The sequence below is a fragment of the Zootoca vivipara genome, chromosome 2 (genome assembly GCF_965207765.1).
Source record: "Zootoca vivipara chromosome 2, rZooViv2.hap1.1, whole genome shotgun sequence".
Taxonomy (NCBI): domain Eukaryota; kingdom Metazoa; phylum Chordata; class Lepidosauria; order Squamata; family Lacertidae; genus Zootoca; species Zootoca vivipara.
In genome coordinates, this window is record NC_142584.1 from 101,541,490 (window position 1) to 101,829,847 (window position 288,358).

The following is a 288,358-nucleotide window of genomic DNA, read 5'->3' on the forward strand; positions in this document are numbered from 1 at the left end:
AAACAGAGGGCAATGGAAAATTACACCTGCTGTGGTCATAGCACACAGTACGTCTTTTTGGCCTGATGGACATGTAACGCTCAAGGCACATCAGCCACAGAAAATGGGAGCGGCACATCTAGCTCAGCCTTCCACCTTGGTATCATCTAGTTGTATTTTTAAATTTTATTTATCTATTAAATTTGCAATAGCGCCCTTCATTCGTAGATCCCAGTTGTATGCTATGGCATCGTGGTCTTCCTGAGTCTCATCAGCTCACAATATTGGCTGCTATTGCTCTGGACAACGCAACAAGGAGCATCATTACATAACAACGCCAGAAGGTACTGCCATTTTTTCCGTGCAGTGAGGGAACTGGATGATCGGCAGCGGTTTTACATGCCGAGACACAACATGGGCATCATGTTCATTTTGGATTTGAGCTTCCAAACTCCCTACCACGGTGGTTCCCAATCAACTAAGCACCGCGGGGGCCCTGTTTTTTCAAAAGCCCAAGCCATGGACCCTCTACTTTTGAAGTTTTTGATATTTCTTTGCAATGCCAAATTACGTATAAGCTAAACAAGCTATAGCTTAGGGCCCCACTCTCTTGGGGGCCCCAAAAAATATTTAAAGGAAAAATACATTTTTGTACATATTTGTACATTTCCAAATATAAGATAAAAAACAAATAAAATAAAACCTACATACAGCAACAGTGTTTTGTGTTGTGTAGGCTCCTATGATGTAAGTAATGGTCCCTGCTTGCTAGCCTGCTCCCTAAAATATCACTGGTTTGCTCATTTCTATATATATAGGGTGCCTGCATTTTCCATGGACTTTCATTCTGCAAGGACTTTTCAACAATTACTTTGATAAAATACATATTTTGTTATGTGCAAATGGCTTTAGACACCTATTAGGTCCATAAATTACCATATAGCATCTATTCAACACAAAAACAGCGACCATATGTTGTTGACAAAGAACAGCTGGACATATAAAGGGCCCCATTACCTTCAGTAGCTTAGGGCCTCATCAAACCTAAATCCGGCCCTGTTTCTATGGTGGCTTTTGTTATGTGAATGGTGCCACAGAACCCCTGGGTGGGCTATGCAGAGGCCCAGGACCTCCAGTTGGGAACCACTGACCTACCATATGAAGATCCATGGCATTGTATCTGGGACCCTCTGCATGCCAAGCAGATGTCCTACCTCTGAGCTACAGACCTCTGCAAAGAGCTTGCTGCAGTGCGGAAACGCTGTACAGAATAAGGAAGATAAAAATGGAAAAGTCATACCATGCAATGGTCATGGCTGGGTCATGGCTGCGCGACCGCGCAGACATGTGTCTAACATTTCCCACATGCTGAGCATAATGTACATCCCTCTCATGTTTGTGCTTCCTCTCTCCCACTCACTTGCTTTCCTTTGTTCCTGACGAAGATCCTTTCCTGGCCTTTATCAGCCCAGGAGGGGCTTTTTGAAGAAAAAAAACACCATGAGATTCCTTTCTTTTTGTCATCTAAAGGAAGCTGATCCCGCTCAGCTGGCGCTCTGGCGAACGATAAAGCGACTTGTGCGTAATGAGTTAATTGTTTCCTTGAAACATCAAATTGTCTCTGTTTAATTGTTATACAATAATCCTGCTGCTTTTGATGCTCTGTTAATTTAAGCTTCTGCAAGCAACGCTCCTCCTATCCATCTGCCGCAACTCATTTAGGTGGACTAATCTCGCCGCAGCTTTGTCGCCCCGCTTCCGCTGAAGATTTCGATTGGCATTTTAAAAGCAGTCAATGCAGGTTAACAAAATCCCGTCAACTGATCATTAAGGCACCAAGGCAGGCTTTAAGCAAATCAACTTCCCATGGATCTCAGGCAAAGGGGATTCAAATGTTTGATACCAGCATCCACAGGCTACTCTTTAAATGGCAGCGCTAACATAAGAACCGAAGAAGAGACCTGCTGGATCAGGCCAACTGCCCATCTAGCCCAGCATCCTGTGGCTAAACCACTGAGCCTCTTAGGCTTGCTGATCGGAAGGTCGGTGGTTCAAATCCGTGCAACAAGGTGCGCTCCCGTTACAGGTAGGTAGCCGTGTTGGTCTGGGTCGAAGTAAAATAAAAAAATTCCTTCAGTAGCACCTTAAAGACCAACTAAGTTTTTATTTTGGTATGAGCTTTCGTGTGCGCTCCCGTTACTCTGTCCCAGCTCCTGCCAACCTAGCAGTTCGAAAGCACACCAGTGCAAGGAGATAAACAGGTACCACTGCAGTGGGAAAGTAAATGACGTTTCCGTGCGCTCTGGCTTCCATCACGGTGTCCCATTGTGCCAGAAGCGGTTTAGTCATGCTGGCCACATAACCCAGAAAGCTGGCTGTGAATAAACACCAGCTCCCTCGGCCTGAAAGCAAGATGAGCACTGAACCCTATAGTTGCCTTTTACTAGGCGAACAGCACCTGAGTGAACAGCACTCTTCTTTCCTGTGGCTCCCAGCAACAGATATTTAGAAGCATCAAATGCACAGTGCTTCGTCTCTGTATAGGTCATAACCCTCACCATCACATGCATATACTGTAGAAAGTCTGTTGAAACAAAAAGGTCTTCAGTTGTTTCTAAAAACTACAAATTGTGGGCACCTGCCGTGATCATACCTGCCAAGTCTCCCGCTGAAAAATGCGGGATCAGCAGCAGCGCGGCACCAGAAGTTGCGTAGAAGCAACTTCCGGGGCCGCTCTTCCCTTGTGTGGGCACCGGAAATTGGGCAGAGCGGTACCGGAAGTCGCTTCTACGCATGCCCGGTGGCCATCTTGGTGGTGGCCGCATGGCGGCGGCCATCTTGGTGGCGGCTGTATTGTGGCGGCCATCTTGGTGGTGGCCGCTGCCATGCAGCCACCACCAAGATGGCCGCTGGGCACGCATAGAAGCGACTTCCGGTGCCGCTCTGCCAGATTTCCAGTGCCCACACATGGGAAGAGCAGCACCCGAAATGGAGGCTCCCTGGCAGGTAGGAAATCCGGGGGATTTCCGGGATTTTTCTCCATTCGGAAGAACAGAGGGAAACGGATTAAAATCCAGGGGTTTCCCACGAAAAACGGGATACTTGGCAGCTAAGGCCGTGATGGCCAGGCCAGGCTCGCTCCTGGAAACCAGTTGCTGGAAACCAGAGGAGGGGAAGAGTGCTCTTGTGCTCAGATCCTGCTTGTGAGTTTTCCACGGGCATCTGGTTGGCCACTGTGAGAACAGAATGTTGGACTTGATGGGCCATTGGCCTGATCTAGCACGCTCTTCTTACATCTTTATGTATCTCAACAGGGCAGCTGTTCCAGAAAACAGGGGCAGCCACACTGGATGTCTAGCATCTGATATTAGGCTCTCTGACCCTCAAAACTCTGCTCAGACCACACACTCTTGTTATGGACAAACCGTCCAATCCTGGGTATGACCAGCCAAATAATATCACACCAGTGGTGGAAAAAGAAAAGGTTTATTCAGGCTGCAGTAAGATGATGCAGGGGAATCAAGATCCAAATCCTGCACAAAAGGTAGACAGCAAGTCTCAAAAATTTATACACTTCATTGGTTAGACTTTACTATGATCCTATTGGCTATCAATGTTTAGCAAACCCTACGGCGACCTGCTATTTTTTCCCTTTATTATCTTGCAAAGCCAGCTGTTACCGCTTGGTAACCAGGCAGGATAAGGGGGTGACGGCATGTCTGAGAGTTTTCTAGCTTACTTTGCTGGCAATTTGCTGGTCAGTACAATCTTTAGGGAAGTGGGATGCAGTTAAAAATGGACAAGGTCTAAAATTGTCACAAACTAGGAGATAGAAGGTTAGCAGGCTTCAGTGACCACTGCAATGCAGTGTATATGGGCAAGGAGTCAGGAGGATTAAACAGTGCCAGAAAGGTCTAGCGTTTACACTAGTCCCCATTCGAGCTGGTTTAAAAGGTTACTGAAGAGACCAAATTTATGCTTTGCTAGCTTCTAGTTAATTCCTAGTCTATGATACAAAAGCTAAAGTCTGCTGTATGGAGCAAGATGCCTGGTGTATGAGACAAAATAGAGTTTCTTTGCTTTTCCTAAATGCATGTTCCCATTGCCCCCATTGCTTCAAGCCCTCAAATGCTTTTGGCTTCAGGGCCGTCTTTAGCATACCTGGCACCCTGGCGCGACGGATCCCTCCGGCGCCCCCACCCCGTTTCCCAGCGCGGCCAGCCGGGTGCAGCACAGCTGCCGCCTGGAGGGCCAGAGCCCTGCGCAACCCAGCCTGGCCGTAGGGTCGGCCCTGGACCAGGGGGCGCTGCCCGCCCCCTGTTGCGACGCTCCTGCACGCGGCGGAGGCGGCCCCAGGCTCGCGCACCTCCGGAGAGCGGCCTGAAGCCGCTGAACAGCTGAGAGGCGCGCCTGGGGCAGCCTCCGTCGCACCTCTCAACGGGCGCAGCGGCGCCCCTGGTGGCCTGGCGCCCCGCGCCACTGGACCCGGGCCTAAAGACGGCCCTGTTTGGCTTTCTGGAATATGAGAAAACAACTTTTGCTTGCCCAGACAGAGAGAAGAGGTGTCTAGAAACTTCTGACTTTTGCTTGGCGGCAATACAACCTATTGCACGAGTCACATCTTTTGCCTCTGGCCACTTTTGCCTCTGGCTTGGCCCATCAGCCACATGTTCCCGAGATAATTTGGCCCTCAGGTGGAGGAGATGTTTTCCCATGCCTGCTATCGAGTGTTTGAAGCGTATTGCCTTAGTGCTGCCCTAGGATATTGGATTATAAGGATTCTTATAATTACAATTGTATTCTTGCTAGTCCAAATCGCATGCAGCCAGAAGTGAGGGGAGAATGCTATTTGTATTTAATTTTCAAAGGTGGAGATCTACTGATCATTCCTTCCTCACTTTAAAAAGAAAAGAAATTACACCACTTCCCATGTATTGCTTGTGCTGAGTTGGCCCCCAATGGAATCGCGCTCACACAACATTGTGCGATTGCTGCATCAAAATGATGACATTAATATACGCCATTTCTAGCTCATTTAATTGCTTATGGCTCCTGGAGTATGTTTTGCTGTTGTTCAGAGCAAGGTGTCATTTTCATTCTTGCTCCCCACTGACCTATATGTTCAGCTGTCATCCGTGATAATAGGCCATTTGGTTACAGACTTTTGACTGCTGAATAATTTACTCGAGTTGCATTGCTTTCCAAAGCATTGCCTATTTCACGACTGAAAGGCAAATGTCACATTGTGTACAGGTTTCCAGTTGCACGTTCCCTGGCTTCTCCCCGCCGCCCCCCCAAATAATTTTGCTTGGGTGCGTTATCAATTTCCTGCAAGAGCTCATCTGTTCTACACTATATTACACCAAGTTAGGTGGTGAAATTCTGGACCAGACCATTTCAGGACTCAGGAGGGAAGGTCAGCTCCTTGAACGTTCCTTCATGCCAAAAAGCTTCCTGCACATAGTAAACCAATGAGAGGCCTGTGTTCAACATTTCTCCCTGATTTGCTGGTTTACCACATGATGGGTACATCTACCTGTGGGAAACATTCAAAAAAACGAGATGTTCCCATTAGCAGGTGGGTCTGCCCAGAGTTCCGCCACCTCAACTCAGGCATCACATGGTGTGGTGTTTCACCTCTAGGGGACCAGCAAGAGTTAAGTTGCATGGGAGGTGAATAGCCAATAGGAGCTCTCCAGGCAGAAGCAGGGGTATATAAGGAGAAGCAGGCAGTCAGAAGGGAGAGTTGATGAGAGAGGTGGAGAGGATTTGAGATAGAGGGTTAGAGAAGATAGTGAGGTGAGCTGTGGTGCAGAATCTGAGAGAGTAATAAGAAGGGAACTTCAGTCAGGGAGGAAAATACTAAATGTTAAGTTTAAGGAAAAGTACTTGACAAACTGTAAAGAATTTATATGCTTGTAAGATCATCACCTAAATAAACTTAATTGTTTGGTTTACCTTTCACCTGACTGGAATCCAATATTTGTGTACCAGTATGTAGACTTACTGGTTGGTGGCAGCAAGGGAAGAATATAGGCGAGGGAGGTACTGGGTCATAGACCGTTAAACGTCCAGGGGCCCTTTGCCGGTGTATCGCGCCCATAGCTGCCAAATTCTCCCTTTGCTTAAGGGAAATTCCCTTATGCTGAATAGGCTTCCTCGCGAGAAAAGGGAAAACTTGGCAGCTATGATCTCATCACACATAGTGTATCAAGCAAGGCCTTCAAAAAAGCTGTTGTTGTGTGGAGTGTGCCTCTTCAGGATTCCGGTCAGTCATGACCTTTTCCAAGATGCCCCAATCGTAAGAAAAGTCTTGTGTGGGATCAGACCAAAGCCCACCTAGGCCAGTAGCCTGTTCTCACAGTAACCAACCAGATGCCACTTTTAGAATAGCTGCTCAACCAAATAGATCGAAAGCCTAAGATAATCTCAGCTCAGTAGCACATAACCTTTCAAATTTTGGGAAACAAACTCTCCTCAGCCAAGTGCTTGAGACTTCAAGATACTGAGCTGGATCCTGTTTCCACTGGTATTATTGTATGGTATTACTCTCAAAAGGACTGACGTTATGATCCATCAAACCTTAGAAATACAACTTTTCTTAAAGGTTTCCACGCACTGGTGTAACTACACATCTAGTTTGGCCTCCAGATGTAGGATGCATCCAAATTATAGCTTCCCGCAGTTCTTAAATTATGGGGGAAGAGGAACCTCAATGAAATTTGCAAGCCTGAGCCCTGAATCCCATAGCCTTCTAAAAATTAAAGTGTTGAGCATTAACTGTAAGCCCCTGTAATTTAAGGATTGGATCCCTGTGTTCTCAGTGGCTGTGCGCACACACCAAACATTTAGAAGACCTTTAAAGCAGAAGACTTCCCTCAATGGCACACAGATACCATCCTGGGAATGGTAGTTTACCCCCTCACAGGGCAAAAAGTCCCAGCGCCCTTTAAGCAACTACAGTTCCCATGATTCTTTCGGGAAAGTCAAGTGCTTTAAATGTATGGTGCCTGCACAGTCAGTATCCCTTGAAAGGATTATTAACATGGGTAGGCAAACTAAGGCCCGGGGGCTGGATCTGGCCCAATCGCCTTCTCAATCTGGCCCACGGATGGTCCAGGAACCAGCGTGTTTTTACATGAGTAGAATGTGCCCTTTTATTTAAAACACATCTCTGGGTTATTTGTGGGGCCTGCCTGGTGTTTTTACATGAGTAGAATGTGTGCTTTTATTTAAAACTAGTGTAATTCAGCCCGTTCAGTAAATGTTCAGTGTCCGTGGGGCACATGCGCAGTAGCGCGGACACAGGGACACAGGGACTGGACGCAGAGACACAGGGACTTTATTATATAGGATGCATCTCTGGGTTATTTGTGGGACATAGGAATTCGTTCATTATTTTTTTTTCAAAATATAGTCCGGCCCCCCACAAGGTCTGAAGGACAGTGGACCGGCCCACAGCTGAAAAAGGTTGCTGACCCCTGGATTATTACCTTGCCCACAAGGGAAACACCTAAGAGCAAGAAGTCCACCACATAGGCTGCCCTACCTTCTGCACTGCACAACGTCAGCATCTAATCATTGGTGGTGTCAAGTTAGGACTTTTGAGCAGAAATTCAGGGTTCCGCTCAGCAGAATGAACAGAAGGTCCCACAGATGCAGAAGTGTTGGCTTACTACATATTTAAAAATAAAAAAATTCCTTCAGTAGCACCTTAAAGACCAACTAAGTTTTTATTTTGGTATGAGCTTTCGTGTGCATGCACACTTCTTCAGATACAGTGAAATGGAAGTTTCCAGGCACTTATGTAGAGAAGGGGTGGGGAGGGGTGGGGATGGGGAGGGGGGATCACTCAGAAGGGTGGTGGAAATGGGTGATTGACTGACTGATAGCTGTTGATGACCGCAAACGACTGCAAATGGTTTTGCATGAAAAAGCAAGGGTTGAGATGGCTGAAGATCGCTTATCATGTATAATGAGATAAGAACCCGATATCTCTGTTCAAACCAGGTCCCTCCATGGTTTTGAGCTTGGTGATAAGTTGCAATTCAGCAACTTCTCTTTCCAGTCTATTTCTGAAATTCTTTTGTAGTAAGACAGCTACTTTGAGATCTTGTATAGAATGTCCTGGGAGATTGAAGTGTTCTCCTACTGGTTTTTCTGTCTTCTGGTTCCTGATGTCAGATTTATGTCCATTTATCCTTTGGCGTAGGGTTTGGCCTGTTTGTCCAATATAGAGAGCTGAGGGGCACTGTTGGCATTTGATGGCATACACAATGTTAGAGGATGAGCAATTAAATAGTCCTGAGATGGTATGTTGGATGTTGTTGGGGCCAGTAATGGTGTTGTCTGGGTGTATGTGGCAGCAAAGTTGGCATCTGGGTTTATTGCAGGCTCTGGTACCAGTGTCCATGTTAAGTCTGGTGGTTGTATTATTGTGGGTGAGGAGTTGTTTAAGATTGGGTGGCTGTCTGTAGGCAATGAAAGGTCTTCCTCCCAGAGCTTGAGAAAGGGAGCGGTCATTGTCCAGGAGAGGCTGTAGATCTCTGATGATGCGTTGTACTGTTTTAGCTTGGGAGCTGTATGTGATGACTAGTGGTGTTCTGTTATTTTCTTTTTTGGGTCTGTCTTGCAGCAGGTTCTCTCTAGGTATCTGCCTGGCTCTGTTGATCTGTTGTTTAACTTCATCAGGTGGATATTTTAGTTCTAAAAAGGTTTGCTGTAGATCTCTTAGGTGAGATTCTCTGTCTGTAGAGTTGGAACAGATGCGGTTGTAACGTAAGGCCTGGCTGTATACGATGGATTGTTTGGTATGTTTGGGATGGTAGCTAGAACCATGTAGATATGTTTGTCGGTCAGTTGGTTTTCTGTATAAGGTGGTGTCTATACGTCCATCCTGTATTTTTATAGTAGTGTCCAAAAAATGTATTTCTTGCATAGATTGGTTCATTGTTAGGTTGATGGTGGGGTGAAAGTCATTGAATGTCTGGTGGAAGGTTTCCAGGGTCTGTTGTCCATGTGTCCAGATAATAAAAATATCGTCAATGTATCGCAGGTACAGGAGAGGTTTGAGTGGGTAGGAGTTAAGGAAACGTTGTTCTAAATCTGCCATGAAGATTTAAAAGTCACTGAAGTAGCACCCACAGCCATCTACAGATATATCTCACCACCACCCACCTTAAGAGCATCAAGTCCAGAATTGAAATTACTTAACTGCGTCCCTAGGGACGCGGGTGGTGCTGCGGGTTAAACCACAGAGCCTCTGGCTTGCCGATCAGAAGGTCGGCGGTTCGAATCCCTGCGACGGGGTGAGCTCCCGTTGCTCGGTCCCAGCCCCTGCCAACCTAGCAGTTCGAAAGCACATCAAAGTGCAAGTAGATAAATAGGTACCACTACAGCGGGAAGCTAAACAGCTGCTGTGGTTCGCCAGAAGCGGCTTTGTCATGCTGGCCACATGATCAGGAAGCTGTACACCGGCTCCCTCGGCCCATAATGCGAGATGAGTGCTGCATCCCTAGTCTTCAGTAGTGAGGAACCAGCCCATGAAGGAGACATGTTTTCCATTTTGCTGTGTGCTGGATTTCCCAGCGTAAACAGCTGTTTGAAGAAAAAACCTGTGTGTTAAAAAGGGGTTTCCCTACCAGGATGCATTTCTTAACTTTTATATGAAGAGGGTCGTGATCGTTCTATTCATATAGTTGCTGCCTTTCACCCACATATGCTATTAAAAATTATGCAACATATTTTTTAAAAAATGCTTGGGCAGGTGTGTGTGTGTGTGTGTGTGTGTGTGTGTACACGCGCACACCAGTAATTATGTGTTTTAGTTGCTCTAACCTCTCCACATCACAGTGGATGACTTTTGTATTTTAAAAATAAAAAACCAACTAATTACACAGGCAGCCTGGGACAATGGTTGCCTCTCTCAGTTGAAAAATGTCAACACCCCGCACTAATCTGTCACGACTGCTATGCCAACGTACTAATTTTGTTTGACAAACTCTCTGCGAGAGTTTGGCTCTTGCAGTGCAAGGCAAAAGGAAAGGAAAGGAAAAGCTTTCCTTTCGCTCTGCGCTCTATGTTTTTGATTCCCATGATTCTTAAGTAACCATTGGTGGGTGTCATCTCTGAGGCTACAGATCACCTGGGAGGGGCTGGCTCAAGTGGCTTCACACCGTACAATTCACTGCGGTGATTGCATGGGCCAGGCAGGCTCAGGTAGGTCTCTTGAACCCCCTCTTGTTAGAATATTGGGGTGTAAATCACCAATATTCTTGCTACTGCCACTGGCTTCGGTAAGAAGACAGCAAACAATCGTAGGGTGTTAATCTACGTTTATTCAGAGAGTGTGGTTTAAGTGTGTTCGCCATCACTCTCCAGTTCAGAAGTGAAAGTAGAAACAGAACAGAGAAAACATCACATGGCAGGAGATCAAGTTACACTGTCTCCTGTGTGTGGGAAAGTACAGCAATCTCATAAAGTAAACAATCAGCCACATGCAGCATCTGTGCCATGTAGAGGATTTATGCTAACACCTCTGTGTGCTGCATTCCATTTTAGGGGAAGGAACAGGAGTCCACCTCCAGACTCAACCCAAGTCACATGCAGTAGTCCCACCTAAACACCAGTGCATGAACTTGACTGGCCCCGCCCCTGGGTAGCCACATGTTTCACATCAGTATGAATGGGCCCTACATGGATATACAGTGGTACCTCGGGTTGCAGACGCTTCGGGTTACAGAAGCTTCGGGTTACAAACTTCACTAACCAGGAAGTGGTTGCTCCAGGTTGAGAACTTTGCTCTAGAATAAGAGCAGAAATCGCGCACCAGCAGCGCAGCGGCAGCAGGAGGCCCCATTAGCGAAAGCACACGTCAGGTTAAGGAGCTTTTCAGGTTAAGAATGGACCTCTGGAACAAATTAAGTTCTTAACCTGAGGTGCCACTGTACATGCATAGAACATTCCATGCATATAAAAGCAGGATCGCCGATTAGCCAGTGTTCCTGCTTGGATGGTGGAGCCCAATACAGGTGTGAATCTGTGTGCCCAAAGGGGCTCTCCACATCATGTAATCAATTTTATTAACAGTTTTCAACACAGAATACAATAAAAAAAAGCCAAACTAATTTTGATAAAAATGAAACAGAGAGAAAGGATAGGGGGCAAAAGAAGGAGGAGGAGGAAGAGGAGATACCTGGTTCTCTATCAAGGTTGTATCTGAAACCTTATTCCACACAAAGGAGGCGAGTCCTCCCAGCTCTCACCTGGGAGCTTCCCCCTCCCCCGCCAGCTTCTCATTTTCCTCCCTAAAAGTTGCCCTGCTCACTTTTGGTTCTGGACCCACCCACAGTCAGTTTGTGGCCCTCAACAGATTGCAGCTGAAGGAACGCAGCCTTACCTGCCAAGTCTCCCGCTGAAAAATGCGGGATCAGCAGCGGCGCGGCACCAGAAGTTGCGTAGAAGCAACTTCCGGGGCCGCTCTTCCCATGTGTGGGCACCGGAAATCGGGCAGAGCGGCACCGGAAGTCGCTTCTACGCATGCCCGGCGGCTATCTTGGTGGTGGTCGCATGGCGGCAGCCATCCTGGTGGTGGCTGTATGGTGGCAGCCATCTTGGTGGTGTCCGCCGCCATGCGGCCACCACCAAGATGGCCACCGGGCATGCGTAGAAGTGACTTCCGGTGCCGCTCTGCCCGATTTCTAGTGCCCACACATGGGAAGAGCGGCACCCAAAATGGAGGCTCCCTGGCAAGTAGGAAATCCGGGGGATTTCCGGGATTTTTCAGGAGAACAGCGGGAAACGGATTAAAATCTGGGGGTTTCCCACGAAAAACGGGATACTTAACAGCTAAGAACGCAGCTCTCAATTTTTTTTTTTTACAAAAAGGCTGCCTGATGTAGAGAGAGAAAAGGAATCCACTGAACAGTGTGATTAAGCCCTGTATTTCCGGTTCATTTGTGCACTCTTGCAATGTTGATAAGTATGCCATTGTACTCCTGTCACTGCTTCTGGGCATTGCTTGGTAATGGAGGCAAGATGCTGTGGGCTGCAGCAGAGTTCAAAAAGAAATCTTTAGCATCTGCAGATTATGGAAGGGAAGGAATCCCATGGGTGGGGCGAGAGTGTCTCTTCTTCAATGTGAGACCCTGCAGAAGCACCTGTGTTTGTAACCGCTTCCTGATATCATTCATTCACAATAACAGTAATTTATTTCTTGTACCCCATCCATCTGACTGGGTTGCCCCAGCCAATCTGGGCAGCTTCCCACAAATTATAAAGGAAAACACGAAAACATCAAACATTAAAAGCATCCCAAAACAGGGCTGCCTTCTGATGTCTGAGAAAAGTCATATGATTCTTCATCTCTTTTACATCTAACGGGAGGTCATTCCACCACTGCCAAGAAGGCCCTCTGCTTGGTTCCCTGTAATTCCACTTCTTGCAGTGAGGGAATCGCCAGAAGGCCCTCGACGCTGGATCTCAGTATCCGGGCTGAACGATAGGGGTGGAGATGCTCCCTCAGGTAGGATAACTGATAGCTGCTTATTTCCTTGAGATCTGATGGGAGGGCGTTCCACAGGGCGGGTGCTGCCACCGAGAAGGCCCTCTGTCTGGTTCCCTGTAACCTCACTTCTCGCCATGAGGGAACCACCAGAAGGCCCTCGGCGCTGGACGTCAGTGTCCAGGCTGAATGATGGGGGTGGAGACGCTCCTTCAGGTATACTGGACCGAGGCCATTTAGAGCTTTAAAGGTCAGCACCAACACTTTGCATGACACTAGTGTAAAGGAGGAGAGGAACCTGTCCTGAGGAGCTTATGATCTAAACTCAGTGACCCAGGAATGAGGTCCTTATGAGCTTTGGGCCTTGAAGCATCTCCCTCCTCTGAAGAGGAACTTCCCAAATGGATAGGAGCCTTGGCAATTTCATTTGCACATCAACTTTTTAGCATGGTCCATTTTCAGGTCCTGTTTGCGATATCTCAAAAAGTTGGCCAAGACAAGTGAATAAGAACTTTAAAAGTTGCTCGAGTCAAGCCAAGTCAGTCTAGGATTTTGCCTCCTCTTCCCCCAAAGAAATTACATCCGAACATTACCTACAATAGAGCGGAGGAGGAGGGAAGATTAATTAAGCAACAGTCTTTATGATCTCACAATACACTAAAGAAGGGTAAATAATGCAAGGGTGTCCCATTTTCCCCAGCATAATTTAACTAATTACACAGTCGGTCCTGTACCATAACCAATCTTATGTAAACATAATGATCTCTTATTTGCAGAGAATTCCCACAGTTTAGTTAACCAATTGCTTCTGTAATTCTTGAGTTGTCATTAAAATCTCCCTAATTTAAATACAAACAGCTGTGTACCATAACATCATTGTCAAAATGTAACCCTTGATACTTTGGTAAATAAGGGGAAGGAAAAAAATTCTATATTCCTCATGTGGTATTTAATTACATTGCTTGAAGAGGAAATAATGACTGCTAATGATGGGATTAAGAGCCTCCAGATCTAATTTGATCTAGCATGGCAGTATGTTTCTGGTGTCATGCTGTATAATTTAGCCAAATGATTCCATCCGTGTGTGTGTGTGTGTGTGTGTGTGTGTGTGTGTGTGTGTGTGTATGGATTGCAGCACTAGCTATTGAGCCCGTTCCATAGCTGCATAATCAATGCATTGTATTTTGTTTAGTTTATTTTTTTATATCGTTTCTATAAACAAATAGATCATGAAGCTGACGCTCCAATACTTTGGCCACCTCATGAGAAGAGAAGACTCCCTGGAAAAGACCCTGATGTTGGGAAAGATGGAGGGCACAAGGAGAAGGGGATGTCAGAGGACGAGATGGTTGGACAGTGTTCTCGAAGCTACAAACATGAGTTTGACCAAACTGCGGGAGGCAGTGCAAGACAGGAGTGCCTGGCGTACTCTGGTCCATGGGGTCACGGAGAGTCAGACACGACTAAACAACTAAACAACAACAACAATCGTTTCTATAGCACTTTACATTTCCAAACAGATTCCTAAGGGGTTTACAATCTATATGTAAAGGTAATGACAATACTCCGTAGAAGTATTGCCCCAGTGTCAAAGAACGTCATATCTCATTGAGAAGCAACATTGTCCCATAAGATAAGCCTGGGCTGATTCCCCTTTATATGGTAACCTGGTTTGCAGCAATGATCACACTAGTTCTGGGTCCTAGACCCCTTCCAGATTACATCCTATGTTGGTGACTTGGAGATGGCCCATATCAGGGATAGGAAACACATGACCCTTGTGGGGCAACAGCTCCCATCATTTTTCACCATTGGCCATGCTGGCTAGAGTTGATGGGTCCTCTGGACTCTGAGGACCAGAAGTTCTCACACCCCTGATCTAGCCACGTATTTACCAGCAAACAAGTTCCTCTATCCCAAAGAGTCTTGTATGACACCAGCTCTGTGAAATAGGGCACAGCTGCAGCTCACTATTATTATTATTAACTGAATTGAATTTATTCAGTAGTCTTCCCCCCCCCCAGTTATGTCAACAGGCCACATAAGAAGAACCCGTCAGGATCAGACCCAAGGCCCGTCCAATTCAGCATCCTGTTCTCATAGTGGCCCACCAGATGCATAGAGGAAGCGCACAAACAGGACCTGAGCACAACATAATTCTCTACCCAACTTGTACGCAGGTGACATGCATGATGCTATCTCATGCTATCAATGGTTAGTAGCTATTGATACCCTCCAGGTGTCTTTTGAATGTCTTGTTTTCACAAAGGATCGCCACTTCAGCTAAATCAAAAGGGCTGGAGGAGTTGTTTATGATCTGCTTAAATCTAAGGGACACCCAAACTCCTCTTCGTGGGCAATTCCGGTGAATTATTGTGAATCTAAAAAAACAGCAATTATTGGATTGTCATCCAATATTTAGGCTTTCAGGTATATTACAGTTTAGCAAACACAGTAAAAACAATGAACAATCTCCTAGTAAGGTAGATAATGTGCAATGTGAAACACCCTCAAATGGATTAGAACACAATAAATTACTCAATTAGGGTGTATTAGACAATTAACAGTTTTTGAGAAAATGGTAACATTATAGTCTAGGAAACAGTTACCATCCTATTATAGCGATTAATGTAGGAGCCGATTTGTTAAGCTGCTTCTTTCTCCATAATTCCAGCTTCCAACTATCAACTGTTCTTGCTCCCATGCCTCTGAGAATGGCATCTCTCTTTCTCTTCCACAGATGACCTTTCAGACTAAGGAAGAGAGATGATCTTGACCAAATGAGGAAGGAAAGAGATGAGCTTGACCAAATCAGTTAGGTCACCATACCAACAAGGCCAGAGATGGGGGATCTTTTTCACCCTCAAGGGCACATTTCCTTCTGAACAACATTTCAGGGGCCACATGGCAGGGGTGGGGAGCCAGAGGAGAAAGGGGGCAGAGCGAAATGTGTAAATTAAACCTTTATACAGTGAACTGGTTCCTGTAGGGTTGCCATACATCATCTGTCTCTTAGCAGTGTCTGGGCAGAAATCGGTGAAATGTCGGGGCAGGGGGGGGCATACCTGCCAAGTTCCTCTCTGAAAAATAAGGGACCGGACCAAAAGTAGCATACCGGAAGTAGCATGGCGGCCATTTTGGAACTGGGTGGAGCATGCTCAGAAGTGACTTTTGATGCTGCTGTGCCCAGTTCCAAAATGGCCACCACACCAGAAGTCGCGCTGCAGCCATTTTGGAACTGGGCAGAGCAGCATCAAAAGTCACTTCTGAGCATGCTCCGCCCAGTTCCAAAATGGCCGTCGCGCCAGAATAAACTGGGGGGGGAGCAAAAAAATCTGTTTTTTCGGCTGGGGACAGCTGGAAAAACGGGGGTTTCCCGGGGAAAACGGGAGACTTGGCAGCTATGGGGGGGGGGAGCTGAACAACTTCACTGTTTGAAATATGGCAACCACATGCACACTTTTTTGTTATCTATCCAGGCCAGCAAACAGCATTACCAGAGTTCAAAGACATATTCCAATTAAACAAAAACACTCAAGTGGGGTATGAAGCAGAGCTGGTGATGGGTGTGCCCTGGGGTGAGGAGGTGTGGCTGGGTTGGGGGTGTGGTGTGTTCTGGGGAGAATGCTGAGGGTTAGATAGAGAGAGTCGGGGGCCTTGATTAGGTAAATAATACAGCTCTTACCCCCAGATTTGCAAGACATTGGGTTTTTTTCCCTTTTGAATCTTATTGGCATTAAATACATCGCTCCTGCTCCCTTTCTCTAGCAGTGATGGGAAACATGAGGTCTTCCAGTTGTTCTTGAACTACAAGTCCACTCACCTTTTCCAGTGAGTGGCATTGTGGCTGGGGATCTGGGACTCAACGGGGATCCAGCATGGGGACAGAGAATTGATGCCCCCTTCTGTGTCGTCCTGGCCGCATCGCCAGCGCTGACCGGTCAGCGCCAGGAGGGGCAGTGGTCATGGGAGATTTAACTGTGGTGCAGCCAGGCAGACCCCTCGTCTTTCGCCCTTTTGCCAGAACTCTCAACCCACCCACCTGCTTTCCATCCTTTGCTCTGATATGACCTTGCTATGGACAATTGTCAGCCGCCATATTGTTGGGACCAGGTAGGATTTTTTTTCCATTTGGCAGATTTGTACCAGCCATTTGGTTTTCGCCTGCATGGTAGCAATCATCACAACGTTGTGAGGTTAGGCATTGGGTAAGCCTTTGTTTGTTTGTTGTTGTTGTTGTTGTTGTTGTTTTTAAATTTGTATACCACCCTTCATCCGAAGGCCAGCTCTTCCACATTTCCTTGCCAACATGCCAAGAAAACATTTATTTTGCTCTAATGCCATTAGAATCCTCTGGTAGTGTGAAATGGGGGGGGGGGGTCCCAAAGGCCAATCAGGGGTTTCCTCTAAAAATCCTTCTCAGCCTCCAACTGGCAAAGCCCACACCCTATAAGGAAGGAGGGATGGCGTTGAGAATAATTAAAGGGGAATGGCAACTATAACTGGATTCAGGAATGCGATACAGATACACATACAGGAACAGAATGCAATTCAGTCCACATTGCCATTTTAAATTTTGTTCTTTTAAATTTTGTTCTCCTTAAAAAAAAAAAGTAAACCCTTCTTGTTCCCAGTTAAATCAGGAGATGGGACTCAGGGGCCATGCAAGAAACAGATCAAAGAAGATGTCGTCGTTTCCATGCATTCAAGTTGCCGCATAGAAGTCTAATTATATGGCTTGTTAATTACATGGTTTAAGTGCAGTCTGGTGCAAAATATATCTAAAGTCTTGGGCAAGGAGACCTGCTTGGAGATGTATTTTCTCTCCCTCTCTCTCTCTCTTTCCTTCTCGAAGCCATTCATTACATCTGCCAGAGCGGGTTGGGGGGAGGAATACAGAGGTTCTTTCAGGGACCAGATTTTTAAAAGCCCATAAACATAACTTCCAGGTGCAGAGTTATATAATGTGGTTAAATAGAAGGTGACTAACAGCCACTTCCACAAACCAATTAAGCTAAAGTACTCGGGATTCAAGTTGATTGAGTCCCATTAAAGTCAACAGCAGGAACCTGAGTTCAGTGCAAGTGGAAAAACTAAGATTCTGTTGCCCAGGCTGCCGAGTTCTCTTGCGTTCAAAGGACTCAAATTGCTTCAATTGCTTATTGGAAGTCATGTATTAAACTTGCTTTGCTCAGGGTACATCCAGACAGCAGATTCTGGCATTTCTGATGGCCTAATTGGGAGCCACTGCAGGCTTCATGTGGGAGTTGTATGTGTTGCAATGACCTCTCGCCTTGTCGACACAGCCATAAAGATGATACGTTATTCGGCTTGCATGGTGCGAATGGTTACATTTGTTAAATATAAACGGTCTGCTACTAATCAAACCCATTAACAAAATCATAGTACAGTGGTACCTCGACTTCTGAATGCCTTGACTTCCAAAGGTTTCGACTTACAAAGTCAGCAAACCCGCATGCGCAGAAGCGGCATGCGCGGTCTGCGGAAAGCGCAAAATCGCGCTTCGCACATTCGCAAAATGGAAGCTTCGACATCCGAAGGTTTTGACTTATGAAGATCGCTGCGGAACAGATCGCCTTCGTAAGTCGAGGTACCACTGTACATTCGTACCTTGGAAGTCGAACAGAATTCGTTCTGGAAGTCCGTTCGACTTCCAAAATGTTCAGAAACCAAAACACGGCTTCTGATTGCCTGCAGGAAGCTCCTGCAGCCAATTGGAAGCCGCGGAAGCCCCGTCGGATGTTCAGGTTCCAAAGAACATTCACAAACTGGAACACTCACTTCTGGGTTTGCGGCATTTGGGAGCCAAAACGTCTGCATTCCAACGCATTCGGGATTCAAAGTACGACTGTAATCCGAGCAGGTACGGTTAGATTATATGGAAGGCTTTGATCCCTCTCTGGGGCATGTTTACAGCCACAGTCTGTAGCCATGCAGCAAGGGAGTGGGAGTAGATTCATTGGGTATGTGAAGCTAACACACTTTTCTTGGCCTGACCCTCTGGCGTTCACCAATGTATGAATGCCAAGCCTAAAATAAAGGCTACCCCTAAGAACCACCCAAGCCAAGGTGGTAGGAAGTGACTGAGGAGTGCCCTTCAGAAAATAATGTTTCAGGTTTACCCATCCAGATTTCCAGATTTCCTTGTGGGCCCAGGCTAACTGCCTAATTGGCCACTCCAAAGCCAATTAGAATCACCCGAGGATCTAAAGTGGAGGGGGGCAGAGAGAAGAGGATTCCCAAAGGCCAATCAGTGGTTTCCTCTAAAATTCCTACTCAGTCCCATAAAAGACAACTGGCAAAGCTCACATGGTATAGGGAAAAGAAGGGAGGGCATGGAGAAAAATGGGGGGGGGAGAGAACAGCTATTATGTGGCTCTTGCAAAAGTGCTATTTCTGCAAATTGAAGTGGTTGAGTGGGCATACATGGTTAAAGTACAGGGAGCACCATTTCATCTTTTGTTGTTGTTTAGTCGTTTCATCCTTTACCTCTGGCCTATTCTCAGATTGGCCCCTTGTACTCTGCATGGTTACTGCATGGTATCTATCAGTAGGGATATAAGAAGGCATCGTTTTCTGTTTTGCCCTGTTTTGGTCACATGCAGCTCTGTTTCTTTTTTGCTGCAGTTCGCCTCCTGCCAAAAACAACAGGTGGTATTCAACTAACTCCCACGCAGAGCAGACCCATTAAAAATAATGGACATAACCAAATTGGGTTCATTAACTTCAGTGGATCTGTTCCAAGTGGAATACCACCCAATGTTATATGCCTCGTTGTCAAGGTCTGCAAAAAGTATGTAACAAATTCCATAAATTACATTGTCGTTGTGCTACTCCATCTGTTTCCATATACAGTGGTACCTCGGTTTATGAACACAATTGGTTCCAGAAGTCTGTTCATAAACTGAAGTGTTCATAAACTGAAGCGAACTTTCCCATTGAAAGTAATGGAAAGTGGATTAATCTGTTCCAGACAGTCCGCGGAGTACTTAAACTGAAGTGTTCATAAACTGAAGCGAACTTTCCCATTGAAAGTAATGGAAAGTGGATTAATCCGTTCCAGACGGGTCTGCGGAGTACGCAACCTGAAGTGTACTTAACCCGAAGCATGGGTGTAATTGGTTCCGGAAGTCTGTTCATAAACTGAAGCGTTCATAAACTGAAGCGAACTTTCCCATTGAAAGTAATGGAAAGTGAATTAATCCGTTTCAGATGGGTCTGCGGCGTTTGTAAACCGAAAATTCATAAACCGAGGTGTTCATAAACCCAGGTTCCACTGTACAGTGGTGCCTCGACTTACGAATTTAATCTGTTCCTTCGTAGGTCGAAAAATTCATAAGTCGAAAAACGCCACTGGAAACGCAATTTCCCATAGGAATGCATTGGAAACGGAAAAATTTGTAAGCTGAAGCAACCCTATCTAAAAATTCGTAAGCCGAAAAATCCCTATCTAAAACTGCCGCGGTTTCCTTTCGGATGTCGAGACATTCGTAAGCGCGCGGCCATTAGCCCCATTTGTAAGTCGAAAAATTTGGTTGTCGAGTCGTTCGTAAGTCGAGGTACAACTGTAAAGGAAATGCAATGGGGAGGGGAGATACTTGCTTATGTATTGTTTGTGGACTGAAACAACAGCAGCAGCAGAAAAAAAATAAAAAATTTAAAAAAATGTGCAGTAGCACCTTAGAGGCCAACTAAGTTTGTTCTGGGTATAAGCTTTCATGTGCATGCGCACTTCTTCGGATACACCTGAATCAACAGCAGCAGCAAATACTGGTTGTATTTGCTAGACTGATTTCAGTTTCAGACACGGGACGAAAAAGCAAACACTAGCAATCTCCGCTCCCGTTTCTGTTTTCATTGGAATTCTCCGACACCCCTATCTGCCAGGGTGGGGGTGTCCCAGACTGTGCCTTGATGCTGTGACCAAACTCCAAGAATCTCAGCCCCTTCCAAGCCTACAGTTCATAGCCAGCTCTTCACTCTCTGCCACATAATACAGTATCACTTTATCGGTGCGTTATCTCCAGAGGAAGGGAGAGAGGTCCGTATGGTGCAAACACCCATTCCTCTTCATCTTGGATTTAAAACCAGGATTATTTATTCTGCAAGGGATGGTGCTAATGGAGCTGCGTGTTGAGACCAATTAATTCTCTCAGTGTTCGTGGAAAACCCATTGCAAAGTCAAAACATACAGCCTCATTAACATTTTCTCTTCATTATCCAAGAGTCATTTGTGCTAATAGTAACAGAGTGGAAAGAAAATATTTGTAGCTTCTTGCTTGTGCTAATAGTGTCTCTGGCTAGTGTTTCTTGATCGTGCTACTAGTGAGCTGATCAGGCCGGCTCTCCATAAATTAATGACCATCTCATTAAGCAACAATAATAGCCTGTAAGCAACTATCCATGCAATTAGTGCCCCAAAGCTTCAGTGGCTGTAACTCCCTATGGGCCATATTTTCTTTCCCCAGTGACACTACTCTCGCCTACTAGTCAGTAAAGGGCCATTACGTTTCCCCCGCTAAGAATGTTTGAAGAACATCATCATCATCATCATCATTTGTTTATTGGTATGCCACACTTGGCGCCCAAAACAGCTCACATCATACCAAGCATTTTTTAAAGAAACAATGGGAAGAATCGCAATACCAATAAGTTAATACAGAAATAATCGGTCCCTACAACATCGTATAAAACTGTGCCAATAACCTAACCTCATTTAACAGCTGAAACTAAACAGGAGAGAGAATAATACCCACATAAATATAGAATAGCAGCATACCAAAGAGCAGATTGTTCCGGGCGATACATCTGGATACAATAGTTTGGATCCAGGACTGAATCGCCAAACATCCAAAGACCCCCCCACTGCCTTCTGGGTAGTTGCCCTGCCCTATGGAAAGCCCTTCTGTCAGATGTCAAAGAGATAAGCAATCATACGATTTTCTGCAGACATCTGAAGGCAGTCCTGTTTCGAGAAGCTTTTAATGTTTGGTGTTTTTGGTGTGTTTATACTTGGTTGGAAGCCATCCAAAGTGGCTGGGGCAACCCAGTCAGATGGGCAGAGAGAAATTTCTTCTTCTTCTTCTTCTTCTTCTTCTTCTTCTTCTTCTTCTTCTTCTTCTTCTTCCTCTTCCTCTTCCTCTTCCTCTTCCTCTTCCTCTTCTTCAAGAATTGTTACATGGAAGATGGAGCAAGTTCATTTCCTGCTGCTCCAGAGGGTAGAACCCCTGAACCAATGGATTCAAACTACAATAAAGGAAATTCTGACTAAACATTAGGAAGAGCTTTCTGTTCAACAGTGGAACAGACAGCCTTGGAAGGTTGTGGACTCTCCATCAGCGGAGGTTTCTTAGCAGAGGTTGGAGGGCCATCTTTCAGGTGAGATTCCTGCATTGCAGGGAGTTGGACTAGTTACACTTGAGGTCCCAATTCTACAATTCTAAATTGATGGCCATCACTGTCTCCTATGGGAGCGAGTCCCCTGGCTTAGCTGGACTCACTCTGGCCACCTTGGGCAGAAGAGACTTTGCTGCTCATGTGGCTGGTCTTCTCGCAGTTTCCTCCTTTGGCCAGAGCTGTGTGATGGCGCACAGACTGAATTACCCCTGCCTTGTATCCTTCCCATTGCTGGTTCAAGACCAGCCAGTCATGTCCCGGTCAAAGGTACCCAGAGGGATTTGCATGCAGCTGCGCACTTATCTCGGGCATCACTTTTGTTGTTGTTGCTGTTGTTGATATTGTACTTTCCTCACTTTTTCTGCAGCAGCAAGGACAAATGCAAATCCACCACATTTTCCAATTATAGCCGAAGTCACTTAAGTGTTTTGCAGTTCGCAGTTTTACGCTTTTGACTTCCATATATATATATATATATATATATATATATATATATATATATATATATAGTGTGTTTCCTGTACTTATTACAAGTCTCTGGTTTAATTCCAGCTGAGGCTTTAATGGGACTCATTCTGACAAGATATAGGATCCTGTCCTGATGGATCCTCATTTGGAAACAGGCCATTTGCAATTACCAGTGTGCAGAGCCTGTGTAAGATTAAAAGCACAGCCAGGATAATTTCTTCCTTGTGTCCCAGGCTCTGAGGATTTGTTACTCATCCTGGCTGTCCATCTGGGGAGCAAACAGCATGTACTCCTTGATGAGAAACTCTGGCCAACCGACCAGCTGTGAAAAAAATAGATTACTCTTGTCATTTTTTTCTCCTAGGTAATTTGCTGGGAGTAAAAATATAATTTCTTTGAAGGTATGCGGTTGAAAGAAAACCAGAGGGAGAGGGCTGATTTATATTTAAAAGTTCACTACACTTTTATTTGCTAAATCTCATTTTTAGAGCTATATGCCACCCTCGGAATAATATTTCCTGTCATTTAGGTCAGTGCGAAAGAAAGGGGGGGGAATGGAGCAGATTTTTCTGTTCTTTGAAGACTTTGGAGGTGATCTTTTTAAACTACGAAAAATTCAGTACAAAAACTCTGGCGTGATTGTTAAAGGGAAGAAAGGTTCCTTGTCAATGCACCAGCACACTTGATAAAGGTGAAACAGGCATTATTAAACAGGGATTAGGAAAATGGCGGAGGAGAACACGACTGGCCCCGCTGTGTCCAAGAAACCGAAATGATAGATTAGTCTCTTATGTGACAGCATTTAGGTAATTCTGTGTGTAAAATTCAGGCGGTCTAGGAAGCGGAGGTTAAGTGCCGGCAGCTGACCCAGAACCATTGCTCAAAGAAGAGAAATGCAAATCGGATGGGAGACGGTTGCAATATAATATGCCAACGAAAGTGGGCGGTTTTTAATGCTCACATAGTGCTAAAATAGAGCAGTTGCAAGGTCTATTTCCCATGTATCTGGGACAAAGACAGGTGAATGGATACTAAGCCTGAACATGTAAGCAAGTGCTAAGCTGATCATCTGTAGCAATGGGTCAAAGCAGCGAGGACAATATTCTTACTTCTCTACATCCGTGAATTTGTCTGACCTGGTTAAAAATAAAAATTGGTAAAATTCTCTCAGCCATGTGGCATTATTGACAGCCAGCTTACTTCTGAGGGGAAGGGGCTGATAATCCTGGTGGGGTCTCAGCAGAAGAGGGAAGAGGAGTTCAATCCTCTCCTCACATGTGATGGTCCCAATGAAAATAGATTATAAAGAAATCTTCTCCTAGCCTGCTGCCCTCCAGATGTTGCTGGACAACAACCCTCATCAGGGCCGTCCCTAGGCCCGAGCTGGGTGGCGCAAGGCGCCAGGGCGCCTGGCCATCAGGGGCACGGAAGGGGCGCCGAACGCTGGTGTCTGCCTCTGTGCACCTCTGCTGTTGAGCGACTTCAGGCAGCTCTCCAGAGGCGCTTGGGGAGCGTGAGCCTGGGGCCGCCTCTGCCGCGCTTCTGTCTCAGCTGTTTAGCGGCTTCAGGCCGCTCTCCAGAGGCGTGCAAGGAGCACTGGCCTGGGGCCGCCTGAACAGCTGAGAGGCGCAGTGCGGCGGCTCCAGGCTCGCACTCCCCGCACGCCTCCGGAGCTTCGTGCAGGGAGCAGGAGCCTGGGGCCACCTCCTCCACACCTCTCAGTTTTTGAGCGGCTTCAGGCCGCTCTCCAGAGGCGCACAGGGAGCGCGAGCCTGGGGCTGCCTCCTCCATGCCTTTCAGCTCCCCGCACGCCACTCCTGCCCGCCTCACTCACGGGGGGCGCCGGAGGGTTCTTGGCACCAGGGCGCCAGATATGGTTAAGACGGCCCCTGACCCTCATCATACCCAGCAAGTGTGGGGAAATATCAGAAACAATGGGAGCTGTAGTCGAACAACATCTGGAGGGCACCACCAGGTGTCATGATCTGGCTGGATGCAAAAGAGTGGTGGGAGGCACTAGCTGGGGAAGCACCAAAGGAAGAAGGCTCAGACTCAGGGGATTGCTGGTGGGATGACGATGGGTGGTCAGAGGGAAAAGACTGGGAAGAGGAGGTGTCAGAAGCTGAAGAGGTAACAGGGTTTAGTGAGCAAGAGGAGGCTGTGTCAGAGAGCAGTCTGGACTCAGAGGCAGAAGCAGAGGCTGGAGGTGGGCCAAGAGGTAGAGATGAGGCAGGCAGGCTCTCCTCCCTCCCCCCTTGTATCCCTGAACCCACAGAGGTATGAAGAGGGCAGAACTAAGACAAACCAGGCAAAGAAGTATTTGGTTGCTTGGGAAGGACCCAGGAGAGGAGAGGAGAAGACTCAGGGAGCTGTGGGAAAGTGGGAACCTTCAGTCCTCACAACTGCTTCATTGGGGCAAGACCTGCTGGGAAGAGTTGTGCTCACTAGGCCTGAGTTGTTTGGCTTCTTTGAATAAAGAGTTAACTTTACTTGTGAGTTATTCCTGACCTGCTCCCGACTCCCGCCTTGACAGGAAGTTGAAGATTGGATTAAACAAAAGGTCCTGTTTTTTCTCCCACACCTCAACCTTTCCTCCCAGCTATGACATGCAATGTGACGCAAACAATATAAGGGGTTCAGCAGCCAGGCATGAGCAGAGCTTCAGACCTTAGTGGGAAGAATAAAGCTACAGCTGGCCTGGCCCAACCTGGCCTGGCTGGCCCGGAGGTTACTTGTTACAGGTAGGTAGCCGTGTTGGTCTGCTGTAGCCGAAACAAAATAAAAAAAAAAATCTTTCCAGTAGCACCTTAGAGACCAGCTAAGTTTCTCATTGGTATGAGCTTTCGTGTGCATGCACACTTCTTCAGATACTTCTTCAGGTTACTTGTGATATACAACTCCTGACACTATCTGATCTTTCCAGTTTGAAGCAGCAGTACTCTCTGGTCCACCCCACCACTCACCCCTTCTCCCCCTTCTCATCTCTAGCATGCTGAAAGAGCTGCAGAAGCAACTCCACAGTCCTCACTGACTGGTAAGATCTCCAACAACACCTTCACTGTCAAAAGAGGACAATCGCAGGGTGCCCATGCTACAAGGCAGTGTTGAGATAACCTCCCCCTGTGATGTCAAAGACAGAACATTTCCAAGAGTGGGGGGTGATGCAGAGGCTGGTGATTGATCCAGTGTACTCTGTCTAAAAATATTCACAGAGGTTTTATTCCACAGAAGATATGACCTTGTATTTTTTTTTTCAGAGAGAGAGAGAGAGAGAGGCTTTATCCCTCTTAAGCAAAGAGTGAAATATGTATCAGCCGAGATTCCTGCATTGCAGGGGTTGGACTAGATGACCCTTGGGCCCCTTCCAACTCTAAGATTCAACGATTCTATGGCATAAAAAATATTTAGCCAGGTTCTCCCATTCTACAGATCCATTACTGCAATAGACAGTTTTATCTCCCCACCCCTGTCCAGTGATATTTAGGCATTCAAATTAAGTGAAAGTCTCATGCCACCATAATTGAAAAGGCAACAGAAAATGACGACTCTCACCCCAGATGTTCAGTTGTCAGCTCATAAGACAACTTCCTGTGTTCCAGGTCCTTTCCCCTTGAAACAAAGACCACTGGAGGCTTCTGGAATTGTTGTTCGTTGCTTTTTTACCATGGTAACTCAAAGCTACCTATCAATATACTGTATAAACAAAGTAAAACTGCATGTGGGGTGTATGGGGCGCTAGGGGAGAACTAGTGCCTCCGGTGGAGGACACATTATGCTCCTTCTGAGGTCGTTTGGCCACTTTTTGTGCCCCACCCTGCACTCAGCTCTCACCTGTGGCTCCTAGGTGTCGGCAGGTGACAGCGGTCACAACCCAGAAATGGCTTTGACTGGCCGGCTAAGGGGGCATCACACCCCAAAATATGCTCCAAGCTCAGTTCCTCCTTTCCCTGCCTGACACTCTTTGCAACTTTCCAGCTAGCAGAAGAAGTGTTCAGCTAGGTAGCAATCTGCTTAATAAGGAAAAGTGCTTGATTGTTTTACCAGAACCACTAAGGTGATCTCTGGCAGCCCCCTGGTTTGGACAGCTTGGCAAAGCTCAGCCAGTGTTATAATCAAGAATCACAGGACCCTGGGCTTAGTGGGCCTTGCAGTTCTGTGAGGAGAATAGGGCATAGCTGTCCAATTTTCCCTTTTCTCGCGAGGAAGCCTATTCAGCATAACGGAATTTCCCTTTAAAAAAGGGAGAACTTGACAGCTATGGAATAGGGGCATCCTAACAACTCTCAGTAAAAGGGACCCAGGTGGCGCTGTGGTTAAACCACTGAGCCTAGGGCTTGCTGATCAGAAGGTCGGCGGTTCGAATCCCTGTGACGGGGTGAGCTCCCGTTGCTTGGTCCCAGCTCCTGCCAACCTAGCAGTTCGAAAGCACGTCAAAATGCAAGTAGATAAATAGGAACCGCTACAGCGGGAAGGTAAACGGCGTTTCCATGTGCTGCTCTGGTTTGCCAGAAGCAGCTTTGTCATGCTGGCCACATGACCTGGAAGCTATACGCCGGCTCCCTCGGCCAATAATGCGAGATGAGCGCGCAACCCCAGAGTCGGTCACGACTGGACCTAATGGTCAGGGGTCCCTTTACCCTTTACCTTTAACAACTCTCAGTACCCTGAAAAAACTACAGTTCCCAGAATTCTTTGGGGGAAGCCATGTCTGTTTAAAGTGACATCATCCTGTTTTGTATGCATGGTGTGGATGTTGTGTGAATCACAGCATAAGATGACACGATCCTCACCTTTTGCCATATTTTTCACTTGCTTCCTGAATATTTTTGTTTCGGAATGAGCAAAAGCTCGCCCAGATTCATGTCAGCAGAAAGGACCAGTGGATTCTGCAAACTGTCGGCTCCCTCAGGAATGGCAGCCCAAGTTCTGCCTCACACCTCATTTCCAGTTCATTAGACAAAGAGAAGTCCCTAGGTGTCTAGGAGTTATCCAAAACTTATGCTAGGAGATTGTGCTGCAGGTGGACGTGATGAATGGTTGATGTTATTTCCTCACAAGGAGGCCACATCCCTGCCATGTTCCCACGGTGGGCCCTGATGCAGCTCCTTCGCCAGATGTTAAGTGTCAGCAAAGAAGGCGGGCAAAGAGCCAGAATCAAGCCCAGATGCTGCTGTTGGGATGGTTCCAGAACTCGGCATCTGGATCCGGCTCTTGCCAAACATGCACCATCTGTAGAAAGAGTGATAAATGTTTTCTCTTGAAGTAGAAGCAGCAATGGGAGGAATGAAGAGGAAGTCAATAAAAGTTTTTTTCCCCCAGCTGAAACTAAATCTTGCTTGCCAGCCCCCCCAAATTCCTCTGCAAATGTTGATGTCGAATACGCCACAGATGTTCTTTGAATACTCGATCATTTGCCAAATACTGACTTGGATGTTTTGGGGGTCTGATAAAGCTTTGATAATGGGGTTTAAATATTTGCTCTTTGAGAAGACTTGGTTAGGAGTGAGGCAACAGTGACAGGAACACTGGGAGGGAGAGGCAGCCATTGTCCCCCTCGGCCTTGCCTTTTGGCAGCTGTGGAGATGGGGGCCAGAGGGATGAGACCTGCAGAAATAATATGTGACTTCAGAGGTGTGTGGCCTGGGGAGATTCCTGAGGATTAGATATGTAGAGAGGCCTGGAGGTCTGCAGTTGGTCCCCAGCCAGGGCTGAGGTTCCCGACTCCAGGGATATGTATGACTAACAGCATGTGACTAGATAGACAGATCGATATTAAACAAAAAACCACCCAAGAAGTCTAGGTGATGCTTTCTAGCGTTCAGTAAAGAGAGCGTGGACTTCTCTAATTTATTCATTCTCCTGGACTGCTAACACTTTGCTATGCTATTACCTCAAGACAGCAGTAAAATGGTTCTCCTTCTTAATAATAATATTTACAGAGCAATTTCAAGTGTTCAGAAATTACCTTGTTATGATTATTAACAACAGAAGCAACAACAACAACCCAGTAAGGTATTATTCCTTAATTCCCAATTTGCATTATTTCATAGTAGGGCTCTTTTGTAATGTTGATGAGATTTTCTTCGTTGCATTTTGTTGTTGTATCTCGATGCGCGTCAATGTTTTGTTAGTGAATCGTTTTGGTGCTTGTCTCGTTGATGTACTTGCGCACATTGTTGTGAGCTCTTTTTTGTTGCCTAGTTGTGTTACTTACAATGTGGAATGTGTTGTTATTGTTAGCAGCAGTATTAGGTGTGGGTTTTGTGTTCCGTCTTGTTTTTATTTTTATTTTGTTGAGATATGTAAACCACTTAGAGATTTCTGTCAATATATTAATTGGTACGCAAGTTTAAAAAAGACTGGACCATAAAGAAGGCTGATCGCTGAAGGATTGATGCTTTTGAATTTGGTGCTGGAGGAGACTCTTGAGAGTCCCATGGACTGCAAGAAGATCAAACCTATCCATTCTGAAGGAAATCAGCCTTGAGTGCTCACTGGAAGGACAGATCGTGAAGCTGAGGCTCCAATACTTTGGCCACCTCATGAGAAGAGAAGACTCCCTGGAAAAGACCCTGATGTTGGGAAAGATGAAGGGCAGAAGGAGAAGGGGACGACAGAGGATGAGATGGTTGGACAGTGTTCTTGAAGCTACGAACATGAGTTTGACCAAACTGCGGGAGGCAGTGGAAGACAGGAGTGCCTGGAGTGCTCTGGTCCATGGGGTCATGGAGAGTTGGACACGACTAAACGACTAAACAACAACAAGTTTTAAAAATACAAAAAAAACAGTGTGGGAGGGGGTGCTCAAAGAATGTGGTTGCTCCCAGTAATTGTTGGAACCTGCAAATCAGCTGTGCTATGAGGCAGGTCCATGAGGGCAAATGAGGCACTGCCCCACCTCAATCTTTAGCCAGTCCCCACCCCACTTGCCTGCCTTCTTTCTTACATCCAGGCCAAGGGACCACCCCTGTCAGTTTCCTCCTCCTTCGTCTCCTTGTTGCCCCTTGTAGAAGTCAGCAGAATGGGGGAGAAACTAGAACTGGTCTGTCATTGGCTCTGGCGCCACCTACTGTTGGCCTCCCTGCCTGCTGCCCTATCAATCCCAATGGGCACCAGCCACCACCAGCTACTGCCAATATACAGGGGACTTTTCTCTTCCCTTTTTTCCTCCTGTCTCTCTCCTCCTCCACATATGTCCTGTTTGCAGTGAGGCTTCACCAACCCCAAGCACAATGTGGTTGTTACGTGATCCTTTATTCACGCCGTTTTTATGGGAAGCAGCTAAAAGGAAGTAGAGTGTGCAGAAGAAATTCTAAGAGAGGGTAACTTTGAATCCAGTCCTATTTATAAAAAAAGAGACGGGGAAGCAAAGAAAGCAATAAAATACCCTGGCTTTCTACTCTCATATCCAAGGGTTTTGTGCAGTCACCTATTGCAGCAATATCTGAACACCTTAAAGGCAAAACAGATTGGAAGTAATGAGGTCTCTATTAGAGCTCCTTGTGTTGGGATATAGAAAATTCTGCTCAGGGCAAAATCCTCACCTGAAACCGAGGCAGCTGCTTTATAAATCAGCTGTTCAAAACGTTGGCAGTGGAGCTACAATTAACTAACAGTTAACATTTTTGTGCCGTCACCCCTGGAAAATTGTAATTACTTTAAGCTTTTAAGAGAGGCACACGTGAGAAGAAGAAGAAGAAGAAGAAGAAGAAGAAGAAGAAGAAGAAGAAGAAGAAGAAGAAGAAGAAGAAGAAGAAGAAGAAGAAGAAGAAGCAGCGGCGGAGGCGGTGGTAGTTGGGGAGAAAGGGATGAAGCAAGAAGAGGCAGGTCTCTAGGCAGGCAAATATTCTCCATTCCACGCTAAGTGGAGGAAGCCAGGCAAAATCCTTCCACACGTTTCACAGCGAGTGGCCAGAGTTAGTCAAAGGATTTGTAAAGAGGAGGTCACACTCCGAGAAATCTTTTGTGAGACCAACAATAGAGAACTCTCTCAGGAGTGAAGCCTGAAAATTCAATGCGGTTGAACTTCAAGAAGGCTTTTTGTTGAGCGCCCCTTAAGACGGGGATAGAAGGTGAACTGGGATGATATTGATAGTACAATCCCTAATTGGACTCAGTGCTGAATCCAAGGGCAGCAGTTAGAGGCAGATGGAGGCAATTTAGGAGACTGGAGAGCAGAGATAAGCGGAACAATGCGCGGAGCCCAGCGCTGGGCCTGCTGCTCATGCTAGGTATGCCTCAGGCCATGTTCCCACCACACACACTATGATGCCACTTTAAACCACCATGGCTTCACTGAAAAGGATTGTGGGAGCTGTAGTTTGTTAAGCTGCAGTTTGGGGTGCATGGGGCTCTAGGGGAGAGCTAGTACCTTTGGTGGTGAATGTGCTGTGCTCCTTCTGGGGTAGTTTGTCCACTTTTGATCCCCCCCCCTGCACTCAGCTGTCACCTGTTGACTCCTAGAAGCTGTCAGCCTTTACAGCATTTACACACCCTGGGGAACAGCTTCAACTGGCTGGCGAAACCAGGTGAGGGTAACCAATGGGTCTCAAAAACCCTCAGTGAGTTGGTGACTTCCCCCTGCATGTGAAGACAGCCTCCAGTGGATTGAGTGGATGAGACCAAGAGTGGGTCCAATGGTCAAGAAGGTGGTTTCTGCATGTGCAATAAGAAGTGAGGGCAGATGTTGCTCATCAGCCTTGGAAGGTAGCGCCTCTAAAAGAAGGAAAACTCTGGTCCTAAACCTCTGCTGCCTTGTGGGATGTCTTTGAGAGAATAAATGGCTAAGAAGTAAACACAATCTGGAGTGGAGTCCCTAAGACAGTTGGATGGTGCCTTGTATGCCTCTTCCAGCAATTCCTGCAGCCAAGCTGGAGCTAAAAGTATTGCTCTGCAGCCCAGGACCTCCATAGATACTTCCCAGACTTGCGCCCTGGAGAGATCAACTCCAGTGTTGCTAACGCAACGGTTTGGCTTCACCCCCGGAGGTACAACCCATTGTCTCTTGAGGCAGATGGATGCCAAGAACCATGCCAAGAAGTTTGTTAAGAGAGCTGAGAGTTGTACAGAGGGCCCCATTCCCCTCACAGGGCGACAATTCCCAAAGTTCCCTGGGAAGGAGAGAGAGATTGTTAAACCAACAGCAGCTACATATGAAGGGCGCCATTTTGGCTAACACTCTTTTACACAAATGGCCAGTGCAATAGGTTCTATCCAGATTGGGGCCCTAGCTTGAGGGGTTGGGGCCTTTAACCCTTAATGTGCTCCAAATGAGCCACACACACACACACACACACACACACACACACATAGGCAATTTGCACTGGAGCTGGGGAGGGGAGAAAGAATTTCCCAACCTATTTGCTTTTCCCTCAACAAGTTAAAAATGCATGGTTCTGTTTCTTTCCAGGTAAAGAACTCATATCCACCACAAACAAACCTGCCTCTCTGCTATGAAAATGCAGTGTGCCCTCTCCACCCCACCCCAGGGCAAAGTCATGTAAACAGCCGGCCTATTGCCCCGAGGGTGGAATTTGCCACTCTAAATTATAAAGAGCCAGGTTGGTTGGCAGAAATGGGGAATATTTCTCCCTCAGCCACTTCGTGAGTAGTTTCAAGATACTGCTTGGCAGAGGCAAATCCTTATAAAGTGGAAATCAGCAAGCTGTGTGCTTAACACAGGCGTGGGAGGCCCAAGCCAGCAAGAAAGAAATTTCATTATGTTAGCAAAGTCCTTTAATCGACTGGCCCAGATTTTTTTTTAGTAGCCTAAGGATAAACGGTGAAAAGTTACTGGGGATGTTGATGACAAGTGTTGGGATCAGATGGCCATGTGGACGATGCTTTCAGTTCAAGGCCAGAAGAATAACATGAGCACTTAGGCATACTGTACTGTCTGCTTATGACAAGCCACTCACAAGGCTTGGTTCTTCACAAGCACATTCTGTGCTTGAACCAAAAACAGGCCCTCATTGCTGAAACTCCACAGCTCTTGCAATTTTCACCTGAATCTGGTTGGAAAGGGGACACACTCTTTCAAGAGTCCTCTTTGCTTACTAGCTTCTTACAGCGGTGCCTACAAAGCTATTGTACTACCAACCTTACTCTACGCTTGTGAAACATGGACCACTTACAAATGCCATCTCCAACTCCTCAAAAGATTACATCAACAGTGTCTCCAAAAAATGTTACACATCACTTGGGAAGACAGGCAAACTAATGCCAGTGTACTGGAAGAAGCAAAGGTCACCAGTGTCGAAGCAATGATTCTTCAACATCGATTTCGTTGGACTGGTTATGTTGTGCGGATGCCTGATGATCGTCTTCCAAAGCAACTGCTCTATTCCGAACTTAAAGATGGAAAGCGTAATGCCAATGGTCAACAAAAGAGGTTTAAAAACTGTCTCAAGGCAAATCTTTAAAAATGTAGTATAAACACCAGCAATTGGGAAACGCTGGTCTGCGAGTGCTCCAACTGGAGAACAGCCTTTACCAAAGGTGTTGTGGACTTTGAAGACACTCAAACTCAGGACGAAAGGGAGAAACATGCTAAGAGGAAAGCACACTTGGCAAATCCACACCATGGTCAACTCCCACCCGGAAACCAATGTCCCCACTGTGGAAGGACGTGTGGATCCAGAATTGGCCTCCACAGTCATTTACAGACTCACTGTTAAGACTGTTCATGGAAGGCAATCTTACTTGGAGGAGGAGGAGGAGGAGGAGGAGGAGGAGGAGGAGGAGGAGGAGGAGGAGGAGGAGACATAGGAAGTTGCCTTAAATGGAGTCAAACCATTGGTTCATCTGGTTCAGTATTGCCTACCCCATTTGTCTTCAGCTGGTGGGATGGGCCCCGTTTAAGATGTGTCACAAAAGCAGCACTACCACCATACAAATATAAGGCATAGCGCGAATTTGGTCACAGTCTGCCTTAAGTTCTGAACCTTGAGTAGTGGTTGAACTGAAGTACCGCAGTGCTTCCTGGGAAAATCCCTGGTTCAATTCACACATTGGCTATGACCTGATTATTCTGAAGCAGCTCCTCACATTCCTTACTGAGATATGAGAAGAGGTTTGAGTGCTCTCATGTGAAGGTGAAGAAGAAGAAGAAGAAGAAGAAGAAGAAGAAGAAGAAGAAGAAGAAGAAGAAGAAGAAGAAGAAGAAGAAGAAGAAGAAGAAGAAGAAGAAGAATGCTTTAATTTCTGAAGCTTCTTGTCGCCTCAGTGACCTGAGGTTTGTCTTGTCTTAAAGCGAACAGAGATTTATTTCAAGGGAGGGGTGTTTGTGATTTTGATGATGGCAATGATTTAGAGACAGGAGGCCTTGTGTTATTTCCCGTCCCTCTACGGTGCTTTATTGGCACCGATGGGCGCTAACGCAACCCTTCCGAGTTTCCAATGCTGAAAGGCAAAGATTTATATACACTAATGAAAAGTCAAAGTCGCTTTTATGACAAGTCACCGGCATGATGTGTTGCCAGGGGACGGCGTTTGCCGATTAGCGGCGGCAGCAGTGGCGGCACCATAATGCATTGCTGGCAAAGGGCTGAGCACTAGTAATTTCATCCTTTAATAGGAGATCAGGGCTGCATTTCTGTGTATCAGCCAGGGTGAGATTAATGCTTTCTGATGTCAGGCTAGCGCACACAGGAGGGGGCCTTCCATTGATGGAAGCATTAACTAATGTTTGTAACATGATGGGCCCACAATCAGAAATTCTCCCGTCTCTTTAACTAAGGGGGCCTTTGAATACAATAGATAATAAAATGACATTCTGTTTAATCCCTTCACCAACAATTTAAAGCCACGACCTTGTTGTTTACAGCTGTGGGTGGGTGTGCGAGATAGGCTGCGGAGATCTGCAAGTATAAGGAGTTGTGTGTGGGAGGATGCATTGACCGAAATAGTTGCATTTGGGTTTGCTTGTTTTTAGCAAGGCTGTTTTAAAACTATAAGCTTTGTCTTTTCACAGGTGCCGAAATTCCAGCAGCAGGTGCTCATTCAGATTGCTAGGGCAGAAGGCAAAGAGAACAGTGGCAGGCATAGCTGCCAAGTTATCCCTTTTTAAAAGGGATTTTCCCTTATGCTGAATAGGCTTCCTCGCGAGAAAAGGGAAAACTTGGCAGCTATGGTGGCAGGTAGAGGCAAAGCCAATGATGGGGACATATTAAGGAAAACCAAAGAGACTCCAATTTGTCTCAGACATCAGGCATTAGCAAGAGACCCCCCACCTTGCATCAAACAGCAGACTTTAGCAATGCCCTCTCAGCGCCCCAGCTCCAGAAGACTAGGGATTCTCTGGCAAGTTCTCATGGGAACTCAGGTGTTCCCGTGAAATCTCATGGAACATCCCAGAACCTGCACACTGAGAGGCCCTTGTCCCCCCGAGCAAGACAGGGGGCTTAAAAGCTCTTGGGGTGCTGGTTCCACTGGGGTGACCTAGGCTATCACCTCAGCAGGAAGCTGGCCTGTCTATTGCAGGCATTAGAGGGGACTTGGCATACAGCCTACGCCTCCCCAAACTCATAACAATTTGCATGTATATAGTCCCTACATGCTGCAAGTACTGCAGTCCGAAATTCTTTCACTCTTGCTCTCTCAAGCATTTTCCAAGAAACCTTTTTTCCTAGAACAAAACCACTTGCTCAGTAGTTTTACTGTAAAAATAAATAAAAAGAGGGGGAATTCTAGCTAAGCAGCACCAAGCAGATTGTTCAGATTATTGTCATGCAGCCACTTTTAGCTGTGTTATATATCAAAGTTATAGCAATTTATTTGGCAGGGGCTATGGGTAGGGATGGGGGAAGTATTCCTTTGGTAGGCTGCCTGAAGCAGTCTGATCCAATTTGATGGTCCTGAACATGCTTGCAGATCAGAATTCAACTCCTGACTGGATTAGGCACTTCTCAGGATTTAAGTATGAAAAAAAGGGGGGGCACTTCTCAGGATTTTGCAGCACAGTTTTGGTGTGCATGCAAAAACATGTGTTTTATAGTTAAAATGCATATGGTATGCATTTGTTTAATGGGAAACTGCAGTCGTACCTCGGAAGTCGAACGGAATCCGTTCCGGAAGTCCGTTCGACTTCCAAAACATTTGAAAACCAAAGCGCGGCTTCCGATTGGCTGCAGGAAGCTCCTGCAACCAATTGGAAGCTGTGGAAGCCCCATCAGACATTCGGCTTCCAAAAATAGTTCCCAAACCAGAACAGTCACTTCCGGGTTTGCGGCGTTCGGGAGCCAAAGCATTTGGAAACTAAGCTGTTCAGAAACCAAGGTATGACTGTACATTGAAAAACTTTTAAAGATACATAATTTGTAGAAATGTGTGCACATTTATATGCACATAAATATGCTTATAAGGATGTATGTATTTCATGCATTCCCTCAAAAAGATCCACACAATACAGAACAGACAAGTGCCGGTAAAAATGAAATGGGACAGACTTAGGCCAATCTATCTATCCCCTTTGCTACAGAACGCTAGAAGAGTGTATTTGTGAGACAGAGACAGGCAGCACACAGGTATGTGTGTATTTGATTTGGGTTACTTCTGATCTATTTCTGATCTCCCTGTTCCTCCTTTTCTGCTACTTTCATGTCTCACTGCAAGGCAGTGGCAAAAGTCAAACAAATTTCTGTTGGATTTCTCCCTTAACCACAGTTCACAAGGGGCATCGCAGAGAATAATGTATTTGGCCTGTGGGTAGGGTCTTGGGTGGGAAGATGGGCAGCTGCTCCTTTACTCTCTTTCTCCTGGGAGCTTCTGAGGTGGCGGCCTCAGGACTAGCTCAAAGGCACACATGAAAAGCCGCCTTTCAAGCAGTGCTTGAAATCAGCTGATCTGGCTGTGCCTTCTGAATCCTTTCTGCTCTACCTTTTCACACCCAAAGCTCCTGCCACAGAAGCAAATATCCACCGGGAGAATCGAGGCGGGAGGCGGGGGGGGGGGGAGAGGCAGCAAGAGGAGGGAAATAATAAAGAAAAAAGTCTCTAAAAAGAGACTTAGTGTGCACACCAGAAGAAATTCTCTCCCATCGCATTCACCGTGCTTCGGTTTCCTGGATTCAGTTTTGTAGATCTGTCCCTTTGGGACTTGTGCTAGCAGAAACAAAAGAAGATGGGTTAAACCAGGCACCCCCAAACTTCGGCCCTCCAGATGTTTTGGACTACAGTTCCCATCTTCCCCGACCACTGGTCCTGTTAGCTAGGGATCATGGGAGTTGTAGGCCAAAACATCTGGAGGGCCACAGTTTGGGGATGCCTGGGTTAAACCATCACTTGCAGCAGGGCAGTGGGGAGCCTGTGGTGCTGCAGATGTTGTTCGACTCCAGTTCCCATCTGTAGCCGGTGGTCAGAGATGATGGAGGCAACCACATCTGGAGGGCCATAGGCTCCCCATTCTTGATTTACAGCAGGGTTTCCCAAACTTGGGCCCATAGCTGCCAAGTTATCCCTTTTTTTAAGGGATTTTCCATTATGCTGAATAGGCTTCCTCGCGAGAAAAGGGAAAACTTGGCAGCTATGCTTGGGCCCCCAGCTGTTTTTGGACTACAATTCCCATCATCCCTGACCACTGGTTCTGCTAGCCAGGCATGATGGGAGTTGTAGTCCAACAAAGGTTGGAGTCCAAAGGACTCAGTGGTCCAGCATCTGCTTTGCATGCAGAAGGTCTAAGGTTCCGTCTCCAGTTAAGGCTGAGAAAGACTCCTGTCTGAAACCCTGGTTGGTCCCCCGTCTATCCCAGCATGCTGTTCTCACAGTGGCCACCCAGATGCCTGTGGGGAAACTGCAAGCAGGACCCAAGCACAAGAGTATGCTCCCCTCCTCTGATTCCCAGGAACTGGAATATTCTGGTGATTCCCACCAAGAGACATATTGCATCCAACAGCGGAGGCAGAACTTAGCCTTAACCACCACGAATTTGTCTACTCTTTTAAAGCCATTCAAGTTGTTGACCATCACTAGCTCTTGTGGGAATGAGCTCCACAATTTAACTATGCACTGTGTGAAGAACTACTTTCCTTTATCAGTCCTGAATCTTTCAACATCCATCTTTAATGGATGTCCACAACTGCTAAGAGAGGAGGAGAAAAGCTTTCCTCTCTCAATGTCCTTCACAGCATGCATAATTTTACACACTTCTGTCAAGTCTCCTCCTACTTGCCTATTCTCTAAACTCAAGAAGCCCAGTTGCTACAACTTTTCTTCATGGGGAAGCTGGTCCATTTCCTTGAGCATTTTGCTTGCCCTTTCCTGTACCTTTTCAGAAATGCTTAATGGAATGGATACAATTCAGAGGAAGCTGTGTTATATCACATCAGATCAATGGCCCAGTCTAGCATAGTGTGGTCTACACCAACCTTCCCCAATCGAGTGCCTCCTACGTAGATCATTAAGACTGCAACGCCCATCAGGCCTAGCCAGCATAATCTGATGGAAGCTGACATGAGACTCTAATTGTATGCACTCAACCGAACCATGGTGAGGCCTAGACTCGGGTACATAACCACAGGACGATAATAGGAACATGACTGTCTTATGCCATATCTTACCATCATTTCATGTAGCTCAGGGTGGTACAACACATGGCCCAATGGTCGCATTCATCCTTCAAGGCATTTTTAACTGCCCTCAGCAACATTTGACACCTCTGGCCTTCACACTGCCTTCCCAAAGCCGTTAAGTGAGGCGGTGGGCTTTGGGATTGAGGTGGTGAGGCATCTGGCCAACTCTGGCCAGCCCTGGCCAGTAACTGGACTCTTGACCAAAGGCTGTAGAACTGTAAAACTCCATTTTAGCTGTCCGTAAAACTTCATTTGGGCTGTGTAGCTTTGCAAGGTTCAGAAAGAGCTATGTTTGTTCAAGCTTGAAACCAAAACTCGTCATGCATCAGCCAAACACCTGTTGTTATGCTGGCTGCTGGAAATTCCCTAAAAACAAATCAAAACAGGCTGACCACAGAAGATCTAAATTCAGATGTACAGTGGTACCTCTACTTACAAATAACTCTACTTACGAATGTTTCTACTTACGAATGGAGCTCCGCCCGCCATCTTGGATGCGGTTTAGATAGGATTTTTTTCTACTTACGAGTTTTTAGATAGGGTTGCTTCAACTTATGAATTTTTTCTCCCAATGCATTCCTATGGGATTCGACTTACAATTTTTTTCGACTTACAAATGTGCATTTGGAACACATTAAATTTGAAAGTACAGGTACCACTGTATATGCAAAGCGATGTACAGCTGCACTTGAGTAGATAACTGTCAGCTAGTTAGGTGCGATAATAGTTATTCAGCACCCCCTGGGGGGAGCAAAACAGCAATGCAGCTTGAAACTAAGAAGGCACTGATTGGCTAAAGGGATACTGCAGAGGGGTGGGTAGGGGGCAGAGCTTTACTGTATGAAAATCGTATTTAAAACTCTGTACATGCACATGGTTGGTGTGCAAGTAGAGAAGCTTTATTCTCATTGCACCAAATTGCTTTTTGTCTGACAAAAACAATAAAAATTGTTCTTAGTACTTTGAAACTTTGCTGCCTGAAGTTTTTCATCTGGTCTATGTCTGGAATGCTGGAACACAGTGCAACAGTGGGGGGACTCTAAGACCCTTCCAGACCACCATGCCTCACTTTGCCGACTTTGGGAAGGCAGCCCGAAGGCTGGTGGGGGTGTCAAATTTTGGCCTCGCTCCCCTCACTGCATGACAAGGCAATGTGCAGCCTGCAGGTTGTGTGTTGAAATACTCTTGTGGCCCACTTGCTATGAAAAGTCAGACTGTTCTGATCTAGCTCATTGTTGTCTACCCCGACTGGTCCTTGCTCTCCAGGGTTTCAGGCAGAATATTTCCATGGCCCTATTGGAGATGTCAGAGATTAAACCTGGGACCTTTCGCACGCTCAACAGCCTCGCTTCCCCAAACTCAATACCAACTCAGTCCCCCATGAATGCATTTGGTAGCCTCACCTCAGTCTCTCAGTCCTGGGCCTGAATGGAGCCTAAGCGCTTTTTAAGCTTGTATGTGAGCATTGCCTCATCTCTGTAGTTGTTTAGGGCTAATGATTCTTTGAAGGGAAAACAAGCAAACGCGCTCTGCAGTTGTGTTCTTCATTCTTCTCCCATTCCCTTCCGTTGCTAATTGGAGGTACTCGCCCAGCCCGATTTGCAACCAGTGGCACCGTCCTTTCCTCATGCCAGTCTTGTTTGATTAATTGCCTGCGTTTGGTAGGACCTCTGGCCTTAGGACACGTCGCTTCTCGATACAATTAATGCCAATCAAAATGCAATGCAGTCATCAAGAGCGGACACTTGGACGGGCCCGTGAAGGGTGTGGTAGCAACATATCTTTGCATCCATGTCATTTGATTAATTGCCTCGTTGCAAAGCCTCTGGGTGGGAGAGCATGAAGAACTGTCACAACCAAGTGACCTGGAGAGTCGTATTTCACAGATCCGCCGAGTCCATTTATTGAATTTACCAGCCTCCCATTTGCTGTCATAAGCTGCTATAATTGCTGCCACTCAAGACAGGTTTCCTGAGTCCCTTTGGTGAGGCCTCCTCCCTGCAAACTTACCTGCAAACATCCTCCAAGGGTTGTACAAACCCAGATACAAGGCGAGGGAACAGTTTTACTCGCTAATTGCTTGAGCCATGCAAATTTAATGCCGTTCTTTAAAGATACCAAGCTTTAATCAGTCAAATTGGAAAATTAAGCAGCTGAAACTTTGTGGATTAATTGGCAGGGGGCACTTTTGATCAATCAGCAAGGATGCAGGTTAAGGGCATTTTTGTTTATTTTGTGACTATTTTGATCCTGGCATGTTCGTGTAATAGGAAAGAGGAGAAAAATAAAGATGGTCTTTCCTTTTAAACAGGACTGTGAAATTATCTCACACTTCCCTCAATACCTCAAAAATGACACCTGCACTGAGGCCTGTGTGGTATGCAAATTTATTTAAATTTGACCGATTAATAATTTAAATGCTGCTTATTAGTCACCGGAAGATCCTTTAATCAGACAACAGTCCTATTTCCCCCCTGTAAAGCCATGCGTACCAAATATAAATGATGTTGCTGCAATGTCACAAAGATGAAAAAATGTTAACATTTGGTGCTCTTGGCTTTGTCTCGCCTTATTGATGCTACAGAAATGTTGAATTCCAACACCTGCACCCACAGTTATTTTTCAACATTATTATCAACATCATCATCATTATATGAAATTTGTATACCACCCATCATCCAAAGATCACAATGCAATTCACAACATTGAAAACATTTTTCAAACAAGGGAAATGTTGTTATCAATTGAATATTAGCCAACATGTTTGTTGGGGAATCACAATTCTCTCAGGCTTGCTATAAGCAGGACGCAGGTAAAAGAATTTGGGCATGCAATCATTCAAGGCAGCCTCGCCTTTTTTTAAAGTGTTTGGCATGTGCACTGGCCTGTTAGCTGGATCACAGATCACTGCTGAGCTTAGCTTAGTTACTTAGGAGGCAACTCTTATATACATACATATATATATATATATATATATATATATATATATATATATATAATTTAATTGGGGTTTTTATTGGGTTTTGCACATGTTTTCCAAACATAACATCCCATCTTATACAATATAACAAACCTTTGGCTATCACAGCCTAGGACTTCTGTCAACCTCAACTAATGGTTCTCTAACTTTCTTTCTGGTTTTGCATTTTATTTTAATAGTTATTGCTATAAAATCCAAATCCTAAATAAACTCCTTCTTAGTCCTTTTTCGCAATAATTCATATAGTTCTCCTTACAAAACTTCTTGCAACCCTACAAGCGATGTCAATTGATTACAATTGCCTTTCAAATATATCATCAATTTCTTCCAATCTTTCAGGAAAGTCTGGTCTTGCTGGTTCCAAATTTTCCCAGTTAATTTCGCCAACTTGGCATAGTCCATCAGTTTCAGCTGCCACTCTTCTTTTCTTGGTAGTTCTTCTTGCTTCCATCGCTGGTCTACTTAGGAGGCAACTCTATGGTGAGATCCACTGGGGTGAGCAGCTTTGCGTGTAGAGGATCTCCAACTCAGCCAGACTCAGCCAGACTCAGCCAGTTTTAAGTCCCCAATGCCTAGCTCAGCCAAAGATACATCAGCATAACTTGCTTATCCTTGCTCAGCTGGTGTATAATGAAGGTGCCAGGTGAACTTCCCTGGAGAGAGCATTCCACAGATGGGGAGCCACTGCAGAGAAGGCCATTCTCGTGTTGCCACCCTCTGGACCTCTCAAGAAGGAGGCAAACAAAGTAGGGCCTCAGAAGATGATCTCAGGGTCCAGGTCATACCTGCCAAGTCTCCCACTGAAAACTGCGGGAACAGCAGCGGCGCAGCACCAGAAGTTGCGTAGAAGCAACTTCCGGGGCCGCTCTGACCATGTGTGGGCACCGGAAATAGGGCAGAGCGGCACCGGAAGTCGCTTCTACGCATGCCCGGTGGCCATCTTGGTGGTGCCGCTCTGCCCTATTTCCGGTGCCCACACATGGGCAGAGCAGCACCCAAAATGGAGGCTCCCTGGCAGGTAGGAAATCTGGGGGATTTCCGGGATTTTTCTCCATTCGGGAGAACAACGGGAAACGGATTAAAATCCGGGGGTTTCCCGCAAAAAACGGGATATTTGGCAGCTAAGGTCCAGGTAGGTTTATATGGAAAGAGGCGGTCCTTGAGGTATTGTGGTCCAGAGCCATTTAACTTGCTTATCTCTGCTCAGCCGGGGCTCAACCATCTGAACCATGAGTCCTGGGGGGAAAGGGTCATTACGGGTGAAGGACCAGAGAGTTGGGACTTAGGCTAGATCCTAAGCCCGTTCAGCTTCACCACCTGACCTGGCAACCTGGCAGGGGCACCATATATGAGGGGCCATAGGTGCCCCCAAAATTTTCAATGAGGGGACCTCCTCATTATTCTGCAGCCGGGGAGGTTCTGTCAAGCCTGCCCCTGGCTGTGGTGGGCTCAATTAGGCCCTCCTGCTGCAGTAGCGGGCTCCGTCGGAGCCCATCACAGCTGCAGCAGGCCCTACCGGGGCTTTTGGAGGGCGCACAGGGGCTCCTCCCACCATGTACGCACAGCACCCACAATGTTGGGTGGAACCCAGTGTGCCTTCAACCTGGCATGGATAACTATTTCGATACTATTTCAAAGGCTGGTTTTCCTTCTGCCAGGCTTAGGCAGGGGAGGAGCAGCCCTGGGTCTGGTGCGACTTTATGCCAGCTTAATTTATACCACCTTGCTTTGTGCCAACCTCTTAGTTTAGTTGTACGCTGCTTTCCCTCAGTTGACTGTTCCCCAAGCAGCTCACAATAAACATCATTTATCAAAATGCAGCATCATATATATATCTTCTTCTTCTTCTTTAGCGATAGCTAAGTAAAATTGTCTTCCATAAACAATGAGTCCGTAAGTGACCGTGGAGGCCAATTCTGGATCCACACGTCCTTCCAGAGTAGGGACATAGGTTTCTGGGCGGGAGTTGATCACGGTGTGGATTTGCCAAGCGTGCCTTCCTCTTAGCACGTTTCTCCCTTCAAGTGCATTCAAAGCTCAGGACACCTTTGGTAAAGGCTGTTCCCCAACTGGAGCGCTCGCAGGCAAATGTTTCCCAATTGTTGGTGTTTATACTACCCTGTTTCTCATATTTTAAGACATACCCATAAAATAAGCCATAGCAGGATTTTTAAGCATTCAAGGAATATAAGCCATACCCCGAAAATAAGACATAGTGATAGGCGCAGCAGCAATGCCGGCTGCGGCAGGAGGAGGAGGAAAAAAATAAGACATCCCTTGAAAATAAGCCATAGTGTGTTTTTTTGCGGAACAAATAAATATAAGACATGTCTTATAATATGAGAAACACGGTACATTTTTAAAGATTTGCCTTGAGACAGGCTTTAAACCTCTTTCGTCGACCACCAGCATTACGCTTTCCAGATACTGTATATATTGTGCGGCGTGGGGGCTAATTTATTGCCAAACATCACAAAATTCAAACAAGCCCAAATCAGCGATTCAATGAGCAGAGAATAAATCCTGGACATGTTTAGATTGCAATGAAATGTGTGTTGGCAATCTGTTACTTCTTTAACCATGTGTTTAGAGTTGGGCTTTGTTTTGTTTTGTTTTGTTTTGTTGGTATTTTCTTTCTGCGAACTGGTTATTTTTTTAAAAGGCTTTTAAATAGATAAATAATAAATACAACTTGATAAGTCAAAGAAAGCTTGCATGCACCAGAGATTTTTGCAGTTATGCTGACGGCCAGCAAAGCGACATAGGCTTGTTCCCCTTTGGCGAGCAGCGACTGTGATTACAGTGGAGCATTTTGCTCACATAGCAGTGTGCATATTTACCAGTTTGATTTGCTAAAGCCTGGCTCCTCGGTGTGTATCTGAGGCTGGCTTCTTTTCAAAAAAGCAATAGATATTTCTGAGCCTTCTGTTTTCACAGAATGGAGGCAGAGAATCCAGACAGTGATATGGAGGACTCTCTGGCATTTCTGACTTCTGTCTTGACATTGATTCATCTCCTCATGGCCGCCGTTTGCTGGGACTCCATCTCCTCACGCTGATCTAGCTAAGCAGGCCGTGAGATGACATGGGATTAAAGGGGTGACCGCCTGAGTGGCCGTTGCCTTCACATGGCCGCTCAAGCTCACCCTTGTTACTGCTGACAGGGAGGGAGACGAAAAGGGACAATAATAATTAGGGGAATAAAGTTATCCTGCAAAAAAAACACAAAGGCCAAAACACCTTTCAGGCAGCATCAGACCTCTCCGCTCCTGTTTGTTGCAGTTATGGAAATCCTGCCATGCAAAATCCAGGCAGGCACCAGTGCTGTTTATTTTCTATTTTTAAAAAGTTTTTATTTATACTTTTCAGGTTTATACATTTCATTAGTTTTACAACCAATTTGACATTTCAAAGTTTGACTTCCTTCCCCCTCTTTCTGCGGTTCCTTAAATTTATTTTTTTAATCTCTTCTGCATATCCAAATTCGTTTAATTTGCTCATTTAATTACCTACTTTAAATATATACTCTATAACACTACAGGTTATTACAATAATCCTGCCAAGGTTTTTACCTGTTTGCAAATTATCTGTAAATATCCGATAAGCCATTTTGCCATTTCTGCATATTTCATAAGTTTTTGTATCCATTCTTCCTTTGCTGGGACTTCTGCTTCTTTCCACTTTGGGGCGAGTGGCATTCTTGCTGCTATAGTAGCATACATAAATAAATTTCTATACAGTTTAGGTAGTTCTGTCCATATAATTCCCAAAAGAAAAGCTTCTAGGTTTTTTTAAAATAGAAGTTATTTTTGAAGATCCTTTTCAATGGCACCCGTGCTGTTTGAACACTTAGAGCCACTTTGCATATATATAGCAGCTTGGGGCTCTCAGATATGTGTCAAACATATTTTGGGAGCATGTGACTAAGCTGTTTTGCAATAAACTGGGCTGCTTTCTCTAGTTCAGTTCTTGGTCCCTCCCAACACAAAGTGCTGGCTGTTCTCTGGAAAAACTGTGGTGCCCCCAGATGCCACAAGCTTTTAGTCTAGAGAGATGATATCTGGCCGGCACCCTAGCAAGATGGGACTGCCCCCCACGGTGCCACTGCTTATATGCAGAATTCATCATGCGAAAGGCTGGACTGGATGAATCCCAAACTGGAATTAAGATTGCCAGAAGAAATATCAACAACCTCAGATATGCTGATGACACAACCTTGATGGCAGAAAGTGAGGAGAAATTAAAGAACCTTTTAATGAGGGTGAAAGATGAGAGCGCAAAATATGGTCTGAAGCTCAACATCTAAAAAAAAACCAAGATTATGGCCACTGGTCCCGTCACCTCCTGCCAAACAGAAGGGGAAGAAATGGAGGCAGTGAGATATTTTACTTTCTTGGGCTCCTTGATCACTGCAGGTGGTGACAGCAGTCACGAAATTAAAAGACGCCTGCTTCTTGGGAGAAAAGCAATGACAAACCTAGACAGCATCTTAAAAAGCAGAGACATCACCTTGCCGACAAAGGTCCGTATAGTTAAAGCTATGGTTTTCCCAGTAGTGATGTATGGAAGTGAGAGCTGGACCATAAAGAAGGCTGATCGCCGAAGAATTGATGCTTTTGAATTATGGTGCTGGAGGAGACTCTTGAGAGTCCCATGGACTGCAAGAAGATCAAACCTATCCATTCTGAAGGAAATCAGCCCTGAGTGCTCACTGGAAGGACAGATCCTGAAGCTGAGGCTCCAATACTTTGGCCACCTCATGAGAAGAGAAGAATCCTTGGAAAAGACCCTGATGTTGGGAAAGATTGAGGGCACTAGGAGAAGGGGACGACAGAGGACGAGATGGTTGGACAGTGTTCTCAAAGCTACCAACATGAGTTTGACCATGGTTGGCGTGCTCTTGTCTATGGAGTCACGAAGAGTTGGACACGACTAAACGACTAAACAACAACAACAACAATCTATCTTTTCATTTTGTTTTTTTATGTGGTTTTATATTGAATGAATGAATGAAACTTTATTTGCGTCAGCCATCGGCCATAGCAGCAAAATAACTTTGGGATTTACACAGAACAAAATAAAAATTTGATTATATAAAACACAGTTTAGGGTCCTGAATCAGCAATCAGATAGTGGACCTTATTCTGATTGCCCCAACTAGAAACCTTGCAACCTTTGCGGTCATCTGCTCCTCTTGATCTGCCAGGAGAAAAGACACTGCGGCAGTGGTTGGGCGACCCGGAACGGACTGTAAAAGAGGGGTGATAATCTCGTTCCTCAGGTCTTTGTAAAGAGTGCATGCCAGAAGGTGGTGAATTGGAGGTGGTGGCTTAAAACAGGGGTGGTAACCCTGTTGGACTCCAACTCCCATCAACCCAGCTTGACTATGCTGGAAGGCTAGCTACCCCTGCCTTAAAATCGCACAAACTCATTAAATGAGCAAATGTAGAAGGCCACTGGGAAAGTAGGAAATGTGTGCCATATCCTGATCACTTGGAGCCCACACACATCCATGGACCCTAAGTATCTAGAGAAGAAATCATGGCTCAGGATGGAAAAACGGCCACTCCCCAAAATGGATTCCACAGTGCTGGTCTTTTCCTCCTGTTGCCAGATAGATCCAGTGAGGTTCCAGCTCAGATTGAAATCGACCAATGACATGCCACCTGCTTCTTTAATTGCAAAATAGGCAAAAAAAAATTGAAATATCAAATTTTGGCTTAATTAAGGTAATTAATTGGTGGGCTGCCAAACGTAGAAGAAAATGTTGGGACATTCAGAGCCAAGGCAGGAAACATCAGGTGCCAGACGCCTTCCTTGGTGATGTTATCTCTGCTAACCACACACTGATAAGAGCCATATCACCCTGACTTTCCCATTCAGAGGCATCACATCCTGACTTACAGTGTGTGAGTCATTTCACAGTGCTGTGGCACTGCTGCCATCCAGAGCCAGACAGAGTGGTTGTTTGAGAAGCCTTCCCCTTTCCAAACGCACAGCTAGACTTTTTTCCTTTTTAAAAAATGCTACAGCCTTCCCGAGATTCCTTCCTTCCTTTCTTTTCAAAGGTGAGTGCCACATTTGCAATGCCTTTCTTCAGGAACATCTTGGCTGAAAACGGTCCGGTGAGCGATGAGACGTTTTGTGTGCTATGCTCGCGGACGAGATATTTGCCACTGCTCCCTGAACAGAGTCAATGGCTTTTTTTGCTTTCTTGTCTAATGAGCTGCCCGGCTTGGTTTACATGCCTGTCGACATTCTGCTCCCCCTGACCCCTCCCCCTTAGCAACCCGGAGAAACTGGGATCAAAGAGTTCAAGCTGAAAATATCAGAGAGGCAAAGACGCATTTCTGGTTGTTATTTAGCATTCTCTCTCTCTCTCTGCACCGAAGGAGCACATATGGGGCTAAAGGGATGGAGCACATAATAAGCTGCCATTGAATTCCTAGTTAAACCTTTTCCTTTCTAAGGGCAGAGAATTAATGCCAATGTGTTTTCAAATGGGGTGTGTGAAAGTTGTGAACACCCACACTGTGGTTTTGGATCCTGAGAATCCACACAACAACCACCAAGTGATATATCCTGGTTTTCGGTTAACAGAAAGTGGCCCATAATTAAAACTATGAAAATACATCAGAAGCAAAAAAAAAATTCCTGTGCATACCCACATGTGTGGGAGAGGGAGAATTGGTCAGGGGAGGTAGAGGGAGAGAGGTATGGATATATGGTCTGTGAGAAAGAGGTAGAGGTGTACTTGAGCCGAGAGAGACAGATGTATCCGTGAGGTGTGTAAAACATTTCAAGTGTATTGCAAAGTGCAATATACAAATGTGACACTGTAGATGGCAATGGTGAGTTATGGCAAATGCAATATATTTTTCAAAACTTTTTTTTTTAAAAAAATTCATAGCATTATTTTATATGTGTGTAGATTCCACCTATGAGTGTGAGAGAGATGCATGTGTGTCTTTAAATGTGCGGTGAGCATTCACAAGAGAGTGAGGAAGTCACTTTGTATATTTTCCCTGTTATTAGACAACAGCAGCGCCATTTTGTGTGCTGTGGGTGTGTACAGAGGGAGGGAGGGAAGGAGAGGGAGAGGGGGAGAGAGGGGTGGTGGTCTCCACAATCATGACCATAGAGATATGGCTGATATCCTGAGGCTGTCTGGAGCAGGCATCCCCAAACTTTGGCCCTCCAGATGTTTTGGACTACAATTCCCATCTTCCCTGACCACTGGTCCTGTTAGCTAGGGATCATGGGAGTTGTAGGCCAAAACATCTGGAGGGCCACCGTTTGGGGATGCCTTTTCTGGAGGGTCTTGGGGGGGAAGCACAGCTGGCTGTGCTCAGATACTTTAAGGCCTTTCTCAGTGGCCACACCCAAACTGTAGAATATCTTGCCCTATGAAATTTAGATGATTAAGGGCCACCTTCCACTTGGTGGCTTGAGGAAGTGGTTTTTTATGATGTAATTGTAATTTTAATTGTTGCAAGCCACTCTGAGTGATGCGTATCCATTAGAAGGGTGGGGGCAGAAAATCTCATAGAGATCAATATTCCGACCCAGCAGGACTCTCCTTATGTTCTCAACGGTAGTCTGCTATTATGCGTCCGATAGCAGCAAATCAGAAACAGGGTCGTGGGCCGTTAGAAGTCAGCTTGTTCTGTGGTCCATCAACCCAGACAGAAACTGCCGCGATGTTGCAATCCCTGGATAGCTTCCTAATAGCACAAATGGGCCCCACTGTTGCGTCACAGCACCGTCTTCTTAACCAGCGTCCCCTTCCAACGGCAAAATTCCTCGGGTCTTAAGACAACTCATACGTTGCCCTCCAGCAAAATGTCACTAGAGTAGGTGTCTCAGTGATTTCGAAGTCATTCCCCGAGTTTCTAGTGATTGATGTGGGACAGAGATGATTATTTTCCTTTGTGCATTCCTTGCAGAAAGCAATCAATATATGCAATCTGAGAACTGTATGCGAACAAAAGGGAGCAGGCAGGCACCTTTATGTACAACATGTGCAGCTCAATATCAAGGTAGTTTGCTTTATGTGTTAGAAATGTGGGCCATGCCGGAAGCTGTGTTTTCTCAGCTGTTTTTCTTTCCAAAATAACCCGTGCTTAATTATTGTGCTGGTTGAATTAGTTTTAAATGGTTATAATCTGCACAGATTTCCCACCCCACCCCCTTTAAGAAAAAGTATACCGTAAATGGTTGGCATCTGTCTGTCTTGGGAGACAGCCTTCAGGGCTGATGTCACACCATTGGAGAGTTGCAGCGGCTGCTGTGGCTGTAGAGACCCAAGGCAGGAGAGCCATGTTTTGTTGCAGCTGGGGCAGATGAAGGCATCCAGTTGTGCTGATGCAGATGCTGTCAGGAGGTCCTACATACGAGTAGGAATCCGGCAAAGACACATGCCCGACCGGCACGTTCTCTCCCTCCTGGTCGGTCGGGAGCTTCAAAAGCTTTCTCCATCCCGAACATCACAGCGACTGATACCAAGAGGCATCAGCACACTTCAGGATCAGCAGAGTATAGGCAGTCAGCGTTCAGACTCAGTAGCGCAGCGATTTGGCTAAACTAGGTTGATTTACATAAATACACTCGGAGCATCGTAACTCAGCTCCTTCCTCTTCAACATCAAACAGCAAAGAGAAAGGACAAAGGACAAAAATCCTACATCACGGAAACACAGTAATATAAACATCCTGTCTTCGTCACTTCCGACAATGTGGAATGAAAACACACACCATCATGTGATAAAAACAACCCCATGACTGCAACACGGGAAAAGAATCCTAACAGATGCACCATAGTGTTTTCTCTCTCTGAACTCCTCCCAGCGGTTATCCCTTCTCCGGTCACTGCTGTGGATATGTGATCTGAATGATTATCTTCAGGCTCTGTGGTTGTTGGCAAGGGATTCCCACACGGTGGGGTTGATGCTGCCAGACTTCGTGTCATGTTGGCAGACAACTTAGTAACGCAGAGTTGGACTTCCAATGAGCCTGGTGCCTGGAGCCAGCTCCCCACAGAGCACATCCTTGGGGATCCTGCCTTCTTCCATTCTGTGGACATGACCAAGCCAGCGTAGACGTCGCTGAGGCAAGGGTGCAAACATGCTGGGAATGTGGGCTTGGGAGAGCCCATCTTAGTTAGAGATGGTGTCCAGAATCTTCTCGTCACTCCTGGTGGGTGTAAGTTGTCCATGACTCACTTCCATAAAGCGGCATGCTCAAAACGTTAGCCTGGTAGACTCTCATCTTGGTATTGGGTGTTAGCGTCACATTCTCCCATACCCTTTCGGAGAGGCAAGCCCTGGCGGCAGCTGCCTTGCCAATGGGCTTGTCCAGCTCAGTGTTGATGGAGAAGTTGCTGGTTATGGTGGGACCCAGGTAGACAAAATTGTCTACCACCTCAAATGTGCGGTCACCAATGCTGATGCAGGGAGTGCTGGTGATGTCCTGACCCAGGACGCTGGACGTCATCAGGCTCATGGTAAGGCTTGGGCAAAACTGTTGATGGGACTCTGTAGAGCTTCCTCAGAGTGCACCGTCAAGGCTGCATCATCTGCAAGCAGCATCTCTCTGATAAGGATCCACCACATTTTTGTCTTGGTGTGGAGACATGCCAGGTTCAACAGACCTCCATCGCTTCTTGGATGGATGTGCACAGTGTCTTCAGTCGAGGAGAGCAACAAAGAGAAGAATATGCCAAAGAGAGTTGGGACGAGAAAAACCTAAGGTATCAAAACTTAAAACAATATGCTAGTGTCTGCTTGTGTTATGGGGAACCTTCTCCCCTGACATTTCTGATCTGCAACTCCCATTAGCCTCAGTAAGCATGGCAGTCAGCAATGGCCAGAGTTTGTGGGAGTCATAGTTCTGGAACACATGGAAGGACATGGTTTCCCACACCAATTAAAATAATAACTTTTTTATAAAAATAATAATCCTAAATTCAACATAAGGATGGCTAATAACTAACAGGAGTGCCTGGTGTGCTCTGGTCCATGGGGTCACAAAGAGTCGGACACGACTAAACGACTAAACAAACAAACAAATAGCCAACTAGTACAGGAGATTAGGGGTTAACTGGTTATTTTCAGCCCACCAGAGAACAAACTGTAAGGTGGTAGATTCGTTGCAGGTAGCAGGTAGGCTGTCCTAGTTGTGAAGGGAAATCTTCCTTGAATTTGCTGTTTTTGTTGACTGCTAGTCATGTACCCAGGGGCCATCTCTGGGAGTAACTGGCTTGGAGAAAGTAGATCAAGCCATGATCTCAGGAGAGAACAAAGGATTGTATGCCAGGTTGGAGGGGGTATTAATTGGGCAAGTTGTACATAAGTCTCTAGACTTAGTAACAGCGACAGCCAGATGGCATCTAAATCTATGTTTATTTTGTTCTAAAAGGTGGGGTGGGGGAGCCATGCATGCTTGTAACTGATCCTTGTGAATCCTTTTTCCAAGGAACTGTTTTCTTTTCTTTTAGGAAACTTTTAATCCTGGTGCATTCTCTTTGAATATCCACCACTAGCCTAAGCCAAACCAAGAGGTGTTTTTTTTTGGGGGGGGGATACAAAGGGAATTCTGTTTTGGTGAAAGGCAGCTAGAGGGTAGATAAGGATTTTTCACTTGATAGCAGAAATAAGTTAATGGGAAGGGCTGGGCAAGGAGCGAGCTATAACCTGATTTGGCCAGGCACTGCCTTACTCACACAGCACAGAACCCAGGGTGCAGCTGGGGTGCTGTAACACCCCCAATAGAAGCATTCCCATACCTTCTCCTATCTCCCCCATAATATCCATTATCTGTTGTGGTAAGAAACTGAACTTTTAGTGCGGAATCACCTGCATTCTGAAACTCCCTGCCTATTGACATCAAGCAGGCATCTGCTTAAAACATTTTTGTTTGGGCAAGTCTAACTTGACACATGCATGTTGACGTGTTTTAACTCTCTTTTTTTCTTTTTACTGTTAATTTCTAAACTATTTCAAGTGCTTTTCATTTTTAAAAATCTGGGTTTTATCAAAAATTTAAATATTTCTTGTAAACCGCTTTGAGGTTTTACTACAATCAAGTGCTCTATACATTTTGTTATATGAATGGGAAACAAAACTCTTTCTTGGCCACCACTTGCGTAGGGTAGGGAACTCTGTAGAAGAAGAAGAGTTTGGATTTGATATCCCGCTTTATCACTACCCGAAGGAGTCTCAAAGCGGCTAACATTCTCCTTTCTCTTCCTCCCCCACAACAAAAACTCTGTGAGGTGAGTGGGGCTGAGAGACTTCAAAGAAGTGTGACTAGCCCAAGGTCACCCAGCAGCTGCATGTGGAGGAGCGGAGACGCGAACCCGGTTCCCCAGATTATGAATCCATTGCTCTTAACCACTACACCACACTGGCTCTCTGTAGTGTGATGACCTCATGCCCTGCATTTTGTAGTGCCACACTTTACTTGGGACGTGAGGTGGAGATGGTGCCAGACACCTGCTGTTGTCAGCAGAGGCATTGCACATTTCCCCCCATCCTAAAGTAGAGGGTATGTGTTTGTTATCTGTGCATCACTCTCCTTTCAGTCCAGATGCTTCCATTGCGATGCAAACAAATGCCAACATCATAATGGGGGTTGTATTTTTTTCCCTTTTTCAGAAAAAGCGCTTAATTAATAAATGGTTGCGGCCAGGAGGTCATAAAAATATCTTTTCTGGAATGAACAAAGCTAACTACAGAGCAGCTGGTGTTCACTTCACAAATGCAGCAACAATTGCATATATAAAAGCCTCCACTTTCCCGCTTTGCTAGTGCGACCCTCTAATACATCACTGCTGCTTTTAGAATCGCTGCATGATTCATGCGTGTTGCAGGGTGGCCATTGTGTTTGCGGTTTCAGTGGAGTTCTTGAATGCTTTGATCTGCCTCTTAAAAGTTGAAAGTAACAGGAGCGTGCCAAGGTCTTGACTCAGACTCTGTAGAATCCTCCATGCTGAATGTCTCCATGGGTTTGGCAGCAAGCAGAAAGCCATACTTGATCCAGAGTGGCTCTTTTCGTGGCGATTCATGCCTCAATACTGCCCATGGAAATCGCTGTTGGGAACTCTCTGCAAGTCAGCCAATGTGGTTAGATGACCACAGGAATGTTCACCATTCATTCATTCATTCATCCATCCATTCATTCATTCCATTTATATCCCACTCGTCTTCCACAGAGCTGATTCCTCTTCTACCAGCCCTCAATAGCCTAGTACACATTCTGAAGTATAGTAACTCTGGTGGACTTATTTGCAAGCTGCCCATTGGCTCCCCCTGACCCTGGGGAGGACTGGACCAAACTGGGATCTGTGCCTAGGCAACAACAATTTTTGATCAATTATGTCTCCTTATACCAAGATGAGGAATATATTGAAATACAGAGAAATTGTTTTAGTTATAGGAAATGAATCACTGTGTGGTCGATGGAAGTCAAAAAACCAAAAGTATAATAAAAAGAGATCCACCCCAGAAGGGTCAGCATTCTAGCTAGAGAAATGACATTCTGGGGTGTCTATTATAGTTACCTTGTATTATACTTATTCACTGCAGATGGTGACAGCAGTCACAAAATTAAAAGACGCCTGCTTCTTGGGAGAAAAGCAATGACAGACCTAGACAGCATCTTAAAAAGCAGAGACATCACTTTGCCTACAAAGGTCCGTATAGTTAAAGCTATGGTTTTCCCAGTAGTGATATATGGAAGTGAGAGCTGGACCATAAAGAAGGCTGATCGCCGAAGAATGGATGCTTTTGAATTATGGTGCTGGAGCAGACTCTTGAGAGTCCCATGGACTGCAAGAAGACCAAACCTATCCATTCTGAAGGAAATCAGCCTTGAGTGCTCACTGGAAGGACAGATCGTGAAGCTGAGGCTCCAATACTTTGGCCACCTCATGAGAAGAGAAGACTCCCTGGAAAAGACCCTGATGTTTGGAAAGAAGAAGGGCACTAGGAGAAGGGGACGACAGAGGACAAGATGGTTGGACAGTGTTCTTGAAGCTACGAACATGAGTTTGACCAAACTGCGGGAGGCAGTACAAGACAGGAGTGCCTGGTGTGCTATGGTCCATGGGGTCACGAAGAGTCGGACACGACTAAACGACTAAACAACAACAACATTATACTTATGTTCTTACTTTTTGCATTTGCTCTGCTTTGCTCTGTTTTTTTTGTGTATTTTTTGTATTCAGTTGAAATGTTTGTATACTTTGTTTCGTTTGTATCTGCATAATAATTCAATTAAAAAAATTATGAACCTTAACTTTATGGTTACTGACACCTGGCTTGCACCTCCAGTTCTTCACTTAACGGCCCAGTTCTGCAGAATTCTTATTAATCCGGACCAATCGGTCACGGCTTCAGAGCTGGATATTCCACATTTGGAGGATTAAAGCACAAACTCCAAGGAAGCAAAACAGGGGAAGAGATTCCAATCAGTACCAATCCTGGAAGAACCTCATTTCCCCAGAAGCTCCACACATGAGAAGTATTGAGTTCCTGCACTACCACTACCTCCCAGAGCTAAGTCGGGCTGTCATTACCCTCTGAGTCCTAGAACTTCAGTCCAGAAACAGCAACAGAGCCACAATGCTGCTCCCCGATGCTGTTGCAGCTGATGCTTGCTAATTCAATCAAGTCCCCTTTAACTAAGTATAAAGGCTTCCTAAAAAGGTAAAGGGGCCCCTGACCATCAGGTCCAGTCGTGTCCGACTCTGGGGTTGCGGCGCTCCTCTCGCTCTATAGGCCGAGGGAGCCGGCGTTTGTCCGCAGACAGCTTCCGGGTCATGTGGCCAGCACGACAAAGCTGCTTCTGGCGAACCAGAGCAGCGCACGGAAACGTCATTTACCTTCCCGCCGGAGCGGTCCCTATTTATCTACTTGCACTTTGATGTGCTTTCGAACTGCTAGGTGGGCAGGAGCTGGGACCGAGCAACAGGAGCTCACCCCATTGCAGGGATTCGAACCGCCGACCTTCTGATCAGCAAGCCCTAGGCTCTGTGGTTTAACCCACAGCTCCACCTGGGTCCCTAAAGGCTTCCTAAGCAGAGACAAAAATAGCGCCAGACATCTAGAGCGCTTGGCCATTGAAGGAACGTTTGAACATGCTAAGTTTGTGTGAAAATACCCAGCCAACTCCACTCGGAGCTGTCCAGGGTTCTGCACGTAGCTGAGCTCTTGCCTGGAGCTGAATGTCTGCTGAAACTCTCCACTTGAGTTCCCATTACTGTAGTTATTTTTGCTGCAGAGAGCCCGACAGTGATGACCAGCAGGTGCGCTGTAATATTACTATAATATAATAATTCCACTGTAATACCACTATATGTCATCTTGTTTTTTCAAAATGTATTGGAGGCTTCCTAATAACATAGACTGGTATCTGAAGCAGTGTGCATACACACGAAAGCTCATACCAACGACAAACTCTAAGGTGGTGCTGGAAGGAATTTTTTATATTTTGTTTCGACTACGTCAGACCACCACGGCTACCTACCTGTAACTAGAACATAGACTGGAATCAGACATGACTAAGCTAAGCATGAGCCTCATTGGGGGGAAATGAACCTAGGGCCACCAAGCAGATGTGGTGGAAGTCACTGAGGTGCTTTGAGAAAAGCGGAGGCAGATAATAATAAATTATTATTATTATTATTATTATTATTATTATTATAAATTATTATAATACCCCTGCCATCTGTAAAAGAAACAACCCAGCTGTTACCTGCTGCCCCTGAGGCAGCCATGACTTTGGGCACTCAGGTCATGATGATAACCAAAAGAAACTACTCATCTGTGCTCCCTCTTCCACAAGACAGGGAACTATTGTGCATCAATCTTTTCATTTCTCTCTATTTTATTTTTTCCCCTAATCTCACACACCTCTAGCATTCAGGAGAGCTGGGGCTTGTCGATTTCCATGTTTTCTTTTTTCTCCTTCCTGGTTGGGTTTAGTCTCAACACAGATCTGCTAGGTTTCTAAACACCCACCCTATACCTTTGTGCTAGGAACAGTGGGTTGGGTAGCCAGTCTAATTTGTCGCAACTAACCGTTTTACTATTTTATATTCTCATCCAAGGGACAAGAAGCCATTTTATTCTGTTAGCAATCTTGTGTAAATAAAAATGCTAAGCCTACCAAGTTGTATGGTTCTGGTTAATTTCCCTAAGCAACCTGTAATCTACTGATGTTTGCTAACTTTTCCCCAAACTAAGCAAAGCAATTTTAGCATTAAGAGAGCAGCTGCAAAGGAATATTTGTGGAGCAGTTGTATCCACTGCAATAACTTCTGTGGCTTGCAGTCATCTTCAGTAAGAATATTCACATGCATCTGTGTTTAGAGACATGTGCAGATCTGGCAACAAACATAGAATCATAGAGTTGGAAGAGACCACAAGGGCCATCCAGTCCAACCCCCTGCCAAGAAGGAAACACCATCAAAGCATTCTTGACATATGCCTGTCAAGCCTCTGCTTAAAGATCTCCAAAGAAGGAGACTCCACCACACTCCTTGGTAGCAAATGCCACTGCCGAACAGCTCTTACTGTCAGGAAGTTCTTCCTAATGTTCTCTCTTGTAGTTTGAATCCATTGCTCCATGTGCGCTTCTCTGGAGCAGCAGAAAACAACCTTTCTCCCTCCTCTATATGACATCCTTTTATATATTTGAACATGGCTATCATATCACCCCTTAACCTTCTCTTCTCCAGGCTAAACATACCCAGCTCTCTAAGCCGTTCCTCATAAGGCATTGTTTCCAGGCCTTTGACCATTTTGGTTGCCCTCCTGTGGAAATGTTCCAGCTTGTCAGTATCCTTCTTGAACTGTGGTGCCCAGAACTGGACACAGTACTCCAGGTGAGGTCTGACCAGAGCAGAATACAGTGGTACTATTACTTCCCTTGATCTAGATACTATACTCCTATTGATGCAGCCCAGAATTGCATTGGTTTTTTCTAGCTGCTGCATCACACTGTTGACTCATGTCAAGTTTTCTATCCATGTCGAGCAGCAAATTGAAGAGGCCATGAATTGTGTGTCAATGACTTTCAATGTGAGGAATGAGCAGAGGGGGGCAAATTAAAGAGGCCAAACATGCTTAAGTCTTAGGCCAGATATAGTAAGTCACATGCAACAGTTCAATCACTGCCCATAAAACCCTATGCCATGTGATCTGAATGAGGTCCAGATCAGATACCTCACATCTGAATATGCATTGTGATAAAGATAAAGATGTACATGGTGGTGGTGTGTGTGTGTGCGCACACACACACACAGAGAAAGAGAATTCTGCACACAGAGTTCCCAGCTCAACTGGGGAATCTAGAGAGCCAGTCTTGGTGTAGTGGTTAGAGTGTTGGACTAGGACCTGGGAGACCAGGGTTCAAATCTCTACTCAGCCATGAATTTCATTGGGTCACCTTGGGCCAGTCACTGCCTGTCAGCCCAACCTACCTCACAGGGTTGTTGTGAGCATACTGTAAATGGGGAGGAAGTAAGCTACGTATGCCACCTTGATCTCCTTTGAGGACAGCTGGGATATATAAGTGCAATAGATAAAATAATACTAATCATAGATAGAGATGGCAGCTGCTTCTGAATTTCCCCCAGCTGGGTTGAGATGTTGGTACCTGGGCACCAACCCATTCCAAAATCAGTCAGAGAAGTCCACTGCAGATGGAATGGGATGTATGATCCCTTTAATGGGAAGCAGGGAGATTTGAGAGACAGTGTTGCCAGAGCAAAACAGGTGATAGATGGGAGGCTTCAAGATTTAATGCATTTGCAGAATCTTGCTCCACAAACTGCTCATATTCATCTCAATAGGGATGGAATAAGCGGGTCATGCCATGCCAACAGGATAATTACAGGCAAAATGTATGAGATTCTCCCTCCCCCCCCCTCCTCTGTGCAGCATTGGTTTACATCAAGCATGAATGACAAGGAAGGTACAAGAGGTCAGAGCAGATTCATACAGTACAATAAAGAATTTGCAGGCTATTATTGTGTATTAAGGATTTGAGCCAGCTTGCTTTAAACAACAGCAGCAGCAGCAACAACAACAACAACAATCCATCATATTTTTTTTCTTCCAGGAGAGCTTTTCTTTTTTGAAAAAGAAAACAATCTTTTTTCAGGATCAGGCCCACCTCTCCACAGTTTCCAGTAAAACTCAAGGAACACAACACACATTTAAGCAATTTATTAAAAGCAATTGCAGCTGCCGCCCCCAATTTCCACACTTCTGCTGGGACTGCATTTCTCCACATTTTGTTATTTATTTGGCAATTTCGTTCTCATCCAAGTATGCACCGCTCAGACACAGTGTGTGGCTTTTGCAAAGGTCTGGCTTTTTACCCAATTTTCGAAGCTTGGGTCGCTAGAGCATGCAAAGGTCAGGGCAGCGTGTCACTCAAGGCCCCTAATATTTTTGTTCTCGTTATTACTTTTCACGGCTGAATCTATTATTCATGGAAGAGAGACTAATAATTAGAGGAATAATGAGAGCCATGTAGAGAGGTCTTCTCAATTTCCTAATCGGAGCAGAATGGGAGGAAGAGACCTCTCCATCAACCTTCACTTTTAAGAACGTAAGCAGGAGAGCCTGATGGAGGGGGACAATAGGCCATCTAGTCCAGCATCCTGTTCTCATGGGGGCCAAAAAGGCAACAAGCCGCACCCTGCCTTGCCTGTAATTGATTCCCAGCATCTGGTATTCAGAGGCATGCTGCCTCTGACAGAAGAAGTAGAAACAGCCATCATGGTTAGCAGCTGGTGATTGCTTTAGCCTTCATGAATTTGCCTGGTCCTCTTTTAAGGCTGTTTGAGGCAAGAACTCCTTTGCTTTTCTAGAGGAGAAATCTAACTAAATTGGTGGGGCTTTTCACACCCTGTAGAGCAGGCACCCCCAAACTGCGGCCCTCCAGCTGTTTTGGGACTACAACTCCCATCACCCCTAACTAACAGGACCAGTGGTCAGGGACAACAATTAGAATTTATATAAGATTTAGAGTTTACTACAGAGGATATGTAAAGAATCACAGAAGGAGGTGGAATGAGGAAGTCAATAGATTGGAAATAAGGGTTATAGTTAGAATTTATGTTTTTGCATTTTTGTATTTTTTTGTATTCTTTTTGTATTCTTGTTTTTTCTTTTTTATGTTTTGTAATTTTCTTTGTGTGTTTTGTATTTTTGTATGCTTTGTTGTTTGAGAAAATCTTTAATAAATACATTTAGAGAGGGAAAAAAGGACCAGTGGTCAGGGATGATGGGAATTGTAGTCCCAAAACAGCTGGAGGGCCGAGTTTGGGAGTGCCTGCTGTAGAGCAAGGATGGGGAACCTCAGGCCCAGGGAGCAAATGTAGCCCTCCAGGTCTCTCTGTCTGGGGCAGGCATCCCTCAAACTTCGGCCCTCCAGATGTTTTGGACTACAATTCCCATCTTCCCCAACCACTGGTCTTGTTAGCCAGGGATCATGGGAATTGTAGGCCAAAACATCTGGAGGGCCGCAGTTTGGGGGTGCCTGGTCTAGGGCTTGGGACTATTCCCCAAGCCAGACTATCACCAGCCCTGTCTTGCAACCTTCTTGGGTGTTTTCACCTGGCGGGATGTGCCCTTTAAAAATAGGGATAGAACGTGTCCTTGAATTATAATAGTAAGGTTCCAAAGTGGGCAACATTTCAGTTCAAAGAAAGGTGAGCCAGAAGCGCCATAATAGAAGTTCGTGGAAAGTATGCATGGCGAGGAGAAAAGCAGATAGAGAACAGCTTTTCTCCCTCCCTCATAACACTAGAATTTGTTGAATGTTGGGCAATTCAGGACGGACAAAAGGAAGAACTTTGTCACACAGCACGTGTCTAGAACTGTGGAATTCACTCCCAGGAGATGTGGCGATGGTCTCCAGCCTGGATGGCTGCAAAGAATTGGCTGCAAAGAATTATGCAAATGAGGTGCCGCGGAGCATTGTGGGGCAGCACTTTCTGTGCTGTGCTTGCTGTGACTTGAAGGAGTGTGGGCTGAAGTTAGTCCGGGTCTAGGTCCAGGTCCAGGTTTTTTTCAACGGAGGCAGCTTCGCTGCCGCTGCTGCCATTTTGCTTCAGCCAAGCAGGCTGAGGCGGAGCACAGCAGGCAGCGTCCCTGCCTGTCCTCTCCAGCTGCCCTGCTTCTAGGGGGGCAGCTCCCCCCCTGCCCCATGCTGGGTACGCCCATGTGTCATTGGCTGTTGGCCATGATGGCCATCTTTCTTCCAGCATCATCTCAAGAGGGAGGGTGCTCTTGCTTTTTCTTGAACCTGTTTGTGGGCTTCCAATAGGCGTCCACTTGGCCACTGTGAGAAGAGAATGCAAGACTAGATGAGCCTTTCGTATGATCCAGCAGGGCAATTCTTGTTTTCTTATGACTGACAGAAAGCAACAGGAAATGAAACGATATCATTGGAATTGGGGGGATCTCAAACTTGCGGACTCTAGCAGCAGGACTCATGCTGAAGCACTTAAACAGCTGATTTGCTTTGTGTCGAGCAATGGAAACTGCAATAAACGATCTTGCTCCAATCTACACGATGTGAATGCAAAAGGTACCCTTAAAAGATTTCTTCCATCTTCGAGGCTTTAGAATACGCTGAAGAGTCATTTTCCACACATTGAAGAGAAAGAGAGTGGAGAGGGGGAGGGGGAAAGCTATCTCCTTACATATATTTCCAGGGTAGGATACCATTTAAGAGAAAAATGCTCCAGAGAAGAAAAATGTTGGCCATTATAAATCTGTGGAAGCTTTGTTCTCTGGTTACCCAAGCTTTATTTTTTTTTTTTTTTTGGTTGTTGTTATTTGAAGGCCTGTGGTGAAAGGATGCATTTGCTTGAAGGCCTGAGAAAGGATGTGATCTGTGGAACCGGGGGGAGTGAAAGAAAATCAATTCTGCCCTCCTATGTGCCACTCAAAAGGAAGCTGTGCCCATTTCTTGCTGTTTCATCTTCTGAACTCTCGTGGTGAAAGGAGTCCTTGCCTTGGAGAGATTGTAATGGATGCGGGGGAAATAAATGTTTGTGCCGGGAATCACAGTTGTCACAATGCGGCTGAAAAACGAGCTCATGGCTGGAACATGACATTATGGCAAACGCAGAGCTGCTGGCTAAAACATCTTAAAACCTAATTCAAGCCTCTGTGTGTCAGGAATGTTGCACATCCAGTTTGATAATGTGCAGGCTGATCCCACCTCCTATGAGAAGAACTTAAGAGCTCTGTTGGGACATGGGTGGCGCTGTGGTCTAAACCACAGAGCCTAGGGCTTGCCAATCGGAAGGTTGGCAGGAAGGTTCGAATCCCCACGATGGGGTAAGCTCCCGTTGTTTGGTCCCAGCTCCTGCCCACCTAGCAGTTCGAAAGCACGTCAAGTGCAAGTAGATAAATAGGTACCGCTCCGGTGGGAAGGTAAACTGGGTTTCCGTGTGCTGCAGTCATGCTGGCCACATGACCTGGAAGCTGTCTGCGGATAAACGTCGGCTCCCTCGGCCTATAGAGCGAGATGAGCGCTGCAACCCCAGAGTCGTCCGCGACTGGATCTAATGGTCAGGGGCACCTTTATATTTAAGAGCTCTGTTGGATCAGGCCAATGGTCTATCTAGCCTGGCTTCCTGGATCCCAACAGAAGCTTCTGGGGAACCCACAGTAAGACACAAGTGCAGTAGTCCTCTCTCACTGTTATTCCCAGTCAACTGGTGCTGAGTGGTATGTTGTCCTTTAACTGAGAGGTTGCTTATAGCCAGCCACTGATAAGCCTTTATCTGCATGAATGCGAATCCCCCTTTAAAGCCTGTTAAGTACAATTGTTGAATTGACACTGAAATGGAGAGTGCCTGTGTACTGCTAACACTGGGGATTTTCCATGGCAGCACACTGGGAACTCTTTCAGCTCTTGCTGAGTTGATAATTAGCTGTTGTTGTTCTCTGGTAGTCCTCACATGAGTGTTTAACCTTAGATCACAGGAGGGTATGCAAACGCAAATCTCCATCTTAAGGGAGATGATGATGATGATGATGATGATAATAATAATAATAATAATAATAATAATAATAATAATATATTTATTCCCTGCCCATCTGGCTGGGTTTCCCCAGCCACTCTGGGCAGTTTCCAGCAAAACATTAAAATTAGCTCTTTAGAAGTCTTTTTCTAGAAGCCACAGTGAGAACAAAGTATGTACAAATGAGCCTCAAGCTGGAATGCAAGGTGGATGGAGGCAGAGAGAGAGAGAGACCTTTGATTCTAGGTCTGTTTGGAATAATATTTCTAAGATGGCGCTGAGCCTATGCTTGAATAAGCATATGTTTTACGGAATTATTTGTCTAAATCATTGATGGTTTTGTACCTGTTTTGAATAAGCTCTGGTTAGTAAAGCTTTCAACAATACTTATGGCTCTGGACAATGCTTTATTCCAAAGGGAATCAGTTTTTAGGCATTCAGTTGCAATATTAATATCTGCAATAAAGACGTTTAAGCCAGTCTGTTGGCATCTGTCTATCTTGGGAAACAATGGGGAAGTGAGCCTTTGGGAGTGAGGTCAAACCGTTGAAAGGCTGTAGCCCCTGCTGTGGTTGTAGAGACCAATGCGGGAAAAGCAGATTTTGTTGCAGCTGGGGCAGATAAACGCGTCCGGTTGTGCTGTTGCAGGTGCACCATGGCTCAGTTAGATTGATAGCTGATCCCCAGTAACTAAATATTCAGGAGGATGTAGATTTTGAAAAATACCTCCAAACACAAGATATCAGAAGCTGTACAAGCTCCGACAAATTCTGGTATGGCCAAAATATTTGGTTGGATCTTGCACGTCTACTCAAAAAGTAAGTTCTACTGAGTTCAGCTGGAACTTAGGTAAATGTATATAGCAGGGCTGAGGAACCTTTTGGTTTCAAAGGGCCAGATCTTTATCAGAATTGCAAATTTGACAGGTGGGAGGCGCTGCAAACCTGTCAAATCCCTTGGCATCACAAATGACATCAGGTGATTTGTTTTTATTTTTGGTCCTTTGATGTCTGGACTTCAGGGCGTGACCAATGGCCAGGAATGATGGGAATTGTAGTCTGACAACATCCGGAAGGCCAGCGGTTCCCCCTCCCTAAACCCATGTGTTAGAATGACTTTTAACAGTGCCATTGTGCCTCCTGCAGATTCAGCTGTGCACTCCTTTGTGTCTGAGCCCTTTCATCACTCTTAATCCCCCTTTGTGTGGCAAGAGCTTTAATTAGAATTATAACTATCTCCCTTCTCCTGATGTTAACTTCCACTTTGGTTTCAGTGGAACAGGAGCCAGGAGGAATGAATAGCATTGCATGTGGCTTGTTAATTAACGGCAGCATGGTAAAATTAGAGTGGTAATGAGTAAAACATTGTTTAAACCTTTCGCAATGTCAGAGCTGCAGAATTTTTGGACTTTTCCTTTCCTTTCCTTTTTTAAATGCACTGCTAATGACTTGCAACAACCCCCGGAGGGTCCAGCACCTTTTCATCACCGCAGTCGGAATGCTGCTTGTCATTCTTGTTATTACTGATCCGCTAATGACACACAGGCTATTTCCAGATGCAATTATTCACTTCCCTAATATCTGGAGCCATGCTTTGACTGCTGCAGTCTCCCTGTCCCTCATTATCCCACCAGGGTCTCAATGACAGCGAGGGTGCACACCCCGTGTAGGGTTGCCAGACTCAACAGAGGACAGGACTTCTGTGCCTTTAATTGCCCTGCTCTCTTTTGAGTCTGGAAACCTTAAAGAGAAACCAGCAGACCCTTTGCTTGGAAATTAAACAAAGGGTCTGCTGGTTTCTCTTTAAGGTTTCCAGACTCAAAAGAGATCAGGGCAATTAAAGGCACAGAAGTCCTGTCCTCTATTGAGTCTGGAAATCCTACGTGTGTCTGCCGCCTGTGGTGATGTGAGCTCCAGGCCTACCTGTAAAAGGAGGCCAAGATCAGTGCCGGATTTACGTATATAAGCTAAACAAGCTATAGCTTAGGGCCCCATTCTCTTGGGGGCCCCCAAAAAAATTAAAGGGAAAAAACTGGATGTACATTTCCAAACTATAAAAATAAAATAAAATAAAACCTACATACAGCAACAGTGTGTTGTGTTGTGTAGGCTCCTATGATGTAACTAATGGGCCCCCAATCATTTTAAATTAGAGCTTAATTGTTGTTGTTGTTCAGTCGTTTAGTCGTGTCCGACTCTTCGTGACCCCATGGACCAGAGCACGCCAGGCACTCCTGTCTTGCACTGCCTCCCGCAGTTTGGTCAAACTCATGTTCGTAGCTTCGAGAACACTGTCCAACCATCTCGTCCTCTGTCGCCCCCTTCTCCTAGTTTAATTATTTCACTATTAATACAGTGGATGCTCGGGTTGCGAACATGATCCGTGCGGGAGGCACGTTCGCAACCTGCAGTGCTCGCAACCTGCAAAGGCGCATTTGCGCACGCACGGGTCACGATTCGGCACTTCTTACTAACTGGAGTCAGTTAGTTTGTATTGGGTTCTGGCGCGGGTGAGGCAAAGTAGCCTCATAGTAATCTTTTCCCTATTAACGGAAAAGACCCAGCAGTTTCACACACCATCTTTTCCCTTCTGAGTATTTCATTACTTTATGTGACAGTAATGAGAACATCCAGGAAAACTGACAGTTCATCGTAGTTTACTGCTCTGCTGGGGCAACCTATCCTTAGCTTTAGCAGTTAAATTAAAAGCTCAGACGGTTTTCTGTGTATCTGCTAAGCAGCTGCTATAGTAATTATACTCTTATTCAGACACCCTATAACTATGTGTCTGAATCAGTTGTTTTATGTCAATAGCAGGTGATGACACGCCGAACCCTTTCCTTGCATTCTAGTAGGCAAATAATAGCAAGGAAAACAACAACTACCGGTATGGGGAGTTGAACTTCATACATCAGCTCACTGCTTAGATTTGTAAACAATGGCTCACATTTCTAAAAGATTCATGCTAGATGCAACATAGCTACTTCTGTCTATTTCTGTCTATTTCCCAAAATTATTATTATGAGCAGTGAGGGAATCCAGATCTTACCCAGGGTTGAGTTTCCTCAGAATGAAGGCCTGCGGAGACAGTGGCACCTTTAAGATATATGGTTTTATTTACACTTATATGGAGCCTGAGCATAAGATGGAGGGGCTCACAGCATTAACATCCACAGCAAATCTTGCTTCTCCTATGTTGTTGATGTTTAGTCGTTTAGTCATGTCCGACTCTTCATGACCCCATGGACCAGAGCACGCCAGGCACTCCTGTCTTCCACTGCCTCCCGCAGTTTGGTCAGACTCATGTTCGTAGCTTTGAGAACACTGTCCAACCATCGCGTCCTCTGTCGTCCCCTTCTCCTAGTGCCCTCAATCTTTCCCAACATCAGGGTCTTTTCCAGGGAGTCTTCTCTTCTCATGAGGTGGCCAAAGTATTGGAGCCTCAGCTTCAGGATCTGTCCTTCCAGGGAGCACTCAGGGCTGATTTCCTTCAGAATGGATAGGTTTGATCTTCTTGCAGTCCATGGGACTCTCAAGAGTCTCCTCCAGCACCATAATTCAAAAGCATCCATTCTTTGGCGATCAGCCTTCTTTATGGTCCAGCTCTGTCTTTGGGTTCCAGCACAGATCAAGCATGCACCCATTCTCTCTTCATTCCTCTCCTCTTCCTCACACCCATTCATTTCCCCACCTGATATTATGCAGTTCCCGAGAACTCGGAGATCCCAGTACATATTAAGACACTGCCTCATCGCCATGTGGAAATATTAGGGGAATGTTTATACCTCAAAGAGTGAGTTCAGCTTGACATCGTGACAGAATGTTGGGCTTTCACCTGTGGCTTTTCTGGTTTTCCACTTCAACAGCAGCCTGATACACAAATAAGTCTCAAACGATCTAATCCAGACCTGTTTAGCTTCAGCACAGCTGCATCATGAACACTCAGACCATACCTTGTCCGAAATCCTATAAATATAGCAGGTAGAGCTCTTCTTGGCCTGGAGATAAGCCACCAAATATCTCTTTATCCAACTGTTACGATAAGGACAGCTACGGAGCCCAAAGGCAAGGACAAAACTTTGCTTAGAAATCTTATGCAGCAGTCTTAGTTTTTCCTGGGTCTGAATAAGAAAGCAGCATGTTTTCGCAGGATTATGTTTGCCTGCACGACATGAATTGCATGGCTTTAATTGCTGCGCTCTGCTACGAGAGGGATACGGATTTCTAGGAGGCCCACTTTAAGCTAATGAGCTCAGTATTCCAAGTACTTTACACCTGGTACGCATAAATGATTATCCTGAGAGGAGACACGGTTGGTGAAGAGCGACATCACAGACCTGCTGGGCAGGGCTGATAGTAGTGCCAGTATTGCTTTTCAGCATTTACCTGTTGCAAGAAGCAGCCTCCTCTATGCCTGTGCGGAGCAGAAACCATCGCAGGAATACAGAACTCTGCTTCTGTGGACAGTGAATATTCTCCCCTTCTGACTTGAAGGCACTTGCAAGGAATGCTAGTTGCCTGGTATCCTTTCATACCTGCTCTTTCTTCCACATGTGCTCATACCTGCCAAGTTCCTTCTTGAAAAATAAGGGATCAGACCGGAAGTAGCAGACCGGAAGTAGCGCTGCCGCCATTTTGGTACTGGGCAGAGCATGCTCAGAAGTGACTTTTGATGCTGCTTTGCCCAGTTCCAAAATGGCCGCCGCACCAGAAGTCGCGCTGCAGCCATTTTGGAACTGGGCAGAGCAGCATCAAAAGTCACTTCTGAGCATGCTCCGCCCAGTTCCAAAATGCCCGCCGCGCCAGAATAAACCGGGGAAAAACAAAGAAAAAATCCGTTTTTTCTGCTGGGAACAGCTGGAAAAACGGGGGTTTCCCGGGTAATACGGGAGACTTGGCAGCTATGCATGCGCTACAAGACCTGGAGTCCTTCTTACCACAAGGTGGGGTGGGTTAGATCAAGATAGAGATATGAGGACACACAGTGCTATTTTTCTAGAAAAAGAGGTGCCGGAACTCACCATGGACACCTCCCTCATTCTCTTAGAATGGCAACGGCACCCACCTGAGATGTGCAGGAACTGAGTTCCGGTGAGTTCCTGCTGAAAAAAGCCCTGAGGTCACATGTTTCTAGTTATTTGGGGGGACTTTCCAGAAGTATATAGTAATTTTGTCCCTGCTACTTTCAGTCAAAGCAGTTATTTAGTTCAGCCTTACCTTGGGTGTTGCCTCCAGCTGGGGAACTTGAGGAACAGCTGAAGGCGGCAGATTTACATGTGGTTGTTTAAACACCATCTACAAAAATAAGAAAGCAAAGAGAAGCTCAGTTTCTCTATAGAGAAACTACAGTGCCCACCTCAAAGGGCGAACATGCAGGAGAGGCCGCCACTGACCCCTGCAAGGCGTACAAGAGCCAAGGGTGCAATGTCCTCAGTTGGAGGCAGGGGGCTCCCCAAGCATCCCGCCCCTTGAAAGGGCAGAGAGATGGAGCAGGGGGCCCCTCACCTTGACCAGGAAGAAGGAGACCCTGTAGGTCTCCGTAGGTCTTGAGGGAGTGGGCCTGCTTTACGTAGTTTGCCCCTGACATGGTCAAAATGATTTAACTGTGTGGTAGAGCATCCATTAGCTGAGTGGTAGAGAACCTGTGCCCACCAGAAGTTACTGGACTCCAACTCCCATCGGCCCTAGCTGCCCAATGGTCTGGGATGATGGGAGCTGGAGTCCAGCAACATCTGGAAGGCCACAGGATATGTTAATAATGGTACACTGCAGAGTCTGTTTCTCCCAGGCTTCGTTAAAACACATAAGCCGCCCATAGCTGCCAAGTCTCCCGTATTCCCCGGGAAACCCCCATTTTTCCAGCTGTTTCCTGCTGGCAGCCTGGATTAAAAAAAAACAACCATAAATCCCCCGGATTCTTACCGGTCCGGGGAGGCTCCTTCTGCGCATGTCTGGAGTCTCTGGACATGCACAGAAGCGATTTCTGGTGCTGCGGCCATTTTGGAAATGGGCAGGGCATGCGTAGAAGCAACTTCCAGTGCTGCTCTGCCCAGTTCCAAAATGACCACAGCGCATACCTGCCAAGTTGCTGTCGGAGAAATAAGGGACCGGGCCGGAAGTAGCAGACCGGAAGTAGCGCTGCCGCCACTGATGCTGCTTTGCCCAGTTCCAAAATGGCCGCCGCGCCAGAAGTCGCACTGCAGCCATTTTGGAACTGGGCAGAGCAGCATCAAAAGTCGCTTCTGATCATGGTCCGCCCAGTTCCAAAATGGCCGCCGTGCCAGAACAAACCAGGAAAAAACAAAAAAAAATCCGTTTTTTCAGCTAGGAACAGCTGACAAAACGGGGATTTCCCGGGGAATACGGGAGACTTGGCAGCTATGCCGTAGCGCGACTTCCGGTGCCGATCCCGGATTTTTCAATCTGGGAGGTGGCACCTTTGAAGCCAGCACACATTTCTTTATATTGTTACTGAGCTCACACTTGAGACCCCAAAATGTGGCATCAACATGAGAAGCATTGCATAATTATATTTATTTCAAAGATCTCTATCCCTCCTTTTGGCTTAATAAGGCACCTCACAAATGAACAAAAAATTAATAGAGGCAAAGCAGCCCCTGCCCCCAAGAGAAAGGCAAACACTTAGGCACTTGTGTGAACAGGATAGTACCAATGCCTGAGAGGCAGCAACCGTGATGTATGCCAGGTGTCTGCTGGCATTTTCTTTTCTCAAAGACTTAATAACACAGGTTGAATTTTAAAAGAAAATTGGTGTGTGGGCTAGGACTTTGTCATGACTGTTTTTCAGAGAGCAGCTTTGCTCGTTCTAACACCCAGGCAAGTCAATGTGGGGGGGAGATATTCCTTCACATAGTTGGGACATAAGTAATATATGGCTTTATGTGTCAGTGTTAATGCCATAAATTGGGCTTGGTAGCAAATTGATAACCAGTGTAGGTGTACAAAACAAGCACAATGTGTCCAGCCAGAAACACCCACCAGTAGCCTAACAGCTGCATTTTGCAGCAGCTGTAGCTCTGGCTCAACCTTCAAGGGCAGCCTCATGTGGAGTATATTATAATAGTCCAACCTTGCTACCAGAGCACTGTGGCATCAGTTTTCTCATCCAGTAAGAATCTAGACTGGAAGCATTTCTGAAATAAACCCAGAGACTGCAGCCCATTCTGGAGACAGCATCTGTAGAGATAGTAAGGCCCAGGGACATCAGTTATCTGGTGCCGTATGTCTAGCAGGATCCAGTGCAGCAACAGAATGGAGGGCTCATCATCTCCCTATTGCACCATAGGCCTTTAGACATATAAAACCAGGTCCAGTGCTCTGCATCTCTAAGCATAAATGTCCAATTTTGAAAAACGCTGGCAGGCTTATGAAGACAGGCAGGCCCTTGACTATAGACATTCCTTAGACCCTTTTCAATACAAGTGTAATAGGAAGCAGCATGAGCAAGATAATATAGTGGCCTCTTTTTGCACTCATTTGTGAAGCGCATTTGATGGCTGTGCATCTTTTCAGGGGTGGGTATCTTGCACCGTCCTATGCAGAGCTAGGGGCACCGAAGCACAAGGGAATCAATGAGCTTAGGCACACCAAACTCCGCGTAGGATCGAGCTGTTAATGTGACCTTTGTAGAAGCAGATGAGGTTGAGAGTGCTGTGCATTAATCAGTTAGTTCAGTGCTGCTTTTGCTTCAGAAACTAATTGATCTGTCAGATGAATGCATAGCAATCAGCCAGATATCTTGAGTGTTTCCCCCCCTTTGGCCTGGAAGCATCTGTCTCAATTGTAAACACAGATAATGTTCTGGATTGTACAACGATGTATGTCTGAGGTGTGGGGGGGAGGAATCCTTGCCCCTCCCTGCCCCTTATCATACAGTTGCTTCCAATGTCTGCATTATCTTCATTTTGTCTTAAACTGCCCAATCCATACTGTGGATGCTTTTTGCTTACAAGGGTAACTTTATTCATCATATCTATAAATAAATTGTTTCTCCTTGGGAAAGATGCCATCTCTACACCAGGGTGGATTGGAGGTCCTCCCCCACATGTTTCCTGCTATTTCTCCTTAGGCTTATCACAACCTGCCCCATTCACACTTAGTTCTGTTGGCAGGACAATGGAAGGCTCATCACCAATGCAGGCCTCCTTCCCAGTGAAGAACTCCTGCAATGTCAGTTGACATGTAATAATGTTGCTTGGCTGGCTCATACATAGCTGCCAAGTTCCGGCCTGAGAAATAAGGGACTGGACCGGAAGTAGCAGACCGGAAGTCGCGCTGCCGCCATTTTGGAACTGGGCGGAGTATGCTCAGAAGCTACTTTTGATGCTGCTCTGCCCTGTTCCAAAATGGCCGCCGCACCAGAAGTCGCGCTGCAGCCATTTTGGAACTGGGCAAAGCAGCATCAAAAGTCGCTTCTGAGCATGCTCCGCCCAGTTCCAAAATGGCCACCGTGCCAGAATAAACTGGGGAAAAAACAAAAAAATCCGTTTTTTTCGGCTGGGAACAGCTGGATAAACGGGGGTTTCCCGGGGAATACGGGAGACTTGGCAGCTATGGGCTCATATTGGAGCTATTTGTTCTATGGTACGTTACTGTGGAAACCCTGTTCTCTGCCTGTGGTCCAACTAGAATATGGATTGCACATATGATCTGTAGCTATCCCTTGATGTGTCTACCCTGAAGCGGGGTGTTGGACTACAAGACCTTTCGGTACCTTTCTGATCATTAAAATCAAGACTAAATCAATTAAGTCTGAACTTAGCTCTGCTCTTCTAATGATAAGAGTGACAGTTCTAAATGGGACCTGCAACCTAATATTGCCATGTGAAATGCTTCTGCTCAGCGTCTGAGCCAGTCAGCCAACCAGCCATGCCCTTTTCCAGGATATTCCATTTCATTCCACCCCTTTTCCACTTCCCCTCCATCATTCTATGACCAGGGAGCATGCCCAGTCCTCATTTGGGGGTGGGGGTGGTGGTGGTCTCGTTTCCCCCATAAATGTTTTTGTAGTTCTGTAAAGCCCGGGGCTGCTGAAGTCCCTCTCTTGTGCATGGATGGTGGCTGCTTTGGGTACATTAGGATTGGTACTCAGAGATTTGAATTCACTTTTAGTAAACAGGACTGTTCTTGTTGTTATAACATTTTCAAAACAAAGCACTCAACAATAAATAAAATTGGGGGCATAGGGTTCAGCAGGTAGAGAAGCGCAGGATTTAACTTGTGCAAGTGGATTTTAATTGAATGTCAATGGAACGTTTTATGTTGGCTTTTAAATATATTGACTGTGCAAGCATTAGATTGCAAGAAGCCTCTGTGTTTTCTTCTTTACGTGCACCCCCCACCCACCTCCTTTGTGGACATCCCTTGTCTCAGCATTTTTGGGTATGCAGACCTCAGTTCTACAGATGACATCCTGATTTGCTCCAATCTGCATTTCATTATTTCTGTTGCTTCTGCATTAATCTATTGGCTTTGGTCCAGTGCGCTGACCTTTGGTGAAATGTGCGCATGATGTTGTTTATAGCCAGTACTTGCATGATGGATTTGTTCACCCTATTCATTTGCACATGGTTTTGCTTCAGTACACGTTGAGCTTACTACCCAGCAGTTAAAAAAATAAATAAACATTTCTTGTGGATTCTGTATGGGTAGCAAAAGCCATACAAGCATTAGCAAACCTGTTCTGTGCTCCTGTGATGTGTTGGCACATTCCTCTCCTCTATTTATGCATGTATTTATTGTACTTGGGACTTCTTGCATGCCACCTTGGGGGATGAAATAGCCATTGTATGGAAAGAACTTTCTAAGCTCTTGTTTAAAATATTTGGGTCTAATTTCCTCCCTGTGTCCTTTTCCTCATTACTTCAAAAAAGTTTAGAAGTGATCACAAAATATTCACATATCATTGAAAGTGATATTATACTAAAGAAGCCTTTCCATATTTTTTTTAAGCTTTCCCAAGAGAGAAATGCCAAATCTAAAGCCATTTGTATTTTTTATATATAAAAGAGTGGGTTTGATGTAGGCTATCTAGCTGATAGATCTTTGATAACAGACATGTTCAGAGACATAATTTTACAGATCAAAACTACTCCTGTAAGTGAACCAGATATATTTCAGAACTTTAATATGTGGCACTGTAGTTATTCAGACAAAGTAATCATGATCTAATTGGATATAATATTGTACTAATAAATTTCAGAGAATCCTGAAATTATCCAAAAAAATTGCTCAATCCTGAAGTGTTATTATTATAACCTTCTAGAAAATAACTGTAAACCGTACTCAATAATATGCCCAGCATATGGGCATTATAAATTGTATTTCTTCTATATCTTATTTCTGAATAATCCCTAAAATTGTGTGCCTTTTAGACATTATAATTGCATTATGATAGCCATGTTCAAATATATAAAAGGATGTCATATAGAGGAGAGTGAAAGGTTGTTTTCTGCTGCTCCAGAGAAGTGGACACAGAGCAATGGATTCAAACTACAAGAAAGAAGATTCCACCTAAACATTAGGAAGAACTTCCTGACAGTAAGAGCTGTTCGGCAGTGGAATTTGCTGCCAAGAAGTGTTGTGGAGTCTCCTTCTTTGGAGGTCTTTAAGCGGAGGTTTGAGAGGCATATGTCAAGAATGCTTTGATGGTGTTTCCTGCTTGGCAGGGGGTTGGACTGGATGGCCCTTGTGATCTCTTCCAATTCTATGATTCTATGATTCATTGGTTTGTAAACTAAACCAAAATGTAAAACACTGTTCAGGACATGTTTATAGCACAGCTTTGAAGAGGTATATTTAAATACATTTTTGGACCACAATCTAAGGCAAAACCCAAAAAATTAACCTGTGGTGCCACTGCCATCCTACACCCCACAGCATCCAAGGTATTCAGTACTGCTGAGCCCCCTATATATACGCAAGTATTGAATTGTATACAGTTAAAAGCGAGGGCTGCCTTGGAACCTTCGCGGAGCGCCCTTCCCTCGCCTCTCGGGTCACCATGGCAACCCAAACGCGAGGCGCCGGCCGCGGGCGCAAATCTCTCGGCACAACGGAGAGAAAACGAAATAAAACTTAAACTATTCTCGTCCCCCCCCCTCCATGTTGAGGGCGGCGGCAGCGGCGGGCAGAGCGGCGTCCCAAAGGTCAGGAAAGACCTGGGCACGGCTGTGGGCACCTTTTCGAGCGGAGCGCCCGAGGCAGGAGAGAAGGACGCGGCGGGTCCCTGGCCTCCTGCGCCCGCCGCCTCAAGGCTCCTCCCGCGCCCGCCGCCATTTTGAGCCGTTGCAGTCGCCTGGCCGGGCGGGAACCGCGCCGCCTTTAGTCCCTTTTCCCTCGCCTTAGTTTGGGGGCAGCTGGTTGCTAGGCCCGCATGCCCTCCCCACCGCCACCGCCACCAGCAGCCCTGTTCCGCCTCCGCCTCGGAGGAAAGCCGGCGGGCGCGCCTGCTTCTTCTCCCCTCCGCCTCCCAGGTAAGCGCCCCCTTCTCACGCCCATCTTCTCCATCCAGGGTGTCATCCCAAACACGCTTTTTCTCCGGAATAAAACCCCACAGGACTATTGCTGCATAGACATGCGTAGGATAACGTTGACACACACACACACACACACACACACACACACACACACACACACACACACACAGCGAGAGAGAGAGAGAGAGAGAAACCGGCTCCAGGGCTTGAGTGTTGTTGTTTTAGTTGGGTTTTTTAAAAGTTTTGGTTAGAAAGGCACACCTCTTCTTGATTTGAGTTGAAATCAAATCCATTTTTCTTTGGCTGCACACAAGGGCTGGGCGTCCTTTCGTTGCCCCCTGGAAGAGACACTGTGCCTTTAGCAGCTGTATGGCAGCTAAATCATTTTAGCAGGCCCCCCTCGCTGGAGATGCAGTGGTGGGAACAAACCCTGTTCTAGTACAGCTGCATTTCTGCCTGACACACAACGGTTTTTTAGCAGGACGACAACCCTGTTTAAGATTATGCAAAATCAATTGCAGGTCAGTCTTACACATGTGTTTGCTCCTAAGCAACCCCCAAGTGTGTACAAGTAGGGGGTTGTTCCCAGGTAAGTGTGTGCCGATGATGACAGCACTGCAGCATAAAATCACCCTCTAGGAATTATTATCATTATTTTTGCTATTATTATTATTATTATTATTCGTGCTATTTTACTAGAAAAAGAGGTGCCCACTAGAAAAAGAGGTGCCCAAATTCACCATGAACTTGCTCTCTCTTTTAATGCCAATGGCGTCCACCTGAGGGGTGCTGGAACTGAGTTCCAGTGAGTTCTGGCTGAAACCCCTCCACTGATTATTATTTTTATTTATATTCCCCCCTTTTCCTGGGCTGGGACTCTAGGCAGCTAACAGATAAAAAATAAAACACACACAGGGGATAAAAACCACCCATACACAGATAAAATAGAAAAGACTAAAAAGAATCCAACAAGAAGCCCAGTAAGGAGTTGTAAACAATTCCTTTCCCCTCCTTTCAATATATGCTTGTATGCAAAATAGGGTTTCTACCTCAGACCATTTTACTGAATGTGGTGGTGTCATTTATTTCTGACCCACCTGTTAGGTCTAACCTTCGCAGGGCTGCTTAACACTAGAACAAATAGCTTACAAAAAAAATCATATAAGATAAAGTTATACTGTATTGGGGGGCAGTACTCATATTAGTAAAAAGAATGGTTGAGTAAAAAAATGTTTTAGCATTCAAGAGAGGGCATTAAGTGGAGTTGGTGGGGGGAATTGCACATGTGCGGAGCCACTATTGGAAAGGTCTTCTAGGGATGGGCGAAGGAATGTATGTACGGTACTACTTTTCACTGATCCACACTGCAAGGACATGACCTTGACATGTGGTGTAAATCATATCTAAACTTAGCTGTGCTTTAAAAATATGACACTGGATATCATTGCTCACTTTCATGTTCTTATAGTAGCATATTCTACAGCCTCCATGCAGTTGGATTTGGGGGCAAAAAAAGGCAAAAAAAGACTGTCAATGAGACTAAGATATTTGTGTTTTCAGATATCTGACATGTAGTCTTGGAGAAAAGTTAATGTACCCTGTTTCTCATATTTTAAGACATACCCATAAAATAAGCCATAGCAGGATTTTTAAGCATTCAAGGAATATAAGCCATACCCCGAAAATAAGACATAGTGATAGGCGCAGCAGCAATGCCGGCCGCGGCAGGAGGAGGAGGGAAAAATAAGACACCCCTTGAAAATAAGTCATAGTGTGTTTTTTTGAGGAAAAAATAAATATAAGACATGTCTTATAATATGAGAAACACGGTAGATTACTAGCATAGCAACCCCTGCTGGCGTCTGGGGTGGGGGTGCAGTGCACATGTGTGCTGCGCCATGACGGCATGGCATCCCAAGTGGCAGGGGGCGCCGCCCAAGCAAATGCGTCCCTCCTGGACCAGCGCTGCCAGAAAAGCAGCCGCCGGGAGGGTGCCTGGGAGGGACGTGGCTGGCATGTGCTGGCCTGCAGGATGCCCCAGCCGCATCCCTTCTGGGTGGGCGGCCTGTGGCACGCCCCACACTGCTTTTTTGGACAGTGCTGCGCCCGCTGGGGGGTGCCTGGGAGGGATAGCGACTCGGATGGTCTGCAGCCAGAATGTTGCCCCGCCCCTCTCTTCCAATGCTACTGATGTAGATTATGCAGCAGCAGTGACTAATTTAGGCTGCTCGAGGGTCCTGTTTAAATGATTGCAGCCTTGTTCCTTGTTCTGGTAGGCCTACTTGTTTATTTGATGGCTTCTAAGCAAGGGTACATGAGGCTATAACCATGTAGCTTGCTTATTTGGAATTGAGTCCCAATTGAATTCAGTAGGATTTATCCCGAAGCAGAATCCCTAACTCATCAGAAAGAAAACCCCAAGCCCTCGTCCTCCCTGCTGTTGTGCCTTTTAATAGCACGTTGATCTACTAAAATCAGCTGGTGAATCTTCATGTCATTGTGATAAGCATCATCACCTGCTAATATCTTTATATCAAGCCACTTTTTAAAGAACAGGAACAATGAAGGAATAGGAGCAAAAGCAATGTAAGCTTGCAGAAGATTACAGCTTTATAGTCCAGTCCAATCCATATACTGTGGAAGTAATCTTATATAGAAAGGGCCAACCGAAATGATTAACGGGATGGAGCAGCTCCCCTATGAGGAAAGGTTAAAACATTTGGAGTGCTTCAGTTTAGAGAAATGATGAGTAAGAGGATACATGCTAGAGGTGTATAAAATTATGCACCATGTGGAGAGAGTGGAGAGAGAAATGGTTTTCTCCCTCTCTCAAAACACTAGAACTCTGGGGTATTCAATGAAGCTCAATGTTGGAAGATTCAGGACAGACAAAAGAAAGTACTTCTTCACACAGTGTATAGTTAAACTATAGTTAAACTATACTAAATTATGGTGCTGGAGGAGACTCTTGAGAGTCCCATGGACTGCTAGAAGATCAAACCTATCCATTCTGAAGGAAATCAGCCCTGAGTGCTCACTGGAAGGACAGATCGTGAAGCTGAGGCTCCAATACTTTGGCCACCTCATGAGAAGAGAAGAATCCTTGGAAAAGACCCTGATGTTGGGAAAGATGGAGGGCACTAGGAGAAGGGGACGTCAGAGGACAAGATGGTTGGACAGTGTTCTCGAAGCTACGAACATGAGTTTGACCAAACTGCGGGAGGCAGTGCAAGACAGGAGTGCCTGGCGTGCTATGGTCCATGGGGTCACGAAGAGTCGGACACGACTAAACGACTAAACAACAACAACAAAATAGTTAAACTATGGAAATCACTCTCACGCGAGGCAGTGATGACCACCAAATTAGATTACTTTAAAAGTGGATTGGACAAATAAGGCTATCAGTGGCTGCTAACCTTGATGGCTTGCCTGTTGTAAGCAGTATGCTTCTGAGTACCAGTTGCTCAAAATCTCAGGAGGGAACAAAGCTCTTGTGCTCAGCTCCTGCTTGTGAGCTTCCTCCACTGTGAGAGCGGAATGCTGAACTATGAGCCATTGGCCTCCTCATCCAGTAGACTCTTATGTTCATATAGAATTGTACCTGCAAGCCTTATTTTTATTTCATTGGATTAAGGTGTGCCTAATGGCATATCTAGAAGCCGTAAGTAAGTGGCTTCTAACTCGTCAGCCTTACACACTGATCTTAAATCCATTTACATGGAAGTCAGTCCCACTGACTTCAGTAAACTTTCTTCCAAGTTAAATATACTTAAGATGTCAGCCTTAGTTATTACCTAATATGACTGCATCATATGACTGCAACCACCCCATTTTCAGCTGGTGTTTTCATGCAACTACATTACAAGGAAAGGCAATGGGGTACAATATTAAAATGTCATTTCACCGCACATTCTTTTGTTCTGCATTTTGGCCTGGTGACGTGTTGTAAAGTTGCCATCCTCATATCTATTGTACTATCGCTGTGGCGTAAAGTTGTCATTGCTTTATTGGATATAAATGTATGGTGTTGCCAGGGTTGATAGGATACCCAAAATAAAAATGGAATTGTAACAATTTCATAACTGCAGTTTAAAATACGAGAACTTGTGGATTTATAAATCCTCAAGAAGTTGCTGGCCTTCTTCTACCTTTGATGTTCTTTACCAAGGAACTGAATATACAAGGAAGCAAAATACATATAGTCTTGAATGCCACCTGCTTCTTATTCTTCTCATTACTATTATTACAGTCATATGTGAAGTCAAGTCCTGCCATGATTTGTAAATATATTATTTTATATTATGTTCACTCTGGTGTGTGATCTACATCAGCAACACTCTCTCTCTCTCTCTCTCTCTCTCTCTCTCTCTCTCTCTCTCTCTCTCTCTCTGGTGTTGTTGTTTGTTCTTTTGAGCCCTTAACCAGCTTTTGATACCAGCAGCTGTGATATCCTTCTGAACTAACATGTTGAATTTTTCTTGTTTTTTCCTTGACACTGATCTATCTAGAGGACTGGCTCTAGAAAGTGATGTTGAGAAGCTACTATTCCTTCCTTTGAGTATTGGCCTATGAGTTACCACTGGATTCCATCTTGTCACCAATGCTATTTAACATCGCCATAAAATGCCTGGGGTAGTTAGTCCAGGGTTTCGGAGTGTGGTGTCATAAAATATATGGGTAGTGCCTAGCTTCTTTTTCATCAGATGCTAGGGAAGCAGTTGAAACTCCAAATTAGTGTTTTGAGACTATGGCATAGCTGTCAACTTTTCCCTTTTCTCATGAGGAATCCTATTCGGAATAAGGGAATTTCCCTTAAAAAAAGGGAAAAGTTGACAGCTATGGGCCATGATGAGCTGGATGTGACTGATACTTAATCAAAATAAGACAGGTACTTTTGGTTAAGAGGAAAGCCAACCCGGAAATATATTCCTATCCTGTGTACCCTGACTGTGGTTCTCGTTCTATGCCTTTAACCAGGAAGTGTACATTTGCTATTGTATACATATTAGTTTACAAATAATGTGCATACATTATACCATATGAAACAAGATGTTATGATGGACCCAAGAAACATTAGTTGTTAAGAGAGGCAGCAGTCAACAATGCAAAGAAAACTGTCAATTTATTGTTGTGTGAGGCTTTGCTCACTCTTATCATAGATCTGTGCCGTAAATGTGCAAATGAAACAGTACTTTCCCTCAAATATAAACACACAGAGGATCCCATTAACATTTATTTTGTCCTATATAGAGGCTTGCTTGTACCGGTAACATTTTTTGTTATTTGCTGTAAGTTACTAGAGAAGACTAAAATGTGACTTTATTTTCTGCATGAGAATTGGTAGCTACAGCAGAAATGCACTAATAATTTGTCTTTAGTGTTATGCTTATATTATGTAATACCAAATGGGAATACTTATGCTACTAACGCTAAGCGGGGGCATTTATAATGCTCTAAACATAATTATGCAGTATACATATTTCCCAATTTATTTCCATAGTGCAGGGTAAAATACTACATAAACAGAATAATAATTCCACTGTATTTTATTCTATTAAAATTAGGGATGTCATCTGATGAAAGAATTCTAGTCAATAAAGCACCTGTCTTTTAACTATACAATCAATTAAATTTAAGCAAATGTGCATATGACCAGAATCTCAATGTAGATACCTTTTTTTTTTGAGATTGTGAAACATAAAATTGCTTGCATCTTAAATAAAACTCATCATTCATTGGCATGGCTCTCATATAATGGTAAATCAAACAAACTATAGTTTACAGTAATAGGAATTAGCAAACATGGTGGTGCACGTTACTGAAGTCATGCCTGCCCCCCTCCTTCCTTTGCCATGCCAGGAGGAAGCAGACCAGAGCACTGGCATAGTGTTATGTGCAAACTAGTTCTCATGGCTCTTTCTCTCTAAACAAACCACAAGAAAAAGCCAAGAATAGATATGGGATGCAGGCGTGATTAACTCAGGCTCACTATTGTGTGCAAAGCCGGCCATTGTCTTATTTATTCACTATTGGAACAGAGTTGTTTACCTTCAACTCACAGGTAAACTTGATCTGGTCTGCCAGATCAATTAATCAACTAAGTTAGTGTTGATTAACAATGCAGTTCTGTGCATGTTTGCACAGAAGTAAGTTCCATAGTGTCCACTGGGGCTTTCTCCCAAGTAAGTGTATTTCCGAAATTACTTTGACTACTAAAATGAGTAATATTTCTTGAAAAGTCATCCTTTTATAAAAAGGGCCTATGATCCAGAAAGAACACAGGGATTTGCTTTGATGAAGTCTATGTCACCTTGAATTTTAATGCCTCCAGCCTTTAGCATATTTTTCAAATAAATTGGCAGCTTATGACATCTTTATAGGATGCAATAAAGTAGCCATTCTCTCATTTTTCAGCCACGGATCAAAATTCTTATTATTTTACTGCCCTAAAAGCATGTACTTTTAGCACAGCATACCAGCCCAACTGGGGATACAGAACCTGAGTGCTACAGTTAATGACAGATTAACGGAACAGTGTTTAAAGCTATGTCCCACTGAAAGACATTTTTTATTTTCTGAAATTTAGACAACCAGACATTATTCATAACCCAACTATCTGTATGTTAACGTTTTGATTATTGGCTCCATAAGGCTTCTAACATTAAAAACAGAGAATATACCCAGGAATCTCTTAGTACTTTTACCACAGACCCTGATTTTATCCTTATTGCACATGTTTGGCTCCCCCAAACATACACTATTTACTGCTAATGCCTGTTTTCCTGTCCCTTTATGTAGACCGGGAACAATCTGTTATGCAGTTTGTATTCATATCAGGGTGGATAAAAATCAATGATTTTTTTTAAAAAATAAAAAAAATCGGATTTTTTTGATTTAAATCGGATTTTTTTGATTTAAATCGATTTTTTTGATTTAAATTGGATTTTTTTTAATAAAATGCTTTTTGAGGAAAACATATTACCATCCAAAGGTTATTCCATCATGAAATAAAGATTAGTTTTTTAATTATGTAGTATAAGGTTGTATATGTTTAATTTTGGGGGTAAATAAATTCCATTAATCCATTCACAATGTCATGTTCTTCCAGAGGTGTTTTTTTTTTTTCAAGATTATTGGGCAGTTTCTCTGCCTACAAGATATTATCACAGGTGCTTGGTTTACTTTTGCAGTTCTCAAAACTGGATTTGACTCAACAGAGATCACATGCCTCTTCTTCACAGCAAAAATGTTATAACATGAACAGAGTTGAGAAAAAGACCTTAATCCTATTGTTCTACAAACCTATGAATACAGAAGCAGCCCCTTCAGTGCTAAGTTTCAAGAAGTTCAGTGAATAGAATAGAAACAATATTTTTCTGATTGTTTGGAGTGGACAGTATTTAAGTTTTTCATGTGTAGGCTGGGCTGACAGTCTAAGTTTCTTAAAATATATATATTTTGTTTTTGTTTAGCCAAATTAGTTAACAAACATGGATGTTTGTTTAAGCAAATAACATTTGCTGAAATGTTATTGTTTCAGTTGAATAAATCTATTTAAATTGTTATTATTAAGGTAATGATTATTTTTCTCCTTCCTAAGTACCGTACAACAGTAAAGTTGTCCAAATATGAATGATTAACCTATTAAACTGGGGATAAAAAAACTAATATGAAAAGTTGTTATTCTAAAAATCTTCATCTACTTGCATATTAAAGTTATACCAGCAAGAATTAGTCTTTATGATTTAAATCAACTATGATTTAAATCAAGCCTTACTGACTAGTGATTTAAATCGTGATTTAAATCAGTTTGATTTAAATCAAATCCACCCTGATTCATATCAACTAATTCCTCCTCATCTTTATTCAAATTTCATAGAATCATAGAGTTGGAAGATACCACAAGGGCCATCCAGTCCAACCCCCTGCAAAGCAGGAAAATTTAATTTAGTTAAGACGATAGCTATCAAGTTCTCCCTTTTTTAAGGGAAATTCCCTTATGCTGAATAGGCTTCCTCATGAGAAAAGGGGAAACTTGACAGCTATGGTAAAGGCCGATAGAACTTTACATCTCTGTTTAAGTTTAGTCTCTTTTGTGAGGATGGCAGATATAGTTAACCATGAGGGGTTGTTTAAGAGATGTGTTTGAAGACCAATGCCTTCAATAACATTCATACATCTTGCTACTATTATTATGGCCAATAAATTGGGCCTTTTCATTTGATAATAAGAACGTAGTTTTCTTATTCGATCAACAACTAGCGCCTACAGCGAAATGTTCCAGTGTACAGTATAGTACTTCTGTTTGACGTTGCATTCAGCCAGCCATACTACCATGAATTGGCAGGATTTTGGGGAGGAGGAAGAGGATCCTGGTGAGGGGTGCACCTGGGAGTGGGTCACACGCGAGCAAGCTGGGGATGGGGAAGGAGAGGTTGTTGTAGACAATACTTACAGGGTGACATGAGTGGGCAGGGGCTAGTGCACAGGAAGCCGAGCAGTAGAACCCAGAGCCAGAGAGGTCCCCACAAACATGATGGGTCCTAAGACGTTGGGAACAGCATTTGGGGCACTCAAGGAAGGAGAGGCAGGTCAAGGCCTGCAGCCTAGTTCACTAGCTGGCCAGGTGGGGAATGAGCCATGTGATTCCTCAGCTGGGACAAGGTCACATGCCTCATCAAGCCCAGATTGCTGCAGTCAGCAGACACAGTATAAGAAGGCAGCAGAGCTGAGTATACTGTGGCTGCTCAACTGCCCATGTTGAAGGGCCTTGCCTGGAATTCTTCTTGGACCTTCAAGGGTTTCTAGTTTGACTGCTGAACTAGCATCTTGGCTTACTGAGCCCAGACTGCATTTCCTGATCTTTGGACTTGGCTTCTAGACTTGGAACTTTGTCGTATGAATTAGCTTCTGGACTTGGAACTTTGCCTTGGCACACTGTCAGCCAGGGGATCAGGACACATACCCTCCTTCATGATACTCTTATTACCCCTCCTACCCAGTTTTCCCTTTCCCCCTCTCTGCCCGTAGCAGTCAGTATTCCATCACTACTGAGCATGCTCAGGTCTCATTAGGATGTTCTTGGAGTTTTTACTCCCTTATGATTCGCGCCCACCCACACTCAATATTTTCTGTACTTCTGTAAACCTTAGGCTTTTACTAAGCCTGCCAATGCCTCCTTCTAGTGTATGGTTGGTGCTGTTTGGGCTACAGAGAAGATTCACACTCGCCTCTGAACTTTGGAAACACAGGGAATGGTGATTAGCAGCATTGGAAGTTGTCTTATATTAAGTCAAGCAATTTGTGCATCAAGCCCAGTATTATCCATTTTGACTTGTAAAAATACTAATGGTGGATTGGAAAACAGCGATTACTGATTTGTTTGTTTTAAGCTAAGGAATGTATAGTAAATTTCAGGTTACTGAAACCACTCCATCTTGAACTTTAGTTTATGCAACTTATGCGCTACTACTAACATCTCCCTGCAGCATACTTTTCCAAAATCAAGTATTTAACAGAAAAGGTCTCTGTCCCTAAAGTCACTGCACATTTCCTGAGAAGGCTCACCCGGGGATCCTGGCCACAGTTTTATTCATATAGATTGATATTATTTCAGTATCATAGGCCTTAAAACAGTGTTGATTTATGTGAAGCTGAGACACAACAGAGGCAACAGTTTATCACATATGAAGGGTCATAGCATCTTTCAGACAAATGAATTCTACATATTGAATATTTAAAACTAAGTCTATCAAAATGACATACCATATATTCCCTCAAAATACAAGCTAACATAATAGATGATCTCAGTAGGGGTGTATTAATGTTCTTTATTGGCTATCATTGTTTCAATATCAAAGCAAAGTAAAAGTAATAATCTTTACAGAGAACTTCAGAAAGACAAAATAACACATGACACTGTTCATGAATTTAAATGCATGTCCTATCAGTTTTTAATACATTGCGGGTTTGTGATGCATGCATAATTTTGGAATGGGATCTGGTCGAGGATTTAGATGTTCTGTTTGCCATGTTCATGGAACAAACTTTGAAGAAGATGAAATTGCTAATGCTTCTGATGCATGGCATTCTGGCTGCCTGGATGAGGTAGGAACTACTATTACTCTTTAGGACTGTTACACTTTAAGAAAGGCTAGTAGCCGTTCAATATTTGCTCATCTGCTTGCAACACTATCCTAATACCCACGCCTATAAAACATTGGGTTTCGTAATAGAGGCAGTTAGTATGCACTATTGGAGCTATTTGAGTTGCTGTAGCAAGTCTTACATTATTATTGTTATCTCCACATAAAGTATTTTTTGCAGTTGAAAAATGAATACAAAACCTCTATGACTAGAATGCATATACGTATAATTAATAAGAGCACACATGGATCAAGACAGATGCCCATCCAGTCCAGCATCATATTCACAGTGGTTAACCAGATGTCTATGGGAAGCCAACAAGCAGGACCTGAGCACTACAGTTCCTTCCCCACTTGTGATTCCCAGCACTGGTATTCAAAGGCATTCTGCCTCCAACAGTAGAGGTACAACATAGGGCTATGAGTAGTTCCAGTCATCATGGCTGTTCTCCCATAGTTTGTCTTATCCTCTTTTAAAGCCCTCCAACTGCGTGACCTGTAATTTCCTGAATTCTATTTTTAAAATTGGTGTTATAATGGGCACTTTCTAGACCTCAGACATGAAGGCTGATATTAGGGGAAAGTCACATATTTTTGTTGACCAGCAATTTCACTTGGAAGTTCTTTAGAAACTCATGGATATATGTCATTTGCCCCTGGTGATTTGTCATTTTTTAATTTATCAATAAGGCCTAGAACGTCTCTATCACCACTATTTCCTCAGTTCTTCACACTCACTTCGAGTGAAAGTTAGTTCAGGAACAGGGATCTGCCCATTAGCTTCCACTGTGAAGACGGATGCAAATAATTTGGCTTCTCTGCAATCTTATTTTCCTCCTTTAGCACACCCTTGTTTCCCTTGTCATCTGTAGATGCAACCACCATCCTAGCTGGTCTCCTGTTACTGATGTATTCAATTTTGTTGTTGTGGACCTTTTTATTTTAGCAATGTGCTACTGTATTTGAATTCTTCACACACACTCCATCTCTTATTGTCTGCTTGCAGAGGATGTGGGTAGCACTGTGATCTAAACTGCTGAGTCTCTTGGGCTTGCTGATCAGAAGGTCAGCAGTTCGAAACCGCATGATGGGATGAGCTCCCATTGCTCTGTCCCAGCTTCTGCCAACCTAGCAGTTTGAGAGTATACCAGTGCAAGTAGATAAAAAGGTGCCGCTGTGGCGGGAAGGTAAACAGCGTTTCTGTGCACTCTGGCTTCCATCATGGTGTCCCGTGTCTAGGGCGGTATATAAGTTCAATAAATAATAAATAAATAATAAGTGGTTTAGTCATGCTGGCCACATGACTCTGAAAGCTGTCTGTGGACAAACGCCGGCTCCCTTGGCCTGAAAATCAAGATGAGCGCTGCAACCCCATAGTCGCCTTTGACTGGACTTAACTGTCCAGGGGTCCTTTACCTTTTTACCATTTGCATTTCTTTTACCAAACTTTATATTTTGTTTTGCGTTCTTCATTTGGACAAGGCTTCCATTTTCTAAAGGAGACCTTCTTGCTTGCAATAGCTTCCATGTCAACAACATTCACAAGCAATGCATCCCAGTCTAAAATTGTTGGCTAGTGGCAGTTGTAAAAGCATCTTTATGGCTGGAGTATATGGGAGGATTTTTTCCCACCAAGTCTGAGAAGCGTTGCTTTTGAACATTTCATCTTTAACTATAGATGCAATGTGGAAGTTGAGCTCCCAGGGCCTTTGCCAAAAAAAAGGTGCTCTTATTCCTGGCCAAGCACTTTGGTGCTCAACACAGAACATGATACTCTGAAAAGGTAGATTCCACCAAGACAATTCTTGTATTATGCTTATTATAGGAAGCCAGCTGTGTCATCACTGGCTCTATGTGTACACTGGTGGAGAATTGGGGCGTGATGAAGTGCCATTTGTTTGTTGGCATCTGTCTGTCCTAGGAGAAAATGGAGGTGCTACATGTCTGGAATGGGTACAAGTGTGATCACCAAAGAAAAGTATGTGCAAGTAAAAGCTGCAGTGTTGACTGTGAGATATGTTTGCTTTCCTTTACTAATAAGAATGCCTTATTTTAAATGTAAGGCACTACCAGACTTTTATTTAAAGAACATAGAAATTTTACAGCACTATTTAACCACATGTTACAGTTTAATTCATGCTGTCAATTTAGTAAAGCAATTTAAAGTAATTGCTAGATAATACATTTGCTTTTTAAATCAATGTCTTAAAACTTTTAGAAAACTGATATCTGCCCTGGGTAGCAGATGTGATGAAGTGTACATCAAAGTACTGGTAATAGACACTGTTGAATCAGTAACATGAAAATATGTACACTAGATTATGATCATAGTGTGACTGCTTTGAGATATTTTTTTCTTTTTAAAGCTCATTTTTATCTCCCAAATGTAATAGTGAGTATTCTTAATGCACTAGCTAAAGAGGAGGCCGTTGTTAATTTCTAAGGTATAGTAGACTTTTATTTCAAAAAGTATCACAAAATAGTTAATGTTAAAAGAAAAAAAATGGTACAGACATCATGTTATGGAAAATTGTTCCATTAAAGTTACTACCAGTGCTGAAGAGAAGCCATGCTAAGGCTTGATTTTCACATTCATGTATATTGCTTGATTTCTCTACACTTGATGACTTGGATACTTAACAACTCATAACTAGATGTTTGAACCATTTCTATTGAAAAGCCTTGCATTTGAAGTAAATGTCAGGTTATTCTTTCTGCAGTGTTCAATGATGATTCATTCATTCATGCAGGTCATCACTCCAAGTCACAGTTATCAAGTGATGGACAAAGCATTTCATAATCAGGACCAAGCTGTAGCCTTTCATGTGAATAGGCTAAATCCCAGTGCTCCTAAATTCCAAGGTACTTCCTTGACTCAAGTGCAGATGCTCTAGCTGAAGTTGCTCATAGAACACAGCAAGAGAGAAGTTTTTGATAAATGTGAAAGAAGCATCGCCATCAGTTTTAGATTGATTTGTTGAGCTTTATATGATATTGGCAGCACAAGCTTGCCCTACTGGGCCGCAAAAGGAATTGGGCCTTTTGAAAGTTTCATTCTAATGCATTGGTCTTCAGTTGGTGTACTGGAGCCCAGTAAAGTGTTGTGGTCTGATCCAAGGTGGGCTGCAACGTAAGTCCTACTACCATAGAAATATATGGTTAAAAAGTAAGGGAAAAAAATCCCCAAGACCATTTTTAGGTTAAAGATGGGTTCTACTTCAGAAAAAGTTGAAGACTACAGTTCTAACACCCAGAAGGGCCAAGTTCCTTCTTCTGCCGCCTAACAACAACAACAACAACAACAACAACAACAACAATAATAATAATATTTATACCCTGCCCATCTGGCTGAGTTTCCCCAGCCACTCTAGGCGGCTTCCAGTACATATAAAAACATAATAAAACATCAGACATTAAAAACTACCGAATACAGGGCTGCCTTCAGATGTCTTCAGTAGCCTGCTACTACCCTATCCCCAAGAGATAAAAACTTTCCTGGCAATGCCTTTTTCACCAGTAATCATGGCCATTGAACTACAGACCCCATGATCCTCAGTGGAAAAAGATGCTGGCATATTTATGTTAGGATGCTGCACTACAATTGCTTGAATATTTGTCAGGATTGATTGATTGACATCTAAGGTTGGATATTTGTCCTGTAAACAGAGAAAGCTGAACTAGCTAGTAAGCACAGCCAGAACCAAGAAGGTTGTCCAGAATAAAACACACTTCTTTTGCTTCAGGTATTACGGGATACTAGCTAGTGCTAGGCAGTATTTCAAACACAGTACCATTTCATATTTTAGTAAAGCTTTTGTGGAATTTCATGTAATGTTTTTTCTTTAGTTCTAGTGACTTCTAGAAGCATCCCATTGCTCACTGATGTATTGAAATAATTATTCCAGCTGTGAAATTGCTGTCAGGATGTTCAAGAATGAATATCAGGTAAAACAGAAATGTTTATTCATTAACTTTTACACAAACTTATAAACAAACTTTAAAAAAGAGCAAAATTTTGAAAACGTTAGTTTGAGCTTTTAGTTTGAACTTTTTAAAAGCTCAATTATTGATGTTCATTTCTGTTTTATAACGTTCTAGATCTTCTTCAAAGACTTGACCAGGAGTCCACAAACTTTTTCTGGCTTTTATAGTTAGTCAGGTTCTAATCATTCCCAGCCTGTAAAGCTGCATATACAATTATTCTTTTAAAGTGTATTTGAAGCACATTTTCCCTTAATGACTCTGCTGTTTCCAGCTAAGATCCTGCTCCAGCCCACAAGCAGGACATGAGAGCAATAGCAGTCTCCCCACTTGTTTTTCTTGGCAACAGATGTTCAGAAGCATACCAAGACTCTAACCCCTTTTAAAGCCATTCAAGTTGGGTGCAATAACATGGCCATGAATTCCAGTGGTGGTTTTTTTTGAGTGTTTTAAAACATTCTTTGCAATATTTTTAAATACTTGTTTTTAACTTTTTAATACAGAATGTTAATATTTTATTTTATATTTTTGTAAACTGCTAGAAGCTTTGTTGCAATGAAGTGGTGTATCACACACACACACTCACACTCCTTTTGTCTGTCTTGAATCTTTCCTAATTCAGCTTCATTGGATAACCTTAGTTTTTAGTATTGTGAAAGGGGGGAAAAACTGTTCATATTCTCTACAGAATGCACAATTTCATATGTCCTTGTTCCAGACTAAAATGAGCCAAATGTGTTTTTTATTACCAGCTCTTTGCCATAATTATACAACAATAAAATATATAATAAAGCAATCAAAACAATTAGAAAAGGAAAAAAAGAAAAGTGTAAAACCAGTAAAAACAAGACCTCTTTCCTAGTCAGTTACAACCAGATGAGACCCAATTTGTTCATATTTGAATTGAGGATCCCCCCCCCTCAATGTGCATAAAATTATACTTGTTCAAGTTGAACAGCATTACCTATTTTACTGCTTATTCACTCAGTTTGGAAATATTCTTTTGGAGCTCCTTGCAATCCCTTGTTGTTGTCACCCTGGATAATTTGGTGTCATCACCAAAAGTATATTTTTTCCCATAAGGGGGTTAGGTGGTGCACCTGCATTAGCATTTCTAATCACCATTGCCACCTGGACATCTTATTACTCTTGGTATCTATATCAGGAATTGGATACTATTTCAAATGGATACCATTATGATTAAATTATTAAGCAATGGGGTGAAAAAAAGCACAAGTGATACCATACTGGACAGTTCATTGTTTGCTTTTCTTACAGGGTGGCCCATTTGTTGAAATCTTCAGTGCTCAAGGCAAGAACCCTGGAATGAAGTGGAAGGTTTCTGGCAGTCCTTCAGTAATTGGGAAGGTACGTTTCATGCAGGAATGATAAGACCTTGGTATATAAACTAAAGAAAATGTACATGAAACTTAACATTAGAAAGTAATAAGGGCTTTGACCTGACTGTGGAAGAGTTGTCACTTTCACTTCTTTTACTGTGACAAAAATAAATGACCACAGAAGTTAGCGCTTCATACAGCTAAAAAATTCTAATGGCAGAAGGCTTAGAATAGTTTTTTCTTATTACTGCTGGTCTAGTCCAGTCTTTTCCTGGCATGAAAATAGGTTCACCGGCTTAAATTCTGCATGTTGGGTTTCTTTCACAAAGGCAGAGGAGGAGGGAACTAACAAAACAATTTTATTTATACCCTGCCTATCTGACTGGGTTGCCCCAGCCACTCTGGGTGGCTTCCAACACACATAAAAACTTAATAAAATGTCAAACATTAATAATAACAATCTGACCCAATACAGTATCCCAACTTTCAGCTTCCAGGGGTGGCTCACAAAACAGAATAAGTACTGAGTCCTGATAGCAGTCCCTAATCTCAATCAAAGACTCATTGTTCATGGAGAAAGCTCTAGGAGAGTGGTGGCAAACCTGTGGCCCATGAGCCATATAGGACTCTCCAAGATTTCCAACCATTTGATGTTGAAAGTGATTTCTTTCTTTTTGCAATCCAGAGAATAAGTATAACACATCATCCTCAGGGGGTTTGCCAATAGCAGATGCAGCCTATGAGTTAAAAAAAGGGTTACCCACCCCAGCATTGACAGTCAATTCTGCTGCTGCCTTTTGCTTGTGATAGGCTTCACAACCAATAAAAATCTTTGTATTTGTAGTAAATTGGTGTTTTGGGACAATTGCTTTGGCCGCCCCAAGTATAATACCTTCTTTGTTCGTTTTATAGGAGTTCGATAAGCAAGTGAAAGGCTTTGTCTTTGTGCTTGAAGGAAGCAGTCAAACAAACAAGATGCAACTTCCTAAGGAAACCAGGCAAACTCGTAAGTGTTGTTGTTGTTTGGTTGTTTAGTCGTGTCCGACTCTTCGTGACCCCATGGACCATAGCACGCTAGGCACTCCTGTCTTCCACTGCCTCCCGCAGTTTGGTCAGACTCATGTTCGTAGCTTCGAGAACACTGTCCAACCATCTCGTCCTCTGTCGTCCCCTTCTCCTTGTGCCCTCAATCTTTCCCAACATCAGGGTCTTTTCCAGGGAGTCTTCTCTTCTCATGAGGTGGCCAAAGTATTGGAGCCTCAGCTTCACGATCTGTCCTTCCAGTGAGAGCTCAGGGCTGATTTCCTTCAGAATGGATAGGTTTGATCTTCTTGCAGTCCATGGGACTCTCAAGAGTCTCCTCCAGCACCATAATTCAAAGCATCAATTCTTCGGCGATCAGCCTTCTTTATGGTCCAGCTCTCACTTCCATACATCACTACTGGGAAAACCATAGCTTTAACTATATGGACCTTTGTCGGCAAGGTGATGTCTCTGCTTTTTAAGATGCTGTCTAGGTTTGTTCACCATCAACTCGTAAGTACAAATGTATTAAATATAGTTGTAATACAGTATCATAAAATGTGATTAGGCTTTGATTTTTAACCAGTAGTGTGCTACAAATATAAAATTTGGCCAGTTGTGTCTTAAGCTAGGTTCTTCCAAAGTTAGAGGGAAATCTCTTTTTCAGCTAGAGCCACTTAGTCAAAAATTACTTTTGCTCTTGATATTTTAACCATTTCCCCCTAGGCCTCCTGCTGCTTTAAGCCAGCATGCTGCAGAGAATAGAGTGTGATGCATAGATGGAGGAGAAATGAATTCAAGCCTTCACTTGGTTATTGAGCAGACTGGTTCACTTTCAGCATGACATACTTCACAATGTAGTTAAAAGGATAAAATGGCAGTAGGAAGGACATGTACCCCACTCTAAATTCTTTGGAGAAAAGGCAGGATAAAGCTGAAATAAATAAGGAATACATGCATCGTGTGAACTCAGAAAATGGAAAGTCCCTTCCTTGTGAAGTCAAATGCTTCCCTGTACAAAGTGCTTCTTTTCTAAGGAACCAAATGTCTTCCTTCCCTGTTGGTAAGTTCAGCAGAGTTGACTGGCCAGATGTGATCATATAGGCCCTCTAAAGATGATGACCAACTGACAAATATGGGCACACATTGAAGAGGGTCTTTGAATTGTTTCTGTGAATTCTGGAAAAAGAGCTGTAATCCTGTATTTTCCATGTTATTAGGCTTGTTTAATTCTTATAAAATTCCTTTATAGGAGGAAATATTTCATAGAATTATGGAGTTGGAAATGACCATGAGGGTAAACCCTGTATAATGCAGGAATCCTTTGCCCAATGTGGGACTCGAACCCATAACCCTGAGATTAAGAGTCTCATGCTCTACCAACTGAGCTATCAGATAAGATTCTTATCATGAATTACCAAGGCATTCTGTTAAACCCTATTGAGGGTTATGCGATCTTTCCTCACATAATTTCAACTATTATATGGCAAGCCTTTCATACAAATCAAGCTACCTCTGTTTATTGTGCAACAAATGCATGGTACAATTATACTAGGCCACTTCTAGGGTTGCCAGACTCAATAGAGGACAGGACTTCTGTGCTTTTAATTGCCCTGCTCTCTTTTGAGTCTGGAAATCTTAAAGAGAAACCAGCAGACCCTTTGCGTAAACAAAGGGTCTGCTGGTTTCTCTTTAAGGTTTCCAGACTCAAAAGAGAGCAGGGCAATTAAAGGCACAGAAGTCCTGTCCTCTGTTGAGTCTGGCAACCCTAGCCACTTCCCTCAAGGAAAACACCTGTGTTTCTAGGTTATTGCCATTTTCCGCTGGGAAGAGAGACACTGCTTTCTTTCACCAGCATATTAATTTTTTCATGTTTCCTCCAAAGTGCCCAGCACCATTTTGTCCTCGCAGCAACCCTGTGTGGTAGGTTAGGTTGAGAGATAGTGAATGTCAGGGCAGTCTCATTATTTTAATTTGGATCTCCATCGTTCAGGCTGACAATGTAAGGTCACAGTAGACTGGCTTCAACAAAGTCAGGGTATAGAATTCATTTCAGATACTGATGTCGAACCTTGCTAGTCTTCTGTATCTTGCATTGTGCCTTTAAAAACAAAGAAATCCCAAAACATAGTTAGCTTGCTCTTAAATTCATCACATATGAGGCAATCAGACACACACACACACACAGAGAGAGAGAGAGAGAGAGAGAGAGAGAGAGAGAGAGAGAGAGAGAGAGAGAGAGAGAAACAAGCGTTGGGGTTTGGAGACAGAGTGAGGGCAGCATGTCCTGCAAGTGGATGAGCTCTTAAAAACTATGCACTGACAGCAGCTGCGAAAACATGGGCAAAGATATGTCCTAAATAAAAGAAGGTACATTTTGAGCATTAATAGTGCATTTTTTATTTAGTGAGCTGAGAATTCTGGGAACTGAGAAAGTAGTATATGTCTATCTGCTAGTCATATCACAGCTTATTATTGTGCAAGTAAATATTTTCGGTGGTAGTCAAAATTACAAATGGGGTTGTAGCAATGAGTTACAGCATAACTTCATAAGGAAATAGTATTCAATAAATATGTCATTTTTCTGTATATAAAATGTTAATTTAAAAATGTTTGGCAGCATGTGTTTACGGTTTCTACTGCTCCTTTTTGTGCGCTCTCTTTGGGTGTGTTTTCTAAAGATCTAGAAAATGAGCCATCAGTGATTTTAAAATGGTTATATTTTGCAAACAAAGGAATGATTATTTGAGGAATATAGTATCCAGAATGTGGTCTAATAGCTCTGCTATTTTCTCAGGCAAGAAGGATCTGTCCCCATTTCTTTCATGATGACATTACAAATCAGCCTCTAGGCACTGCACGTTGTTTAGTCTATATTGCCTGTTTGTTTTGTTTTGTTTGCTTCAGATGAAAGATGTTAGAAGCAAATGTAAGAGGTAGCTTTTATTTCTTTTGACTGGAGTTTACATGGGCCTTTGTATGTCAAAATGGGTACAAAATTAATTTCAGCACAGGGAAAGAGTAAGCAGCTTTTTCAGCACAGATGAAATGTACTCTGAGCTGGTATGGTGAAGCTACCACATGTGTATTTCATTTTCATGGAACTAAGTTGATTAGAATATTTTTTCCTTGAACCTGTTTGATATCTTGCTATTAGGGATCTAACTCATTCATTGTGGCATATGGGAAAGCCCTTTTATGCATGGGATTCATGCACGCAATGGCATGCTTAGGGTTTGGAGCAAGTGAGATAACCAGTTGGTTAACCAGTTTCATATGCATGTTAGTAGTATTCAAATAGAGGAGAAGTGATCGAGTCTGAGTAAAGTATAAGCTGAAGGTGACTCAGCAATGTTACATGGCTGCTGAAAAAGCTAATGCAATCTTCAGCTGCATTAACAGAAGCGTAAGGTTGTATACTTAAGTTAAAAGGTAAAGGTACCCCTGACCATTAGGTCCAGTCGTGGACTACTCTGGGGTTGCAGCGCTCATCTTGCTTTACTGGTCGAGGGAGCCGGCTTACAGCTTCCAGGTCATGTGGCCAGCATGACTAAGCCGCTTCTGGCGAACCAGAGCAGTGCACGGAAACGCCATTTTCTTAAGTTAGTCATGACTAAAGTAAGCCCATTTACCTCGGTGGGTCTGCTTGGAGTATTTAGATAACAGGAGGTAATAAAACTCTGCTCTATGCTGAACTAGTCAGGCCACATCTGAAGAACTGTGTCCAGTTTGTGAGTGCCACATTTTGACAAAGACATTGGCAAACTGGACCGTTTGTAGAGGGAGGCAACCTTTTCTTTTCTTTTTCTTTTTTGCACCGAGGGACAATGGAATGCACTTCTGGGGTGAAGTCAAAGGGATAGTTTGTCCACTTTTGGTCCCCACCCTGCACACAGCTCTCACATGTGGCTCCTAGAAGCTGTCTGCATGCAATAGGGGAGTCTCCATATACACTGTCCAGGCTTACACCCCAGGGAGGTTACTTTGGTGCTGCTAATGCAGCGGTTTGTCTTCACCCCCGGAGGCACACTGTATTGTCTCTTGAGATAGGTGGATGCCAACAACAACAACAGTAATCTGGCAAAATCAAGCTAACACCTCTCATTGAGTTTGTATACTTAAGGTACATTTGTAATAGGCTTGTTTATAATTATAATTATAAACAGCCTGTTACAAACGTAACTAGAGGGCTACAAGGAGAAGGGGACGACAGAGGACGAGATGGTTGGACAGTGTTCTCAAAGCTACTAACTTGAGTTTGACCAAACTGCGGGAGGCAGTGGAAGACAGGAGTGTCTGGCGTGCTCTGGTCCATGGGGTCACGAAGAGTCGGACACGACTAAACAACAACAACAACATAATAATTATATTTTGGGAATGATTCGTGTTCTTATGTAGCTGCATTGGTTTATACTTTCTGGGTGTCCCACAATCATATTATAAAGTAGCTGTATTCTATGTCAGAAATCAAGCACTGCTAGGGTTTGTTTCTTTTTGTTTTTCAATGTATTGCTTATCAATAAAAAAAATTCAGCGTGTCACAAGCAAATTGTCATTCTGAAAGTGGCCTCGAGAAAAAAGTTGGAGAACCACTGCTTTAAATGCACTGACTCCCCCACTTTCCAAATATAAATCCAGAAACAATAATTAAAACCTATTTGTAGAAGAGAGGGAGGGGAAAATAAAAGTTTAACCTCAGGTTTCTGGATTTATCACTTAAGGCAGTGCTCCCCAACCTTTTTATTACCGCGGACCAGTCAACGTTTGATAATTTTACTGCAGCCCGCTGAGGGGGGAATGTTGATTGTTTATATTTTATTTAGATTGTTTTGATTTAATAATTTTAATTTAATTGTATTTAATGTTCCTTGGGCGGCCCAGTACCAATTGATCCATGGACCGGTCCCGGTCCATGGCCCGGGGGTTGAGGACCACTGACTTAAGGTATATAGAGGGTTGGAAATCAGACTCAAATTCTTAGGATTTTAATGAGAGGTCTCTGGGAGTATTTTAGATGCTGTCTGCTATCTTCCTTTAAGATAAAAAGCCGAGTTTAAACCTATCAAGATGATGGCCCTGTGGGCGAGTGATCCCCAGATCCAGGAGATAGATCAGCTGCTTATTCTGGAGAGGGTTGCACATTCCCTCTAAATCTACAGTTACATAGTTTGAGGGTGCTCCAGGTCCAGTCTTTGTCACTTTAGACACAGGTGGTCCAAGTAACTAGGAGCTTCATTGGCCAGCTTGGGTTGCTAATACATCTAAGAGACTGTCTCACAATATCTCACTGCCCAGAAACTGTGCTGTTCAGATGGGGCACTGATGAGTGTACCATTTGCCACAGAGGTGCACTTAATTGCTCATGGGAACCAGGCTTTTAGGGTTGCAGCTCCATTTCCTTGGAATCCATTACCAGCTGAAATGAGATAGACACCTACCATTGTGAAATTTAGGCACCGACTGTAAAGTTTACTGCCATTTGAACTGTATCTTGGATTGGGATTTGCCATTTTCAGCTATGTGATTTGGTTGTCATGTGATGTTCTGGTTAAAGGGAGCATTCCAATATTTATTGGATAGTATTTTGTAATTACAAATTAACTTTCCAAACACTGGTTATATGAGAAATGAGGCGCTTTAAAGTGTGCTACTGCATTAATGTTTATGGGTTCAATTAATTTTAAATTTCTGCTGTAAAATTTTCAGATCTCTAAATATTTAATGCATCTTTAATGAGAAATGGAATTTTGAATTGTATGTTGGCAGGGTTACAACAAAGTGCTCAGGCTTAATTTGAGAATTGTTAATTACTAAGATTGTTGCAATCTTTGTGTTTACAGCTTAAATTTGAATTACCATTTCCCTTGATTTTGCAGTGAACTGTAGAGTCATTCTGACTCTTACCACTTTGTATTTATTTAGAGATTTATTCTGCAGGTCAATTATCGCATATTTAAAACCAAAACATTAAACTAGGCTTTAAAACTGAAAGCAAAAATGTATCAGTAAACAGCAGGCAAATGTTGGAGAAATTGCTTTAGGCTATGTTAAACTTAAGACATCGGGCTTGTTCTATTGAGTGCTCTTGAAAGAAGTTTTTTGGTGTGAATTAAGGCAATCAAAAACTTTTGGAAAGAAAATTTAAAAAATTCCTTCCAGTAACATCTTAGAGACCAATTAAGTTTGTTATTGGTATGAGCTTTTGTGTGGATGCACACTTCTTCAGATACACTGGATCAGAAGTCACCAAACCCTTGTATATAGTCTGGTGATTTTTTTAGGATCAGCTCAAAGTTGCTGAGATTTCTTGCAAAGGGGAAAAATCCTGTTTTTATGGGGTTCAACTCACACTTCTGCAGCTTCTCTAGGAAAGGAAAGGCACCCATTTCTAATCAGCCAGTCACATGTCTCCCTCTGCAGACAACAATTGAGGCCTAGGCATGGGGCCAGACGGGGTGGGAAGGGAGCTAGCTCCTTTATCTCCCTCCCCAATCTCTTGCAATCAGCTGCTGAGCAGGTTCCTTTCAACACACTCATTCCCTCTTGTTAGCCTTTAGCTCTTTCTTTCTTTCTTTCTTTCTTTCTTTCTTTCTTTCTTTCTTTCTTTCTTTCTTTCTTTCTTTTTTAAAAAAGCATGATCTGCCTTTAGCCCCTGGGCAATTCGGCTACTGGAAGGAATTTTTTTTATTTTGTTTCGACTACAGCAGACCAACACGGCTACCTACCTGTAACAAAAACCTTTGGGATATGAACATAGGAAGCTGCCTTCTATTGAGTCAGACCATTGGTCCATCCTGTTCAGTGCTGTCTAAATTGAGTGACAGTGGCTCTTCAGCATTTCATTTCAGCAGGCAAACTGTGATATGACAACAGGTGATTTAAAGATCAAGCCATGGTTGCAAAGGAAGTTTTCTTTGCATCCCAGGCTCTTCATTTGCATCCCAGGATTGACTTCAAGCCGTGCCTGAAAGGAAGAATTCAAGCCAGGGATGCAAAGGAAGAATCAGAAGTGCACTCTGTAGACTCCTCATTGCAGACAAAAGTCAGCAGTTCTTGAATTCTCTGCCTTTGTGTCGCTGTGCGCGAAAAAGTGTAAAATTCAAGAAGTGTCAACTTTTGGCTGCAAAGGCAGAATCAGGAGCACATTGATTTCTTCTTCCTTTAGCTGTAGCGTGTAGCTTGAACTTTCCTGTGTCCAATGTCATATATGATGTCAGGCCCATGAAAGGTGGATGTGGCGAGTCCAAAATAATCTGATAGGGCTGCCATAGTATGGCAGTGCCATACCTCAGAGGTTGTCCAAAATGAGTAAATGGGTTGGCCTGAGGTTTCCCAGCACTGCTTTAAAGAGGCTTGTCCCCAAGGCCACAGTCCCAATTATGCTTACCAGGAAGTAAATTTATGACATTTATATACTCCCAGTTCAGCAAAGTTCTCAGAGGAATTTAAACATAGAATGAATGCAAAACACAACCAAAGTCCTTAAATAATTTTTTAAATCATTGAACCCAGTTAAACAGGCTTCTTAGTTAAAACACAAAATTCACAGCTGCATATCTATTAACTATTAAAGACACTGAAAGGGAAAAGCAAAAATGGGAAAGATTGAGGGCACAAGGAGAAGGGGCCGACAGAGGATGAGATGGTTGGACAGTGTTCTCGAAGCTACGAACATGAGTTTGACCAAACTGCGGGAGGCAGTGGAAGACAGGAGTGCCTGGTGTGCTATGGTCCATGGGGTCACGAAGAGTCGGACACAACTAAACGACTAAACAACAACAACAACATTGGCAAAGAAAAAGCGCTTTATATGTATTTATGCATTCTGACACTAACACCAGATTGCGCAGTGGAGTTCTTTTCTGCTAACCCGATTTCTCATACAGAGTTTGCAACACATTTAACTGAAATGCTTCTTTGTGTCTAGATAAGGGGTAGTCAACCTTTTTATACCTACTGCCCATTAATGCATCTTTCTTGATGGTAAAATTTCCTTACCGCCCACCAGTGCTTGATGGAAGGAGGATTCAGCTTGTGCCGTAGAACCCCCTACCGCCCACCTAGAATCCTGAAACGCCCACTAGTGGGTGGTAGGGACCAGGTTGACAACCCCTGGTCTAGATCATGCTTTTAAAAATAGAGATCCAAGCATAGGGTAACACAATCCGTTGTTTAGGGCTGATGAATCAGTTACATCAAGGATCACAATCAGCTGGTCTTAAGACAGTTGGAAGGGTTTGTTTTTTAGAATGGGGTTGGTCAATTATTCATTCAGTTGGTCATAATACGATAGTAGTACTGCATGGCTATTCTTGTTCATACAACTACAGAAACCTCCACCCCCTCCCTTTTTAAAAAAATTATTCTGTGGCCATTATTAATCAAAATCATTTTGTTTTTTCTGTCCTGAAATGGATTTTGATTTTTGCAAGAAACTTTGGCTTTCTGCTTTCCCATCTGAGCTTACATTTCTGTTTTAGACATCCAGCTTAGAACAAACCCTCAGTTGCCCCCAGCTGTCCTAATCTGAATTCTATTGTGTGGTGAATTGTTTAAGTGGTTCAAATAAACTTTGGATTTCTCATCTATGAGAGTAATCACCACATGCTTTTGCTGGAACATGCCTGTGAATTTTTAGATTTGTTTTTATGTGCCCTTGTAGAGTTATGTGTCTGCTGTCAACGTACTGAAAACTGTAAATAAAGTAATTAGATCTCTTTTTCGTAGGAGTTCCACCTGAGCCACCAATTGCTTGTTTAGAACAGTATCCCCTTTTATTGCGGCTTGATTTGGTTTCCTCCTGTTGTTTTTCCTCTTTTTATATATTGCAACAACCATGGGAAATAAAGTTCCTATCTCTATCTGGAATGCTAAATAATATGTGTAGGGTGTACTTTATGTATTTCTTTTCTCTTTTTCTAGTTGGACTGATCCAGCAATTTCTGGTACTTCAGATTTATGTACCATTGGGACAAGACTTCTCTACTGAATTGCTGTAAGATAATGCTAAACTTCCTATCATGTTCCGTTCATTGTAGACAGTCAATCAATTGAACCAGCACCAACTGCTATTAATTGCAAGTGGCAGCTTTTCCATTAAAGAACAGCGACTAATCAAGTTGACATGGAGTAATTAAGCTAATTTGATCACTATTTCTCAGACTCTTTTGTGGTATATTTCCCTGAGGACTAGAAAACAAATTCTCTCTAATATAATACATCTATATATTTTTAATTGTGAATATATATATGAACATATTATCTAAAACTTTATTATATTGTGTAATTAGAAAAAGTAGCATAGGTGATCAGTTCCTGATTATGAATATGAAACAGTTTTATCACTTTAGAAGACTGAGAGAATTTTGTTTTACTTTTCAGTTGTAATTATTCTTGTTCTTTAAAGATCACTGATTTTGTTTAGTTCCTTATGGATACTGCATTGAAAACTCACACCACAGTTCTTCATCAACTTATGTGTGCTTAAGTCTTAATTGATATCAATGCAATTTTGGCTGCAGTACACACTCACATTTTCTCAGTTAAGGAATAGGGCTGAGAGAATGTAATATTTGCTGCAGCATTTGCTGTAATATCCACTTACACTGCTAGAATGCCATAAAGAGAAAACTTAATTGAAAAACTGTTGTATTGGATGTGACATTATATATCATAGAATGCTGAAGAAGTGAGGCCTGTCTCTTCCTAGTAGTTTAGCTTTTGGGGCATTATGGGCAGTGCATACGGTATTATTTGAATTACCAACCATATTAACAGTTTTGTGGTATTACAATCTGTTGAATTGCATTAAAGTCCATAGTGGTCTTCATAATTTGTTTCACACTTTGTTGTATCAAAAACTACCCTGTGCTTGAACCTGGGGGAAGAGCTGGGTGTTAAAACTCTGCCATATATAAATATCCAAGGGCGCCTGAATGAGATTCTTATCCTATGTGCCTCTGCACAATTGTACACCGTCTTATTTGTAAGATTCTGCTGGATGCAATTACTTTTTCACTGGAAGTTTGAAATATGAGATCATGGCCACTCAAATTATCTTCTGATAAATAGGGACATAAGTGCTGTGAAATCTTGAAGATAAAAACTTGGAAATCTATAGCATAATGCACTACAGTTAGTGGCAGTTTCCCTCTGTACTCTTGTATAATTTAATGTCATATGTTGCATACTTCTATTCTGTATAGTAGCATGCTTTCACTACATGATTGCTTCTTTCTTAAACTGTTAATTTGAAGGAGACTAGATAATAAGCCCATCTTCCTAAACATATAACACCATGCTGGGTCTTACTTCACTTCAGAAGTATCTGCTTTCTGGGCTTCCTTCCAAACTGTTGATCTGACTTTAATTCAAAGTGTCTTCTTAGTGTTGTGCCTACTAGAATCTCTGGAACCAAAGTTGCTTTGATTGCTGTCTGGGGAATGAGTACAATTTCCTCCTAGCTGGCCATTATCTCTTGGGCTCCCTGTACTGAAGAAGGACCAGATGCTAATTCCATCTGCTGTGTCCAGTGGGAGAGGAAGTTGCTAGTAATGTCCTGAAAGACTTAAAATAAGCATTGTAGCCGTTCTTATAAATTCCATATTGGTTTCTTAATCAAGAACTTGGTAAGATACATACTGTGCTATGGGGTCTGAAGTGTTCTGTATTACCATAAACAAATGGTTCATGGTCCTCCTAGCCATAGTGTTCAGGACAAATTAGATCAAGAATCTAAAGATCAAGGATCTACAGGTAAAGCTTACTTTCGTGGTTGTTTGTTTGTTTGTTTGTTTTTTGCATAGCTTTAGTACATAGGAATGCAGACTCTAGCCTTTCCCTGAGTTTATGAAAATCCTATTTGTAAGAGCAGACAGCTTAATGTTGAATTATTATGTCCTGAGAAAAGCATGTTAAGTATAGAACTTGTAAAACTAATATTTTACATCAGTTTCCCCATGCTCATCATTTTTGAGATATTCTGCAGTATTCTACCAGACTTTACTTAAATTCCTTCTTTATGTTTAAATATAAATGGTCTGACACTTTTTGGGTTTTCCCTTGATGTGCGAGCTCCACTGTTAATGTAGCAATAAATGGGAGCTGAGACGGTATATTTCTCAGAGCATTTGATGATATGTTATCATCTCCTGTGTTGCTGGACAAGTCTTTTATGTGAATGCCATCTATCATACTGTTGCATTTTGAAAATACTGTATGCATTCACCTTGACAGCAAGTATTTTGATTCGAGTTTTATTTAATTGTATTTATTTTCCATTTCTGCCCTTTTGTTTTCTTACCTTCCGCCTGTCTTCATATCAAATCGAAAATCTTGTTTCAACTGTTTATGAAATAGAAATGTATGGGAGAGCTCCTTGGAGACTTTGTCTTTATTGAAGAATCGTTCTCTTCTCTCCTGCCCCATTGTGTCATAGGGATGCTAATTTCAGGAAGGCCTCATTACTCGGTCTTCCCTCATATAGCTTGAAATGTCTCACAAAAAGTGATAAAACATTATGAAAACAGCAATTCATAGAAAGAACAAAAACATATTGGAAGTTGCACAACTGTTTTCTTGTTTGGTAGGAAAAGGACAGTCAGATGTTTGCGCTATCCAAGCGACACTTAGCAGCAGCATTTATTTTTATTTTCCAAATTTTTATTGACATTGACAACCCAAAAGTGCAGTAGCAGGGCATTACATCATGCCATATAAGACACAAATAAGCAACACAAAATGAAAAAAGGAGAATGGTGGCTCAGCAATATAAATCAAGACAACCATATTTTCTGAGCTGAGGTGCATGGTGAATATTGAGCATCAAGGTCTAAAACGTAAGAAATAAAATCCCACCAGATGGCGTACAAATGTTCTGAATCTTCCAACCCTTCCGAAAGCAGTATCAACTATGACAAATTTTAAGGAATGTGCACTATAATTCAGAATTATATGTTGAATGCCATTTTCTTTCCCCTTCATATTTAAGCCATTGTCTTACCCTTTTCAATAGGTAGTTCCATCTTTTCCAACTGCTGAAATAAAGTATCCCTAATATCAACACCACGTGTCTCTTCCAGTGGTATGAATGCATATGTTTCTTTTTGTTAACCGGTTGGTTATTGTCAAAAGCTACATCTATGAAGCAAAGAATCATTGTCATTTGCTCACCGTGGCTTACATCAGGCATCCCCAAACTTCGGCCCTCCAGATGTTTTGGACTACAATTCCCATCATCCCTGACAACTGGTCCTGCTAGCTAGGGATCATGGGAGTTGTAGGCCAAAACATCTGGAGGGCCGCAGTTTGGGGATGCCTGGCTTACATTCCATGTTCAGTTTAGAAAGATTGCAAAGTACTTAGCAGTACAAGATGCTGAAAGAATTTTTTCTATGATGGCATTGTATAAAAGCTGAATTAACTCTTTCCCAATACACTGAACATGTGTCTCATTGTTCCTTATTGTACACAAGTGCTGATTCACAACTGGGTTGGGCACAGCTAAATATTTATCAAATCTGAGAAACCTTCTGTTACCAGATGTGTGTACTTTTTCATGTGTTTTCCAAGAGGTCAAATGGTGTAAACCAAGAGCTCTCATTAAAAAAAAAATGTCATTCTAAAATTTGTTGTTGCCAGTATTTTTCTTTTGGCATGTTTTCTTCATCAACAATTTTTTTTTAAAATATGAAGTTCAGCTTCTTTCCATTTGTGAAAATTTTTCAGATGGTCACTACTTCTCTTGTGTCCTTCTGAAATAGCAGGTATGTTTTTCCAATCTCTTGTTCCTTTATCACAAAGAGATCGTGATGTTCCAGTAATGTTACAAGTAAGCAGCTTGCAACAAAACAGAACACAATTATTTGATATGGAATACTGACATCATTGGTGATTAATTATTTCTCATTGGCCAGTGTCCATGTATAATTACAGAATGAGAATTTTCTTCAGTGGATTATTATCCTTAGGAAACACAAATTGTTGAATTGGTCCTGGCCCATGCTCCACCAAAATTTGTTGCAAATAGGCCAAGCGGCAGGCTCACTAAAGTTAAAAATTGTAGACAATGTAGCATTTTCAGATTCATTTGTTTTCAGTTCTTGATCTGAAGTACTTTATTTGGTTTGTCTTCTATGTTCAAGCTATGTTCCTCAAACCAGTAACTTTTGAGACAGTATGTAAAACTCATTTCAGCTTCAGTCTCAGTTTGGTGCTTGAATTCCTTTCATCTGGTTGTGATTGGAGATACAACCTCCTTGTTTGTTTGGATTTCCTTTTCAGCCTTCCATACTGGGAACCAGATAATTTGTTTTTGCCATGTAATAAACCAAACTAAGATTTTTTTTAAAAAAAAAGAATAGAACTATCAACTCCAGTTTTGAAACCAGCTTTGAGTGTATACAAAATTACACAAACAAGAGTTACAAATTCCCAGCTCCACCAACAGTTGAGGAAAAAAACTACAAATACCAAAGAGTATATACAGATATAAATTAGCAGCAATTTCCCAGTCATAGGAAGAGAAAACTTATCAGTTGGTAAGAAATGTTTGTTACAACAACATTCATCAGTAGCTGATTCCAAAATGCTAGTGTGCCAGGGCAGCAGCAATCACCAAGGTGAGCCGATCAGATCCACATATGCTCCTAACATTTCTTCCCATAAACTATTGTGTTGTAAGCAAGTCACTAAAAATAATAATAATATGCTATTATTCGCCTTGCCATGGAGCAATGGTAAGTCTGTCATGTGCCTATGAATTCTGCAACCTTTTGAATTCCACTGCCCTTCTACTTTTGCTGTCCCTAACATTTTGCTACCCTAGGCAGCTGCCTAGTATTTAAACCATCTCAAGCTCTGCAACTGGAATACATATCCCACTGTGTGCCATTTTCCATTGATACACCTGTCCCCTTTGCTTCAGGAAGTCATCAGCATTGGAGAGGCACAATGTCCCTGGCAGCCATTTGGATTCTGTGTGAAACGGTCATTGTTAACTCCTTTCTCCATCCTTCCCCAATGTAATGAAACCTGTTTGCACTCCTCAGCTGTGATTGCTGAAGCATGTTTAGAGAATTGACTCAGCACTGCCACTCACAGTGATAGGGTTTGTTTTTAGTGCTAGAAGAAGGGTTCAGAGGTTCTCAATCGAGCTGTTTTAATCTGGTGTTTATCTGTTGACAAAAACTTCTAAACCTGTCCTGAACTTTAGCAGTTGGGTAGACTTCAAATTGAAATAAATAAAATATACCCAGTTCTGGTTTGCTCCAGGATAATTACATTATTAAGACACTGGAACAGGAAATAGGGCATTATTAATAGTGGGTAAAAGTCTAATCAAAGTTTTCTGTTACTTTTAGGCATTTCATATACTCCTAGTTTAATTTCAGATATATAAAATCCTAATTAAATCATGACCTCTGCATACCAGATGGATTAGATTCCCTTTAATAATCTTATTTATTACAATATGTCATAGTAAATTAAAAAGTCAGCTCTGATTAATTGGTGTATTCTAGAACTCCTTCAAGACATCCAAAATATTACAGAACAGTTTGTCTTCCAGCCTAGGGGCCTCCTGATGTTCAGATAACTAATGAATGTTATCTCTCTCATGGCTCCTATTGTGTTGGTGAGTTAATGTAGAAGTTTTCCTGATTTGACTCCTGCTTCTCAAATCTCAAAATCCAATCTTGAAAAACGGTTGGAAGAGAACTGGTGAATTACTAAAATAGTAAGTGTGTCGAATTAAAATATCATTATTACCTATTCTTCACTTATGCACAATTTATGCATTCAACATAGTTGATTGAGAAATTTTTTCCAATTTTTTCCAATTGCAAGCTGTGTTATGTATAAGGGAAGGAGGACGTGCATGCTTGACTCTGCTCCCATGGGGGGAAAAACACTCTGTACATGTAAAACTAATGTCCTAAGGAGGCATGTTCAGCCCAGCCTTCTGCCGGGCTTGTTATATTTATTTACTTATTTCTACCCTGCAGTTCTGCTTACAGGCTGGACTCCCAGTGCAGCTAATTATCAAATTTATTTGTTTCCATTTATTAATCTTTTACTATAAAATATCTTGAAGGGAGGTTATTGGTTTGTAGTGTGTGTTTTTTATTCTTGTTTTTATTATGTATATTGTGTTTTTATATTGCATTTTTATGTTGTGAATCTCCCTGAGATCTACAAATGAAGGGTAGTATACGAAATAAATAAATAAATAAATAAATAGCAAGGACAATACAACATGAAAAGTGAAATAAAACATAGGGATGTAGAGCAGCAGAAAATTAACTTGTTATCAGGATTGTTGTAATCTTCCATTATAGGTCTCAAGGATCTTCAGAATCCCAGCTTGTCTCTTACAAGTCTTGGTGCTCTTGTCATCGTTGATTCTGCTTGTTGCATGTTTTATTTCCTCCTGATTACAGGACCACATCTTTACTCCAGCATAGGTTCCTTGGCTCAGAATTCCTTCTCAACTCTTGTAAACTCGCCACTGGAGGTTTTCTGGCCCTCAGACCTTCCTCACCACCTCTCATTTCTCTCCATCTTTCTACTTTCCCTGCCAACATGTCCTCCTGTGTCTCCTCTTACGCCTCTCTTCTCTTTCCCCCGTTTACTTTCTCTATATCTTCATGACTCAGAGGCTGTGACTATTGCAGGTGCTGCTGCCAACCTTTTGGTGGATGTAGGGAGGCAGGAAATAGTTTTGTCCTATTCTCCAGCAAATACCAGCAAGATTCCCTGTACAATTTCACAGTCCAAGACTCACGTGCCTCAAATATGTTCTCTTCTATATGAACCTTGCTCTGTTTACATTCAGTGGGGTGGTTACTACTCTTTGTACCCCCATACCATTTGAAGTAAGAGCATCTGTTGCAAGAAGCATCCGCCCTACCACTGTTGAGCCAATGAGGTTTATCCGGGCAGTTCCATAACCTAGCTGTTCAGAAAGGCCTAGTTGTCTGCCTTGGTCCTCTCGTTTGATTTCTATTGCGTTTCCTTATTTTTGGCTCTTATCTGTTGCTACTTCATTCTGTTGAAAAACTCCTTTGGAGAGATTAGGCTTAAGTGTTTTACATAAATTAAAAATTGTTAATCTAAAGTGGGCTGGAAGTTCATTGAAAAATGTCCCATCTACATGCACCCATAGATGGCAATCCAAAGACTAGCTCTGTTAAAATAAACAACACTGCTTCACAGCATGGATTTGTTCAGACATGCCATTCAACATTCTCAGGATAACTTTTGGCACTATTCCTGTTACCCACAGGAGTTACATTTCAGAATATATTTTGAAAACTGAAATGGATCCTGGAATCCTGTTAAATCCTGCTTACACAGCGCTTGAGCTATTTGAGAAAAGTCTTCTTCCTTGATTGGAAGCTGCACTTGTATAGGGGCTGGTACAGCAGGAGAAGTAAGGTTACTTGAGTGCATCTAAAGAAACCCTTGAAGAGAGCCGTATTATTAGGCTAAAAGTAGTGGCGAAAGGTAATCATTTCCTCTAGTTGCCATGGCAAGCTGTTATAAGTGGTACAGGTAAGCTTTGGGGAAGGGAATAGAAAGAACATATCTTTAAAACCAAACAAGAGAAAGGGAGATTGAAAACATTAAAAAGAAAGATTTTAAGTGTCTCCTTTCTCCAGTGCACAAAAAATGTGTTTCCTTTGAGCAAAGGAAGAAAGTGAGAGAATTGTCACTTCAGGCAAAGGAATCAGCCTACGCACCTTACTACCTCTTTTGAATATATTCCATGCTTCTCTCCTCAGCCTGCGCCAAGTCTTCTAATCTTCTAAGTAAAAAACATTTTTAAGTGGAATTTCTTTCCCTAGTGTGTTATCCAAGAAAGTGTTTGAATAGGGAAGGACGTAAAATAAGTGCCTGTTCAGTGGTATTTTCCCACAAGCAGGTTTTTATGGTTTGAAGATTAGAATGCATTCCTTTTTTTCCATCCTGGTGTTATTGGAGGTTAATTGGCCTTTGCAAAACCAAGGTTTATTGAGTAGTTATTTCAGCTGCATCAAACCTGACAGTTAGTAAGAAATATTTTGGGGTCAAAATGTTCATATCAGAATAATGTTCTAGGCAGTCAAGTCAGCATAAGGACTAGATTAAGGTTCAGAGAGGTGGAATGGAGCAGGAAACCCATTAGAAACTGGACACAAAGCAGTTAAGTTGCTATTTGAAGCATATATATCTGCAGTGGCAACCCACGATCCTGGTTTTGCGATCAACAGCTCTTATAGCTGCCTTCCCAAATCTGGTGCTCTCCAGGTGTTTTGGTCTACACATCCTATCAGCCTCAGCCATTATGGTCAATGGTCAGAGGTGATGGGAGTTGTAGAACATGTCTTATGGGGTGTTAAGAAACGTAATAAAAATATTTTCAGTGCATAAAATATACAGTACAAAACAAATGCTTTATTTTTAATAATAATAATAATAATAATAATAATAATAATTTATTTATACCCTGCCCATCTGGCTGGGTTTCCCCAGCCACTCTGGGTGGCTTCCAACCGAATATCAAAAACAGTACAGCATCAAACATTAAAAACTTCCCTAAACAGGGCCGCCTTCAGCTGTCTTCTGAAAGTACTGTAGAATAGTTACTTATTGCCTTGACATCTGCTGGGAGGGCGTTCCACAGGGCGGGTGCCACTACCGAGAAGGCCCTCTGTCTGGTTCCCTGTAACCTCACTTAGCCAATAAATATGTCTCCATACATGCAAATATATTAAATATGTTATAATTTGATGAGGTACAATATGCATATTCCAGAGCAAATAGCCAGTCATGTTTTATTATACCATAAGAAATTACACACTTGACCCAATAAGATAATCAAGTGATAGAACACTAATATGAAAAGCATCTTGTTTAAATGTACATCAGAAGAACTCTGGAAACCAAGCCTTATGAGGAACAGTTGAGGGAGTTGGGTATCTTTAGCCTAGATAAGAGGAGACTTAGAGACAATATGATAGCAGTCTTCAAATATCTAAAGGGCTGTCAATTGGAAGATGGAGCAAACTTGTTTTCTTCTCCAGAGGGCAGGACCTGAACCAATGGCTTCAAGTTACAAGAAAGGAATAACACCAGGAAGAACTTTTTGATGGTAATAACTGTGACGGTGGAATGGGCTCCTTCGGAAGGTGGCAGGCTCTCCTTAATTGGATGGTTTTCAGCAGAGTTTGGATGGCCATCTGTCATGGATGCTTTAATTGAGATTCCTGCATTGCAGGGGGTTGGACCAGATGACCCTCTGGGTCCCTTCCAACTCTGCAATTATATGATACTATAACAGGTGCTGCACTGGTTTGCCAGAAGCGGCTTTGTCATGCTGGCCACATGACCTGGAAGCTATACGCCGGCTCCCTCGGCCAATAATGCGAGATGAGCGCGCAACCCCAGAGTCGGTCACGACTGGACCTAATGGTCAGGGGTCCCTTTACCTTTACCTTTATAACAGGGAAAGTCCCAAGTAGATGGTCTTAAGGAGACAGTAGTTACTATATCAGAAGCAGCTGTAAGTGAGATCAGGATACCAAGTTGAAAACAGCAGTCTGTTTATTGTATAACTAGTATCTTGAAGCCCGTTAAATTAACGGGTGCTAGAACATGCAATCCCCCTCGCCCATTCCCCCCTCCCTTCTTTTCTCCACCCACACGTGCCGGGACTCTCCTGAGCTGCCACCAGCGCTGCTTCTCTGTCGCTGCTCCTCCTCCTCCGCTGCTACGGTCCATGCCTAGGCAGGGGAGGGGGGACGGTAGGGGCGGCCAGGGCCCTCTTTCCTTCCTGCCCTCCCCCTGGGTTCGAGCCTGCTTTTGCGAAGGGTTAGCGGGGAAGAATGAGCAGCATCCCTCTGCTGCCACCGGCTTCTTGCTGAACGCAGCGGAGGCACGGGGTAGCAGAGGAGATGCTTCACGGAGCAGGGAAAGAGGGGCGGGCGGCGGGCGGCTGCCACCCGCCACCCTCCCTGCTCCCTGTCAAACATCTCCTCCCCCCCGGGCTGCTCTTCCTCCCCCCCCATGCGCTGTCCCCGCTTCTGTCTGCCTCTGACCCTGCACCGCGAGGGAAACGGTAAGCAGAGGGGTGGGGGGAGAGAGTGCGTGTGTGTGCGTGACGCCCGCTTGCTGCTGGTAGTCGGGGGGGGAGCGTAGGAGAGAAAAAAAGGGGAAAAGCAGCCTCCTTCTCGCCTTTCCCAACCCACCCAGAGCTGAGCCCGCCACACGCCAGGTGGGGGAGGGGTTGGGATGCGGGGGTGGGGGTGGGGAATGGCGGCAGCGGGGACACAAACACCCCGCCGGCAGTGGGGAACGCGCGCTCGCGTCTCAATCCCTCACGGTCCCTTCCCCTCTTCTCCTCGCGCCATTAATCGGGAGGCGAGGCGCGGAACGGCAGTTTGGAGGGGAAGCCGTTGAAGGAGAGAGAACCGCATTCCGCCCCCCCGGCTCTGTGTGCGTCTAGTTTCTGCGTCCAATCCCGGTGTCCGTGGGGCACATGCTCAGTAGCGCGGAAAATGGGACACACGGAATCTGGATGCAGAGACACAGGGACTTTATTATATAGGATAGGTGAATGTATAATTTTTATCTATTGTTTTAATCCCAGGTGCAACCATAAAAGTTCACATTGGGTTTAGTTAATACAGGTTTAGGAGACTGGATTTTAAAACATTAATTTATTATCCTGCTTAGTTGACTTGCTATGTTGTAAAGCTCCAAATCTTTGTAAATTGAAAATCCCCCCCCCCAATAAAATATTTTATTGGCTCCCATTGTCAGTGTGGCAAAAAACTTGATAAAAAATCCCTATGCCTGTAAATTCTTCATGCTGCCATATTTAGCAGATTGAAATCCTAAAATCCTAAATGATTATATTAATAATTTACCCCATGTATACTTAGGGGCACAGGTGGTAGCTGTTTACATTATTTCAAGTGGGGCAGTGTTCTGTGAGCTACAGCAGTTGTTGTCGTGGGCATCACATGACTGCCAAATCCTCCACTTAAGATGAGCCATGTATTCCTACACAATCTGTGCCAAGTATTTTATTCCTTTTACAGAAGAAACTTTTTTATTTTAACAATTTTAAATGGCAGGCTGTCTAAATCTTCCTTAGTCAGCCGTTTGACTGCTGGCTATTTTGATAAGAAGATTATTCCTGGTTCTTTATAAGTTCGCTCAATTTAAGCCTAACTTCTCTTTTAAAGTATCTACTTTTATTCCATCAAAATGTCTTACACAATATAAAAGCATTTTAGCAATGCTGTGTTGCCATTAGGACCGGAGTCTACTACAGGGACAAAGGACGAAAGCACCTACTTCACCTTGGCTTCAGCAGAGTCTCGGACAAATTATCAACCTTTTGGAGTGTCTTGATATTTATACATGACGATTATATGGTCCAGCTACTGGAAAATTGCCTTAGAAAAGATGAATGATTCATCTGCAGCTGCTTTCATAATTGAAAAGAGGGTAAATGTTCTTAGTTAGTAGGCATACTTAGATTAACCTTCCATCATGCACATGGAACCAAACATTGGTTCAGGAACAGTTAAAGTTCAATTATTTCACCTTTCAGCATTTTAAGTTGATTGATCTTACGTCACTTTACAACAACTTTTGTGGTGGTATTATTATCAGGGCGGGTTACAGCCATTTAAAAATGCAATGTTGAAATAGTTTAGAACACTCTGGGGAGGTCACTTCGGTCCTGCTAACACAGCAGTTTGACTTCAACTCCAGAGACGTACTCCATTGTCTCTCAGAGACAGACGAAAGCCAACAAAAAATGCCAGCTATATATTTCCTCCTTTCTCTTCCTCCCATGAAAGCCAGGCATTCTGGTCTGGGACCCCTCAATGCTATCCTGATGTAAGCATTAGTTACAGGTAGGTAGCCGTGTTGGTCTGAGTTGAAGCAAAATAAAAAAATTCCTTCAGTAGCACCTTAAAGACCAACTAAGTTTATATTTTGGTATGAGCTTCCGGGTGCATGCACACTTCGTATCTGATGTAAGCATGTTAGTTTAGAGGGACATAACTCTGTGACTGCACCTCTGCTTCCTCTTTCACTATATTAGCAGCTAAATTAGTGCCAGTGGTTCGGCTCAGCAGCTGAGCTGTCCTGCCATGTTTGCCTTTTCTGCTTTAAATGTTCACTTTCTCTGCTAGCACTCTGCTATGCTCAAATACTTGTTCTTTATTGTCATTTATCTGACACGGATGTTGCCCAGAGGGTAAGTCAGGTTTCGGTTTGGTGGTTACCAATATTCACACACTAGAGAAATTGTGAATTTCTTTCTACTAAATACTGAGAACTTAAAGTAACGTCTTTCCATCACAGGGGTGGATGGGTGCTTTATGTGTGTGTGTGGCTTTGGGGGTTAATTATTCTTATCCCTTACTATTAATGAAGTTTGTGAAGGATGGTGTCTTAATTAGTCCTGGGGGACTACTTCAGTTGATTATTGCAGTGGCTTCTGTGTACTCCTTTATTAATAAGTAGGCTGATAACGTGCTGTTTTAACATGTTATTTAGCATTGTCAGTGTGTAAGACACTTTCCTTAAGGTGGGAGTAATAGTGTCCCTCCCAAGAAATCTTAAAATCTAAGTCGGCCAGTTTGAGTGAAAGGAGATGCTAACTTGATGAAGCAAAACAGCCAGGGAGGGGAGAGTTAACAGGTCTTGGAATGCCCATAAAGAGAGAGACTAGGGCAGACCACTACTGGGAGTGCATTTGCAATTATTGGCTATCTCATTGGTGGCATTTTATTTCTGCTGTTCGCCACTGTCATTTTAGCATTGCAGTGACATCCAAACAAAGCTGCAATCAAGACTGTTTGTCAGTTCTCTGGTGCGTAGGGGTGGAACATGAAGATCTGAAAAAAAGAGGGCTTAGAAAAGAAATCACAGTAAATGATATTTGCAAATGTGTGAACTCAGTTTGGACATGTAATTACACAAAGCAATTGCCATTTGGAAAGGGTGAAAATTGTAATTGCATGCTTCGAACAGCAGCCCACGACCCTAAGCCTCCTCAGTTTCTGGAAGTCTTTGTGTACTGAAACAAATAGTAAATGCAACTTCTGTACCCAATTAAGTGCTTGTTTGTCTTTGTATAATGAAGAAGCTCTTGGATATTGAAGTAGTTACAAAATGTTATCATTAACTTCTCAGTTGTTCACAATAATATATCCTGTAGCTGCTTTGTCGTCTGTATTCAATCTTCTTATTCTTTATCCCTGGCCAAAGAGATGCCATCATAAAACTACATGTGCTGTAAACATGTTTCAGGATCAGCAGGACTAGGTGATTGAAATGGGAGAATACAGTAGAACCTCTACTTACAACTGCCTCAGGTTACAAACTTGGCTAACTTGGAAGAGTTACCTCGACTTGAGAACTTTGCCCCAGGATGAGAATGGAAATCGTGTGCTGGCGGTGCAGCAGCAGCAAGAGGCCCCTTACTGAAAGCACGTCTCTAGTTAAGAACACTTTCAGGTTAAGAACGGACCTCCAGAACGAATTAAGTTCGTAACTAGAGGTACCAGTGTAACCAGTAGTAGCCTAATACTGTTGCCTTTTTCTAGAAACTGTTTTATGAGGTGGTGGAGCTGCAGTGGTCAAACTAGGCCTCGGAACCCTTACAGATTTTCATAAAGGTAAAAAGTAATTGTCTCATTTCACTTTTATGAAAATAGATGTAAAGATGTTCCACGAGCTATTTTCACCGTATTTCATATGCACAGTGTTCTGATGAATAGCTACTAAAAGAATCCATGAGATTGTATTTTCATAAACATTTTACTTCATATCTTCTTGTTTGATAGAGTATGTGTGTTTCATGTTGCTAAGGGTGCTTCCACACACAGAGCTAGGCAGGGGCAGACTTCCCATTTTGCCACTTGGGGTGACATGGTAATTTCCTGCTGCTGCCCCTCCCCACACTGCCACCTTGCTGTCCCACTGCCTGTGAAGCATTTCATATCTACATTGCACAGGAGCACTTGTGGAGTGCTGGCAAAAGTGCTGGCTTCTGGAAAGATCTGTTTCGTGACATCTTAGGCACTCCATGACTGTACCGCTTCTCCACTGGCAGGGGGGGAGCGTGCCACCTCTTGGGATTCCACCACTTGAGTGGGTTGGCCCTGGAGCTGGGTCTGGAGAATAAGTAGCCGGCAAGAATACAGAACGTGGGTCACCCTTTACATGGAACCCACCACCACATTTAGTATCCTCAAAGTAAAAAGCATATTGCATAACCCTGATGAGGGAGACCTTTGCCATGAAACTCCACTGAGCTTGTTTAATATCAACTCTCTAGCTTTTTCTGTTTACAGCTTTGCAGTATTTTTCTGACATTTGTACAAAACGGCTTCTAACATGGTTTTCACAGCACCACAAAATGTGTTTAAGTAGTGCTAGCATAAAAGCCCTGCTTATCCCTGAGTCCTAAATACTTACCGAAATAGAAGAGCCTCATATTGCTTCAAGCAGATGTTCATGTTTTCCAGACCAGTGTAAAAGACACATACCATAGCTGGAGAATGCGTAGCTACCAAAAAGGCTGCCTTCACTGTGGGGTTTGTTTGCTTAAGATACAAAGGGCACTATTTGAAGGCTATATTCAGCAAACCATATTGCAACAGAAAACAGAGGGAGAGCTGATGTAGAAAAGCAACTAACACTGCTGTGAGCAGTATAGCAAGCTATATGCTCAATTCAATGAATGGTTGATGATTATATTTGGATACGGCCTTACAGGAATATTGCAAGCATTAGTGAGATACTGCAAGTGATCTATTTCCATATGTAACAGGTAGCTTATGTTCCTTATAGTGGGACAGACCTTTGGTCTAGAATTTTTTTCTCCTGACTATTTTTCCCCCCTCATTTCAAAAAGAAAACAGATTTTTTTTCTGCCTTCCCCATCATCACCATTCATCATTTCCCAAAACATTTAATGCAAAGTGGATACTAGCTTATGAAAATGTAGACTAGCTGATGGGTGTTAAATCCAGCTGCTTTCACTGTGCGAACAGGTATGCAGAATTGAACCCCACCCATCAGCTGAAGTCACCAGCAACATCAGCTGAGGGTCAGCTGGGCATAGCTTGAGGGAAACGGCCTCTTGACCCAAATTGGACCCCTTGGAAGGTGAAGATTTGCCCATCCGCTGGAAGTTCCCCACCCTGACTTAAGATGATGTCTAACAATCATGTCCTGCTTGAGCAGTGGACTTTGGTTTGTGCAAATGTGTTGCATGGTTATGGGGGAGGACATTGGGCTACAGGGAGGAATTGGGGAAGTCTTCCTTCGTGTGCTAGAATGATTTGGATCTCACCCAGAAGCTACAGTAAATTGGTAAGTCTCTAAGGTGTCACAAGCCTGTCTAAAAATAAAAATATTTCCATTTCCTGTAGGCTTCTAAAATCTCATTATTTTTATTGTGAATAGAAGGCTAGCTTACAATGAGAAAATGATGACAAACTGGGATTAGAATAATATTGCAGCCACACTGAAAGTAAGAGAATGCAATCAACAAACAATTAGGAAGTTTCAGTGGAGCAGTTGACAATATGCTAATGACTGCTACACGTTGGTATATTAAACATATATAATTGGGGTTACAGAACAGTAATTGAAGGGAGAACGAGTTGAGATTTGGTCTTTTTTATTTGTTTGTTTATTAAATTTCTATATTTCATCCAAGGATCACAGGGCGGTTTAAAATATAAAAACACAAAAATAATAACATTGTAACAAACAAAAGCAGTGAGAGAGAGAGAGTTTTAAAGGCCATCGATAGTTTAATTATCCAAAGGCCTGGAAAAAGAGGGATAGTTTTGGCTGGCACCTAAAGATACGTGAGCCTCCCTGGGGAGAACATTGTACACAGGGAGCCACATTGTCACTCTCTGGACGGACCTCTTGTGGAGGGGGCACGCAAAGAAGGTCCCTCAGATGGTGATCACAGGGTCCACGTCAGTTCTTACAGGAAGAGGCAGTCCTTGAGGCATTGTAGTTCCAAGCCGTTTTAAGCCCACCATATCTGCTGGGACAGTAAACAAATTGGAAACATCCATGCAGATCTAGCTCTTAATGTTTGCAGACTTCATATCTCAAATCTATACCGTCTGTTTTTCCTCTTAGGTTTATTTCATTTTCCTTTACCCTCTGCATCCCCCCCCCATCCCTTCCATTCCCTTTTCTGACACCTTTATCTACTTTTGTGCCACTCCATAGCCCAGTTTCTTCTGCCTTCTGCTTCCATTTGTCTGCGTGTGGTTTTTGAACAATAATGTTCACAATAAACTCTTTTGCTTTGTTCCAATAAATGTTGGTGCTGCTGTATAACTGCTACCACCTACTCTTTCTAGAAAATGAATATACAAATTTGATAAAGAAAATTAAAATGAGGTATGTTTTTTATGTTAAAAATTATCCTGCTTAACTTGGGCAACATCCAATGATGTCCACGCGCTTACACCATGGAAATCTAGTGATTGTCTTTTCCCCTTTCAGCATCCCCACCCGCACCCCGAAGAACTGCTGTGGAGGTTGCACCATTTTCTTCTTTGCCTTTAATGTTCACAACTACCTTTTAATGTAACAAGCTGTGGTGACCCAAGTGACCTTCGTGGATGCCCCTAAGTCATAACATTGTGACAAAATTAAATGGCATGAGGACAAATAGGACTGTGGGCAGTGGGGGGGGGGCATCAAGAAGAATCAACAGCACTTACAACAAAAGGCAACTGAACAGCACTGGGGAAAAATATGTTCATAATTGGTTAAAAGTAGCTAAAAGGGGAGGGGCTGCTTTTTGAGACTCGTGAAAATAAACAGAAAGCCATAGGAGTAATTTAGGCTCTTCTCTATTTTATGTGTGACAGGTTAAGTTATCTTTGCAAACCAATTTATATAGCATGTTCTTTGCAAATGTCTTTTAATAGAGGCTTTGGTTTGTTTGTTTTTTAATTTTCAAGGGACAGCATTTTAAAACAATGCTGAAGGAATAAAAGAGTACTACCGTATGTATTATTTCTACAATACCCTTTATAATACAAAGTTATTTATAAAAGTAATGCCAGACATAATATGAAATTCTTACTGAATATATTCTTAGCAAGAGTGATGGTGATGTGTTATATAAATACACACACACACACAAACACTTCCAATTAAACTTTACTCAGAGTAGACCCTTTGAAATGAAATGAACCTAAGGTAGTCATGCCTGTTAACTTCAGTGGTCTACTCTGAATTGGATACAACTCTTTGAATGGGATTAACCTAACAAATCCCACCAGTGGGAGCCCTGCATAAGCACTGCCACTTGTGCAACAAGGCTTTTCTCTGTACATCTGCCACATGCCCTGAAATTGGCAGGGTGGGGGGCACAAGGAGTGTGTCAAGAGAACCTTCAGAACAGTGCATGGGGGGAGGAAAGGAGGGGATTGTTCTATTTGGCAAGCTGAAATGCTTGTGCTGACGAAACGATTGCTTTATGTGATTTTGAATTCCTCCCATTACTGTATTTCTAAATCAACACTTGTCAAGATGGTCTAAGGAGTACCTTTAATATATCTTCTTGAACTTCACAAAAGCAGTGGAGTAGCTTTCGTTTTAAACTAGAGTAGGTGAATATGAGTGCCTACTAAACTTTGTGCAAGTCTCAGTCTTACAGTCTTATAGAGACAGATTGTCCTTCTGCAGCAAGTAACCTTATGGAAAGAACAAAATGAAATGGATAGCTGCCAATAAACTAAAGAAGAGAAGCCAGCAGAATTAATTAGAAGCATAAATAGCCACATTCTTAGTTATAAATAAGCTGGTTCTGGAAGACATTCATTAGCTGAACATTGTGCACATTTATACTCATTATAGGACCTTGTCTCTACTGAACAAATTAAAAGCTATTTTGCAGAATTACATGTTCCTAAATCAGCTGGCAAAGATTTCCAAAGCTTGACTAAACAAATCATCATTCCATAAAACTGAATTTAGTAAATAGTTTAAACCGAAAGAAATAGACATTGGAATGACCTAAATTAAAGTTTTGAAATCAAAGTTTTATAAGACTCAGCAGTCTGTGGTGGTGTCCCCCCCCCCAATTCCAAGTGCCTTATGTCTGCTGCATCTTAAACAGCATTGGTGTTTCCAAAATCCCTTGAGGTTTCCACCAGATGTACATGCCCATGTGTGCAAGAATTTGGGGATATGTTTGTTTGTCTCCGTAAGTGCTTTACAAATGTATATGAATTCCCTGCTTTAGTGCATGAAGCACACCCTAACTCATGAGTAATTTCGTTGTTCCTGCAAGGGGACAATGACAATAAAGATATCTTAAATTGAACAGGGCAGCCCTTGAGCATGTGTAGTTCTGTATGAATATTAAAGCCACTACTTGTATTGCAGCCTTAACATTATATAACAACACACTTAACTGCAAGTATACTAGTATTGTTTACAGGTAGGTAGCCGGGTTGGTCTGATGTAGTCAAAACAAAATTTAAAAATTCCTTCCAGCAGCACCATTTCATGCAAAACCATTTGCAGTCGTTTGCGGTCATCAACAGCTATCAGTCAGTCAATCACCCATTTCCACCACCCTTCTGAGTGATCCCCCCTCCCCATCCCCACCCCTCCCCACCCCTTCTCTACATAAGTGCCTGGAAACTTCCATTTCACTGTATCTGAAGAAGTGTGCATGCACACGAAAGCTCATACCAAAATAAAAACTTAGTTGGTCTTTAAGGTGCTACTGAAGGAATTTTTTTATTTTACTTCCAGCAGCACCTTAGAGACCAACTAAGTTTGTCATTGGTATGAGCTTTCGTGTGCATGCGAAAGATGAAGATGGTAAACCAGTGAAGCATTTCTTTCACATACTAGCAAGTAGAGAGATTAAAAACAGTTTCAGGATTCAGTGAGGGCAACAAGAATTCATGGAGAATGGAAAATTCAGTGGTGTAAGCAGGTCTTTGTTATGACCAGGCATCCCCAAACTTCGGCCCTCCAGATGTTTTGGACTACAATTCCCATCTTCCCCGACCACTGGTCTTGTTAGCTAGGGATCATAGGAGTTGTAGGCCAAAACATATGGAGGGCCGCAGTTTGGGGATGCCTGGTTATGACCCACAGACCATGCACTATATACTCTGTTTTCTCTGGGGATGGTGAGTCTCCAACTATATCCTTTAGGGAAAAACTGTTAGGACCATAAAAACTGTGTTAGGACCATCTTCAGCATGCTTCTGACCGGGAGACACAGCCTTGCTTCCGTGATACCTTTGTCAGAGGTGGGGTCTTCCAGGGTACCTGTCTCCCCAGCCCCATAGGAGTCAAAGTGAGGGTTTAAAAGACAGCCAGCTCCTTGAGCAAGTTAGGTTTATTGCACTGTAGTACTGACGGTTCGAATCCCTGCGACAGGGTGAGCTCCCATTGTTCGGTCCCAGCTCCTGCCAACCTAGCAGTTTGAAAGCACGTCAAAGTGCAAGTAGATAAATAGGTACCGCTCCGGAGAGAAGGTAAACAGCGTTTCGCCAGAAGCGGCTTAGTCATGCTGGCCACATGATCCAGAAAAACTGTCTGCGGACAAACGTCGGCTCCCTCAGCCAATAAAGCGAGATGAGCACTGCAAACCCAGAGTCATTCGCGACTGGACTTAACTGTCAGGGGTACTTTACCTTTACCTTTTTTATTGACAACATATGCAAGACTTCTTTTGGAGGCAGAGACAACAGCTCATTGTCCAGGGTCCTGGGAGCTCTTCCCTGGTGCCTTGAACACTGACTGAATACCCCTGGGATTCCCCTGTGAGCCTTGACCTCATACCTATTTTTAAATTTTTGCTGATTTTATTTGTATATTGATAATTGTTTTATGTACAGCCCTTGGAGATTCTTTGAATGAGCAATTTATAAATTCTTCCAAATGAAATAAATAAAATGGTCTGTGGTTCAATTTCCAGCACCTCTGTTAGTATGCACTCATTTCTTTTTCTGTCTTTTGTTGACTTTTATCCCCTGGCTCTGTTTGCCAGAATTTTTTTTAAAGTGTTTCAACAGGTTTTATATTTCTTCCATAAGTGTTCAGCAATATTCATGAAAGGTGATCATCTTTCGCTATAAGGCCATGTACACACTGAATAGTTTATAATAAAGAGAAACAGTTTGTAAGAAGCAGGAAGCCCAATGAACCAATAATCCATGCTGCTGCTTGTTTTATTCAGAGTTCATTTTAAGCTTTGAAGTGAACATTAACAAACTGCCATAAATTGTCATATATACAACAGCAAAATGAATAGGTAATCTGAGTCAATGAGTATATCTGCACTCCTGGGTAGTCGCTACCATTTTAACTCTTGTTTTTGCTGCATTTGCTATCAAGAGGAAAATAGTCAATCAGAGTTGAAGCTATGAGATAGAATTGAAAATTGAATTGAAAATTGAACTGAAAAGTAATTTTGCTTTAAAATGTTTTGCAAATGTAGACGTTAAGTGTGAAATGAATGCAGCTAATGACCATAGCTGGAAGAGTTATGCACCTGCTGATCAGAGGGATATTATTATAAATGAGGTTGATTTTTCCTGTTGACTACCTCATTCTTTCTCAACGTGGTCTCATTATTTTCCTGTCCCATGTCTGACCCCTCAGATAGGAAGATTCAAGCATAAACATAATAAAAAACACATTAACTCCTATAGAGCTTTTTCAAATGTTTTCTGATATGACGAGAGCTGTGTAGTTTTGTTTTTGTTTTTGTTTGTTTTTTCAAAAGTTTTGCATAGGAGCTCCTGGTTTTTTCACAGGAAAATTAAAGGTTGAATTTCCCGGCAAACACCAATCATAGCTCTTGGGTTCATATATTTGCAGATGACAGTCTTAATTAAGAATTCTGAAGGTTTTAAAATGTGCTCCTTTTGAGGAGGGTTCCTTAAACCTCAATGAAGTGTGCTTCTTAAACAAAACCACGCTGACCAGCTAGGATTGTGGTTTGATTTTGCCAGGGCTATAATACTTAGGTTGTTGTTGTTGTTGTTTGTTATTGATGTATTAAGTTGTTTTAGAGATTTGTTTTCACACTCTTGCTCTTCTTTCCTCATATATTATTTGTCAGCTGAGCATCTAAGAAGTGCCAGTCCCCAGCATGACTTATCAGGGGAAGAGAAAGGAAACATATATAGAAGAGTTGGTGTATTTAAAGGACCCAAAATATTAAATGTCTGTGTTGTGAAACCTCCACTGCTACTTGGGTGGTATAATTAAAACACATTATTCTTTAGGGAAACAATGTGACTAACACCTTGATTTGGTAGTCTCTTGTGGCATATTCCAAATTTAGAAGTCTCGTTTAACAAGATGGATTAGTGAACAATCTAGCCTACTACATTGGTTTCTGGCAGTGGCCAACTAGAAACTATAAGAAAGTTGGTCATTGTGATAATACTCATTCCTTGTATTTAATTCCCACCGTCTGACAGAGGTTTGCTGTCTCTGAACACTGAAGTAGCACTCCTGGCTTTCATACCTGATGGAGGTGGGATTGAGTTTACTAATTTTAAAGAAAATTGTATATATTTTTAAAGATTTTACTTAATTTGGATCCCACTTTTCAGACTGAATGATCCCTCAGTAGACCAAGATTAATTTAAGCAATGTACAGTATAACCCTACTTCTGAAAGTATATTAGAAAGACCAGCTACCATAACATTAATAAACTGTTTGGACAGTTGCTTCCATACCTGTAGTGAAACTGGAATCTTGGGTGGGGTTTTTTTGCATTATGCAGTTATTCACCCTGTTTTGTTTCGTTTTTTTAATATGTAAACATATGCGGGGTTTCAGTGCCAACATAGAGTTCTTATTTGTGATGGCTTCCCATTCCCATCACAGGAGAGAATGGATTGCTCCATTTGTTAACTTGTTTTTAGGGCCTGGTGAGTTGTTAAATTTGTTAAAAGGTTTACCTAGGTTGACTTCATTTTTCTTTAAAGCTCTGAATCAACCAACAGATGTCAAGGAAATAAGCAGCTATCCTATTTTTAAAAGAGGCAGCCCTGTTTAGGGAAGTTTTTAATATTTAATGCTGTATTGTTTTAATATTCGATTGGGAGCCGGCCAGAGTGGCTGGGGAGACTCAGCCAGATGGGCGGGCTGCAAATAATAAATTATTATTATTATATTATATTCTTTATTCTGTACAAATATGGCTGAGTTTCATCACACTTTTCCTTTGCTTTTTCCTTGATATACTAGATGATACAAGTGCTGATTTATAAATGTTGATTTATAGAAAAGATAGGGTTACATAGGATGGAATAAGTTATATTAAGGGATGTCAGTGTTTTTTTTTCCTATTCAAATAGCTGATAAATGGAACCCATCTCTCAATAAATTGATTATTTTTCTAATTACTTCATACTTTTCTCCAGTAGGTTGTTTTGATCGTTAAGGAAACTTCCCACATTTTTTTTAGTATGAAGTTGTTGGTAAAAACATTTTCTCTTTAAGGAGAAGAAAGCAGGTGGTAGGAATTAAAAGTTTGGTGGCTTCGATTTCCAATCTAATTTTTTTTTTGTAGTGAGCCATTTTCTGTTGGGGTGAATTCTAGTATGAAATTAAGCCAGCTTGAACATTCATGGAAACCACAGAACATACATAGGAGCTTCTTTATCAATCTGAACCAAAGCTGATCGTGATTGCAGTCTAAATCTATTAATGATGTTCAAATCCAGTGTTCTGGCTGTCACTGGAGGAGCAGCCTGAATAGTTAGCAATAAACTTGTGTGTTGTTAATTCAGGTTTGGAGATATGTGCTTGGGAAGTAAAACCGACATACAATGTTTTGTGTCTATCTTTAAGCACACAAAGAGCGCATATGAAATGGCAGGTGGATTTTTAGAAAAAGAGAACCTATAATGATTTCCTATTTAGTGGGGTGACAGCATGTCCCAAGATAACACAAGCTCAAGGGACTGAAAAAGCATGATTATTAAAGGCTAGTGGCTTCTCAGTTCATACAAATTGAATTCTTTCATAGGTTGAAGTGCTGTGGAAATCTAGTGAAGAGTGAAGAGCATTGAAATAAAATTAGCATGTAAAGTGATTTTATATATTCAGACTTGTAGCCACTAACTTTGAATTTGAGAGAGAAATCTCATTACTTATCTTGTAAAAGGGGTAATACTTAAACTCTCTATTTGCTGTCCTTGATTTAAAGGTTCTGCATAGGAATGATGGTTTTCTGTGGTTGCCCAGAGAGAGTGGTTATTGTACTGATGGAGATCTCTTTTCCTCCCCCCTCTCACCTTTTCTCTTTTACAGGATAACTGATTTAGGAAACATTAAAAGAAGGTTGTATTTATCAACAATCCACAAGGAGTTGTCCATAACCCCCCTACATGCAAAAATTCCTCTTTTTATGATCAAGCGCAAAATTGTAGGTATATTTCCTTCCAATTTATAGTTCCCTTTTCTTTTCTTTTGCATTGCAATACTTCTATGTATCTGTAAGAACTATTAAAGTTGATCACCATGGTCCTGGATATCAGTTCTTATGTCTGCAGAAGACAAGAAGTTGACTTTCTGGTTCAGTCCAAAGCAGTGGTTTAAATTAATTGTATTAATTACATGTGCATGTGCAGAAAGAACTTCAAATTGGAATAGTATTGGGAATTTCTGTAACATAAAGGTCAAGCAGGTGTGCTAGTGAACTCTACCATAGATCCTACTTACCATATTCAGGCTGTTATTTGCCGATCCAAACGTAGGCAGAACTTAGAGTGAGTGAGCGGAGCTCAAATTCTTGCCAGGGGCTCTTGATACCATTTTCTGTCACCACTGCCCTTCATGCCACACCAGGAGTCATTAGAAGTACAATAGTGATCCAGTTTCAATGAAGCTATGTCTATAGCACCAGTGCTGCTTGCTCCAAGCTAGTGCTAAGAATAAGTCTTAGATATGACAATTAAAACATCCTGGAAAATATGCCTTCCATCTGTAGGTTGGTAATCACTTTGTTCACCCAATTGTGTACAGAATGTATAAATTCTGAAGATTAAATTTGCCAGAAGTTTCAGATGTGACCATGAATTTTCCTTAACAAGCAGATGTCTGTCTGATATGTATTGCTATCTAATTGCATATTTTGGGTGAGGATATGGCTTCCCATCTGCACTGCACTGCAAAATGCAACTTCCACCCTTCAGGCTGCTAATCATGTACAATACCTTCTTGCAAACTACAGGTAATTTGAAGGCATTGGTTTTCATATTAAAGCAAGATCCTGCCAAGGATGAAAACAGTCTTAGCATTTTTACTTAAATAGGTATTTGTAGGCATACGTCCTTTACAAGCAACTATCAAATACATTGAACTGAGAAAGAGAGAATGAGACAGAGACTGTTTGCAAAATACTTATTTGCAAAAGTCTTTTTTCTACAACTTTTTGGAAGGCATTTATATTATACTAATAACTTCGTTTTAGTTTTCTCCTTTTTTCAAGCATGGCCTTAAAAATTAATATGTACCAGACAGTCATCCCACTGAGGCAGTGGTTAATTCAAGATCATAGATCAATTGTAGAGTTGGACAGGACCAGGAGGGTCATCTAGTCCAACCCCCTGCAGTGCAGGAATCTTTCCCCCAACGTGGAGCTTGAACACATGACCTTGAGATTAAGTCTCATGCTGTACTGACTGAGTTTTCCCCTGTTCATGCAATGAATTATTTTCCTGCATTCTGATTGTACAGAAGAAGAAAGAGATAAGCCTCCATTCACTCTGCTTTCCCCAAAAGCAGTGGCTTTTAAGTAAGAAAAAAATCTAGCTGTGTAAAAATATGCCAGTTTCTTAGCATAGTACATACTGTATTTTTGAAGGAATTTTGAGGAAAAAATCTCTCTCACAAGCAAAACAAGTAATTTCTTCATTGGTAATCTTAAATGTTGTCCCTGCATCAAATAATGCACACAGATTAGTTAGAACAATGCCATCAATGTTCCCCAGAGGTGGCAAGCCCATTACGGAATGACATTTTGTACTGATATTAATGAATGATTATGACACTGATTAAAGCTTTCCCGTTACTTTTTAGTTTTCACCCAAATACTTTGTTTTCAAAGTATTTTTATTAGTGCTCAGCAGAGACAATTTCCTACACAGCTAGAGCTGCACATTTCCATTAGTACATACTAAAAACGAATATTGATATTTCTTCTGTCAGTATACAGTGTTTTAGTGTGTTTGTCCTCTGGTTGTGACAGTGTGTTTGTCATAGGTAATTTGATGCCATTCAGTATACCTCTTTTGTGGAAGTCAAATGGAACATGCCTAATATTGTCAGGTGCTCCTGGAGAGATTTTTCTCTATAGTTATTTAAGAAATGAAGAACACACACCATTTCTTAAATAACTCTGTAGGAAAATCTGTACAGGAAGACCTGACAATATTAGCTATGCTCCATTTGACTTGCACAAAAGAAACATACCAAATGGCTTCAAATTACACATAGTAAACACATTACTGCTATAGGGGTGAGCTTCACAATGTTAAAGCATTTTTGCCTTCCATTTCCATATTTATATATATTTGTAATCCCACTTAACATCCATGGTGCTAATCTTGCTCTTTACAAACACCATATCCTTGCACAGAAGGCATATTTGTACACAACTGCAGGACTGAAACCACATTAACATATCCATATCAACAAACTCTGTCAGTTGTTGGTCACTACTACTGATATTGTCTTTTGATTGGCATTTGGCATGTGGCTGCTCTTAAAAACATATTCTCACTTTTGGTCTTACGGATCCCAGTGCAGTGTAGAAAAGGAGGCAATCTCTTAAGAGTGTTCTGTTTCTTAGGGTAAGACACACAGACTAGGCATGGGAAGCGTCAACTCCTGCGGCACAAAAGCATAACTGTGGTGTGCAATCCCATGAGTTGCATGGGATAGAGAAGTTTATTTGCCTAATGACTTCGAATGGAGCAGGTTAAGTTGTCCTTCATACAGCTGTTTCATCTGCTTACTTGCTTGCAGTAAAGGTAAAGGGACCCCTGACCATTAGGTCCAGTCATGACCGACTCTGGGGCTGTGGCGCTCATCTCGCGTTATTGGCCAAGGGAGCCGGCGTACAGCTTCCAGGTTATGTGGCCAGCAGTTGTTGTTGTTGTTTAGTCGTTTAGTCGTGTCCGACTCTTCGTGACCCCATGGACCATAGCACGCCAGGCACTCCTGTCTTGCACTGCCTCCCGCAGTTTGGTCAAACTCATGTTCGTAGCTTCGAGAACACTGTCCAACCATCTTGTCCTCTGTCGTCCCCTTCTCCTAGTGCCCTCCATCTTTCCCAACATCAGGGTCTTTTCCAAGGATTCTTCTCTTCTCATGAGGTGGCCAAAGTATTGGAGCCTCAGCTTCACGATCTGTCCTTCCAGGGAGCACTCAGGGCTGATTTCCTTAAGAATGGATAAGTTTGATCTTCTAGCAGTCCATGGGACTCTCAAGAGTCTCCTCCAGCACCATAATTCAAAAGCATCAATTCTTCGACGATCAGCCTTCTTTATGATCCAGCTCTCACTTCCATACATCACTACTGGGAAAACCATAGCTTTAACTATACGGACCTTTGTCGGCAAAGTGATGTCTCTGCTTTTTAAGATGCTGTCTAGGTTTGTCATTGCTTTTCTCCCAAGAAGCAGGCGTCTTTTAATTTCGTGACTGCTGTCACCATCTGCAGTGATCAAGGAGCCCAAGAAAGTAAAATCTCTCACTGCCTCCATTTCTTCCCCTTCTATTTGCCAGGAGGTGATGGGACCAGTGGCCATGATCTTGGTTTTTTTGATGTTGAGCTTCAGACCATATTTTGCGCTCTCCTCTTTCACCCTCATTAAAAGGTTCTTTAATTCCTCCTCGCTTTCTGCCATCAAGGTTGTGTCATCTGCATATCTGAGGTTGTTGATATTTCTTCCGGCAATCTTAATTCCGGCTTGGGATTCATCTAGTCCAGCCTTTCGCATGATGAATTCTGCATATAAGTTAAATAAGCAGGGAGACAATATACAACCTTGTCGTACTCCTTTCCCAATTTTGAACCAATCAGTTGTTCCATATCCAGTTCTAACTGTAGCTTCTTGTCCCACATAGAGATTTCTCAGGAGACAGATGAGGTGATCAGGCACTCCCATTTCTTTAAGAACTTGCCATAGTTTGCTGTGGTTGACACAGTCAAAGGCTTTTGCATAGTCAATGAAGCAGAAGTAGACGTTTTTCTGGAACTCTCTAGCTTTCTCCATAATCCAGCGCATGTTTGCTATTTGGTCTCTGGTTCCTCTGCCCTTTTGAAATCCAGCTTGCACTTCTGGGAGTTCTCGGTCCACATACTGCCTAAGCCTGCCTTGTAGAATTTTAAGCATAACCTTGCTAGCGTGTGAAATGAGCACAATTGTGCGGTAGTTGGAGCATTCTTTGGCACTGCCCTTCTTTGGGATTGGGATGTAGACTGATCTTCTCCAATCCTCTGGCCATTGCTGAGTTTTCCAAACTTGCTGGCATATTGGGTGTAGCACCTTAACAGCATCATCTTTTAAAATTTTAAATAGTTCAGCTGGAATGTCATCACTTCCACTGGCCTTGTTATTAGCAATGCTTACTAAGGCCCATTTGACTTCACTCTCCAAGATGTCTGGCTCAAGGTCAGCAACCACACTACCTGGGGTGTATGAGACCTCCATATCTTTCTGGTATAATTCCTCTGTGTATTCTTGCCACCTCTTCTTGATGTCTTCTGCTTCTGTTAGGTCCTTACCACTTTTGTCCTTGATTATGGTAATCTTTGTACGAAATGTTCCTTTCATATCTCCAATTTTCTTGAACAGATCTCTGGTTTTCCCCATTCTATTGTTTTCCTCTATTTCTTTGCATTGCTCATTTAAGAAGACCCTCTTGTCTCTCCTTGCTGTTTTTTGGAAATCTGCATTCAGTTTCCTGTATCTTTCCCTATCTCCCTTGCATTTTGATTGCCTCCTCTCCTCCGCTATTTGTAAGGCCTCGTTGGACAGCCATTTTGCTTTCTTGCATTTCCTTTTCCTTGGGATGGTTTTCGTTGCTGCCTCCTGTATAATGTTACGAGCCTCCATCCATAGTTCTTCAGGCACTCTGTCCACCAAATCTAAATCCTTAAACCTGTTCCTCACTTCCACTGTGTATTCATAAGGGATTTGATTCAGATTGTATCTTACTGGCCCAGTGGTTTTTCCTACTTTCTTCAGTTTAAGCTGGAATTTTGCTATAAGAAGCTGATGATCTGAGTTACAGTCAGCTCCAGGTCTTGTTTTTGCTGATTGTATAGAGCTTCTCCATCTTTGGCTGCAGAGAATATAATCAATCTGATTTCGATGCTGCCCATTTGGTGATATCCATGTGTAGAGTCGTCTCTTGTGTTGTTGGAAGAGAGTGTTTGTGATGACCAGCTTGTTCTCTTGACAGAACTCTATTAGCCTTTGCCCTGCTTCATTTTGAACTCCAAGGCCAAACTTGCCAGTTGTTCCTTTTATCTCTTGATTCCCTACTTTAGCATTCCAATCCCCTGTAATGAGAAGAACATCCTTCTTTGGTGTCATTTCTAGAAGTTGTTGTAGGTCTTCATAGAATTGGTCAATTTCACTTTCTTCAGCACCGGTAGTTGGTGCATAAACTTGGATTACTGTGATGTTAAAAGGTCTGCCTTGGATTCGTATCGAGATCATTCTGTCATTTTTGAGATTGCATCCCATTACAGCTTTTGCCACTCTTTTGTTGACTATGAGGGCCACTCCATTTCTGCTACAGGATTCTTGCCCACAGTAGTAGATATGATAGTCACCCGAACTGAATTCGCCCATTCCCTTCCATTTTAGTTCACTGATGCCCAGGATGTCGATATTTATTCTTGTCATCTCATTTTTGACCACATCCAGCTTACCTCCACTCATGGTTCTTACATTCCAGGTTCCTATGCAATATTTTTCTTTACAGCATCGGACTTTCCTTTCGCTTCCAGGCATATCCGCAACTGAGCGTCCTTTCGGCTTTGGCCCAGCCGCTTCATCAGCTCTGAATCTACTTGTACTTGTCCTCCGCTCTTCCTCAGTAGCATGTTGGACGCCTTCCGACCTGAGGGGCTCATCTTCCAGCATCATAACTTTTATATGCCTGTTGGCCAGCAGTACCAACCAGTATAATCAAGATGTCACAAAAGATTGACACAGGCAATTCCGAAGGGCAGGACTTCTGTTCCCTATCCTAGTCAGTCCAATGATTGGCTTCCAGCACTTACAAAGTGTGGAAGAAGCATGGGTTTTTGTAAGATAAGTACAGGTTGCCACTGTACTATATTTAGTGCAACTGGTGTGATGCTGCTGCTGCATCCTCCATCACAGTGAATATGAAAGGTGGCTTCTGTGTTCCTTTCTGAATGCTAGGTCAATCTACATGTGCACATGTTCAGTGCAGAATTTCAGCTTTACCGGATAGCATTAGTCAGTGATGAAGCTCTTGAATTGACCTGGGAGGCGGATTGTAAAGCTGAGGATCAAAAAAAAGCTTGAATATTTTCTCTTTAGGGAATGCAAAACATCAATTGACTATTTCTGACCCAAAGTAAAAGACTTGAAACAAACTTCTAAAATTTTGCTACATGTTTATAAGTTGCTTTTCTCTGGGGCTTGCTCCTTAGTTCCACTAAGATTTCTGTCTCATTTATTGCTCTAGCCCTGATTAGCCTCCTTCAGGGCTGTCTTGATTGTACTCCAGAGACATCATCAACCATAGCTGCCAAGTTTTCCCTTTTCTCGCGAGGAAGCCTATTCAGCATAAGGGAAAATCATCAACCCTGAAGATTGAATACTGTGGGGTGCCCTGCTGGCTTGTTCTATACCTGGGATTGTATTTTGAGACTGTGTCTAGGCTGTGAGAACTCTGTACTAAAGAGATATAAAGCAAGATCTAGCCTAATGTGCAACCTGTATACTTTAGGTAAATTTAAGCCACATGCTCTTATGGGTAATTTCTTCTGCTAGTCATTGAATGAGACAAGGAGTTATGAAAGACCCTGAAGCCCTGAACAACTGGAAATCCTGTTGCTCAGGAAGCTTCACTAGATCTTTCCCATATATCTTGAAGCCAAAGTTTGTTGCCAGAAGGGTTAGAAATGATTTTTGTAAATATAAAAGCTGATAGAATGCTGAAATCCCAAACCAAATTCTGTTCTGTTTTTGTGTGTGTAGAACTGCAGAACACATACATACCTCTCATCATGCGACAGGTTACAAATATGCTTGTTCCCAATAGGAGAAGGCAAGCTTTCCTTCGGGGATAAACATAATGCACTCAAATATAACATAACATTGCACAGGCAATAGAACCATCCATTATAAGAAGCTAGTGTTTGTATGTCTCTTTCGTTCCTGAGACTGCAGAATGATATACCCACACAAGATTTGGAAGTTGCAATTTGGAAGTTCATTATCTACTGCCATGGACTTCTGAATTTAATGTCACACATCAATGGTGTCCTAAGTGCTGAGCTACCTGGGCAAAGGCCACCTGGCTCTTCTGTGACTTAAGATCATCAAAACAGTGGCAGTCACAGGGGATATGATTTACTTCTTACATGGGCCTATAGTTACATCAGAGAAGATCAACCAGTGGTATCAAGGTGTGTGTTGAGACAAATACAGTACAGAGAAAGAGAAAGCAAGCAACAGGAGAGAATTGGATTGCAGTTTTACGGATCCTTGATAGTCATAACCATTTATATTGATTGCTCTTTACTAGTTTACCATCAGCCATTAATATGCACAGGCAACTCAGACCTGAACACACTTAATTTGAAAGCAAGTATCACTGATTTCAAGTACAAAATGCATGCTAAAAGTTCAGACTGGAGGCAATTATAGATCACTTGCATGGCTGCAACATTCCTTGATGTGGAGAAAACATATATTCCATGGAGCAGCTGTGGGAGAGTTGGGGTATAATTATGTTTAGTGGTAAATTTCTGTGCTAATTTCTTTTACAAGATCTGCAGCTTATATAAAGATGTCATTAAATCTGTTTTCATTCTTTTCTTAGTGGTGCAACCTGTGCATTGACTTGGTAGCATTCACCAGTGAGATATTCAAAGGAGCCGTCTTCCAGTCCTTGGATGGCATTATTGTTTCAGCTAACTGTAAACTGCGAAAAATCTTCACACTGAAGTCAAAGCCCCTGGATACAGATGATGAAGATGGTGTGTTAACTTGAACCTCCTGGAACTCCACTGAGTTACTGTTGTATCATACAGTTTCAAGCTTGTCTACCAGGCTTCTATGATTAATCATTTGAGAGTTTAGACGATTTCACTCCAATTAATGCAAGTACAGGTCATGTATCTCTATGGCTCAGGGGTTGTCAATGACATTAGCTAAGTGTGGTGACAAGGTGGGAAGGCACTTACATTTTTATAAAGCGCTGCCTTCATTAAAACTGCATTGTGGAAAAGGTTCCATCTTTAAATTAGCATACAAAACTGCTAATAATCTTCTGGCGAGCTACCTTCAGGTAAGTATTTCATTAAGCAATTTGAAAGAGAGCTTGTTATTTAATTATCAGTGGGCTCTTCTGCTGAGAGATGTCATTTTCTCAAGGTGTCTTCTAAAAAGAAAATTGTCAAGACTACCTACATAAAATCCAGCCGTTATTTTTCTTCATTTTGGAAATAGGACCTCTGAAGAAAGAAAAAGATGGTTTTGATAATGAGCTGCTCACTGTATTAGTCCCATTGCTCATCAGCCACATGTTACAGTACTCTTTGAATGCGACACTATCACTGTGTCTAAATAAAAGAAGTCAGGTCCCCCTTGCATTCAACTCTGCTCTTCATAATCTGGGCTGAGTTTCTTCCAGCCAAATGAACTCCCCCACCCCCCACTGCAATCTGTTTTAGACTAGATTCTTCAGTCTCCCAGCATCCTCTACAAAAGCAGTAAGAGACCTTTGGCAGATAATAATTCTGAGGCTAGTTCGGCATTGTAATTTGAGCTTTTCCTCCGGTCCGCTTATTTATTTAAACTTTACGTTGTCTTGGTTTATGCTTTGCATCTTTTTTGTATCTTGCTCTTTTGCTTCAATTATCTGGAACTATTTGCAATTACATTCTGCTCATAGCTTACAGTGCTCTGGATTGTATAGGTTCCCTTGGGAGGCTGCCATGTGGATATCTCTTAACTTTTAAGGCAGGTGGTTAGAGTAGATGACTCTTCCTTCTATCTCCTCGATACAGAAATAACCTTTCTTTCTTCAACCTAGCCCCATCGCTTTCCCAAATCAGTTTAGACTTTCCATAGTCTTTTTCTTCCAATCTACTCTTACTACATGTCCTGTTTGTGGCAATGGGATATAAAGCAGCATGTGATAAAGAGTTTTGATGTGGTGTCAGTAAACCAAGCTAATCTTTGAAAGATCAGAAAGCTAGCTAGGTTTTCCAAGCTCAGCATTTTTGGGGGAAGCCACAGAACTGTGACAAAACATTGTAAGTTGATCAAGTTTGCATCCCAACCCAGCCCCTCTGACTAACTGCAGTGGTGTTACTATGAGATGAGAGAATTCTCATGAGATGAGAGAATTCTTCTGCTTTGAAGACCTCTAGGAGGAGGCAACATTGAGTGAGCTCCTGCAGATAGTTTGAATCTTTCGTTAACTTTGCTTCTCAGTTGTGTGTTGGAATGGAGCTCTGCTTGCCCACAGAGAATAGTCTATTGGAGGCATTCTTGTAGGCTATCAGTGGAAGAGAGGACTGCTTTAGATGATTGCCTGCAGTTACATTATTCCTGGAACCAGGTGGTCAATTTTGGATGCTCCTGCTATTGAGCAAATGTGTCTTGATTTAAACAGACTCTGTTTTCTCTGTCTTGACTATGCTCTCATGACCCTGATCCAAGTATGATGTTTTTGTGGGAGGGGAATAATACCATGGAGATGGCATTTTAATTTTGTGTTTATTCTCTCCAGGTGATTTGAATTTGCAAGGCTTTGGTTTTTAAGGGCCAGCATTTTGTTTTGCAGAACTGTGCCATCTGTGCAGGGAGCCTTTCGCCATCCATTAGCTTGTTGATTTGTTATGTGTCAGTCTGGGAGGAAATCTGTCATATTGAAATGTTTATTGAATGGTGTTCACTGGGGTGACAGCTGAACAGGGGGTTCTACCAGCTGAAGGCAAAATAAAATTGGCATTGCTTTCCAGTTAGATTGACATGAAGGTGGATTCTTCCTGTATGTGCTATACTATGCAGGGCATAAGATCATAAGGATGAAATTGCCATTATCTCTGCTTGTTAGGTTAGATAGTAAATGCTTAGAAAATTGCTAACGGGCCATTCACAGCTGTAAATTAGGAGGAGGAGAATCCCTTCATTCTAAATAAATGCTGTTCTATTTTAATATCCTGGTTGTTGTTGTTGTTGTTTAGTCGTTTAGTCGTGTCCGACTCTTCGTGACCCCATGGACCATAGCACGCCAGGCACTCCTGTCTTGCACTGCCTCCCGCAGTTTGGTCAAACTCATGTTCGTAGCTTCGAGAACACTGTCCAGCCATCTTGTCCTCTGTCGTCCCCTTCTCCTAGTGCCCTCAATCTTTCCCAACATCAGGGTCTTTTCCAAGGATTCTTCTCTTCTCATGAGGTGGCCAAAGTATTGGAGCCTCAGCTTCACGATCTGTCCTTCCAGGGAGCACTCAGGGCTGATTTCCTTAAGAATGGATAGGTTTGATCTTCTTGCAGTCCATGGGACTCTCAAGAGTCTCCTCCAGCACCATAATATCCTGGTACCTATATCTATATTTGCATTGCATTTCAAAGCAGTCAGAATTCAATGAATTCAAAACATTTTATCCTGTGTTCAGGTTCAGCATACTTGCATACATTTAAAATCAAACATTTTAATGCAATACAGTAAAAAAGCAGACTAATAATTCAAAATGCAGACACTTTAACTAGTTTCTAATGAGATAAATGCAGTGCTGCAATTAGGTCATTTTAGACTTTTGTCTCGTGGGGAAGGGGGGCATCTTTTGATGCTAATGTATATTAACTTATCTTAAGAATGGGGTAAGACAGCTTTGCTGTGTTCAAAATCCTTCCCACGTATTCTGCTGAGTAACAGCTCTGCTCTTTGCAGCACCTGCCATTACAGGGATGAAAGCATGAGGAGCAGGGTCCTTATCACGAAAAAAGTTATTTTGTAGTGGGAAATGCATCTCAAGTCACCCATCAACTTCAGAATGATAAGGGTATGTGGATAAAGTAGACAGAAGTCCTGCTCCCTCGTGATACTAGAGCTTTAGTTAGCTAATACTACAGCAATCTGCTTAACCGTGAGCAACACCAAGGGAGGGCTGTTGCCTGCATCTCCTGGTTGTTGGCTTTCCAGAAACCACTGGTTGGCCACTATGAAATACAAGATGCTTCACTAGACAGACCTTTTGTGTGATCCAAAAGGGCTCATCTTCCATTTGTATCACATCACAAGTTGCATCTTTTTAGTTCCAAAATTTACATTTCATGCCAACTTAGATGTTGCATACCTCTTGAGCATGATAAGCTTGTTTTTCTTTCCACATCTGGTGCCAATTAACATAGCCCTGCTAGGAGCTGCAAAGCTATTCTGACTTAACCTAATCAAAAACACAACTGGGAACATTTCCTGCTCTTTCTCAAGTTCCATGTACAGTATCAGCGAGATTTATGTAAGAGTATTTCCCATTGAACTCTGTTAATATTACTTGCACGGTGTCAGGGTTTCACAGGAGTCGGATCCCAGATCCCACCGTGCAGAGTTTGTTTTGAACCACTCACCTCATCCTGAAACAATAGCCACATCTTCTTGGACGCATTCTCTTGGTCCGGGGGGGGGGGGAGACTGTGTCCCTTTGAGCCAGTCCAGAACTGATTTTTGAACAGATAGAAACTTTTGCCAGGAAATGGAGAAGCCATCTCAAATTATTTGAGTATAAATGTTCTTTACAAAAATAAACCTGTAAATTTATTTATTTTTAAATGATCTTCCCATCAGGAAGATATGCCTAAATATACTCAGAGGACCCAATTTTTACACTCCTCGAAAGGAAAGTGTGGGGGGAAAGCACAGTTATGGCTGGATATTTTTACAAAAGGAGGGTACAGAAGATGGTTTGATTTGTAAAACAATGCCGGCTAATTATCTTGCACTGTAGTTGGAAACTTGCTGTTCATTTAATCGGGATTAGAGCAGTGAGCCTTTGGAGCGATCCATGGAATTGGGAATCAGGTGGATAAGTAGATTTCTTTCTGCAAAGCTCTTTGGATATTTCTCTGGAGGTTGAGCTACATCCCCACATTTTATTTTATTTTTTGGTTCAGCTTTCTTCATTTCTCATTAAACTGGGAAGTTGATACGCCTTGTGATACAAAATGATTGGCGTACTCAGCCGGTGCTTCTCCTAGCATTGCTTCCTTTCTCCATTTGGGAATCTTGTTTGTTTGTTTGCTTGCTTTCCAGCAATGTGGCTGATTATGTAGAACGCTGTGTTCCAAATGTGTTTTGTTCTTCCTTTATAGTTTTGAGTCTCCATTACTGATATCAACACACTGCTGTGGAAGCTGGGCTTGTCAGATAATATGAATGTCTGGGAGGCTTGGACAAAAAAACCCAATACAGGCATTAAAGTAATACAGTCTGTTTAGAAAGCAAATTATGTTGTTTAATTTCTTAGATTGCATGAAATGAGCAACAGACCAATACTTGTATATCTCTGACGGCATGGCAGTTGGCTTGATGCTGGCATGGGGAGCGCCTGCATTGGGAATTGTAAATGCTATGGAGCGACATTGCAGCAACTCGGTGATGCAATAACTGGGCCAAAATATCCTGTTCTGCCCACTTGTTTGACGGGTTGCAGAGCTTTCTCAGATGTAACAACCACATGAGATTAGACAGTAACTGAATCTCAGGCATGATCTAAATTGTGAGGCCAGCTAATTGCAGGTGGAGTTTAATTGCAAAACCCATCCACCCTGAAATCTGATTAATTCTTAACCTCACACATAAATTATTTTAACCGTAAGTTAACCGCAATCAGGCATCTGCAATTACGCTTCCTAGAAAAGATATAACAGCTGGTGATTGCTGTGGTAGATTTATGGGACTAGAAGGACTGAGATCATCATGTTGTCCCACCCCCCTCTAAATCCCCGGCTCTTACATTGTCTGTACTCTACCAATTGAAATCTTAACTTCTATTGGGGGCATCCAAACTACAGCCTTTAGGGAGTCCAGCTGTAGCACACAGTCCAGGAACCATTTTGTTTACCTTACACAGGAATACTTCACTTTTAGCCTGGACCTGTCTGCACTCAATCCACATGTCTCTTCATTCATACCCGGTACTTTTTAATGCATGATTGACTGAAAGAGGTGTTTGCCTGAGGGAGCATCTCTTATTTGAGGTGGTTCTGTTTTAGACAGTATTTATGCTGCTGCTGCTGCTGTTTTAAAAAACAACCTTCTATTGGTAAGAAAATGTTAAGTTTGAGGTCTTGTGGCATTATTAAAGGTTTTTCCTGAATGCTGGGGGCTCTGGCACATTAGTTATTGATTAAATCCTCCTGTCCAAATGAGGTAATGAAGATCTCTAGAACTGCTAACTCCCAGTTCAGAAATAATGAGTCTTGCCTGGAAAAAATCATGCCATTGAATTAAGAATCAGATAGTTTGAACATCAAATGAATAAATGAGCTTTTGTTTTCTGGTTCATAACGCTTGAGGCAGCTAGAAGTCTCTTCATTTTGTAACTATGGGGGCTAGAGGGTTTTTAAAATATCAATGAAAATACTGTAGGCTATATTGTTTCCCTTGTTTGTTTCAGCTACCGGGTGTGTAGAAAAGTGAAGCCTTCGCTGTATTTTACTCAGACTTGTATTGATATTGCATTCACAGCTGATGGGCCAACAGATACGATTCCTCGAGCCTGTCAGTTAAATTCAGATGTGCCGCAAGTCACCCAGCTGCTGAATATGAACAAGCTACGCCCAGCAGAACAAAAATGTGGAGGTCGGCTCTTAACTTCACCGGAATTAGGTAGGTTGTAAAATTAATTTGTACGTATTGGATATGTTGGTGGCCTCATGAGAGCATCAAAGCTGCTTCTTGGTGCATGTCCCCTGTTTAGAAACATTATGTTAAATGCAGGTCCTGCTGCTAAAATCAAGTGTTAGCAATCTTAAGGATTTTACATGAGGACCAGTTTACATGTTCCCCTCTGAATGAGAAAGTACATAGAACCCAACAGCTACCACTGGGCTTATGGCATTATCTCCGTGTGTCACGCTTTCTTCTCCTCGGAGCGTTCAATTACACATGAGAAAATGTGTAATGCACATGCATGCACTGTTTTTCACCCTGGAAACTTCAAAGCCTGTGATAGGTTTTGTCCCTCTCCCCCAAATCGGATCTCAGATTACATGCATTTGCTCTGAGCAACGTAACTTAGTAGGAGCCTTTGAGAACTGATTCCGTCTCTGTCCATAGTCTCACCTCATGAACTGCATAGCCTGCCCTTAGATTCCATTTCTTGGTTAGGTTATGGTATAATGAATTGTTGTGAAGTGGGGTTTTTATAGATGGATTTATGATACCAGTTCTAAGCACCTGCTGGTACCGGGCCAGGAAGAAAAGAAAAACCTCATAACAGAAGATGGACTTTGGCTAGTCTATTAGAGAGAAAGGGCATTGCATAAATACGTCTTTCTATAAGCCCTTCTTATAGCTTTGCTCAGATACGGCAATGTGAGATGCTCTTGGAGTGCATTAATAAGGTAGTGTGCTTATCCATGTTCTTAAGCTTTGAAAAGAGGGCCCAGCATGGCTGGCCCACCCTTGAGGCAAAAGAAAGCCCTTGGGCTGGCAGGCTTGAAACCATTGGGAGGGATGGCTCACCTCCTCCCCCTTTCCCTAATGCCTACTCTAATTATAATCATAATCATAATTTATTTATACCACGCCCATCTGGCTGGGTTTCCTCAGCCACTCTGGGCAGCTTCCAACAGGATATTAAAAACACAGTAAAAGATCAAACAATAAAAACTTCCCTAAACAGTGCTGCCTTCAGATGGCTTCTAAAAGTCAGATAGTTGTTTATCTCCTTGATATCTGATGGGAGGGAATTCCACAGAGCAGGCACCACTACCGAGAAGGCCCTCTGCCTGGTTCCCTGTAACCTCACTTCTCACAGTGAGGGAACCGCCAGAAGGCCCTCGGAGCTGGACCTCCGTGTCCAGGCTGAACGATGGGGGTGGAGACGCTCCTTCAGGTATACTGGTATACTCCTCCCCCCTCACCAACACCACCTTGATCACTACGCCTCACTGTCTGCTGACTCCTCCCCCTTTGCCACCTCTGCCACCTCTCTCACCACTGCTGTCTTTGCTCCCTGGGCAGCCTCCTTTTTCTCCCCTTTTTCTCAGGCCCAGGGGGGTGGAGAGCAGCAGATGAGTTGGGGGGGGGCAGGAGAGGAGGTGGCAGTGGCAGCGAGGGTGTTTTGCCTCAGTGGCAAAATGTGCTAGGCCAGCCCTGGGGCTCAGTATAGCAAATTGCTGATGGGCTGTTTTGGAAAAGCAGGAAACAAGCACAGTATGAAGTTATTGGAGTCACCTGTTCTTTAAAATTGTCCTTGGAATTTGCCCTTTAAGAGGAAATGGTCATGTATGTAGTCCCTAAGTCATGTGCCAAATTTTGCTCACAGATTCCATTTAAAGGGGGAGGGGAATACTTACAAAGCGGTTGCCTCCTTTCAAGACCAAAAGAAGAAACCCTGCCATTAAATTCTGTAATGAGAAAAGATCTTTATTAATATGAACTACAACAAAATAAGAAAGGTGAATAATTTAATTTAAAATACTGTGGCACTACTCCAGTGCCTAATTTAATGAAAACAAAAAAGGTAATAGAGTTCATTTAATTTTGGATAACCACTTAGGGGTATAATTATTTTTTATTTTTATTTCATCCTCTGTATGACAGCCTGTTCTACTTTAATTTTACAAGACATTTAATTATATGTTTGAATGAAAATTCAAGACTACACCCAAGAATCCCAATGTCTTTTATCTTAAAGTTCAAGGACACTATGATGCATAACATAAAATGTAGGGGGGCAAGGGGAGTTGAGTTCATTGGGGTAGATTCATTGAGAACTTCTAATGACTCTATTAATTTTTATGCATGAGATAAAGGCTACCTTGCTGATTATTCAACTTAAACATGTCCTTTATTAAGTGAATGTGCATTGCTATGAACCCATGCAAGCCAGAGAGCATAGGATAATTTCTATTTCATAATAAAAAAATTCCTTCAGTAGCACCTTAAAGACCAACTAAGTTTATATTTTGGTATGAGCTTTCGTGTGCATGCACACTTCTTCAGATACACTTCTATTTCATAAGCTTGTATACAATAACACAGTAAGTATCAGCAACCTTAGTTACCTTGGTAGTGGGTAACTTATATATACACCACTAGGACTTGTGGGGTACTGTATCGAGTCAGTGCTTCCTGAATTCATGAAGCACCATCCAGTCAGGCCTTGCACTTTTCTGGGATTTTTTTCTTCTGGTCCTAGTCTTTTCCATCAGTCATTTATTTTGAATGGGAGCAAGAGTTGGTGTCTGATAATGATTCTGCTGATTACAAATAGAAGGTAATGGGATAACAAACTTGAAAAACCAATTGTTTTGGATTTGGTTTCATCAATCTAAGTAATTTCAGTACCATACAGATGCAGAGAAGGTACATTCTGCTGGCCAAGAACTTTACATCTTAGGAAAATAAGATGGATTACGTAGATATAATCTGGAAGTATATATAATTGAGAATTATTTGGGAGGAGAAAGCGTATATAACAGTTGTTTACTCTTTCATATAATGCCTGCAGTATTAGATTACAGGTAGGTAGCCGTGTTGGTCTGGATCGAAGTAAAATAAAAAAATTCCTTCAGTAGCACCTTAAAGACCAACTAAGTTTTTATTTTGGTATGAGCTTTCGTGTGCATGCACACTTCTTCAGATACAGTGAAATGGAAGTTTCCAGGCACTTATGTAGAGAAGGGGTGGGGAGGGGTGGGGAGGGGGAGGGGGGATCACTCAGAAGGGTGGTGGAAATGGGTGATTGACTGACTGATAGCTGTTGATGACCGCAAACGACTGCAAATGGTTTTGCATGAAAAAGCAAGGGTTGAGATGGCTGAAGATCGCTTATCATGTATAATGAGATAAGAACCCGATATCTCTGTTCAAACCAGGTCCCTCCATGGTTTTGAGCTTGGTGATAAGTTGCAATTCAGCAACTTCTCTTTCCAGTCTATTTCTGAAATTCTTTTGTAGTAAGACAGCTACTTTGAGATCTTGTATAGAATGTCCTGGGAGATTGAAGTGTTCTCCTACTGGTTTTTCTGTCTTCTGGTTCCTGATGTCAGATTTATGTCCATTTATCCTTTGGCGTAGGGTTTGGCCTGTTTGTCCAATATAGAGAGCTGAAGGGCACTGTTGGCATTTGATGGCATACACAATGTTAGAGGATGAGCAATTAAATAGTCCTGAGATGGTATGTTGGATGTTGTTGGGGCCAGTAATGGTGTTGTCTGGGTGTATGTGGCAGCAAAGTTGGCATCTGGGTTTATTGCAGGCTCTGGTACCAGTGTCCATGTTAAGTCTGGTGGTTGTATTATTGTGGGTGAGGAGTTGTTTAAGATTGGGTGGCTGTCTGTAGGCAATGAAAGGTCTTCCTCCCAGAGCTTGAGAAAGGGAGCGGTCATTGTCCAGGAGAGGCTGTAGATCTCTGATGATGCGTTGTACTGTTTTAGCTTGGGAGCTGTATGTGATGACTAGTGGTGTTCTGTTATTTTCTTTTTTGGGTCTGTCTTGCAGCAGGTTCTCTCTAGGTATCTGTCTGGCTCTGTTGATCTGTTGTTTAACTTCATCAGGTGGATATTTTAGTTCTAAAAAGGTTTGCTGTAGATCTCTTAGGTGAACCAGTAGGAGAACACTTCAATCTCCCAGGACATTCTATACAAGATCTCAAAGTAGCTGTCTTACTACAAAAGAATTTCAGAAATAGACTGGAAAGAGAAGTTGCTGAATTGCAACTTATCACCAAGCTCAAAACCATGGAGGGACCTGGTTTGAACAGAGATATCGGGTTCTTATCTCATTATACATGATAAGCGATCTTCAGCCATCTCAACCCTTGCTTTTTCATGCAAAACCATTTGCAGTCGTTTGCGGTCATCAACAGCTATCAGTCAGTCAATCACCCATTTCCACCACCCTTCTGAGTGATCCCCCCTCCCCCTCCCCACCCCTCCCCACCCCTTCTCTACATAAGTGCCTGGAAACTTCCATTTCACTGTATCTGAAGAAGTGTGCATGCACACGAAAGCTCATACCAAAATAAAAACTTAGTTGGTCTTTAAGGTGCTACTGAAGGAATTTTTTTATTTTACTTCGATCCAGACCAACACGGCTACCTACCTGTAACCAGAACTATGGAAGGCACCACATTGAGCCGCATGAAATGGAAGTCCATCAACCTCACCAAGAAACTTGCCCAGGTACAAACTGACATCCTCTTTCTATCTAAATGCAAAAACCTGGACATTGTACCTAAGGGTCTTAGAATTAAGAACCCTCTTCAATCAACTTATCCCACAGAATATGCCAGAAAACTATGCCACACTTTATCTAAGAAACTGCTGAAACATCTTATTGGCGTTCTCTATTCCAAACAGAAGTTAATAAAGGAGGAACTCTCTGCACTGGAGAACTCCATCAGGAATCACCCGGCCTGGCAGAAGTTCCACAAGGAAAAACAAACCATTTACCACTCTCAACTGGAGTTACTGAAGAACCAGAAAAATAAAAAACTCTGCAACCTTTCCAACCTACAGGCCACCAATCAAAACAAGATCAACAACATTGTCAATCTTTCACAGCAAACACTCAGCCCAGCTGAGGAATCCGTCCTTTCACGGGGACTATCATTCTGCCCTGCCAAATCCCAACACATGATTCAGTTCTGCGGGGACCTGGAAGCATTTTTCCGCCGTTTACGCCTGAAGGAGTATTTTCATCACACACAAGAACAAGACAAAGTAGAACAAACTACATCCCCACAACACAACACCTCTCAACTTACTGGGGAACAACCATCACCCTCCAAACGCATCAATGAACAGAACATTGACCACCAACTACCACCGAAAAGAAGTTACACAAAAAGGGACTCCACATGGACCCCTCCTGATGGACGCAATACCACACTAGATCTGTACATCGAATGCTTCCGCCACAGAATCCAAACGGATGTGACCAGAAAACACCATCGCTTACAACAAAATCTAAACCATGCTGAAAGGAGAGCCATAGAAAATCTCAGGAACAACCCAGACATTATAATTAAAGAGGCAGACAAGGGTGGAGCTGTCGTCATCATGAACAAAACTGATTACATCCAAGAGGCCCACAGACAACTTTCCAATACTGCCTTTTACATGAAATTGGACTCAGACCCCACACAAGCATACAAAAAAGAACTGAACAAGATTATTAAGGAGCTACCCCTACACATCCAAGAACAGATCCTCACAAACACACCAGCGGAACCTCGGCCAGGAACTTTCTATCTTCTACCCAAAATACACAAACCAGGAAACCCAGGACGCCCCATCATCTCAGGTATTGGCACCATTACAGTGGGTGTTTCCGGCTATATGGACTCTGTTCTGAAACCATATGCTATCAGTGCTCCCAGCTATGTACGTGACACCACAGATTTTCTGAGGAAAATACAATATTTGAACAATCTTCCTAACAATACTATACTAGCCACTATGGATGTGGAATCTCTATATACCAACATCCCACACAATGATGGTTTACAAGCCATAAGGAACACCATTTCAGATAAAACCACAGCGGACTTTGCTACCAAACTCTGCCACTTTGTCCTTACCCACAACCACTTCAAATTTGGTGATGACCTGTTCCTCCAGATCAGCGGCACAGCCATGGGCACCCGCATGGCCCCACAGTATGCCAACATCTTCATGGCAGATTTAGAACAACGTTTCCTTAACTCCTACCCACTCAAACCTCTCCTGTACCTGCGATACATTGACGATATTTTTATTATCTGGACACATGGACAACAGACCCTGGAAACCTTCCACCAGACATTCAATGACTTTCACCCCACCATCAACCTAACAATGAACCAATCTATGCAAGAAATACATTTTTTGGACACTACTATAAAAATACAGGATGGACGTATAGACACCACCTTATACAGAAAACCAACTGACCGACAAACATATCTACATGCTTCTAGCTACCATCCCAAACATACCAAACAATCCATCGTATACAGCCAGGCCTTACGTTACAACCGCATCTGTTCCAACTCTACAGACAGAGAATCTCACCTAAGAGATCTACAGCAAACCTTTTTAGAACTAAAATATCCACCTGATGAAGTTAAACAACAGATCAACAGAGCCAGACAGATACCTAGAGAGAACCTGCTGCAAGACAGACCCAAAAAAGAAAATAACAGAACACCACTAGTCATCACATACAGCTCCCAAGCTAAAACAGTACAACGCATCATCAGAGATCTACAGCCTCTCCTGGACAATGACCGCTCCCTTTCTCAAGCTCTGGGAGGAAGACCTTTCATTGCCTACAGACAGCCACCCAATCTTAAACAACTCCTCACCCACAATAATACAACCACCAGACTTAACATGGACACTGGTACCAGAGCCTGCAATAAACCCAGATGCCAACTTTGCTGCCACATACACCCAGACAACACCATTACTGGCCCCAACAACATCCAACATACCATCTCAGGACTATTTAATTGCTCATCCTCTAACATTGTGTATGCCATCAAATGCCAACAGTGCCCTTCAGCTCTCTATATTGGACAAACAGGCCAAACCCTACGCCAAAGGATAAATGGACATAAATCTGACATCAGGAACCAGAAGACAGAAAAACCAGTAGGAGAACACTTCAATCTCCCAGGACATTCTATACAAGATCTCAAAGTAGCTGTCTTACTACAAAAGAATTTCAGAAATAGACTGGAAAGAGAAGTTGCTGAATTGCAACTTATCACCAAGCTCAAAACCATGGAGGGACCTGGTTTGAACAGAGATATCGGGTTCTTATCTCATTATACATGATAAGCGATCTTCAGCCATCTCAACCCTTGCTTTTTCATGCAAAACCATTTGCAGTCGTTTGCGGTCATCAACAGCTATCAGTCAGTCAATCACCCATTTCCACCACCCTTCTGAGTGATCCCCCCTCCCCATCCCCACCCCTCCCCACCCTTCTCTACATAAGTGCCTGGAAACTTCCATTTCACTGTATCTGAAGAAGTGTGCATGCACACGAAAGCTCATACCAAAATAAAAACTTAGTTGGTCTTTAAGGTGCTACTGAAGGAATTTTTGCAGTATTAGAGATAGAGGTGTGGTTCTTTACATATATGCAAGATTTTAAATCACTCTGTTGTGTCTATGTATAGTTTCTCATTTGGTTGTGGACATAGGCAGGAATCAAGGTGTAACAGTCCAAACCTTGAAGCTGTTTGCCAAGCAACAGTGCAGTATGCCAACAAAAAGCAATGGTGCCATGCTTCCCTGGAACAGAACATCAGAGCCAGACTCAAGGCTGTCTTCCCTGATACTGAGGATCTCTTCAGTATGCAAATGGACAATGCCCTAAAGAAGCTTAAGGACCATGGACAGCGATTTTGGATGCCGCTTCACACATACATGTACAGTGGCACCTCGACATCCGAATGACTCAACTTCTGAAGGTTTCGACTTACGAAGTCGACAACCCCGGAAGTCTTTTTGCCCCGCGCGCACTGCACGCACGTTCTTTGCAGAAGCGCAGAATCACGCTTCGCGCATGCGCAGAACAGGCGCTTCAACATCCAAAGACCTCGACTTTTATGAAGAGCGCCGCGGAACAGATTGTCTTCGTAAGTCGAGGTACCACTGTACGCATCTTGTTGGCTGGCAGCTGAACATGTGAATTGGCACCAGTGGATTACACTTTACATGATACGAAGGTTCAGTGTGTAGTGGTAGGTCTGTTACGGTCTGTTCGCATTTGGAAGTCTTCACATAATTCTCCATTAATCAAGTAATCACCATGAATGTATGAACAATGGAAGCTTTCCTGGTGCCGTCATTACATATATTTAGGCACCAGGCCAAAACATTCTTATTCCACCAGCAGTGGAGTGGCAAGTTGAGACAGATGGGGAAGGGCAGCAGAAGGAAGACCGAAGGGAGGGCTGAGGCCAGGGAACAGAGGCAGGAGGAGGCAGACACCACCCCATCCCAGGATACAGCTGCTTCAGATGGGAAAGCTGGGCTCCCAACTCTCCTCTCCTGGGATGCAGCATTGGAATCTAAGGAGGACATCAGCCAAGCATTGTGGGCAGTGTTGTATTTCTATGAAAAAAGGTGCCAGTATGCATCATGCCCCCCCCATCCCACCACCACCATCCTGCTGCCATTTGCCTGCCCACCCACTCACTTGCTCCCCCTTGCAGCTTTGCCTACCGCTTCCTACACACACCCCTTCCTTACAAAACGGTTTTCTATTCTCTCCCTCCCCTCTAACATTTGCTAGACCGAAGTTTGTAATTCATTGTGTACAACTAATTTCCCTGAATTACAAATATAATGATATACTGTTGAAGAGCGATTCTGTGTTTTGAATGCTTTCAACAAAATTAATAAAACCAGCATGTATCCAGTTAATCATTGCGTGTGTAATTTGACTAAAAATTTTACGCTGTTAATTCCTTCAATTCCCAGCCCAGATTAAGTACTGACTGTTAGTCAATGTAGGACTGTAGGAAGTAATTCTGCACCCCCTTCCCCATTAACGGGACTGTGGTTTAATTGGACACAAAATCAAGTCTGGTTGCTTAAATTGAGCAGTTCAACTTGCTAATGACAAGATGTAGTGGTCCACTAAGCACAAATCAAAACTGGTAATTTACTTAAAAATTAGCACTCTTTGCCTGAGTGCTTTTGTTTCCACAGAAGCAATGCGCTGAGGCTCCCCCCTCCCCCCGCTTTTAACTCTACATAGGTGCACAATACTGTCCACTTCTAAGTGTGACTCATTCTTTGATAGCATACCTTTTTGCCATCCTGCATATCTTTGTGCTGCATATTCATGTTTGCTCATCCGCACACCATGTCATTATGCTTGTTTTCCATGGATTTAAAAACTGGGATTTCAGGGACCGTTCAGATGTATAAGATGATGCGTAGGAGTCAGTCCAGAATCACCATGCCTGACACATGAAAAGCAGCTTCACCTAATTGAAGGTGCCCTACACAATAAAGCCCAGTAATACTAATAAGGGCACTTGCCAGTTTGACTGCTGTTTGTCCTAGACAAGGAACAGGGAACGTTTGACTCCAGTTGTTGTTGGACTGCAGCTCACATCATTGTTGGCCATGCTGACTGGGACTGATAGGAGTTAAGGTCCAGCATCTGAAGGGTCAATGGTTCTCTATCCCTGCTCTAGACAAAGCCTTCTGCTGTTGTGACACCTAACATTTCTAGACCTCATTATAGTTTAAGCTCTATCTCTGAAATAAAGGGTGGCATGCACATGCAAGAAAAACTTAACTGAGACCTTCCAAGCATTATCTTCAGGGCTTTTGGAAGATCAAGGTTGGTTAGCAGATCCAGAAAAGATATCATGTTCTCTATCAATGGCTAGATGGCTAGACCTATCTGATGTTTTTCTTGCATCAGTTCTTGCCACTGGGAGTGGGCTTACTATCTCTGACCCTACATTGTTTTGGGGCTACATGGTACTTAGTGCTACGTGTGCAAAGGTATGTCCAAAGTGTATCCGTTTGCATCCAGTAGTATGCCAAAAGATAACATGCTTTTAAAAGAGGGTCCATTTTTTGTGTCGTTGGTTCTTACTGTTTCATCAGACCAAAGGAATCCTGGTCTATTAATTTTTTTAACATTTTCAGCATCTGCATTTGCACATTCTCACCACATCCTTTCTGACAAACAGCAAACCAGTGCCTTAAAAACTGAAATGGAAAGCTTACTTAAGTTGGTTTAAAATGTGGCTAGCTAGTAATAGGTATGCTTCCTTCATGGAGAGCATTTCTAGGAATAGATGCATTGCACTAACATAGATGAGCTGCTAAGCTATAAAAAATATATCCCACTTTTGTGATTTTTGTGATTGTCAGGTCTTCATAGTTTATATAGGACTAACTCTTAATAGTTTAATATTAATCAAAGTATCCATAGCTTGATAATTATAGTTCCAATTTTGATTTTGAAATTTGTTTAAAATTGTAAATCGGCTGTAGAAGTTATCAGCCATAGCCAATTTTACCAGTCAGATCTGCCTGCATTTAACTGTGCAAGCAATGGAAGGTGCTTGTCTGCATAGAATTCCATTAGTTAGTTGCCTGCATGCAGTTCCTTCTTACCTATAGCTACTAGGTGCATGCTTAAGTACAAGATGGCACAAATACTCAAGTTTACAGATACACAACCTCCCAGAGTGTTGGTATGTAGTAAAGAGAAGCCATGAGTGCAACCATAGCTCAAAAAGATTGCAGTTTTGGGAAAGAAATACAAAACGAAAACATATTTGGCTAATCTAATTTTTATTCAGCCTTTCCCCAAACTCAAATTATCATAATCCGTAAATATAATAACAGTATAATTGCAGATCCAAAAATACCTATACTTATTTCCTGAAACATTACGGTAAAAGAAGATATTATAATTAAATAGCTAAACTAATGAGAATGGTGAATCTAAAGATTAAAAAATGACTATGTTTTAAAAGGCAATTAGGCAGTGAACCCCCAAGTTTTACCATCTAAACTATAGCCCTTGGTAAAGTGGTAAAGTAATTAGTGGGTATATTCCTGACCTATGCCAAGTTCTTTTTTCTTTTCTTTTTTGTTAACCACAGAAAATAAAATGCCTGGAGCTTCAGAGTTTAATCCAATCTTTAGTTTTAACCTTGCACTATGAATAGGAGATGAGTTCTGCTGTCATTTCCTCTCTTTTCAAAGACCCCAAATCAGGCCTTTCTGGAAGTGAGCACTTTGATAAGTTTAAGCTTCAATTTATTTATTTTTTAAAAAATCTTTTAAACTTTATTTTTTATGTTGTTCCGGTCCTAATCAAAAGCCCAAATTACTTTTTACTTTGCTTTTAACTATACCTTGTTGCTCAATATAGCAGATGACTTGTACGTGTTGATGTAGCCAATTAATTGCAGTCAGTTAATGTGATCATGAATGGAAACTATTCATGTTAATCTGTTTTTATAATTGATAGGGGGGCAGAGAACATCACAAAGCAGTCAGAAAATTAAAGAAGCCGATGCTTAGCTGAAACAGGTCACCTCTCCTGAGGTTGCTATTGCACCACTCTTTAGAATGTTTGAATCTCCAGTCTTTCTTGTATGGGCAAGAGCCATCAAACAGTGGGAGATCATTCACTTTCATGAGATGAAGAAAAGTTGTGAAACAAATTTGGTGGGTAATATCAGCCAGTCCTGTTTCCATCAACAGGGAGCAAATTGGAATCCCAGGAAGAAAGCCTAATGATGGCTTGCCAATGTCCCTTGGGCCTAGCAAAATGGTTCTTATTCTCTCTCTCTCTATCTATCTATCTGTCTTAGCATAGCATCTTCCTCACTACTCAAGCATGGGAGGGAGGGGCTAAAGGCACCTGTCTACAGAATGAGGAGGGAAGCATCTTTTGGAAATTTCACCTCCCTTTTTAAGCCCCATCTTGTTCTGCTCTTGAGATTTGGGGGACTGGAAAAGATGGGATGGGTACATGGATTGCTACAGGAAGGGATGAATAGTCAAAAGTTGCCTCCCTCCATTCTACTGACATATTCTTTCTTTTGGTTGGTAGGGATCCTGGTTGAATAGCACCCTCTTGTCTTACAGTTTCATACACAATAAACGTATTTTAGAAGGAAAATTGAATTTATTTAAGCTTCAAAGTTTAATACTTCTATTGATGGCCAGTGTTTGACAGTATACTCAGCATTTGATAACATCTTCAGCAAGCTATCCAATAGTATATCTAAGCGTTTCTCTTTTTCTGTTTAAATGTGCATTTAAAACTGATTTACCACTAGTGACATAAATGGATAGCCAAACATGTTCAATTCAAAATCACAAATATACAGTTTGAGTTTTAAATTATTGCCCATTGCCAGTTGCTGTGCCCAGTCCTTGCTCGCGGCACATTTTTGTCACATCACCTGACTTGTACTGCAAGAACTTCATTTGAGATTTTCTTTGGCGTCATTTAGCCAGAGTAGATGCTTATGACAATACATATTATTTTTCTTTGTTAAATTATATGCACTATTTATAAATCAGTATGATCACAATGACAGTATTAATTGTCTGCCTTATTTTTTTTAGCAGACCATCTATTAAACCGGGGATTGACCACAACACGAAACAGTAAAAATCAAGACGTATCCCATATTGCATTTGGATCTAAGGTTCTTGGACCGCCTCCCCCTTCAGGCCGAAGGTTCAGCTCAAGAGCATCTGGGGAGGTAGGAAAACGAACTTAAGAAGAGCCTGCTGAAACAGGCCAAAGCAACATATAGTCCAACATCCTGCTCTCCTAATGGTCAATCATTTGCCTATATAGGAAGCCTGTTTCTTTAAACAGTGAGCTTCATTGGAAGTCCCCGAGTTTCAGTAATCTATACATTTAATTGACACAACAAAACTGGTGCCATTAATAAGGAAACAATTCTAGGATATATAATAGCTGTTGGTGGAGATGATAGAAGCTAGCCAAAGGAAACAGTATGTGTCAAACCATAATATCAGGAAGCAGTGCTCTCTTTTTTGTAATGGTACTGTTACAGGGTACCATCACTATTTTGTTGTTGCCCGTGGCAGCCATGTTGTGCCAGCACTCAACATTTTTTATCAGGGTGTGAGTGATGGCTTGGATAGCACAGTTGGTAGAGAATGAGACCCTTAATCTTAGCGCCGTGGGTTCAAGCCCCATGTTGGGCAAAAGATTCCTGCATTGCAGGGGGTTGGACTAGATAACTCTCATGGTCCCTTCCAACTCAACAATTCTATAATTTTATGGCATATCATGGGGAAACAGGTTTGTGGGAGTATATGTTCCAGGCATACTCTGGGTTGGAGCTGGTTGTGAAATGAAGTAAGAATTGCCCTTAAGGGGCTGGATATGGAGGGACATGAAAATGTGCTTAGCAATCTTTTTAAAATAGCTGTATAAGATTTATCTCAACAATAGTTCTAATATTGGAAGAGGGAGAAAGGCAGAAAGAAGTAGGAGACACATAATTTAGATTGTGACCCTTCGGAACAAATTTTAATTTGCCCAGAGCCCTTAACATAGTTGGACATAATTTCCATGGAGATGCAAAAAAAAAATTTGCCCGTGGACTTATTTTTATGTTTCTTTCAATAGTTCGTTTTTGAAATATAACTATCTAAAACAGATCCAGAGCGAGAGTACTACCTCCTGTCCCTATCATAGCTGTCAAGTTTTCCCTTTTCGTGCGAGGAAGCCTATTCAGCATAAGGGAATTTCCCTTTTAAAAAGGGAGAACTTGACAGCTATGGTCCCGATTGTGAATTGGCTTCTTTACTATGCCAAGCCTTTGAAATATGTCACATGTTCAGCCTCCATCTTGAAGAGAGAGAAACAAGCTGACCAGGAGACACATTACGCAGGAGGCAAAAGTATTTGGGAAAAGGAATCCTCACCCACAGTAAAGGTCCAGGTTTCTCGCAATACAATTATATGTAGAAGTACAATAGAGAGCTCAGAACATGTGAATGTAAAGTATTGCTTTGTTTGAAGTGCCACCAACATGTTGAAGTAAGTGATACCTCTATTTACATTGCCCCCTCCCCCCCAGTTATGTATCCTTCGGGATACACACACGGCAAACCCGGAAGTATATTTCCGGGTTTTGCTGCGCACACATGCACAGTAATGCTCTATTGCGCCACGCGCATGCGCAGAACAGGCACCCCCGGTTGTGGAAACCTTGGGATCCAACCAGAGCTCTGGAACGGATCCTGTCCTCAACCGGAGGAACCACTGTACTATCAACATTTCTTTGCTTGAAGTACTATCAACACCAATAGCAGTAATGGTATTGCTGAGATTTTGTGGATGTTGTGTGCTTAACAAAAGTATGTGTGCATGCACGAGCACAGACCCAAACTGACTTCGATATATTTTACTATTTTAAAATATTTTCTGGTGCTTTTAAGTTTGAGCTGGTTTAATTGCTGATACTTTGCCTTCTCTTTTCCCCCCTGAAAGGTAACAAAATCTGGCAGCATCAGAACTAACAGATCATGCCAAATGCCCGCTTTGGAAAAGGGAAGAGAACCAATTCACGACATCATCAGCTCTGAACGATCTCCCTCACCACTTGATATGGCTTTAGATCAAGGAAACAAAGAAAATGTTGACAACACAAGTCCAATATCACTGGACAAGGGTAGGGCACTAATGTGATAACTGTAAAGGCTGACATGTGGCTGTAACATAGCTGCCAAGTTATCCCTTTTTAAAAGGGATTTTCCCTTATGCTGAATAGGCTTCCTCGTGAGAAAAGGGAAAACTTGGCAGCTATGGGCTGTAAGAAGGTTTTTTGTATATGTGATCTTTAAAATGTTGATTTGTTGTGATAGCTTCAGTAATTAACAACATATTGATAGCTCTAATTGTTGTAAGCAGTGCTTGTTCCTTCCCAGCTCGTCATGCTTTTCTCCTTGACCTAATGTGCTTCTAGGATAATTGTGTTAACTTAGTTCCATAATCATTTTCTAATAACACTTTTATCTGCTTTACTGATGTTGTTTTATGCTACATTAGAATATGAGATTTATCGTAGATGTGAACATTATCCATTGTGCATTCCCATCCGTGTAAGACTATTAGTCATTTGTTTCCTGTATAATCATCTTCCCATGATAAGCCTATGAAGTATTCAGTTGGTAAATCTGTAGTAGTGGTTCAACAAAACTGCAGCTTGTAATTTGCAAAGCTCTGCTTTCAAGACATTTTTTTTTAAGTGACAGTGTGAACCAGTCCTTAGATTTCTGCATCTAAGATCAATCAAGAATATAATTGAATAGAATAGAATCAATCAATCAATAAGAAAGTGGAAGTGCTGCTATAATATTACTATCATTACCATCCCATCCTTGTACATGATACACTACAGAATTACATAAGCAAGAGGGATTGGTCCCTGTTCCCAGTGAACTTGCAATTTAAAATAGACTGTGGAGGAACAGCAGAAGAGACATGAGTAGTGGGAGAAAATTGTGGGAAATGCATATAGATAGATTTCAGCTGGGAATAAGCAAAGGGCCCCATAGAATTTGGGTGAAGTTGTTTAAGGAAGCATGAGACCTTTGGTTGGTGAAGGATGAGAAGATCTGGAAGAGTATGGAGAAGAAAACAAGAAGCAAGGATGAATATACATCCCAGATAGCTTTAAAAGTTAAGACATGGAGTCTGTGCTTGATACGGAAGGGAAAGGGATGCCAGTGAAGGGGTCTGAAGAGGAGCATCACATGGCCTGGCAGAAGGAACAGATTCATTTTTTTGGCAGCTGAGTTTTGTGTAGAGATGAGAGTACTGAGGTATGAGACGGGAAGGCCAGAGTAGAGGATGTTTCAGTAGTCCAGGTGGGAGACAATTGCAACAGGAAGCAGACCGTTTGCTGGGGGACAGAGAAGAACAAACCCATTGTTTAAAACATTGTACAACCCAACTTGACAACTGAATGAATGTGAGAAGTGATGGAATAGAATCAAAGGTGATGGGCAGGCTGTGTGTCGAATCAACAGAGAGAATGGTAACATTCTCAATGGATATGAAAAGACTGAGCAAAGGAAAATCATTATTGAGCATGTTGAATCTGAGATAGCAATGAGACATCCAAGTGGAAATATTAGGCAGGGAAACTGAACACTGGAGGAGATGTGCTGTTGGGAGATGTTTTCTTGCAAGTATCAAGAGAAGGGTGACAGAGATGCTTAGAAGCCTGAAGATGAAGTCCAACGAGGAAAGGTTGAAGGAGTTGGATATGTTTAGATGGAGAATAGACAATGAAGATGATATGACAACCATCTTCAAAAGGCTATCACATAGTGATGGAGCAAACTTGTTTTCTGTTGTTTCAGATGGTAGGACCTGAACCAGTGGGTTCAAATTACAAGAAAAAGGATTTAGACAAAACTTTAGGAGGAACTTCCTGATGGTATGGCCTGTTCAGCAGTGGAAGAGATTGCCTTAGAAGGTGGGGAACTCTCCTTCATTAGATGTTTTCAAGCAAAGGCTTATATAATTCCCTATCAAACATGCTCTACTAAAGGATTTTCCTGCATCAACAGGGGGTTTGGACTTCCAACTCTATAGTTCTACTGTTCTGTTCTGTTCTAACCTTGTAAGGGTAGCTTACGCTGAGAGATCGCCAGTGAGCTGCATGACTTGAACCCAGATATCATAGCACTTTTATTCATTACAGCACACTAGCTCTTAAAGATCCCTTGAGAACTATATGCTGCTACTCTGGATAGATATCCAACGTTTTCTTCATACAGTACATGCATATGCATCACATTATGCTCTGCCTTGGATTGTTTGCACATGCATATAATGTGAAAAGCACATTAATCAGCATAAAAAATAGACAGCTGATTGGGTGAAGTGATCCCTCAGTTGATGAGGTGGATGAAAAGAGCAAAGGGAAAGGGAAGTGTGTGATGATGTAATTACAGATGCAAATCATCACCAGATAAGCATGCAGTTATGAACGAATCCTATTTTTTAGGCTCAGGCTTTTATGTATATTCCTTCCAAATTTGCTTAAGGTTGCAACCCAAAACTTTTGTGTGTGTGTGTGCTTATCTCTACATACTATGCAGCCACACCCTCCTGCCCTAGTAACAGAGAGTGGTTGTGGAAGAATATGTTCAAAAAGTGATGGCCGAAAAGGCCCTGAGATAGTGCTCTAGCACAATTTTTATGTTCTTTAGCATCTCTGCTGTCCCAGAATAAAAGAATAAATCTCTTTGTTTCAAAGGATTCTAAAGCAATTCACATAAATGTCTGCACTGCAGGGATTATGGAAATCAAACACCCAGCAACAGAATTTGCTTCAGAGCATTGATAAAGATTTGCAGGATTAAACGAAGACTACCAGAGCAGTGCATATAAATAAAGAACTCCCATGCTTTCATGATTAAAGAGAAAGAACTAAAAATAAATTATTCTTGTAAGCCCTTATTAAATTTAAGCACCAAAAGAACCCAATCATCAAGAATAGTGAAACTTTTTACTTGTCCTAGTTAGTTGCTAATGTCTGCCTTTCATACTATTACATTCGATATCTCTATGGAGCAGGTTTCATTTTTAAAAATAAAAAGCCAAAGTGGTTAGCTTGCCATGCAGTTTGTCTTCTGGGCAGTGAGACAGCTACTTAATGAACAATTGGTCTCCTGTACATACCAATCAAACCTGTGCCACCACATTGTTAGCTCCTAGTCACTCTGATCAGCTTTATAATGACCTAAATCAACTAAGGTGTGTAAAGGTGTACAATAGGAAACTCCAGATTCATCACATGGTAGGCAGGAAGAGGCAAAATGGAGACACAAAGAAATTAGGACATTGCTGGCAGCATGGAATTTTCCCCTCCGCTTTTCCTGACCCACCTCACCTCTGCTCCAAGCAAAGCATCATCTTCTGTTATTTACTTAAATTTATAACCTGGCTCTTGTCAAAGTCTCAGAACAACTAACAGAAATATTTGATAATTCAAATTAAAGTCTGTTAAGAAATCTAATTGCTGAAAGCCTAATGTTAACTTTTTCAGCCTCTACCAGGTTAACTTTTTCAGTGCCTCTGAAATATGTATGCACAAATTCATAATAGTTCTCTAGCCGACGTTTGTAGAATTCATTGTGGTGGTCTCATCTCAAGATTATGTAAGCCTCAGTAGCAGGGACTAGTTCCAATCTGATTAGAAGGTCTGCAGCCGTTTGAGTTGATTGAATTGTTGAGAGGAGCTTCTGGTCATCAGTGCAACTGGAGTCCAAGACTCAGAAAGTATGGAGCAGACACCTTACTGCCAAAAACCTTGTGGTCTGTGACCCATCCCACCCTTAGCCCCACAGCTTTCCTAATGTGATTCCTTCCTCTCCAACACCTCCTTGCCCTCACAAAGCAGAAAGACAAGTCACGTACATGCCCAAATCTCCAAACTTCAGCCTAAAAGTTCAGAGAGAGAGAGAGAGAGTTGCAGGACTTTTAGAAACTTGGAAGAACCTTGATTTACCACTCTTGGTATTACCTCCTGTCACTTATAAAGGTGTGGGGAACTTTTGGCCCTCCAGACGTTGTTGGACTGAAGTTCCAATTGGCCCCAGCAAGCATGGCTAATTGTCAAGGATTATGGGGGTGGTAATTCAGCAAAGGTTACCCACAATTGATGTAAAATGTGTAAGTCCCATTCTGTTAGGAGCATGGCTCAGGCCCAAAAGGAAAACCCCTAAGGAACTAGCTTTTTGTTCCTTGACATTCTTCCCTTGATACTGCAGTCAATGTGTCTATAGTGAATAATATATGGACAACAGAAAATGCCTGAATTAATTTGCAGTCTCATGTTAGAATCCTTAGAATACTGTGTCTGTCTGTGTGTGTGTGTGTGTGTGTGTTGTTTCAAAGATAAATAACAGGACAGCATATTAGGCAATTAAAAAAACATAAGGAACACACTTAAGTTTGGAGAAATCCGGGATGTAAAAGTCATGCCCGAGTATTGAAGAATATATATTTGTCTCAGTCCTGGTTTTCATCTTGGTTTGACCCATAATCAGAGATTATCCATATTGCTTTGTATTAGGTCCCTTCGAATTTAGAATTGAAATTCTTCAGATAGGTGGCAGAGAATACATAAACGTATCTTCCAAAGCAGGTGTGGAATTCCATTACAAAAAGGAAATTGTTTGGGGGCAAAGAAAGAAATAAAATGAATGAATATTGTGTATCGTTTGTCAGTCTTATTTATGCCATGTTGAAACCTTCATTAAAATGTTAGGCTGCAATTAGAAGCTCCAGCATAAATCTGACTCTGCAGAGAAACTAATTAGACATTTAGGTGATCATTCTTGTATTTATCTTGTTTGCTGCAATACTGTGATTACACTGTAATTTACATATTTTTCCTAAGAAGATACACGAAATTATTCATTACAATTGATATGGAAACATTTTATTTATTTTTTCCAGTGGAAGAATTCCAGTAAATTCATGGCTAAAAGATAATAGGATTTAGTTTGTTCTAGAACACTCATCTTGTTCACTTGTAAACAAGTATATACTGACTGTGTTGTGTTGTTTAGTCGTTTAGTCGTGTCCGACTCTTCGTGACCCCATGGACCATAGCACGCCAGGCATTCCTGTCTTCCACTGCCTCCCGCAGTTTGGTCAAACTCATGTTCATAGCTTCGAGAACACTGTCCAACCATCTCGTCCTCTGTCGTCCCCTTCTCCTAGTGCCCTCCATCTTTCCCAACATCAAGGTCTTTTCCAAGGATTCTTCTCTTCTCATGAGGTGGCCAAAGTATTGGAGCCTCAGCTTCACGATCTGTCCTTCCAGTGAGCACTCAGGGCTGATTTCCTTAAGAATGGATAGGTTTGATCTTCTTGCAGTCCATGGGACTCTCAAGAGTCTCCTCCAGCACCATAATTCAAAAGCATCAATTCTTCGGCGATCAGCCTTCTTTATGGTCCAGCTCTCACTTCCATACATCACTACTGGGAAAACCATAGCTTTAACTATACGGACCTTTGTAGGCAAGGTGATGTCTCTGCTTTTTAAGATGCTGTCTAGGTTTGTCATTGCTTTTCTCCCAAGAAGCAGGCGTCTTTTAATTTCGTGACTGCTGTCACCATCTGCAGTGATCAAGGAGCCCAAGAAAGTAAAATCTCTCACTGCCTCCATTTCTTCCCCTTCTATTTGCCAGGAGGTGATGGGACCAGTGGCCATGATCTTGGTTTTTTTGATGTTGAGCTTCAGACCATATTTTGCGCTCTCCTCTTTCACCCTCATTAAAAGGTTCTTTAATTCCTCCTCACTTTCTGCCATCAAGGTTATGTCATCTGCATATCTGAGGTTGTTGATATTTCTTCCGGCAATCTTAATTCCGGCTTGGGATTCATCTAGTCCAGCCTTTCGCATGATGAATTCTGCATATAAGTTAAATAAGCAGGGAGAAGGAATTGGCAAGCCACTCCAGTATCCCTGCCAAGAAAACTCTATGGACAAAGACAACAGGCATATACTGACTACAGGTCACATTAGTTGCAGAGCCGTGTAACAGGTGTGAGATAGTATTCTATAATCCTACATGCTATCTTCTTTTTTCACTTCGTGAAACCCCTAGGTTAAGTATATCTTCCTGCTCAAAATATTTGTCTTAAAAGGGAGAGAAAAGACCACCACTACCTATTTTCCAAACCAATTGCTGCTTTAATTACTGAATGAAAGAAACTATGCATTGCCAAGTGTACATAGGGCATGGTGCAAAACCCTGGCTTCCTCTTAGTTTTGCAAAGAGGGTGCCATTGAAATGAATACAAATGTCAGAAATCAGATGTGTTTCTCAGATGGTGTGTCCTCACCATCGGGTTAATGTTGATTTGGGGCAGTGCCAGGGCTGCCAACTTGAATAACATATTGAGGGGAGCAGGTAAGCCCCACTGTGCATAATTGATCGCATGATATGGCGCACACACCCCATTTGAATGCCCATGCTCATCAACTTGGGAAGGATAGCCCCCTCAAGTATTTTATTTGGGGGGCAAAAGGACCTCGGCCCCTAGGAGTTGGCTCCTATGAGCAGTGCTGAACATCGTGATGTTGCAAATTGGGATAAATTGGGATGCAGGGAGAGACCTCTGTATTGGAATGTGATTTTCAGTGGAATTTACCTGTGCTGTGTCACTCAGGCTCAGTGACAGTGCTATCTCCCTTATTCCCTACTGTTAGCAGCAGGTCATGGTGTTTTTGCAACTTCCAGTTTAGTATTTTATGTGAATTTCCTCCCCCCCCCCCCAAAAAAAAAAACCTTGCTGGTGGGTAATATTGGTTTATGGAGCTAGGGAGTTCCAAGCTGTAGTGACCAAGCAGCACAGTGCTTCATCTAATGAAGATAAGGGAATGATGAATACTTGAGCAGTTCTTCTTTTCCCTAGATGTTGTTTGAGATCCCCCTTAATCAATCCCATTGACATTTGCTTCTAACATAATTTCAAACAGTAAAGTATAATTTAACAACGAGATGGTAAAACAGCTCCATCCCATGTTTATCTGGCACAGTCAATCTTTAAATCCATTTCATTGGCTTTATGTTTGTTTTAAAACAAGAAGATTAGCACTGCCTGCTTGCAGGGGGAATCTGGTGAAATGGATATATTTGTGCATTTTTTCATGCCAGCTCAAAGCTGCACTTTTGAGATTCAAATATAAATTGGACAAGGGTGTGTGGAGATGAATGTAGAGGTTGGGACATTCGACTCCTCTTTGAAGAGGAAGCACATCATATGATTTTTAAGGAATCAGGCACTATTTATATAGATAACCCGGTAACAAAGCTTTTGTCTTAGTCCAGCATGACAAAGAAACAAAACAGCGGATGGGGCCAGGTGTGCAGAGGAAGGGGTTTGTTTATGGACACAGGGTGGGTGTGGTGGAACAAGAGGTAACAGGCCAAAGCTGGGACCGATGTGGAGGGAAATAACTTTCTAGCTGACCATATACTTTGTGCACAGAAGATATTAATTTATTAATTTATTTACCAGATTTCTAGACCTAGATTTCACTATATATGGTACAACAACATTTGGCATGAAGCCACGATAAAATACAGTAATGAATCAACTCTTTAATAAAACACAGAACAACCAGGAATGTTAGGCAGCACCGATTAATTTTCTCCAAAAGTTCAGGAGATCAAATGTGTCTTAACTTGGCAATGGACGCCCAGTAAAGTTGTCCCCATCTATCTCTCCAAGAGTTGGAGATTTCCAAAGTCAGGGTATAACAGAGACTATCATGTACCACTATACAGTAAATGCTGCCTACCCGTGGGGCAATGAGAAGAGCCCTGCACACCACTGACTGCAGGGTCTAGATCAGTTGATAAGTGAGGAAATGCTTCAACAAATAACTGCGTCCTGCATTATGCAGTACTAACACCAGGTTCAATATGACTAGAAATGATGTATGATGTTCAGTTGTGGGTCAAGAACACCCAGAGAGCCATAGGTTCCCCATCCTTCGTTTAAGACATCCACTTATATTCTGTAGTAGTAGTATTGTTATAGCTTCTTTTTATGACTTTTTATGACTTTTGACAATCTCCATTTTATTTCTCAAGCAGCACTCAATGTTTGCCTTCCTGAAAGATAAATTTTTATATAGAAACAGTTACCATCTGTGTTGCTTCTCTCCCCCCTTTATTTACAGATGAGTGGATATTCCCTGATAAAGAAACTTCTCAACTAGATTCCAGCAATCTGTTGCTAAAGGATAGTGAAACATCTTACAGTTTTTTAAACTTGGCATTGAGTGATGTTCAAGCATGTGAAAACAAGCAAGCAGCCGAAGACCGACGAGAGGATGTTTTCACCTATTCCTCAAAACCTAGATCAGCACCTCACGGGAAGCCCTTGAACCTGTCATCAGAAAACTGCAGCTTTTCTGTGGATTTAAAAGAAGAGATCAGTGGGGTTTGGCGAGGAGCTCAGATGGAAGATGACTTTTATGGAAATGAGAGCAATGAAGAGGTGAGTTACTTCGGTGGTTGTTGGTTTGATGTAACTGTACTCAACTGGCATTGGCACTATCATCTGTCATTCTTCCTCGTGAATAAATTGTTGTGTGGGAGTGGAGCTCCTTTCGGAGAAAAATTGTTGTGTGTGTGTGTGTGTGTTAGAGAGAGAGAGATCACTTGGCTGCTCTTGGCATTGAACTGACACTTAACAGTGACATCAGCAAAAACAGATCTGTTGAAGAGCTTAAAATCTAAATTTCATCAGGGATGAAGATGATGAGGCGATGTGGGGGTGGAAGAGAAAAGCTTAGCAAGTAATCAGGTTCACTCACATGCACATGCCATTTGTGAATGAGAAATCACTGATCCGAGGTGCAGGGTCTTCTTTCTCAGAGTGTTGCCCCTGCCACAGTGAAGCTCTGGAAATGTGTGAGACCCTCTTCAGTAGAGAAACTCTACATAAGGGAGTCAGTGGCCAAGGCCTGGATCGAGGCATTCCTGTAGAAATATATAAATAACAGTGAACCCTTTATTCAGCCGAACACTTTTAATGAAACATCTACGCATTTTCAGTATATGGAAATCATATCAATACAAGATAACTGATTTGAAAGCAACTTAATCTGCTCTCAACTGTGTGCCTGTACAACGTTGTGTGATGTTGATATTTTGGCCTGTTCAACCACCACATTGCATCTAATATAAACTGCTTTGTGGCATACCTAACATAGCTACCAAACTGTCTCGGTACTAATGTTGTGAGCAAATGCATATTGAAAATTTATTCTAGGCTATCACGGTCTATTGACCCTCATAAACACCTATCTTGAATGGTCAATCAATTTCAGTTTTTTTTCTAGTCTTCACCTTGTTAAAAACGTGCAACACTTCTGCCACACGTGAACTAAACTGATGCATAGTGCAGACTTTTTGCACTTGTTTCCTTGTTAGTTGGTGCACCCCCCTTTTTTAAAACCTTTAAAGAGAGAGATAATTTCACTATTTTAGATTTGCATTATACATTGCCGATGAGAGTGCACAGTGCAGTGGCATGTGAAGAACATGATTTCCCCACCCCCCAAAAAATAATCTGATTTTTAAAACAAAAAAAAATGCTGGTTGTTTAGACTCACCCCTTAACATGGGTGGCACCTGCATGAGTGTAATGAAGGATTTTGCAGCTTTGGCAATATGAAAAATATTGAGCTCTAAGATGACTGAAAAAGAACCAATAACTTAACTGGAAACATCAGCTGCTGCTATAATTACTAAAAATTCAGCAGATTGTCATGTCAATCAGCCATTACATCAGGTTGTTATGGCAACCGTTATGTTTCTCTGCCTTTATTAACATTCCAGACTCTTCCCTATTTAATTATGGAAATCATTTCTTATCATTTGAATCTCTTTCCACTAACTTAGAAGTACAGGAGAGTTCTATTGCAGCTAGGAAGATAAAACTTTTATTTTTTTTGCAAAATTATGTCTCCCTGAGAAAATTGCATTTTGCATGCTAAATATAACCAAAGATATAACCCTAACTTCCTGTATCTCTTGGTTATTTTTTCACCTTAGATTTGACAAGTATCATTAGTTATATTACAATGCTATGATTTTAGGGTTGAGCCAGTTAAAGGTGACATACTGAATCTTAAATCATGGCCATCATCTGGTCTCTGTTTTTGGAGTTCTTTACAAATACCAAGATATTCCCTTTGCCAGTTATAATCCAGAAAGATAAGACTAGTTACTAATTAGGAAAAGGACTGAATTATAATGATGTTTCTTCTTATAGATATTTTTGCTCTTTCCCATTTAAGTTTTACTTTGGTTTACTTTATTTCCTACATAAAAATAAACTGGAATGGGTATGCATTGTGGATTTTCCCTTGGACACAAATCATCCATTTTCTACACTTAAATCAATGGCAAAACTCACATTCTTGTACACATGAACAAAAACTCTGTCCTGTGCCAAACAAAGGTGAAATGAATAATGTGCAATCTGTGTTCAGGGGCCAATACAGAAAGATTTCTGAACTCTGCTTTGAAGTTCAGCTTCATTATTGGCTTCTCCCTCTTTTAGGTAAGCAGTTGGATCTGTAGACTTACCTAAAAGAAGGAGAATGTTTTCCATTCATTGAAAATGAACGGGGCAAGCCAAGTAAACAGACGTATCATCTGTGCAATGACATACACAAGCAAAATGCTAGATCAGGGGAACAGCCATCTGAAGGTGCAGAAAATGATTTTGCTTTGGACGTAAGGTGGGGCAGTGGAATTTGCCCTGTTTACCACCATCTGCCTTTGACCGAAGAAGAGAACTACAGGGAAACCAATAGCAATTTTTCTGTAGGCCAGAGCAATTCAGATGGTACCATGACCCATTTAAAAGCTTCTCTGTATGGCTTGCTCACTGGCATGAGCAACTTGGAAAACTTACCGGTACTGTCCACAGAGTGCCTTTGCTTCCCTCGACCTCCCAGCACCATCATCTTTGCCTCCCTCTGACCTACTCTTCAGGGGATCCAGATCTGCCTATTTTGCTGGGGGAGGGGACCAGGGTCAGTGTTAAGATTTGGCCCACGTCCTCATTGTACTCCTCAGGTTACAATTTCTGTTGATCCCTTTAAAAACCTATGGGATTTACATTACCATGACATTGTGCAGCATTGCAGCCCTCACCCTATGAAGCTCTCCCCACTCTTCTCATTCACATTTAAATGAATAAGACTGTCTTCTCTTCACAAAGCATGTTAACTCTGGCTTCTCAACATTAAAGATCTGGATACAAAGGACTAGGTCCCATCTGCTCCAAAGTGGGCTCTCAAGAATGATCTTTTAGAAATTACAACTCCGCAAGAGCAATCAGTTTTCTGTATCCAGAAATTATTGTCCAGATACCCATCTGCATCTTCTTTCAAGGAATGTGGCACTGCAATAGAAGAGCCATATCCTTGGGGAAATCAGTCTCTTCAGTGTACATATGCCGTGCTACAGTTAATCAGACATACTTTATTGAAGCTTTGGCACTGGTGCATGATTGAATAGGGGTTTTTTTTAAATAAAAAATAAAAAAATCTACAAGAGAGAGTTGCAGAAATAGAAATGTGTATTGGTGGGTAGTGTGAAGATAGAGGGCAAATGTCAGCTAAAATGTGATATTGCAGAATATGATATTGATGTATATACAATCTGCCAAATTATATTAGTGTATGTTACAGTATTTCCCCATATGGTAAATAAAAGTGTGTTTAGCTGTAGAAAAGAGAGGCCTTGTTGAAGTCCCTACTAAGGGGAATGATACAACTCTCCATGAGGAATGTATCTAAGCATTGTGTGTAAGCGTGTGAAGCTTGTCGGGGAAGGGGAGAATGCAGAAAAAAGCAAAGGTTTACAAAGCCTGGGGTACAAAAATGGAGATTTAAAGCAGGGTTGTTGTTTTTTTTAAAAAAAGTATTACTTTGCCTCCCTAAAAGCCACTTGAAACAGAAAAGTTAGGAATATGGCAGACTTTCACATGTCAGCAGTGGGGAGGCGCGACCCTCTCTCTTGTGTATGCTCTGCATTTATGATGAATGAGAAAAATAGTAAGAAATTGTGAAACAGGCAGTATTCGCGTATCATTCATATTTTGTTGTCTTTCTGTATTCTAGGATGATAACGACAGTGAATTTATACAAGAGGCTCCGACCAGCCCCTCATTATTAGGGTCATCTGAACTTGCAATTATCAAAGAGATCCCACTCCAAATGACATGCAGAAGTCCAGAAAACAGCACAAACAAAGAATATGCAAGACACACCAGTGAGGAACTGTCGCCAACAGCAGAAGATTCCATTGTGATGGCAGGAAAGGCAGATAGCATCCAAAGAAACTTGTTGCCGACTTCCTGCTTGTCCCCAACAGGAAGCATGCCTGTGCCCAGGAAGGAAGCATCTTTTGTATCAAAGGGTACATCAACCAGTCCATTAAGAACTTCCATCAGCAGAAAATCCCTCAAAGAAATCCCACAGGAGAATTCACATCTGATAGTCCAAATTCCTGTAAGTGTTTTGGAGCATGGAAAAAATATTAAGGTTTTCTATATATATTGTTTGAATAAGAGGGTATTGCAGGTTCTGTGTATCCCTGCATGTCCACTTTGCACCTAGTGATGCAAACTTGGTTTCATATACTTGAACTCATTGGCACAGTACGGGGCAGTGACCAATAACAGAGCATGATAAATCTGTGAAGCAAAGATAAATTAATAACAAATCAAGGTCACAAAGGAGCAGTCTAAATTCATGGCAGGTAGGGCTATCAATAGCAACTGGATAACAGTACAGTCCTAAAAATGTCTTCTTATTGGACTTACTCCCATGTAAGTGGGTTAGGATTCCCGCCTAAGATCAAGAATGAACAGCATAAGCCATAGACTACATGTGGCCTGTGAAGCAATTTAATGTACCGTTATCCAGATGCGGGTTTAAGTTGCTTGCCCATAGGCTGCTGAATCAAATTCAAAAAATGTTACAGCAAATGTATTGAAGATAGAAAATACAGAGACAAAGTTTCTCTTGTCAATCCACATGCCAAGATTTGTCAAAGACAAAAGTTTAGAACATTTGGAGGTAATTTTTTTAAAAAATATCTATTGAATAAGTGCAATCTGTCCAATTGTAGTTTGACATTTGTTACAAAGATGACAGTGAGAGAAGAATGTGGGTAGAAGAACTAATGAATACCAATTGGCCAATAATAAATATAGCTTGTAAATCAAGACAGGGGGTGTAAATGCCTGGGAAAAGCTCACTGGAACAGTTGAAGAAACAAACAAAATTGTTTAGTTTCAAGAAAGTTATGAAAGTATCTCAGATTTTTGCTTTATCTCTTAGCTGGAGTCTTCCTGGGTCAGAATCAAACCAAATAAATATCCCTAAGATCTTGGGGACTCTTCTGTGCCATTGCAGCTTTTGGAACTGTGATGATTGAAAAGGGGATGTTGAGTGGGTGATTATATGTCCTGCTCTCCTTGGTGAGCATGAAGGAAAAGCCATTCACCATCTGATTGAATGCCATCTGATTCTTGGCTGCGAATAAATTTCTCTTCAGTTCATGGATTAGTGGCAGGCCCAGAAAGGTTTTTTTGGCACTTGCCTTGTATGAGCCACTTGGAACTGTCTGCTCTGAAAGGACCATCACGTAACACATTTTGCAGTTGTGCTAAGGGGAATGTATTTTTGGTGAGCCTGTGAAGGTTGGACCCGATAGACTACCTGGTCCATTGCATATGCAAATTAACTCAGTGGCTCACTCATGTAGGTTCCCCCCATCCTCCGTAGCCGTCATTAATGAAAATCATGACTGAACAGGTTTGTTACTTTATAGTCTGGGCAAAAGACTCACTAGCATGATTCCTTTTTCCTTAATGTGAACTGGGGGCCAGTTTATGTCCCTGTCAATTCTGCACGCTAGCTGGGGTAGATGGAAGTTGTGGTCCAATGTCATTTGGAGGAAGCACCATGTTGGCTGCCTCTGTCCTAGTGATAGTTACAGATAGGTAGCTGGGTTGGTCTGACATAGTCGAAACAAAAAAAAAAAATTCTTCCAGCAGCACCTTAGAGACCAACTAAGTTTGTCATTGGTATGAGCTTTCGTGTGCATGTATCTGAAGAAGTGTGCATGCATACGAAAGCTCATACCAATGACAAACTTAGTTGGTCTCTAAGGTGCTGCTGGAAGGAATTTTTTTTATTCTGTCCTAATGAGCTTGCCATGGGCTGCTGCTCATATTGAGCATGTATGGGGGGCACTGCACTGACCTGGATAGTCTGATGATCCGAACCAGTTCTTATTTTTCAGTTCTACTCTTCTGACTAATTAGTCTTCCAGTTGCTACCATAGTGGGGGTTCCAGGGTGGGGGAAATAATATGACTCGAAATTTTCATTACAAACGGTGGTAGCTCAGACTTCCAAGCAGGGCAAGTTTATTGTAATCACTGGCAAACTTTTGAAGTCTGAATTACCAATGCAGGTTCAGTTTAGACGACTGAAATCCTGGAGAGGAAAATTGACAGATTTTCAATAGCAATCTGCAGGCGAACTCGTGAGATCATTAGTCTCTACACTTCATAGTGTCGCTGCAGCCATCCAGAAAAATAATAAATGACATGATTGAAGGCTAACAGTAAGGTAGTGTCATATACCAAATCCCCAAGCTATTTTGGGGACTATGCTCATGCCCATCAAATTGATTCTTCTCCCTCTTGTGGTTTTACTCCCTTCCCCACTGTGTACTCTCATTACAGCAACAGTTACGCAAGAACAAATTAGTCCACTGCAAATAAGGTGACAATACTTTGTACCTTTTTAACAGTTAAGATTTCCTCACTCAATTTATGTGCTAAATAGTCTGCTATGAATAGAGAGTTTTAAAACTAAATGTGTGTTGTGTTAGAGGTGGCCGCTCTTAAGCTGTCAGATTCTTCTGACACTTTTTGGACAGTTAAATGTCTTGCAGTGCAGCATATACAATTTTATTGTAATGTTTCTTGACTCTTCAGAATCCTTTCTAGTGGACTGTATTTGTTTAATGCATGCAAGCCCAGTCACTAACTGTGCTAATTGTAGATACAGACTCTGTTCTGTGACTTACGCCACTGCTTCCTTCTTGATCGGGGATGTGGCCCTCCAGAGGTGATTGGACTCCCATCAATCAACATAAATTTTATGAAATAAATTCGTGAAAATAAAAAGACAGGATTCAAAACTGAAAATGCTACTTGGCATGCTAACCAATTTGCAGAACTCACCATATAATCATAATATTTCCTAAAGTGGTTGTGTTGCCTGAACTGTGTCTCTGGGCTGGAATTGATGTAGACAAACTCAATAGCAGAGACACGAAGAAGTCTGCATAGCTGCAACAGTAGGCTTGGCACTGAGATGGGTCATATCATACTATCCCTGCTTTACAAAGTACTTCATAACTCAGGGCTCAGGATCACACTGCCAGGGGTCTGTAGTTTGCCTAGTTTGGTCAGAAGAGGAAAATGGTGGGCTAGAACTGTTACCTGAGTGAGACAACAGTGGACCTATGTACACTTCACCCTAACTCTTGTAGCCCAGAGTGTAGAAAGCAATGAGAAGCAGCACACCTGGGAGGTCTGCCCAATAGATCCATCCCCTGGTGGTCTGGTAGTAATATTGCGAAAAAGGGGAAGCCTTTACCCAAAAGCATACTCATTTGAGACAGTCCTAGGAGATGATAGAGGACTGGATCGAAGCAGACAGAAAGAAGCCAGTTTTAAAGGGACAGCACCTTCTTTTGTCAGGGATGGAGTGTAGCTGACTTCAAGAGCCCAACAGTGAGGCAAGTTCTTAATTTATAAAAGTTTCTCTCCTGTCTCACCTTGAGGAGATACTTCATTTGCTACAGGCGACCACCAGGCAAGCTGCAATTTACAAGCTTGTGATAACTCCTCTTCCATTCCCTCCTTTGTCAGAGCAAGGCAAAAGGATGGTGTAGATACGGCCTAATGTGTAGGGTTTCATGTCAAAGGAATTTTTGCAGTGGAAACTTGGTGTGAAGAAGTCTGCTAATCCCCACGTGTACATGACTAGTGAAAAAATGCTCAAACAACTCTTAATGAAATTGATTTGCTAACTACTTAGTAAACTTTAAGGACCTGCATGCTTGCAATGTTTTATTCATGTTTTAATAGAGTTCTCTATTATTAAGTTCAAATATTTTTTAATTAAGAAAGAAGTGCAGCCCTCTGGGTAATATTGCAACCAAGTAGATAGCTGGTAATTAAACTTTTCCGCACGTATAACTAAATTTAAACAATTCTGGGTAAATCATTTGAACCTAAGAGAATGCAAATGTCATTATGTGCATCTCTAAACTGGAAAAAACTGAGGAAAAAATGGCTTTTTATAACAGGTTTTGTCAATCCATTGAATGTTTTAAAAGCTTAATAAAAATACTTCTTATCGTACGGAGAGGATATACAGAAAGACAAGATAAGCTTTTAATTGCCAGCCGAAGTGTTGCATTTAGAAGAATCTTGGGAGCCGTGTGAAATTACTTTTTGCACGGAAAACCCTTTGAGAATAAAAAGGAACTTCAGTTTGAAATCCGTTTTAGGAAATCCCTATTTAAATATCACCAAACATAAAGGGGCTATAGAACACCAGGGCTGTATTACAGACCAAGGAGAGCATTTTCATGGATCAAGTTGGTGGGTAAAATAAATAAAAAAAATCCTTCAGTAGCACCTTAAAGACCAACTAAGTTTTTATTTTGGTATGAGCTTTCGTGTGCATGCACACTTCTTCAGATACAGTGAAATGGAAGTTTCCAGGCACTTATGTAGAGAAGGGGTAGGGAGGGGTGGGGAGGGGGAGGGGGGATCACTCAGAAGGGTGGTGGAAATGGGTGATTGACTGACTGATAGCTGTTGATGACCGGAAACGACTGCAAATGGTTTTGCATGAAAAAGCAAGGATTGAGATGGCTGAAGATCGCTTATCATGTATAATGAGATAAGAATCCGATATCTCTGTTCAAACCAGGTCCCTCCATGGTTTTGAGCTTGGTGATAAGTTGCAATTCAGCAACTTCTCTTTCCAGTCTATTTCTGAAATTCTTTTGTAGTAAGACAGCTACTTTGAGATCTTGTATAGAATGTCCTGGGAGATTGAAGTGTTCTCCTACTGGTTTTTCTGTCTTCTGGTTCCTGATGTCAGATTTATGTCCATTTATCCTTTGGCGTAGGGTTTGGCCTGTTTGTCCAATATAGAGAGCTGAAGGGCACTGTTGGCATTTGATGGCATACACAATGTTAGAGGATGAGCAATTAAATAGTCCTGAGATGGTATGTTGGATGTTGTTGGGGCCAGTAATGGTGTTGTCTGGGTGTATGTGGCAGCAAAGTTGGCATCTGGGTTTATTGCAGGCTCTGGTACCAGTGTCCATGTTAAGTCTGGTGGTTGTATTATTGTGGGTGAGGAGTTGTTTAAGATTGGGTGGCTGTCTGTAGGCAATGAAAGGTCTTCCTCCCAGAGCTTGAGAAAGGGAGCTGTCATTGTCCAGGAGAGGCTGTAGATCTCTGATGATGCGTTGTACTGTTTTAACTTGGGAGCTGTATGTGATGACTAGTGGTGTTCTGTTATTTTCTTTTTTGGGTCTGTCTTGCAGCAGGTTCTCTCTAGGTATCTGTCTGGCTCTGTTGATCTGTTGTTTAACTTCATCAGGTGGATATTTTAGTTCTAAAAAGGTTTGCTGTAGATCTCTTAGGTGAGATTCTCTGTCTGTAGAGTTGGAACAGATGCGGTTGTAACGTAAGGCCTGGCTGTATACGATGGATTGTTTGGTATGTTTGGGATGGTAGCTAGAAGCATGTAGATATGTTTGTCGGTCAGTTGGTTTTCTGTATAAGGTGGTGTCTATATGTCCATCCTGTATTTTTATAGTAGTGTCCAAAAAATGTATTTCTTGCATAGATTGGTTCATTGTTAGGTTGATGGTGGGGTGAAAGTCATTGAATGTCTGGTGGAAGGTTTCCAGGGTCTGTTGTCCATGTGTCCAGATAATAAAAATATCGTCAATGTATCGCAGGTACAGGAGAGGTTTGAGTGGGTAGGAGTTAAGGAAACGTTGTTCTAAATCTGCCATGAAGATGTTGGCATACTGTGGGGCCATGCGGGTGCCCATGGCTGTGCCGCTGATCTGGAGGAACAGGTCATCACCAAATTTGAAGTGGTTGTGGGTAAGGACAAAGTGGCAGAGTTTGGTAGCAAAGTCCGCTGTGGTTTTATCTGAAATGGTGTTCCTTATGGCTTGTAAACCATCATTGTGTGGGATGTTGGTATATAGAGATTCCACATCCATAGTGGCTAGTATAGTATTGTTAGGAAGATTGTTCAAATATTGTATTTTCCTCAGAAAATCTGTGGTGTCACGTACGTAGCTGGGAGCACTGATAGCATATGGTTTCAGAACAGAGTCCATATAGCCGGAAACACCCACTGTAATGGTGCCAATACCTGAGATGATGGGGCGTCCTGGGTTTCCTGGTTTGTGTATTTTGGGTAGAAGATAGAAAGTTCCTGGCCGAGGTTCCGCTGGTGTGTTTGTGAGGATCTGTTCTTGGATGTGTAGGGGTAGCTCCTTAATAATCTTGTTCAGTTCTTTTTTGTATGCTTGTGTGGGGTCTGAGTCCAATTTCATGTAAAAGGCAGTATTGGAAAGTTGTCTGTGGGCCTCCTGGATGTAATCAGTTTTGTTCATGATGACGACAGCTCCACCCTTGTCTGCCTCTTTAATTATAATGTCTGGGTTGTTCCTGAGATTTTCTATGGCTCTCCTTTCAGCATGGTTTAGATTTTGTTGTAAGCGATGGTGTTTTCTGGTCACATCCGTTTGGATTCTGTGGCGGAAGCATTCGATGTACAGATCAAGTTGGTGGGTCACATTCTCAGGATTGTGACCTAACAAAGCATTTCTACTTTCCTTTAAAGTTGCAGCATTACAAAGTATTCCTAGGAAGTAGCCCTTAAGAGGTAATCTCAGATGTCAGATTACAACCCTGTGCCTGAGACAAATCTAAATAAAGGTCAATATTACTCATCTTCCTCTTGTGCAGCTGGTCTTTTGAGTATAGCATGCTTTCTAGCTGCCCCCTTCACCATTGCCCACATAACTATACATGCAGATACTGTACATTTGACCAAGAAAAGAAAAGTGGGGCATTTATTTATTTAGCCAAGAATAGTAATGTTCACAAGAGATATTTTGAGAAAATGTATGGTGAGATCTTGTTCAATGCAAAGCACAAAATCTTGGAAGCTTGGTTTTCTCACTTTCCAATAGTTTTTTATTGTTTAAAGGAGGCACCTCTCAGACTGTGTCTTGCACTGCCTCCCATCATTTGCAGCTGGTGACTGTGCAGCTTCCAAGCCTCTGTGATTCCTGGTTGCAGGTGACAGCCAGGTGACCTCCGGCCAGATTCAGTTCCCTACCCAAATTTATAATTACAGTACATAGTTGCACCAATGGCAGTCGTGGGGAGCTATTGCATTAGAGTCTGTATGCATCTGGTCTTTGCTTGTAGCATACTGAGCTCCAGGTTGTGTATGTTGATTTGGCGGTAGAGAGGGAGATAAAGAGGCAGGTTGTCTTATCTTGTTTTGAAGCATGGAATTAGACTAGTTGGAGTGTCTTTCCACCCCTAAACTGCTATTAAACATGATAGATCTCCTCTCCTCTGTATAGGGTTGGTTTTTCTGATTATTATTTTTAAATATTTTTTATTAAAGATTTATTGAATTACAAAGGTGTGTGCAGTGTCACTCATATTTTAACATGTATCATTTTTGCAAATCAGTTTCATTTGTTAAGACACTAAGAAGAAAGAGGGAAAACGAGGTAGATAGGGGATGGGAGGGTGGATGGGGGTGAGAATAGGTGACGATGTTTCTGTTTTGCTTAATATATGTAAGGCTTGATGTCAGCTTTGTTTGTGTTGGTACTCCTTTATTCACTTGTGTTCTTTTGATGGTGAGAGAGATTTGGGTTGGCCAAGGGTGTGGTTGTTCATTTGTGATTGGCTCTGATGGTGTGACGACCCTGGTCCCACTCTCCCTTACTATCACCGCGACACAGGAATCCAGAGGGGAAAACACCCACCCTCTGCTCCTGCCGCCTCAAAAATCAACCCCTTTTACTGATGGGTTTCTTAGTAAGGAGAGCCTTCCAGCTTACGTGGCCTGGTACCTTAAGAAACTCTAGGCTGTCCCCCAGGAATAACCTCTTGCCTCCTGTAAAGGGTCTCCCTCAGTTGGATTCCCCCACTGTAGAAGTTTGCCCTAGGCACTCTGGCAACTTCTTGGCACCTCAGGTTACCCTTCTAAGCCTCCTCCATGTAACTTCAGGACACAAACCACCACCTCCCTGCCTGAGGTGAGTTTGGCCCTCTCTTGAGTCACCACGGCTGTGAGTCCTGGTACCTCGCTGGAAAAATACAAACGGACCTCTTGTTGGCAAAAACAGAGATGAAGTTTTATTGTGTTAAAAACATAAGTGATTCTTTAACGTGTCATTTATTAATTAGCTTTGTTCCAGTTGTACAAAATAAACTCAGTCAAACATTTAACTTTAAGTTGTCCTAGCCTCTTCACTGTCTTCTAACAAGCCACCTCATAACATCACACCACACCTTCCTCCCTCTCCCTCCTAACTGACCAAACCGACTCTCCCTCCTTTTTTTAAAACCGGGCACAGTCCCGCCCCCATCAGAGTCAGGCTAAAGGTGGGTTAACTCTTTGCCAGCCGGACAGAAATAAACATTTCAAAAGTGTTTCAATTTGTCACAGATGGTCTTTGTTTTCATGTGTGAGTGGGGTGGGTGGGTATTTTTGGGTCAGGTTAGCCATACTGATTTGTACGCTGGTGGTAAATTTTTGTCATTATCTTGTTGGGCTGCGTGTGTGATAAAGGTGAACCATATCGGGGTGAAGGCATCCTCTTCTATTTGTCCCCGTGCTAGTTTCAGCTTGTTGGTTAGTTTTTCTAGTAAGGCTGTTTCCCATACTACTTGGTACCACTGGTCCATGCCTACTCCTGATAGGTCTCTCCAATGCCTGGTTACGACGCTCCTGGTTGCTGAAATTAGGTGAGTTATGAGGTCTTTGTAGTCTAAATGGGCATTATTATCTTGAAAGATGTTCAGTAGGGCCAATTCTGGGGTAATTTCTATTACTTGTCCAGTTATTTTACATATTTCTTGTATGGTTGTTGCCCAGAATAATTGAATTTTGGGGCATTCCCACCACATGTGAAGTGCATCCTCTCCAGCATTTTGGTGAGGTTCCAGGGAGTATTAGTGCTAGCTTTCTTGGTGTGAGGTACCACCTGTAGGTGAGTTTTAGGGTGAGTTCTTTTCTTTTCATTGATACAGATTTAAAGGGGGGTTTAGATCACATTCTGTTCCATTGGGTAGGGTTGATTTCATATCCTATGTCATCCTCCCATTGTCTTTTTATTGTATCTAGGGGGTTGGTGGGATTTTGGAGTAGTATCTTGGTATATTGCAGATACCATTCCTTTGCCGTGTCCTTTTGTCATTAGGAGGAGGTTTTCAAAAGCCGTCAGGGGTCTAGTTGTTGCTGATTTTACTGTTGGGTTATTTAGAAAGGCATGTAATTGATGTTGTGCTAACCAGGGCATTGGGATGTCTTCTAGTTTGTCCTGTATTTCTTGTATTGACAAAGGTTTGTTGGTTTTATAGAAGTCTATTAGGCAGTGTAAACCTTTGGTTTGCCAGGTTTTTATCTGGAGATTTTGTGCTGCATGATGGAATAATGGGTGGCATGCCAGGGGGATTAGTGGGGATGGGGTTGGGGAAAGTTTGCTTATTTCTGCTTTCCTAGTTTTGAACATGGTTTGTTGAGTGTTGTGGGAATCTTCCTTAGTTTGTTCGGGAGGAATGGGTATGCTGTGGTGCAGATATTTTCAATTGAGTCCCTCTCTAGGTGTACCCATTGTTTTGTCTCATCTTCTAATATGTATGGGATTATATGGCGTATTTGGTTGGCGTTGTAATATGTTTCCATGTTGGGGATTCCCCATCCTGCTGAGGTGGGGAGGTGAAAATATTTGGTGCTTATTCTTGGTTTTTTATGTGAGAAAATAAAAGAGTGTAATTTTCCCTGCCATTTGCGAAGTTGGGCTGGGGGGATCCAGATTGGGAGGGTTTGGAATAGGTAGGTGGGTTGGTTTTTCTGATGACTCAGAAGCTGCTGGTGTGGGGTAGCCTCCACTCCCCAATGGGAAGCGACCCTGTACACTTTTTTTTAGCCTAGCTTACATCACTTCCCTAACAAATTTACACAGAAAGGAGCACTGAGCCCATGATAAGAGCAGTCAGCTGTCAGACACTCCCCTCCCCAACACACCTTTGCAGAGGAGGAGGTTACAACAACTGGTGGGTCTCCAACTCCTTTACGACATGGCTACCGAGAGTCTGGCCTCACATGCGGAAAGGTTGATGCCAGGGCCGTCTTAAGCGGCCCTGGCGCCGTGGTGCGCCGGATCTCTCCGGCACCCTCCCGCCCCATTTCCCAGCGCGGTGGGCGGGTGGGCGCAGCACAGCTGCCACAGGCGCTGCTGTGCGGCGGGCGGGCGGGCAGGCACAGCGCGGTTGCCGTGGGCGCAGCTGCGCGGCGGACCGGCCGGCCAGCAGGTGCAGCTCGCGGCGCCCTCCTGGCGGGCCGGCGCCGTGGTGCCCTGCGCCACCCAGCCTGGCCGTAGGGCTGGCCCTGGTTGATGCAAGGCTACTTGCTTGCTGTGTTGATCAAAACTACATCTGGTTTATTCCCAGGTGTCAAGGAAAGGGCAATAGCTTGCTTCATTAAAGTCTAGACCTTACAGAACATAAATATTCCATGGGGGAAACTGCTAATCCTTGTACAAAATACAGAAAGGGCCTTAAGATATGCAATTAACCAAAAAGCAAAAGGACCTGCAAAATAATATGCCTCTGTCTTAAAACTTTTTTGTGTACAAATCAATGCTCCAATCATTTCTTGGCCACTTCAAATCATAGAAGAATGAACTTTGGCCAGGCATATATTTTCCCCTCTGGCATATACCGTATTTTCCCCTCTCTCAAAGTACTATGTTCACACCATTCTTTAAATTTCAATATTGTGATTAAAAGTCTTGAGTGCACATTGCTATTTGTGATCAAAAAGGCTCACAGTGTGTGCTAACATTTGGACTGTTAAAGAATAGAGAACAACATGACGAATTTCTAAGTTCCTCCCTGTCCCTCAGTTCTTTCAGCCTACTCTTTTTTGCAATATAAAGGAACACTAATTATTGGTTCTAAGTGAATATATATAGAGAGGGAGAGGGGGAGGAAAGTTGTGGTCCAAGCTGGGGGTTCATTTTGAAAGAATGTTCATGATTGACTCTCAGGTTGGGTAAGTGGACCAGGCTTATTTGAATTGTCAAATGCAAAAGGCTTAAGTACACACCCACTAAAAAAAAGGTTTCAAAATGGATTGTGTGTGTTTTTCAAGCATGCCTAAGGGAGGCTTGGAGACTTTGTCTTTCTGAATGTGTAGAAGGTACCTAGAATGTTATAGGTATTACTGTAATCCAAGTAATAAACTAACATTATGAAAGAACTGGCACATGTTGTGGACAGTTGATTGAGTTGTTGTTGTTGTTGTTCAAGCAGCTGAGGGGCAGTTTATTTTAAAAGCCTTTTTCAAGATTGAGCTGCCAGTGACTAACAACTAGTTATCAAGACTAATAAGCCATGATGTTCAGGGTGGATGTAATTTGGCCTAGAAGCATTCAACACTTTGGCATGATTTTTTTATGTACCCTGGTGAGGGCTGAAGCTGCTGAAAAGGGAATGGATTTCTGATGCCATCATGAGCCGTAAGTGCAGTCTAGGGTGTTAAAAGCCGAATTGCTGACCACTTTCTTTGAAAGAGTTTTTGCACCAATTTCACTTGTTATTGTGAGTGCAATAGGGCAAAGAGAGCACTCAGATGTTCAGTGAAACCCCTGGGCCAATGGTGGTGGTGGTGGTGGTGATATACACCCTACTTTTCCCCGTGATAGGAATCAAGGCGGCTTACAGATAAAAATAAGAACTGCTGAAAAACATTTTTAAACCATCATTAAAAATCAATGAAACATTAATAGAATTAAAACTGCATACATGCATAAAATATATGCATTGACCTACATTGGCTCCCAGTACGTTTCCAAGCACAATTCAAAGTGTTGGTGCTGACTTTTAAAGCCCTAAACAGCCTCGGTCCAGTATACCTGAAAGAGCGTCTCCACCTCCATCGTTCTGCCTGGACACTGAGGTCCAGTGCCGAGGGTCTTCTGGCGGTTCCCTCGCTGCGAGAAGCCAAGTTACAGGGAACCAGGCAGAGGGCCTTCTCGATAGTGGCACCCGCCCTGTGGAACACCCTCCCACCAGATGTCAAAGAGAAAAACAACTACCAGACTTTTAGAGGACATCTGAAGGCAGCCCTGTTTAGGGAAGCTTTTAATCTTTAATAAATTATTGTATTTTAATATTTCTGTTGGAAGCTGCCCAGAGTGGCTGGGAAAACCCAGCCAGATGGGCGGGGTATAAATAATAAATTATTATTATTATTATTATTATTATTATTATTATATTAAAAACATACCAAAATTACAATAAAAACAGCATGGCACAAGCCCTTTCATTAAAAGCAATCAGTTCCCAAAAACCTGTTGGAACAAGAAAATCTTCACCTGCCAGTGGAAGGACAGGGAGGGAGCCAGTCTAGCTTTTGTAGGGAGGGAGTTCCAAAGTCTGGGAGCAGCCACCAAGAAGGCCCTCTCCAGCATCCCCACCAAGCATGCCTGCGAGGATAGAGAGACTGAGAGAAGGGCCTCCCCTGAAGATCTCAAAACTCAGGCAGGTTTTTATGAGTATCTTTAAGATGGCTTGGACCTAAGCCATGTAGGGCTTTATAGGTGATAACAAGCACTTTGAATTGTGCCTAAAAACAGATGGGTAGCCAGTAGAGCTGTTGTACCAAGGGAATAGTATTCTCCCTGTTACCATACCATCTGTATAAAATGCATGTAGAAAGTTTTCCTTATCATTTGAAGCAAACAGGGTAGCCCCTGCTTGCATAATTTCTGTGTGAACACCAGACCCCTTTAGAGCTTGGGAATAGATCTGTAGGTACCTTGTTTCTCCAAAAATAAGTCGTAGCTATAAAATAAGACGTAGCAGGATTTTTAAGCATTCAAGGAATATAAGCCATACCCCGAAAATAAGACATAGTGATAGGCGCAGCAGCAATGCCGGCCGCGGCAGGAGGAGGAAAAAAAATAAGACACCCCCTGAAAATAAGCCATAGTGTGGTTTTTTTGTTTTTTGGAAATAAGACAGTGTCTTATTTTCGGAGAAACACGGTACCTGCAGTTCCCATAAAGCTTTTGTGCAGAGTGGCTGCAGCTATATATATACAGCTGTGTTTCTTGTTGTTGTTGTCTAGTTGTTTAGTCGTGTCCGACTCTTCATGACCCCATGGACCAGAGCATGCTAGGCACTCCTATCTTCCACTGCCTCCTGCAGTTTGGTCAAACTCTACCCGACATTTAATGAAACTGAGATTCTGTAATTTGAGGAGAAACATTTATGTGAATTTATCAGACTTAATTCTGTTTTGAAAACTTACTGTTTCAACTGGGAAAAGGGTGCTAGAGAGGGCTTTTGTGAGGAAAAGACTGTTGTGAAAGCTAGCAGCTTGCTTTATCTGGTTGTCTTTGCAACACAGAAGGAAGTTGCCCTCTGTTGACAAGTGCATGCAACTTCACTGATTCTAACCCATCACATTTGCTTGGGAGTAAATCACATTGGATTCAGTGGGATTTACTTCTGGGTAATTGCAGGGGGCTTGACTACATGACCCTTGGGGTCCCTTCCAACGCTACAATTCTATGATTCTGTGAATAACAGCTCTTGGTTCAGATCTTGGCCATCACCACAGTGTCCCCCTTTTTCCTTTTTTTTAAAACAAATGAAAGAATTCCTCAGACCCAAAGTTGAGATTACACATGGGGTGAAGCAGATATTTTAATAAGTAAATGTTAATGTGTAGAACATTTACAGTTTCACTCAGCATGTGCATACTGCTTTTCATTTCTTCAGCTCGGGATTTAGTTCTAAATAAACCTACTAAAAAACTTAGTTGGTCTTTAAGGTGCTGCTGGAAGGAATTTTTTATATTTTGTTTCGAGTAGAATCTTAGTCATGTAATAAACAACTCACCCACTACTGACTTCTGTTAGTGACAAACTTTGCTTTAACTTTGCGTCCTGTTTTAATAAGACATGCCAGGGGTTCATAGTGCAATCCTTCAGAATTTACTTAGAAATAAGTCCTATAGAGTTTGGTGGTTATTTCAGGTAGACAAGTGTAGAGTTTTAGCCCAAACTTGAAGTCTTACAACATCAAAACATGTTCTGTCTTGAAGCTATAGTCCTTTCCATTCTCTCCCCCCCCCACAAAAAATAGAAATAAATATGAGAATAAATAAATATGAAACTTAGGTGGATTCACCTTCCAACTGATGATCTTGTTTAATTTAATTCATTGGATTATAGTAATTAATGAACCTTGCAGTGTTTGCAATCTATCCCAGTTCAATTAGTTTTCTCATCTCTTATACTCATTTATACAGTATTAATCAAACATTCCTGGCAGCTTTATACACCATGCAAGTCTCAAAACTACTAGAATACAAGCTGTCCCACGTAGCTGTATTTTTATTCAATGTCCTTTCTGTTAAGTTGTCGATGCAGTTATTACCCATAGCAGAAGCTGGTGTGTATATTAATGAACACTTTTCCCTGCTGCAAATATCACATGACCTCCTTTCCTTGCAAAAAATATTGGATCTTTTCAACTGCTGTAGAAAAGTGTGCATGTCTTCTCCATAGTGATTCCTTCCAGTACCACCCTCACATTTCATTTCATTTCAATACAATTCATAGGAGTATGACTGGCGAAACTACCAGCCGAGCAACATGAGTGCTTCTGAACTGCAAATGTTGGCTAGTATGAAGAGGCAGCAGAATGAAGAGCTGGAAGATAACGGACCTTCACATGGGTTGAGTGCATCTCAGATAGACAACTGTAATATCAGCATCAGTGCAAGCAGTGATGACACAACCACCTGGAACTCATGTCTTCCAGCGGTAAGCTTGAGCATACCTTCTGTATGTTTTCCTAATGGAGCCCCTAATTCTTCTGGGCTCATTTAAATGTTTGTGTTGGCTTGAGAAGGTTCCTAAATTCTATAGATCCTGGAAAAATACAAACTTTTTTTCCTGTATCTTTATGTTCTTTTAGGGTTCTACCTTTAAGTGTTGTCCGCATAGATGCTCATGACTCATGAGTGAACTCTGCAGCCGTGCGTTATTGATAAAACTTTCCAACAGTGACAGTAAGGTTCTTAGGAGAGTTTCAAACACACTCAAGAGGCCTTCCATGGAATAATAATGTGCAGGGTGCAGCTACAACAGGCATCCCCAAACTGCGGCCCTCCAGATGTTTTGGCCTACAACTCCCATGATCCCTAGCTAACAGGACCAGTGGTCAGGGATGATGGGGATTGTAGTGCAAAACATCTGGTGGGCCCGAAGTTTGGGGATGCCTAAGCTACAGCATCTGTGTCAGATGGCTCTGTTTAAATGCCTCCAGCAACAACAAAAACCCATCAACTCCTAAGGCAGTCAATCACACTGCCAAACAGCTCTAACCATTAGGCTGTTCTCCTAAAGTTTGGCCAAAATCTGGCTTCCTGCAGTTGCCTCCCAGAGCTTCTGTTTCTGCACTCTGGACAACTGCTCTATCGGCGGTCATCACTGAAGATAGTTGCTTCTGAAACAACTCAAAGCTAGTGCTAGAATGACGTGGGACCTGTCTTTCTGAATATGAATGTATATTGAGATACATGCTGTCCATTCCTGAGCATGTTTACTCAGAATCCCTCTGTGTTCATTGGGCCTTACTCCTAAGTGTGTCTAAAGAACAGGTTGAACTATTAGACCATCAAGCCCAAATATAGCTTACCATGACTGGCGGAGGTTCTTAAGAATTGTGAGGCAAAAGGTCTTTCCCATCACCTGCTAGCTTGATCTTCTTAACTGGAGATTTAAAGTATTGAACCTGAGATCTTCTGCATACAATGCATGTGCTGTTATCTCTGAGCTTTGGTTTTGCTCCAAAAGGATTTCAGTATTACTCTATATCATTCTTCAAAAGCAAGTGATCGGAGTAGAAATCCTATATTTTTGCAAAGTGGGCGGAGAACCATAAGCTACCTTTTAAGCTGAAATAATCTTTTCAGGCTAGAAAGATAAGGCTTGAATATTCTTCTTTTCCTTGGGGGAGGGGACGATTACAACATTTATGTTGACTTGAAAATGTCCTAATGTTCAGTATATACTTTAAAATCATTTGATTAATTTGTGCATTCTGCTGGTGTTTTACAGTTGCATTCCCAAAAATTAATAAACATATAAAAGGGAATGTTGAGGCTACTGCTGAGCTGTGAAGGCATTTGAGGCACCTCAGGAGCCTATGACAGAGCAAGCACTGCTCATACATCTCATGCAACCTGTCTTCCCATCATTGTTAAGCTTCATATGCCACCCACCTGCTCTCATCGCTTGTTTCCTTCTATTCCATGTCGGTCACTCCTCTTTTCATATGAACACATGATTCTGCGTTATTCTAATTCATTTCTTCCAATCAATCTAGTCCAGTACAGTCTGCTATGGGGGTGTGCTACTGTTTTTGTTACTATGCTTGGTATTTTTGTCTTTTTAAATTATAAACCACCCTGTGATCATAGAATTGTAGAGTTGAAGGGGACTCAGAGGGTCATCTAGTCCAACCCTCTGCAATGCGAGAATCTCAACTCTATTATTATTATTATTATTATTTACATTTTTATAGCACCTTTCATCCATAGATCTCAGGGTGGTTCACAACATAAAATTACAGTATAAATTTGCATCCAATCTCCTCCAAGGAAGGAGAGTCCACCACCTCTTGTGGGAGTCAGTTCCACTGTCAATCAGCTCTTCCTTTCAGAAAGATTTCCTGACCTTTAGTCAGAATCTCCTTGTAACCTGAAGCCATTGGTTTGGGTCCTACCCTCCAGAGCAGGAGAAAACAAGCTTGCTCCATCTTCCATGTGACAGCCCTTGAGATATTTGAAGATGGTTATCATATCTCCTCTCAGACTTCTCTTTACCAGGTTAAACAAGCCTAAAACATACCTCAACTATTCCTCATAAGGTTTGGTTTCCAGACCCTTTATGATCTTTGGATGGAGGGCAGTATAGAAATGTAATAAATATGATAAATAAATAAAATTTAAAAACATACAGTGTATCCTTACCAATGTTCAGGAACAAAGCACTCTTGAATGCTTTTCTTTTCTTTTTTCTTTTTTGCATAGCCTTTTGCACATGTCTGAGTATTTTGTAAGTGAGTGAGAGAAAGAAATCTATCAGTCTGTAAAATGGGTGCACATCTCTGTTTCCATGTAAATGTGATCCATTTAATAACAAACAAACAAACAAAACTCTTACTTCCTCTGGGAAACCCAGCTCAGGCTATCACCCATCTCAAAAAGAATATACTGGCTTCCAGAACTCAGTTATCCCTGTTATGTGATTGATTATACATGCCCATTTTAGTTTTGCATAATTTTAGAACACAAATACTCAGAATAAAATGTGTCCTGGTACTCATGTTTGGGTTCAAAGTGAGGACTTTGTTCAGCTTCTGTACACTTTGGACTAATGTATTTTTTTAAAAAAAACATTAAGATATAATGAATTATTCATTTAAAAGTATAATTAGATGTAGCTGCAACTAGTGATGAATGTTTTGTGTGTGCCTCTCTACAGAAAACTAGACCTCTTTATGGATTTTTCTCTCTCTCTGAGTTTTTAACTTGAGACCAAAATTTTGTTAAGACACTTTTCAAACAAATGAACCATTCAGAATCCAAGTAATCATTCAGTGGATTCTGATGTTGCCCTATCTTTACACATTGCAATCTATGAACTTGACTTTTGAAACTGTTTTGGTTCAGTTTAGCGGAGAGTATAAAGTTTTATGCGATGTCAAGTTGACAACACTGGCAATTGAAATTCGTTGCTTGTTCAAAAAGCCACTGAGGAAAGTACAGCTGAAAGGCAAGTTTCCTTAAGCTGTCCTTCCAACATGCTTCAGCTTTTTGCCTAGTAAAAAACCTTTCTGTAAGAAAAGTTGACTCCATTATTCTTTTCCAAAGCCTGCTTGATTCCATTATTCTTCCCAAAGTGGGCAAGTATAAATGACCTGCCCTTCTGTAGATCAGCTGACTCTAGAGTTCTCCCATGTATTTTGGTGACTTCTGTAGCAATGTAAGGCAGGTAGCAAGGTAACACATCTATACTATATCCACAATTGTGCATGCATCCAGTTTGCACCTACAATTCCAGACTCATCAAGTGAAACGTTGGCAGGAGTCTGCTTCCTTGTACAAATCTCATTAACTGGATTGGGGCAGATGTTTGGCAAAGTCTAGAACCCGAAATGACAACTCTGTGCCTCAGTGTTCAGAAAATTATTCATAGAATAATAGAATTGTCAAGTTGGAAGGAACCATGAGGATCATCTAGTCCAACCCCCTGCAATGCAGAAATCTGGGGCCTGAACCCATGACCCTGAGATGAAGAGTCTTGTGCTTTACTGGCTGAGCTATCGCAGGTGCAATAGCTCCTGCAGGTGCAATAGCTCCAGCCCCACCCACAAACTCATTATTCAGTCGTGTGAGATGACAGAGGGCCTATTGCTGCTAATTCCTGATATTCAAAATCAATGAGTAATTATGAGACTGGAAATGAAATCGTGAGACCTGACAGCATAATATATATTTCTGATTACTGTCACTTTCCACTTGTGTTCTGCAACTATGAAGGCTATAGATTCTGAGGTTCGTAATATGTGACCTTCCAGACTGCCCTCTCTGGAATGAATTAAGAATTATCTTCTGCATCAAACAAAAGGCATCTCACTGGCATCTCACCCCAGGTTAAGATATAAGGTACATGCCCATTTTGGATGAAAACACCATGGAAACTATTCACTCATTACTCATGTGAGGGCAGTGGCATGTTTTCTCCAGAGTGGGGTGGAGCTTTTATCCCCACCCTTGACTTTGCATTTGTTTCCTGCAACAACAACACATTGTATGTCGTTGTGTGTAAGGAAAACTTGATACAGGAGGTCCTGCTCACTTGTGACCACCATGCAATTGGGACACCTACACAGCCAAAATGTGCACAGTCGTTCTAAAGGGCATATGTGACGTTGGTGGCAGGTCTAGAAGTCATCACATGCAAATTAATCATCATTGCATGCAAATAATGCATGAATAGGGCTTATGAGTTTTTTTTCCATTCTGTCTGCTATCTTGAATTTTTGCTATTAGGCAAGGCAGATTTTGACTCATTTTTTGTTCTCTTTTACCACTCACAGCTCTAGGGGCTGCTGAAAATTAAACCCCACATAAGAATTATGTTTTATACAAGTGAAGCAAAACAGCCATGCCCCAATGTCATTTTGTATTCTGCAGTGTGCAACTGTTCTCATACATGTGTTTAACAATGAAGGGAACTTATCAATAAGGGGACTTATTTGTAAAGTTTTCCTTGCATTGATGATCCTGGAGAAAATTGTATTTTGTGCATTCTTCTCTTGTGTGAAACAATAAAATCTTGTCTTTTCCAATTAATCATATTTCCCCCACTGTTACTGGCTCATCAAATCTTTGCTAATTTTTTCCATATAGATTATAGGCAGCGTCTCACCAGAAAACAAGGCTTTCTGTTCTAAATATTGGCTATATTTTACATAACCTCTTTGTCCCTTGGCCTAATCTATGGCAACAGCACCACCAGAAGGCTGTTTTTTGTCTCTCATTTATCTTTGCTGCAAGATTCCATTCATATGCTTTGTACATTCTTGAATAATAAATACTCGGCTTTATGTATCCAATTACTTTCCCCATGTACTTTAACCTTAGTCCTATACTAGGTTTAGCATTTTCATCTGTTATGCAGCTTGATTTTCTGTTGCCCTTCTATTCGTATCTTTAGTCATATTTGGGGGTTGGGAGTAGAATTGTCTCCTGGCTGTGAAGATACCAGGATGCAAGGCAAATGCATGAACAAATGCTCTCAGGCAACTTGCAAAAGTGATATAATAAAAACTATACTTTCTAGCCAGTGATAGTTTACCAAGAAATGAAATGTAATAACTAGGCTGTCAGGGAAAAAATGTTGAATTGTTTAGCAGCTGCTCCAAACTGTCAGTCCAAAATGAACATAATAGCTTTGAGAACTACATATTTCTCTGCTTAGCTGTCAGGTGTAATAATTTCTTTAAAGTGACTTTTAAATCTTCTTAAAATATATAAAAAATGCCTTGTTTCTAAATCAGAGCATTTTTCTGAAATTATGAATATTTAAAATGAGAATTTAAATGTTAAAATTGAAATCAATTATACCTAGTGTTTTTGTGCATGTGGCCAACTGATGAAAATACAGAAATTTGCAAAAGTGCAAGTGAGAGAGAAAATGCAAATGATTGCTGCTGCTGAATATTAGCAAATCATGAATATACTCAGACTTTTCTCCCATCCTTCAGACAAGCATGACGTTACTTTCCTTTCATATATACAAAATGTTGTATTATTTTCCTGACTTGGGGAGAGCACCTATATTAAGGCACGGTCATTCTACATGGATTCTCCCATTGTTACCCTTCCCTCCTCATTCCTCCCCTCCCTTTGGTGACCCCCACCATTAGGAAGTAGGGCCTCATCTGTTTACTTTTCTAACTCTGTAAGCACTGCATATATATTGATTGCGTGAAGTGGTTAATAATAGCTTCAAGACTGAAAGAACATTGGCAAAATACATTTCTCACTCCTGCTTCTTGTCTTCCACAGCCTGTCAATCAAGGGTGTCACTATCAGAAAGAAATGAACCCTCTTTCCCATTCCAACCCACGGTAAGCTGCTGTTTATAGCCCAGGCAACAAGGATGTGTTCGGAATGTTCTAAAGAACTGATCAATATGACTTTTCTTTGGTAGACTCTTAAATCTTGTTTTCAGCTATTGTGCCTGAGAAAGAGATGTCCACCCTCTCCGCCTTCTCCATGCACACGTGAAACTTTGTAGCTGCTAACATTCATGTGTGCATGTCTGAATGCGAGAGGAAGACATGCAAGGAGGGGTGCAGATGTGGGGTTCAACACTGTTTGGGGTAGGTAGGGTCCTTATTCCTAGAAGCCGCAATGCAACATTAATGTTGATAATAGAAAAGAATCATATTGGAAAGAATTGTTTGGAAGTCTTTGGTGCTAGTCAGGTAATGAAACACTAGAGGGGACTGGAAATTTTGGCATAGGGCACAAGAAGTCCTAGAATTCTTATCCCCACATTCCCGCTTGTCCTGCTGCTTTTCCCTGGGAAAGCCCACTGTCCGCTGCTGAATCAGAACTATCGGTTTTTCTGCAGATAAGCATTTGTCCCGATTCAGCGGCATACAGGAGAAAGCAGCGGGACAAGCAAAAACCACTCTGATATGTGCCTAGAAAGCACGGAACAAGCAGAAAACCTTTTGGACCTGTGCTTTCTAGGCATGGGACAAGCAGAAGTGTGAGCAAGCCCACCAGGAAAGGGGGGGCTAGGAGAGAAAGCCCACCCCCACAGGGAACCTTTTTAGCTTGTGTCTCTCACGGGGGGGGGGGGAATTCCCTGTCCCTTACATTTCAGGCAGCAGCTCTGCATAAGAACTATATTGAAAAGCCATTAAGAAATGTCCTCGTGGCTTTGCTGGGAGACTCTTTCAAAGAGCTGCCCTTGGGGAAAATGGAGGGGAGGCGCAATCCCGGGGGTGGGGGTGGACCCGAGGTAAAAGGGAAAGCTGGGATTTTGTGTCCCACTCCCAGTATCTGTGGGAGCTACTCTTTGAAACAGCCTGCTTTTAAACCACAGAGGAATGTCTCTGTCACTTTGGTAGGCACCACATTGAAGAGCTGCCTGGATTGGTTCAGTAAGGAGTGAAGTCATTTTCCAATTCCAAGGGAAATAGTATAACTCATTTCTAAGCCGATCCAATGGGAGCCAAGGGAAGTTCACCTGTCTCTCTTATTTCTGCATCAATCTCTGCCACAGCGACCGCTTGCGGAGCATACTGTTGAATATTCAAGGGGCACAGTCATTCACATGGACCTCTGGTCCAGGCTCATTGGGTTTCTGTGTGAACTGAGAGTGCACACCCAACCTCTTCTACAGGCACATATTGCCGCTGAAAAGCTGTAATGGAAGCTAGCTTTTAGGGGTTGTCCTCAATTACTGATATTCTCATTACAGAAGCCTAATAAGCTTCCAAGAAACCCCAGGATTCCTTCAAACACAGTTTGAAAACCTCTGGCCGAGAGAGAAATACAATTTGAGGAGTCATGCTGACAATTCACAAACATATCAGAAGGGAAAAGAAGACTAGTATATATCCACTCAAGTCAGAACAAAATGCAGTGGGCTTAATTCTGCAGATTAAGGTTTAGTTTAGTTCCATTTAGGGATTCAGAACCATATATCAAATGTCCTGATGCACAGCTCTCGCCTTCCCTTGCATGTCCCACTCGACCACTTCAATTGGTGGAATTAGCACTACTACAGGGCCACATATTACTCCTGCATTTGTAAGAACTCGATGGTTTAGTCAGTGTGACAGCACCAAAACTTTGGAACTCCCTGCCTGTTGAGTTCAAGCAGATGCCTTCATTGTACTCTTTAGTTTAGACAAATCTAACCATGCGCTTCAAAAGTTGAGGTCTCTTTTAGTATTTTAATTTTTGTCTGGCTGTAATATTTTTTATTTTATTTTTTGCAAAGTGCTTTGGGGTTTTTTTCTTTCAATCAAACTGCATACATTTTATGAAATAAATGTATAGATCACAACTCAGCCAATAGATCTTGCACTTATCAGAATCATGAAACACAGTTCTTGGTATTTCAGACCTATCAAAATAAGCATCTAAATGTGTGTATTGATGTGTGTACAGGCCTTGAAATAGGTATTTGGAGAATATTTTAAAAATACAGATTCATGGGGGAAGGGAACAGAGCAGAATAATAGGTTAAAACATGCAAAGGTGCCATGGATGAGAAACAGGCAGTTTCATCCACTCCTGGTTTTTGTGTCGAGGTTAAAGCTAACCGTCTCCAAAGGCATATCTGTGCAGCTCCATCGGAGGAGTGGGACGTGCGTGTTTCAGCACACCCAACGTACTTCAGGACACACAAGAAGGGGTACTTCAGCCCATATTGGTCCCCTGCCAATTGACAGCTGATGGTAACCATATGGTTGCCTTTCCACAGTGAGCGCAGGGATGCCCAAAGGGACAAAGTGACAAATTGCCATATAAACTGCCTACAACAGCAGAAATACATTGTAGAGGCTAAAACAGGCCAGGCAGAGAAAGGTGAGAGTTTAGCTTTAGAGCTGAGAGCTGCAGAACACGTGAAGCAAGAGCAAGGCTCCCAGATGGAGGCAGGACCATGTCCAACCCGGAATGTTTTCACATATGACACTCAGTGCACCTTGAAGCCTCTCTCGTGCTGTTGCATGCAACATGGTCACATCATTAATGTGAGGCACATAGAACATTCATTCTTGACGGTGTAGATATTAGTATTTCAAATGTAGATTTGAGAAATTAAACCAATTTAAGGCTCATTGGTGAAAATGACACAAGTCTGTCTGGAGTTGTAGATAGCTGTATTTAGTCATTATGTAATATCTTGCGGAATTTTTTGTTTGTATGTGATCAATCTTATAGGCTCTGTAGGGCAGAGTGTACACCAGACATAGGCAAACTCGACCCTCCAGATGTTTTGGGACTACAACTCCCATCGTCCCTAGCTAACAGGACCAGTGGTCAGGGATGATGGGAGTTGTAGTCCCAAAACATCTGGAGGGCCGAGTTTGCCTATGCCTGGTGTACACCATAAGGCTGCAACTGAAATTACCTGTTCCTATTTTCAGCTTGTGCTACACTGGGGTTGGCTCCAATCTAGCTTTGATTGGAAGTAGTCTTCTACCTCTTGATGTGATGATATTCCAGCTGAACTATTTAAAATTCCAGCTGAACTATTTAAAATTTTAAAAGATGATGCTGTTAAGGTGCTACACCCAATATGCCAGCAAGTTTGGAAAACTCAGCAATGGCCAGAGGATTGGAGAAGATCAGTCTACATCCCAATTCCAAAGAAGGGCAGTGCCAAAGAATGCTCCAACTACCGCACAATTGCGCTCATTTCACACGCTAGCAAGGTTATGCTTAAAATTCTACAAGGCAGGCTTAGGCAGTATGTGGACCGAGAACTCCCAGAGAACTCCCAGAAGTGCAAGCTGGATTTCGAAAGGGCAGAGGAACCAGAGACCAAATAGCAAACATGCGCTGGATTATGGAGAAAGCTAGAGAGTTCCAGAAAAACGTCTACTTCTGCTTCATTGACTATGCAAAAGCCTTTGACTGTGTCGACCACAGCAAACTATGGCAAGTTCTTAAAGAAATGGGAGTGCCTGATCACCTCATCTGTCTCCTGAGAAATCTCTATGTGGGACAAGAAGCTACAGTTAGAACTGGATATGGAACAACTGATTGGTTCAAAATTGGGAAAGGAGTACGACAAGGTTGTATATTGTCTCCCTGCTTATTTAACTTATATGCAGAATTCATCATGCGAAAGGCTGGACTAGATGAATCCCAAGCAGGAATTAAGATTGCCGGAAGAAATATCAACAACCTCAGATATGCAGATGACACAACCTTGATGGCAGAAAGTGAGGAGGAATTAAAGAACCTTTTAATGAGGGTGAAAGAGGAGAGCGCAAAATATGGTCTGAAGCTCAACATCAAAAAAACCAAGATCATGGCCACTGGTCCCATCACCTCCTGGCAAATAGAAGGGGAAGAAATGGAGGCAGTGAGAGATTTTACTTTCTTGGGCTCCTTGATCACTGCAGATGGTGACAGCAGTCACGAAATTAAAAGACGCCTGCTTCTTGGGAGAAAAGCAATGACAAACCTAGACAGCATCTTAAAAAGCAGAGACATCACCTTGCCGACAAAGGTCCGTATAGTTAAAGCTATGGTTTTCCCAGTAGTGATGTATGGAAGTGAGAGCTGGACCATAAAGAAGGCTGATCGCCGAAGAATTGATGCTTTTGAATTATGGTGCTGGAGGAGACTCTTGAGAGTCCCATGGACTGCTAGAAGATCAAACCTATCAATTCTTAAGGAAATCAGCCCTGAGTGCTCCCTGGAAGGACAGATCGTGAAGCTGAGGCTCCAATACTTTGGCCACCTCATGAGAAGAGAAGAATCCTTGGAAAAGACTCTGATGTTGGGAAAGATTGAGGGCACTAGGAGAAGGGGACGACAGAGGACGAGATGGTTGGACAGTGTTCTCGAAGCTACGGACATGAGTTTGACCAAACTACGGGAGGCAGTGCAAGACAGGAGTGCCTGGCGTGCTATGGTCCATGGGGTCACGAAGAGTCGGACACGACTAAACGACTAAACAACAACAACACCTCTTGATGTGGGGGTTTCCTCAGTGTTAATCATATTTTAAAATAAGTTTTCTTTATTTCGCTTCTGGCCAGAGGTGTGCCTAGGATCCCTTGGCAAGGAGCTGTATCAGCGCTGGCACCCCCAGAAAAAAAAAATCACTTTACTTCAGTAGCTACATTACAAATCAGTACATTTCACACAAACCAAGTGTCTGGAGTAAGGGCAAAAAAAATCACACGCCTTTGTGCCACGGTGTGAGAAGGACAGGAAGCTTCTCCCATGTTTGATCTTTTCACGGCAGCAGCAGTGCATCTCCACACACATATGCATCATGCAGATTTTTGCGCCTGCGCCCCCAGTGGGGGCCAGTTTCACTAACCCCTCTGTTTCTGGCAGCTTTCCAATATACATCACTTTTCCCTTTTAGGCAAAATCATTAATTTCCCAACATTTACTCACAAGATACCATCTAAAACTGACGTTTATCTCACTGATAAGGCCTGGAATTGATTCCATCCCTTATCAGACACTTTTGAAATCAGTTCCTTTTTATAATCTCAGATACTGTGGCATAATGTCTCTTTGAGCGTGAATTCCACGTGACATTCAACTGCATGGACGGGGGAGCAGGGTTGCACCCACTAGTACCGCTCAGTTGCCTCGCCCCTCAACCCCTGCCATCCATCTGCCCATTTGTTTGGGCACTTTCATCATCAAACCCATTTGATGCCGTATGTGAGCCTATAGAGATAGAACTATTAACATTTAGAAAAATGGCTGTCGGCCAAACTGAGCCATGGTATGCAGCGGGACATAAATCAAATGCATAACAAGATGGTTCCCCTCTGCAGTGTGGCCTAAATTGGGTTCAAGATTTCTGGCAGACAGGTTGACAATGGGAAACAAGCGCCATCCTCTCCCACAGGCATCTCTGATAGAATTGTTCTTGTAAGGACAAGGAAGGGAGCTCTCAACATTGGTTCATCCTTTGGCGAGCAGGTATTATGTACTCCTTCCACTCTTGACTTTTCGTGGGCTGCTTCAAGGCAGCTGATGAGTCACTATATGAAACGAGATGTTTCCAACACTACAGTTCTATGATTCTATAAATACTGAGGCCTTTTGATTGTCTTAGACTTCCACCCTCCTGTTTTCATTGGACAGATAGCAGGGTTTGTTTGTTTTATTCTGCAGATAAAGAATCGAGGCTTAGAGGGTGACCTTTCCAAAGCTACTAGTGTGCAGTGTTATTTTTTTAAAAGGGGGGGATCTAAACCTATCTCTCCCGGTCCTTTTATCCACTGTGTCCAGGTGAAATTTTATTCATTTTAGCACTTTGAAGCACATACTGTAGCCCAGTGACATTTGGAGCACATGGATTGAAGCTCTTCTATTCCCACTATAGCCTGTAGAATTAATCTGATATAGTCCAAAACACTCCATTGTGGCTGCAGTCCTGGGTGGACTTGCTAAGAGAGTAGGCTCCATTGACCTCATTTCAACCTACTTCCTAGTGAAATGCTTTATTTATTTAATTTGATATCTTAAAATACTGCCTTTCTCTCAAGGCACCTTACAACTTTTAAAAACAATGTTATAAAATATGAAGTAAAAACAAACAAGCTTAGAAACAATAATTGAAATACATCAGAATACATTTAAAAACCTGCAATTATGAACAGGATTGCACAGCTTAACTGTGTTGGAGATTTCCTTTTTTTAAAAAAGTTATCTGCAAAAAAAAAAAAAACCATGGCGAGGGGAAGCATAGTAAAGATACAAACATTGTATTCCAACCACCTCACTTTATAGTCCTGAATTTATTTATTTATTTATTTATTTATTTTATTTCTGAGATGCACAGGCAATCTGTAAAACACCTGACTTGTTATTGCCTCCATAAATTCAGTGGCCCTTGTGAACTGCCAGAAAGGTGTTACTGGGCTGTAAATATAGAGGATGACACAATTATGAGGTCAGCTTACATCATGGTATAAAAACTGGAGGAGATGAATATAGTAAATCTGTTATATATAGCCTGAAAAGGCAGGGTCCACGTTGCTACTCTCTTTAAAACAGAAAAACTGAGCTGTTCTTCCTGAAAAGGAGTGATAGTGTTCCAAAAAGGAAGTAAGGAAGGAAGGAAAAATTATTGCTTCTCCAAGTCTGTGATCTAGAGGTATTCTTCTAAAACCTTTTCACAGAATTTCCTCCTTTAAAGGAGAAATCAGAATCCGACATTCTTGGGAAGCACATCTTGGAAGCAAAAGAAGATACGCAGAAAATCAAATGTGATTTGGAAAATGAACATAATGTGTATTTGCACATTATACCAAGACAACTCAATCAAAAGTCTAAGAGACTTAATGAGCAAGCATTATATAGGATGTTACCAAGGGGTCAAATGGAGAGGGGCAAAGAGACTGGGAGATATATTTTCAGCAAGATTAAATCCCTTTTGAAGGGATTTATTTTAAGAGTAGTCAGTTTTATTTTTATTTTTAAGTATATGCATATCCATTTGATCAACACAGGTGAAACTATGGGGGTTTTTTTTATATGAGCAGAGGGATTTCTCCATTTAACATACATGCCTAGTGGATGGTCCGTTTAAGTGTGTGTGTGTGTGTGTTTGTTTGTTTGTATCAGTCAGCCAATGTGTAGAACTTGATGTACCAGGTTACAATCCATTTCCTGTCTCTTATTGGGCTTGTCTCTTATGGTGCTGGAGGAGACTCTTATGGTGCTGGAGGAGACTCTTGAGAGTCCCATGGACTGCAAGAAGATCAAACCTATCCATTCTTAAGGAAATCAGCCCTGAGTGCTCCCTGGAAGGACAGATTGTGAAGCTGAGACTCCAATACTTTGGCCACCTCATGAGAAGAGAAGAATCCTTGGGAAAGACCCTGATGTTGGGAAAGATTGAGGGCACTAGGAGAAGGGGACGACAGAGGACAAGATGGTTGGACAGTGTTCTCGAAGCTACGAACATGAGTTTGACCAAACTGCGGGAGGCAGTGCAAGACAGGAGTGCCTGGCGTGCTATGGTCCATGGGGTCACGAAGAGTCGGACACGACTAAACGACTAAACAACAACAGGGCATCCACAAATAGACACCAGGGCTTGTGGCAGCCATTTTCTAGCCTTGCAACAGCATGGCATAGTTAGCATTTGGGGTTGATGTTGAAAAAAGCTGAGGTAAAGTTTTTGTGTTTTTTTTCCGGGAAATGTTTCAAAAAACAAAGTAATGTTCTGTCACTTTCTATTTAGGAAAGCATTTTTATAAACCTTGGCTCTGCCTGCTTCTCGTCAGCTGTCCTAGAATTGAATCAGTGTCATTCCAGGCTCTTCCCAAGTCACCAACTGAAATTCATGCATCCAAAGATCAAACAGCTGTTTTGGGTTGTTCTTCTTGTTGTTTTTTAAGGAACTGCAGAAACAAGCTAAGATGGAGCATCAATATTTCAGGGTGTTTTGGTCTCTCAGTCAAAGGAAAACTTATCGTGTGACCTCCAATGCAAGGCAAATTTCTACAAGTTTTGAGTCTGGCCTATAGAAATGGGCCTATAGAAGAGTCAGAAGGGTCATTTGAGGCTGCCTAGTCCAACCCCCTGCTTGAGCATAGGATCTGCCATTCAGGATGCAGTTACAGCATCCCTGAGAGATGGGTCTCTTTCTTCTGCTGAAATACCTCCAGCAAAGGGCAGCCCACCAGCTCCCAGACTGACCCATTGTCAAAGAGGTCTTCTTAGTAGGGGAAATGGCTCCCCTGAAATTTCCACCCATTTGCCTAATGATCTCATTTTTCAAAAGAAATTTCACTAATACGTCACACTTTTTGTATGTTGCTTTCACTAATATGCACATTTTATGCACCCCTTGCCCCAGGATATGTTTTTGTACATGTTACTCGCCTAGAGAAAAGCATTGCAAAATTTGGAGAAGTATGGATTTCAAAAGGACAGCTGTGTCTGGCTTCACAGATAGTTTTGTAAAGTGTAAATTAGGTAGGTTCACCTTTAAATGTGAGCTGAAATAAATCCCTTGCACATTCCTATTATGCACATGCTTTTACAGAGTAATCCAAATGCATCTTGTGTCATCGTTTGTGCAAGATTGCCACCTGAGCAGACGAGAAATAGCACACGTTATCTTACTAGCATACGGTGGTCTTGAGGAACAGTTTCTTTGCCCAAAACAGAGCCGTTCTTCATCCTTACTTTATCATTTTTGCCTTGTGATGCTTTCAGATAGCCACCCTACCTCCTTCCGCAAATAAGCTAATGGCAAGCAAGGCAACAACACAGCTAGGACTATAGTCAGATTCAAGTTGTTGGAGCACATATAATTAGGAAGGAAGCGAGATCCTGAAAAACAGTCACACCTTCCTTTCATGTTGAAGGCTGATTCACTACTGAATCTACCTAAGTGGACAGGCAGCATCAATAATCACACAAACCAGTGTTTTAATTGTTCCCCTTGTAGCAGAATGTATTGTTCACATGCCAGTTGAGCAAAAACATGGGTGACCTGGTTACAGCTCATGGGGATGCACAGCTTGTTAGGGCAAGAATGTCTGTAGCCGTTTTCTTCTTTGACTGTAGCTTGTAACAGGCCTGGCTCTCATTCCAGTTTAACCCTTGCATTAACTTAGCCACAGTGCAGACAGTATTCAGATCTTCGCTCTTTTCTCCCTCTTGTTTATAGTGTTGTATTGCAATGCAACAGTTTGCTACCTAAATTATTTAATGTACTCTTGAATGCCAGGCTCTGAATCAACTTCTTTATTTCTTTTCTGTTTTTGCATGAACCAGTGATTCCTCAATTGAAAGCATGGCCACTGGGACTGCTGTCTTGAATCATAGTGCACGTTAGCAACATATCCAGCAAGCTAGCATCAGACACCCTAAATGGCAAAAAAAAAAAAAAAGAGGCTGGTGCTCTGATTACCAGTTGCTGGAAGCTGCAAGGGAGTGGGGAATGCTCTTGTGTTCAGACCATGCTTGTGTGGATTCCCACAAGCATCTGGTTGGCCACTATGAGAACAGGATGCTGGACTAGATGGGTCACTGGCCTGAGCAAGCAAGCTCTTCTTGTGTTCTTCCGTTGCCTCAACTGTCTGTTGCAGTCACAGCAGTCAGGGTGACATGCAGCAATTTCAAAAGGGAATATTAATAATACTGCAAAACATTTCAGAACAGGTACAGCAGATGAGGTTTTAAAAACTACTTGACCTGACAAGCCAGATGATGGAAGAGGGGGCCAACCGAATTTCCAAGGGAAAGGAGTTCAATAATCTAGGTATGGCCCTCTCCAGTGTCTCAACCAACCAGGCTTCCCCCACTGCTGTAATGTAGAAAGGAGCTTCTTCTGCATGGGAGGAGATGGTTTATTAGGTATGTTGGACCCAAACCATAATGGTAATAACCAGCACTTTCAATTCATAATATACACATGCAGTAGATGTGCTCCAAGAATGTGGTCTCTGTTGATGTATCAAGGCTAGTTGATGTTCAACTTTCCAGGGTCGGGTGGGGGACTGGAATTCCCCCAGTTGCATATATAGTCAGTATTTGCACTAATCAGACTGTTTGAAGTGTATTGCAGTTGTCTGAAATTTCCCTACAAACCCTGTGTCTTGTCTTAAATATTATACCTAGCATCTCTCTTTAGAGCACTTTTTGTCCTAGGGTATGCAAAGGACCAAATAAAATAGTTCCTAATGTTTACTATTTTCTTAAGAAATCTTTCTAAAATGAGGTCCCTTAAAAACATTGTACAGCAAATATATATGTAAGTAAGCATTTATTTATATTTCACGAGAGCCTCACCTACGAACTGAGCTGAGAAATCAACACTACTGCGGGGTGGGGAGCGATGAAGATTTAATAGCAGAACAGCTCAAGGTTGAATGTGTACATTTTAAAAAATGAATTCAGCTATACCAAAAAGGCATATTCATTTTTATGATTCATTAGATGAGTGAGGTCATATAACTTCATTAATCATATGCAACAGCCTACACGATGTTATGAAGTATCAGAGAACTATCTTGCAAATGCCAAAATAAGCGAGCAGCAATAATGTATCACAAAATGTACTTTACTTTTATATTGGGCTTGTTCACTAATTCACAAAATTCAATAATTTGCAACAGGGCTGTACAACCATTAATCTGAATTAGTACTGTTCCACTGTATTCATCAGCCCAGCTCATGCATCAAAAGAAATAGGATAATAAAGAAGATAGTGGATCAGAATTGTCTCTAATAGTTTGGAGACTTTGTCATCTGGGTAATTTATATGGCATGAGGGAGAAGGATATCGTACCCTTTGGCATATCCACACTAAAGTCTTGTACTGGTTTATTTCTTCTTCTTGGGAAACTTTGAGAATTATAGGGAGAGCCTTAATCCCCTTTCCTAACAGATTTGTTAAATTAAAACTAAACTATTATTCTCATTATGTTATGATGGACACCATCATAGCTAAAGAAGTATAAAACCAATAGCTAAAGAAGTATAAAACCAATACAGGCATGTAATTTATTTACACTAGTCTTTATGTAAATAAGCCCACAAAAGCTGCTAGCCTGACTTCTTCTTCTATATATAACTAACTTGCTGATAGGCTAATACTTGCCATAGTAGCCTTCAGTTGGCACATTAACTTTGTTCACAGACTGCGGGGGGGGGGAGGCATAGTGTTAGACAAAAGTATGTCCTTGGTACCATTTGTAAAAGCAACATCAGTTTGTGCTTTGTGTGGGTTCATACCCAAATCTGTCTGGTGCCGGGGGGGGGGGCACCCGGGATTTAATGCTTAAAAAACTGAGCATTTGAGCAGCATCCTGGATACACTGAAGTTATCAGACACTGGACACTTGAGGAATAGGTGGTTTGTGTTGCTTCCTCTCTAGCCAACTATAAGAAGCTGGCGCTGCTCTTTGATATGAATCCCATTGAAAGCCATTTAAACATATTTTGAAAGAGAAGTTGGGGGGGGGAGGTAAACTGAGAACAGTGGGTCCCTGTTTTCAAGTGAGTTTTGAATGGAAGCAGGCCCTAATGATTGGGCTCCCTACTCCAAAGTTACTTGAAAATTTGTAAAGAGTAAATGGGAGGGGGGATCCAGTTGCTATTTTTATGCCAATGGCATATTGTGGATGCTGCAAAGAACTTGGCATGTATGAGGAACACCTTTTCTATCCTGTTAACGAATGCATGAAACCAACTCTGATTGTACTTGAGAGTAATCCTGAAACTTCAGTCTGTTGGTTCACTACGATCAATAGAACCATCATGCTTTATTTTATTTTATTTTATTTATTAAATTTTTATACCGTCCTCCACAGCATAAAAATACAAAATAAAAACACAAAACTCATTTGACTCATTTGGAAATCAGGCCTATGTTGCAGGGCAGTAGTTCTTAAACGTTTCTCAGATTACCCCTCCAGGGAACCCTCTATATATTTCCCATCAAGTACTTGTTTGGCTTGTTGGGTCTCACTCCTGCGGTGAATGAACTGAGAGTGCAATCTCTAGCGCATTCTGCTTCAGCTTTTTGACAGTAAAATCAGCACTGATAACTAAATAAAGGCAATGAGCACGTGTGAGTTACCAGAAAAACTATTGCTGTACAGAAGGCAGAAGTTCTGCAGGCTGCATATAGCTGATCTGATTATGCTAACATAAGATATTGTTCTATTGACTCTGTTGTCCATTGATTTTGCTTGTTTTCCTAACCCTTTGTTCTCTAGTCATCCATTAAGAATAAATGGGTGGCAATCTATAGTACAAGGCAGCAGAAGGCTCTCAGGCTCAAGCCCGCAAGAGAGAAAGCAAGCTTTGTTAAACGTGAGGCAGCTGGTTATTAGAAGACAGCTTCAGGTGTTTTATGAATTGCTGAAGCATTCAAACATAATTCCTAAAATGAATGGTTTGCTTGTGCTCAGATTTCCACTAAAAGAGAGAGAAGAAATAGCTAATTTACACTTTGTTAAATGTGTGGGCATATGAAGCAGCAGACAAGCAAATCTAGGCCTTGACAGCTCATAACTGATATGCTTCATTATCGCCTGTTTGACTGAGATGAAATGAGAATATGGAGGGATCTTGCCGAGTATCTCCTTTCCCCTGTGCAAGTTCTTTAATGCAATTTTTATATAGCTAATAAGCTGATAAACACATGAATCAAAGTTTGCAAAAGGGACAGGACGGGTTTTGTTGCTGCTGCTGCTGCTTTTGTTAAATTAGGTAATAAAACATGGGGCTGCTTTTTCTTCATTGGCACCATTTATATTGTCACCAAGCTAATGCTGCAATATAGTTATAAAATATAAAATACATAAAATTGCACTTTAAATCCTCAATCCAAAGCCTCCACAATGGGAACCCCAGCAAGCATCAACGAAAGTATTCACATGAGTCTACAGTTAGCTCAGCTGGTTAGAGCGTGGTGGTGATAATGCCGAGGTCGTGGGTTCCATCCCCTTACGGGTCACCTGCACATTCCTGCATTGCAGGGTGTTGGAGTAGATGATCCTCAGGGTCCCTTCCAACTCTACAATTCTATGATTCTTCCAACTTCCATAACTGTAAGTGGGGGGAATGTACTTCTGCCTACAAGTCTTACTGAACTGCAGCCATAGGGCAATTCTGTGCCGCCAACTTCTTTTGGTTGAAGCCAGTTTAGGACTGGATCCTGACTAAGTTAGCTACAGATAATTCCCACTGGTTTCTAATTAGGAAATTAGATCCCATTGGGATCTAAGTCATGATTGTACTATGCATTTCAGTGGAGTTTAAGTAACTTGGCCTAGAAACAACTCATCCTTTTCTTCAAAGACCCTGAAAATTGTGGTGCAACAAGGATGCTGAGAGATCTTTGACAGTGGTTCCCGGCCTCATCACATAAGCCCCCCAAGTAACATGTTAAATCTGCAGTGTAGCTATTGTTACACCTCACCCCAACCTCCGCCGAGCTGCCGCATGAGATTCCAGGGGTCCCAGGCACTTACCCAGGCATGTGTTGGAAAGATTGAAGCACACTGAAGGCTAATGTCTTTAAGAAATATGGTCCATTTAACCCATTTTTACACCTGGAAGTCTGCAGTGGAGGGGGTACAGAACATTATACCCCCTAGAGTGTCTCTCATCACCCCCTCATAGCTTCAGCAAGCTTGGGACCAAAGCAGTAGTCAGCCATAGCTCCCAGTCTCTCAGTGCAGCTTCCTCCAGCCAGAACCAAGATGCTCTTCACTTGTTCCTCTTTTCGTTCCCACAACACATTTTGCCAAAAACCCAAGTCTCCTGCAAAATGAAACTGCCCCCTCCCCTGTTTTCCTACTCATGGAAGCTGAGATTGTTTACTTTTCACCAACAGTAGCCTTAGCAACCCCAGTTTTGCACAGACCCAAAGACCTGTTTTTGATGTGCTAATGACCAGCAATCAGCACATTTGTCTGTTAATGGCTTATCCCCAGCTAGCTCTGTGAGCTGGCTGTGCTAATAATCCTAAACTATAATGCCAACAGCACTTGGCATAGTTTTAACAAAACTTTGCTTAACTCACGGATGTATGAGTTTGCTCAAATTCTAACCCTTTATCTAGGGCAGGGGTGTCAAACTCAAATTCATCCGGGGCCGCATCAGCAGTTTGGTCACCCTCAAAGGGCCGGTTGTGTCTGTAGGACTATGTGTCCACTCTTTATTATCATAAATTATTGTCACTGCATTCAATTATTACTGTTTTTTGTAATAATGTAAGCTCATTCCCGCCCCCACGCGGGAGGGGATGTAAACGAGGGAAATTTGAACAAAAGGTGGGGATTGACGGCTTCCCGGGGGGGGGGGGGGGGGCTCAACTAAACCTTCGGCAGGAAGGAGAAAGCCACTGCTGGGATTAAAAACCTGCAGATGGAAAGAGGGCTTTCCTCTCCCGCCCTGCACACACCCAAACCCCGCTAGGCAGGATGCCACACGCTGCTACCCACCCCATGCTTTGGAGAGGGGCAGGAACATGCGGTGCAGCGCCAACTCCCTGCTTTGCTTTTGCATCCTCCCTCCTCAGCGCCAGAGTCCCTTCCCCTCGCACTGAGGGAGTGCAGCGGATTTCCTGAGGAGGAAGGCGGCGGCAGCCCCAGCGGACGTGCATCTTCGCCTCAGAGCTGCTCTTCCCCCCACCTGCGCTGTTGTCGTCTTCGCCGCCGCCTCTCCCTACCGGAACTGCAGGCAGAGGAGGCTTGAAAACCTCCTCCCCCCCCAAAAAATTACCCTCCCACCTACTCAAACCGCGAGGCAATTCCATCTGGAGCCCTACATCACGAGGGGCTGAGAGGAGGCGGCGGCAGAGCGAGAAGAGCAGGAACCCGTGCTGTCGTCGTCGCCTCCCTCCCAGCCGCCCCCCGGGGAGCAGCTCCGCCGGAACTGAGAAGCCAAAGGGTGGCTCGGGGGTGGGGGGCAGAGCAAAAGCCAGGCACCCTCCCGAGTGTCTATGAGGAGAAAATGGGGAAGAGGGAAGAGAAACCTGGCTCCATCAAGAGAGCGGCTGATGCGCTTCGCCTACTTCCCCCTCAGGCTCACTCCGCGTCCCTTTCGCCCGCTCGCTCGCCCACCTCCCGGATGCAGCCGAGGAGAGGAAGGGAAGCGGCGGGCGGCGGCTCCCCAGTGCCGCCTCACTCTCGGAGACAACAGCAAAGCCCGCCAAAAAAAAAAATCCAGCGCTGCTCCGTCCCGGCACCAACTTTGCCGGCGGCGCCTGTAGGGCTTTCCTACCTCCTCGGCGGGCTTCCTCCTCCTCCTCCTGCATCTCACTTCCCCGTCTGGCCGCTGTGCCACCGCCTCCCTCAGCCTCATTCGAAATTGAAATTCCCTGGCCAAGGCCGTCAGCGCGGCTCCAGCGCAGCCCGCAGCCCCGCCCCCGGTTTTGACCCTCGGCCAATCGCAGGCTCCAGAACTACTGTCAGCGGCTACTGTCGGTGGCGGCTACGCGGGCCACATGACGAGGTCTGGCGGGCCGGATTAGGCCCCCGGGCCTTGTGTTTGACACCCGTGATCTAGGGGTTACAGGGAATCTGCCTCTCTCCCAAACTTATAACAATATATTTCCAGTAGCAAATGTACAGAAGACGCAACAAGAATTGTATGGTCATAGTTGAGGAATGCATAGACAGAGAGCATGTATACTTCCCCTCTCTCTAAAATAACACTGACCTACAAATTTTGCCTTACCATGCCAATGTAAGGCGATACACACATCTGTTTGTAATAAGCTTGTAAAATGAGTCTTTAGACTGAAAAATATTCAACCCTCCTTCCCCTTCCAAATAGGGCCAACCAGCTCACAGAAGGACAAGACAAAAAGTTGTGGAGATGGTCATCTAACAGAGTGTCACAAGCTCTCCCACCCCACACTGACACCACTTAGGCTTTTTCCTAAGTAGACTTAGTGCCTCATGATGTAGCTCATCCATGTTGGCATGCAGTAGTGTGCACTCATGCTGCATGATGCAGAAGCATCAGAGCAACCCATGGGCCAGTCTACAATTAACCCACCCCTCTGCAACCTTGATATAAGGGCCCAAGTATATGTTCTTAGAGCATATGGTGCAGATGTCTTGCTGTGGTCAGTGCTTTCTGCTGGTAACCCCATTCCTTCAATGGTGGGGAAAGCTGGTTTATACATTTATTAAATACTATAAGAAGCCTGCAGCTCCCATTTCACTTTGCTATTTGCAAGTAGCAATGTATATTTAGAGGGCTGATTATCAACGCATAAGGACCAGCTCTCACATTATTAAATCCCGCTGAACACTACTGGAAATATTTCCAGAAGACTGTGGTGAACCACATGGTGAGTGTCTATAACACACAGGATGTTTTCTTTTTGTTCCATAACACAACCAGCCCCCAAAAAGAAAAGTGTTCCCCTAACTTCCAGCCCTACCAATTAAAATTTCCCTCCTACTGGTTAATCAGCTAAAGCTTTAGTTGATGAATCTACCAATTAAATTGATGAACATGATTGTGTCCCCGACCGCATCGGAGCTGATGTCAGGTGCTGTGCAAGTTTTCTATGTGGTGTTTGATTTGTGATGGCCATTTCACACATGCGAGTGATCATTTGGTGCCTCAATTATCAGGAGGTGTTCATTCACTGTTTGATATCCCTGTGGAATATTCCTATGGGGCCTCTTCAGTTATCTGGGCTGTTTGCATCCAATTCCTTCAAAGTACAAAAACAGCCCCTCCTGAATTCAAAGGGATTTAAGGGCTAAATGGTCTGAGGATTGTGGTTTCAAGCTATTAAAAATGCTGGACGTAAATAAATCTTTGCTTAGATTAACAGTACTTGAAATTTAGTTGGCTGGACTTTCTGAAGTGGTGCAGAAAGAGGCAAGAGCAAGGATTGTGACACTGTGTATTTGCTTGTGATTTTCTAAATCTCAGTGCTAGCAAAAAGAGAGAGAGAGAGTTTCCTGTAAGGCACATACAGTAAATGAAGATATTATGTATTAGGGATGGAATGAATCTGTCACTTTGACGGATTGTGAGGCAAAGAACAGATTAACAGATTACTCATAGTCAGAATGCAGCTTACTGTGAAAAATGTGCAGGAAATGATAAGTGTTGGTTTGTGCTGATTTAATGATATTTTAACACTACAATAACACTCTAGAAGAGTAATATAATGTCATTCTCGCCTCGCATTTTTAAATCATCAACACGTTGCAAGTTTTGACCTTAAAATAATTTTAAACAATATATGGCCCCCCACAAAAATGCAAACTTTTAATGCAATTTAAAGCCCTGGGAAATGTGTTTACATATTACAATTGTGTAGTCCCCTCCACACACTTTTGTTTGGTTTGTGTGAATTTACTGTTCTCCATGCAGATAGGTAACAACATTTTTAAATATAATTTTTCTTTTTTTCATATACGTTTTGTCATTCATTATAGCATTCTGTTTGTTTAGACTTGGACGTGGGTGCAGTTAAGCAGCTCCCTGAGTTAGGAACTTATTGTGAAGCATTATTCAGTTTCATTTCACCTTTTGATGTAAGAGATTGTGGGAGCAATCTTGTTCACAATAAGATGGCATAAAGTAAGCCAGAATAAAGTGTGCTAGATACAAACTCCTTTCAGGAGCAGAGCCTAGGCCTGGCAGAGGGAAAACAAGCCTTTAAAGAGAGTTTGAGTTACACCAACCTTTGTGCTGGCTTAATCTACAATGGGTTGCCAGGTCGCATGGCGAAACTGGATGGGTTTAGGACCTCCCATGGCAGGTCCTGACCCCACCACACCCCTTTATCAGGGCTCATGCTCTGCAGTTATTTGAGGTGGTTAAGCCATCATATCCCAGCTGTGCCGGGAACCTCCCAGCTCAGCTGGGGGTCTGCTGTAGCCTAAACTGCTCATCCCAGCATATCTTGCTATAGGGTTTGTTTTCCCCCTGTAAGGCTATTTTAAAAACAAAAGCACTGCTTTCAGTGTGAGATGTTTTCAGACACCGGGTGCATGCAGTCCAAGAGAACTGTATGTACTCCAAAATGCAAGTAGAATATTAGGTTAAAAGGTAAATTTCTGTCCTTCATGCCTATGGAAATAAGCTTTAAAAGATGGCTGCACCAGGTACCTACAAATAAGAGTGCAAATATAAATAAGCTGAGTTTGATCCTTTCTTTCAGCTAAGGGACAAATAACTTTATCTTTCAAGAGATTGCATCAAATAGGAGTTGGGGATGATTCTGCATACAGGTCACCTTTCACCCGGCATGCTAACAGTTTATAAATGTGTGGGTGGAAAATATTGTTGATAAAGTTACCTGTTCTTGGTGTAAGATATAGGTACCATTAGCAGATAGTGGCAACCTGAAATGTCATATCCAGATGCATTTGATGAAATGGGCCCTGGCCCATGAAAGCTTGTGCCTCGTTAGATTTCAGCACATCAGAAGAGCCTAGCTGCAAAAAGGCCCACTAGTGGCCAACCAGATACCCATGAAAAGTCTACAAGCAGGACATGAGTTTATTAGCGCACTCCTGCTCATATTCCCCAGCAACTGATATTCAGGGGCATGCATTTCTTTAGTCCTTAAGTTGACACAAGACTCCTTGTTGGTCTTACACAAGTACAGCATGTCATCCTGAAACTCTGTATTCTAAGGAAGCATTTCTGGAAGCTGGTAGGGACTATGCCAGAATACAAGGGTTTTATCAAGACTAATGAGCTAGAAGTTGCCCAGAGACTCTCTTTATTCCTTCCTGTTAATAAATTTTAGGCATATGGGCTACCAAGTTTGTGCATAGTTTTTTTCAATATCAACACCCTACTCCAGAGCCCTAGGTGTGCTCCAGTGCACGTATGGATTTTCTGCACCATCAGATTTCTCCGTTCACTGCCAATGGAGAGGGCAGCTCTTTATACTCAAAGGATGTGCATGTGTAACTGTGCCTGCTCTTGAACTGAACAAAGGTTTTGGGAACTGGGTATATGCTAGAGGCTCAATACCTGCAACAAAGTTTCGTTCCTGTCAATGGGAAATAGGTTTTCTCCTTAATGCCTGTATGCAAAGAAAGAAAGATGACAATTCTGCAAATTATGAAGACTATTAGCAAGACAGGGAAGGTTGTTTGTTTTACAAAAAGAAACCCAAGAGCAAACTAAATGTTCATTTATCATATGCTCCAAGGCTCCTTTAAAACTATGTGTTTTTAATACCTAGGTCACCTTGTATTGATTTATATACGGTACCAAGTTGATCAATGCTAATATACCTTAATTAGAATATACAAACAGATGTGCAGCTTGAGAGTCCTTTATCATGTCTGAACACGTGCATATAAATGTTGAACTTGACACCACAGATTCTATTATGCATATTAACCTCATATGACGGGTTGCTCCAGAATCAATTAATGTTCTGATGAATAAAGACTGCTATCACTATCTATCTAATTTCCCACACTCATAACTCTCTGTCTGTATGTTAGTCCAACACTTCTTAACATTACCAGCTGTAAAAGTGAAGTCTAGGAAGATGGGAATGAAGAGAGTGTCATATGCTGTTTTGGAGAGGGGGTTTCTGTCCTGTCACCTGGGGAACAGCACCCAGTATGTTCCTCCTTGGAACATCAAGGCTGTTTATGCAGACATATCTCTCTGTTATCAGCAGTCATTCATTCAAACCTTTCCCTCGGTCTGGACCAATTTGCAGAACTGGAAATCTCCTTAAGGATGGCCTATACCAGGAAAGAAGAACTTTCAGATGAGGTTGAACTCCCATCATACCCAGTCTGTAGGACCAAGAGTCATGAATTTTGGGGTTTGTAATCTGGCAGCATCTAGAGGGCCACATGTTTCCTGTCACTGGCCTTTAGCCTAGTAAGGGAATAGAGACACGAGCCAATGCAGATAATTGGCAGAAGCCAAGAGCAAGAGGGAAGAGGTGATGGAGGAAGCCAGTGTAGAGGAAAGAGAACCCAGCAGAAAGGAAGCTGGAGCAGGATGGTCTGGGATCTAGGAAAGGAGGAGGAACCAAGAAAAAGCAAATGGGGGCACTGAGTGCCTGAGGTATTAGGAACCAACGGACACTAGAAAGAAGCAAGAGATCTAAAGTTGGACTGGAAGAAGACTTAAGCAAGAAGACTTAAGAGAGCAGAGTGGGAGAAAAACAGGTCTAAGGAATGGAAAGTTGGGCAAAAGCCAATGAGATGCAAGAAAGGGTTGGGAACTTCCTAATCCACACAAACCATCGCTCATTGTTATTATCACATTTCCAGCAGGTATGCTTCCATCCAGCCCAAATCTGCTTTAAAATGCATTTGGTGATCGCCTCAAGTGAACTGGCCTCTGTTGATTTCATTGGGGAAGACACCAGTCGCAGGGACGTCCCAGCACCATGCTGGGACTGTGTTCATGAGCAGTGGGCCCCAACATCACACCACATCAAGTCATCACCCTGTAGAATGTATTGGTGGTCTCTGCATGCTCAACAAAATATGCAAGGCATTCCAAGCTCCATTTTGGAACGCTCCACAAGAATGCATATATATGCGTAGGTCTAGTGTGGAAGGAGGTCCAGCCTGACATATGTAGCTCTTCCCCACAGACTGCATCCCTTTTTCTATGTAGCCAGCTCATAACTTTGTGTCCTAGTCCCTTCAGTGGAGATTCTTTGGCGATCACTCGTAACCAAGTAAGATTGTCTTCCATAAACACGGTTTTAACAACGAATCCGTAAGTGACTGTGGAGGCCAGTTCTGGATCCACACATCCTTCCACAGTGGGGACATAGGTTTCCAGGCGGGAGTTGATCACAGTGTGGATTTGCCAAGCGTGCCTTCCTCTTAGCATGTTTCTCCCTTGCGTCCTGAGTTCAAGTGTCTTCAAAGCCCATGACACTTTTGGTAAAGGCTGTTCTCCAATTGGAGCGGTCGCAGGCCAGTGTTTCCCAGTTGTCAGTGTTTATACTCCATTTTTTAAAAAATTACATTGAGACAGTCTTTAAACCTCTCTTGTTGACGACCAGCATTACACTTTCCATTTTTAAGTTGGGAATAGAGTAGTTGCTTTGGAAGACGATAATCAGGCATCCGCACAACATGACCAGTCCAACGAAATTGACGTTACCTAAACAGTGAATCCAGCCTCAAGTGAACTTAACTTTGACTCCTTATAAAACAACCCTCTCTGTTCTTTAGGCAATGTCAATCCCAATGTCACACAGGCTCCTGAAGTTAACTTCTGTTATCAGGAAACCCATAGATAGCTCCTTTTGCATGTTGATTATATTGATTTTGCTTGAGGCTCTGATAACATAATGAGAGTATGTCTCTAATTAAACAAAATCCTTGATTAGGATTGGGAGGTTTTTTTTGCTGTTTTGAGAAGATAAAACTGGCTCCCCTTTTTTAAAGAAGCAAAGTATTTTCTTCAGTCAGTGTAGGAAACATATTAGATTGTCACATGTTGATTGTCACGGGTTGTAAGTGCACACGCGGGCAAGTGTGCTGTTTGTCATACGGAAATGCTTTCCGTGTAAGAAGTCTGCCTTGGTTGAAACAGGCCCAGGAATAAATTAGAGAGACTGGTGGCAATGCCCACGGGGCTACATGCCTGACACCTGAGATCTTACACAATGCGTTCTCTTATCTTCCTTCAAGAATCAGGTTAGGGCAAGCTGGCGGGTGTGTGTGTGTGTGTGTGCAGGGCATGGAGATAGCTCAGTGGTAGAACACATGCACTAGATCCCAGGTTCAGGCCCTCAAATTTCCATGTATTGCTAACAAAGCCCCTGCCCTGTCTGAAACCCTGCAGAGCCGCTGCCACTTGCCCAAGGCACATAATGCTGAGATAGATTGACTAAGCAGTGGTGTCCAAACCTTTTTCCAAAGAGGGCCAGATTTGATTGACATTGTTGAGGTTTTTTGTGTTTTTTTAGGATTTTACCCCAGGAAATAAACTGCCACAGCGGCTGGATTAAACCAACCGGCGGGCCAGATTAGGCCCCCGAAACGGACTTTGGACATGCCTGGACTAATGGGTTGACTTGGTAGAAACCAGCTTCCTATGGCCCTATCTATCCTGGCAAGGAACTGTATATACCTTTCACTGTCTCTCCCTTGCATATATGCACGTTCTGAAGCACTTGCTAGAAAGCTGTTGCAACTTAAGAGGCAGTGTGCCTAACACTTGTCTTGGCTGCCAGAACAGAGCATCTGTCAATGTTTCCATGATAAACCGGCTTTTTCAGTGGTTTATCCATCAACTGTAGATCTTTGCTGAAGCTCGGCAGATAAGATCTCAGCACAGATGTGTGTGCATGTGTGTGTGGTTTGTTTGTTTGTTTGTTTGTTTGTTTGTTTTGTTAACCAATTTTAAAGAGAGTTTTGCCATTTCTTTTTTTAAAAAACGCATTGGGAGGAAGAATGGTAAAAGGGCTGATGGCATCATTATCCAGGAGAACCTGTCTTGTGCAAGCCCCACTGAAAGGGATGTACCTTACACAGCATCACCATGTGTGTTCTTGTGCACATTGTATACATTCTGATTGGATTTGTGCAAGAGAAATTCCTGGTGAATTCTACCCTTAGACTTTAAAGCAGGATGGGCAGCATCCTGTAGGAACTGTATCGGAAATCCATCTCAAGCTAGGTGGCCTTACCTTACTATAGATTTTATGTGCTTGTAGTTGACATAATTAGCATTTGCTTTCCATGACCGTAGTTCACACCAAACAATGCTTGATGACACATTACCATACTCCTATTTAGAATTATAACCCCCAGATACAATGCAGGTGAGCCCAGCCCTTTGAAATGTTGAGATCATTAGAGTTGAAATGCACAATAAAGCCAGGTTTCTTGTGATATTTCCAATCTTGCAGGACTTCATAATGTCAAATCTATATAGTCATGAGATCTGGTAGCTTTTTTTTTTTTAAGCTGAGGTTTTGAAAGTTTAAATAAAGGCTCAGAGCTCCTTGGAGAGTTGTGTATGGCATACACATTGTTCCCTGTCTAGATGGCAGCTTTTGATTAATGTATTTTATCTTCAAAGATAAATATGTTGTTCATTATTTTTTTAGGGGGGGAAAGTTGGTAGTGATTCACAGTTACGATAACATTTGGGTAAAACTTGCAAGCGCAAATTGAACAGCTCCCAAAATATCTCACTATTTTGTGACCCTGCAGGCAGATACAGAGGAAGTGACGTATAATTGCTTACCTGTTGTGGGTTTTCAAGAATGTGATCTGATAGATGGGGGGAAATTCTTGTTGTTTCCCCTGTTTTTGTTCTGTATTGGTGGGTATGGGCAAATAATGGTCCAAATGCAGGGTTTCTGGGGTGCAGGGGGTGGGGAGTTTGGGATTTAAAAACCTTATGAGGGAGATTGTTGTACGAACCAGGGGTGAATTGTTAAGCAGAATAGAGGTAGAGGAGGCGTAGTAGACTGAGTTTGAGGTGGGTAGAAAGAAGCATTACCTGTCATGCAGATAATTAGAATAATTTTTAAATGTTCAAAGCACCTTCTTCACCTGTACACATACTGTGAGCTCTTCAAATCCTTCCAGCATCCACCTCTCTGTTCTAAGAACCCCCCTAGGCATACCTTTGCCTGTCTGTGCTGATTCCCACTGACAGGGAAGGATTTATTTTATTGCCCACGTTAAACGAACAGTTAATTGCTGGAATTCATTGCCACAAGATGGGATGGTGGCCGCTCGCTTAGATGCCTGTAAAAAGGCCAATTAGAGAAATCCATGGGAAAAATATCTGTCAGTGGTTATTAGTTATGAGGATTAGGCAGAATCTCCAGATTGCCTCTGAATACAGTTCCTAGGAAGCAATGGCCGCAAAAGGCTGTTGTCTTCGTGCCTTCCGTGTGGACTTCCCTGAAGCAACTGGTTGGCCAGTTTGGGGAACAGGATGCTGTATTAGAGCGACCTTTGGTCTGAGCCAACAGGACTCCTCTGATGGCAATATGCTATGTTAAAGATTTCCACATCAGCAGTTTTGTTTGCTGAGGCAGAATATTAGAGGGGATTCCCTACCCCCCACCCCCCACCCCGCATCTTGGCTGAGAAGGAGCAGGTATTTGTCCTTAGATTCACCCCAGATTGTGTATATACACCAGCAGCAGATGATGTGGAATCAACACCCGGTTGCACTAGCAGCAGAGGAGCCAACGGAGAGATGGCAAGCCAATGGCAGGTTTGATCTGCTACAGCGTTTTTGATGCCTGCCAAGATTTTCTGCAGGGAACAAATCTTATCGGGAATCAGCATAGCTTGCCGGAAAGCAGAATAGGCACCATATCTTTCTTTCTTAAAAAAAAAAACCTGTGTAAGATACCATTATGTAAATATGAGATTTCTCCTTATTGAGTCAGACCATGAAGAAGAGTCACTGCAAAAATGCTGCAGCACATGCGTTGCATGAATGATTCTCTAGTTAGGGCTGAGGAAGATTCCCTGTCTGAAAGCATGGGAAGACAGAGTAGGGTCGGAGTCAACAGGACTCCGTTAGATGTAGCAGTGGTCTGACTTGGCATAAGGCAGCTTCCTATGTTCCTGTGTGATGGCAACCTAGGATCACACTATCAATAGACCTCAGGTGTAACACTGTACAATCATGTGTCTTTCACCAGGAGGTGAAAACAGATGTTCATCATCTCCTGTAGACACTTGTGTAGGCAAAGACTTAAGAATGGCAAGTCGTCCACAGAGTTTGCTATTTGGCAGGTCGGGAGTCACAAACTCTGTGAGTCATCTCTTGCTGGTGGAAAAAATGATAGTATTGGGGCAGGGGGTTGTCCCTTTTTAACCTGGCACATAAAACACCGGTTCTGAGAGACCTACATTGACTCCCAGTACATTTCTCGAGCACAATTCAAAGTGTTGGTGCTGACCTTTAAATCCCTAAATGGCCTCAGCCCAGTATACCTGAAGGAGCGTATACCCACCGTTCAGCCCAGACACTGAGGTCCCGTGCCAAGGGCCTTCTGGTGGTTCCCTCACTGTGAGAAGCAAAGTTACAGGGAACCAGGCAGAGGGCCTTCTCAGTAGTGGCACCTGCCCTGTGGAATGCCCTCCCATCAGATGTCAAAGAAATAAGCAACTATGCTACTTTTAAAAGACATCTGAAGGCAGCCCTGTTTAGGGAAGTTTTTAATGTTTAATGCTGTATTGTGTTTTTAATATTCGATTGGGAGCTGCCCAGAGTGGCTGGAGAAACCCAGTCAGATGGGCGAGGTATAAATAATATGTTGTTGTTGTTGTTGTTGTTGTTGTTGTTGTTATATACAGCCCCATTTTTAGGGCAAAGAATATGAAGGTCCTTGTTGCACCCTCCATCGCTCTTTAAGAAAAGCACAAGCACTCCTAGTAAAAACGCATTTAAAGTTTCACATAGCCCCTATCCCCACATTGTGTCAAATGTGTTGCACCTTTTAACTTAGCCCGCACTTGTAGGGGACAAGTAGAGGACTATGCATCCTTGGCAGTGTTGAAGTAGCATTCCGCTCCCTTCTGTACATGGGATGGGGAAGAAGCACTCTTTTGTCCTCTGCCTCAGGTAGGAAAATGTCTTGGCCTGGCTCTGAAATTCTATTAACTTTTAGGAGTGTCAACAATTTCAAAAAAAGCCCGAGAAGCAGTGACTTAATATGGAACTTTCTGCAGAACAAGTTTCACAAAGTAGATCAGGTCTAATAAGGTAATAAGCAAACAGTATGTGGAATTGTGGATTAACCAACCCAAACTCCCTTCTTAATTATAGGGCTCCCCAACAAATCTTGTGATTTACTGGAGCAAAACGCTGCCTCTGCAGCCATTTCCTAGAGGAGCCATTATCTGTGGCTTTCTGTGATTCTCTCTGTACAGCCAGGAGAATGGCGGTGGGTTGCTTAACTGTTGTGGTGATTACAAGAAGTTTTAGTTAAACTCCCCTGACATTTTCTTTCCTTTTTTAAAAAGAAAAACCAGTCTATAATCTCTAAAAGGGAGCCAGAGTGGAGAGGAGGGTGCATCAACCTCTTGAATCAACCTCTCGTATTTCTCCCCCCAATATTTTATCCCCACCCCCCACCCCGTACCTTTTCACCCATGAGGCCAAAACAGCTTGAATGGGCCTGTTTTGACAGAGGAAACCACCAAGGTAGAAACAATAAGATGGCCCTTGTTGGTCTCCCTTCAAAGTCCTATCACCTGGGTAGCTGCTTTAGTGTTTTGTTCTGGCGTATTATAAGGAAAGAAAGCATATGGGGTGGTGTAACTACCCTTTGATTTCCATCACACTGGACTTTACTATACGAATTCCTGAACCAGATTTCTGCCCCCATCCCTGCCCACTTGAACATGCAGCTTTGGAAGGCTGCCTGAAATATTGGGGGACCTGAAGCAGCAGCTCTTAGCCTGGGAGCTGGGTGGGCTGTGGGGTGGCAAGCTAAGAAAGCAGGCTGACCAATGTGAGTTGCCCAGAGAGGGCTGGATTCATCCTGCTGATTTGAAATTGGGCACACGGTTTAAGGCAGGCCTAAAGGTTGGGGGAGGGGGGTTGAAATGAAAGTGTATGTCAGCCTCACGGTCTTTTTTCGGATGGTTCTGGGATAATAAATCAGTACAGTATGGTATCATTTATCCAGATGCTTTGGCAGATGGGAAAGACTCCACAGTGAACAGATGCCCATAATATTATACATAATGGGAGGAAGGGACAGAAATACATAGCTGTCACATGAACTGATGGGCAGGATATTGGAGGAACAGATAAAGAAACGTTGGCACTATAGTGTGGCTTTAGTTTGCCACTGTGCTTGATTTTCAGCGATATTTATATCTTGAAGGGGTGTCTGTAGCTGTTAGTCCTGGCCATCTCTGAAAATCACGCTAAAACGTGCCTGTCTGCCTATTCATCTTCATTCAGCTTCTCCCCAGAAAACGTTCCCACTGCCTTGCAAGTGTCGTCAGGCTCCTGCAGACTCTGCAGGCTCCTAATAACTGGTTCAGTAACTCAGCTGATTATTATCATTAGTTCTCATTGTCTACGATTGGAGCTTTAAGATCGTTAGAGAAGCCTTTGTGTGTACAAATAAAATAGTAAAGGGGGGTAGCTTTTATGGGACATTGTCTGTTCCAAAGGAACATAGATAGAGGCCTGAAACAGAGTCACCCCATTTGTCCACCTAGCCAGGGGCATAGCATAAGGGGGGCTGTGTGTGCCAGGAGGGTGTGTTAACCAGGTGTGTCCCCCATGCATGCACAGCCTGGTACACTTCTCTGCCCACTAAGGGCTGCATTGGTGAGCTGGGCTCCCCCCCCCCCTGCTTGGGTGGGCTGGCAGCTCTGGTGATGGCTGGGGATGCTTCAGCAGCAAGAGCTGGGCAGGTGCACCCCACCTGGAGCACACCTGCCCACCATAGCTGCCAAGTTATCCCTTTTTTACAGGGATTTTCCCTTATGCTGAATAGGCTTCCTCGCGAGAAAAGCAAAAACTTGGCAGCTATGCTGCCCACCCCAAGCGCAAGCAACCAACGCTTTGTCACTGCAGATAGCTCACTGTTATCTTCACTGACTGGCAGCAGCTCTCCAAACTTTCAGACGGAGAGCCTTTCTCAGCCTTATCTGGAGATAGCAGAGATTAAACCAGGCATCCCCAAACTTCGGCCCTCCAGATGTTTTGGACTACAATTTCCATCTTCCCTGACCACTGTTCCTGTTAGCTAGGGATCATGGGAGTTGTAGGCCAAAACATCTGGAGGGCCGCAGTTTGGGGGTGCCTGGATTAAACCCAAGACCATCTGCATGCAACGCAGGTGCTCTGATGCTGAGCATATAGCAAGTATTAAGCTGCAGTCTGATACAGTTTCATCTAATAAGTGAGGGTTTTTTTTTATATGGGGACCATATTGCCAGTTTAAATAGCCCCTCAGCTGTGCGACAGACCATGCCAGCTCATGCTTTTTCACAGCCACACTACCATCCTTTGAATATCTACTCAAAAGTAAATGTAAGAAATCAGTAAATGAAAACAACTTGATTCCCGTTGGGCTCAATGAGACTAGTTTACCTTCCAGATGTTTTGGTCTGCAATTCCCACCTGACCACTCCCACCTGACCATTGACCATGCTGACTAGGACTGATGGGGAAATGTATTTCAAGACACCCACAGAGCACCAGATTGTGGAAGGCTAGTATATAGGATTGCAGCCTTGCTTGCATTCTCCAGCTGGAGACAGAGAGTTATAAGAGCTGAAGTTGTTATGGCGGAGGCATTCTTCCCTATGGTGTACAAACCTTTACTTTATCCCACTAGTAAAGGTTTTGCAGGCTTTTTGAAGCACCACAAAGACCTGGAAAGCTGATTGACCAGAGACCATAGTGCCTCTTACATGCCATATCTTCAGCTCTTTGAACTACCTGTTGACAAACTCCAGCCTTTCTTATACCACATCTCCAATCTCCCTGAAAGTTAAAGGGGCCCAAGAAATCTCCTGAATCAAAAACAATGCCGTTCTAGAGCTTGGGTGGAGGTGAGGTACCTGTGCTTGTTCTCTGCCTCTTTGCAGCGATAACAAAAGGAACCGGTATACATTTTTATTATGGATCTGATTCTTAACTAATGTTTCAAGATTAAATTCTGGAAGCTCCTGGCTCCTATATTTGCTGGATCAGCTTTAAATAGTGCTGCACACTATATTGAAACAATGTCAGTATTGAATTATTTTCACAGGAGAGCATTTTGTCAAAGAAGCATTTTCTTCAAGTTGCATTTCTCTGCGGACTGGGTCAAATGCTACCTTAAAGAAGCAGTACCTTTTAGAACATTGGGTTTTTTTCCTGGGCTAGAATTTGCTAGTCTCACCAAATACAGAGCGGTGGTTACAGTGGATTATCCTTATGTGCCCATGAAGCGCAGTAAACAAAAAGTGAGATGATACTTCTTCTTTGGCAATCACTCGTACCCGAGTAAGATTGTCTTCCATGAAAACAGTTTTAACAATGAGTCTGTAAGTGACTGTGGAGGCCAATTCTGGATCCACATATAGCTCAGGGCTTCCCTAAAAAGCAACACTAATATTGCGTCTGACTTCCTTTCTTTTCTCACTCCCATTTTTTTAGCATATCATTTTACTGCCCTGCCAAATTGGAACTAGTTAAGGAAAGGAGTGGAGGTAGCAAGGTGGAAGGGGGAGAGTTGGATGTTCAAAGGGCTCATGTTACACAAAGCCATATCTTCTGCTACATAAGCTATACACACCACCACAACCGAGCTTTAATTATTTAAATTGTGTTATTCAGGGATTGGTTAAATGCATTCAGCCCTCCTATAATTCCTCCAAGCCAGCAGCTGGAAGAACATCCTGAAGTGACAGCACACCTGAGCACTCAAGGTAAGACCAGTGTGTGTGGAAGAGGTGTGGAAGAATTGGAGGGCAGCTGGGAGGGATGCCCTGAGAGCCCAGTGCCGCTCACAGGGGCCCGTGTGTGCCTGTTGCATCCTTCTTGGCCACCAGAGGGCAGTTAGGCGAAGAAGAAGAGTTTGGATTTGATATCCCGCTTTATCACTCCCCTTAAGGAGTCTCAAAGCGGCTAACAATCTCCTTTCCCTTCCTCCTCCACAACAAACACTCTGTGAGGTGAGTGAGGCTGAGAGACTTCAGAGAAGTGTGACTAGCGCAAGGTCACCCAGCAGCTGCAGGTGGAGGAGCGGGGAGGCAAACCCAGTTCACCAGATTATGAGTCCACCGCTCTTAACCACTACACCAAGCTGGCTCTCAGGGGAGATACAGCAGCTTGGGTGCACTGCAAGCCCATCCCTGCACAGCTTTTGCGAGTGGTGCATTGGGCTCTCAGGGCGCCTGGGCTTGCGCACCACCTTGGGCTCCGTACCCGTTGTGCCGCCCCCAAAGGTAAGTGCTGCCTGGGGCGATCCGCTTCCTCCGCACACACACACCCAGCTACACCACTGCTCTCTCCTCACATTCGCCATGACACTGCTCTCATGATCACAATGGGCTCCTTTGCTTTTCCTCCAAACACGGAAAATTCATGCGATATCTCAGTATACCTCCGCTACATCTTTTTGGCTACCCTCAAGAATGAAGCCATCTCAGTGATTTATTCTCTAATATAGACAGTGCTCCTCAAATTGGGAATCTTTTCATGGAAGTGTAAAATTGCTGTTGCTTTCGACAGCAGACTAGCTGACAAGGCAGGACCTTGCTGTGAGGGATCTGGCAATGCTTTATGCTAAGGGCCCTAAACACGTCAAAGGGAAAGGATGGTAATCCTTGAGTTAAAGACACATTACATATATATATATATATATATATATAATAGGGGCCTGAGAAGATTCTTAACAGCAACCTCATGACATCAGTTCTTCCTGTACAGTGGAACCTCGGTTTACGAACGCGATCCGTTCCACGGAGGCGTTCGTAAACGGAGGCATTCACTCCCCAAAGGCACGCTTCTGCGCATGCGCGAGCTGCACAGATTGTGTCTGCGCATCCGACGCGGCAGAACCCGGATGTAAACACTTCCGGGTCCGCAGCGTTCATAAACGGAGGTGTTTGTAAACGGGACTGTTTGTAAACCGAGGTACCACTGTAATCATGCTGCAATTCCTGATTCCAAAACTGCTAGCCGAGGAGCTGGACCTTAGAAACTACTTCATATGCAACCAGAACAATTCTGTTCATCTAACCTGCCTTCCAAATCTTATTTTTTATTGTTACTACCATTACTATTACTTGAATTTTAGTGGAGGGGAGGTTTAAAACAAAAAGTGACTTACAACATAGTCCAAACACTAAAATCAAATATAATAGCCAGAACAGAATAAAAGCCAAAAATGCACCCAAATATACATAAAAGGTAGGCATACTGCACCCCACCCCACTAAAAGGTAGGCAAGGAAGGGGCCACAAATATAACTAAAACCAGTTCTTTTTTCTGGGAGTACTCAAGGGCATGGAGTACCGGCACCTTTTTTTTCCTAGAAGAAAAGCACTGGTTAAAAGTGTGGCACTTACTGTAACAACTTCATGGTAAGTACCGGCACCTTATTTTCCAGAAGAAAATCACTGCCTAAAAACCTCCAAATCAAAAGCCTGGGGAAAAAGAAACATTGTAGCCTGGCATCTAAAAATAGTTACTTATGCCCTGGTGATCAACTTCTTGTATGACCATTGTAGGAAAAAGGATGTTGGACATAGATGGTCTGAATTAGATGGGCTCATTTGATGTTCTTTTCACAATCAGACATGTAGAATCGGTACAAATGTGTAGGATAAAAATGTGTTTTCTTTCTCCGCCTTCCCATTTTTCTCCTCTCTCTTTCTTGTTGTTTTGGTGCCACTATGTTAGGGTTAAGATGATTCAAGAACTAGAAAGGGGTTTCATCTCACAAAGAATCAGCAACTCTCCAAATACGTAGTTGAGAGGTTCCGCAAACACATCAGCTGCACCACAACCCACAAGCAACATATAGATAGCAATTGCAGTTTGGGGCACTTGAACAAGAAAGTGGGCAAACAGCTTTTCACCCACCCTGCTTACACAGCAAGCGCTTAAGCACAAAATTAAAGCAAAGTAGAAGAAGACACACTTTTGAAGGTGGGACCTCTCACCAGGAGTCTGAACAGAAGACATCATCCTAAATTTCAGATATAGAATCATAGAATTGTTTCACCAGCTTATAAACCTGCATAGATATTTACAGCGTAATCCCCTCAGATGTGATGGCACTCATCTGTGCCTCAAAACAGAGTGGAGACATGATTAAATCAACCAAAGAAGTTCTTTTACGCCACATTTTTAAAAAGTAATGGTCGCTTATGTCCAACCTGATCCATGAGACAAGTTTAAATGCCGGGGCTGAAAAGATAGATGCACCTTCTTTGGACATACCCAGTGAGGTTGTTGACATTTTCCTTTAGAACAGAAGGCAACATCACAAACTTTTTATAATTCCCCTCAGTTTCTAAAGACTCTTGGGCATATGGGACTAGTTGTGCAATCCCTTCGATCCCCAGCCCCACTTTCCACCACTTTAAGGCCACATTATAAACTCCCTCCGTGTCATGAAAAGCTTTGCAACTGGCATTCTCTCCTTGCTAAATGTAGCTGACAGCTCCCCTTGCAGGGACTGGGGTCAGGGTCACATCCCTTGTCTTAGCATAAGTACATCTCCCCTGAGTTGCATGGACTATTTCTGCAGTGCAGTGGCCCTTGTCACTGAGTCGCGAATTACAGACATAGTGGAAGCTGCAGTGCAAAAAGCAGCTGCCATCCGAAGGAGGTTGATGCCTCCTAAATCACAGAGACACAGAGGCTCGAAGATAACAAAATCAAGTTATCAGGCAAGAAAACCTGTGGTTATTTACTACTCGGTACAGAATATCCTTGTCAACTTTTATATGCATCTCTAATGAGATCCTAAAACAAAAACTCAATTTTGTTGTTCATGCTAATAAAAGATCTCTGTGATATCCTTTATTTGGAGCCATAACTCACGGCTAACACATGAAAGGCCCGTTTTTCCATTTTATAGCTCCCTGTTTGTTTGGTGAGCATCTGCTTCTTCAGGAATGTATCTTTACTTAACCAAGGGGTGTATAGATTTGAAGGGATAGCATGGACTGGGGGGAGGGGGTGAGTAATGCTTCTTTTGTAAAAAGCCCCCATTATTATTACAATGACCATGTTAATTCTCTTTTCTTCCCAGCTTCAGAATTACCATCCCAGGTCAGGCCCTAGAAGGGTCCATCTGGTTCAGCACTCCGGTTCGGAGAGTGGATAGATAGACAGACAGACAACTCTAGGTGCTCACAAGCAGAGTATGAGGACAATGTCCTCCTCCTGTTCCTTGTTCCAGTATGGGATGTCCAGGTCCATACTGCCTTCTCTGTCTGTGGTGGCTTTATTTGGCTGCTTAGACAGTTTTGTGGTGCTGCCCAACCAACTGGGCATACTGGCCCCACTGGTAGAATATAGGACTCCTCCAGATGAACTATTTATTTTGCATTTGTTCTGATTTGCTTACATGGAGTTTAGCATTCATTCCGGCTTGCTTACAGTGAGCATTCATCTCACACCCATCTTGCTTTGCTTATAGGATGTTTTCAGGTCTTCCCATTAGTCCTTCATCCATCCCACGTTTTCAAATGCATCCCCTCACTACCCTTCAGACTGCAGAAAGGCCGTGTGTTCGAGTGGATTTGTTGCACTAGGGCAACAGAGCACTTTAATCCGCTCTAATTGTACAAAGCTAAAAATTCTGCTTCACGCTTGAATCCCTCTCGCAAAATACTGACAGCCTGGAGGTGCCCATAGTGTTATGAGCTGTGAAAGAGCAGTAGGTACCAGTCACCCGCTGCTCATAAATCTCATGTGGTGCCATGCAACAGAAGCTCGCTCTCAAGCCAGTTTAGCTACCAAGCTTTTAAAATAAAACGCATCATTCAGTTCATCTGTCACCGCTCCGAAATGGTTTAATCCAGCCCCCTAGGGACGGGGAGTTGTGTTTCCTTAAGGATGTAAAAAGCTAGTTAAGGAACAAAGCATGGAGGGAAAAGCACACTGGAACGGGACTGGGGTATCTGCACACAATCTGTACCCTCCTATTTCCTATAACCTGTAACTTGCCTGGTCTCAGCTGTAAATACATTCTAAACATTGTGAAGCCGCTGCTGTTGGCATAACAGGCCATTACTCTGAGTCGGCAGAGCATACAATGCAGTTACTTCGCACTGTCATTCTGAGAAAGAGGTGAGCACTTTAGATGAAATGTAGAATACAGCCTGCATTCAACTGTGAATTATTATTTGCCATCAGGTTATTATCCATCATCTACCTTACTTTTTAGCTCTTATAAAAAGACTTTTCGTGAAATGGGCTCATAGCTCTCTGCTGGCGTTCTTTTTCCAAAAAAATGTGTTTGATGGAATAAAGAAACACAGGGAATTTCTAGCCACAGTTGTGGGTTTCTCAGCAGCTGCTACTCAGCCTGGCGTCTTTGTGTGCCCAGTTCGAGGTCATACCAGAGTCCCATCTAGTCCAGCTACCTGTTTCTTGCTGTGGCCCACAAGATTCCTCTGTGAAGCCCACAAACAGGTCCTGAAGCATGTCCCATTGTTGTTCCCCAGCAAGTGGTATTCAGAGGCAAGCAGCCTCTCAACACTTGATTAGTCATTGTTGATCGCCCTAACCTCCATGAATTTGTCTAAGCCTATTTCTAAGTTGGTTCCCATCCCCGTACCTTGTGGTAGAGAATTCCATAGCATAACTCAGCTATGTGGGAAAGGACGGTACTTGCTTTTGTCTGTCAGTCACCCATCATCAAACTTCATTGAATAATTGTGTTCTAGTATTCTGAGTCAGGGGATGCAGGTAGCGCTGTGGGTTAAACCACAGAGCCTAGAGCTTGCCGATCAGAAGGTCGGCGGTTCGAATCCCTGCGACGGGGTGAGCTCCTGTTGCTCAGTCCCAGCTCCTGCCCACCTAGCACTTCGAAAGCACATCAAAGTGCAAGTAGATAAATAGGTACCACTACAGCGGGAAGGTAAATGGCATTTCCATGCGCTGTTCTGGTTCGCTAGAAGCGACTTTGTCATGCTGGCCACATGACCTGTAAGCTGTACGCCAGCTCCCTCGGCCAATAACGTGAGATGAGTGCTGCAACCCCATAGTCGGTCTTGACTGGACCTAATGGTCAGGGGTCCCTTTACCTTTTATTCTGAGTCAGGGAGGAAAACCTATCTCTGTCCCCTTTCTCCATTCCACAAGTAATTTTACACACTTTACAATGCCCTCCTTTGCTTCTGTTTTTAGTAAACTATGAAGCCCCAAACTTTCTCATCTTCCCTCATAGCAGTCAATTGGTTGGCATTTCCAGCACCTTTTCCAGTTTGACAATACAGTGGTACCTCTAGTTAAGAACTTAATTTGTTCCGGAGGTCCGTTCTTAACCTGAAACTGTTCTTAACCTGAAGCACCACTTTCGCTAATGGGGCCTCCTGCTGCTGCCACGCTGCCAGAGCACGATTTCTGTTCTCATCCTGAAGCAAAGTTCTTAACCTGAGGTACCATACTATTTCTGGGTTAGCGGAGTTTGTAACCTGAAGCGTTTGTAACCCGAGGTACCACTGTATCCTTTTTGAGACATACTGGTCAGAATTACACACATTCTTCCAAGTAAATTCCTACCATGGATTTGTATAAAGCAGGGGTTGTCAACCTAGTCCCTACCGCCCACTAGTGGGCATTTCAGGATTCTAGGTGGGCAGTAGGGGATTCTGTGGCACAAGCTGAATCCTCCTTCCATCGAGCACTGGTGGGCAGTAAGGAAATTGTACCATCAAGAAAGATGCATTAGTGGGCGGTAGGTATAAAAAGGTTGACTACCCCTAGTATAAAGGCTTTACAGTGTTGGCTGTTTATTTGTGATCCATTTCCCAATGAACTCTTATATGGAATTCACCTTCTTCACAATGGCTGGAGAGATGCAGAGGCAGCCCCACAGTAAACAGCTTAATTTTCAATAATAGCTAAGAGTGGTTCCTGTATCTACCATTGCAGTACACCTCTATCAACAGGGGAAGAAGGGATGTCAACTTATGCCCTGCTTGTCAACTTCCCAAAGGCCACTGCTGGAAAACAAATACTGGGCTAAATGGACTTTTGGTGTGAGCCTGTGAGACAGTTTAGAATATCGTATCTCCTCCACCTGTGGTTGTTGTTTTCCTGGTCAAACCAGAATTAATTGACTCTTCATTTCATTTTAGGTGAAGGGGATGACTTTGAGGCTGAAGAAGATGAAGTTCTCACTCTCTTGTATGACCCATGCCTAAACTGTTACTTTGATCCTGAAACTGGGAAATATTATGAGTTGGCGTAGCCAGTTGCAAGAGCAGGAAGCGTGGCGCTTGTTTGGCGCTGTCCCAGAACTTGGGTCATTTGCAAAGTACTGATGCAAAGCTAACTCTTTTCTACTCTGCGGTCCAAAACCTTACATCAGTCCATAGTGTGTGTAGACAAACCAAGTCACTTGCAAATATGATACAATCTTATTTTTATAGATTTGTGCTATATTTTAATAGAATGCTTAAGCAAGGTTTTGGGGTTTTCACATACATTTGTTTGGCTGGCTGGTGTTATATAAAATTTGGAAAGGTTTGTCTGTATGAACAAATTACGCTGAATCAAATATATTACCAGGTTCATCTATGAATGATGGTGTGGTACCAAAAAAAATCACTTGTTCTTTCATCTCTGTTAATTTAAGAGAATGTAATGCATCTTTGTACTTTCAAAAATACAGTGTGATGTTCAAGGGGAATTGTCTCATAAAATGTCTTTTCACTTTTTTTTTTGTTGGATAAAAACATTTTTTTTTCTCAAGTGGCATTCCTGGGGAGGGGGGATATCAAATCACCTTACAGCTTTTTTGACACATTGCATAAACCTTGAAAGGATGAATACACAGCCCTTTTATTCCAGAGTAATTAACCACCCTGTGCTAATGCCTATGAGAATTAAAACAACACATATAAAACGGGGGGGCAGGGGGGTGAAGTCCACACTCTCACTATACTTAAACCAGAAAGAGCACAAAGAGCATTGTCCAGAGGTCAGACATGCATACAATTGCCTGACATCGCAACACGCTGGCGGAGATGTGACATTGCACACTCAAATCTCTTGCTTGCCCAACAGTGTCTTGAGAAATATGTGAAGGTGCTTTGCGTAGTTCTGTCTCTGCAGCTAAGCTGGTCAAGCCCAGTATGTGCAACATATACAGTTCATATGTACGGTATATAACCTACAAAACTAATTCCAATCTTAATACATTTTGTCTTTTCTTATTGTTTCTTCTTGTAAGTACCTGTATAACACAATCCTTAGGTAAAAATACAGTCATACCTCTTGTTACGAATGCTGCGGGTTGCGTACAACACGGGATACGAACGCGCCGAACCCGGAAGTACCGGAACGGGTTACTTCCGGGTTTGGCAGTTCCCGCAGACGCGATGAATCGCGTCATGCACAGAAACGCCGAACCGTGCCGTGCACATGCGCAGACGCGGCACTTCATGTTGCATACTGCTCATGTTGCGTACGGGGCTCCAGAACAGATCCCATAGGCAAAATGAGGTACCACTGTAGAAAAGTCCTTAAGGTAACGAGAACAACACAGCTGATCTAGATTGCTGGCACAAGCTGGCTGGTGCAGGTGCAAACTGCTAACTTGGGCAGAACAAGGTTTCCAGATATCTCCCTTGTTTCACCCCGAAGGGCTTCCTCAACTGATATTAGATCTATACAATGTAAATAAACGCGTGGTAATACGATACTTGGTATCCAAGGTACAGTCATACCTCGACATCCGAACGCTTCGACTTCCGAAGGATTCGACTTCCGAAGTCGACAACCCCGGAAGTCTTTTCGCCCCGCGCGCCCGGCGCGTGCAGTCTACGCCTACGCAGAGCGGTGTGCACAGTCGGCGCATGCGCACAAGCACGAAATCGCGCTATGCGCACAAGCGGCGCTTCGGCATCCAAAAACCTTGACTTACGAAAACGGCCGCGGAACGGATCGCCTTCGTAAGTCGAGGTACCACTGTACAATAATAGTGAATCAGATATCTGCTGTATCGTTACTGAAAAATATAGTTGTTTTTGTTTAGTCGTTTCCGACTCTTCACAAATATTATTAAGTATTTAAAAAATACAGAAGCTGTACATACCGTCAGTGTGTATAACAGGTGCATAAGTAATTGTACATGAATGATTCTCAGTAGTAATGCCAAATACATCGCAAAATACTATAAATAGGCAATACCATCTGATGGAACCTAGGAACACCACCTATGCCAGTGTTTCTCAACCTTTTTTGAGTGTTTCTCAACCTTTTTTGCGCCACGGCACACTTGTTCCGTCAAAAAAATCACGCGGCACACCACCATTAAAAGACGGGGCAAATCCTGGGGGTTGGGAATGGGTGGGGGACTGAGGAATAGGGAGGATGAGGTTGGTGTACTTGCTGAGAGAGCCCTTGAGCACCGCCTCCGTCCTGCCTGCCGCCAGCCCCCCGCTCCCTCCTGGGCTGGCCGCGGCTGAGCTGGGGCTGCTGCTGCTGCCGCCGCCGCCGCCTCCCTCCGGCCTCCCCGCTGGTGTAGCCGCCGCCGCTGCTCCTTGGCGGCCCGAGAGCCCTTCCCGGCTGGCGGAGGACGGCGAGGAACCCGCCGAGGTGGGGCGGCTGCTGCTGCGGCTGCTGCTGCTGTTACTGCCGCCGCTGGACAGGGCTGCTGCTGCTCCAGAGTCCCCGCCGCCCTGCGCCGCTGCCGCCGCTGCCTTCTCCATTGAGCGCGCAGGGAGAGCGAGAGGAGGCGGCCTCGGCCATGAAGCGCTGCCTCGCTCAGGGAGCGAGCGCGAGGAGATGACGAAGAAACACCCTCGCGCCCTCCAGACTTACCCGGCCGGCTTCCTTTCCGGCGGGTCAGCGCTGCCTATTGGCGGCCGCAAATCGCCCTTCTCGTTGCCTCATGATGCGGCACAGCAGCCACCGTCTCGCGGCACAGTAATGTGCCGCGGAACAGTGGTTGAGAAACGCTGACCTATGCCACTTCTTACATGAAGGATAGCTTCCAGACATAACAAATAATGGGAGAAGGTGGTAAATGTGAATTTGAGAGTAGCTGGGCTTGTGTGGAGCAGCAGAGGTGGGGGGGAAAGTATAAGAAAAATTGTAGTTGGTGGCAGATCACTGTAAAAGTGAGTGAGAAGCTTGGAAGTTTATGCAGAGCGTTGTGTTTATCATTTGGTTTCTGAAGAAAAGAAATGCAGGAAGGAAAGATATCATCAAAGGTAAGACACAACCAGAACATAGCCAAACATTTTGGTACCGGTAGTTGATAGAAAGAGGAAAGGTTGGGTTTTAGGGATGCAGGCAAGGCAGGAGCTGGCAAATCATTTGATCCTGGGGAGGGACACCGATACCATTCCTCTGAGACACAGGAGACGATGAAAGGTTATATTGAAACAGTGGCAGAAAAAGGAAGGGAAGTAGCACAGGGGCAGGAATTTCTTCATTGCCAAATTCTGAGGGCCTGTAGTTAGTTCAGCTATTCTGAAGAAGTGTGCATGCACACGAAAGCTCATACCAAAATATAAACTTAGTTGGTCTTTAAGGTGCTACTGAAGGAATTTTTTTATTTTGCTACGATGGTCTTCGTTTCAAAAACCGGGTCTCCTACGCTAGCTCAGCTCCTTTTGGCTACAGGATTTGGACAGGCCGTGGCTGCCACAGTGCACACACAGAGCCCTACATGCTGCCAATTTTCAAAACAAGGGAAGTGCAGACACTGCTGCTGCACAGGAGATCTCATTTGACAAAGCATCAAACTTTCTGACAGTGTCACTTACAGGATGTCACACCAGCTGTGTGCCTGGTTACTGTGCTCCATGGCTCACTTGGCGTGTGGCATATGAAAAATGACAAGGGAAATTCTGACGCGGCCTTTGTGTGTAGGAACATCCTGGAACTGGTGGTTTGTGACAATATACTTGAGGCTTTGAGCTGCCTGCTTCCTCCACTGCGAGGAGGCTTCTTGAAAGAAGAAATGCAAATGTGTCACCTGACAAGCTTTCCCCCCTGAGAAATAACAAGGTCACAGACAATAGAAAGGGGAGGAGAGGAAAGGGAATTAAGAAAAACCATGTGCGTGACTTGTCGGAGGAGTGAATTGAGTGTTTTGGAGGTGGGAAACTGGAAGGGGAGAAAGGGCAAAAAGATTAATAAAATCCCCATGCATGGCTACCTTTGAGGGATGGGATTACACCGAAGGGTGGGCTTTTCGCATCTTGTTGGAAGTTAAACGGATAGTAACATGGCTCCTCCAAATCTTGCTATTTGTAAATATGTGACAATTGGCTGCTGTCTTTGTTTTCAAAAAGAAGGATGGGTGTTTTTTTTCCTGAATATTCATGAAAATATTTTCCCCACAAGAAAACTACCTATAGATGTAGGCTGGAAGGCAAGCGGAGGGAAATGGCCAAGGCAAGCAAAAAGGAAGAATGGGTCGTTTCAGATGTAAGCTTTACTAGGTCTGTCCATTTTTGTTGCTGCTGCTGCTGCTGGAGTTACTTCAACCACCTTACTTTGAAACGAGATAACCAGGTTGTACCATCACCTTTTGAGGCTTTTTAATGAAAACCCAGGCATCACAAAAATAGCAAACATTTAGAATACAATTACATACATGTTGTGAGAATGATACCCTGTTTCCCCTATTTTAAGACATAGTCATAAAATAAGCCAAAGCAGGATTTTTAAGCATTCAAGGAATATAAGCCATACCCCGAAAATAAGACATAGTGATAGGCGCAGGAGGAGGAGGAGGAGGAAAAAAAAGACATCCCCTGAAAATAAGCCATAGTGTTGTTTTTTTGAGGAAAAAAAAATATAAGACGGTGTCTTATTTTCGGAGAAACACTGTAGGTGTGTACATCTGCTTCCAGATGCCTGATATAGCATAAGGATATCAACATGGTGCCCTTTCCTAATCAAAAGAGCCTTGCCAGTTTGGGCCAGGGGTCCTGTTAAACACCATCTTGTACCAGGGCTCACAGCAGTCAAGTCCAGCACCTTATTTCTTGTGCCACCGTGAGTGATTTTTGCCACAAGCCTATTTCAAAGATGTGAAATAGGGCATACCACATGGCTGGGCACTGTTAGCTGACCCCGTCGCAAATGAACAATCTGTCTCCACCAGAGTTTATAAAATCCCATTCTCAAGAGTCTTCATTTCAGACTGAGAAGTTTTCTCGCAGCAAGAGCACCCAGCCAATCTTAGGTTTTTCCTTCCACCACATGACAGCTTATGGAACTCTCTTGCCAATCGTACATCAAGCACCCTGCTTTGGGCACTTCTGATCTCAAATAGCTCCAAAACATCTGGAGGGCTGAGTTTGGGGGTGCCTGTCTTAAAAGATAAGGTTGATTTCCCTGTTACATGCATTTAGCCCCCAGGAACTCATAACGGTTAGGAACATGAGCTACATGTATGTGGTTCCAATAACAGCCACAAATTCACTTAGAAGACTTAGGCAAGCAATAATCTATTGGCTTCAGCTTCCTGTCTGCAAAGTGGGGAACAAAATAGTAGTCTACCCTATAGTGTGTTAAAGGTTACCAGCATGGTGTGTGTAAGAGCACTTAAGGTAGAGCTTAGCAACAGGAGCTTTTTGGGTCAAATGCATCCCCCTTAGGAGTAGGGTACACCCCGCAGTTGTCAACCCAGGAGTATTGTAAGTATTGTAAGGAGTAGGGTACACCCCAGCAGCAACACAGGAGTATTGTAAAGCCTAAGGTCTCCTCCATTCCTGACGGCATTCTTAAAAGTAGTCCTCTGGGAAATCTAGCTGTTAACCAGGAGCTCAAGGTATAGTGCTATATAAATATTAAGTACTATTAGTACCCTATTCAGCCTAATGAAACTATCAAAAGGAGTTGGCTAGGTTTTCAGGAAGCGAGCCCATAATCACACTGGCGTTTTGAAACGCAATCCATTTTCATAAGGCCTCATTAATGTGCCGCGGATGTGCTCTGGAGCAGCAGGAATTAGAACAAGCTTGGGAGAGCGCTGCCTGGAGTCAGCATATCTTGACAGAAGGTCATCAATCACGGCCTTTGGTTCCATTCTGCATATCCCTTGTATGTGTCAGGAGTGATAGACTCCTCTGCACATTTCAAGCTGCACAAGTTGGCAAATCTCCCTTAAACTAACAGGCTTCGAGAGAGAGCTTCATTCCTTTCTCCCACCGCCTCACACCTTTTGTAAGAAGGATCTTACAAATGCTTGCCTCCCAAATGCTTGCCATTTACCTGATTGAAACACTTTCTGAAATCACCCAGGATGGGCTACTTCCGTTCTTCCTGGAATGACATTTACAAGCAATTTCTCTGCAGTGCAGCCATTTTGTTAAAAGTTCCATCAGCCCAGGGGGAACTGAAACGTTACCATCTGTCAGACTCCTCCAGCACTGCAAAAGTAAGGGGGAAATCTCATACGGCTGTGAGGTCAGGTGCCCCCCCCCCCCAGTTTTCCTTCCATGAAAGATTGTTTGGCTGGGTGTTGATGGCCATATTATTCATGAGGCACTAAGGCAGGGGTAGGCAACTGAAGGCCCGGGGTCCAGATGCAGCCCAATCACCTTCTCAATCCGGCCCGCAGACGGTCCGGGAATCAGCATGTTTTTACATGAGTAGAATGTGTCCTTTTATTTAAAATGCATCTCTGGGTTATTTGTGGGGCCTGCCTGGTGTTTTTACATGAGAAGAATGTGTGCTATTATTTAAAATGTATCTCTGGGTTATTTGTGGGGCATAGGAATCTGTTCATTTATTATTATTTTTCAAAATACAGGCCGGCCTACCACATGGTCTGAGGGACGGTGGACCAGCCCATGGATGGAAAAGGTTGCTGACCCCTGCACTAAGGGTTACAGGCAGGAGTGGCGTGTCCCATTTCGCAACGTGGACCAAAATGGGAATGTGCTGCTCCCCACAATGCTGCTGCCACCCTCATTCCACACTTCTCTTACCTGCATCATGCAGAGCTACTGCCAACAAAACTGAAGCACTGGTTTTCCAGTGAGATCTTGGCCAAGTCTCATGAGATTTCTCATGTTCCGTGAGAGATCTCATGAGATTTCGGTGATATCTCACCAGAATCCACTGATGGCAGAGACACCTGGACAGAGGCAAGGTAGGCATTGCCTCTTGGGCTTCCACCACTCAAAGCATCAGTGGGCCCAGCCTGGTTATAAGCTAGTCCCTGTCATGGGCAGTTGACTCTTCTGGAAGTTACCCCACATAGATATACATGGGTGCCATTTCTAGAACCAATTATAGTAGCTACAAAATGCCATATGGGTACAGCGCAGCTCCCTTGTCACCCGCAATTAGAAATTTGCTGATGTTGGTCAATTCCTTTCCCCCCCTGCAGCTAATAAAGGAATTTTATTTTGAGGGCAGAGTTCTGAGCAATACAAGAGGGTTGTTTTAAAAGCTGTGGCATCAGTATGAAGGTATAAGGATAGGGTTATTTGTTTGGAGGCACAAGCACAAGCTTGCCTTCAAAATGAGGGGGGGCAGCAGGGAATGAACACATCTCTGATACATTTCCACAGAGGACTAGAAACTTGCATTAAAAAAAATCTAGGAGTCTCAGGAGTCTGTGCCTTCTAACATATTTTGTCCAAACTTTCACATGTGGAATTATGACAGAAAATAAAAAGCTCAGCTGATTGCCAAATTACTTTTTGCAACTTGGAGGAATCCCCTGTTGCCTTCCTCTTACCCATATTTGCACAGATGACCTCGAAAGAGTTGTAGGCGTGACTAGTTTTCATTGGCACGTGCATGTTCTGCCGGAACAAGGCCAGAGTTTTTGCCATCTCAGGTCTTTATGGGATTATTCACAGAAGATGCTTTAAAGTGGAAGTCATTCATCAATGAAAATACAGAACAGGTTGTGTGGGTTGCCGGTTCACATTCAGACAAATACTGCTTGAACAACTTGGTACACACTGCAGTATTATCTAAGTTAGAGAGAGTAGTTTGTTGGATGGGGCCCTTAAGGAAATGCAGTAGCCCTAGCTGATGGAACAATACTATGTGCAAACAGATGTCCAGAACTCTCTAATATGATGATAGCCACATGGAGCTCAACTTTTACTGGATCCAAGAACCTGAATTTGCCTAACAAATTCAGGGGTGATATGATAGCCATGTTCAAATATATGAAAGGATGTCATATGGAGGAAGGAGAAAGGTTGTTTTCTCTTGCTCCAGAGAAGCGGACACGGAGCAATGGATTCAAACTTCAAGAAAGAAGATTCCACCTAACATTAGGAAGAACTTCCTGACAGTAAGAGCTGTTCGGCAGTGGAATTTGCTACCAAGGAGTGTGGTGGAGTCTCTTTCTTTGGAGGTCTTTAAGCGGAGGCTTGATAGGCATATGTCAAGAATGCTTTGATGGTGTTTCCTGCTTGGCAGGGGGTTGGACTGGATGGCCCTTGTGGTCTCTTCCAACTCTATGATTCTATGATTCTAAGTGTCTTCTATCTACAGAACCAGTTGTCATCATCCTTGAACATACATTGCAATAAAGCACTAGTCACCTCTATCATAGCATACACTTCCTGTCCTCCAGCCAAACTAGTTTGTGGCGTGTTGGTCTAATCTGCTTTGGCTCTTTCTGTATCTCTCTGCTCAACAATATCATGTGGAGTTGAGAAAATTCTGTGACACTCTGTTATAACACATTAAAATTCCTCGGCACTTCATGCTGGAGTGGCATGTAGCACATACAGTACTGAGGTTTTCACCCATGGTGATGGAAATGTGCCAACCAGACTGCCATAGTCCATTGACTAGAGATGAGAAAATCATGCCATTCTTTATTTCTCAATAACTAGTGGGACTCTTTAAATGCATTCTTTTCTTTCTGTGTGCGAAAGTGTGAATGCTTCTTCAGTGAAGTGTCCAGCAAAGAACGTCTGGTGGTTTGTTTGATTTTCTTCTCCAAAGGACACTGAACCATTTCCAAAGCGTGCTTACAACTGGGAAATAGCCAATTCCCCAAAAATCAAAGTGTTCAAACTCAAGGGCTGGAACGGAAGACAAAACTTGGTTACTTTAAAACACCATGGAAACCAACTTTATTTGTCATAATAATAGCAAAAAAAAATCCAGCACAAATTTGCTACTGTTCAAAAATCTATAACAAAAAGCGGATATTTGAGCAATTCCAAATCATGGATGATAAAACAAGATGTAGACAAAGCATCATCGTTTCAGAGTTTTTGTGTGTCGATAGGGCTGTCATAATTAAAATGAACAAAGCAAATCCAGTTACAGGTTGGTCTGCTGCAGTCGAAACAAACAAAAAAATCCTTCCAGTAGCACCTTGGAGACCAACTAAGTTTGTCATTGGTATGAGCTTTTGTATGCATGCACACTTCTTCAGGTACACTGAAGTGTACATGCACACAAAAGCTCATACCAAAGCAAATCCATAAATTGATGGAACCTGCAAAGTTAACCTAAGGAAGTCCATGGAAGAAAAGTTTTGCCCCATTATTAGAAACTTAAGAAATATTCCTGGTGGGAAATCTAATCATACATACATACATACTACCAGAGGAAAGATGGAAGACAATGGCATGCCATTGCCACTTCTAATCATACTCACAGTTGATAACATGGACTAGTGGGGTTTGATGCCAACTCACAATTCCAACTCGCATTTATTCATGTGGGCTTCTTGGAGGCATCCACTGTGAGAAACAAACAACATGCTGGACCGTATGGGCATGGAGAACAGAAGAAGAGATCTGGTGGATCATCAGACCATAGGTCCATGTAGTCCAATCATCTGGCCAATCAGGTGCCCATGGGAAGCCCCCAGGCAGGACCCAGGTGCAGCGGGACCCTCCCAGTTCATGTTCCCCAGAAACTGGTATTCAAAGTCTCTGGCAGCGGACGTAGTAGACAGCTATTACTGATTTGTAGCTCTATCAATAGTTCAATCCACTGTGAATTTGACTAGTCCCATTTGCCATTATCCAAGTTGGTGGACATCACCACATTGTCTGTAGTTTAACTATGCACTGTACGATGGTATTCAGTTGTGTCTGTCCTGAGTCTTCCAAAACTGAGCTTCATCACACCCAAATTTCTAGTATTATGAGAGGAATAAAACCTCTCCATACTATGCATAATTGTACTGTATACATCACTCTAATCTCCCCCATTGACTCACTCCTTTACTAAACTAAAACTCTCCAAATGTGGCAACCTTTTCTCGGGGGGGGGAGATTTGGCCAAACCCCTTGATCGTCTGGGTTGCCCTCCACTTTCCCCCCATCTTTACAATATCCTTTTTGAGATGCAGCAACCATGGATCTGTATAACAACACTGTGGTAGTTCTGTTTTCATTCTTAGCATTCACCATTTTTGTCACAGTTGCCGCACACTGTGCTGACTGCCTCACTCAGAGACCTCCAGGTTCAGCCAATGGGGCTCTCTTTATGGACTTTCCATTTTTCCCTTTCATTATGCTTCGTCTTTCTGCTCACAGCAGTTACGGATGCTACCTACCCCCAATGTTAAAACAGCAGAATTCAAGACCGCCAACTCATTCGATTGATTTAAGGCGGCAAGATTCTTTAAGACCTAACACACAGAGTTCTTTGTTATCATTCCCTATTCCCATCTGAGCCTTTTATACATATACTGCCATGATGTTTACAAGCTTTCCTCGACCTGCGATTTTCACAGTTCAAGCAAAACGCCAGGGGATGGAAAAAATCTTTTCCTCTGCTGATTTGTTTTATAACAGGCTTTAAACAATCCAAACAGGACATTGTACTTTACAAGAGATAGAGGTCTATCTTCCCCCCCAACATGACAACATTGCTAATTTCCACTTTCCCCCGGTATTTCACGGAAACAGCATCTTCCAACAGCCACCTTTTTGTTAGTGCTAAAAAAAGCTGTTTCAAATCGGGACCCCCTCACAAAGTGGGAGCTTTTGCATCCAGACTCCCCAGCTAGTGAAAGTGCTAAAATGCCTGTGGTTTCTCGTCGCCAGTTTAACCTGCTTGTTAGCGGCGTGAATTGCAGGATCTGAGATGTTTCTGGCACCCTCTTCCTAGCTTTCTAGCAGGTCTAAACATATCAAGCTTAGCAAAGAAACCAGAAAGTGGCATGAACTCTTTTGAGCATCCAGACATTTCGCAGGCTCAAGTTTCTGCAAAAGAGAGCAGAATACGTAAGTATCATAGAATTGTAGAGTTGGAAGGTGCCCCCGAGGGTCATCTAGTCCAACCCCCTGCAATGCAGGAATCTTTTGCCCAAGGTGGGGCTTGAACCCACAACCCTGAGATTAAGAATCTCAGGCTCTACCATGGTGGGTGGGGGCCAGAGGCAAAAGTTGGCAGAAGTGACCCCTCTGATTCTCAACGCCCACGGGTCCTACTGGTGGCAGAAGTGGACTTGTGGGGGGAGGGAAATTGGAGGGACAGATTTTATATTGTGTGTTTTGTTTGTCTTGTTGTATAAAAAATCAATAAAAATTATTATTTTTTAAAAAAGAATCCATTGCCGTCCTCTCCTCTCTGGTTTGTTGGGGGTTGAAGGGTCCACGTCTGGACTCTACAGTTCAGAAGTGCACACCCAGCCTTGCAATCTGATGCATACCGATTTGCCCAGACTGAGGAAAGATGCCACGACACTACAATAGTTTCTAACATGAGGCCTCATTCAAATTAAACATCCCCAACCCTTGCAAGACGTTCACTTCATGGTGACCTTCCCGCTTTGAAAGCAACTTGGAAATTAGGCTTTAGTTACATAAGCAACTATTACTTTTTCACACACACAACAAGGACATTCACATTTTGCTTGAATGACAGGGAGAAAGATGAGAGCGTGGAAGAATGGGCCTCCTTCTGATCTTGCATATGTAGTTTGTTTTTAATAACCCTGCATATTTATTAGGCCATCTGCTTCCATGGCACTAGAATTTGAAAAACAAAACAAAAACCTTATTCCAGGCACCTTATTCATGGCTGCAGTTTTGCCACTCGATTTGCAAAGCAAAAACAATATATGAGCCCAACAGACTTGGTCGTGTTTATTCTGGCAGAGTAATCAAGCATTGTGAGGTTTTTCTTTTGTTTTTTCAGGGAGTCGAAAGTGATCTGACGGAGCTGCCGCAGCCCGTTGGGCTGTTCTTTTTGGGGGGTGGGGAGAATTGTGTTTTCCTAAGAACACCACATTGTGTTTGGTTGTAGCTCAGTGGTAGAGCATGAGCTTTGTATGTAGGAGGTCCCAGGTTCAGTCCCCAGCATTTCCATATCAAACTGAGAGTGTTCCCCCACTATCCGCCAATCTAGAACCCTGGAGAGCCGCTACCAGCCATCATAGGCAATACTGTAATTGGACGAAACAGTGATATGATTCAGGATAAAGCAGCTTCTTATGTTCCTTGTGGCTTAGGAACACAGGAAGCTGCCTTATACAGAGTCAGGCCATTGGTCCATCTAGCTCACTTGCACTGACTGGCAGCATGGTTCAGATAGGGAGTTTCGCCCAGTCCCCTCTGGAGATATTCAGGGTTGAACCTGGAATATTTCATATGAAAAACATATGCTCCCACTGAGCCATGGCCCTTTCCTTGGGGCGGGGCCCTGCCCACCTCTCAAAAGTGGCCTGCAGATGGTAGGTCAGATCTGGACCCATCCTACTTGCCAGATCCAGTTCCCCCTGCCACCGCCCTAGGATGTGGTCTGTGGTCACATCAGGCAGCCATCTTGCTTAGAAAGCTTAGAAAATATTCACGGCTCGAACGAAAGAACACCTGAGATCACCAAGTAGGCTGTTTTGATTTCCATGATTTCCCAGTATGTTTCCAAGCACAATTCAAAGTGTTGGTGCTTACCTTTAAAGCCCTAAATGGCCTCGGTCCAGTATACCTGAAGGAGCATCTCCACATCCATCATTCTGCCCGGACACTGAGGTCCAGCTCCGAGGGCCTTCTGGCGGTTCCCTCGTTGCGAGATGCCACGTTGCAGGGAACTAGACAGAGGGCCTTCTTGGTGGTGGCGCCTGCCCTGTGGAACGCCCTCCCAACAGATGTCAAAGAGGAAAACAACTCCCAGACTTTTAGAAGACATCTGAAGGCAGCCCTGTTCAGGGAGGTTTTTAATGTTTAATAGATTATTGTGTTTTATTTTTCTGTTGGAAGCCACCCAGAGTGGTTGGGGAAACCCGGCCAGATGGGTGGGGTATAAATAATTTATTATTATTATTATTATTATTATTATTATTATTATTATTATTATTATTAAAGGACAGCATGAAATAGGGCTGCAGACTAGGGCTGGGTGATATATCAACATATTGTCCAAAACCGGTTTGAAATCCATATCGTGATATCGGTTTCATAATTTTTGACCTGGCAATACATTGCGAATCATTGGGGGGGGGGGGTGCTATGCAAAAATCACTATGTGAAGAAAACAGTGAAGTCAGCCAGTGCTTCTCTCGATTCCTGCAGCTCCTGTTAACTGCTGGCTCAGCTCCCCGTTGCCTCATGCAGGGGGCACTGAATCACAAGAGCAGGAGCCGGCAAAACTCACGATGCAGGGGAAAACGTGAAGCCTCTACATCGCTCCATCCTTATTTCAAACATTGTGATATATTGATATATCGTGATGTTTAGCTGGTGATATACCACAATGTTGAAAACCATATACAGTCATACCTTGGATCCCGAAAGCCTTGCGAATCGAACGTTTTGGCTCCCAAATGCAGCAAACCCAGAAGTGAGTGTTCCGCTTTGCGATCGTTCTTTGGAACCCGAATGTCCAACGTGGCTTGCATGGCTTCCGATTGGCTGCAGCCAATCGGAACCCGTGCCTTTGTTTCCAAACATTTTGAAAGTCAAACGGACTTCTGGAATGGATTCCGTTCGACTTCCAAGGTACGGCTGTATTGCCCAGTGCTAATGCATGATCACTATATTGCTGGATGCACATTTTCCCCCTCAGAGAATTCTGTGCACTATAGTTTGTTAAGGGTTACTGGGAATGGTAACTCTGTGAGGAGCAAACTACAGTTCCCAGAATTCTCTGAGGGAGAGAATGTTTGTCGAATGTGCTCTAAAGGTGTGTACGCAGCCTATGTCAACATGATAGGTTTGAGAACCTCTATTTTTAACTCCAGCTGGCGGAATGGCGCAGAGCTGTGAAAAGCGCTTCGGTTGGACTTGCCTCTCCCCCCGCCTTTCCCACCCGTAAACCAGAAATAACAGACGTATGAAATGTTTATTAGAAAGCGTTTGCAGCAGATGGCTCAGTGCCCACACAAGATGCAGAGGGACAAAATATTTATATAGAACCATTATGGTCAATAAAGCGCGAATTCGGAAGGATTTACATGATAGCCTGTGAAAGTGTTTTAAAGTGCTCTTCCCATCCAGGAGAGCTTCCAATACACGCCCTTGAATGGAGCTCTTAAAAGGCTGTTACGGACCGTTGCGCGGGGAGAGATGAAGCACCTGAAATATTCAGAGCTACTAAAGGCACTTAGACTTCCCCACACATTTACTTTGTTTTACACAGTGCATAAAAAAACAATTGTCAGAATGTCTGGAGAAAACGCAAATCAGGATGAGCAAAGGTTTGCTCACCTCGGTGTGCCTGCGCCCATGTTTAATGGTTTGGAATACTAATGTGAGTAGCTCAAGGAGGAGACAGAGAGGCGGGCGCCAGGAGGAGCAGCAACAGGAAAGAAGTGCTCCTGAAAACTGTAACCCCAACATTGTTCCCCCAGTGAGAGGGGAGGGGGGGGGACCGACAAGATTCATGTTTGATTCCAAGAGCTTTTAAAGAAGAACCAGTATGGAATAATGCCCTCCCAGTGAGAGAGGGAGGGCGGAATCCATACTGGGGCCAGAGTTTAAGGGTAGGAAACATTGTGAAAGGGCTAACAAGTGGGAAAGCAGTTGGATGGTGTCTTGTAACATTTAAAGAATTGAGGAGGCAGCAGGGGATGACCAAGGAAGAAGGGTGGATAGGAAGGGACAGGGTGGGAGTGGGGTGAGGAGCAATAATGGATGTTACTTTTTGATTGCCTTAGATGGTCCGAAACTGGAATGACCTATGGAACTCGCTGAATCATCTGGGAAACCCTGAATCCAGGGGAAGGGGGGCTGATTTAGTTTTAAGTGATTAAATGTTATTATGTCAGAAAAAATAATATTTGAATTCATGGAAAGTTTTTGGTAATACATTTTAGGCTAAGGGGAGAAATAAAAGATAGAGGATGGGAAAATATTTTTTTTTATTTGGATTAATTGATTAATTATTGGTGGAGGATAGTGGACTTTTTCAGAATAGAATAGTTGAGAGATAATGATAAAATATGTTAGAATGATTTAAGATACAAAATGAAAATTGCTTAATTGAGATTTTAAAATGGACCCAGTGTGGGGGGAATTGAGGAAGTCAACAATGTTAAGTAAAAAATGTAAGAACTGTTATGTGTGTTTTTTCATGTTTTATTTTTGTTTTATTTTTGTGTGATTTTATTTTTGTGACTATTGGGAAATGAATAAAATTATTTGAAACAAAAATGAAAACTGGAACCCCTGGTGCTTTTTTAATATCGCAGAGTTGGGAATCGGAGAGAAATTTGGTGCAGTTCGCATTTACCTCATGCACGCTTTCCGAAACAATACCAACCACAGTCTGCTCTCACCAGCCCCCACCTGCCTGCCTTCTTCCTTACACCCAGTCGAGAGGGTGACCCTGGCTGTCAGCTTCCTCCTCCTTAGTCTCATTTGTTGCCCTTGTAGAACTCAGCAGGAATAAGGATGGAGGCAAAACTAGAACATGTTGGCTCTTGCCTGTCATTGGCTCTGGCTCCCCCTACTGTTGACCACCCTGCATTCCACCCTATCAGTCCTTGCAGGTGCAGTTTCCCAATCCGAGTTACAAAAATTCTTGATTGACCCAGAGTAATGATGTCCCTTCATTCCCCCGCCCCTCCCTCAGATCTCTCATTTGGATTCCCTCCTCCCCTTCTGAGGCTTTTGCTTTCTCCCCTTTGATTAATCCAAATCATCTATGCGGTTTCAAACACTTCATTATTAATGCCACAAGACAGTTATCGATACCAGCAATTTTGTCATGGCCGCAAATGAACAAGCAAGTCCTTCGGTGCAGAAGGTCAGCGTCCTGTTACTTAACTCCAGGAGAAGAAATGAGTCAATTAACTGGAACTTGTTCCCTTTTGTAGATGGCATGGATCAGGGGTCACGGGCCCCTCCATTAGGAGGCTGGGAGGCTGGTGTCAACGGTGGCCTTTGGGTGACCGCTCTCACCTCCATGAATCCTTTATCGCTTTGGCTACCGAAGCCATCCGCACATTGCTTTGGAAGCCTGTAAATATTTTATTCTTTCCTTGCTAATAAATATAGCAGACTTTGCTTAGAGCATTATAAGTTTGCACTTGGAATTTGCAAGTTTGGAAGTGACCAGGAGGCTGTCGACATTGAGTCCAGATCAGTAGGAGTGAATACCCTAAAGCGATGCACATGTACCGTTCCAAGGTCATTTCAGATTGTAGGACTTTTGCTTTTGGGCAGGAGTGGGGTGGGGAACCTCAGGCCCAGGATCTGAATGCAGCTCTCCAGGCTTCTGTAGATGACTCTCCCTAGGCCACGCCCTCTCTCTCCAGGCCACGCCCCTCACTGGTCCTGCTTTGAACCCCAAGTGTTTTTGCCTGGCTGGAATGGGTCTTGGGACTAGGGTTGCCAGACTCAATAGAGGACAGGACTTCTGTGCCTTTAATTGCCCTGCTCTCTTTTGAGTCTGGAAACCTTAAAGAGAAACCAGCAGACCCTTTGCTTGGAAATTAAACAAAGGGTCTGCTGGTTTCTCTTTAAGGTTTCCAGACTCAGAAGAGAGCAGGGCAATTAAAGGCACAGAAGTCCTGTCCTCTATTGAGTCTGGCAACCCTACTTGGGACTCTAATAATTACCCTTGCTAGTCCAGGCAAAGGATAGAGCGGGGTTGTGTGTGTAGAAACCAACCTTCTGCACAAAGGGGAAACTAACATTAATTGTTCCACCAATGTGCAAAAACATTGTCTTCTCTTTTGCACTTCTCGCAGCAGCAGCAGCAGCAGCAGCAGCAGCAGCAGCAGCAGCAGCAGCAGTAGCAGCAGGGAAGGAGCATGGGAGGACAAAGGGGAGAAAGACTTTCTCCACTTCGCTCCCCTCCTGCCTGTGGTGAGTGCAGGAAGGCTCACAAAGCCCACCGCATGCTAATCCCTTCGACCTTGGACACCAGAGGCTTAGTGGCACACATTTGGTCCACGAGCTGGAGGCTCCACATCCCTGTTGTGGTTGGTGGGTGAGTAGTTCTGTGTGCAGCAGGGTGTCAATGCCTTGGAGCATAGCTGCCAAGTTCTCCCTTTTTTAAAGGGAAATTCCCTTATGCTGAATAGGCTTCCTCGCAAGAAAAGGGAAAACTTGGCAGCTATGCCTTGGAGAGCTCACAGCTGCCAGTGCTAGCTAGGACTCATTTTGGGAGAGTTGTTGCCTCAGCAGCACACTGAAGCCTGCTGGGGCCTCGTGAACACTGGACGGCCCAAAACTCCTTTTACCCCACCTTCTCCGAGAAGCTGCCTGTTCTTTTAAATCAAGTTTGTGGAAGCTGTGGCCCTACGAGTTTTCCTGAACTGCCTGGGCCTCTGGCCATGGTGGCTAAGGCTGATGGGAGTTCAGCAACATCTGGCAGGCCAGTGGGTGGTGGAATGGGTTGACCATTTCCACCATTTCCTGAAATGATTTTGATCAGAACTGGACAAGAAGAACTGGCAATTAAAAACTAGAACTGCATTTTTTAAAAAATCTTATATGCAGGGAATAGTATAAAATCGCAGAACTGAAAAGAGACATGAATATGATGTAGTCCAAAGATGCCCAACGGGGGACGCGCAAGCTGGGTAAAATCCTAGCCCTCAAGACAAACTGATTTTTATTTTATTTTTTACAATTTTTTAAATTGATTTTTGCAATTTACATTTATATTCAAATAATAGTCATAATCATACATACAAAGGATTCCCTGAATCATTGAACTTCCCTCCACCCCTCCATGGGTTCCAAGATCCTTTTTCAACTGGATCTTATAAGATTTTCCTTTTTCTTAAAATCCCCTATTTTCCCATAGTTCTTGTGACATTACAAGTGTTGTTACAGTCCTGCCAAAGTTTTTAGTTGTTTACAGTGTTCTCCAAGGTAGCTTATAAATTTTTCCCATTCCTTAGTAAAATTTCTATCTTCTTGGTTTCTCACCTTCCCGGTCATTTTCGCCATTTCAGCAGGCATAATCCATCATCTTTATCAACCATTCTTCTCTGGTCGGGACTTTGTCTTCCTTCCATTTCTGGGCCTCAAGACAAACTGATTTAACTCTAGTGTTTTAGTCCAGGTTTGGTAAGGTTTTTGCTGCTTCTCTTTACACCAGGCATCCCCAAACTTCAGCCCTCCAGATGTTTTGGATTACAATTCCCATCTTCCCTGACCACTGGTCCTGTTAGCTAGGGATCATGGGAGTTGTAGGCCAAAACATCTGGAGGGCCGCAGTTTGGGGGTGCCTGCTTTACACCCATCCGAGCTTTACACACTGTTGTAAGAAAATGATGCAGTATTGCTTTATGAGTCAGTTTCCCCCAAATTAGTCTCTTTTCCTTCCCTGGTAGCTCACAGCATTTCTCTTTCCTTTTGCTGTTGTTGACATGTGCATTGCTCTGAATGGATGTTTGCAGCCAAATACCCACAATAGCCTCCAGCTAACTTTGAGCCCAACATTCTCCTATCTCTAATTAGCATCATTTGCTTCTGATGTACTTTTCACTTATTCACACCAAATTCCAGTTGCTTTTCTGCAGCTTGTCCTCCTGCGCCTTCTGCTGCACCTCCTCTCAGTCAGTTTTGTACATCATCTATTTGCATGAAAAACTCTTGAAAACATTCCTAAGCCACCTCAAAGGTCAAATAAGCACACACACAAGACCTGCACCCCACCCGTGACATTTCCTCTCCCATTTGATAATTTCTGAAAACAATTTCATTTCTCATTAATTTCATTTATTCATTTGTACAATTTACTTACTTATTTATGCAATTTCTTACTTATCCTTCACCCATTGCGAGGCGGATTACAACAATATTATATACCATGACAAAACCATTACATGATGATGATGATGATGTTGATGATGATGATGATGATGATAGGTAAAGGTAAAGGGACCCCTGACCATTAGGTCCAGTGGCGGATGACTCTGGGGTTGTGGCGCTCATCTCGCTTTTTTGGCCGAGGGAGCCGGCGTTTGTCCGCAGACAGCTTCCGGGTCATGTGGCCAGCATGACTAAGCTGCTTCTGGCAAACCAGAGCAGCACACAGAAACACCGTTTACCTTCCCGCCGGAGCGGTACCTATTTATCTACTTGCACTTTGTGCTTTCGAACTGCTAGGTTGGCAGGAGCAGGGACCGAACAACGGGAGCTCACCCTTTCATGGGGATTCGAAGCACCGACCTTCTGATTGGCAAGCCCTAGGCTCTGTGGTTTAACCCACAGCGCCACCCGCGTCCTGAATAATAATAATAGAAGTAATAATAATAATAATAATAATAATAATAATAATAATAATGTTTAAAAATCAAAACAGTTCCAAATGGAACAAAACAGTATAAATTCAGCAAAGGAGGCAGGTCCCACAAAATCCCTTAGCTGTCAAAGGATTTCTCCCGGGCTACCCTCTCCTGGGCTTCCCACTAGTGGAGAATAGGAGATGGGGGAAATGATGGGGGGAGGAATGTCACCACACTAGCTGCAAGATACCCTCCGTGTGGTGTGGAAACCCCCTCTCTCATGAGTTGATTTGGTGTGTTCCTCAGCTTTCCTGATGCATGCAGTGTTCTGCTCTAATACCACACTGTGCCCTAATTAAGCCGAATGTAACAGAAGAAACATTTCCACCCTGTTAGAGTTAATGGACCATTGCTAAAAGCACATTTCTAGTTGATCTTATCATTTAATTTCCAGAGCTACAGCAACTGGCCTCAAAAACCCGTGTGTCAAAGCAGTGCTTTTGAAAAAGCAACAGCTATAGCAGGTTATTGAGGGTGGGTGGGTAGACCCATCTATGGCACCAGAGGTGGTTGGTGCTCGAAGATCCCTGCAGTAGGTGAAGCCACTGACAGGCAGAGCCAGCTAAGTCTTGCTTTCTCCTCATGCTTACTCCGTGCTGAGTTCTCAAGGAGCAACGCAGAACCTGATGAGATGATGCCACAGAAACTAAGTAACAGCTGGCCTTGTGTAAGTTGCTGCACAACCAAAGTGAAGCCCTCTGAACCCATCAGTGCTGCCCCAAAGCATTCTGCCATAAAGCACCACTGCTGCTGAAAAAGACTGTGAACTCCCCCCCCCAAACCCCCCCCCCAAATTCTGCGTTAAGGGCCCTTCCTTGGCAAATGCACTTACTTACCAAGTTCCTTTCTCTGTCTAGGACAGGGTTGGGGGACGTGTGGCCTTCTAGAGTTGTTGCACTCTAATTCCCATCAGCCCCAGCTAGCCTGGCCAATGGTTATGGATGATAGAAGTTGTAATCCAGCAAAATCTGGGAAGGCCACAGATTCCCTACCCATGAGCCAGGTGTTCATCTCTTCCCCCTTCTTATATGAACACATGAACGTATCTTAAGGCTGCAATGCAGACAGGTGAGGGAGCCATAGCTGCCAAGTATCCCGTTTTCCCCGGGAAACCCCCGTTTTTACTTACCTTTTCCCGGTGGCCCCCCGTATCACTTCGCCTCCCGTTTTCCTCCGTTATTTTCTCCTGCCGGCGGCCATTTTTTTCTGATTTGCCCTTCTACGGGCACAAAAAATGGCCGCCAGCGGCTTCAAAAGTCGCATCTATGCATGGCCAGAAGTGCGTAGACGCGACTTCCAGTGTCGGCGGCGGCCATTTTTGGTGCCCATAGATGGGCGGGGTGACACCGGAAGTTGCGTTGACGCACTTCCGGTCATGCGTAGAAGCTACTTTTGAAGCCGGCGGCGGCCATTTTTGGTGCCCATAGAAGGGCAAAGCGACACCGGATGTTACATCGACGCAACTTCCGGTGTCACACGGCTGCCAGTCCCGGATTCTGCAGTCCGGGACTTGGAAGGTAAGGAGGGAGCCAGATGTCGGTAGACACCTGTTCCAATACCCTGTGGGGCTCGTGGTGACAGGGCAGAAGTGAGGGTGGAGCAGTGGTCTTACGCTCCTTTCCAGGTTTCCCCCAACCCCTTTCTTGTACCATCTCCCTAACTTTGGCAACAATAGGAGGAGATGACACCAGCTCCAGGGCTAAGGTAGTTTGTCCCACTGTCCAGCGGTATATGGGAGGATGCGGTGGGGGACTGTGGCTCTGTAACTGACCACATAAGAACTGTCCCGATGGATCAGACCAAAGGCCTACCTAGTCGTCCCCTGTGCCCTCTCCACTGTTGATGAGGTACCAGCTGCGGATCTTTCTACAGCCGCACAGAAGAAGACTGACGTGTTGGACTTCTCTCATTCGCTCCACCCTTGGAGAAGGTGATCAATGGCTACTGGTCATGATGGCTATGTTCTTCCTCGACTGCTGGGGGCATTGTGCCTCTGAATACCAGATGCTGAGAATTGCAAGCGAAGAAAGTGCTGTTGCAGTCAGGTCCTGTTTTAGCGCATCCCAGGGACATCTGGTCGGTCACTTTGAGAACGGGACGCTGAACTAGATGGCCCGTTGGTGTGATTGAGCAAGCAGCATTTTATGTGATCCAATATCTCCAGTGTTTCCTGAGATGCCCTCCCATGGGGTTGTAGGATAAGACACTTTGAAGCGCTGTTATTTTGCAATGGCAAGATTGTCGACAGTGGGTGATGCCTGAGCATAGACTGGGTGAGATTTCTCTAGTTAAACAAAAGGAGCTCCATTGGATACATTTTCTAATGTCAGGTGGGGCAAATCTGCTCCTCGATGAACCCAGAGAGACCACTTAGCTCTCTCTGTGTGGGAAGCCGACTGACATTTTATCTCTCTCACACACAAAAGCTTCACTACGTGGAGAGGTAAAAAGAAACCCGAGCAAATGGTCTAGAGAGGCTGATCAAAAAAGATGAAGCTCATCTCCATAAATCAGCTGGAATAATAGAGTAGGAGATGTCCTATAGCCCAAAGATGCTGACAAGCTGGGTGAGATATTGGAGGAAACTGAAGAAGAAAATTATATTACTAATGATTTTCATTACCCACATTATTATCGACGGTAAGCCACCAAAGATCCTAAGCGTCAAGTTAATAATCCACAGTGTTCATTAATTCATATCAAGGAAGCGGATATGGTGCCTGCTTTGGACAATGGCTTTGCCATTACATGAAGGCAACTTGGCTCAACTTTATAAAATATAGCTGGTTGGGTGCAGAAGATCAGCATCGAGTGGCATCACTCATCGCCAGTAGTTAACTCAATGAACGTTGTCAGGATACATATAATGATTGATGGCCAAGGAATAAGGCTGGCCACTATCTCCCTGTCCTTGGACACAATGATGGCTACATTTATTATTCCTCATAGTTTTCAGCTTCTTAAGTTACATCCACTTGCAAATGTTGCTCTCATCAGAATAGGCAACTTGAGGCAGATGCTCCGCTCAAGTCAAGGGTGGGCCCACGCCTGTGGGGCACCGGATCTTGCTGCGTTAGGAAGGCCACCAGCCCTAAAAAAAAAAAAAAATGATTTTTAGATGATTTGGCATAATATTCAGTTTGATTGATATATATGTGTATAATTTGAAATAACGAATGTGATATAATTGGTTTTAATTGGAAAATTAATAAAAATATATTTAAAAAAAAAAAGGAAGGCCACCAGCCCTAGCCAGCACGGCCAATGGCTGTGGGAGATGGGACTTGCAGTTCAGCAACACTGGGAGAGCCACTCAAATTCCTTACAAATGGCACCTCATAAGACTATTATTAAGAGACATGTGCATTCACACTTCAGAGTCAGAAGGGCATGTCTCTAGTACAGGAATGGGGGCTGTTTTCGGAACAAGAGGCACGGTCCCATTTGAGCAGGGGCTGCATTCTATGTTGGGCAGCAGGGCCGCCTCAAGCATTTTGGGCGCCCGGGCACCATGGTGCGGAGATTGCTCCGGTGCCCCCACCCTGGTGGGCGGGCGCAGCGTGCAGCGCGACAGCACCCTGGCGCCCTGCGCCACCCAGCCTACCCCTAGAGCCGGCCCTGTTGGGCAGCGCCAGAGGCAAAGCAAAAATGGACAGAACGATAAATGTGAATGTTACCTTTGCACAGGAGGCTCTCTCTCTCTCTCTCTCTCTCTCTCTCACACACACACACACACACACACACACACACACACCCCACCCCTAGCTCCCCAGCACCTACTTGCCTGAAATTGTTCAGATTTTTATCCACTCAGAAGGAGATGCTATGCCTAAAAATTTCATCCAGCCCCGTCAAAAAGTTTATTAGGCAAAAGCTCAATTGCTTAAATCTGCGACAACCAACATAACACAACTCCTTATTGGCACTGCAACTGCGGTCACCCCCGACCATTGACCAAGCTGGCTATGGCTGATGGGAACTGAAGTTCAAGAACATCTGGGAGACCCCTGGTTTAAATTGTACAGCTATCCTTCACAGACCTGCAGGAAATGTTTGAAGACATTCTGCTTTGCTCAGGACACTGCAAACAGGTAGCTCTTGCTCGCCCCAAGATGAACATCATGAATCTTTACCTGCTAAGAGTGCCTACCCTGGGGCTCTTACATGTGGATGAAGTTAATGGTGGGTAGGATGGGCCTAGGAGAAAGTGTTTTGTGGGAGACGTTAACTGACTTCTGTCTTGAGGGGCACACACAACTTACGTGGCAGCTGGCTGGCTGGCTTTCTAGGAGGAGGCAGTATCTGTCTAAGGATCCATGTACTAAAATGACAAAGGTCCCCTCTGACCTTAAGCACATCTCTGAATCACTGGAGGCCGAAAGCTGCCAAAACTCTCAATAACAGGGAGACACCTTCAGTTGCATAAATAACGTTTCCTCAGACCCCCGAAGTGAAGTTGTAAAGGCTCAGATGCCTTAGTATGAATTATACACTACAGCAGAACAACGACACCTTGCCGCAGATTTTCTATTTATCTTGGTAAGCGAGCGCAGTGGTATGTTTCATCAAACTATATTGATTTCTTTCCCCCAGGTCTTTTCTTTTTCTTCATCAATATAAATTTTCATATCACTAATTCATGTTTTGCTTCCAGTGTGCACAGATTAAAAGCGTCTAGAGTTCAAAATGCTTTTCGGTCCCAGGAGTTCCTCTTTTTGACAGAGCAGAACGTCAAAGGGAGAACTATCTTCAGAAGCTCCACATAAAGAATGCTTTATTCATGGCATATGAATGGCCCCTAAGGGGCCTTCATTAGGAGGTAATCTTATATGTGGGTCTGCATCCAGTTCATAACCTTTTAGGGCTGTTTGCACTGAGTGGGTGGGCAGGATTACATTTACAAGAGATCGAGTTCTGCAGCTCCTTTCCACTCTATTCACAGCCTCTCAGCCTTTTCCAAAATGGCGGATGCTGAGAGAAAGAGGCAGGTACTTTGGCCTGAAAACTTATCTGAAGAAGTGTGCATGCACACGAAAGCTCATACCAAAATAAAAACTTAGTTGGTCTTTAAGGTGCTACTGAAGGAATTTTTGAAAACTTAATGACATACACAGTGGGGAGAAGCTGGCCATTCCCTCCCTTCTCCCACATAGGCCAGGCTTGACAGGGCAGATTGCACACCTGTCAATCACTTGATTTGTTCTATTTATATAAATGACCGAAATTTATATGCCACTTCCTAGAACAAAAGACCTCTAAGCGGTTAGTGGAACCTCGGTTTATGAACACCTCGGTTTACAAATTTTCGGTTTACAAACGCCGCGGACCCATCTGGAACGGATTAATTCCCTTTCCATTACTTTCAATGGGAAAGTTCGCTTCAGTTTATGAACGCTTCAGTTTATGAACAGACTTCCGGAACCAATTACACCCATGCTTCGGGTTAAGTACGCTTCAGGTTGAGTACTCCGCGGACCCGTCTGGAACGGATTAATCCACTTTCCATTACTTTCAATGGGAAAGTTCGCTTCAGTTTATGAATGCTTCAGTTTATGAACAGACTTCCGGAACCAATTGTGTTCATAAATCGAGGTAGCACTGTATAATGGTCTAAAATATTCGTTTAGAATACCAATGAAAAACAACCATGTAATCAATGTTACATGTTTGTGTGTGTGTGTGTACCTTGTGACCACAGCAAGATTCATTTGGAGCCCCTTCAACACCCCTGGACGCTCACTGTCTCCTGAGTCCCTAGAGATCTGATTTCCATGCACTTATACTACAGCAACTGAGGCTGCACCCACAGCCTACCCTTAAAGCACATGACTTCCCCCAAAGAATCTTGGGAACCAGCTGTTGCTGAGAACTGTAGCTCTGTGAGGGATAAACTACAGTTCCAATAATAATAATAATAATAATAATAATAATTTATTTATACCCTGCCCATCTGGCTGGATTTCCCCAGCCACTCTGGGCGACTTCCAACAAAATATTAAAATACAATGGTGTATTAAACATTAAAAGCTTCCCTAAACAGGGCTGCCTTCAGATGTCTTCTAAAAGTCTGGGAGATGTTTTTTCTCTTTGACATCTGGTGGGAGGGCGTTCCACAGGACGGGTGCCACTTTATGCTTTGGTGGGAATCTTGTACTTTAAATGTCTGGTTTGTACACAGTCTGAGACCACTCGAGTTGCATTCTCTTTCCTGAATGTCCCAAAACAGATTAGGCAAGGATTTTTGCCTTGTTAAGGAACCATTCTCAAAGTATAAGTCTCTTTTCCCTTAAAAAACAAACATTATTTATTTACAGTGGTACCTCTACTTACGAATTTAATGCGTTCTGAACGTACATTCGTAAGTAGAAAAAAATTGTGAGTCGAATCCCATAGGAATGCATTGGGAGAAAAAATTCATAAGTCAAAGCAACCCTATCTAAAAATTCGTAAGTAGAAAAAATCCTATCTAAACCGCATCCAAGATGGCGGACAGAGCTCCATTCGTAAGTAGAAACATTCGTAAGTAGAGTTATTCATAAGTAGAGGTACCACTGTATCTGTAAAACCTGTGCATTGGTTCTAATGAACTTGTCTAAACAACTGGAGGAGATGTCAAAATTCAGCCTCAGACTCACTGGGGTATAAAATCCCACCTCTTGCTCCACAGATCTCCAACTAATGTCTCTGTTATATAACCTCGCATAGCACTGTAATACTACCGGAGTTTAATGCTTGCCAGGCAAACTCCAGAAAGTAATTGGCTCTGCATCACAACTGAGCATCAAAATCCTCCATCTTAATAAGGATTACTTGCAACTCTGCACCGAGAAGATTTCCTCTGGTGATAAATCAGGAGCAGACCGGGATACCAATGAAATAGTGATGTGGTACCACAGGGCAGCAGATGGAAAAGTTAAAGTTACAAGGTTTTCAACCTAACCCTTAGAACAGTTTGGTTTCTGAGACTGGATCAGGCGTAGCACATGTATTTCTCCCCTCCCACTCCCCCAAGCTTATTTCTGCATCTAGAAGGACTAGAAAATTGCTTTTCAAAAGAACTGAAAACTGAGTTTTAGATTGTTCCAGAAGCCACATTCTCACAATTGCACCATTCAAGATGGGTGCGTGCTAAATAGTGTACAAACAGCCCTAGCCATAGATGAATTTTCTGCCTCTATGGGCATTGAAACCAAATTGCTACAGTTTATTTTTGGGTTGTTTTTTAATTGAGGCTCTTTTTGTTTCAATTAAGTATGTGCCTTCTCACTGAACATCCTTCTGTCAAGCTGAATTTACATTTTTATCTGATAAAAGCCCCTCAGTTTATCTATTGAAAGTATTGAATTATGCTGGAGCCACCTCCCCAACCTTAATGAGACTCCACAGTGTTACAAAATCAAGCCCTAAAAAGCAAGGAAGATTGGGGGGGGGGGTAATCTTTGCTTCTTTTTTCATTGCTGAATCACAGATGCTTCAGGAGGACAATTGAGAATGAGCTACTGGAAAGACCTTTCTCCTCTTTTGACCCTCATTGCAAAACATGAGGCCCCTAAGCGCACATCTAGGTGCCTCAATAAGAATGTCCAGATGTGCTCCTGCAACACATACATTCTACTTTTAGGCCAGCTGGTTCGCTCCCCAACTGTACAACTGGAAATGTCCAAAACAATATACCAAATGTCAGAAAATTCACACTTCTTTGAATTTTGCAATAGTTTTCCAAACCCCCTCAAAATTTGGTTTTTAAAAAAGCATCTATCGGGGGGGGTGGACATTCAAATTCAGATACTGGTGAAAAAAACACAGAAAATGCATTCTATTTGGGGAAGTTGCTTGCCAAAAAAAAACCCCATACACTTGTTTGGTAAAATCACATAGAAAAACTGGGTATAAGAAATTTATTTATTTCATAACCACCTGATTGTAAAAACAAAAACAAAAAACACTTAAAGAGAATAAAACAATTAAATGACCGATTAAAAAGAGTTAAATGTCATGGAATTCTACTCAATATTGATCCAGAGCATAACTCGGACGTATAGTTAGCAGAGTAAAAACTTAAAACACATTGCAGGATTCCCAAAAAATAGACTAGAGGCAATTATATTTCGTCCAGCAGAGCTTTACTGCTGCTGAAGGCAAATGAGCATAATGGGCACAAATCCAATACATTCAGGATTGGCACTGTCCATAAAAAATCTAGTTGCAGCAAACTTAACTTAAACTTACAATAACTTAGACCAAACCTTAACAGTATATACAGAACAACGCCACACCAGAAGGAAAAAAGATAGAAAGAAGAAGTGGCCTTACTTTTATAGTCAGCATGACCTTGACAGAAGAGATAAGAGAACCGGTTTAAATCAGCTGGACTCAGCTTCTCTGAAGGTATAACCTTACCTTCCAAGTCCTGGACTGCAGAATCCGGGACTGGCAGCCGTGTGACACCGGAAGTTGCGTCGACGTAACTTCCGGTGTCGCTTTGCCCTTCTATGGGCACTAAAAATGGCCGCCGCCGGCTTCGAAAGTTGCTTGTACGCATGTCAGGAAGTGCGTCGACGCAACTTCCAGTGTCGCTCCGCCCATCTATGGGCACAAAAAATGGCCGCCGCCGACACCTGAAGTCGTGTCTATGCACTTCCGGACATGCGTAGATGCGACTTTTGAAGCCGGCGGCGGCCATTTTTGGTGCCCATAGAAGGGCAAATCGGGAAAAAATGGCTGCCGGCAGGAGAAAATAACGGAGAAAAACGGGATACGAAGTGATACGGGGAACCACCGGGAAAAGGTAAGTAAAAACGGGGTTTCCCGGGGAAAACGGGGTACCTGGCAGCTATGGGTATAACCCCAACATCAGGAACCTTCTGTTTGTTTCTTTCACACAGAGAAGCTTCCAGAACCCTCTTGAATTAAGTAGAATAGGAAATATCTCCACACATCAGATCAATACTTTCTGCACTAAGAAATGCAAACTGACATTAAAAACCATTAAAAACATTCAAAAAATTAAAAGCAGCAATAAGCTAAGCAAATCGAAACACACATTCACATTCTACATATCTGGGAATTGTACATTAAAATGCCGGTGGGTGTTTCTCTTTCCTTACTTTAAAAAAAAGATGAGCTGGTGCAGAAATGGAGCAAACTGAACTGAAGAATGAGAACACGAGAAACTCAGAGAAACCAACATTGGCAGTTTCCCCCCAGTCCCCACCTGTGGCTGATAGGGATGACTGCAGGCTGCCAAGCCGAGGGACTCTCATGCTGAATCATGAATGTGGGCAGCTGCCACGGAGATGGCTCCCAAGGCAGCCCGCCAGCAGCACATGCACATAAAAAGGCAGCATCAAAGGCTGACACTCTAAATCTTTGAACTGGTAGAACTTTAAAGACAAAGACTTCCTCGCACAACAAAGAGCACCACAAGTTCAGATGGGGAAGGCTTCGTATGCATCGAACCGTCCCAAATGGCACCTGGATGTAAAATCCAAGTCACTCTTCCAAAGTCTTTCGCGGGTTGACAACAGTTCGTTGAAGATGTACAGTAGTTTGCTTTTGGTGACCTATAGCAGCTGTGCAAGGGATGAGAAACCTGTAGCCCTCCAGATGCTACTGAACTCCAACTCCCATCACCCCCCAGACAGCGTGGCCGATAGTATGGGGTGATGGGGATCGGAGTCTAGCAATATCTCAAGGGCCAAAGGTTAGCAGCTCCTCTTGATATTGCATTAGTGGTCTTCATGGCACTAGAGTCTTGGCTTCCTTCAAAAGACTCGAATTTGCATTTCCCCACTTACACTGTAATACGGATGATTAGCTTCCCAAATTGACCAGACGAAAACAATTCAGGCAGTTTTCTATACCATAAACAGATTTATGGTAGAAGTGTGAAGTCTGAAGAAGTGTGCATGCACACGAAAGCTCATACCAAAATATAAACTTAGTTGGTCTTTAAGGTGCTACTGAAGGAATTTTTTTATTTTGCTTCGACTCAGACCAACACGGCTACCTACCTGTAACATAAACAGATTTATTAGATTTGTCAGACAAATGCAATAAATTGTTGCAGTGAGAATAACAGTTTCTCATTCTGCACACCCGTGCATGTGCAGAGTGTTGATTATATACCTTTTTGACAGAGCGAAGGTCAGCTTTCCTGCAGTACTTCATCAACCAATCAAAGGAGAGTATTTCAAGCTGTAAAGTCATTTACCTAACTCCACTAAGTGGCGTTATGTACCTGGTACCTTTCATACCCGTGTCTATATTTCTGGAATTTTACAGGCACAATTGTGGTTGTGCCCTACTTAGAACTTGTGGTTTTGTGGCGGGCTGCATCCTCTGAGTCAGATGGAACAGGACATCTTGTGGCTAAGCTAGCTTCCTGGGTTAGATGTGCAAAGTGCTGTCTGGTTTGCTTTCTATCAGAGACAGAGAGATTTAGAACTGAATAGACAAAATGGAGTTCCTCTGGCTAATGGTCAAGGGACCTCCCACACTTGTCCAGAGGCTATCCCTTCAACACCTCACCTGGATGTGCTGCCACTGAAAAATTTACCAGTTTTCCCAAGGATCCCAGTCCAAATTGTGTCAGAGAAGGAAACGTACAGTAGATGGCTCTGGGATGCAGAGTAACTGCTTCCAACTTCTCAAATGGAAACTACAGGCTAGCCTAAGGCTGACTTTGGTGTCCTGGTTCACTGACAGACCAAGGGCCAATTTATGGCGTTGTGTCTGTCAGTTCCTGGGAATTTAGCAATGAATGCTGGCTTAGACAAGTCTTGATCTGTTCTAACAAGGCTTTTCCCACATCCATATGCAAAAGTGTAAATGCAAAAGCGCATATGCAAACCTCATTGGTGGTTTTCAAGCGGAGGTTGGATTTCCATCTGTCTTGGACCTTTAAAGCCCTAAATGGCCTCGGTCCAGTATACCTGAAGGAGCGTCTCCACCCCCATCGTTCTGCCCGGACACTGAGGTCCAGTACCGAGGGCCTTCTGGTGGTTCCATCTGCGAGAAGTGAGGTTACAGGGAACCAGGCAGAGGGCCTTCTCGGTAGTGGCGCCCGCCCTGTGGAACGCCCTGCAATCAGATGTCAAAGAAAAAAACAGCTACCAGATTTTTAGAAGACATCTGAAGGCAGCCCTGTTTAGGGAAGCTTTTTAATGTTTGACAGACTATTGTATTTTAATATTTTGTTGGAAGCCACAACTCTACAATTCTATGACCGCTGAGCAGATATTAGTTTGCCTTCCTTGTTAAGACATTGTGAGCATGCATTCTTGCCACAGGGATTCTAATAATAAAAGAGCAGAATATGCAGGACTGCAGCCAGACCGTTACTTTGGTTGGATTCTGTGTCCTTTCAAGCACAAGGTCATCCATATTCCCTTAATGCCTGAGAAGGAAAACAAGAGCCAGTGCTGGAAGAGAAAGAAAAAGAGTGCAACCATAGAAGAGTTATCCCAGCATGAAACCACAGCTTTCCATTAGGGCAGGGTTGGGGGAACCTCGGTCCAGTATACCTGAAGTAGCGTCTCCACTCCTATTGTTTGGCCCGGACACTGAGGTCCAGCACCGAGGGCCTTCTGGCGGTTCCCTTGCTGCGAGAAACCAAGATACAGGGAACCAGGCAGAGGGCCTTCTCAGTAGTGGCACCCACCCTGTGGAATGCCCTCCCACCAGGTGTCAAAGAGAACAACAACTACCAGACTTTTAGAAGACATCTGAAGGCAGCCCTGTTTAGGGAAGCTTCTAATGTTTGACAAGCTATTGTATTTTAATATTTTGTTGGAAGCCACCCAGAGTGGCTGGGGAAACCACTCTGGAATCAAAAGTTTTGTGTCTCTTTTGTAGGAAATGTATACTTTTTTGTGCATTCTGCAAAATTATTTTTGGGGTATAAATTATTATTATTATTATGGGCATCCCGATGTTGTTGGACTCCAACCTTCATCAGCCCCAGAGAACCTAATAATCTCTGGGGAGGGATGATGGCAACTGTAACCAGCCAACATCTGGGAGACTACACTGTCTCCTTCCTTGAATGAGGGTGGCAGGCTTCTTTCCACCTTTTGCCACCCTTAAGCAGAAGCATGAGAATCAAGAACAGTGCAGCTTCCATATAGGGAGTTCCTGTTTTTGTTATTTGCAGAATGGAAGCTTTTAACATTGATTTTGGGGGGAGTGTGTAGCAGAACGAATGTGTGACCAGTGTTCTCACACACACCCCAATGGAATATTGTGCCGGTTGAATGTGGGAGGTGAAAAAGTAGCTTAACAGCAGCAGACACAAGAGGAGCCCATTTGCTCAGCTTAGAGAATCACAGGAGAAGTCCCCAAGAATGTGCGCAGGGAGGCAAACCCAGCCTCTTTCTTTCCTGGATCTCGGTTATAAATCTGCCAGTTGATTCAGCCCAGGCAATGTAGCTTATTATATTTAGGCACAAATGAGGAGGTAGGGGAAGAAGAGTGGGTGGGGGAGAGGATGCAATTTCATTATCTTGACATGATCTTCAAAGGACGGGGAGGCAGGGGGTTCAATTAAGTGCCGGCAACCGCTCACGGGTGGTCTTCACTGGGCAAAACAAGTCATGTTTGTAATAAGGCCCCATGGTGCTTGGCATGAATAACTCAGAGCTCATCTAAATATCTTTTAATGGCTTAAAAGAAGCTGCTCTAGGTGGGGATGTTTTTGTGTTCTTACCCATTCAGAAACTCTTTCATCTCCAGAATCGTTTTAAACAAAAATTATCTCTCTCTCTCTTAAAAGAAAAGGGAAAGTTCCAACAATTAATTAGATTTGTGATGCTATATTTCACTTATATGGCATTTTTAAAGTTATCGCTGTAGAGGGAAAGAGGGCCATCAGCATCTCGCAGAAATGTGGAAAGAGCGTGGTTTCCTGATCCATTGGCCAGAAAGTGATTTGTCTGAGGTAAAAGATTTGTTTGGGTTTGGGCTAAAGAAATATAGGGCCTGCTTTGTGGGAGTATTTGACTGTTAACTAGGGGTGGGTGGGTGTGAATGAGAATGAAAATTGTTTATTTAATTTATATACATCGCCTTTCATTCGAGGATCCCAGAGTGGTTTCCAATATAAAAACACAAAAATGCACAACATAATAACAAACAAACCACTCTCTCCCTTCAATGCATTATTAGCAGTTCAAAATTAGCCTTGCTAGCATGTGAAATGGCAAGCTGTATGGTTTCTTAATGTTTAAGTGCATTTATTTATTTAACCACAGAATCATAGAAATGTAGAGTTACAAAGGCTCCCAATGGTCATTTAGCCCACACCCCTGCAATGCAGGAATTTGTTTGTTTGTTTGTTTAGCTTATAAAATTTATGCACCGCTTGATTGCAGCAAAAAGCACAAAGCACTTTACAGAATTCATCCATCTTTCCATTGAGAGATTTAACATCTTTAATTTTTGAGAGGGGTTCTAAATCCTGAAGATGTACCCTAGCAAGTAATATAGTGGTATATAGATATTTTTTATGAATAAATAAAGGTGTAGAAAGCATCACCAATGAGGCGAGAGTAACCCCACTGATCCTATCTCAACCTTCACCCAGGATACCAAAGGTTGGCGATGTCTGATGTTCATATATACAGGCGTGGAATATTTCTCTCAGAGCACAAATAACAGACACATTAAATATGGCCACTTTAAACTTTCCTTCTTATCACACAAGCATCTGAAGATGACTGTTATTAACGTGGCTATCTGCTCCGGTTAGCAGGATCCAAATAATAGTGCTACCGAGCCGAATGACTCAACATCCAAGGATCATGGAAAACAAACTCTAAAACAAACCAAGGAAACGCTCTTCTCTTTTTTTAAAAAAAATCTCTCTTATGAAAAAACCAGCCATATGATTTCTAGATCCATAGCCAAGATGGCACTTTCCTGATGTTGTGGTCCACAACTCCCATCTACCCTGCCCATTGTTCATGGCAATTGGGGCTGATGGGAGTTGTAGTCCAAAACTTCAGGAGCGCGCTCCCTGCCTGAATCCCTGGAGTCAGTCAGTGTAGACAAAACTAAGCCTTAAGGAAAATTTAATGAAGATGATGTATAGGCGGTATTTGACACCGTCTAAACTTGATGTCTAAACTTGGCCACGTGACCCAGAAGTTGTCTGCGGACAAACACCGGCTCCCTTGGCCAGTAAAGCGAGATGACCGCCGCAACCCCAGAGTTGTCCGCAACTGGACTTAATGGTCAGGGGTCCCTTTACCTTTACCTAAACTTGCTAAAATGTATAGAAATCAAAATAAGGAATGTTGGAAATGTAAGGGATAGGAGGGGAATTTCTTCCATATGTGGTGGACTTATAAAGCCTACTGGGATATGATATACTGTACAATGAACTGAAAAAGGTTTTTAAAAATACCTTTATTAAAAAAACCAGGGGTGTTTTTGTTGGGTATAATTGGAGAAGATATTCCCAAAAAAGATATAAATTTATTTATGTATGCTACCACAGCTGCGAGGATACTTTTAGCCCAGAAATGGAAGCAGCAGGAACTTCCAACAGTGGAAGAATGGCAGACTAAAATGATGGGATATGCAGAACCGGCGAAGCTGACAGGGAAGATACGAAACCAGCGCGACGAGCTGTTTGAAAAGGACTGGAGTGAATTTATACAAGATATGAGAGAACATTGTAAACATTTGAAAACGTTTGCAGGTTTGAGTTAAAATATTTTGTAATGTTGATTTTTGGAATTGTTAAATTTTATAAGTATGAAAGTAGGTAAATAGGTTGGTATAGAAACGCTAGGTTGTAAGTGAATATTTATGAAAGCCAAGGAGTGAGGGGGAGTCGGGGCTCACTTTGGGCAAGGCTATAGGCGATGTTATGATTCTAACGGATTGTGATTATGGTAAAAATAATGTACTGTAAACTCAATTTATTTTTTCTTTTAACTAAGCCAGATGGACCTGCGGCCTGCGGCACTTGCTCAAAAATCAAAATGCTCCCATGGGCCTAACAGGGTTGGTGACTCCCATTCTGCATTGACACCAACACACCCTGCACCTCATAAGCCTTTAGAGAGGAAGAGGCGTTCGATGGCTGCCGCCACAATCTCAGCACTACATTCAGTGTCCTTTCGAACACACACGAGAGTAGAAGTGTTGCACCTGCTGTGTATTAAAGTAATAGCACAGCCAAGTATGTATTGTAATATAGAGTTTATTGTATTGTATTACAGAGTTTATTTGAATGTATAAGTTCCAGAGGGAACGTCTATCATTTGCTGGTTCAGAGTGCAGGATTTGGATCCGCTGCTGGATTGGTTTCCGCTGGAGGGAATCCTTGCCATTGGTTCCCGCCAAAATGTATCTTTTCCCTGCTAGTTCTCTGTTACTATATAAGCCCCAGTTTTCCCCCATTCCCTGTGTTCTGGCTCTTACTTGTTCTTTGAAGTAAAGAGATGTTGTACCAGATCCTCGCCTCCTGTTTCTTATTTGCACTGAGCTGAAATCACTGAAGACCCACTACACAACAGCACCAAGTGGGTCTCAAGCAAGTTATTGCTTTCAGGCAGCAGGCTGAGGCCTGGGGCTGCCTCCCCCAGCCATTTAATTAATGCTGCTCTGGGCATTAATTCCTTTTGCATCGATCGCTTTCATGGGCCGAGTAACCTGACTCTTCTTTTGCAATCTTATCAGACACACCAAGCAAAGCAAAAGAGCTCCAGGCCTTCAGCAACGCTGTTCAAAACGTAGCCGTCAGAAATCGGCTGACGGTTTTCCTTTCTCTTGTCATTCTCGCCCCTCATCCCCACCCCGGCCATTAATTAGGCCGATCTGGTGTTGGCGCTGTTATCTTATGCACCTTGTAATAAAATCACGGCTAGTGCTTAAAGTAACAAATTGACTAATGTGATGCTAATAGGTTTAGAAACATCCTGGGTGAGCATTAATAATAACTTACATCGGCGCTGGTTTCATAATGCTGCCTCCGCTCCTTCACCAAGGAAGCGCCTGACTGGTGCTGGGTTCTTTCTGGCCTCTCATTTGCACATTACTCGCCCAGCTGTAAGAGCGGTGACTACCATGAGGGAAGGGCCCCTCATGGCTGAGGCCAAACTTGCAATGGTAGTTGTTATGTATTAGTGTATATAGTTTTCCCTCAGGTCCTCAGGTCCTTGACAGTTGTTTTAGGAGGGAACTTTAGGAGGGAACTTTGAATTATGTTTGATACATTGTTTGAGCCAGCCTCTATAAAAGCAGGCCGGCTCGGCAATGCAGTTCAGTTCTGTTCTGGCTTCCGAATAAAGAGCTTCTTGAAGAACCGCTGTGTTGTCTACCCACTATTTAATACTGGCGACGAAGGTGGGACATCTCTTAAGTCCTAGTGCCACATTCCCCTCTGGAAACCCTTCTGTTGGGTAGAGAATGCACATTTTCCCCTTTGTATAATAGTCCTGTTTCCACACATACACCTGTTTCCACACATCTGCCACACACACACCTCACTCCTGACAAGCAAGAAGCCCTATCCAAGTTGAAGGGCACATTATCGACAGACAGAAATGCTCCGAGTGAGAAGCGAGGCCTGTAAGGAGCATGGTCCAGTGAAGAGCTCTGAGGGCCACATGGGGAAGCTTGGAGGGCCGCAACTGGCCCTCAGCTCCGGGGATCTAGGTAGCATGGCCACGTGTCCCATTTTACAGGGAATAGTCCTCTAGTTCAACATGTCCTGTATTTGAGGAGCTGTCCGGTCTGGTTTTAAATATAAATAACTGTTAAGAAGGGAGAGTGTGGCAGCCTTGAAGTTCCCCGTCAACAGTTAACACCTGGGCAGCAGACGAGGAGAAGGAAAACTGGTCACAGTCATCCACAGACCCCATGTGAGGAATACTACAGTGACATGTAATATATTTCTATTCACAGGATAGTAATCGTTTCTAATTTGAGGTCTGTGCATTTGAATTACCACATGCATATGCCCTCCTTTTTGGCGCTGCACCCTAGCACAGGGTGAGTAACAATCCTCTCAGAGATGTCCCTGTGAGGGTGATCCGCTTTAGGCTGCCTATGAACGTGGATTTTTGATATTCCATAAGATAAAATGAACAGTATAAATGAATAGAAGTAGAAGGGAAGCACTTCGTATCCCTTGCAAGTAACTGCCAATTAAAAAAAATACGGCCGATCGCATTTCAACGTTTAGTCTTCTTCAGTGGCCCAATAATTATTATCTAAAACAAAATAATATTCCATGAAAAAAAATTAAAAGAGGCATAGGATTGTATTTATTTCCGTCTTAAATAATAATTGTTGAGCCTCCAGAGACAAAATGTCAAAACATGCCTACCCACTACGTTTTTAGAACTGGCAAAATAAATTTAAAGCATGTGCATGCACACCCGAGAATCTCAGCACCCATGACAAACTACAGTTCCCAGGACTTTTGAGTGTGTGTGTTGTTTTGTTGTTGTTTAGTCGTTTAGTCATGTCCAACTCTTTGTGACCCCATGGACCATAGCATGCCAGGCAGTCTTGTCTTCCACTGCCTCCCGCAGTTTGGTCAAACTCATGTTCATAGCTTCGAGAACACTGTCCAACCATCTCATCCTCTGTCGTCCCCTTCTCCTTGTGCCCTCCATCTTTCCCAACATCAGGCTCTTTTCCAGGGAGTCTTCTCTTCTCATGAGGTGGCCAAAGTACTGGAGCCTCAGCTTCACAATCTGTCCTTCCAGTGAGCACTCAGGGCTGATTTCCTTCAGAATGGATAGGTTTGATCTTCTTGCAGTCCATGGGACTCTCAAGAGTCTCCTCCAGCACCATAATTCAAAAGCATCAATCCTTAGGCGATCAGCCTTCTTTATGGTCCAGTTCTCACTTCCATACATGACTACTGGGAAAACCATAGCTTTAACTATACAGACCTTTGTCGGCAAGGTGATGTCTCTGCTTTTTAAGATGCTGTCTAGGTTTGTCTCCCAAGAAGCAGGCGTCTTTTAATTTCGTGACTGCTGTCACCATCTGCAGTGATCAAGGATCCCAAGAAAGTAAAATCTCTCACTGCCTCCATTTCTTCCCCTTCTATTTGCCAGGAGGTGATGGGACCAGTGGCCATGATCTTGGTTTTTTTGATGTTGAGCTTCAGACCATATTTTGCGCTCTCCTCTTTCACCCTCATTAAAAGGTTCTTTAATTCCTCCTCACTTTCTGCCATCAAGGTTGTGTCATCTGCATATCTGAGGTTGTTGATATTTCTTCCGGCAATCTTAATTCGGGCTTGGAATTCATCTAGTCCAGCCTTTCGAATTCTGCATATAAGTTAAATAAACAGGGAGACAATATACAACCTTGTCGTATGTGTGTTGTTTTAATGTGCTTCAAATGTATGCTGTGAAGGCAACATCTCTCTCTCTCTCTCTCTCTCTCTCTCTCTCTCTCTCTCTCTCTCTCTCTCTGTGTGTGTGTGTGTGTGTGTGTGTGTGTGTGTGTGTGTGTGTTTATGGGGAGGAGCTTGCTCTACTTCAGCAGTTGAAAGAAGTGCAGAGTTTGGTCTCAGGGTGTTCCTCAAAGATTTTCTTGCCAAATATAAGGCCCTTTGCAAGGCTGTTCTTCCTTGGAGCCTGTGCTCTATTTTTAGCTCTTATGTAAGACTTCTAAAATATGAACAGTGTCTTACAATATTTATCCTGCCTGTGTGCAGAATAATTCTCTGAGGGACATCACTGTATCTCCCGTGAGGCGAAGGACAAAGAAATGAGATGCAAACGCACCCTTCCTATGCACTTGAGAGAAAGCTGGTCATCCCTAAGGCTATAGCCTACCTCACCACCACGACTTCCCTCAGTGGTGTTGGAAGCACAGTAACAGTCAACAGTAAAGATTTGTCCATTTATTCTCTAGTTATTTTGATTTACATTTTAAGGTGTACACATGAACCACTTTCAGTAGACACCGCAGATTCCACATACAGGAGCTGGCTCTTACTTCAACATCCTTATTTTATCTGTTTGTTTTATATTTATTAGTCATTTTTTTTATTCGCTCAAAGTGACTTTCAAAAATGAACATTAAATATGAGAGCAAACCAACCTAAAGTGCACTGGGTGTGTGTCTGTGTAGACAACAGAAGTGAGGCAATATCTGCCCAGATAGGGGTGTAGTTGGGCCACCAGCCAAAGCTAATGGAAGGGACTTCATGTTGCCAAAGCCACTTGAGCCTCAACTGACATTCATGGTTCCAGAAGTGACCCCTTTATCCTTCACACACCTTAAGGCTATGTGGCTGCCAGCCATGATGGCTGAGTTTCCACTCCACTATTGGAGGCAGTATACTTCTGAATACCATTGCTGGGCCTGGACTGACTCCAGCTGCAAAAGCTGAGGTTGCCGAAGAGGTCAGAAACCACTTGGCTGTGAATCCTGGAAGACCTGCTCTCTGCCTTGGAGTCCTTTTCCCACCTGGCCTAGGAGGGCGAGGCCTTGACTGACTCCAGCTACAAAATCTGAGACTCCTGAAGGGACTCTTGGGCTGGGGTGCAGTTTAGTGGTTTTTGTTTTGGGATGTTGTTGCTGTTGATTTTTGTATTTTGATTTGTGGCGATTTATGCAGAAATTGTTCAGTTTGGTTGTGTATTTTGTAATGTTCTATATGACATTTAGTGGGGAAAGGGATACTATGTCCTTGGCAGAGGCACCAGCTTCTCAAGAAGATGGAGAGGTCGTGAAAGACGGAGCAAGCTTGTTTTCTGCTGCTCCAGAGGGTAGGAACCCCGAACCAAAGGAATTAAAGGAATGGAAATTCCAAGTATACATTAGGGGAAATGTTTTGATGGTAATTGGTGTTTGACAGTGAAATGGACTCCCATGGAAGGTGGTGGACTCTCCTTCGTTGGAGATTCTTAAGCGGAGGTTGGATGGTCATCTGTCAGGAATTCTGATTCCTACATTGCTCGGTGGGGTTGGGCTGGATGACCTTTGGGATTCCTTCCAACCCTACAATTCTATTATGCCATCCTGTTATGAAAAGCATCCTCTCTGTTGCCCTCCGAGGCCCAAATGTTCCATGTGCATATTTTGAACATCCAGTCTGTAGCACGAAATGCAACCTTTCGGGCAATAGCGTGGTATATAATAAGTAGTGGAAGATGAATGAGGCTTTGACAAAGTGCAACCAAAACTAATTTTCTAGAATAGGTCTAATTACTGCATTTGAAAAATGTTACAAACACCACATTCGGGATAATCAGTGGATGCTTATTTTCTGTGTCTATACTCTGTGAATCTGGCTAATGTGAAATAATTACCCTCCTCTTAAACACTTAGTGTGTGCATCATCCTTTGGTTCCAGGGACCTGCGAGGAAATAATAAAAGTAAATTGCTAGCGAGTTTGATGAGGACCATGTATTGTAAGCTTTAAAAATGTGTGTGGACTGAGTCCACACACCCCTCCCTTCCTCTCTCATGGCAAAAGCAGTGGCAGTTTTTCCTCCTCCCATAGCACATTATGGCCAGGAGAACCGCTAGCAAGGCCATGCGCTGCACAACAGCACCACCTACAGGCAAAGCCCCAATACTGTTATCTTGCCTGTTAAGAACACAAGCCTCATCTTTCCTTTTATTCTCCATTGCCTGCATCATCATTTGCAACCCTGGCTTGTCTCCTATGATCTATACGTACAGGGAGTCTGCAGCCTCATCTCTTCCCAGCTCTGTTTTGCCCACAAGGCAGTCTCGGGAACACATTTCCACTCTCATTGTCCCCCTGAAACATTGCGGAGTGTTGTTAGTGTGGGCTTTGTTTTGTTTTGTTTTTGGCGATAAACCTTAATGCGAAAAGCCATTTGCGCCACATTGTGGCAAAGCCTGTTGAATGCGTAATCAGCTTGCTAATGCACCTCGTCCTTTAGTTCAATTAATATGTCTGTTTTTCCAATTGCGTAAGTGTGCAGAGGAGGGGGCTAAATGCTGTTCCTTTCCATAATGGAGCATCTTCACACTCAGCCCAGGAAGTGGCAATCAGGAGTATTAATTATCGCAGTTCTGAGGACAGCATGCGGACCTTTGGTGAACTGTCTGTCAATTAACGTTCCCAGCACAGGCAGCCAAATGGCATGAGTTAGTGGGTTGGGGTTTTTTCCCCTCCCTCTTCCTTACAGCACTGCCGCAAAAATTCCTTGCAGAATTCTGCATCTTCATTCAAGCCGTCTTCAAAGACGGCTACCAAATAGATTCGTTTATTTTAAACGTCTGCAGCCTCGACTCTTTAAAAAATCCTGCTCACACTCATTATTACTATTATTGCCGTTATTTTAAAAGCAGTGCTGTCACCCAGCTCAGGGAAATCTTAACGGATTCATCGTGTTGAACCCATTAATCGCTTAAAGTTTGCATATATTTGTGTAAGAGCAAAACAGCAGTTTGGGAGGGGAGATGTCGGCTGCCCTGAGAAGTTGTGTGTCTGTGTGACTGCAGGCACAGTCTTAAATGAGGCGCTCCTTTCTGTCTGCGAGGGGAAAATGGCGCCTACCATCTGCTGTTTTTACAAAGTACTTAATCATCTACTATATATTTTGGAAAGCTGTTTTGTTCGCCAGGCATTTGGACATCTCTTTAAGTGATTGTACCCAAATTTTGCATGATGGTTCCTGAGATAAAGGAATAGATTTTCGTCTATGGTTGGATACAATTGGACGCCATTTTGAATCAAGATGGCGGGCAGACTCTGTCAAAGCTGCACTAATTTCAGTCACAGTTTCTTTTTCAAAATTGCACTGATCTTTTTAGTTTCTTAAAATTCCCAAACAACACCTGGTATGAGGCTACTAGCTAAAAATAAATGTTAAAAGGAATTAACTTTACAGTGGTACCTTAGTTCTTGGACGACTTGGCTTCCGAACAAATCGGCTCCTGAACGCCACAAACCTGGAAGTAACTGTTCTGGTATGCGAATGTTTTTTGGAAGCCGCATGTCTGATGCGGCTTCTCTTTGAATGGTTTTGGGAGTCAAACGGACTCCTGGAACGGATTAAGTTCGAGAACCAAGGTACCACTGTACAATATACAGTGGTACCTCTACTTACGAATAACTCTACTTAGGAATGTTTCTACTTACGAATGGAGCTCCGTCCGCCATCTTGGATGCGGTTTAGATAGGATTTTTTCTACTTACGAATTTTTAGATAGGGTTGCTTCGACTTACGAATTTTTTCTCCCAATGCATTCCTATGGGATTCGACTTACAATTTTTTTCTACTTACAAATGTGTGTTCGGAACGCATTAAATTCGTAAGTAGAGGTACCACTGTATATGTATAAGTTGGGTAAGTTTAGCCTGGAAAAGAGGAGTCTGAGACATGGCTGGCCCGAGACATTTTAGAGCCTGAGGTGGACCCCAAAATGAGACGCCACTCCCTGCCAGGGAAGAAGGAATGAGGGAAGATCTACATCACAAGCAAGAGGGGAAGAAAGATCAATATTGGGATCTGCTGCCACAGTGGATGTTGCTGCCTCAGGCAGACACCTCACCTTGCCTCATGGGTGGGCCAGCTCTGAGCTGAGAGGAGATATACCCGGTAGCCATCTTCAAATATTTGAAGCGCTGCCATATGGAAGATGGAGCAAGCATGTTTTTTTGCTGCTCCAGTGATCCGAACCATTAAACATTAGGTGGAGCATTCTGATGGTAAGAGCTGTTTGACTGTGGAATGGACTCCCTGAGAAAGTGGTGGACTCTCCTCCACTGGAGGTTTTGAAGCAAAGGCTGGGTGGTCACCTGTCAGGGATTCTTTAGCAGTGATTCCTGCAGTGCAGGGGGTTGGACTAGATGACCCTTGGGGTCCCTTCCAACTCGACAACCCTCTGATTCTATGACTTGAGCAGAGCTTCTGTCTCCAAAGGAAACAGGATGGGACCTCTAATGAGAATGCACGGAGAGTAGCTTTTTTTAAATTGCATATTATTCACCTGCCTCGGGCCTTTTCAATGTCGAAGGTAATTTTGCACGTGGAGGCGGGGGGGCCCTTATCCCAGTGAAGCTCATGGAAATTACACCCAGCAATTGGAGAGGTGACAAGTTGTGATGGATGTGATATTATTGCACCACTAATAGTTTATTGCTTACTCCGTTGTGATCGAGTTAATTATCTGTTTCAGAGTTTTGATGCATTAATTTATCGCCGAGCAACATCTCGTGTCATTTTAATAGCATTCGGCACAACGGTTTGTTGTGATTGAGAGCAGGGCTTGGGCTACGGAAAGCAGAGCAGGGGAAATGGAAGAATTCACGCCTAAGTGGTCGAGCAGGCAGCTCAGGCTCATGGATGGGCAGGGCCATAGCTCAGTGGCTAGAGCATCCGCCTTGCATGAAGAAGGCCGCCGGTTCAATCCTCGGCATCTCAAGATAGGCATAGGAGAAGACTCCCTGTCTAAAACCCTGTAGAGCAACTGCTAGCCAATGTAGACAGTACCGAGCTGGCTGAACCCTTTGTATCACTTGGCAGTGGCGGACTTAGAGCTCTAAAATTTCAGTGGTGTCCTGTGCGACACTAAAATTTGGTAGCCTCTTGAACTCCATTCTACAACATTGTGGTGGCGCCGGTGCGGATGAACCATCCATGGACTTGGTACAAGGCAGCTTCCAGCGTTCCTATGGCACAGTTGTTGTTGTTGTTTAGTGGTTTAGTCGTGTCCGACTCTTCGTGACCCCATGGACCAGAGCACGCCAGGCACTCCTGTCTTCCACTGCCTCCCGCAGTTTGGTCAGACTCATGTTCGTAGCTTCGAGAACACTGTCCAACCATCTCATCCTCTGTCGTCCCCTTCTCCTTGTGCCCTCAATCTTTCCCAACATCAGGGTCTTTTCCAGGGAGTCTTCTCTTCTCATGAGGTGGCCAAAAGCATCAATTCTTCGCCGATCAGCCTTCTTTATGGTCCAGCTCTCACTTCCATCCATGACTACTGGGAAAACCATAGCTTTAACTATACGGACCTTTGTCAGCAAGGTGATGTCTCTGCTTTTTAAGATGCTGTCTAGGTTTGTCATTGCTTTTCTCCCAAGAAGCAGGCGTCTTTTAATTTCGTGACTGCTGTCACCATCTGCAGTGATCAAGGATCCCAAGAAAGTAAAATCTCTCACTGCCTCCATTTCTTCCCCTTCTATTTGCCAGGAGGTGATGGGACCAGTGGCCATGATCTTGGTTTTTTTGATGTTGAGCTTCAGACCATATTTTGCGCTCTCCTCTTTCACCCTCATTAAAAGGTTCTTTAATTCCTCCTCACTTTCTGCCATCAAGGTTGTGTCCATAGCTGTGGTTGTGCCATCAAGGTTGTGTTCCCTTTTCTCGCGAGGAAGCCTATTCAGCATAAGGGAAAATCCCTTTAAAAAAGGGATAACTTGGCAGCTATGGTTGTGTCATCTGCATATCTGAGGTTGTTGATATTTCTTCCAACAATCTTAATTCTGGCTTGGGATTCATCTAGTCCAGCCTTTCGCATGATGAATTCTGCATATAAGTTAAATAAGCAGGGAGACAATATACAACCTTGTCGTACTCCTTTCTCAATTTTGAACCAATCAGTTTTTCCATATCCAGTTCTAACTGTAGCTTCTTGTCCCACATAAAGATTTCTCAGGAGACAGATGAGGTGATCAGGCATGGGCGTAGACAGGGGGGGCAGGAGGGGGCAGCTGCCCCCCCTAGAAGCAAAAAATTATTGTATTTTACAGACCATAACCAGCACTTTCCCCCTCCAAAAACTGAAGTGGAAAGGGCTTTGCTTTAGCAAGAGCAGCTCTCCACTTGCTGGGGGCGGGGGGGGGGCAGGAACACACTTTGGGGGAATGATTTTTTTTTTAAAAAAAAGCAGGCTATAAATAATACAAATTGAAATAAAAAATGTTTGTCTTCTATACCAAATATAAGCGCAGAGACAAATGGAAGCCAAATGACTCCTGTGGCAGGCAATGCCTACAACAGATATCCAAAAGTGATAGTATGGACCTCTCCTGCTCCCTAGACTGCTTTCAGTCCAGCTAAACTCTTAGCTCACTCCCTTCCACATCCTCGGTCTCTGTCTCAATTCAGACTGCAGCTCTTTCTAGCTATTTCCCTCTTCCAAACTTTGTTGGGTCTCACATTCCAATGGAAGTAAAGAGAGTTCCAGCCATCAGGGGACAATATTGTTCTGATTTCCATCAGGCAACATGTAAGGGAAACCAGAGTGAAATGATTCAACTGGACAGCTGCACTAGCAGGAGCCAGCATTATGAGTCCTACTAGCACAATGGGGCTTTCTCCCCCTTGCTGACCCCCTTGACCCCCTCAAATTGGTTCCAGAGGGTTGGGAGAACCTCCAGAATGGTGCAGGGGCGAAGGAGAAGATAGATCATTCCATCTGGCGAGCAGAAATGCTTGAGCTGATGGAACGTTTGCCTTAGTGAAACATGGAATTCCACCCATGGTAATTTATGCTAATTGAGACTGCCAGACTCATAACAATACCACCAGGAGAAGATGCTGGAAGGGATCGGGCTAAAGACACTAGTTTCTTGCATATCTAAAGGCTCCGTAAAGTTATTAAAAAGCGATTAGAATTTGGTACTAAAGCCATTTGGGAAATCATAGCAGGGAATAAATTTATGCCTGTGTAGCAGGTCATCTTGTTAAATAATAAAAGAAAACCCGTAAAAAGAAACCTAGAAAATTCTTGGAAACCTGTCGCCAGGTACTAAAACTATTACAGCAAATAAACTGGGGAAAGGGCAGGAAGGCGTCCCTCAGGGAGCTGTGCGGAAAAGTTTGGCACCTAACAAATTACCAAAAGAAAAAAGAAAGAGGCAGGGGGAGAAAAAATCGTCACAAATATTGCGCCTGCTGTGAAATGCACGCTAATGATCAACACATATTCTTGCGAGATTTGTAGCGAGCATTTGTAATTATAAAATAAGAAGGAGGCCCTGGGACCTTCATCCAGACTTAGGATCAGACTGTCCTCCAGAGGAGGAGGGATGCTATGACTTGGGGAGTGAATCATAGAGTTGGAAGAGACCACAAGGGCCATCCAGTCCAACCCCCTGCCAAGCAGGAAACACCATCAAAGCATTCTTGACATATGGCTGTCAAGCCTCTGCTTAAAGACCTCCAAAGAAGGAGACTCCACCACACTTCTTGGCAGCAAATTCCACTGTCGAACAGCCCTTACTGTCAGGACTCCATTGGAACTCAATGGAAATGGCACTGGCATAGGTACTGCATAATGCCTATTCTGCAACAGAAGAACCTACACTTTGGAACTCCCTGCCTGTTGACAACATGCAGGTGCCTTCGCTTTATTCTTTTCAGCGCCTGCTTACGACATTTTTCTTTAGGCAAGCCCATCCAGATATTTAGAGAGTGGGTGTGAGCTTTCGACCGTTTTTACTTTATTGCTGATTTTGATTTTAAAAAAAAAGTTTTAAATTATGGTTGTAAATATTTTTATTGATACTTTTATGGTTGTGTGTGTGTCTCTGGTAAACCACTTTTGGGGTTTTTAATGAAATAAATAAATAAATAAATAAATAAATAAATGGTAAACCCCGTTGTTGTTGTTGATGGCATCCGTCTGTCTCGAAAGACATATCATAGCAACGCAATAGAATGAATCATAGAATCATAGAGTTGGAAGAGACCACAAGGGCCATCCAGTCCAACCCCCTGCCAAGCAGGAAACACCATCAAAGCATTCTTGACAGATGGCTGTCAAGCCTCTGCTTAAGACCTCCAAAGAAGGAGACTCCACCACACTCCTTGGTAGCAAATTCCACTGCCAAACAGCTCTTACTGTCAGGAAGTTCTTCCTAATGTTTAGGTGGAATCTTCTTTCTTGGAATGAAGTTATATTGTTTTGAGTCGGGAGTGGGGTCAGCCTGGATGATGCCCCGAGTCTCTTACAGTACTTTGAATCCTGTCTCTGTGGGGGTAAGGTGTATGAGAGCAAGCTTGCCAAACCAGTCTCTCTGTTTAGGTAATGGTTTTGGATGATTAGATAAACACCACAAAACAACTGGGTGGGCCTTCCCCCTAACTGCTACTTAGGTAAACAATAACCAGAGCCGTTGTGTCTGAGCTGAGCTGGGAGCAGACTGGAAGCTGGAGACACAGAGACATGCTTGCCCTGTGCTGGATCCAAAGCCACGACGAATGGAGAAGCAAGATATTTTGGGGTGTCAATGCTGTGAGCCACTTCATCCGACACCCAGGTTGTATATACAGTGGTGCCTCGGGTTACAAACACTTTGGGTTACAGACTCCGCTAACCCGGAAGTAGTACCTTGGGTTAAGAACTTTGCCCCAGGGTGAGAACAGAAATTGTGCTCCGGCGGTGCGGCAGCAGCGGGAGGCCCCATTAACTCAAGTGGTACCTCAGGTTAAGAACGGTTTCAGGTTAAGAATGGACCTCCGGAACGAATTAAGTTCGTAACCAGAGGTGCCACTGTATATATGTAATTAAAGCCATCTATCCTAATGACGATCGGAAGGTCGGTGGTTCGAATCCCCGTGACGGCCAAGCTCCTGCCAACCTAGCAGGATTGCAAGTAGATAAATAGGTACCGCTCCGGGGGGGGGGGGAGGAGGTAAATGGCGTTTCCGTGCACTGCTCTGGTTTTGCCAGAAGCAGCTTAGTCATGCTGGCCACATGGCCCGGAAAAACTGTCTGCGGACAAACGCCGGCTTCCTCAGCCAGTAAAGCGAGATGAGCACTGCAATCCCAGAGTCATCTGCGACTGGACTTAACTGTCAGGGGTCCTTTACCTTTACCTTTTTATCCTAAAGACACCATGGTCCCCACTGACCTTCATCTTGAGGAAACTGAACCTGTGTAAGCACCTGGAATCCTTGGGTTCTCTCAGAGCCCAGAGATTGAGTGTGTGTGTGTTACAGTATTTATTTATTTATTTTAATAGAGCACTCTTAATCTCAGGGTCATGGATTCGATTCCCATGTTGGGCAAAATATTCCTGCACTGCAGGGGGTTGGACTAGATCAGGCACCCCCAAACTTCGGCCCTCCAGATGTTTTGGACTACAATTCCCATCATCCCTGACCACTTAGCTAGGGATCATGGGAGTAGTAGGCCAAAACATCTGGAGGGCCGCAGTTTGGGGATGCCTGGACTAGATGGTCCTTGGGAATATCTTCCAATTCTATGATTCTATTATTTAACTCCTTGAATACAAAAGGATAGGTGGGTTCAGTGCTCTCTCTTTACACCATGAATTTGTTATAGTAAGTGCCACACTTTTAACATTGGGTGGGGTGGGGTGCCGGTACTGTGTACCCATGAACACCCCCAGAAAAAAAAGCACTGGGTGGGTTTCAACACAGCACTAAGGCTCTCATTCCACCAGTGCAAGGATTTCTCCTCCTGCAATGGAATGTTCTCCCCCTCCCTGCAAGGCCCCTAAGTCTGTTAGAGAGGTTCTCTCCCCACACCCCGCCGCCACTCTCTGAAGCAGATTTGCAGAGGGCCCTGCTCATGCATGGATAGTGGAAGAGAAGAAAGTTCCTTTGCACAAGCAGAAATAGTTGCGCTGATGAGACATGTCAGTAGAATACTGCTCATTAAGCAGCAGGTGGCAAAACCCATATAAAAGCAGCGCAGACAGTCTCTCGTTCCCAGCAGAGGATCCCCAGCAGCTACCCTTCGCTAAACTTAACCAAAAGCAACTTTGGAAAGTTTTCAGGGTTTCCCTTAACATAAATGTTGATGAGCTCTAGTGGACGTCAGCAAAAACCTTCCAGGTGTTTCGGACTGCAACTCCCATCGGTCCAATGGGTTGATGTGGTCCAAAAGAGCCAGAGACCCCCAGGTTGTGGTGTCCAGCAGTTCGGTACCCCTATCGTCACAGTTCCCTCTCCCCCAATTTTGTCATCACACTTGTGGGCACCTTCTCTTCTTCTCGGACCTAAATGGAAGCCCGGAAGAGCCGGCTTGCTTTCGTAAGCAAGAAGCACGAGGCTCCTATGGCTGAAGAAAGTACCCCTAAAACCAACGAGACTCATCTCAAAGAAGTGCGATATGTTATTGCCGAGACGGAGAAGAGCTCTAGGCTCAAGTAAAGGCAACCTGGGCTGAGCTGAGCTAGGAAGCGGTAATTACTGCTCCCCAAACCAGCCAGCAAGCATCTCTGCCTCCGTGGACGCAGCCCTGCAGCACTGAAGCTATTTTGTTATTGAGCTGAGCCCGTTTTTTACCAGCAGCTAAGCAAACTAATAGCAAGGATATTTCCCCAGAGACATGCAAGCCTCTGGTCCTTATTCAAACTGAGATCTTTCTCACTGCAGCTAAATCTTCGACCTGGGGTACCCAAAAAATATCAAAACTCAAAAGTTCTCTTCCCCTTTTGCCTTTTGCTTTCGGAACGACCCGTTTGGGGGGGGGCAGTCAAGGAGGTTCTTCCAGATGGTACTCAGTTCAAGAGTAGTGACATTAAACAGATATTCCCCATTTCAATGGGGTTTTTTTGGGGGGGGGGGTTGTCACTGTTTTGTCATGGCACTGTTTTGTCATGTTGGTACATGAGCATCTACTCTTGGGAGTTGCTTTTTTCCAGAAAAGTTTTCCTGCATCTTTTGCTTCTTTATAGCAGCAGCATTCCAGCTACCTCTTAGTGAAATTCCCACTACAGTGGTACCTCGGTTCCCAAACTTAATCCGTTCCAGAAGTCCATTCCAAAACCAAAGCGTTCCAAAACCAAGGCGCACTTTCCCATAGAAAGTAATGCAAAATGGATCAATCCGTTGCAGACTTTTAAAAACAACCCCCAAAGCAGCAATTTAACATGAATTTTACTATCTAATGAGAACACGGATCCATAAAATGAAAGCAATAAACAATGTACTGCCATCACACAATCAATCCATCAGTAGCTGAATTGGGTTCTTCCACACAGCCACAAAAACAAAACAAAAAAGAGCCGCAAAAACAAAAACGCAAAATAAATAGCAAAAACAGACAGACCTCGGCGTAACACTCCAAATGGAAGTGTGGCACTCAAATTGTCAGCGTAACACTCAAAACGGAGCACATTTGGCTTCCGCAAAAAGTTCACAAACTGGAACCCTTACTTCCGGGTTTGCGGTGTTTGGATATCTAGTTGTTTGAGTACCAAGGTGTGGCGAGATTACCCGGTAAAGGCCCCCAGACGTTTCACGGTCTATTGACCCAGTACCTCCCTCGCCTATATTCTTCCTTGCTGCCACCAACCAGTAAGTCTGCGTACTGGTACACATATATTGGATTCCAGTCAGGTGAAAGGTAAACCAAACAATTAAGTTTATTTAGGTGATGATCTTACAAGCATATAAATTCTTCACAGTTTCTCAGGTACTTCTGCTTACACTTAACCTTTAGTACTAAGTCCTCCCTGACTGAAGTTCCCTTCTTATTACTCTCTCAGATTCAGCACCACAGCTCACCTCACTAGCTCTATTCTAACCCTCTATCTATCTCAAATCCTCTCCACCTCATGCATCAACCACCCTTCTCACTGCCTGCTTCTCCCTATAAACCCCTGCTTCCGCCTGGAGAGCTCCTATTGGCTATTCACCTCCCATACAACTTAACTCTTGCTGGTCCCCTAGAGGTGAAACGCCACACAAAGCGTTAGAGAGCCAAGGTACCACTGTACAGGAATAAACACCATTTGGTTCTGTTTCTCAGAGTCTTTATTATTTACAAAACTTTACACTGGTCATTAGAAGGTCGGCGGTTCGAATCCCCGCAACGGGGTGAGCTCCCGTTGCTCGGTCCCAACTCCTGCCAACCTAGCAGTTCAAAAGCACGTCAAAATGCAAGTAGATAAATAGGAACCGCTACAGCAGGAAGGTAAACGGCGTTTCCATGTGCTGCTCTGATTTGCCAGAAGCGGCTTTGTCATGCTGGCCACATGACCTGGAAGCTGTACACCAGCTCCCTCGGCCAATAATGCGAGATGAGCGCCGCAATCCCAGAGTCGGTCACGACTGGACCTAATGGTCAGGGGTCCCTTTACCTTTACCTTTACACTGGTCATTAATAAAAACAAACAAAGTAACACAAACTTTCCCTCTTTTAGCCATCCAGCCAGAGACCTAATGCTGATTCATTCACATGCTCATTCACACTCACCCAGACTTAGTTGATCACATGCCCCAATAAAGGCACCTGTTGCTGGGGAAAGTTTCCATTGCCCAGCAACTTGTTCAAGACCATTTTCAAGTATCTTCTAGAATATTCTAAAAGTGCTATCCAAGATGAGCCTACGGGTCTACGAGGTCAACATGAGGATCGGCCCCAGGAATGGGGGAATAGCAGCTGAGTGGTAAGAGCAGGCACCCCCCAAACTCAGCCCTCCAGCTGTTTTGGGACTACAATTCCCATCATCCCTGACCACTGGTCCTGTTAGCTAGGGGTGATGGGAGTTGTAGTCCCAAAACAGCTGGAGGGCTGACTTTGGGGGTGCCTGGCTAAGAGCCTCCATAATCATCACATCTGGAAGTGCCCAAATGAGACATATTTCTTTATTACATTTCTATCTTAGGTTTGTCTTCACCCCTGAGGTGCACTCCATTCTCTCTCAGGACCGATGGATACCCCACATTACCTCCAGGGAGCTCAAAGTGGCAGACACAGTTGTTGTCCCCCCCCCCCAACACACCGATTTCATCCTCACAATGACTCTGTGAGGTAGGTTAGCTGAGAGACATTCACTGCCGCAGAATGGCTGAGTGGTCTCTCTGGTCCTAGTCCAACACTCTAACCATTAGACCACACTACCTCTCATTACTCTTCTGAGCTAACATCCACAAGGTATGGCAGAGGGGGGAACTCGGTGGTCCACATTTTCATGTGAACCTACCCAATTTTGCACTTGCTGAAGCAAAGTGAGCAGAAAGAGAAATTCTGCCCCAACAGAATTCCTGGAATAATACACAAACTGAAACACGTGGATCCTTTGAAATTTACACCTCTCTGAATTCTGCAATGTAGTTCTCCAGCCATGTGTACAAAATAAAACAAATTTAAAATTGTATACGAGGTTAAAGAGTGCATAAAAATCACATGTTGTGTTATTAAAAAGAACACAGTGAAAATGCATTACATTGGGCGGAAATGCATTGAAAATGTGTATATTTGGCAAAAGTGCATATAAAATGATGTCTATCTTGGAGAAACACACACTAACATGCTGAAGAATTTTGACAAATTCTTTCGATGACTTTTTCTTTTTTTAAAAAAGATTGTAAACTGGTGTATAAATGTGGAGTAGTGAACTCAAGATTGGAAAGATGACAGACTTAAAGGTAAAGGTAAAGGGACCCCTGACTGTTAGGTCCAGTCACGGACAACTCTGGGGTTGCGGTGCTCATCTCGCTTTACTGGCCGAGGGAGCCGGCGTACAGCTTCCAGGTCATGTGGCCAGCATGACAAAGCCGCTTCTGGCAAACCAAAGCAGCGCACGGAAACGCCGTTTACCTTCCCGCTGGAGTGGTACCTATTTATCTACTTGCACTTTGATGTGCTTTCAAACTGCTAGTTTGGCAGGAGCAGGGACCGAACAATGGGAGCTCACCCCATCACAGGGATTCGAACCACCGACCTTCTGATCGGCAAGCCCTAGGCAGTGCAGTTAGAAATCACTTAATCACTGTTGTTATGCAATGAGAGGAAGGAACTTTAGCATCCCCACCTTGGACTTGGGAGGTGGGCCTCCGAGAGCAGTATAGAAAACAGGAAAAGCTGGATGGAGGAGGATACAGTACTGGGAGACATTTGTTACAGCACTTTCCTTATGTCCACATGATTTCATTCACTCCCCAAATGTGTTGCCTTTACAGAATACAGCACAATTGGCTGGAAGTAACTCTCTCGAAACAAATGAGGTTTCTTTTTTACTTCGGCAGGGGGGGGGGGAGTGATATTGCAGTGACTCACACCCATTTTCCATGTCGCACACGCTACAGTGTTGTCATCACTGGTCTACTATTTATTAATATATTGTTAATCCCAGGGAATCCTGTTGGCACCTGTGCTTGCGGGACTTCAAATGTCACTTTATCTCTAAGAGCTCGCAATAGCTCACTTGTCACTGTTTACCATACTTCCAAAAGGAAGCTGAATTTGTTTACTTTGCAGTACTTACGCTTTGTTTATCTACCTTATGCTACAGTGTCAAGTCTTTATTGAAACCAAAGAGGGAACAGGTGATTGAAACGCCAAGAAAATCAGCACATACTCCTGCCCCCCCCCCCAAAAAAAAGCAGGGGAGGGAAGCAAAACAGAGAATAGATCATACATAGAATGGAGAATGGCTGAAATGTGAGAAAGAACATGCTTTAGTCCAGTGGCAGAACATCTGAATTGAATGCAGAAGGTTCTCCCAGTTTTGGTTCCCAGCATTTCCAGTTAGGATTCTATACTGCTCTATTCCGCCTTGGTCAGGCCACACCTGGAATACTGTGTCCAGTTCTGGGTACCACAATTTAAGAAGGATGTTGAGAAGCTGGACCGTGCGCAGAGGAGGGCAACCAAGATGATCAAGGGTCTGGAAACCAAGCCTTATGAGGAATGGTTGAAGGAGCTGGTTAAGTTTAGCCTGGAAAAGAGGAGGAGGCTGAGAGATGGAATTATAGCCATCTTCAAATATCTTAAGGGCTGTCACATGGAAGATGGAGCAAGCTTGTTTTCTTCTGCTTTAGAGAGTAGGACTCGAAACAATGGATTCAAGTTGCAAGAAAAGAGATTCCGATTAAACATCAGGGACAGCTTTCTGGCAGTAAGAGCTGCTAGTGGAACAAACTCCCACGAGAGGTGGTGGACTCTCCTTGATGGGAGGTTTTTAACAGAGGTTGGATGGCCGCGACTCGTGGATGCTTTAGTTGAGATTCCTGCATTGCAAGGGGTTGGACTAAATGACCCTTGGGGGTCTCTTCCAACTCAATGATCCTATGCCTGCAAAAGAGGTCCCTGTCTGAAACCCAGGAAAGCCACTTTCAGTCAATGCTGACTGTATTGAGCCAATGGACTGTCTCAATATGATCTGATCTCATTTTTTGACAGAATTACAAGCTTGGTAGATGAACGGAACGCTGTGGATGTAGCCTATCTTGATTTCAGCAAGGCCTTTGACAAGGTGCCCCGTGATATTCTTGTAAAGAAGCTGGTAAAATGCGGGCTAGACAATTCAGTGGATTTGTAACTGGCTGACTGACCGAACCCAAAGGGTGCTCATCAATGGCTCCTCCTCATCCTGGAGAGTAGTGGGGTGCCACAGGGTTCTGTCTTGGGCCCAGTCTTATTCAACATCTTTATCAATGACTTGGATGATGGGCTTGAGGGCATCCTGAGCAAGTTTGCAGACGACACCAAATTGGGAGGGGTGGCTGATACCCCAGAGGACAGAATCACACTTCAAAATGAACTTAACAGATTAGACAACTGGGCCAAAGCAAACAAGATGAATTTTAACAAGGAGAAATGTAAAGTACTACACTTGGGCAAAAAAAAATGAAAGGCACAAATACAGGATGGGAGACACCTGGCTTGAGAGCAGTACATGTGAAAAGGATCTAGGAGTCTTGGTAGACCACAAACTTGACGAGAGTCAACAGTGTGATGCAGCAGCTAAAAAAGCCAATGCAATTCTGGGCTGCATCAATAGGAGTATAGCATCTAGATCAAGGGAAGTAATAGTACCACTGTATTCTGCTCTGGTCAGACCTCACCTGGAGTACTGTGTCCAGTTCTGGGCACCACAGTTCAAGAAGGATACTGACAAGCTGGAACGTGTCCAGAAGAGGGCAACCAAAATGGTCAAAGGCCTGGAAACGATGCCTTATGAGGAACGGCTTAGGGAGCTGGGTATGTTTAGCCTGGAGAAGAGAAGGTTAAGGGGTGATATGATAGCCATGTTCAAATATATAAAAGCATGTCATATAGAGGAGGGTGAAAGGTTGTTTTCTGCTGCTCCAGAGAAGCGGACACGGAGCAATGGATTCAAACTACAAGAAAGAAGATTCTACCTGAACATTAGGAAGAACTTCCTGACAGTAAGAGCTGTCCGGCAGTGGAATTTGCTACCAAGGAGTGTGGTGGAGTCTCCTTCTTTGGAGGTCTTTAAGCAGAGGCTTGACAGCCATATGTCAAGAATGCTTTGATGGTGTTTCCTGCTTGGCAGGGGGTTGGACTGGATGGCCCTTGTGGTCTCTTCCAACTCTATGATTCTATGATTCTAATATATAAGGCAGCTTTGTATATTTCTGAAGTTGATGTGAGCATTTGCTACTGATGCGAAGGCCCTGTTCAGAGCTGAGCTGGGCTTCCTTCTGGGCAACGGCAAGGATGCGTCCTCATTCTAATATAAGCACAACTCAGTTTGTTTAACATTTGCAAGGGCAGCCACACAACCTGTGGGGTTGGGAGGTGTTTGTTTGGCCTGTGACTCAGGGAGAGAGAGAGGCTGGGTTTGGCAATAGATTTAACCTTCTATTTCACTGGATTCGTGGCTTAGTCATAAAGTTGTCCAGCCCCTCCCTTCTCCTTTGTTTTACTCTCTCATTCTCAGATAACTGTGCTCCATTTGGCAACAACTGTCAGCGAAGAAAGACACCTGCAGGGGACGGAACAGCAAGGACACAGAAAAGCAGGTAGAATTCTGGGTGGTTGGGCAAAATCATGTTTGGCACATGGCTCTATGCCAGTTCAAACTTACTGGTTTCCCCTCGGTGCTCTCTGCTTTAATCTAAGGGCATTGATCCCCACATGCATGTGATATTTGACAGCCTTTTGCTTTTGAGGCAATGTCAGTTTTCCATGTCGATGTCTGATCCGCGATTGGCTGTTTCTCGCATGCAAGGTATGGTCTGAGGCTGCAGACGCTGGGCAAGGCAAAGGGTTTGCCAACCTTTCAACCCGCCTGTGTTGCTGCGCCATGATTTGCAGCGGAGGGGTTAACATTTATCTACGTGCTGAGGATATGTTCACCTGCCGACTCCTGCCTAACAAGCTGCTATTAAGAGCAGGGCTGCACGGGGCCCCAGTTTGAACTCTATTCACGGAGGTCTCAAGAGAGTTGCCACATGATCTAAAAAAAGAGAACCCTCCCTGCTTCTGTGCCTTTAACAGCAGCTTGGCAAACTTCGTCACCGGCTGATGTCCCCAGATCAAGCTAACAGCTTAGGAGCCTTTAGACTACAGCAGCGGTGGGCAACTTGTGACCCATGAGCCTAATTTCATGGGACTTTTCCATAGCCCTGAGGAGGAAAATTAAGATCATCACCACCTTTTCTCTCTCCCCCCCCCTTGAGATCCTTAAAAGGGAGCAAAGGGGGAACCCGGTGCAGAATGATGTTTTCATCTTAAGAGAGACTTTGAGAGAATGTGTGGAATGGCTTTTGCCCCACCTCCAACACTGACATGTGCCCCCAAGTGCATTCAGCCCTTGATGGCGGGTGGGGTGGGGGTGGCGACAATATTGCCCATTCCTGGACTCCTACATTTTTTTACAGGTCCAACCTCTGTTGCTGAGGCTTCAGAACTTGTTCTGTCTGAATAAAAGTCCTATAAAAGTTAAAAGAAGGGACACAGGTGGTTCTGTGGTCAAACCACTGAGCCTCTTGGGCTTGCCGATCAGACGGTCGGCGGTTCAAATCCCCACGACGGGGTGAGCTCCCGTTGCTCGGTCCCAGCTCCTGCCAACCTAGCAGTTTGAAAGCACACCCAAAAGTGCAAGTAGATAAATAGGTACCGCTCCAGAGGGAAGGTAAACGGCGTTTCCGTGCACTGCTCTGGTTTCGGTGTCCCGTTGCACCAGAAGCGGCTTAGTCATGCTGGCCACATGACCCTGTGGACAAACGCCAGCTCCCTCGGCCTGTAAAGCGAGATGAGCGCCGCAACCCCAGAGTCGTCTGCAACTGGACTTAACTGTCAGGAGTCCTTTACCTTTACCTTTTTACCTTTGAAAGCCAAAAGCAGGGAACGCTCCCTCCCCTCAGAAGCAGAACAGCTGTGGTACTTTGAGCCAAAGCCAGAAGAGATTTATTAAAACTTGTGTCACTGTAAATGATAGATGTCCTTTGCTCCATTTCCCCCCTAAACTACTGTGAATAATCTTCATGTTTTGAAGATCGCTTAGTCTCTCAGATGCAAGGATTGCAGCTGTTGAACATTATTAGTGCCTTCCTTTCCCGCAGCCTTTTGCTGTGCCTGGGGCAGGGCCAGCCGGCTGGCCTATGAGGCTTAGTGAGGCAGTCTGGAAACAGCTGACACAGGAGTGGCAAGTCCAGGCCCTGGAGAGAGAGCCACTCGCCACATCCTGCACTTGGCACCTGCACCTGCCGCCTCCTCTGCTGCCGCCACCCCCAACACTGACCCCCATCACCGCCAGCTCCCCTCCAGGCTCCTTTTGTTCTCCTCTGACACCGTCAGCACGCCAGGACTTCCCCAGGTTACCTCCAGTCGCCACAGGTCACAGTGGATAAGGAGGTGGAAGGGCGGGGGGACACCTTTTGCAGTTTTGCCTCAAGCGGCAAAATGTCATGGGCTGGGCTGGCCCTGCCCCTAGGGCTTCTGCTTAATTTCTTAGCGACAGAGCAACCTTGTTTTCAGTGATGAGGAGGCTGTAGCTTTTCTAGGCCAGGCATGTCCAACAGGTAGATCATGATCTACCGGTAGATCACTGGACGTCTGAGGTAGATCACTGGTAGATCATTGGCTCCCCCCCAAAGAAACTGAACAACTGTGGCTCCCCTAAAAAAAGCTCAACATTTTACCTCCTCCCTGAAAAAACTCAACAACTTTGACCTGAACCCCCCCAAAAAGGGGGTAGATCACTGCCAGTTTTTAACTCTGTGAGTAGATCACAGTCTCTTGGGAGTTGGACACCCCTGTTCTAGGCTATAGTTGAGTTGCTCCTCAAGCGAAAATTCCTGTTCTCCCCACCCACCTACTTCCTCAGTTCAGCTAACCCTCTGTGAATGCATTTGCACATAACAGGTTGTTTATAAATGGTGTGTGTGTGTGTGTGTGTGTTTGTGTGTTTATGGGATCTGTAAGCCACTCCTTTTTTTTTCCTGTTACTGTAACGCATTGGATTATTAGAAAACATTCCCTTTGCTGAAGCAGGCATATCCCTCGCGTGCTACTAAATACATCCGTATCACTCTAGAAGGACAATAACGGCAGCAGGCCAGGAGAGTTCTCTTGTTATTGAATTCTTTCATAATGAACAATGAGCGTTAAATCCATTCCACTTTGAAAAGGTCCCTCTGCCATGGGAGAAGCCCTAAGACCCAGCGGAACAGAGCCATGCTGTATACACTGTTAGGAGCTCCTACACACAAGTAGGACCTTGGTAAAGGAACATGCCCGGCTGGCATGTTCTCTCCCTCCTGGCCGATCGTTCGGGAGCTTCAAAAGCTTTTTTCCAGCCCGAACATCACAGCGACTGATGCCAAAAAGCATTAGCACGCTTCGGGATCCACAGAGTCTTCGCAGTTGCGTAGCAGAACTCAGCAGCACAGCGTTTTGGCTAATCTACTTTATTTACATATAATACACTCGGAGCACTGCAACATGGCTCCCTCTCTCTCTCTAGCAACAGGCAGCAAAGAGAACAAACAAAGGACAATAGTCCCACTTCACGGCACACAGTAACACAAACACCCTGTCTTCATCACTTCCCACTCTCTGGGATGAAAACATATACCATCATGTGATAGACAACAATCGCATGACAGCAGACACGGGAATGAATCTTCAACATTCACAACCCCACTGGTGTTTGCAATGCAGCTAAGATTGTTGTCATGCCTCCTTGTGGTGGACAGAGGCTCTTAAGCCTTTGACAAAGTGATGAGGAATCAACAGACAATGTGTTTGCCAAGTAGCATGATGGTCCAGTGCTACAAGAAGCTTACTCCATATCATATCTTCCATGCAGCTGCAATAGGAAGGAAGCCTCTAAAGGAGCATGATGCCTCATGCTGAGTCAGACCATTGATCCATCTAGCCAAATATTGTCTTCCCCAGCCCTGCATCTTCCAGATGTTTCCCACTACAATTCCCATCATCATTGGTTATGCTGACTGGGGCTAATCCGACAACCTCTAATAAGCAACCAAGTTGGGGTAGGCTGGCCTATTCTGACTGCCCCCAAGGACATAATAAGAGACCTGCTAGATTGGGGCAAACAGTCCAACATCCTGTGGCCAACCAGATTCTTATGGGAAGCTCCGAACTATAGCTTGGGTGCAAAAGCTCTCTGCTGTCGTTGTTCACCAGGGACATGGTTTCAGAAGATCCTAGGGGGCAATGTGCAGACATTGTAATGACTAGGAGGTGTAGCCTTATCTTCTGCGAATTTGTCTGATCCTTCTTTAAAGCTTGAATTGTTTGAATTGTTGCCCATCACCACCTTTTATAGCAGAAAATTCCACAGTGTGACTTTGCATTGCTTAAAGAGGTATTCCTCTTGTCTGCTCTGAATCTTCTACCATTCCACTTCGCTGAGTTCCTGGTACGGGTCTTTCCCATCACATGGTACCTAAGCATTTTGCCGCAGGTGAACTTGGATTTAAACCAAGGGATCTGGACATTTCCCCCTTCCTTTATTACTCATTTGAGGTTTAGCTTTGCTGAGTTGGTATGGCCATGCCTTGGCTCCTCTGTTCTGCAAGCACCTCTCCTAATTAATGGCTGTTCAACTAGCTTCAAAGAGATTTCAAGATAGCTGTTCCTAGTTTGAAGAGCCCCCGTTAGCTTAATTGACTGTTCTTGGGCTTTGGGTGAGGGGAACCACAACTGATGTGAAAGCCAAAGGCACCCCATTAAAATCCTGACGGAGGTTGGATTTCTGTAGGAAATTGGCTTACATCTTGCTTCCTAAAAAAATTAAATCTCCAATTTAAATTGGGCGCTTCAAATAAGTAGCTTTTAGTGGATGACACTTGCACCATCCAATCCCTCATACTATTTTTTAAATTAATAATATCAATGGAGTTTAAAATAAAGGAAAACTTTGTCTTCTTGTTTTGGGGCCTGCTCTCTATATGGACCATGTATGTGCTGTATCTGTGATGGAGGAAAGACTGTCAGCTTAATAGACCTGCAGATGAAGAACATAAATATTTCCTCATTGTGAGTTGCTCTAGCTCCTTGGCCATTTTGATTGCTATGTATGGAAACATTTCTAGCCCTTCATTAGGTGAGGCAACCAGGACTGTACACAATACATCGTTGTTGTTTAGTCATGTCCGACTCTTCGTGACCCCATGGACCATAGCACGCCAGGCACTCCTGTCTTGCACTGCCTCCCGCAGTTTGGTCAAACTCATGTTCGTAGCTTTGAGAACACTGTCCAACCATCTCGTCCTCTGTTGTCCCCTTCTCCTAGTGCCCTCAATCTTTCCCAACATCAGGGTCTTTTCCAGGGAGTCTTCTCTTCTCATGAGGTGGCCAAAGTATTGGAGCCTCAGCTTCAGGATCTGTCCTTCCAGTGAGCACTCGGGGCTGATTTCCTTCAGAATGGATAGGTTTGATCTTCTTGCAGTCCATGGGACTCTCAAGAGTCTCCTCCAGCACCATAATTCAAAAGCATCAATTCTTCGGCGACCAGCCTTCTTTATGGTCCAGCTCTCACTTCCATACATCACCACTGGGAAAACCATAGCTTTAACTATACGGACCTTTGTCGGCAAGGTGATGTCTCTGCTTTTTAAGATGCTGTCTAGGTTTGTCATTGCTTTTCTCCCAAGAAGCAGGCATCTTTTAATTTTGTGACTGCTGTCACCATCTGCAGTGATCAAGGAGCCCAAGACACAATGCATACAGTACTCCAAAACCGACTGTGCCATGCATTTGTATATTGGCATTATGATATTGGTGTCTTTACTCGCAATAATGTTACCTGAAATGGAATTTGTCCTTTTCACAGCAGCTAGTATCTAAATACCCTTAGATTCTGACAGTGTGACGCAGGTTTAGGTGCCTGTCACTTATTCTTGCCTCTTATCTCTGTTTGTATCTGTTCCAAATAACTAGGTGGCTGCGATATGATAACTAAGAAAAATGATTTGTGTGCTGGGAAATACCAGCTTTGAATCATGTTTCATCCATGAATCTCCTAGATGGTTTTAGGCAAGGTGGGGGGGACACAACTCCTAGGATATACAGGTGAAACTTGGGAGATTAGAATATCGTCGAAAAGTGCATTTATTTCAGTAATGCAACTTATTATTCTTATTTTATTTTAATTTTTACAAATGCTTTCTTTTGGAAATTCCACAGTAATAAAACAAATAGTTCCACTAATACAAAAATAAACATAGCTATTACATTTCATTAATTCCATTCCATTTATCATTGACCCTCCTAATGACAAATAATTACAATTACAACAAATAAAGGCTTGACATATCTTGCTTTGCATGTCATGCATCTATCTCATATATTGGTTTCACCTTTTAAGTTGCGTTACTGAAATAAGTGCACTTTTCGACGATATTCTAATTTTCCGAGTTTCACCTGTAGTCTAAGGCAGGGATGTGGAACTTGTGGTCCTTCAGAGGCTGTTAAACTACAACTCCCATCAGTCCCAGCCGTCATTGCTGATGTACAAGGATATTGGCAGTTGTAGTCTCACCACATGTGAAGCGCCACAGGTTCTCCCCCCCCCTGCTCTAAGCATATGCTATGTAGTGGGGTCTCCTAACACCTCTCACCACCCTTAGCAAACGACAGTTCCAAGGTTCTATGGGGAAAGCCATGACTGTCTAAAGTTGCATGGTGTTGCTTTAGCTAAATAGTGCAGATGGAGCATAAATGAACACTGTTAAATTAAAGCACCATTATTCGCTGCTTCCTAACATTCCAGCATCCTTCTTTGGACAAGGTAAGTGCCCCGGACTTGCAGTCAGTAAGACTGCATTAAGTTTTGGCCCCAGTTCCTTGAGTGCCTGTTTACAAAAGATAACCATGAATTTGTCATAATTCAGCCGGACATCCTGGGGAACAACTCACTGCACTGTACTCTCAGGAGATTGTTATCAGCTCCCTGATTGACAGGGGCCCCGGAATGGACAAAGGAAAAGGTGTGCGTGTGGGGAAAGCGCCTGGAACAGAGCAAAGAGCTGATAATGCTATCAGGGGCCAGCTGCCTTCCAGAAGCAACATAGAAAGAAGAAACGATTAGCCTTCCTTCCTTGCTTATAGCCTCATGAAGACTGGTGGTGTTCTTCCTTCTGGAATCCCCCACCCCACCCGTCTAGTGCAGTCGTCCCTAATTGGGGGTCCGTGGACCCTGGGGGATTCTGCGTAACCCACCCAGGATATCCGTAGCACCATTCAGATAACGAAACCTACCCCAGAGATATCAAAATTTTCCAAAGGTAAGGTATCCATGGCTTGGCATTTGGAAAACAGGGGCCCCGCAGTACTTAGCTAATTGGGAACCACTGGTCTAGTGGACTGGTCTATGCTTAAACGTGGAGCATTCTGGAATCCTGGTTTGGATCAAGGAATGAATATTGTACTCTGATTGTTGCTTGGGTTATTGGTAAGTCGACTGAGTGTTGTTAGAAGCTCTAGGTCTCAGTTGTGTGATATGTTAAAAATAGTTACAGCCCGTTGGTATTCATTTGTGGGGGATAAAGCTATGGGCTTCCAGAACATATAAAAACATCATAAAATGTCAAGCAAAGGCTGCGTTCTACCTCCACTGTCATAGGCAGTATTCCTTTGGATACCAGGTTGCTGGGAATCACAAGTGGGGGGAGAAGCTGTCACGCTCAGGCCTGCTTTGGGGTTTCTCGTAGACATCTGGTTGGCCACTGTAAGTACAGGGTGCTGGAACGGATGGGCCAGCGGCCTGGTCCAGCCGAACTTTTCTTACATTCTTATAAGTACCGTAAGTAGCAGCAGCACCTGATCTTGGTGGAAGCCTGAGAACACCTCTAACCCTCTCTTACAGCAGGAAGGAACCAAATATATGCTGGTAAAAGGCCACAGCTCAGTGGAAGAGAGGAAGAGTGTGTGCTTTAGCTGTGTTAGATCCCAGATTCTGTCTCTGGCAGATCTAGTTAAATGGTCTCAGGTAGGAGGGAATCGTAGAATCAAAGAGGAATCATAGAATTGCAGAGTTAGGAGGGATCACCGGGGTCTAAGCCAGGGATAGGCAATCGTCTTCTCAATCCAGCCCAATCGTCTTCTCAATCCAGCCCACGGACAGTCCGGGAATCAGCATGTTTTTACATGAGATGAATATGTCCTTTTATTTAAAATGCATCTCTGGGCTATTTGTGGGGCATAGGAATTCGTTCGTTCCCCCCACCACCCAAAAAAATATAGTCTGGCCCACCACATGGTCTGAGAGACGGTGGACCAGCCCACGGCTGAAAAAGGTTGTTGATCCTTGGTCTAAGCCCTGCAACGCAGGAATCTTCTGCCCAATGTGGGGCTCAAACCCACAGCCATGAGATTCAGAGACCTCATACTCTACCGACTGAGCTGTCCAACAGCTAGAGGGCTAGGAAAGACTAAGGTTAACCGCACACCAAATCTAGACTAGAAGAAAGTGCCAGCAATTCCTTAGAGGGGGCTTCAAAGGCAATGGGTGGAATTCAACGCTAATCTAGTTCAGAGCAGATTCATTGAAGTTGTGGGGCATGACTAACTTGGGTTCGTTGTTTCAATGGGTAGAGAACTCTGAGTAAACTGCAGAGCAGCTCATGCAGCAGGTAGTTAAATTGTGGGACATAGAAGGCAGTGGTGGCCACCAACTTGGATGGCTTTAAAACAGGAGTAGTCAGAAGAAGGCTGATCGCTGAAGAATTGATGCTTTTGAATTAGGGTGCTGGAGGAGACTCTTGAGAGTCCCATGGACTGCAAGAAGATCAAACCTATCCATTCTCAAGGAAATCAGCCCTGAGTGCTCACTGGAAGGACAGAGCCTGAAGCTGAGGCTCCAATACTTTGGCCACCTCATGAGAAGAGAAGACTCCCTGGAAAAGAGCCTGATGTTGGGAAAGATGGAGGGCACTAGGAGAAGGGGACGGCAGAGGATAAGATGGTTGGACAGTGTTCTCGAAGCTACCAAGATGAGTTTGACCAAACTGCGGGAGGCAGTGGAAGACAGGAGTGTCTGGCGTGCTCTGGTCCATGGGGTCACAAAGAGTCGGACACGACTAAACGACTAAACAACAGCAAGTCAGACTCATGGACACTATGGTGGTCAATGGCTACTACCGGTAGCCAAGATGGCAGCTATGTTCTGCCTTCCATGGTTGCAGGCACTAATGTTTCTGTAGCTCAGTCCCTGAGAAGCACAGGAGAGGAGAGTGCTCTTGTGCTCAGGTGCTGCATGAGGGTGTCCCACAGGCATCTGCTGTGACAACAAAACATTGGACGAGACAGGCCATTGGCCTCATCCAGCAGGCTCTACTTTTGCTTTTATGCTAACTTAGTTGGAGACAACTCAATGCTCCTTTGACATCTTCACCGGGTGTTGTAACCATTGACTCTTGAAGCTCCTGCTCAAACTAACATGGCATGGTAATTTGCCGCTTAGCATGGTTTGGTGAGGATGGAAGGTGTCAGTATTGGAAACAGAGAACTGGTGGCCCTCCAGATGTTGCTGGACTCCAACTCCCATCAGCCCCAGCCAGTATGGCCAATGCCCAGGGATGATGAGAGCAGCAGTCACAATCCAACAACGTCCGGAGTGCCACAGGCTTCCCATCCCATAATGGCAACAAAGGGTTGCGAGAAAATAAAGGGGTGCTAGGTAGAAATTAAGTGCTGACTTCCAAATTGATTCCATGGGATACTTAGGTCTTATATCTAAGATCCCGAAATCCTCACTGTCTAGAGCAGGAGTGGGAAAACTATTACAGGCTGAGGGCCAGATCCGCATCTGGGCAGCCTATTAAGGGCCACGTGCTGGGGGCAGACAGAGCCAGGAGCACGAGTGTGTGAAGCGGGGAATGTAAATTTTGCCTAGTTTCTGTACACACAACACAAACACATCCTTCTCTAATTTATTTTTATTTAAAAGCATTTATTAACTGCGTTAACATTTAACAAGTCCCTATGCTCCCTATTATTGAACAGAGTGCTAATAACTCTAATAACAGAGCTCAGGGATGCATTCCAGCCAGGCCAAAGGACTCAAGGGGGATCTGAAGCAGTGCTGGTGAGAGGCGTGGTTGAAAAAGGGGTGTGGCCAAGAAGGGTGTGTGTGTCCTGGGGAATGTTCTGAGAGTCAGACAAAGTCTTAAGAAGGACCACATTTGACCCCTGGTCCCGAGGTTCCCCACCCATGTAATCAAGAATCAGGTTTTTTTCTTTTAAAAAGAAGACAGAGAAGTACAAGCAAAACCTGTTTCTGCATAACAGAACAAACAAAAGGGTGGATGCTTCAAGGAATGATGTCTCTATAAAATTACCTTCTTTAAATGCTAAAAAAAAGAGAGAAAAAGCTTGGCTCCCATTCATCTTTATGTAGTGTTTCTTTTGCTTAATGGGAAGTGGATAGTAGAGAATCTATCCTGTTTCAGCCTGTCATTCCAACAATGGGGGGACCTGAGCACAGGATAATTTTCCTATTCATTCCTATTAATAGGTAGCTGTTTTTGAAGCCAGCAGCTGACACTGCATTTTTAATCTCCATCCCGAGCACAACAGCTATAATAGTTTTCAAGCAAACATATATTTTCCTATTCAGCAAAAAGGCAGCGAGCCAAACTTTCATCCCCGGGAAATGTACATAGTTGCATTGGCTTGCACATTAGAGATATGGCCCATTAATTTTATTTCTGGATGTACATAATTGGAATAAGATGGATTGATATTTGCATTTAGGTATGTGCTTATCCAGTGTGTGTGTGTGTGTGTGTGTGTGTGTGTGTGTGTGTGTGTGTGTGTATTAATATATATAGATAGATAGATAGATAGATAGATGATAGATAGATAGATAGATAGATAGATAGATATAGATATAGATATATATAGATAGATAGATAGATATAGATATAGATATAGATATAGATATAGATATAGATATAGATATAGATATAGATATAGATATAGATATAGATATAGATATATCTTAGGGCATAATTATGTTATTCCAAATCAGGCATGCTCAAGACTCTGGGAAAGGAGCACACTAATATGACAAAAACTCATTTCTACGCCATGAGATAAATTAAGTAAAAAATCAAAAGCATCATAAAAAACCGGAGTAAAGCATAATGCAATGCTTTGTGTGTGTTTCCTTTTAGAGTTTAAGGTAGTTCTGCTGTGCTTCTACACAACAGTTGAAATCCTATCATGTGCACATTTCCCTGGAAGTAAGCCCCATTGAACAGTCGATGTGCATTTTTACTTCTGAATAAAAATGCATGGGCTTGTACTGTAGTTTGTTCAGCAAGGGTGAAGCTGTACCTGTATGTCAATTTCAGTTTCTCATTTTCCTAACGTTAAGTTCATCTTTCAAGATTTCAACCTTTTTTTAAAAAAAGTCCTTGTGAAAATTCATCCGCATTTTCGTGTGAATTTTTCCTACTATACACATTTGTGTGTGCAGTTTTGCTTAATATAATGTGTTCCTGCAAAACAAGTTCCCCTAATACAATGTGGGTTTTTTATGTTATCTTCACTAATATAAGGTTTTCAGCAGCCATCTAGTGAGAGCACCTGCCTAATGTTAATAGAGAGATTCAGAGTGCACTAAAAGACAGAATCCTTGCAAATGCAGAATGAACACTATGTGGCACTTGTAAAAGTGCATGCTCCATAGTTTAAAGTGGTCAAACTAATCCCAAGCCACGAAGAGCTTTGTATGTAAGAAGGTAAAGGTAAAGGGACCCCTGACCGTTAAGTCCAATCGCGAACGACTCTGGGGTTGCGGCGCTCATCTCGCTTTACAGGCTGAGGGAGCCGGTGTTTGTCCGCTTCCGCAGACAGTTTTGACTAAGCAGGCTTCTGGCGAAACCAGAGCAGCGCACGGAAACGCCGTTTCCCTTCCCGCCGGAGCAGTACCTATTTATCTACTTGCACTGTGTGGTTTCGAACTGCTAGGTTGGCAGGAGCTGGGGCCGAACAACGGGAGCTCAACCTGTAGCGGGGATTCAAACCTCCGACCTTTCGATCGGCAACATTTTCATTTCCCAGAAGGTGGAAGAAGCAACAAGGGGATCATCAACTTGGGCCTGATCCTCACCAACAGGGAGAAACTCATTGACAAAACAGAAGTACTGGGAAACTTGGGAGGAAGTGATCATATCCCCTTGGGTTTCATTATACAGAAGCAAGGGAAAGCTGAATGTAGTTAGACCTGCACTATGGACTTTATGAAGGCTGATTTCAAAACATTTAAGGAACTACTGGGGGAGACCCCACAGTCAGAAATACTCGATAAGAAGGGAGTCCAAGATGGATGGGAGTTTCTTAAAGGTGAAATACTGAAGGCACAAATGCGGACAATTTATTCCAGAAAGGAAAGTGGGAGGCATCTAAAAAAAACCAATATGGCTGCATAAGGAGCTTACAGATGAGCTGTGATTTAAGAAGGGCATGTATAAGAAATGTAAGAAAGGGGAAATCACAAAGAAGGGGTAGCCAACAGTTCCAGGATGAATGTCAGGCAAGCCAGAGCTCAGAGTGAGCGCAGGCTTGCATGAGAGGTTAAAATTAATTTTAATAAAGGTTTCTTCGGCTACTTTCATAGCAAGAGGAAGAACAAGCAAGTGGAAGGTCCTCTGTGTGGGAAAGATGGAGAAATGCTATTGGGTGACAGAGAGGAGGCGAAACTGCTCAACACCTACTTTGCTTCTGTCTTCACCCAAAAGGAAAACAATGCCCAATCTGGTGATGACAGCATAAATGGTGTAAGGAGGGAGCTGTAGCCCAAGGCAGGAAAATAATGAATTCAGATCTCCAGGGCCTGGTGACCTGCCTGCACAAAAGGATACTAAAGGAGCTTCTGGATGTAATCTCAGAGCCTCCGCCTATAATCTTTGAGAAATCTTGGAGGACAGGTGAGGTTCGTGAAAACTGGAGGCGGGCAAATGTTGTCCCCATCTTCAAAAAAGGCGGTGGGAGATCCAGCTAGCTACCAACCGGTGAGCTTGACATAAATACCAGGAAAGGTCGTAGAACAGAGAATTAAACAGTCCGTCTGTAACCACTTAGACATGGAGTGCAGTTGCCAGGCAGAGATATATGAGGCAAGGTGTAAACCTGTGGAATTCCTTCCCTCAGGAATCTTGGCTGACTCTCTCGTTTTTTTGCCTTCAGGGGAGCACTGAAGATGTTCCTCTGTCACCAGGCTTTTGGCTTGTTATAATTACTGCTTTCCTGCTGCTCTTGTGCAATGCATGGTTTCAAACATCTGCCTTTAATCACTAACTATTTATCATCCTATCTTACTGCACAAATTGTTTTAAATTGTTCTGACCTGCCTCGGAGCCACCTGGCTGTCAAAAGGCAGGACAGACATTTCAAAAATGAAAGGATAAACAAAAACAAAACAAAAAAAAGGTATTTTATGAGTTGTACCATTTCGGACTGCAGTTTCACATGCTTGGTGTTTCCTTTGCCTTTGCCTCCCCCTAAACTTCTCCTCAAGGAAAATTAATGCTTAAAAAAAAATAATTGTGATTTTTCTCCCTGATGCGCTCATTTTACGTGTGTGTGTGGAGAGAGAGAGAGAGAGAGAGAGAGAGAGAGAGAGAGAGAGAGAGAGAGAGAGAGAGAGAGAATCAGCGCTATGTTTCTAGAAAAAGAGATGTTAGAATTCACCATGAACACGTTCTTTGTTTTCTTCGAATGGCAATGGCGCCCACCTGAGAGGTGCCAGAACTGAGTTCCGGCGAGTTCCGTGGGGGGGGGGAGGGAAGCCCTGTATATAATGGAGAACCATTCAGGCCTACTCGTTGCCAAATTACACTTATGCATCACTAAACAAGAAGGTGCAAGTTTGCAAAGAATTAGCATGTGCCGATTTCTATGTAGAGGTGCACGTTTAGAAATAATTTACAATGGTACTTCGGGTTACGGGCGCTTCAGGTTACAGACTCCGCTAACTCAGAAATAGTACCTCAGGTTAAGAACTTTGCTTCAGGATAAGAACAGAAATCGATTGACGGCAGCGCAGCGGCAGCGAGAGGCCCCATTAGCTAAAGTAGTACCTCAGGTTAAGAACAGTTTCAGGTTAAGAACGGACCTCCAGAACAAATTAAGTTCTTAACCTGAGGTACCACTGTACTATAATTTAAATAGAAGTGAAATTCACCTTGCCGTAGCTGGGAAGAC

At 43.4% G+C, this 288,358-nt stretch overlaps 2 protein-coding genes across 9 annotated transcripts in view; both read left to right on the plus strand.

Moving 5' to 3' along the window:
* The first annotated feature begins 72,957 nt into the window (after nucleotides 1-72,957).
* CFAP20DC (CFAP20 domain containing) lies at nucleotides 72,958-220,077 on the plus strand. Of its 8 annotated transcripts, none has more exons than XM_088662618.1 (17): nucleotides 72,989-73,455; nucleotides 86,354-86,465; nucleotides 87,450-87,548; nucleotides 88,863-88,952; nucleotides 89,837-89,930; nucleotides 98,870-98,942; nucleotides 122,301-122,415; nucleotides 130,089-130,245; nucleotides 135,966-136,106; nucleotides 148,565-148,704; nucleotides 150,474-150,654; nucleotides 158,701-159,020; nucleotides 162,664-163,053; nucleotides 177,562-177,765; nucleotides 183,585-183,646; nucleotides 213,036-213,127; nucleotides 219,524-220,077. In XM_088662618.1, exons 3-17 carry the CDS (start codon nucleotides 87,528-87,530, stop codon nucleotides 219,634-219,636), a joined length of 2,193 nt encoding a protein of 730 aa, XP_088518744.1. In that variant the 5' UTR covers nucleotides 72,989-73,455; nucleotides 86,354-86,465; nucleotides 87,450-87,527; the 3' UTR covers nucleotides 219,637-220,077. The 8 variants fall into 8 exon arrangements, with proteins under 8 accessions (XP_034962690.3, XP_088518744.1, XP_088518747.1 ...); XM_088662621.1 differs by having other exon boundaries at nucleotides 73,005-73,455; nucleotides 148,568-148,704; XM_088662620.1 differs by having other exon boundaries at nucleotides 73,321-73,455; nucleotides 87,456-87,548.
* A 54,463-nt stretch (nucleotides 220,078-274,540) lies between these two features.
* Nucleotides 274,541-288,358, plus strand: part of FAM3D (FAM3 metabolism regulating signaling molecule D) — a 41,247-nt gene continuing 27,429 nt past the window's right edge. Inside the window, exon 1 of the mRNA XM_035106807.3 lies at nucleotides 274,541-274,695. The gene's annotated coding sequence lies outside the window, so the exon portion shown is untranslated. The remainder of the gene's footprint in view (nucleotides 274,696-288,358) is intronic.

Coding starts and splice junctions, on each gene's coding strand:
- CFAP20DC (XM_035106799.3), top strand. CDS start 87,528: ATGTTCAAGAATGAATATCAG. Junction 88,953..89,836: donor GTCCTTCAGTAATTGGGAAG/GTACGTTTCATG, acceptor TTCGTTTTATAG/GAGTTCGATAAGCAAGTGAA. Junction 183,647..213,035: donor CTTTCCCATTCCAACCCACG/GTAAGCTGCTGT, acceptor TGTGTTATTCAG/GGATTGGTTAAATGCATTCA.